Source organism: Helicoverpa zea, chromosome 7 (assembly GCF_022581195.2).
Source record: "Helicoverpa zea isolate HzStark_Cry1AcR chromosome 7, ilHelZeax1.1, whole genome shotgun sequence".
In the NCBI taxonomy this organism is placed as follows: Eukaryota; Metazoa; Arthropoda; class Insecta; order Lepidoptera; family Noctuidae; genus Helicoverpa; species Helicoverpa zea.
In genome coordinates, this window is record NC_061458.1 from 2,089,727 (window position 1) to 2,378,084 (window position 288,358).

General features: G+C 37.1%; 13 protein-coding genes, 1 long non-coding RNA gene, 1 other non-coding gene and 1 pseudogene across 26 annotated transcripts; 6 read left to right on the forward strand and 10 right to left on the reverse strand.

Moving 5' to 3' along the window:
• The first annotated feature begins 5,066 nt into the window (after positions 1-5,066).
• On the forward strand, positions 5,067-49,356 carry LOC124631702 (V-type proton ATPase 116 kDa subunit a 1-like). The gene is made up of 14 exons (XM_047166252.1): positions 5,067-5,235; positions 15,223-15,352; positions 26,132-26,299; positions 33,582-33,908; positions 38,139-38,315; positions 38,694-38,906; positions 39,211-39,361; positions 39,643-40,016; positions 40,212-40,321; positions 40,412-40,539; positions 40,729-40,946; positions 45,858-46,029; positions 46,443-46,611; positions 46,864-49,356. The coding sequence occupies exons 2-14, from the start codon at positions 15,236-15,238 to the stop codon at positions 46,994-46,996; spliced, it is 2,457 nt and encodes an 818-aa protein (XP_047022208.1). The 5' UTR covers positions 5,067-5,235; positions 15,223-15,235; the 3' UTR covers positions 46,997-49,356.
• LOC124631704 (katanin p60 ATPase-containing subunit A1-like) lies at positions 49,196-65,349 on the reverse strand. Its single transcript, XM_047166253.1, has 9 exons — positions 64,794-65,349; positions 55,746-55,978; positions 55,175-55,632; positions 53,470-53,649; positions 52,979-53,121; positions 52,490-52,599; positions 52,049-52,175; positions 51,636-51,767; positions 49,196-51,090 (listed from the first exon to the last, which is right to left on the reverse strand). The coding sequence occupies exons 1-9, from the start codon at positions 64,973-64,975 to the stop codon at positions 51,024-51,026; spliced, it is 1,632 nt and encodes a 543-aa protein (XP_047022209.1). The 5' UTR covers positions 64,976-65,349; the 3' UTR covers positions 49,196-51,023.
• Positions 65,350-66,060: 711 nt separating this feature from the next.
• On the reverse strand, positions 66,061-70,824 carry LOC124632016. The gene is made up of 12 exons (XM_047166670.1): positions 70,815-70,824; positions 70,384-70,511; positions 69,750-69,902; positions 69,246-69,342; positions 68,924-69,053; positions 68,657-68,747; positions 68,295-68,457; positions 67,628-68,155; positions 67,371-67,559; positions 67,039-67,296; positions 66,741-66,826; positions 66,061-66,387 (listed from the first exon to the last, which is right to left on the reverse strand). Exons 1-12 carry the CDS (start codon positions 70,822-70,824, stop codon positions 66,124-66,126), a joined length of 2,097 nt encoding a protein of 698 aa, XP_047022626.1. The 3' UTR covers positions 66,061-66,123.
• An 81-nt stretch (positions 70,825-70,905) lies between these two features.
• On the reverse strand, positions 70,906-86,326 carry LOC124631839 (sphingosine-1-phosphate lyase). Of its 2 annotated transcripts, none has more exons than XM_047166466.1 (11): positions 86,307-86,326; positions 84,568-84,705; positions 83,935-84,150; positions 83,310-83,518; positions 81,521-81,754; positions 80,394-80,603; positions 75,225-75,345; positions 74,172-74,289; positions 73,601-73,747; positions 72,803-72,923; positions 70,906-72,103 (listed from the first exon to the last, which is right to left on the reverse strand). In XM_047166466.1, the coding sequence occupies exons 2-11, from the start codon at positions 84,701-84,703 to the stop codon at positions 71,975-71,977; spliced, it is 1,641 nt and encodes a 546-aa protein (XP_047022422.1). In that variant the 5' UTR covers positions 84,704-84,705; positions 86,307-86,326; the 3' UTR covers positions 70,906-71,974. The 2 variants fall into 2 exon arrangements, with proteins under 2 accessions (XP_047022422.1, XP_047022421.1); XM_047166465.1 differs by lacking the exon at positions 86,307-86,326 and adding an exon at positions 85,701-85,982.
• A 360-nt stretch (positions 86,327-86,686) lies between these two features.
• LOC124631766 (ras suppressor protein 1) lies at positions 86,687-91,098 on the forward strand. The gene is made up of 6 exons (XM_047166358.1): positions 86,687-86,852; positions 87,530-87,820; positions 88,526-88,608; positions 88,914-89,028; positions 90,251-90,383; positions 90,787-91,098. The coding sequence occupies exons 1-6, from the start codon at positions 86,702-86,704 to the stop codon at positions 90,869-90,871; spliced, it is 858 nt and encodes a 285-aa protein (XP_047022314.1). The 5' UTR covers positions 86,687-86,701; the 3' UTR covers positions 90,872-91,098.
• A 1,517-nt stretch (positions 91,099-92,615) lies between these two features.
• Positions 92,616-99,281, reverse strand: LOC124631765 (nuclear envelope integral membrane protein 1). Its single transcript, XM_047166357.1, has 8 exons — positions 98,981-99,281; positions 98,417-98,541; positions 97,863-98,079; positions 97,358-97,524; positions 96,437-96,652; positions 95,931-96,055; positions 95,425-95,586; positions 92,616-94,970 (listed from the first exon to the last, which is right to left on the reverse strand). The coding sequence occupies exons 1-8, from the start codon at positions 99,063-99,065 to the stop codon at positions 94,805-94,807; spliced, it is 1,263 nt and encodes a 420-aa protein (XP_047022313.1). The 5' UTR covers positions 99,066-99,281; the 3' UTR covers positions 92,616-94,804.
• Positions 99,282-100,050: 769 nt separating this feature from the next.
• Positions 100,051-152,185, reverse strand: LOC124632174 (myosin heavy chain 95F). 3 transcript variants are annotated; one of them, XM_047166886.1, is made up of 26 exons: positions 151,971-152,185; positions 129,648-129,840; positions 127,999-128,072; positions 127,062-127,191; positions 125,803-125,967; positions 116,203-116,465; positions 115,528-115,677; positions 114,941-115,197; positions 114,228-114,385; positions 112,335-112,499; positions 111,858-111,981; positions 111,422-111,524; positions 110,899-111,096; positions 109,680-109,904; positions 109,114-109,321; positions 108,437-108,678; positions 107,881-107,993; positions 107,409-107,516; positions 106,075-106,212; positions 105,526-105,618; positions 104,707-104,751; positions 103,589-103,709; positions 102,989-103,106; positions 102,376-102,567; positions 101,909-102,057; positions 100,051-101,210 (listed from the first exon to the last, which is right to left on the reverse strand). In XM_047166886.1, exons 2-25 carry the CDS (start codon positions 129,832-129,834, stop codon positions 101,909-101,911), a joined length of 3,726 nt encoding a protein of 1,241 aa, XP_047022842.1. In that variant the 5' UTR covers positions 129,835-129,840; positions 151,971-152,185; the 3' UTR covers positions 100,051-101,210. The 3 variants fall into 3 exon arrangements, with proteins under 3 accessions (XP_047022842.1, XP_047022843.1, XP_047022844.1); XM_047166887.1 differs by lacking the exon at positions 151,971-152,185 and adding an exon at positions 133,311-133,448; XM_047166888.1 differs by lacking the exon at positions 104,707-104,751 and having other exon boundaries at positions 151,971-152,184.
• Trnar-acg lies at positions 106,829-106,901 on the forward strand. The gene has a single exon. It is a non-coding gene; the product is annotated as a tRNA-Arg (tRNA).
• On the reverse strand, positions 148,336-149,032 carry LOC124632175 (myophilin-like). The gene has a single exon (XM_047166889.1). The coding sequence runs from the start codon at positions 148,955-148,957 to the stop codon at positions 148,394-148,396; it is 564 nt and encodes a 187-aa protein (XP_047022845.1). The 5' UTR covers positions 148,958-149,032; the 3' UTR covers positions 148,336-148,393.
• Positions 152,186-155,009: 2,824 nt separating the features above from the next.
• Positions 155,010-178,193, forward strand: LOC124631723. Of its 5 annotated transcripts, XM_047166283.1 has the most exons (26): positions 155,012-155,200; positions 162,014-162,196; positions 163,166-163,306; positions 163,542-163,574; positions 164,761-164,943; positions 165,332-165,475; positions 165,624-165,806; positions 165,888-166,019; positions 166,110-166,424; positions 166,600-166,914; positions 167,252-167,566; positions 167,890-168,078; positions 168,527-168,667; positions 169,010-169,330; positions 169,606-169,788; positions 172,951-173,082; positions 173,167-173,490; positions 173,621-173,809; positions 173,912-174,049; positions 174,265-174,366; positions 174,729-175,043; positions 175,125-175,281; positions 175,360-175,526; positions 175,605-175,931; positions 176,073-176,252; positions 176,378-178,193. In XM_047166283.1, exons 1-26 carry the CDS (start codon positions 155,035-155,037, stop codon positions 176,563-176,565), a joined length of 5,163 nt encoding a protein of 1,720 aa, XP_047022239.1. In that variant the 5' UTR covers positions 155,012-155,034; the 3' UTR covers positions 176,566-178,193. The 5 variants fall into 5 exon arrangements, with proteins under 5 accessions (XP_047022243.1, XP_047022239.1, XP_047022241.1 ...); XM_047166285.1 differs by lacking the exon at positions 174,265-174,366 and having other exon boundaries at positions 174,714-175,043; XM_047166286.1 differs by lacking the exon at positions 174,265-174,366.
• Positions 178,194-178,371: 178 nt separating this feature from the next.
• LOC124631725 (2-acylglycerol O-acyltransferase 2-A-like) lies at positions 178,372-185,712 on the reverse strand. 2 transcript variants are annotated; one of them, XM_047166289.1, is made up of 5 exons: positions 185,575-185,712; positions 180,629-180,856; positions 179,943-180,386; positions 179,469-179,668; positions 178,372-179,025 (listed from the first exon to the last, which is right to left on the reverse strand). In XM_047166289.1, exons 1-5 carry the CDS (start codon positions 185,622-185,624, stop codon positions 178,868-178,870), a joined length of 1,080 nt encoding a protein of 359 aa, XP_047022245.1. In that variant the 5' UTR covers positions 185,625-185,712; the 3' UTR covers positions 178,372-178,867. The 2 variants fall into 2 exon arrangements, with proteins under 2 accessions (XP_047022245.1, XP_047022244.1); XM_047166288.1 differs by lacking the exon at positions 185,575-185,712 and adding an exon at positions 181,111-181,399.
• An 839-nt stretch (positions 185,713-186,551) lies between these two features.
• On the reverse strand, positions 186,552-189,394 carry LOC124631727. The gene is made up of 3 exons (XM_047166294.1): positions 188,960-189,394; positions 188,273-188,609; positions 186,552-187,568 (listed from the first exon to the last, which is right to left on the reverse strand). The coding sequence occupies exons 1-3, from the start codon at positions 189,177-189,179 to the stop codon at positions 187,415-187,417; spliced, it is 711 nt and encodes a 236-aa protein (XP_047022250.1). The 5' UTR covers positions 189,180-189,394; the 3' UTR covers positions 186,552-187,414.
• Positions 189,395-189,704: 310 nt separating this feature from the next.
• On the forward strand, positions 189,705-200,484 carry LOC124631726 (set1/Ash2 histone methyltransferase complex subunit ASH2). 3 transcript variants are annotated; one of them, XM_047166293.1, is made up of 10 exons: positions 189,705-190,007; positions 190,094-190,272; positions 190,654-190,801; positions 191,351-191,547; positions 196,399-196,616; positions 197,126-197,303; positions 197,616-197,772; positions 198,239-198,362; positions 198,575-198,829; positions 199,203-200,484. In XM_047166293.1, the coding sequence occupies exons 1-10, from the start codon at positions 189,847-189,849 to the stop codon at positions 199,305-199,307; spliced, it is 1,722 nt and encodes a 573-aa protein (XP_047022249.1). In that variant the 5' UTR covers positions 189,705-189,846; the 3' UTR covers positions 199,308-200,484. The 3 variants fall into 3 exon arrangements, with proteins under 3 accessions (XP_047022249.1, XP_047022248.1, XP_047022247.1); XM_047166292.1 differs by lacking the exons at positions 189,705-190,007; positions 190,094-190,272; positions 190,654-190,801; positions 191,351-191,547 and adding an exon at positions 192,353-192,486; XM_047166291.1 differs by lacking the exons at positions 189,705-190,007; positions 190,094-190,272; positions 190,654-190,801; positions 191,351-191,547 and adding an exon at positions 192,749-192,884.
• Positions 191,543-192,768, reverse strand: LOC124631729. The gene is made up of 2 exons (XR_006984536.1): positions 192,470-192,768; positions 191,543-191,662 (listed from the first exon to the last, which is right to left on the reverse strand). It is a non-coding gene; the product is annotated as an uncharacterized LOC124631729 (long non-coding RNA).
• A 327-nt stretch (positions 200,485-200,811) lies between the features above and the next one.
• Positions 200,812-201,729, reverse strand: LOC124631728 (bolA-like protein DDB_G0274169). 2 transcript variants are annotated; one of them, XM_047166295.1, is made up of 3 exons: positions 201,552-201,729; positions 201,273-201,493; positions 200,812-201,031 (listed from the first exon to the last, which is right to left on the reverse strand). In XM_047166295.1, the coding sequence occupies exons 1-3, from the start codon at positions 201,571-201,573 to the stop codon at positions 200,882-200,884; spliced, it is 393 nt and encodes a 130-aa protein (XP_047022251.1). In that variant the 5' UTR covers positions 201,574-201,729; the 3' UTR covers positions 200,812-200,881. The 2 variants fall into 2 exon arrangements, with proteins under 2 accessions (XP_047022251.1, XP_047022252.1); XM_047166296.1 differs by having other exon boundaries at positions 201,273-201,475; positions 201,552-201,728.
• Positions 201,730-281,686: 79,957 nt separating this feature from the next.
• Positions 281,687-288,358, forward strand: part of LOC124632017 — a 13,728-nt pseudogene continuing 7,056 nt past the window's right edge.

Genomic DNA, 288,358 nt, shown 5'->3' on the forward strand with positions numbered 1-288,358 from the left:
ACGGTAAAAATAACTTCATTCGATATTTTTGCAACGCATCCAAGAAAAGTTTATTTTTTTCATTGGAAACGTGGTCATATGCGAACAAATTTTTAATTAGCTGAACTTTTAATAATGTAACTTATTCAATCGACTCGTTGGATAACCACATTAAACAAAGTTCCCAAGTTAATTAACGAAGTTGGAATCGAGTTTATTAGTTTTTATAACAGCGCCATCTATCGCAGAAAGTCAGTACCACGTGAATGATTACCTACATACTATTTAGCGTAGTTCCTTCTTAATTCGCACGATGGCGCGTACCTAATTTTTCAACATATCCTAACGACCTTATCATTCCTGGGTAAGTAGAATTATAGCTAACTTGTCTCCTTCGACCCATTTAGCTAAGTATATTTTAAAAATAATGTTTACGAACTGTATTTTATTAGGTAAAAGTGCATTCCTTCATCCCATCTTTCAGGACATTAATTTTCACATGTTCCTCAAAACATTGCTGAAAACTTCGCTAGACTCCATGTTACCATAGTCTCTACTATGGTAACATGGAGTTGACTTACCTTAATAAAGTGATTAACATACCACAATCACTATTTAATGCACCCCTTTCTAGTCCACTATAATCAGTTTAAAGTGCCAGTAAAGGCGGTTAAACTAATTATTAAACATAACAGCCGCTGGCACCGATGACCCGACCCATATTCGAACCACGACACCAACATAACTTGACCTACCATACCCCCTCCCTGGTTTTCACACTAAGGGATTATGAAGAGAGAACTCCCTTCGTAGTAGGGGTCATATTATATTGGTTTTTACATGACGTATGTCGTATGTCGGTCTATTCCCGACAAGACCGTTGATACGATCCTTGTTTTGATTTTGTATTTATTTTGGGACTTTTATTGGTTCATGGTTAAGGTGTAATGTTCAAATAATAAGATGGTTTTGGGTTTCCATGCTGCGATGTAGTTACGGGTGAGCTTTCCTGTAATTTCTGCACTGCATGCATCATACCTATAAGCCAGCCATCTGTTCTATTAATTATATATTATATTTTATTTATTGTATCTAAATTTCGGCCCTTGTTTATGCTTACTTTAATCGTTAAATAGGCAATATTGAGTAAAAATTCAGTACTTTTCAGTAGGAGTTATCCAAAGAAACTTCACTGATTACGGTTATTGATAACAATTACAGAATGCATTTCTACGATTGCATTAGTTAATGCAATAAAACGCTTATCTATGAATGTGAAGCAGTACCTAAGCATTATAACCGATAAGATATATGACTCATTCAGGACATAATGTAATATTTAAGACAAGGTACAGAACAAAACATTTCATCTTACTCGATTATAAATACCTAGATACTAAAAAAAAAACAGTAATTTTCATTTGTGACTGCGTTGGCATCCCAAGGGAACAACGTCCTGAACCAAGATAAAAAAATAGTCTATATTAATCATCTTCGATAAACGGTTTAAATCTAACACTGATATAATTTTTAGATCGATCCCATGATTTTAAGATTAGCGTATGCAAGCAAACAAACATAGAAACAAAATATTTGAATCGATTTTAAATATTATATAGGTACTGCAAAAATAATAATAAAAAAATCACGACCTATTCCCTGGTACAGAGTGGAACAAACCATTTGTCACGCAGGTTGAAAGGTTGTGACCGATGACCGCTGAAGACTATCTACCTGCTCTAAAGATATCATTGTTGAGCTTTAAATACATTTTATTGAGGGTAACGTTACCTATAGGTACCTTTGTTGTTCCTCATTTACATAGATATCAACACCAGGCATGTTTTGTGTTTTTGAAGGCACGTTAAATTGGTGGCTCCCGGCTGGCATTTTAACATCTTTGGCAGTCACTACGGGTAGTCAGGAGCCAGAAAGACTGACAACCAGTCTTACCAAGGTGTATTGTATTACACTGGTAACTAGGTTGAGAAGATCAGTCGCTCCATGTAAAACAGTGATACTGAGCTTCATATGTTATGACTGGAAGCCAACCCCAACCACAACATCGTTTGAAAAAAATCTAGGCAGATTAACCTTCACGTCTCATTGGATCAACTTGTAAATAATAAATACTTACGTCGAAATATGTTTGTCGTTCCTTTCAGGTCATTTAAGGGGTATCCCCGCCCTTCGTCATGGCATCGAGCGTTCACCTTGACTTTCAGATTGCGATACGCGATTAAGGCACGACTCATTAGCATATCGATAAAATAATCGAGAACTGTTTGGGGCGAATAATTTACTCGGAATTTATTGCAGCACTAAAATTTAGGGGATTGTGGCTTGTGTAGTAGCTGTGAGCATCGTGCTTCAAGGGATCTAAATAAAATGTAGACTAATGATTTTTAGGGAGGCTCGTCAAATCAAAGTTGTTCGAATCGTTGGGACCGAGTAAACTTCTGGGCACAAACTTGAAGATGCTGATGATGATGAAAATTCAAAATGCGTAAATTATTGTAGACAATACCATAGATTCTTAAGCAGAATCTTAGGGCTTGGTAACAGAGCTTAGCGTTTAGGTTTATTTATAAGGACCTGAGTAGGTAATACCTGCGTACTGTGAGTAACAAAGCAGACATGATGCATGTTAATCTTATTGATGGGTGAATTTCAACAGGTCCAATAAAATCTTCATTTCCGTGGATTTTTTATACTTCAACTTTAGAACAAGAAAAAATAGTGTTTACTAAAGTTTTTGATAAGATATGTATTCTTCCTTAATATCTAGTAGATAGCTTAAAAAACTAACGAGATATACAAGACTAAAATTTTCATGCCACGGCGGTGAAACATGCATGCACGGCAATGAAACATGCGTCCATGGCAATGAAAACTATTCCTGCAGCCATCGTTTTGACATATCTTTCTCTTTCTTTTCTTAAATACTCCTCTAGTAAAACAACCTAAGTGAACCTGAACCTGAAGTGGTGTGTGTAAGTTTATCATTTAGTGAGGTGAACGTGGAAATATCTTTTTGTAGTTGACTATATAGTACAAATTGTTTTTTTTTCTTAATGATGCCGTGGCGATGAAAACATAAGTCACGGTAATGAAACATGCGGCCACGGCAATGAAACGAAATTGTTTTACAAGGCATGGCAATGAAAATTTTTTCATTGCTGTGTATTTTTTTTTCATTTCCATAGCAAATTTTGACCACGGAAACCACGGAAATGAGAGCACGGCAATGAATATCAAGGCAAAAACATCAAAAAACTAAAAATCTGTTAATAATTCACAGTAATTAACACGTCACAAATAAACATAAGATAGATGGCATTGTACCGAATGATCAATTAAGAGGACAAACTTATTCAAACAGAAGTAAGACCTATCCACGGCGATGATAGAAAAAATGTCCAGTGATAAAAAAATTGCATACTTGCATTTATGGCGCGAAAACGCAGGCACGTGCACACGTCATTCCACGTCGAACACTTGATGTCCACTAATATGCAACATTTAGCGCACAGCGGGAGGGACGCAAACCGTTAGAAAAAGGAATATTCTTAAATATGTTTAGGACATGGCGATGAATGGTGGTTCTGGGACAAACTATTTTTTATTTACCATTTGTTGTATTGTTTAAATATTTCAACAAATGTAGTCCGTAATAATACTTTAACTATTCACGAATCAAATAAAAGTAGGTTTTAATATAAATAACTAATACATTTTTATCAATAAGGTCTAGTACACATCAAGGTGACGTGTGGACAAACACGGCAATGAAAGATTTTGAGGTTTATTTTTTTTTTTTTGGAGAACCAATTAATCCTATTAACAAAATATTTAGTGCTACACATAGATTACTATTTCACCTACTTAGAAAAAAATATTAGAATATTATAACAATGATTTTTAGTACCGATTTCATCGATGCCACGCAATTTTTGGTCCCGGGAAATTCACCCTGATATTGAATCCCTTTGAGATTTGCATTTAAGTCGCCTATTGTTCATAATCTTTATTTGTAATGCACATCCTAGGTACCTTCTTAACGTGTTCTTCTGCCATCTTTATGTGAGTTCAAATGAAACTATAAACTAATTTAATTTATTAAAAACTAGCTAATATTCAGAACTTTTTAACCAACTTCCCAAAAAGGAGGAGGTTCTCAATTCGTCGGGATCATTTTTTTGCAAAATTATTTTTTGTTTGATAATTTCGGGTATTCGAAAACAGTTAACAATTTTCTATGTATTTTGTAAAGCATGGAGTAGATGTTAAGAGACGGCCACCCTAGCATGATCAGACAACTTAATCTAGCAGCTTTATCAATAGATACGCAGATGTTAGAAACTCCTCGATAAACGTAGACACAATATAAATTTTACGACCGGCAAATACTTTCTCGCTGTTTTTTATTTGTTTTAATAAATTTGTTTAGCCGGTAACAGCTTAAAATAGGTCATCAACAGATGATAATGAGAGTTCTGTGAGTGAGATCACCGGACGCACATTCTCCTATTTTATATTAGTTAAATTGACGGCACGCGGTTGCCACTTGGACGGACTGACGTATGTAGGGATGGGACATTTTAGATGCGGATATTCGGATACGTGAGTGCAGTTTTGCGGATATTTTTTTCTTAATATTTATTTTTTTGTCTTTCAATGCAGGAACACCTGTACCTTACAATATTTCGTTTCCATATCATTAGACAATTATTTATCATTGGACAGTGAAATAAAAGCAATCGATAGGTACTTAAACTTATTTTTCTTATTGTTAATTACTTTGACATACAAAACCTGTAGAAAAGTACACTCAAGAAATAAGATAATAATATTTTCTATAAGTAAATCATCTGCGATCAATGCTTAATAAATAATATAGAAACCGTTTATGAAATTGCTACCAATTAATTATGCAAGTACTTAGTCAGGTTAGTAAAAATAAAAAAGAAGAATACCTACTTTAATGAAGGCAATAATGAAAAGAGTAATTAGTTACAATACATATTATAACATATCCGCCGATATCCTCGCTTGCCCAACCCTACGGAGCTAGTTGTACAATCAATCGCTGCAGTACCCGCGACCCGAGCGGCCGCATCGCTCGTCCCCCGCGTATCCTCAAACCACGTCATGTACCGAACTATATACGAACACACAACACTATAACAAAAAAAAAAACAACACCAAAAGTGACTCAAAGTGACAAAAAAAAAGTTCAGTGACAAACCAAAAACGGTAAGTCCCATCACTACGACAAAACTTTTAATTATTAAAAACTTATTTCTGCTAACGATGTTATTTTATCAATAACACTAAACAGACATGATGACCTTTCGAAACTTGACTGCTGATACGTTTAATGGCCAAACAATCGATAGGGAACCACGAAAATAACTTCACGAAAATAAAACCGCCTTTTTAGTTAGCGTTTAATGGTATGCGTTGGTATCAATGGGAATTTGGATTTTTGATAACTCGGGAGTACTATTTGGATGGAGTCCAAATGTAAAAATACAATGCCTAACCGTTGCAAGTCTGCCTGGGAATTGGGTTCGAGCTAATTCATCCATCCGGGGCTGACTGGCCGTCACAACTAGATGAACTAACGCCGTCCGCCGAGATGATTCGACCTGACAGTTTAGAACTTACACCCGCCAAAATACATTTGTTAGTCACTAGTTTCGTTTGTGACATTCCTACCTCGTTTCTACCTATGTTTACAGCCGCTTACAAGCTATAATAAATAGAAATAAAACGCGGAAAACTGAAAACAAAAACATAACTTCAACTGTTTTCCCCAAATAGGTACACAGGTAAACAAATGAATTGAGTAAGTTACAACTTATAAACGACTGCCAAACCTATTCCATTTTCAAAATAAGGAATGACTTTTTATAAGAAAAAAAAAACCAGCCAGCACCTAATATGTAAAACTTTTTTGATTGTTAAAAATCTGACAGTAGCCACGAAAAAGGTTTCATTCTTAAGTCTTTATAGACATACAATGGGAATAATTTCTAGCGTCATAGAAAATCATAACCCAACGATTGGATGCTGTAACTACGTTCAGTTCGCAAGCAACTACACAGCCGATTGGTCCAAGATCACGCCAGTACTATCATTCCCAGTAATATATGGGTTGATCGCTGCCAAACCTCGGACTTATTATCTTATACGAGTCGCCGGTACGCATTGAATTGTTTTGCCAAACAGCTGGTTCAGTTAGGAGTCTATCTATAACTGAATACAGAACTATATAGTTGATGATAACTCTCTCAATATTCTGATCGTAAAGTTTGTTGTTTCTAATATAGTTTTACATCTGTGTTATGAAGTAACTCTTGGTAGCTGTTAATGTTTTGTCGAGTTTTTTCTATTATAAATGTCTTCAGAATTCTCGACTTATATTTTTCAATAGCTGATTTCCCGCGGTTACACCCGCTTCCCAAGGGGACTATGTAACCTATGTTATTCGGGAAGAGTGTAGCGTTCCAACAGTGACAGATTTTTTCAAATCGATTCAATAGTTTTGGAGTCTTTAGGGTACAAAAAAAGAACCTGTTTATTATATTAATTTTGCATTTGACATATATTTTGTAAGTTTCTCACAAGCACACTCAAAAACTACTGAAGGAGGACTAGCGAAGTCGTGGAAGAGTTTTATGATAAACAGTTCAATAAAGATGGTTTAAAATAAATCATTCTAAGAACATTAAAATGATTAAGTAGTAGCGTATTGCATTTTAAAGTTATGTCCATAAACGTTAACTTATATAAATAACGTGTGTATTCAGAAATATCGAGCTATATCACGTTAATAGCTTAGATTTTATGTTACTCTGAAAGTAAGTACTATAACATAGACAATAGACCGTTTACAATCATGCATACAAAATATTGATAAGAGCAAACAATAAACCGCGTTGATAAAATACTTTTACTGACACGAGCTGAAACTTTAATATTTGTACAAAATATGACTTTAATCAAAATCAAAATCAAAATCAAAACTCATTTATTCAAACTTGGCTGCAAAACAGCACTTTTCGAACGTCAGAAAAAAATTACATAAGACAGCCCCCAAAACGCCCGCCCTTCACCACTTCCTATGTGTTTTTGCTGGGAAGAAGAAGTGATGTTACGACTTTATGAAACTACGTACATAGATGGTCCCCGCGGCTCCTGCCGTATTCCGATAGAACTACTTTTCGCACCTGCATTACTGTGACTGTCACTGTGTTCAGATCACTTAGACATAAGAACATGCTCATGCTACCTACTTCCCGTATGACATTACATTCAAATAGTCCATATGTAATGGCAATAAAAATATATAATAAATTACCAAATGCTATAAAAAACGAACCAAAGTATAATGTATATGTAAATAAAATTAAGGAAATCCTAACTAAAAAGGCATACTATACAATTCAAGAATACATGAACGACAAAATAAATATTAGTCATACATAAACAATATACACACTACAATACACTAAAATAGCTAATATCTAAATAATTTCCTAATATATATTTATACAAATATAAAGAAATATAATATATAATTTTAATTGTAAATTAACTATTCCTATTATACCTAATGTTTAAAACTACCGCCATAATAATTTAGAATTAGTTTTAAGTATTTTAAATGTACTGGCATTAAATGCCAAATGTTGCTGTGCCCTAACAGGGTCCACAAATGTACGTAGCTGTAAGCTTTTGTAACACCATGTGAAACTTGTGGAACGCAATAAATGATATGAATATGAATATGAATATGTGTTCAGTAATTTTGGCGTAAAAACGTGTCAAAATGAGTTACTTACCTCTTACATTTGTAATACATATTAAAAAATTTTAAAATTTTGGTTTTCCATATTTATTTTCTTTTGAAAGAGTTAAAATAGGACCTACTATCAAAAATAGATGTTATATTGCCTTATACAACCAAGCTAGATATAAAACCCAAAAACTACAATACTGAACTGCTCCTAATACTTACGAAAAATCAAAGCGAATTCTAACAATGCAGCAGTCGAATTCGATGACACATTTTTATCAAGAAATCAGCTACAAAATTATTTTGTCAATCATAACTTTAGCTAGCAACGCAAAATATTTAACACTCATAATGTAATGCCACACAGAAGCTAACTCTGCTTCATTAATTATAAAGCGTTTAAATAAATAACATCTTCGTCATTAGCTAATTGATAATTTAGTATTTTTTTATAACAAGTCCTGAAAAATTTTGATATTCAAGTTTATCTGACAGTAACTATGTATATTTTAAGGAAATGGTTTGCAAATAACCTACTAACCTAATTAAATATGATACATAGTTTGCATAACAGGTCATGTACTCCAACTACATAAAAATCGGTCGGGCGGTATCATCAGGTAGCATATAATTTCAGTAGTGTACTGTTTATCTGATCTCCTCAACCTTTAGCCCGTATGGGTGGCCCTAGAAACTTTGTCCTAGTCCTCACCCCAACAATCTATATATATGTTATGGACCAAATGATTAATTCGGGCATTATAAATTATGCCCGAGCATTATGAATAATGTCTAGCTTTATCGGGCCAAGTGATTAATAACTATCTTAACTTCATTATTTATCACATTGCACGGGCATTATTATATTGCTACATGACAGTTGGGCAATTTGATAATAAAGCTATATATTACGCGGTGCGAGGGCGGGGAGGAAAGTATGCATGGCGTGACACGCTTTGACCAATCAGAGACAGCCATTCTTAATTTTATTTTATGTTATATTTTTAATATGACTTTCCTTAACATTAATATGCAAAAAATAGTGGATTTTTAAGGCAGAAGTCCTTATGAGGAGGCGCCCGGGTGTCAACACTGTGCGGACAGCCCCGAGGACACGGTGGACCACACAGTCCAGGAGTACCCTGCGTGGGAAGAGCACCGCCGGGTCCTAGTCGAGGCTTTAGGCGGCGGCGACCTCTCGTGTCCGGCCCTGGTTCAGGCCATGGTCCGGGGCGAGAGGGAATGGGATGCCGTCGCCTCCTTCTGCGAAGCAGTCATCGCTCAGCTCGAGAAGGAGGCGGCGGAACGTCAGAGAGTTCGCACCTCTCATCCCGGCCGCCGCGCTGGACCAGGTAGACCACGGGCGCCGGGTGTCGCGAGATGACTCCCGGCCACCGTAGGCGTGGGTCTGTGGGCGGTGAGTTTGGGTGGCTCGCTCATGTCTATTTTTAGGCAACAGACCCGTGTCGGTGGCGCGCGTTGTTCCACGCGCTCCTCAAAGAGATGTCAGCAACCCCAGCGGGGTCCATCAGGGCCAAGGTCTGCCGGGGCTGAGGGATTGTTCGAAAGACCGCGGCCCTGGTACATAAAAGGCCTACGACAGAACACGACGGTTTTTAGTCAGTAAGAGTCTGACACCCTCACCGCTGCTAACCCACAGCGGGAGGGTGATGAAAAAAGGCAGAAGTCCTTCATAATTAATCCAAATCATGAGGCTGATTATTTAAGTGGTTTAATATTTAGTTTATTTTAAGTCAATAACAATAAAAAATTGAAATTAAATATGTTTGTATTACTTTGCCCAAAAGGTCACGGGCAATATGTATAGTGCCCGGTCAATTTGGTTATTTGAATAATTATTATCAAATTGCGCTCTCATATTGGGCATTTTTCATAATGACCGGGCATTATGTATACTGCCCAATTTATCACTTGGTCCATAACATATATATGGCGTCCACGGCCGATTTCGGCCACGGCGGCTGTTCTCATTTAAGGAGATCAGCCAGCTGCGCAGGACATATTATAGTGCACGAGCATTTGCCCAGACACAGGTGCACTCCCTACTCCTTCACTCTCATAGCCCGATGGGACGGTAATCCGACACGACCGGAGAGAGATCAGGCGCAGGACCGACATTTACGTGCTCTCCGATGCACGGGTGTATCAATCACCAGCTTCCAGGCTCCGGGCTGCTTTGTGAAAGTCTTCTAAAACCCACAAAGCGATTTCGGCCCGACTCGGGAATCGAACCCGAGACCTCGTGCTCAGCAGCCGCACTTGCGACAGCTAGACCAACGAGGCAGAACAATCTATACTAATATTATAAAGCTGAAGAGTTTGTTTGTTTGTTTGTTTGAACGCGCTAATCTCAGGAACTACTGGTCCGATTTGAAAATTTCTTTCAGTGTTAGATAGCCCATTTATCGAGGAAGGCTATAGGCTACTTTTTATCCCGGTACAGGAAGTAGTTCCCACGGGATGCGGGTGAAACCGCTGGCAGAAGCTAGTAGAAAATATAAAGACAAATTCAAAATCGAAGATGACGTTAACTACAACAAAGTAAGAAATATCGTGAAGTTTTCTAGAATCAACAAACAGGTGCAAAACTTACAGCATACAACTTCTAGGTATACTAGCAACAGTTTACAGACATGGCAATTGCGAATCTGTCCACAAACCGTAACACTTGCATCAAAGAATTAATGGTCCAGCAAAAATAACAGGCCGTTGCCTTGTGCACTTCGAGCATTTAAACAACTGGACACGGTATGTCTTGCGAAGGCACTGGCAGACTTACAGAGTCGAGCTCGTGTACATGTGTAAGTCTTTATGCTAGTGAGTTTGTCGTGTGCGTAAGATATGATAGAAAAAGTGTGAGTGAGCTATCACTATTTGTTGCATTGCCTCACTCCCGGCACCACGGGCTTTTCACACGATTTCTTCTGCTGTTTTTCCGTATGACATCGCTGAATTCGTACGAACCGACCGCCCAATTTGACAACGATTGTTGACAACTTTCAGTACTAGAGATAGAAGGGACAGGCTTTATCGTGCAAAAAGTGCTCTTGGCGGCTCCAGTTGGCTAAATGCTCTAAGCTTATGAACGCCTGTGCATGGAATTCTGAACTCACGGGATATAGTAGGCAAATGTTTGTACAGAAATAGTACCTACGTCTTTATGTTACGTCGTCTCACGATGGGTAGGAAATTACGTTGATTCGGATGCAGGTACTATTTTTGTGTACGTTTGTGGTAGGTTAAGAATAGATTTTGGTACTTCTTCCGCTCGGTGCTTGATAAGAGGTAGAAGCATGTTGGGTGCCATTATCTGTTCTATAAGCGCTACTAACTCGTATGTTTGTATGTATACTATAGTGTTATGCAAACTAATCTACATATTGATATATGTTTGTATTATGAAGTGAATTTCTGCCTCTAAATCTACGACTAGACTGGCTTTTGTCACCAATCGCGAATGGTTATATTTCAACCCGCTGCGCTAAGTCTTTCCGTCGGAACGCAAGTTATACCACGTGAAATGGCTGGTTATAAAAAAAAAAAAACAGCTACAAATTGGAAATCAGCAAGAATTAACTATGATCCACAAAGTTGGCAGTGGTCGATCAAGGCTCACAAACCTATATTCAAGACTTCTTTATGGCCAGTAACAAATTAGAAATGTTAATTAAACGTGCCCTTGACATTAAAATATTTATAGAAATTATAAGCCTTAAACAACTGAAGTAAGTACAAATATTTCAAGTACGTGTTCTATAATATGAACTCAATTGGTGTTGGCTTTTATTCTAATTCCGCATCAAGAATTCAATGTTTTATTAGATAGACGATTACCTAAAGATAACTAATACTTGAAAGAATCAATATCAGCTAAGAATTTAAAATAACCTTCGTGAGAACTAGAAAGACAATAGAATAGAAGGAATGTAGGTAAAACAAAAAACGCCATAACTGTCTAATAAAAATAAATGGCTGGGAAAATATATCTTGTCTACTCTATAAACATAATATTAACGGCGTCTAGACCGATTGGCAGTCATACTGTTCACTGAAAACATCAGACAACTGCACAGAACATTAATATAGTGCACAAACATTTGCGCACTAGAGCATTCTCTATTCCTTCACTCTCACAGCCCGATGGGATGGCAATCCGACACCGGAGAGAGATCAGGCGCAGGACCGACATTTACCTGACCATTCTCATATCTTACAAGGCTATCATACTGCGATGGTTACCAATTTTCAACACCTCCAAGTTGAATTTAGATATTTTCAGAAATTAAGATTAGCCTATTGAGCAGTAGACTGGGATATAACCCACATGTTGATGAAATCACTAGCCTAAGCTGTTATTTTGATGATGATATGAATGATTCTATTGATTTTGAGTTGACAAACCCTGCACATCTTGCTTCCTGAGCAAACACAACTAGAACAAAAACGTGCAGTCTACAAAAATGTAGCATTTCTGCGAAGTACATTGGACCGAGGTATAATAATAAAGTTGTCGCAAGGCCGACTTGCATTATGTCTGTCGCTGACCGTCCAAGTGCGTGGGACGCAGTCTGGTCGGTAACGAGCATAAACTAGATGCATGCTGAAACTTTATACTGATGTGTGATACCACAGATTGGTAAACTAGGTGAATCCAGCGGTTGCATCCGTAGCTACTTCATGGCCTTAGAAGCAGGTAGCCAAGTAGCGATAACTTCTGTAAGGTCCTATGCCATTGCCATAAACACTTGAAAAGGGAAACAAAACATCCTAAATAAATAAAGTTTGGTTCGTAATTGAAGGCTTAATAGGTACCTACTTGATTTTAAAAAATGTGTTTGCTATTTCGCAAATTTTGGTATGGTCAACAATAATTTATTATGTGCGGTTTAAGGAGCCTCTTAGACTAGTTTTATTTAAACTACACTTGTCGCCAGTTTCAGGAAAGCATTAATATGGCAGTTGCTTATTAGTGGGAAAATCCTAAAAGCTTAGACTTCTAACCAGAAGTTAATCTCTCGAGGTTAAAACTTTGGGAAACTGACTTAGATCATCCTATTAAACTTTTAATTTAATACAATGACAGAAACAAGGACGAGCTCATCCAATTGACTCCTATCACTCGACGACAAATTATGACGAACAAATATTTTATATACGTAGTTTAATTTTTATCTAGTTCCCAGATGATCCATCAAATTAATTGGTGTTAAACAAAGGCAATAAATTTGAAGCGAACAATTATTATTATTGTAGTTGGTGATAATTTTAATTACTCTAAGAGTGAATTGCATACTTTTTTCATGTTACAATGTAACATATAGGAAATGTTGAAAAGACTTTTCTTACAAAAAATCTCATAAGGATGCGTATTCCATGGGACGCGGGCGAAAGTACTACGACTATTACCAGATAAAGAACGTAGAATCGAACCCAATTTATGAAAAGAAAAAAAGTCTTACTTAAAATATATAAAAATAAACTTCACTATCGAATTAAGGCATAGAATATTCTAGCCGTAACTCTAGGGTACCTAAACGATATAAATGGCGGCCTATTAACTACCATTAATCTTGAACCATTAGAAGTAACATATTGCTGGAAAACTACGCAGTCTTTGTTGGTTGTACCTACTTGAAAGAAAAGAACTCTTTTTTGTACATATTTTTTTGAACTGTCAGTCCTTACTCTTTTCTTACACACGTAATCTCATAGGTACATACGTACACAAATACATGCTCACAAACTTTCTGCATTTATAATATTGAGAAAAGTAGGATTTGTGAGCATTTCTTTTTTTACTGGAATCCGTTTCCAATCGGTGATAGTTCCTCTTTTTACAAAAAATACTGCGCACTTCTTTAGCAGACTTAACTCGTAAAAATGTAATGCTGAAGCCATATGAACTCATTGTCATCAAATCTTATTTATTAACGATCTAACATGGTAAAAACTACCGCATCACAACTATTGTACAGTTTGTAGTACCTATACAAGACAACATTGACGAATTCTCTGAAAAATTATCTGAATAAGAAGGGAGTGAGTGTCAGTATGACGAGTGACAGGGAGGAATGGAAGCGAAAGACATATTGCGTCGACCCCTAAAATTGGGAACAGTGCAGGAAGAAAAAGAAGTACAGTTGTTGCCAAGAAACTTAGCATGTGTGAAGTCAAACTCTTTCTCATCTGGGGTTAAATATCTCATGCGTTGTTCTGTGTTTTCCATCATTAAGCAGTAAGAGTAAGCTTTTGTCAGTATTCAAAACATACTAGCGTTGTAATATTCTATCTCAGATTAACACGTGTATATCAAGGCGTAACTCAGCCAAGACTTCACGTATGAATGCATGATTACTGTATCCTGCATCCGTCAAATCAAGATCCTGGCTACATCAGACAACTATTTTGAGTTGACCCCTCGACTCAAGGTACTCGTTGGAAGGTGCGGCTCAATTAAGGCTGGTTGATCTGTCGGATAATGGACGGGAAGTGTTACGTTGCCAGGTCAGGATACGGATGGCCTTCGCCTGATAGTTGTTATTATTTAAATTGGACAGTTTTATTATTGTATGTGGTTAGGAGTAAGGGGATAGGTAAATACTTTTGTAAATGGATAGCACAACTCTATGGCTTATTTCAAGAAATCATTCATCTGAAGTTTTGTTGCAATGAAACTTTGACTTGATTAACAAAATTCGTGTCAAAACATAGCCTTATTGAAGTGACCTAAGGAGTCCCGACAGTCCCTTATTCCTTCTATTCAACAGGGCATCTTCGATTCATCATTTTCATATCTTTGACAATCTTTACTTTTAACAGTTCACTAGCTTTGAGGCCGGCCCCAAACTAGTTAGGATACTCGGCCGGATGACAGCTATTTGTATCGCGACACATCTGAGGTTGGTACACATGTCCTTAAAATCTGGGAAGGCTGGATCGCCTATACAATCGTAACGTCAATGTACGACTTTTTAAGAAGAATAAGGCTAGCATTTCTTCGTAATTTTATTCACAACAATAGAGTTTCTCTTCATTTACCTGAAATATAATGGCATATGGACTACCAAAAGTTGAATGTATCCCCATTAAACATCATGAGCGTATACCTAGCGTATACCTAATAATTTTAGAGCCCCGTAAACTGCAGACTAACCTGTTGGTTAACAGTTGGCCTAATGGTTGATTGACTATTTATATTGAAGGTAACCGTGAATCTAATCAAATTTAAGTTGGAGCGACCAGGTCAGATACCTGATGGTTGTAATGTGCGCACTACCACTCATCTGTGATGGTATACTGATTTAGGAGCCTGACCAGGCTATCGACTAACTAAAACTTTGCAGTGTAGGCTTAATTCTTAGTTTGATCACATTGTTTTATCTTGTTAAGATTTAATTTTCGTATCTCTGTGTTCACAGATAACACACCACAATGGGCACCATGTTCCGCAGCGAGGAGATGGTGCTGTGCCAGCTGTTTGTGCAGCCGGAGGCCGCGTACGTCTCCATGTACGAGCTCGGAGAGGCGGGCATAGCACAGTTTAGAGATGTGAGTATTAAGAACTTAGATCCATACAAGACTGATACCCTGGTGCAAACTACAAGTAATATAAGTAACTAGCTTTCGCCCGCGGTTTCACCCGCGTCCCGTAGCCGGATGGTGACAAAAACTATCCTAAAACCTTCTCCCGGGTCTAAGTTACCTCCCCTCTACTTTTCAGCCAAACCCCGAAAGCGGGTTTCATTTTTATATACATATATAGATAGATAATAGTTTAGGGGCAACTTGTCAACTGCTGGAATTACAAGATACCCTGGTTTTAATGATAATGCGAGTGGAACAAACAGTTTGAAATGCAATATTATTTCCACACACATGTCTATAATAAGGATTAGCTACACTCTTGATGAAGGATACTTGACATTTATGAAAACCATGACGTTAAAAGCTTTTTGTTGTTGTTCGAACGCTCTAATGTTAACATGTTTCTAAACATACTGACTTAATGCAGGGCAACATCTATCTTCGAGTTTAAAAGAATAAAAGAAAATCGGAACAGTCATAATAAAGTGGTCTATCATTTCGCCAACTAGGTTAGGGTCGACTTCGAATCGAACTAGGGGCTGAATATCGACCAATTGACCATTTACCTAATGCTCGGTCAGGTTACTGAAGACAACTTACAACACCGCTGACTAAAGAAGAACAGTATTTTAATTTTTATAAACATAAAATCAGTGGCATCACAAATAATTTTTCATGTATTCTTACTGTCACAAGCAAGTTCAATCCATGTCCAATCTATGATCTCTGTTACTACCATATTATGATTCACTCATTCAATAGATCCATCTATTCTTTGGTTCAACTCTCCCCAAATTACAACATCCAAAAGTTAACATAAATCAATCAAACTCATATCAATATTTTGATGGAATGTCAATCTTCAATCGTTTGGATACAAATACAAATTGTTCCAGACTCATTGGCCTGAAAAAACGGCGTTTTATTTAAATAAATAAAATACATATTACTCTCTTTAACTGTTCTGGCGGAGTGCCAAGGTCTGGTCCCTGGATTGACAGCTTTCCCTCTCTTAAATGCACACCTGTCTATCAGACATCAGTTTTGACGATTCCACGTTCGATTTGAAAACTACAAGCAGAACTTTGACCTATATTCTTCAAAATCTTGATAAGTCTTAGCAGATATCATAAAGAAATGACATTCAACTACTTTAAAGAGTCAAACCAGATCCAAAACGGTATTTTGGAATGCAATTTTTCCAAAATGTTTTTCAGCTTTCTGAAAGTAATTTAGGTCTAGTAAAACTAGCTTTTAAAAAGTCTTCAGAATTCAAGGCAGATCGATTCTTCGCCGGCCACACGGCAATCACCATACATTTATTATTACTCTCACCGTCCTTCACCCTCTTAGCTAAGACTGTTTGTGTATCTTCGAAAATTTAAAGATCTCAAGATGTTTACAGTAAAATAACAAAAACTACATTCGAGCGATATAAATTAACTTCGTTTGTTAGGATACAGTCCGTATGGACTTTGATTCTAATTAATATCAGCGGCTTACTCGAACATAGCTCCTGTTGTATAACATTTTTGAGTTCATCCAGAGCATAAGTCAACGCATGTTGCTACACGCAATGTGCATCATGCAAACCAATATAGTCCTTAGGGTCTATTATAATAAAGACCACAGTTTAAATTCCCATTAAAAGAATTCTCGTGGGTGTCATATGAGCTGTTAATGCGTGTGTTTTCATTGTGAGTGGGCTGCAGAAATTATAGGCCACCCCTGTTCTTTGCGTGGGTGATATAATATTCTATGTCGATGTTTAAATATTGATATTACCTGTATTCATAGACATTGCCATAAGCTGATGCGTTAAATGTCAGGAAGAGTCAAAAGTCACAAGTTCGTATATTTTGATGAAAAAACTAGTAACTACTGGTATAAAGGTATGTCGCCTTCATAGCAAGCCACTCAAAAGATTTCTTAAATCTCACTCATAAAAATCATACACGTTTTCTGGATCCCTGTTTCCTTAAAAAGTACCTTCTCTCTATTATTGTCCACCGCTTTATTATAAAATCGATGAACTGCACCCATATCTTCATTTAGTAATAGTTTAGTAATTGCTTTCTAGTTGAGAGCAACCGCCCTTATCGCCCATTAGCCATTATTATCAATATCTGTATTTACTTTAAACAAATCGAACACGATAACAGGGCTCGGCGTGTTTCGAGTACTTTTGTCCTGCTTTCAAGTAAACAAATAATATTATATTACTGTGTTTTGTACGATTTATTTGGGAATTTTTGAAGGGGTGTCAGACGCTAAAAATAGTTACAGATTTTAACTAACTTTATCTTAAGGTACCTTTGATAGACATACCTATTGCTGAACTATACATAGAGAGGTCTTCTTTAGGAAGAAACCTTTAAACATTATGTATGTCTTCGGGCTAAATCAATTATCTTGCCTTTAAAAACTAGCATTGCAATAATACGTATCATATATCATATTGGTATCATACGTGTTTTGCAATCGTTCCGACTCAATCATCTCAACCAACCTAATTTTCGTATCCACTGTTCTGAAAGTAACAACTCAAACCAGGAACAATTCAATCTTAGCCCATGACTGACGTACACGATTAAGGGATTGTGCCTATCAGGTATATGAGATACTTCCTCCATTAGTTCATAATATCACACATCTCTCGCTTCATTCATTCACATATTCATTCAATCAGTGACGCTTATTGTTGGGTCTATATTAAGAACGAAATGATCCAAGATATGTTATGCAAGGCTTGCGTATGAATACCAAATGCCAATACAGAGGTCGGGAGTTCATGTTCTAATTTAATGCAGTATTGTCAGGGTAGCGATTTTGATTCTGATAAACTTACGATGTTTCAATAAAGGGATGATTCTGTGAGCGCTTCAATGGATGAACCGGAGTTATTGGAATGCTTGAAAAGTTGTCTCCAATTTCACCCTGTTTCTAAGTCGTTTCTTCTTTTCCAACCAGTGGTGTGATTCTGTAAGACTTCATTCATTCAACTTGGCATCTGAATCCGCCGTGAGTTTCGTGATTGGCATTCTCAAACTACACTAGCGCTACTCTTGCGAGCGTTTTGCGAGTTGAACTAAATTAAACTCGAAATTTTGACAGATAAAGTATGAGATGACTTTTAGAACGTTTTGAACCGAATGCGAAGTGAGAGTGAATAGCGAAGTGAAATGCGAGTTCTTGTCTGAATTTTATAGAATCGACGTACAGAAAGCTTTGAACACAAGCCATAAGATTTCGTAGTCATTAGAAACATTTCCTTCGCATGGTTAGCAGCTCCAAAAGATAAAACAAAATACATATGCCTCCTCAAATCACGCACAACTTTAATATTGGCAAAGATACAAGAATCTTACTATTAACCCATAACGATCGGTAAGCCATTAGGAATTTGGCAATACCACTAAAGTTTATTTACATATAAAAGAATATAAGAGTCATTCAGGGACAACGTTTACTTCCTCGAAATTATTTCCCATCCCCATTTCTGAACGTCACGTCAACGAATTAACATTCGAGGTTTTAGGTCACCATGCCATGGCGTACAGTCAATTTCATAGACATGGTGACACTCAGGGTACTCAAACAGTTACCTACGACGCCAAATGAAAGCAAAAATATGCTCAAAAGTAGAGAAAAATCTATATAACATTTTAAACGTCTCAACTTTTTTAGCAATTACATTGTTGACATATAAGTTTTTTGGTACGGTCTGAACGTTTTTTGGTGCAGTTGAAAATTCTGTCAGTCAGTACAAAAAATGTTTTTTTCTCTCGAAAATTGACAGCTGTCAACACAAAACATTCGGTACCACTACACCGTTATTATTGGCTTTCATATATTTGAGTAGTCCAAGTGTCACTCAATTTACGACGTTGACTGTACATAAAAGAAAGACAGGGGATAGTGCCATTTCATCGCACCTGGGTAATATTTGGGCCAGTTCCTCCACGTCCCCTGATTTCGCGTGCCACACCGACCATTATGCACGGAAAGAGGGAGTGCCATAGTTTTCGTGACCTGGGCCATGAGACAGATTGTTTAAAAGGCCTACTTCGCATAATTTAAGGAATGATTTGACAAGTTCATGCAAAACTGTTGTAGTTTTGGGTTCAAAAAACTAGAGACATGCTTGAATTCATAGGTTTTCCGGTTTTACATAGTCCTACCGTCGAAGGAGGTAATTAAGTTATCCTGTGGTATCAGACAGAGAGCGTAACATGAGATTAAAAAACTCAAAACTGAAACTAGTGCCGGTTTGGTAAAATACACTAGTCTTAGGAACGACTGGCTCGATTTCCGCAAAAGTCTTTCAGTGTTAGAAAGCCCAAATACAGAACAAACCTATAGGCGAATCCAGGTGCGCAGAGAACTTCCCACGGGACTCTTGTGAAAGCTAGTATGGTCATAAGATCTACAAATCTTATGAACCTTTCTACATTCCTTACAATCAAAACTTCAAGTTCTTCTGTACGAAAGCTATCGATTGCACCTTACGAGGCTTGTATTTAATTCAGACATTCCTACTAATTTATAAATGCTTTTCGTGAAGGTTCGGTATTAACGATTTATCGCTCCACTAAGGTGAAGGTCTAGACGGAATTGTCATTAATTGTTTGGATGCCTTTGTTATTGAGAGTCTCGCCCTTCAGGTATTTAAGTGAGGTCTGAGCTTTGAAGAAACAAGCTTGAATGAAAATAATGATAATGGCATACAGTTCTAGGACTTCACTGCTAAAATTGGTTTTATCAGTCACTAGAGAGCACATCAGCGAAGCTCTCAAAATTAAGAGCAGATCCAAGTCGCTGTGGCCGAAATCGGCCAGGATTTCTATTGATGTGTAAACTGATCCATATTTTGTATGATCTATGCAAATTAAGCTAATCTCTCACTATGCTGTTACATAATCACTAGTTTATTGCATTCCATACCTAATGTACGTTTTTCTCTGGTGTGACTTATTTGCTTAGATCTATGTCACCATTCTCTGTGAATAATTTATGATGAATGTGACTTCAATTAAATGTAGGTAAGGAAAGTCCACAATTTACAAGAAAACCCCCGGCCCCTACAGACATTTACTTTGTTCTCTTTACTGTATATTACTTACATTGATGGAAAAGCCCACAGTTTACAAGCCACCTAACGTTATTGTAACCACTCTAATATCTAAATAAACACACCCTTTATCGATAAAAATAATGAAAATATGATGGCTGCGGAAACATTCTGGGGTTTTATGTTATTGGTAAGCAACAAGCCTTTAACGGTAATAAAGTCGCATCCACCATCTTTGAAAAGTTTAACGGCGGGTTTCTATACCCGATCCATACATTAGGTTAGAGATTGAATTTTAACACGAGCTCCTCATAAATTGTACAAAACGATCCACTACCGCAAAACAATAGACGGATCACTCACACACTGTTGAAACTTTTTAGTCGGTCTGATACCAGCATCTTACCTATTTGTTGTACAGTACACAACACTATTCATCTCCATACTGATTTACGAGCCCGAATGAATCAGCCGAATAAAAAAGGTTTTTTTGCCGATTTACAATCGAGCTTACAATCACACGGAATACGTCATATGCAAATCCGTTAAGTAATTATTGTAATACTTTGTATTAAATTAGATAATATGCCTAAGTACATACCTGATGAACACGTGGACAAAACAGAAATCCACTCAATGTTATCAATATTATCTCCCACTCGTGGCCAATCTTTGCTTCATCATCATCATCATCATCAGCCTGTCGCAGTCCACTGCTGGACATAGGCCTCTCCAAGTGCACGCCACTGAGATCGATTTTCGGCTTCTCGCATCCAGCTCCTGCCAGCCGTCTTGCGCAAGTCATCACTCCACCGTGCCTGAGGACGTCCTACACTACGTTTGCCGAGGCGTGGTCTCCACTCTAGAACTCGTTTACCCCAACGGTTATCGGTTCTTCGGCTAATATGGCCAGCCCACTGCCACTTCAGCTTGCTGATTCGGTGGGCTATGTCGATGACCTTGGTTCTCTGACGGATTACCTCATTTCTGATGCGATCCCTCAGAGAAATGCCGAGCATAGCCCTTTCCATAGCCCGCTGAGCGACTTTAAACTTGTGAACCAGCCGTACCGCCAGTGTCCACGTTTCGGCTCCGTAAGTCATGACAGGTAGGACGCACTGATTGAAGACTTTTGTCTTCCAATCTTTGCTTACTCCTACCAAATCAGGGATACACGTCATTCGTCTCAAGTGCATTTGAATTAGCACTTATTTACCCACGAGTATTCTTTCTTTCTGTACTTTGTTTTTAAAAATAGTGTTTTGGTGCCAATGATAAAGAACTACGTGCGTAAACTTTTCTCTGCTGTGTTCGTGTTCCAGTTCAACCAAATATTTATGAGTATCAGAGTTTTTCATGGAGCCACTGATTCGACCTGAACCAACCATGACCCTTACTAAGCCTTGGTTATTCGATTCTCTGGTTTCTGATAAACATATTTTATTTTATTTGTAAAACATGGTGTTAGAGATACATTGAATAAGATCCTTCATGTTTTGCCGTTATTAAACAGCGTACAAATATTATAGCTGTTCTGACTGTTACAATTGTACAAATGTCAGCAGTACGAAGCGTGATGAGTTTCTCAATCAACCTTTATGTTCCTATAAATTACTTTTCATCCATATCCTATTTTATTTATAGACTTGTTATTTTTTCCTACACTTGAGTAGTATCGTATCAACAGTTCAAACATAACACGGGGTCAACGAGATAATACGCAATAATGTGTAAACGCAGATAAATACAAGCAATTAGGTATTACATAACGCATAATTTTACGATCGTCATTGGCTAGTAAATAAAACAAAAATTATGTGAGGCTCAAATAAGTTTTGTTTTTTATGGACCTCTTCGAAATAAATATGATGATGATGATGATGATGATGATATTCCGAATAATGGATACCTGCGGATAATGGCTGAAACCATATTTAGTATATTTCGGAAAATCTGAAAACTGCAGACATTTTAAAAATCTATAGATTGTGAATCTCATGTACAAGAAAGGAGCCTTTCAAACTAGATCTAGTTTCAATTCACTAATCAAAAAACGACTGTTCTCTATCTCTATTTGATATCACATTTAATTCGTCCCCTATAAACACCTCCGCCAATGGGAGCGAGACCCTATTCTACAACTTTACACATCTGCATGTCAAAACTATAACATAAATCCCACTTTACACTCAAGTCATATGACTCCAACATACTAACAACAAGACATATTTATATATAGTGTAGCTTTAGTTCGCGCTAGTGTGAACGCATCCATTGTCATTTCAATTAAAGACTTCTTGTGCAAATGGGCACAATTGGTGAGGTCAGGAGTTATGAGATATTTTGTTGTTCGGGATTATGTCGTTAATAATGTGTGCTGTTCTTTTAGGCAGCGAAAAATATTTCAGTCCATACTTCCATAACTACCATTTAGATAATATATTCCCAAAAGTTGTGCAGGTAGGTACTATGAAGGATCTGAAACGACTAAACCGATTTCAAAAATTGTTTCATTGTTTGAAAACTAGACTATTCCCCATTGACATAAGCTATACCACATTTAGCGCGGTACTGGAAGTTAATCTTCTTTCGTCACACTTTTGACATAGTGGTCGTGCTCGTCACTTTAGGAGTGGTGGCACGCTTGACAATCCAGGAATTTGAACGGGTACGGGAAGAAGGTAATGTAGCGCGTGGCGCGCTAGGGACCGGGGATCTCAGGATATTTCAATGAAACATTTAAATAGAACTTTACGTTTGTTGACTGATTGAGGGTGAAGTGACAACTTCAATATTTTAATCTAAAACTTTTAAATAATTGTCCGGCCAGGTATTAAAATATAATGACTAAAACCTTACTACGAAAAATGTTCTAACTAAATACCTACTCTACAGTACTTTCCAAAAAAAAAGTGTGGCACCTGGGTTAAGGGTAGCTAGCTTGTTTAAAAACAACATGCCTATAATAATCAATAATAACAATTGTTAAGTACAGGCGAAAGTTTCATCACATCTTCGTACAACATTGAACAACGCGCTTCATAATTATCAATGATCGCGATAAGAAAACAAAATGGCGTTTATTATGACAGCCGGGACCTACTTCAGTAACAATACTGTTATAATTTAACTTGGGATAACTTTAAACATAGCCTTTGTGTGTCCGTGTGTAGTATGTAAAGAATGTAGCCTTGGGTGGCACGGCGGTGGTCTACTAAGTATATTATATATGTAAGTGCGAAAGTTTGTAAGGATGTATTTTTGTCTATGTTTGGTTCTCTATCGCGCTAAAACTATTGCTTAGATTTTAATGAAGAACCACTTTATTACTGAACAGAAGAACAGAAACTAAAGTGGTTGGCACACTTATATAAACTTCAGTTTTTTGTGTGGATGAACTAGTCCTTTTGGAACACGGCGCGGGAAAAATTGCAGACGAAAGCTAGTATACACAATAATCTTTATAGTAAATAGATATAATTGCTATGACTATGTTTTGTGATTATTGTAAAACTTCTCAGTAAATGCTCAATAACCCGCTGGGGGTGTAAAAAATTTTGAAATTCTTAATTGAGTCCCCATTTCGATATGTACACGACTCTCCCTATGTTTATAAAAATACGTTCTGTATTTGTGATTTATTATAAAAGTCACGTGCTATTGAGCGAGTTGATAGTGCGTCGTCCAAAAGGCCGAGGAACACCGCTCTCGTGAAATGGGAAGTAGCACATTGTGGATCATGAATAGCGATACTTAATTCGCTATCACGTGGAGACCTAAATCTGTTTTAAGGGTATTCGTATTGTATATGACTAGAACACAAATCATCTATATAAAAAACTGGCTGTTTCCCCCGGTTTTACCAGCGTCCCGTTGAGACTACTCCCCACTATAAAATAAAGCTTTAATCTCGGGGATACTGTACTGTGCTTGCCATCAGTGAAAGAATAATATAATAATATATAATATAATATAATATATAATGTCGGGACACCTTTTCACACACGGTCGGTTAGCCCCATGGTAAGTTATTAATTAACTTGTGTTATGGGTGCTAACACAACTGATAAACTACATATATACATATTTATAAATACATATTGTAACACCCAGACCACGGCTAACAAACATGCTCATCACACAAATGTCGACCGAGCCGGGAATCGAACCCGGGACCTCAGGTTCGGCAGTCCGGCATGGTGACCATTGCGGCATGGTGATCATTGGTGAACCTTTTTGCCATTTTCAAAAAGGTTCAGCATCTTGTTTGGGAGCCCTTAGAGTGCAAATAAAATTTTCGCACCTCGCGAGTTTGCAATGGGTACGCAAAGGCAGGCAACCTAAGCACACATTGGAACTCCTAGTCTGTACTTACCATGCTTCACAAAATATATGTCACAATTGGATACCATATATCAAATATCTATAAACATCTTGATGCATTTTATAAGCCATATGATCCTCGATATAAAGAAGTGGGCATCAAAGCAATAAAATAAGGGTAGTCGTTCATATCTTACGATACCAAGGTGCGGTCGGCAATAAATAGGAAATAAATACGAGATCAATTGTGATATATCGACGATATTCGGTTACTTTAACGTTAACTCGTTACTGTTTTATGGTTTATGGGTTTTATCGTCAGGATACGCAGGTTGTGGGGATCTTATCACTTATATACTCGGGTAGCTACAGAAATATTTATGTCTATGTAGGAAGTAGTCTATGGTCATAGTTTCCAGGCCTATTATCGGCCATGGTGGCGGTTCTCTCTTAAGGAAATCAACCAGTGCCCCAGGATATTATTATAGTGCACAAGCATTTGCGCAGACACAGGCTCATTCCCTATTCCTTCACTCTCATAGCCCGATAGGACGGCACCTGAGTATCAATCACCAACTTCAAAGTATTTAAACCTTCGTAACGATTTCATAACATCGTAATTTTATATTATCAGCAAAAAAACGTTCTTTATAAATTATTTCCCCAATAAAATTAGCATATGACTAGTAGGTAGGTAATACGATAGGACAGGTTACAAAGCTTCTAATCAAGAGCTATTACCTAGACTGTCGTTACACCTAATTGGAGAGTGCGAAGTACACCACTAAGTGATACTATATACTGATAACTAGTAGTTGTAACCTTGAAATGTTAATTTTTATAGAGCACCTCGTAAATAAAAGCTACATTTTTATTCAGGACTAGCCGGGCCCTAAGGGAACTATTGTACCAATTTGAAACATTTTCACTTTCACTGTTGGAAAGCTACGCTCTTTCCGAGTAACATAGGCTGTATCTTAGCCCGGTACGGGCAGCAATCCCCATGGGACGATTACCATTCATGATCCTTGATCTACAACCTACAACATCTTAACTTTTAATTATTAACACGCTTAGTTAGCTTGTAACTATGTTTGTAAGAAAATCTTGGAATCTTAATTCAATTAGGATGAAATTTTGTACACCCTCTGAGTGCTGATGACAATACATGACTAGCTAAGAAACGCTACAAAAAGCATGATTTTTAGTTTTTTTAACTTTCAATTCTACTTAAAAGTATATCCGTCGCAGAAAACGTAAATGTGTCATAGATGGAATGATGAACTTATAGTTACTTTTCACGAACCTTTATCTACAACATCTTAATCATCTTTTTGTTTCTCCAACAGTTAAACCCTCACGTGAACGACTTCCAAAGGCGCTACGTGAGCGAGGTGCGCCGCTGCAGTGAAATGGAACGCAAGCTGCGCTGGGTGGCCGGCGAGCTGCCTGAACCGCCGCCCCCGCCCAAACCCGACAGATGCAGTCTCAGTCCCAGGGAGATTAATATACTTGAGGTATTTGGAACCTTTGAAAATTATTTTAGAGCTTAATAAGGTCTCTGAGCTAGGACAAACTGCAAAAAAGGACCTCATGAGTAAGTAACGCTTGGCGAGACTAGTAAGTACGAAGATCGGTGACCATCTTATCATGACAAGTTCTTCCGAGTTCAGAAGGCGCGTTAAAATGCCAACTGTCATTTTGATCCTCTTTGGCAGTCGATACGTGTAGGCAGAAACCAGAATGTCTGGAAATAGTCTAGCCAAGGGGTATATATAGTGCTGCGTAAGAAACTGGTAACACGGTGATGAAGTTACTTTGAGATGAAGCATTAAAATCGAAGGTTTTTATTTCAAAATAGCCCTACTTATGCATAACATTATATATATTATATATAGTTCCTATAGTATTGTACAAATTAGAAAAAAACTTAATATAAAGAAAGTAACAGCCCTTAACGAACTCGTGAATCATTCTGGAACTATTTGTTTATTATGGGGATTTCCCCAGACTCGTCGTGCTTTATTTAAATATAACTATTGACACAAATACAAATACTTGCCAGATGATTTGACAATATTATGTGGAAGTTTCGAAGTCAACATGTTATCTGAGGAAGCTGGCGTAGTTTATTTTACGATAACAATCCTTCTAACTATCCTCGTTCGTGTCAATCTTTAACTCTATTGACACCCTTTATAATAAATGCACACAATTTCCAGAAAGTAAGCAAATCTTTTAATTTCTTTTCATATTCTATTAATTTAAAAATTACCTTTCGTAAACCTAAATTTTTGCTCGCGAGTGTAATCATGAAGATCTTGTATTAGTGCAATAAACTGCCTATCTATAAATAGCTACCAATACACATTTCTTTCTACCCCTCCTAATTAAAAACGCAATACAAAATACCAAATACTTATTGGCATACCGACAAAATACCGCTTTAAATAAACGACAGTAACAGTAACGAAGCACAGCTTCTCAAAGAAGAATACTAAATAACAACTGAAGAATAACATGCCACTGTCATTACCAACAAGATTCATAGTGAGGTACCACGTACGAACAACACTATTAATCCAGTTACGCACACCAACTCTGTTTAATAATTATTACCAGACCAGACTATGATGCTGGACTATAAATACGACTTATGTTTGTTACTCAATAGCAGTAACGGCTGAAATCGGCCTTTTTATTGTTCTACTGGAGGGCACAGGCCTCCTCTCAGATAGAGAAGGAATGAACGTTAATCACTACGCTTGCTCAAGGTGGATTGGTAATTTCAGCCTTTAAAGTCCAGTAATATTTTCCTTCTAACTCAAATCAAGAGACAACCCCCAAAATGAACACCCTTCACCACTTCCTATGTGTTTTTCTGGGAAGAAGAGGCGCAACAAATTCCCCAGCAACATACATACTTCAACTTTATTCAGCCTTTGATGTCCAAGATATTCTTAATAAACCGGCCAAGTGCGAGTCGGACTCGCGCACCGAGGGTTCCGTACAAATGCTGTATAGATAAAAAGTGAGTTTCGCGCCAACCGTTCAGTTTAGAACAATCAATTTCGTGAGAGTCAAAATAGTTAATATTTTTTATTTTATAATATAACTAAAATAGTAGGCCAGTACCTTGTAAAAGTTATTTTATTGAAGTTATTTACTTAGTCTGGCCATAAATACTGTTACACTTAATTATAAAAAAATATTACATTTGAATTTCGAATCTGTCATTTTTATATGATTGTTCATTGTGTTTTCTCATTTTGGCGCCAATACATTGTAAAATATTTTGCGATATTAAAATGGTGTGGGGTGATAAAGAGAACCGAATCGCTGTGATAGCATTACACAAAGTAGGTATGGAGCCAAATGCAATTTTTAAAACTCTCCATACACTTGGTATTAGTAAAATGTTTGTGTACCGGGCTATTAATAGGTACAATGAGACCTCCTCTGTTTGTGACAGAAAAAGATCTGGCCGTCCACGTAGTGTTCGTACGAAAAAGGTGGTCAAAGCAGTAAGGGAAAGAATTCGAAGAAATCCTGTCCGAAAGCAAAAGATTTTATCTCGGGAAATGAAGATAGCACCTAGAACCATGTCGCGTATTTTAAAAGATGACTTAGGACTTGCAGCCTATAAGAGACGCACTGGCCATTTCTTAACTGATAATTTAAAGAAGAATAGGGTGGTAAAATCGAAACAACTACTGAAGCGGTACGCAAAGGGAGGTCACAGAAAAATTTTGTTTACGGATGAGAAAATTTTTACAATTGAGCAACATTTTAACAAACAAAATGACCGTATTTATGCTCAAAGCTCTAAGGAAGCTTCCCAATTAGTCGACAGAGTGCAACGTGGACATTATCCGACTTCAGTGATGGTTTGGTGGGGTGTTAGCTATGAAGGAGTGACTGAGCCATATTTTTGTGAAAAAGGTATCAAAACATCGGCACAAGTGTATCAAGATACCATTCTTGAGAAGGTAGTTAAGCCCCTTAACATCACCATGTTCAATAACCAAGTATGGTCCTTCCAGCAAGACTCGGCGCCGGGTCATAAAGCTCGGTCCACGCAGTCTTGGTTGGAATCGAACGTTTCGGACTTCATCAGAGCTGAAGACTGGCCGTCGTCTAGTCCCGATCTTAATCCGCTGGATTATGATTTGTGGTCAGTTTTAGAGAGTACAGCTTGCTCTAAACGCCATGATAATTTGGAGTCCCTAAAACAATCTATACGATTGGCAGTGAAGAATTTTCCCATGGAAAGAGTGCGTGCTTCTATTGATAACTGGCCTCATCGTTTAAAGGACTGTATTGCAGCCAATGGAGACCACTTCGAATAAGCTTTTTATATTTTTAATTGTTTTATATTTATGTATTAAACTGACACACTGTAAAAGTAATAAATGTTATTTGCAGTTAACAATTTTCTTTTTTCTTTATTACAATATTTATGGCAAGACTAAGTATATACAACATTTTATAGTCATCATTCAGAAATCTGATTGAAAATAACTAATTATGTCTTAAAGGTCATGGGGCATATCTGACCCGCTTTGTAAAAAGTGGCGGACATGAATCAAAGTAGTTTTAAATCGTGGAGAATGGTATGACGTTTCTTTGAATATAAATATTTTATTAAAATTCCATGGAGACGAATGTCCAGGATCGTTTGAAAAATATAAAAGACAAGCAGTTTCAGAGGATTGTACAGGTTGCAATGCTAGTTTTTATTGTTAAAGACATTTCATAAAGAAGGAAGGTGCCAATCCGGATGACCAGGATCTGATGAGGATCTGGAAACCCTGAGAAATCGAGGGCAACTCTTGAATATTGTAGGCACGCATCGAGTCATAACCAGACATGTGAGTGTATTTTTGAGGGTACTGGTAAACAGTGAAGGTTTGGAGCTGATTTGATTATGGAGACTACAGAGAGTCAAGGAAACTCCCGAACGGTATGTTGCAACTACCACGTGTTTGGGCTTATTTTATTCGTATTGGCGAAGACTTTCCACAAAGATAGGTTTGACTGCCATTGTGGGATCGACAGCTAAGATCAGATATAGTTATGGGAACTCCTTTACAAATTATAACGTAACCTTGTGTTGGAGCTTATTTTATTTTAGGTGATGAGAATTCACTACAACTTGGGTTAAAGCAGCCATTGCAGGAATGGGATCTTTTATTTTTGAGGGATTAATCACCTAAAGAGCCCCAGTTTCAGGTTTTTTTCGAAACCGCCTGACGACTTGTAGCTGTCGAATTGTAACAACGACTTCTAGAGAGTAGGATTCGGGGCTGCTGGCTTTACGTTTCTAGAGCCTTGACAAAAGTGTAATTCTGTCCCTTTCTTTGTTTTATAAAGTCGGCATTATTTTATTTTGTAGCATTTTACAAACAAATCCAACTTTAAACATATAAAAAAGCAACAAGAAAACAAAAGCAAGAAAGAAATTAAAAAGATGTTAGGTGCATCGGTCTAGAAGTCGGTGTCTAGAGGATGCATCTATATTTATTTAACCACCGAGATCTAGACCGATGCATATAAACAGTTTTCTTGTTGTTTTAGAAGTTGTTTTTTTTTTTTTGTAAAAAGTTTTTATTTTTAACTTTTGTGAAAAGTTCTTGTCAATACGAATAATGTAAGCCCAAACACGACGTAACTAAAACATACCGAGTTCTCTCGACTTTCTCACGTCTCCATCATCACATAAGCTCTAAACCTTCACTGTTTGATAGTATCACCAGACATACATCTGAGAATCAAGTTTTAATCCTATGCATGCCTACAATTCCTGATAGTTGCCCTCGATTTCTCAGGATTTCCATCATCAGATCCTGACCTGATGACAATGGAAATAAACGGCGAGTATACTCTTTCACTACAAAAAAAATGATTTCTCAAATCCGTCAAACTTGGTCGTTTAAATTCCTCATTGAAATGAGGAAAATATTTGATGTTTACACCTGATTTTCTCTAGATTCCCATGGTTCACATTGATGCGACTAATGCCATAGTAAATCAGAGCCTTTATCATTATACTGTGCTATATTTCGTTTTTCGTTTTATTTTCGTATCCGCCGTGGGTATGGTTTTCATACTAAGGACCTTTGAATGATTTAAAATTGTTCACAGTTTAGAGGCCATTATATTTAAGAAAGATTATATTTAGTGTTTGATATGTATTTCACTTTTTATTCAAAACTTTAATATCTCTACGCGTTCATGTGAAAAAGGGTAGGTAGTAAGTTTATAATTATTAAAAAAATATTTTATGTCATGTAAGCAAAAATAATATTTTAATATTTTATGTAACTTCAAATTTATCATTTTCGCAATTTTTCCTTTATCTGTACTATATAACGTTGCTTCGTGCCGAATTTTAAGATTCTGAGTTCACGGGAAGTACCTTGTAGGTTTTGATTCCCTAGCGTGTGACGGAAATTCGTCTAAGGTGTTGGTAAAACTGCTGTATCTTTTGATCGCGTTAACTTAGAAGTTTGATTTTTTCATTGCTTAAAGGGACAATAGACCTAGGTATTTGGTATAAATTTCAATTTGGTACCTTTATTCGTTCGTGAGAAATAAGGTAGTAAGTTTCATTTTATTAAAATATTTTTATTATATTATATAACAAAAAAATGAGATTTTCGCAATTTTTCCTATATTTGCATTATATAACAATGATTCATGCCAAATTTCAAGATTCTGAGTTTACGGGAAGTACCCTGTAGGTTTTGATTCCTTTGCGAGTGTCGAGAATTTGTTGAAAATATCGACATAATCGGTTGTATCTTTTGATTGGCTTGGCTTAGAAGCTTGATATTTTCACAGCCTAAAGGGACAATAGACCCGAGTATTTCATGTGAATTCCAGCTTGATACATCCACGCGTTCTTAAGATAAAGGGTCTTGACAGACAGACAGACAGACAGACAGACAGACAGACGGACAACAAAGTGATCCTATAAGGGTTCCGTTTTTTCCTTTCGAGGTACGGAACCCTAAAAATGACATATTATACCGTAGTATTTGCCTAGAATCAAATCAGCACCATACTACATGAGTTCAGGTACCTTACCACCGCCACTATGGCTAACATCATGAAATTTAATGTTAGTGGGATGTTACTTTTCGTGTTGTCGAAAGAAAACAAAAATAAATTAATGGGTTTCGTGGGCGGATTTAGCGATGTTGGTGGGCAAGTGGCTCGGTACTTTACGGTTTGGATTTCCGAATAGGTTTTTTGGTGTACTGAGAGTTGTAAGATGATGCCGTTTTTCAGTTGTTTTATGAGTATTTAATGTACATCACAGTTATAATGTACTTAAGAATACAATAAAAATAAATGTAGTAAAATCTATCATATGAGAGTTGTAAAGCACACACACAACCCTAAAGTTTCTGTACATTATTCTAGACTAGCCGTGACTTTCCCGCGGTTTCACCCGTAACCCGCAGCTATGGCCCGTACCGGGATAAAAGATTTTTCTAATCGGTTCAGTAGTTTTGGAGCCTTTAGGGTAAAAACAAACAAAACAGTGTTTAATCTTTATTATATTAATATAGAAGTATAGTTAAATATATATTTTTTAATAATACCGTAGACAGCACCGTAGTAGCAGACATAAAACAATTATTAGCAGCCACACAGCAAGGCTACACCAATTAGATCCCTCAGAGCAGGATATAGCGGGGATCACAGGACAGTGTTATTACAATTTATGAGTTGCCATGACATCATGCCAAACTGGGCCTGAGGATGTCGTAATAGGCCGCTAAGGATAGGCAGGACTGAGTGTAGCTGAAGCAAGGAAGAAGAAAAACAAATGACTGCGAATTGTAAATACGAAAGTAGCTCTGTCTGACAGAATTGTGCTGCTGGGGAGTTTGTTTTATCACTTCTTCTTCCCAACAAAAACATATAGGAAGTAGTGAAGGATGGGCGTTTTGGTGGCTGTCTTTTGTTAAAACCTTCAAAAAGTGAACAGTATTATGTACCTAACTTGAATAAATTATTTTTTATCTGTTTGTCCAGTTAAATTAAAGGCTGGCAACTGTATTTATGACTAACAGATTCTGTTGGCTAATTGATTGGTCATCAAATCAATCAAATCTGTCCAATTGAATCAAATTGAAATGAAAATCGAATTTGAAAAATCCTGCTGCTGTACAAAATTCTTTATTATTATTTCACTGCCAAGCCAGGCCAGCCTTGTCTGGCAAATCTGCTCAAAACACATATCAACCAATATATAATTCCACGAAAATTCTACGTATCTATCGAATGAATCAGTATTGGTCTGCCAAAGCTCCAACGCGTCAATCTCCTCGCATGTCAAGTGCAATAACTCAAATCGGTCATTACCACGAAGATTTAACTATTTGTTACGAGTTCCATGAAATTCATTTGTGTGAACATTAACGTTTAATGGTCTGTGCAAATGTGCCAACAGTTATCAGTATTATATTCCATGGTAACTGGCTGGTTTTATGGCTTGTTCGGTATTCCTGTGGGTGTCGATGAAGACCTTAAAATCGTTCCTATAATTTATTAGCCATATTGACTAGTGCATCAAATTGGTTAAAGTTTTTGGTTTCTATTAATCTATATCTACCTCAATTAAGAGGTTCTTTTCAAGTCTTCCAAAAAGTAGGGGATCTCATTTCCTGGTATTTTTTTTAACACGCTTCTATTAGGTAGACCTGTACGTAATTATTAAACGGAATTTAAGGTAACATATTCCTTTGTTATGCTATAGAATATAACCATTCCAATTTTCCGTTCCAGGAAAGGATCGACTTCATCGAATCAGAAATCCAGGAGATAACTCGAAACGCACGCAACCTCAAGAGCGATTACCTGTCACTTATAGAGTTAAAAACGTTGATCGAAAAGATGCAGACATTTTTCCAAGACCACAGCGCCCAACGGAAGATCTCAGCGTCAGTACAAATATATAACAACGATGCGGTGTTAGGCCATCTTGGATTCATAGCTGGGGTTGTCACCACGGCGAGAATACCGGCCTTTGAGAAAATGCTGTGGAGAATATCCCATGGCAACATCTTCTTTAAGCAGGCGCAAATTGATGAGCCTTTGAAGGATCCTATTACAGTAAGTAATCATTATGAATACTAACTTAGAGATGCTATTGGGGGTTATCAGGAAACCAATCAAAATACTGACAGATGAACGAAAATAGAATATTTGAAACCGCATTCAAAAAGAAGAGGTTTTCAGTTGGACCTGTGTTATGTTTTTGCGCGATTATCTCACGTTTAGCTGAACCGATTTTGAAGTGGGTTGAAACCCGCAGCATTCGTCGTTCATCGCCAGACTTAGAAGAAAGTTTTAAGTAAATTATTCATGTCCTTTACATGTTTTTGTTACAAGATTTTTGTTTATATACTTTTTACTTCGCAAACTTTATGCTAATCGCTATTGCTAAGCAGTATTGATTCAATATTTTGACAAGCCTTGAAAAGGTCGTGAGTTCAAATCAAGTTCATGTTTTAGCCCTTGAACTTTATGAAAAGCCTACGCGTTTAGGCTCATTTTTGCTATGTATGATATCCGTAACCCTTTTGGATATTTATTAATGGTACCTAGGTAGACATGTTACTTGAGTGACGTCATATGACGTTCGCTGACGTATTATGAACAGATAAAACAATTGAATGTCTATTATTATATAAGTATCTTTATCTTTATTAAGTTCAATTCGCAGCTGTAAAGGTCTGTCGAGGTTATATTTTTGGAGGTGTATTTACATCAACGTATACAGGGATAAGGATTCATAAGCATACGGAATCCCAGTGCCGGATTAACCATAAGCAAGAGTAGCAATTAAGATAAATTATTGTTAATGAGCAAAATTAGACAACATTTGAAATTAAAGTGAATTTGGATCAATGGCAAATGACGATCTCTGTTCCTACTGAAAACTAAACCAGAGCTACAAAATATAAAATAATTTAAAATCGCTTCCCTACAAGACCTTAATAAAATTGGGACATAAACAAAATAATATCACCAAATCGAAGATAATACAGGCTAAATTTATTCGCCGTTAACAAAATATATTGGCTGCCAATATCGTGGGAATAAAATAGCAAATTATCTATTTCTGTCCATTAACGGTCTGAAGATATACACTGCGAGAAACTTTGTGAAGGTAGCGTCGCATAAATCTTAGAGGTTTATCTTTTGTTGTAGTGTTACTATTCTAATAAATATTAGGTGTTGGAGAATGTTAGAAAGTCTGTTGTGTCATGTCATGGGCAAGTTTTGGATTTCTAATAGTTCATAGTCTTTCGAATGTAAAATATTTTGGCCTAAATCTCTGACGATGAAGTTTCTAACTGATCAGCTCATTAACTTCGAGTTTCTAAGTTAGCTTCGAGTAAAATATCTACAGGTGTACAATATACATGATTTGTTCATACGTTAATGTATTTTTTAAAGGTCGATGGTGACAAAATTATCAATTCTTTGCATTTTACCTCTATACAGTAAGATAAACTTAGGTATAGTAAAAGCCCAAAATACCCAACTCAGGCAAAGAACAAAATACACGTTGGTGGGTAAGCCTAAAAAGACCATTGTCCACTATGTCGTTGACCTACCTAAATCAAAATTATACATTTAATAACATATATGAAAGCTTCATAAAATGTCCAGTGACCTTACGTGTATCTAACACGCAAACGCCTTGTTACTACGGATAATTTTCAAAAGAACATTATTTTTGACTGGTGAAAGTAGCCATTTTGGATTTGATCACTATGATTAAAAAGGTATTTCAGAATTATTAATACTGATTGCTGATCTGTGTGACGATAAAAATGCTGATGATGAGTCGGATTGGAATAAGGAATGTCGTTTACTTTTTTGATCGCTGCAATTATTTTTTGTGGGGGAATTGGTTGCGTCATTTCTTCTTCGTCAACGTCTGCTGTTATGTATACGAAAAGGGTAGTGATAGCACCTTCAATTAAAAATCTTTAATAATGGGCATCTGACAGGTCGGACAGGTATCTATGGAGATCTAAGAGGGAGGCCTATGTTCAGCAGTGGACGTCCTATGGCTGAGATGATGATGATGATGATGAACAATGGGTGGTAAAGCGAAACTGTGTTGATTTGTTTATTTTTACAATAAAATACCTAAACTGACTAAACGAGGTACAGCTTTTTTGACCCAATTGCGCAAGAAAAACATATTCAAAAACAAATCATATTTCTAAATAATATTTTTGATGCTAGTTTCATGACCAACCAGAGTAATTATAAAGCTTAAAACCAACTAAAATTAATGATATTGCATCATAGTTGCAGTAGAACGCCATGTTATATTATATGGGAGCCCACAAGTGGTCGGTCGTTCACCCTCGTTTATATTGATTTTTCTAGACGTTGCTGTTTCCCCATTACAGAATATTTAGTTATACCTATAGGTATTAGGATAGTACCTGTTCCACCCACGTCCTGAGGGAGCTACTTGCCGCACCCGGGTAAATAGAAAGATGCGTCTTTTCTTAACTTGTAGGCTAGTACACCAAATATCATTTAAATCGTTTCAGTAGTTTTAGCGTGATAGCTCGAAAGACATAGATATAGACAACGTATATAGATATAGACATAGCTAAAGACATAGATATAGAGTAACTTTGGCGTTTGTAATATGAGTAGGGATTTTTGAATATGTGTGTCACACACGTGTGAGTTGTATATCCCTGACAGTTACAATATGGGTTAATGACCTTGTCAGAAAAGAATGAAAAACTGTCATAATGATTGTTAGTAAATGTTTTGAGTTTAGTTCCCTTTGTTGTTTGTGTTTGAGGTTAACGTTTGTGGTTTACAGACAGTAATCTGTTTGAACTTACGAGTATGAATCTTTTCGCAGTCAGCTTTGCGTTTGATTTAAGTATTGTTCGCATGATATTATAATACTTAGAATTATTTAAAGAACCCATTAGGTGCTCCACAAATAGAATGTGACCTTGTGATGAAACTTGCTTAAATTAAGTGGCAATATCACTAACCTATTTACCTTCCAAAATACCACGAAAAAATAAGTAAATTGCAGTAGTCCTAAGGGAGCTTTTACTAAGGGCTCCTTCCCTAAAAAGGGTGAAAATTATTGTTCAAACACACGCAAGCTAAAGGGTTTTACTTGATGATAGTCAAAAGGTCACATGAGTTTAGTCAAGGACAATATGATATTAGTTTTTGTAAGAATCTCTAGTAAAGAACTGCTCTCTTGTTTACCATTTATAACTGTTCATTTTGTGGCCAACTTATTACGCTTGGGAACTACTGCCCAAGCCTTGGTATAAAAAAATCTTATTTGCAATCTTGAAAATGGACCCGTAGTTCCTGAGAATGTCAGAGTAGATCATAAAGAAGACAAATGTTTCACATGTCATCATCATACTCCGAGCCTTTTTCTTTTTTAATTGTAGTGGAAAATGTTCTTTTAAATCGACAAAAAAAATTTCATAAACTAAGTAAAGATAAAAAATAACATGAAAATGGAGCCAAAACTGTATCACCATTATTAATTGATGAGTTAATTTTAAAACAGATATAAATGTTCCACCAATTACTACTTCCGTATGTAATAAAGCCATTTCACAGCTTGTTAACATTTCACAAGTTAAATATTTAAAACATTCGCTTGTAGCGGAAGCTATTAATATTAATGTAAATAATAAATTCTTCACTGACAACGTTATTACAGAACAAGATAGTTCTCATAATCTCTGCATTTTTTCATTTGAAAATATTATTAGTTTACGTGACTTTGACTTACGGCTGACTATAGAAACACCACTCTATTTTGAAGACAGCTTAAACATCGTATTCCTTTGGCACTTACTTCCTTTACTTACTAAACTGCTACGACTTAGGACTTTTAAGTATCATTTCATAGAATGTCAACTAGAGTCTAATGCCCGTTTTCACCAACAATCTCTTAATCTAAGTGCCACTTAGAATAAGGGCTCTCCCAATTTTGACATAAATAACTATGGATAAGGGATACCTAAACTTTGGTGAAAACGAAATTCTTATTAAGTGTTCCGTAAATGCTCTTAGGGGATCCCTTAATTTAGGTATTTGTTGGTGAAAATGGGCATAAATCTCTGCCAACCAGTTTTACCAAAGGGTTGCCTGGGTTACGGGGTTGAGGAAGCTAGATGGGTACTCGGCCCATAAAAAAACACTGATACCAACTGGAAGCCGACCCTAACATATTTGAAAGAAGGCAAGGCAGATGATAAAAGTGTTTTATGTGAACTCTTGATAATTGATCCCTTAAACTTCTCCTCATCATTCCAGGGTCACGAACTTCAGAAGACAGTGTTCGTGGTGTTCTTCCACGGCGAGCAGATCAAGCTCCGCGTGAAGAAGGTCTGCCATGGCTTCAAGGCCACCCTGTACCCGTGTCCTGCTACATATAAGGATCAGTTGGACATGCTTGCTGGAGTTGGCACCAGGATCAAGGATTTGGAAATGGTATGGGTTGTTTAGAAGTTATTAATTTTGAAAACGTTTTTTGTATTTAAGTGGAAATTCTGGAAATGGCTGGTGGTCTCTTGTGTACTCTCCTCGTGTACTACCATTGTCCCTCCTTATATACCCACTCCCTTATATATTTTTATATACTCTCCTTTATGCATTTCCTTATGTACTCCTACTCGTGTACTTTCTTTAGATATTTCCTTATATACTCTGAGCACCCTCCCCATATACTCCCTTAATAATTCCTCTGATGTACCTTAGTCTACATATGTACTTCCATTTGTACTCCCCATGTATCCCCTTTATAAGCTTCTTCCAACAAGCCTACAGTTACCTCATCATAAACTGACCTTACTAACCTCAATCTTCCAGGTGCTAGAACAAACAGAGAACCACCGTCGCCTAGTTTTGACGAACATCGCTCGAGACATCAGCACATGGATGGTAGCCGTCCGCAAGGAGAAAGCCATCTACCACACGCTGAACATGTTCAGTATGGATATTGTGAAGAAGTGTCTGATTGCCGAGTGTTGGGTGCCGAGGAGAGATCTGACTGTGGTGCAAAAGGCGCTGGAGAATGGCGTGGTAAGTTTGAAAATGAGTTATACCTTTCTTATAGTTATGTGATCTCAATGGTGCCATCCACATACTGTGGCCTATGTATATGCCTATATGGACAGTGGCCTATTACGGAATTAAGACTTTATTAACCTGTTTGTGTGGACAGAACATGAACAGATTAAATAATGAACTAACAATTACGCAAAAGTTCAGTGTGAGTAGATAAGACAAAATTGTGGCAACATGGGCGCCACTTATTAGTGGCCTCTTTGATAGATTGAAAATAAGACTTGTAGTTAGAAAAGTATATAATATCGTTAACTTTCAGAAAGCAAGTGGCAGTCCCATCCCATCGATCCTACACTATGTACCAACACACGAGACACCTCCGACCTTCAACAGGACGAACAAATTCACAAGGGGTTTCCAGAACCTGATTGATTCCTATGGAATTGCCAGCTACAGAGAAGTCAATCCAGGTAATTTTGGACCATTTAACGATAACTAAACAATAACCAGCCGTGAATTTGTGGACCATTGGTGAAATCTGCGATTAAACAAACGAAAATGCTTCCGTTTAAGTTTAATAGTGCAACCCTCCGCAAGCCTTGTTAATTTCACTTTTATATATTTTTACCAGTACCTAGAATTTTAAAGCTGAGTTTGACGTCTAATTGTGATGATTCCGTTGACAATTGCAATCTTAATGAAGTACTTGATTACGAGTCTATCAAGTTAAAGTCTACATTTCTTGTTTCAGCATTATACACGATCATAACATTCCCGTTCCTGTTCGCCGTGATGTTCGGGGACGTCGGCCATGGCATCATCATGACAGCCTTCGCCGCCATCCTAGTCATTTACGAAAAGAAATTCTCCAAAGTCCAGACAGACAACGAAATATGGAACATATTCTTCGGCGGACGATACATCATTCTTCTAATGGGAATATTCTCCATCTACACTGGGCTTATATACAATGACATGTTTTCAAAATCGCTGAATATATTTGGAACCAGTTGGCGGAATGTCTATGAAGATGGTGTACTGCAGAATCATACTATGTTAGAATTGGATCCTAAGACGGCTTATACACAAACGCCTTATCCGTTTGGGTTGGACCCTGCTTGGCAGGTGAGAACTTAGAAATTGTATTTAGGGGTTCTGTAACATTATATATAGAAATCACGTTTGTCATATGGGAGCCTCCAAAATTATTTATTTTCATTTTTCAATGGCTGAGTTCAGGACCTAGGCAGACCACTAATTACAAGGAAGGTTGAATTTAAATTAATACTTAGAATTACAGTGATTTTTTTTCTTTTCCAGTTCGCATCAAACAACATAATTTTCCTAAACTCATTCAAGATGAAACTGTCGATCATATTCGGTGTGATCCATATGGCGTTCGGTGTAACAATGAGTGTGGTAAACTTCAAGTAATTACTGTATTCATAGAAACTAGAATATTTAGTATGTTTCCGATCAGTGGTGATGATGATGTAAATGATGATTTTTTTGTTCCACAGCTTCTTCAAGAAGCAAGAGATGATATTCCTGCAGTATATACCGCAGATTTTATTTTTGCTGCTGCTGTTTTGGTACCTGTGCTTGCTGATGTTCATGAAGTGGATTATGTACTCGGCAGTGGCCGAAGGTATGTAAAAACTTAGACTGAAAAGCAAATACCTACCAACGAGTTTAGTATTAGAAATACACAACAATTTTTTTAAAGTTGGTAAAATGTAGTTTGTTAGGGAAGCCTATTGTTGCCTTGCAAAAGGAATACTATTTCCATAGATAGTTCTTAGCACACATGCTTCAGTATCTACTATTTTCATTTCAGACCCAGCATCAGGCACGTCCTGCGCTCCATCAGTGCTGATCATCTTCATCAACATGATGCTACTAAAGAGCTCTGAAGACAAGCCTCCCTGTCGTGCGATGATGTACGATGGTCAGGATCAAGTGCAGAAGACTTTCCTAGCTATAGGATTCCTGTGTATACCAGTTATGCTGTTTGGAAAACCGGTGTATAAGATGATTATGGCTAAGAAACGGAAGGTAAAGAACCTAATAAGTATAAGTATCAAGCATGAGTAAAACCCTAATATTTACGGGGATATTTCTGAAAAAAAATATTTTGGTATGTAGGAAGAAATATAAATGGGTTTGGTATTTACATCGATATATTTACATAATATTTACAGGATAAATTGAGACAATAAAAATATACATTTTCTTCCTACCAAAGAGAAAAAACCAACTGCCGACTGGTTTGACAAGTCTTCATTTTACGAACGTAGCTGCCAAACCAGCCGGCCAGTACCAATAAGTGGCGAAAGAGGTAGGTCACCACATCACCCCCCCCCAGAGACCTTCAAGGGCGATAATAAGCTGGGAAGTGGACGCGACGTCCTGACCGCGTCGTTCTGATGACGCCATCGTCAGCCGAAGGTAAGCCTCGGTTATCCGCGTCAGGTGAGTAGTGATGAGTGTTATTGTCGAGTGGTGACTGTGGTGAGTTATGTGCGATAGTGTTGTGTGGTGAGTGTGCTGTGGTGTCAGGGTCACGCAGTATGAAGGCCGGCTTGATGCGGTCTATCGATACTGTGACCTGTTTACCGTTCACCAGTAGTTTGAACACCTTGTCACCTCGTTCGAGCACCTTGTGAGGTCCAGAGTATGCCGGTCTCAGACCACCACCAGCAGTGCAGTCCCTAAGGAACACGTGCGTGGCTGTAGCCAGCTCCTTGAAGACAAATGTCTTGAAGCGGCTGTTGTGTCTGACTGCTGGTGCTGGCTGCAAACTCCGGACAATACTCCGAAGCCTAGAAAGGTAATCGGTCATGTCGACCGTTTCCTCGACCCGCGGGTCGAAGAACTCGCCTGGAAGGCGCAGTGGCTGGCCGAACACTAACTCGGCAGCGGAAGCCTGTACGTCTTCCTTGAAGGCACTGCGCACTCCTAACAGCACAAGTGGAAGAGATTCCACCCAACTGCTGCCTGCGTGGCAGGTGATTGCAGCCTTCAGTTGACGGTGGAATCGCTCCACCAGTCCGTTGCAGGCTGGATGGTAGGCAGTGGTCCTACGATGCTGAAAGCCAGCAATGCCGGATAGGCACTTAAAGAGGGCCGATTCGAACTGCCTACCTCTATCGGTAACGATATCCGATGGGCAGCCGAATCGGGCAATCCATCCACCCAGTAAGGCCTTTGCCACGGTTTCTGCAGTGATGTCTGCCAGGGGTATTGCCTCAGGCCATCGCGTAAAGCGATCGACGGCGGTGAGACAATACCGGAAACCTTGACACAGCGGCAAAGGTCCTATGAGGTCAATGTGGATGAAGGCAAATCTCGCCTGGGGCAACTTAAAGGTCTGCAGTGGTGCAGAGACGTGCCGTGTGGTTTTAGAGCGCTGGCAAGCCAGACAACTCTGAGCCCAGTTACGACAGTCCTTCCTAACCCCAGGCCACACATAGCGGGCTGCAATCAGCCTGGCAGACGCCTTAGTACCAGGGTGACTCAAGGAGTGCAGGCTGAGAAAAATTGACCTGCGCAGCTCCTTGGGTACAAAAGGTCTAGGCGTGCCGCTGCTGAGGTCGCAGTACAGCTGCTGTTGTGAACCTGGGACGCTAACCAACTGCAGACGCAGTGAGTTGTCCCCGGCGAGCAGCTGCTGCAGCTCCTGGTCATCTTCTTGTGCTGCAGCGATCCTCTCGACGGGCACAGGTTGAGTAATCTCCTCAACCCGCGAAAGGGTATCCGCCACGACATTATCCTTCCCGGAGATGTGCCTGATGTCAGTAGTGAACTGAGCAATCAGGTCCAGGTGACGGAACTGTCGTGGGGAACAGTTTTCTTTACGAGAGGTGAAGGCGAATGTGAGAGGTTTGTGGTCCGTGTAGATCACGAAGTCACGAGCCTCCAGCATATGCCTGAAGTACTTCACGCTCTCGTAAATAGCGAGCAGTTCACGGTCGTAAGGAGAGTACTTAACCTGCGCGTCGCTCAGCTTCCTGGAAAAGAATGCCAGAGGCTCCCATGCTCCTCCGGTACGCTGCTGTAGAACTGCACCTATAGCCTTGTCAGACGCATCCGTGACCAGCGCCATCTTGGCGGTGCAGTCAGGATGCGCCAACAGTGCTGCTCGACACAGACTGTCCTTGCAGCCCTGGAACGCCTCACGTTGGTCCGCTGTGAAATTGACAGGGTGCGAACCCTTCACGGAGTCGGAGAGCAGGCTGTTGAGAGGTGCTTGACAGGCTGCGGCATTCGGGATGAACCTGCGGTAGAAATTTAGCATCCCGAGGAATCTGCGCAGCTCCCTGACCGTTTTTGGCTCAGGAAAATTCTGGACAGCCTCAACTTTGGCAGGCAACGGTCTCGTCCCTTTGGAAGAGATGTGATACCCTAAAAAATTAACCTCCGACGCACCAAAGACGCACTTAGCACTGTTGATGACCATACCATACTCTCGCAGTCTGGTGAACAGCTGACGCAGGTGCAGCTCGTGCGTCTTTTGGTCTTTCGAGAACACCAAAAAATCGTCAAGATATGCGTATGTAAAGTCCAAACCCCTGAGCATCTCATCCACGAAGCGCTGAAACGTCTGTGCGGCATTTCGAAGCCCGAACGTCATGAACGGAAATTCGAAAAGCCCGAACGGAGTCGTGATCGCAGTCTTCGGGATGTCATCCGGATGCACTGGAATCTGGTTATAAGCCTTAACTAGGTCAATCTGCGAGAAGATGGTACAGCCAGACAAGCTGTGCGCGAAGTCCTGGATGTGCCGGATAGGGTATTGATCCGGGACAGTGCGTGCGTTCAGCATCCTGTAGTCGCCACAAGGGCGCCATCTATTGCCCTTTTTAGGAACGAGGTGAAGAGGCGACGACCACGGTGACTCGGATAAACGGCAGATACCGGACCGCAACATGTCATCAAACTCGGCCTTCGCAATTTTTAATTTGTCCGGTGCTAATCTGCGTGGGGATGAAGATACTGGTGGCCCTGGCGTAGTACGAATGTGGTGTACTGTATTGTGTCTGGATGTGTCGTGTATGCCGCGAGGTCGAGTGATGTCGGGATATTCCCGCAGTATGTGTGTAAACGCGGAATCACCGAGACTCACCCTCACCGAAGACACATCATCAGAGCGGCGGACAGGCGACGCCGGGGTGGAGAGCGTAGTATGGTTGTCGATGAGGCGTTGGTTCCTGCAATCGACAACCAAATTATAATAAGACAAAAAATCCACACCTATTATCGCCCTTGTAACGTCTGCAACAATAAATCGCCAGGCGAAGTCGCGGCGCAACCCTAGGTTTAATGTTAAGCTCACAAAACCGTAAGTGTTTATCACAGTGCCGTTTGCTGCACGCAGTTCATACTCTGTTTTTCCTAATCGTCGCGGAATCGCCGACCGGGGGTATACACTGAGGTCGCTGCCGGTGTCAACCAAAAACTGTATCTTCAACCTTTGGTCGGTGACGAAGAGGCGACCAGCGCTCGGACAATCATCGGCCGCCATCACAGATTGCCCCGCGCATTTCCCGACGTTGTGTAGTCGCACGGTTTAATACACTTCTTAGCGTTATCACCGAACCGCTGGTGGTACCAGCACTGCGATCTTCTGGAGCTGGACCGGTGACGTGAGCGACTACGGGAACGGCTTCTGTTGCGGGATAACCTCTCGAGCTTGAGCGCCATCTTCTGCATCTGCCGGTTTAGCGCGGCGATCTCGGCGTGCAGACCGCTGGTGGACGACGACGGTGCAGTGGCGACGGCAGCTGTTGATGCCACCTGCGCGGGACCGGTGATGACGTGGATACGGTCCGCTAACTCGGCCAGCTCGGCCAAGTCCAGCTTGGATTGCGACGCCACTATGGTCTGCGTACCTGCTGGCAGACGGCTCGTCCACATCGTCCGCAGAAACTCCTCGGGAACACCTGGACCGGCGAGGTTGAGGAGGTGCCGGTAAAACTGCGACGGCTTCCGGTCGCCGAGCTCCTCGTGCATGAGAAGCTGCTTCACCTTCTCCTCGCGTGAAGCTGACTGCCTCTTGATGAGCTCGGCCTTGAGCTTTTCATACTTATCGCTGGCGGGCGGGTTGGCGATTATGTCTTCGACGACGTCGGCGTATTTCGGGTCGAGGTGACCCGTGACGTAGAAGTATTTCGTCTCGTCGGTTTTGATGTTCGCCAGCGCGAATTGCGCGTCCATCTGCGCGAACCAAAGCGCCGGCTTCTCAGGGTAAAACGGTGGAACTCGCACGCCCACGCGGCATGCCTCCGCAGCGTCGATGCCGACTTTGCTAGTCTCAGCACCGTCAACGTCGGCTTTGCTGATCGACATTGTTGTCGTGCTCAGACGGGGTCACCAAATGTAGGAAGAAATATAAATGGGTTTGGTATTTACATCGATATATTTACATAATATTTACAGGATAAATTGAGACAATAAAAATATACATTTTCTTCCTACCAAAGAGAAAAAACCAACTGCCGACTGGTTTGACAAGTCTTCATTTTACGAACGTAGCTGCCAAACCAGCCGGCCAGTACCAATAAGTGGCGAAAGAGGTAGGTCACCACAGGTATTTTGTTTTTACTTGGGCTGATCCCAACCTAATCTAATTCATCCGTATTGCTTAATTGTTTCGAATAAAATAACATTTTTGCCTTGTGAGTCTTAAAAGTCTTTCAAAGAAAGAGTTTGCCTCATAAACATCGCGTCGCTTCAGCTACTGTTGAATAGAGGCCTTCCCTAAAGTTCACCCCCAGGTTCGGTCTTCAGCAAACTGCACCTATCACACATGCTTTCCGACGACAATCATAATCAATAGCCAACATTAGCTCTCTCTCTTTAAGAACCTATATCAACTAAATGGGGCAGAGGACGCTCTGTCTTGTTAACATCAGCACGGGGTCATAAGCCTTTCCTTTATTCACCTATTCTTATCTTAATTACCAGCAATACCAACAAGGTGTGGAGACAGGCGAGGAGGTGGAGAAGGAAGGTCATGATGGTGGCATGGCGGAGGAACTCATCACGCAGTGCATCCACACCATCGAGTACGTGCTTGGCGCCGTCTCTCATACAGCGTCGTATCTGCGCCTGTGGGCGTTGTCGCTGGCTCATGCACGTGAGTTGATCTGTTTTCTTGAAAAAATAGAGACCTTGATTTAACTAGAATCGATTTATAATAAACAGGGGATCGCGTTTGTTTAAGGTTTAACTCACATGGGGGTTTAGAGATTATACGTCTGAATTGTAAGGAGTCAATCATTATTTTGGTATCATAGCTATAGGTAAGCATCAGTCCGGACTAGTCCAAACAGTAACATTGTGAGCTTATATAATATACATAGGTTTATTCCCTGACTCTATTTCGCGGTCGAATACTAATCGTTAAAAATTAAAAAGTGTAGCTTTCAATCTCTTCTATCTAAACTCAAGAAATTAAGTTTACTTATCTAAAACTCCGTTGCAAGTATAACAAATTCTAAAAAGCTTTCAAAGCGTTACCAATTGTACCATCTCTCCTGTCTCCCACAGAGCTATCAGCAGTCCTCTGGCAGCGAGTCCTGATCATGGGTATGGGATACCCAGGCGTGAACTCGCTAAAGCTGTACGTGATATTCGCGGTGTGGGCGTTCTTCACGCTCGCCATACTCGTGCTCATGGAAGGCCTGTCTGCCTTCCTACATACGTTGCGGTTGCATTGGTGGGTATTTTGAACCTTATATTATTATGTATGATTTTTATGAACTAAGTGGTTCATGATAGCTTTGATGATACCATTTCAAAGATAAATTGCATGCATGGTAATTTCATCATCATCATGATGGAATGTAAAATGGATGGGAATGAATCGCTATCAATTCGTCAGACTTTATTTAATATAAGGCTAGTTTGTCAATAAATAAATGCCAGTTAAAAGTTCAGAATAACAAACACGAACTATCCTAAATTCCAGGGTGGAATTCATGAGCAAATTCTACGAAGGTCAAGGGTATGCGTTCGCGCCATTCTGCTTCACCGACATCCTAGAAAATGAGGACGATGAGCGCAAAGCAGCCGCCGAGACCAATGGCGGTCCACCGGAGTGACCTCAAGACTAATTAGGATAAGTAGCCCATGGAGAACAAAATGAATAGCGGAGATGCCATAACGGAAAATCTCCTAAGAAAGAAGTGCGCTAAAATGCGCGCCGTCGGAACGAGAAACATTACTAGGTCCGCCTTTACAAGCCTTCTTTGGAACCCGCCCATTTTTTGCAACACAAAATGCGTTGACAGCTGTCCTAAAGAACGAGATCCTCTCATTAGTTCACTAGTGACTGATCGTGTTGGTCAGGCCCGCCGTACTTTGACCTAGAAGAAGGCGCCTGACCTACCTGTATTATGGCATCTCCGCTCATCTTTCCATACTCCGTGAAGTAGCCACTCATACCGCCTGAGAAGGTGTTCGGCTATGCTGGTGATGTTGGAGCTAGGTGTATTGTCAGTCGCAATGTGTTAAATCACCTTTGTTGTTTTGGTGTCAAATTGGGTGGGCAATTTTTTTTTGAGTTTGATGATTGATGAAGTCCAAAAGTTGTTGATGTTAAAGAATGTGTTTTGTGTTTAACAGAGGAGTCAAATAATTGTACAAGTGCCTTAAAGACACTAGTAAGCCATAAAACTAGTCGCCTCCAAAGAGATAATTCAAATTCTAGCATATTTTACGAACTAAGAACTTTTGTGAACGGGATACGCGACTGGCATACAACAGCTTCCAACATTAAAATTAGCTCTCGGATATTATCATTTACGTACAAAACAAAATTTTAGATAACTTAGAAACTTAGTCTTTCTGAATTTGTTGCTAGATTTTTCAGAATTGTAAGTAGAGTAGGTGAAATTTTATAATACAATGACAGACAGGAATAAGAACACCCTGTATTTTAAGACAATATTAAAAAAAAATATCTATCGACACGAAATAACTATTATCAAACAATAAAATTGACTTTCAGAATACTCCAAAAATCTACAAAATTGTCTCTAAATACAGGATGTGAACAGATGAATGGTTCTAGCAATTCCGAAATAAACTATGTAATTTCGGAGTCTTTTAGTACAAATTCGGAATAAAAGACATCAATAATTGAGTCATGTGACGTGTGACATGAACGAAGAGATATGATAGTATTCACTTATGTTATAAATCACAATACAATATTCTTTAAATATTTAAACTTTAGGCTAAGCGAATGATATATTTTTATTTGTTTAAGTAAGTTTAATGGACCGTTCGATACGCCCTTGCTCTTTGAAAATGCCGAATTTAAATATGGTTAATATTTTAGTTTGAATCACAGGAAACAGTTATCGGCCTACCCCATTATTTAAATGAGAATCATAATATAACTGACCTGCAGAACTTTCAATAAATAAGGATGGGGGCAAAGCTAATCAACTTCATGATAGAACGTCGATAGACGACAAAACATCAATCGATTTTTTTTCTGACAATCACATCTATACAAAGATGTCTGTTGAATATACTGAAGTTACTGTAGAGATGAGCTCAATATGCATTCTTTGTCAACAAAACCTAAAGAGACTCATTGCGATAACTAACCGAGAAACAAATACAGATACAGTCAGTAATTAGTTCAAGGTAAAAAGATCATCGTACATTCGAAAATAGACGAGTGAATTAGAGCACGGAGCGAGCGCGTACGAACGACAATTTAAGTATATCTTATTTTTAGCCAAAGATACGTTTTCTTTAAATTATATTACAGCATGTTTGTTGAGCGATTGTTTCTCGTGTAAATATTACTATAGTGCCTTCAAAACGAGCGAACTATTAAGTATTCACTCTTTAAATATTATAAGGAATGTTCCATCTTTGTAATTTTTAGTAAATCGCATGGATAGTGATAATTAATATAATTTTGTAGAAGAGATGTGTTCACTAGTGTCACTGGTTCGATTACAACAAACGAATGAAATAAATCGATTAGAACAGTCGACTAGTTGGTACATCTCTAATTAGTCACTTCGCTAAAGATTCGGACAAAAATCTGATCTTATTTTGATGGTATTTTAAATAATTTTAGACACCTGGCTTTTGTTAAAAGTCGGGATGATCAATGTGAAACAAAGATATTTATTTTAATAATCATAATATTATAGTTGGATATTATATTTTTTCTTGTTAGTTATTTTTTATTATTTTGTTACTAACCTAACGGACCAATTCGTGGCCTTAACATATTATGAGACATATCAATTTATGAGTGAAATCAAACTCTACTGTATGAAACTTTGTATAAGAGCTTTATTAAAATCCTTTATCTACACGTTAACCAACGGCACGATACGGCTACATTTTACACTGAAATATTTACGCAGACAAACAGATAAATTTATAACTACACTATAATACGCCATTCCTCAATAAACAGATTTTGACCATTCTTGTTGTTTTATTACAAACGAACACCCATTTTTATAAATATCGAACTAAGTAAATAGCAAAAGTAAAGCCGTGTAATATCGTCGAGATAAAATCAAATTATCATGATTTGCCAAAAGCCGATAGTCAAATCCAGGCAAGCGAATAAATAAATCGATTAAAGAAAGCGATCGATTATAAATATATCGTTTATAAATATCATAAGTTAAAAGTTACCGCTACAATATAATTTCAATTAATAAATTAAAAACTAAATCTAAGAATATTGAGAGTTTATTGGAATAAAATATGATAAAATAAACTACATTCATGTTGCTAATATTTAGCGTGTTTCGTCAATCAGTGAGTTTAAAATAAAGAAATAAAATCTTATCATTGCTAGAATCAATAATATAATTTCCACAATCCTGTATTTCTTCTTCATTCGTTTACAATGTTTTAACTAATACTATCGGTTCAATGTGCATCTTATGTAGATTATATCAAAATCTATAATTAAAAACTTTGCTTTGTTGAATAAATATTTGCTCAATGCGCCGATGACGTAATAGTCACTCGAAAACCGAGAGGCATGTTCTTAATTCAAATTGAAGCCACATTGATTCATCAAAGCAATGTAAACCCCGCCTAATATACCGGAGTAGAAAATAAATGGAGTGTGTAGTTTCGAAATATGTAGTTCAGAAGTTGTTCATATTCCCTGAATTTATGACATCATTGCATAGTCAATCTAGCAAGCTATGCCGTGAGTGATTTTCAGAGCAACAACACATTGTACACCACGTCGGTGAAATAAATTTGCGATTGTGGAAAAAATATACAACTTGTCAACTCCATTTAAGAACTATTCCGATATATTAACCCTTCCCCTATCCCCCCACTATTTTATAAAACACAGTCAATCCCCACACCGGTTCAAAAGTGAGTACGAAAATCCAACGCGAGTCGTCCATCATCAATATTAAAATCGTTTAATTTTCACTTATTAATTTTAAAATCACTGAATTCAGTCCAAATGTCTTCCTTAACTTAGTTACCCGAACGATATGAAGTTAGGCTGACGATCAGATTTCAAAAAATAAGTTTTCCTCTTTTTTTATTTACGCAGACTAACATTTGTACCCATTAAAATGCAGCTAAAAAACTGCAATAAATATTATTTTAAATTTCTCCACATAAGACCTAAATAATTTTGCAAAAATCATGGTAAACTCGCTATTAGCACTAACAATTTTTGCTTAGTTGAAGGGTTACCAATATTTCTAATTAATTTTCTCTACACATTGTCATATTTTTTTCACGTAAAAAATATCAAAGTGTAACTTTTGCCAATCCATTTTAAAATAAGCCAAATCAGCCAAAATCTAGACAAATTTAATATGTTAAAATACCCCAAATAAATACCATATCCCAAAATTTGGATCCAATTAAGTCCCATAACAATGTCGAAACCAAGACGTATCATTAAATTCAATGACATCATTAAATTCAATGACATCATTAAATTCAAAATAATCCTACCAACTAACCAAACAGGGTATCAAAAGTCTGCGCATTCCAAAGATCAGTTATTTTTAAAGATCATCAGCCTAACAGACGGCGCAGATACTAGAAGACCTAGTCGGTGCGCAGTCGCTGCAGCAGGGCCCGGAGAGCCCAGGCGCGCCGCTAGGAGCAGCCGTGCTTCGACATCCACGAGTTGTACCGGCTCACGTCCGCGTCTGATACTGTCCGCCTGGAAATAAAGTGCTTTTAGAACAAATATTCATCGAGGACTCACAAAAATCCCTAGGGTGAGCAAAAAGCGGTATTGCTCGAAAGAATTACAGTGACTCGAGAAAACAGACTTTAGGAAAGTGGATGGATTTTAGTCAACATGAATCTCACACTTTCTCCCACTTCACCCACAGCAAGGGAGTAATAATTTGATGGTTAATAAAAGCAGAAAACAAAAGCTGAGGTTTCCTATGTGGCATAAGGCCTATGAACGAGTTAACCAGCAGAAAAATACAGATGGCCTTTCTACAAAAACTTAAACCCCTGTTTTACACTTGTCTAAAAAAAATTTGGCTGCAAAATGAACCATATGTCAACGTCATAATCTCACATTTTTTTAGACAAGTCTTAAACTGACTTTTAAAAGTTTTTGTGGTAAGACGGTTAATCTCTACGACAATTTAATTTAATAAATCGTAATCAGACTACGCTGACAACAACTTTTTATGTAAGTATATCAAAATTTAACCAAAAATTTATGAAGCAGTAAACAAGGCATATTACCTAGTCTTCTCGATAGCAATGCTCAAGTCTTCAGCGGAGACCGGCGCTTCGAGTTCAGATCTCTTCAGCTGTCGTATTTCGTCTGGACTCTTGCCGGCTATCTTGCGACGCATCGTCATCATTGCTGCGTCTCTAAATAATAATTCTTTTTTATTAATAAGGAGTCACACAGTCTCTTCTCCTCTTCAATCTTTTTTTGCTAACCTACTTTATCGGGTTCAAATATTGGCCACAAAAAGGCATCTCTAAATGCCAAACAACGTCTAAATGCCTTAATACAATATATATTCAACCACATCTGCTGTCTCATTTTTTTATTTCCCTTTTGTGCAATGCCCTCAATTGAGAAAAAAGCACAGTAGCATAGAAGTTATTGAAATTACAAATAATTATATGCTCAAGTAGCATATTACCTGCAAAGGTTGCTGATATCTGAGCCGCTATAACCTTCTAGCTGGCCAGCCACATCCTGCAGACTCACGCTGTCGTGAAGCACCACATCTCGCAGGCAAAGCTTTAGAAGGCGTATTCTTGTGGCCTCTGAAGAATAAACCAGCAATCAGTTCTACTATCAACAATATAAAACAAAATATAGATAGCAGGAGTCGATTATTGGGATCCGTGCAATTGGTCCAATATTATCTTAAGAATTTGATTATCTCGTGTACATCAATGCACTGCTACTACAGGTCTACTGGAAGATGTGAGGAGTAGGTACTTACATATGTATTATTTTATGATATTGCTTCTTCTGTCATTTATTTACCGTGTAAGTACTACATAAATAGTTAAATTAAATAAGGTCCAAAATACAATGCGAACGTGTTAGAAAAATAATCTTTCTTTGTGTTTACCATCTGGCAGACCAACATAGATCCTCTTCTCAAACCGTCTTCTGAAAGCTTCGTCGATGTCCCACGGGTGATTCGTCGCCGCTAGTACCATTATTATTTTGTCTCGGTGGCTGAAACAAAAGCGTAGGTATAAGTATATTCCGGTCCATAGATCTACCGAATAGCAATTTAATTCTTGTTGTTCCAATTTGCCACATAAGGCTAAGTAAACACCGTTTAGATTGGACAATAAAATCCATATACGATGTAATATACAAGAACAAAACAAGATTAAACAATTTGTATGTCTGATTAAACTGGAGTTGATATTTTTATATCTTGGAACATAACTACTTGAAAGAGGCAGTAGTTGGTTAGAAAACATATTTCTCGTTGTACATTAAAAGAGACCAAAACATTAATCAAGCTAGAATGGACAATTCTGCCTTCTCATGAAAATTGCAAGGCGACATTCATAGTCCCTTATTACATGAAATACCACGAACTTACAAAGCCGCAGCTAATCCATCCATCTGTATGAGCAGTTCAGCCTTAAACCGCCTCGAAGCCTCGTGTTCGGAGTCGGCTCCGCGCACCGCGCACAGAGAGTCCACCTCGTCGAGGAATATCGTGCTAGGCGCGTAGAATGCTGCCTGCAAATTGATAGAACAAATAAGTTTTAGTGCTAGAGACTGATGAATTACCTTTTGAGAAAATACAAGCAAACCTTGGTATCTAAAGTTGGTAAATGGCAATAAACACTTTACTTTCTTAATAACCCTGTCCCAACTTGTACTCTTCTAGTATGTACTAAGGTACATAGACCAAATCTCAGGTACCTCCTTATTACCTACGACGCTTTTCAATAAATAGTATGACCACACAGTACTGTTTCATACCTGCAGTTTTTTCACAAACTGTAGTCGCCCCATTGTCATGTATTCTTCCGTATTCTTGTAGTCAGGCCTTCTAGTGCAACAAGTTAACTTCAGAACCCTTACCATATCAAACAACAGTCGCACCAGCTTCTCTGAATCCCCTCTGTACTTCGAGGTGAGGGTTGCAGAAGACACGTTGAAGAATGTAGTGCGGCACTCGGTGGCTACTGCCCGGGCTAGCAATGTCTTGCCCGTGCCTGGCGGGCCCGTGAGGAGTACACCCTTCCAGGGACGACGGATGCCCTGGGAAACCAGGGATATTAATGTATATTCTAACAAATTCAATTCAAGACACAACTACATAAGGGAAGACTTAGTAAATTCTTATCCAGAACAAGTTTACCGACATTTTTTGACGACGCCCCAAAAAGGAGGAGGTTTTAAATTCGTCAGAATCGAATCTTTCTCTCCCACTAATTATACCTTAACTCTAAAGACACAAAAAATAACGACCTTTACAAAAATAGTTATCAGACCAAAAAATATTAAGGTCTTATATATTTTACCCAACAATCTAACCCTAGATTATGGCATAGTCAGACTAGCGTGTTATAACCACGTTCGACTGGTTCAAGGCCTGATGGCGTACACAGACTCTATTATTGATATTGTCCACGACACTGGACAAGCAAAGTCACGCGAAACGCGAGTACGTAACCCGCATTATGTTTATGAGTATTGCTAATTAGGTAAATAACGACTCTCTGTAGTCGTAATAGAGTATTTTATAGGCGTATTTTTTGCTAAAATATGGGTAACCACTATGTACAGAAAGGTCATCATGGAATATGCGTGTTTATTTACTCGAAAGGTGGTAATAATGGAGCCCAAAAATAGGTTGGACGCTATTGTTCTAAAAGTCAAGGTCATAAAAATAAATAAATGAAAGCTAATATTTTCTCTTTTCGCCATAATTGCAATGAACAAGGACAATATTGATTTCATTGCAATGTGACACGAGCACATTTGCATAATTGAGAGTACTTATTTTAAAGTCGCCTTTTATAACATTCCCTAGAAGCGACAAGATTATAATTTCTCCGTCTAGACTGACCGTTTCAAATGGAGCGTAAGTAAATATGGTAATTTTATGCCACTTCTATTTAATGTTATCATGGAATGTAAAACTAAGCAATACTTGCATTTAATTTAAATCCTATCATTTTCCCTATTCCCTCCTCAAATCAACGTGATATTTCCAATGGAACGCCCCTCGAATTTTACCTATTTCAGTATGCTCCGCAATGTCCCAACCTTCTTATACGACCCTTACAAAGTAAACAAATGACTGCATAATATAAAACAAAATCTAAAACTGCACATTCACTTTTCCCATTAATTTTACATCCAGCCATAATTCGATTAGCTCACACGAAGCCAAAACGCCAACTTTACTGAAACGGGCAAACAAATGAGCATTGACCGGCACGACTCACGCAAATCCTCAATTTAAACTAGGCTACACCAAGATTGGGAAGGTGATTTACTGCTCCAAGTAAAGTCCTCAAAATGTCCTTATTTTCCTCAACACACAGAATAATGTTTCTGAATAATTGTTTCCACAATTGCTTCATTACGTTAATTGTTTTGACATGATGTTTCGACGACCAGTTAGATTTGGAGTCAAAGAAAATTAACGTTATTACGCTAATGTCCTTAGAGATAGAAAACGCTCCATCTCAATAAGGTAACAATTTAACAAACATGGTTGATGGAATAACTCACATTTTTATCGTCTTTGAGGATCACCAGATATACACTAACTTACCTTAAAGTAATCAGGCATAACTAGCGGTAGAACCATGGCCTCCTGCAGAACGGACTTCGCATCATCCAGTCCTATGACATCTTTCCAGCGAACATCAGGGTTTCTCTGCAAGATATCTCTTTCCAAAGTCTCCACTAGATGTAGTTCATATCCTGTCGCATCGAACACTTTCTCATCCTTCTCAAATATTGTGACGTCAGGTGTTTCGTTGGGCACGTCTGTTTTTCTGAGTCTCGGTTTTATAGGAATTAGTGGTCGGGTCCGTCCCCCTGTCCGAGGCATTCTGTCCACTGATCTGCTGATCAATCTTCCACTGCCTAAAGATGCCTTTCTGCTTATTGAAGGTAATATGGTGGCGTCGCGGCGTCGGAGCGTCCCCACCCATTTCTCTGTGGTTGGATCTGAAGTTTGTTTTGGTAGATCTGGTTTGTCGGTGATGTTGACTACTGGTTTGACAACTGGAATGAGATTTTTATGAAAATTTCTATAGGATAATCAAATCATTTGCAATTCAAAAGGATATTTGCAAATATTACCAGGTTCTGCAGAAACTACAATATTTTGGGCTTACCTTGCGTGGGAGGATGTCGTGTCCCCAAAGCGGCATGTGTTTGGGGCATGGCCTTCGCGCGCTCCCGCCTAGTTTCACTGCGTTCTGTCCTCAGCCCATCCCGCGGTGGATCCGAGTCCCCCTTCTTATCCCCACTGTGACTGGCTGTCATGCGCGCGAACCCGAAAGGCTGGAGGCTCTCAACCATCATACGGTCCATCATTCTGGCCATTTGGTGGAAACCGGATGACGGACTGTGTGAAAAAAATGTTTGTGAACATGTAAAAAAATACTACTATGAAAATTATTAATGGCGTCCACGGCCGATTTCGGCCACGGCGGCAGTTCTCATTTAGGGAAATTAGCCAGCTGTGCAGGACATATTATAGTGCACGAGCATTTGCGCAGACACAGGTGCACTCCCTATTCCTTAACTCTAATAACCCGATCAGACTGCAATCCGTCACGACCGGAGAGGGATCAGGTGCAGGACCGACATTTACGTGCTCTCCGATGCACGGGTGAATCAATCACCAACTTCCAGACTACGAGCTGCTATGTGAAAATTTAAGAAAACCCACAAAGCGATTTCGGCCCTACCCGGGAGTCGAACCCGAGACCTCGAGCACAGCAGCCGCGCTTGCAACTACTGAAAATTACTACCCGGCGATAAAATGGAGAGGCAAATTGATTAACATTAAACTCAAATGACCAAAATTTAGCCTCACAGCAAAAAAGACATCAAACAGGATCGCAAGAAAAGTTAGAAACAATATAAAAACGATTAATAAAAATAACTAAAGACGGTAGCAGGATAAAAATAAATTGATGCTGAGGACCGTGGAAATTGACTGTGACATTGAGGTGATCTTCAATTGACGCTAAGGCCGATAACTGATGACCTGTGACAAATAAAGTACAACCTTTTGTTCTTTCTATTTAGGGCTTCGAACTCGAAAAGGAAATAAAATTTGACTCGTCATGTTCACTAAAAAGAGCTACGATAAAGTATTCTAAATAGTAATTAAGCTGCAAGCCTGTAGGCCTATAGGCCCTTAGGCCATTGCTCAATCTGTCAACACCTACAGCTCACTTGTTCGTGTAAAACCTACCTTAAAATACAAAGTTGCAAGTCTCTATAAAATAAAGTCGACCTGATTTCAGGAATTAATTACTCTTCGTTGCTGGCGTTGTATGGCTATCGGGTGTAGTTATAAATTATAGTTACCTTCTTTGTTTAGATTTATAGGAAAATAGATTTATAACTTTATTAACCAGTTAATCTTTGGCTATTTTGTATAATTTCCAAAATTACGATGATGGAAAAATGTAATAATCCATACCTACCCATCTTATATATAAAAATGAATTGCTGTTCGTTAGTCTCACTAAAACTCGAGAATGGCTGGACCGATTTGGCATTTTTTGGTTTTAAAATGTTTGTATAGTTCCAGGGAAGGTTTAAACGATACGAAGTTCGCGGGATCAGCTAGTATAATAATAAAGGTTTGATGAATTCCCTGTGCTGCTGGGAAGACAAAAGAAGATCGAACATCTTTGGATAGTTGTTCTGACTCATAAATCGCTGATGACTCATCATATTCCTACCCTATTAGCTACACATAGATATGATGTGACAAACGTTAAATCCCTTGCTTTTTGTACAGTATGCTTCACAAGGTTACTGCATCCATAAGCAGATAATTTAGATGTCAACTATATGTAATCTGACAGTAAGAAAGCCGCCTTAAAACTTCTATCGTAGCTGATCGTAGCCATGATTGTACAGCAGATCTACTCTTGAATACGCTAAGAGAAAAAATATTTACCTTCCAACTTTACTTTGACATAAATATAACTACGTTTTCAACTACTGCTAATCTAGAAAACGCCAACCTAGAAACCATGAAAACGTTTGATCAAAGACAAGATAACGTACCCGAAGGGATCGAAATACTGTCGTAGGCCCCCAACATTCGGGTACAAGAAGTCACCGAATCCGAAATCCATTTTTCTTTTCAAAGATCTGATGGCATTTGCTAAGTACATAAGTATGAATGTTCAAAGCCACATTGAGGTCACTGGGAGGTCACGAAAACATAATTTTCACGGGTGTACAAGTTGAAAAAGTGTGTCATTACTTCTGTTAAACCGGCTTGTTGGAAAATAGTGTGCTATTTGACAGGTTTGTTATTGGGCTGTTGCCATGGCAATGCGTTTGCGGAAACTAATGTTGACCGCAAGATTCGATGCGTATCCCACACAAACTTGACTTTGCTGCCCTCGAAACTTCTGTTCATGGAAATTGACCCCTATTTCGTGTACATAAAGAGTTCAAAAGCCGACAAATGAGTTTTTGAATGATAAATTTGTGTTTGTTTGAGGTCCTTGACTGGTCTACTTTCGGTGAACCTCGTTTCATCGTCGTGTAGGTATTGTAATGACCAAAAAGGTGGACTATAATTATAGTACAATTTAATGGGCATTGACTATACTGAACTTTGTGCTTGATATTTTAGAATTACCATCGAGAATCCATGTGGAAAAGCCATTGAAGGTGAATGTCAGGAACAGGATACTTCGTTTTGTGTAAAACGAAGTATCACATTTCTTTAACTCCACCTATAATATTTTACTTGATCCAACTTATGTATCACAACTGTTGTATTGCTACATGACACAATTCTTCTTGGTAGCAATTAGCACTATGTAGCCATATAGTCTAACGAGCCGGTAATGTTAGAATTACTTAACATTTCCAACGTTTCAGCCTTCTAGTCCATGAAAAGAGTTGGGCATGCTATGGTTATGGTAATTCTTTCATGAATACTAATTCGGGCCATTTCTCAACTGAAGGACAAGGCAGAAATCAATGATTGTGTTGCTACACTTCAGTTGATTCTAGCTGCTGAGTCGAAGTCCAAGGAGCCTACTTCGTATACTCAGATAATATCTACCCTACTATATATTTTCCCAGCTTTTAAACTCCCAATTTCAGTTCAATCATATCTACCTTTTCCCTAATTTCAATCAGGCTACTCTAGGTAACCCCCACCTTTGACCACATAATTACTTACCATCGGGTCAGATCAGATGAAATAAACAAAAGAGCATGATAAACTTACAAACAAAGCTATACCTACCCTACCTATACCCTCTTTACTAACTACTATTACTGTAATAGCTACAGCATTAACTTCAAAAGCCTAATCCGAATTTGGAACGCCTCTTCAAAGCTCTTTTCCATGCAGCGTTGCAAGGTAACTGACCTAAGTGTTTACCCCGGGGGTAAACTTGACAGGTCGCACCAAATGTGTGCCAAAGTTCATTGACTAGACAGTACGGGGTCAATCACCGATGTCATTAGCAATGCAATCGATGGAAGACGTGTATCGGGAACTTGTGGACATTGGACAAAGGAGGTTTTATGCGTTGGTGGTAAACTGGTAACTGATAGTGATGTTCTAGATAGGTGTACTAACATTATAGAGCTGAACGTACCTAAACCTAGATGACTGTTATAGTTCTATGGTAAAATGATTGGAGCTTTCGGGATGTTAGGTCTGCTGCTTTAAGCTCACAAAGGGCACAATTTATATTTTTGCATAGTTTGTAGTTTTCAGCTAACAAAACAGTATTGAATCTATCGGAATCTGTAAACACAATAGTTCGCTTAGGAAGCCAGTGAGACAACAATGACCTGTAGCAATTCTAAATTTCGAAAACCAAAGAAAATGACTATACAGAAGGAACACTATATGTACATTCATGTTTATACAATTAAAGCATCTTGTATCTCATAATGACCATATTAAGTCCTAACTCCCCGTTCCTATCAAACTTGTTTTCCTCTTGATAGCTTTTCACACTATAGCGTATTTTGTCGAGCATGCTGATTTTGTTACGCGCGGTCAAAAACTACAAATCCAGATGCTATCTTTTGGACCGGCTGTTGTAAGAAAAATATTTGAGAACATGTTCGCTTCGTGCGTTGCCGCTCGGAAAATCTGCTAATGTAGAAGTGCTCTTACTCTTTTTTAGGGTTCCGTACCCAAAGGGTAAAACGGGACCCTATTGTTTTCGCTCCTCTGTCCGTCCGTCCGTCCGTCCGTCTGTCACCATGCTGTATCTCATGGACCGTGATAGTTAGAGAGTTGAAATTTTCACAGATGATGTATTTCTGTTGCCACTATAATATTTCGGGGGGCTCCCATACAACAAACGTGATTTTTTGCTCATTTTAGCTCGATATCTATAAATGCGCCCCTACGTGCACGAGTCCGACTCGCACTTGGCTCGTTTTTTATTATAGGTAGGTATCACAAATCATCTACCTCAAAGTCCTTGTATCTCCCTAACAAAATAACAAACAAATCTTGAATTTGATTATGACTGAGACGTATCACTTAGCGCGTGTCAAGACCAATTGGATAATAAACTGAATAATTGAACACAAAAAGGCGCCTACGCAGCCAAACCCCGCAAGTTGTAGCATCCTCCCAAGTATTACCAAGCCAATATGACTGTTATTCCAAGGAGATAAAGGTTAGAATTCTGTGATGTATTTCGAGCAGAAGTGTGAACTTCAGATATAGATGATACGTACGTGGGTTTTGCCGAAGACTGCAACATGACGAATGGTCGGGCCGTTAAACTTAAATGCCGAATGTACGTTTTAATTCAGGTTATGGTCGTTTACATTGAAAAAGTTGGCGTGAAACTGATACTTTTAGTGGGTAGTTTTATATCCCTTTTAATTAAAACCATGTGTGCAATTTATATGAGTCAGCTAATGAAAAAATCAGTGTGCTTGTCAACTGTATGTCTCGCATGAACTTTGCTAAAAAAATCCTTTGTTTCCCTAGTTAATTAACTAATCCATTTATATCACTGCTAACTTTCATGCACTAATAACTATAGTGATATTTGCTAGTACCTATCGTGTTTTTGAGCATAAATTATTTTTTTCATAGCCTTTCGCTATAATTTCGAAAACTACAGTAAAATGACCATAAATTGTATGTATGTTTACAAAACAAAGAGAAAATAATTTTTCCCCATAGCTTTCAAAGACAGTATAAACACTAGACGTTATATCAATGCAATAGGAACAACAGCACTACAGCACGTACTCTTCATTACCGCAAAGTACTGAAAAACAAAAGAGTAATAATTACAGGAGTATTAATTACTTAACGAGTGCCGTGCCAGTCTAGACTTAAGTAATATTAGCCTGCATACGTTATGGTATTGAACATATAGGATGGTTGACGACAAAACAGCCTGAAAATAAATATTACCTCTAAGAAAAGACTTTGTTTTTTTTGCGTCCAGGAGAAAATTCTTCCTCATTAATTAACAAACCTTTTTAAACAATTGCCAACTTCTATCTTCTTTGCACTATAACCGTGTGATGTTTAAAATACAATACGATTGTATTTTAAATGCGAAAAATATTACTTATCAATTGACTTTCACTTCGAACAAAGTACAGAAAAACCAAGGAGTAATAATTACAGGAGTATTAATTACTTAACGAGTGCCGTGCTAGTCTAGACATCGCCAGTAACATGCCAGTAACATTAGTCTGCATACATTATGGTATTGAACATTACTCAGGCTGGTTGACAGCTTGAGTACTACAACTAGAGTAGATCATCATCATCCTCCGAGCCTTTTCCCAATCATGTTGGGGTCGGCTTCCAGTCTAACCGGATTCAGCTGAGTACCAGTGCTTTACAAGAAGCGACTGCCTATCTGACCTCCTCAACCCAGTTACCCGGGCAACCCGATACCCCTTGGTTAGACTGGTGTCAGACTTACTGGCTTCTGACTACCCGTACAACTAGAGTAGATATACACCCCTTTTATGCAAGAAATAAAAGGCTGAAAGTAAACATGAAGAAAAGACTTTCTTTATCAGTTTATTTGAAACTAGCTGTTTCACCCGCGTCTCGGGGGTACTTCTTCCCGTAACCGGATAAAATAGATAAATAGAATAGTGTAGCTTTTTCACTCTGGGATATTGTGTAGCTTCCCAAAAATTAACGACTTTTTGAAATGGGTTCAGTAGCTTCGAAACAAACAACGTCTTCGTTTGGCCGTCTAATGTGTAACGCACTCTGGTCTTCCGCTCGGCGGATCAAGATTCAATATCTTCCGCATATCTCTTCTCTTGTCCTCCCTATATTTGTATAGAAAGTGACTTTACGGTCCTATATTTTCCTAAATTCAAAGAATTTCTAGTTGTATTCGGTGTGACTGTTGCGATGATTCTAAGGACAAACAAACAAAAATATCCTAGTTTAAAAAATATAATTACATTACTTAAGATTAGCGTCCGAAAGTAATTCATAATAACTAATTTCATAAAACAAAGAAGTGCCTAAAGAGTTTCACCTTGAGACAGAAATACATACTTTCTTAGTGGTTGTTATACTGGTAACATTATGATTTATGTTCGCAGATTATCTGGTGTTGTTATTAATTGTTCTACAAACTGAAAAGGAATTTTACAATATTAACATAGCTGGCTCTTTATTATATTAGTTAATCGACCCAAACTGAAGTCAATAAAGGAAGGGTTAAAGAGCTCCAGAAAGCTTATGACTCTTGGTACATTTTGGTCTTAAGAAGTCTTTCCGAAGTAGTTTCCACGGGATGTAGGTGAAATGCTGTTGAAAGGGTACAAAGGCTAACATAGAAATTAGATGTTAAATCACGTATTCGCTTTTTTACGAAGGATGGGGCATTTAATAACTATCACTGTGAAGGAATGCCGAACCCAATAGGTGTATGAGTCGTAGTCTCTTCAATATCATTAAATGATCATTCAACTCATCGCCACAAAACTGTGCCAACGAATCATACCTTTTTTTTCTAATTACAAACTTTTTACGTACCTCCGTCCGCACGAACGATATTATAAGAAAGCAGCCAGTAGGTAATAGTTGGTTTCTTTATCGCGGGGCTGATCAAACCTCATTGGAAGGAGGTCACGAGATACGGTTTAAGACTGGCCAGTAATTATATTTAAAAAAATATTTCATAAGTCTATGAATGTGTGGTGTAATAATAGTGTAATGCTTTATGGAGAGCATGATTGAATTGAGAAGTTATAAAATACATAGTACCATAATCTTTATTGGGACATAGCTGCAAGGTATCTTTGAAGTAAGATTTTTATCTCCCAGATCTTCTGGGAGTGATCTTCACTCAGTCTTGAATACGGGGCTACTTTTTATCCACATGCGGTAAAAGTAACCTCGGGAAGCAAAGGAAAGCTAATAAAAATAGTCCTATACGGTTTGAGTGTGGTGACCGTGATCCGCCAAAATCTACTCCGCAGGACATTACGCTTGACCCTAATCTTGTAGGTAAAAGCTAAGTAGGATTACCCTTGTTTAACTATTATAATCTCCTTAATTTAATGACTAGAGGAAAACTGATAAGTATTGGTTTCATAGTCGATTACAACCGCACTTTCGCTGTAGGCACTAAAGATTTTCTTTTGTAACAAGCTGTTTTCCTCCGAATCCCGGAGGAACTTCTGCTCATACTCGGATAAAATACCTATATCACTCGGGGATAGTGTAGTTTCCTAATAGTGACGTTTGCAAGAAGTTTGCAAATCGGTTCAGTAGTTTCAGAGTATTTTGGGTACAAACAAACAGCGACACATCCTCTTCCATTGAAATTAGGCAGTCGTTTGGTGAAATCTGTCTAAGACAGTTTCTAGCCAAGTTTCTGTAATGATGTTAAATGTATGTATTTTACGTTAAGCGTTACAACTATTTACAAGCAATGTTCATGGTCATATTATTATGTGTGTGGGACAGATTGCTGGGTTTTACGATTGAGCTCAGCTAAACGGCTTGACCGAGGCGTAATGCCATTACGACCAAGGTTCCCCTAGATTCTTCAATACTTTAAAGGTTGCGTAGGATGATAATACAGGTGACAATATACACGGGTTATAATCAGGACAAAGAAATAAAAAGTAGAGTAATCATATTATCACATTTACCTAAGAGTCAAGAGTAAAATAGGCTGCTTCTAGGCAAAATCCTCCTTCTTCGACCACATCATCATAACCATTAGGTGAGATAGTGGTAAAGTTATAGAGGTACATAATAGGCTGAACTTTTACTCATCTTATAAGTTTTGATTATGAATTGTTTCATCATATTGTATTAAAAGCGGCAAATAAGTAAGTATGACACCAGTCTTAACCAAGGGGTTACCCGGGTTGAGGAGGTCAGATAGTTCGCTCCTTTTAAAACACTGGTACTCAGCTGCATCTGGTTAGACTGGAAGCCGACCCCAACTTATGTAGTTGCGAAAAAGGCTCATGAGTGAGATGATGTTGATGTATCATAAGCGGCAACCCAATAGTTAAGATGTTGACCTAGCTTCTAGAAATCACGATTTCGGTTTCCACCCATATTGCACTATCGTTGAAAAGTCACTCCAGACACAAGCATAGCCTCAAAGATTACAAAGTCTAGTTAGGTTACACATTTTAAAAAAAGGCTCAATAGCTTGCGTGCTCACTATCCCTATAGAACATTGTTTACAATGTCACATGGACACACGCCATGGGTCATTTCTCATACCTTTACCATCATATGGTTAAAATTATACTGTTGTGTCATAATTCATAGTGTTTTCAGACAGGTCTATAGGTATTGTGAGTCATACTGAAAGGCTATTAGTGCTTAAAAGTTGAAAGGACAGAACATGTGATTATTCGGACATAGGTAACATGACGTTAGGATACCATTAGTTATTGTCAAAATGGAAGTTACCTATGTATTAATAAAACAAATGACATTTTAAATTATTAAAGCCCAAAGTCCAAGGTGCAAAGAAGTTTTTAAACAACCAAATCTGGACCTTAATCAGGCACAAATCATATCTGTGAAAACCTATAAACACAACTGAGAACTAATAAAACAGATGCCTTTACTGACTTTGCGAAGCCTTTCTCAGATCTCAATCCATGTAAAAGCAATCTGTACAAGTAATTTGTAATTCGAGCAAAACAATCGTATTTTTCTAAACACTTACCAGCCAAGATCCCAAGCTGAATGAAAGGCAGGATGAGCAGACATGGCACCCAATGGAACTCCAAACCCAAACTCGAATTTGACGTCATTCGGTTTACGGGACCACGAGCCCTTTGCCGTGGACTCCCGGGGAGGCTCCGAACCAGCCTTCGAGTCATTTGTCATTGTATTTTGGAAAAACATTTGAGACTGTTCGAAAATTATGCGATTTTGTTTTGTTTTAAGATGATTCTAGAGTTTGAATTTGGAATAAGATGCGTTTTTGTTTTGCGGTTGGAGGCAGTTAAATTTAAAAATTGGGAAATTAAACGATCTATTTTTTGACTCTTTTTTATTGAGACAGTGTTTTGTTTTGTCTTTACAAGAACGTTAAAGTTACGTTACTATAAAATTATTTTGTAAAATGTTGAATGATTTAATTATTATCTAGAATCTGTACAACACACGCACTTCATATAAAAAACACTACAAAACTACACCTAACTACGTTAAAAAACGCAGCAAGAAAAAAATCGCTACAATATATCGTAGGCGTGCTACGCGGCTACGCGCCTACGGGCTACGACCACTCGTTAAGGTGACCACAACACGACTGCCGTTCGGCCGATGACCGGCCATGCTACGATCACTTCCATTAAACATTCATTAATGTCCCAAATCTTTTGTTGTGACCGCCGTATGAGTGTGGAATATTTGTGACCTGGTCTTAATACATTATTAGATTTCTAGAAAATAATTATTGTACTACTTATCGGTTGTTTTTTTTTTTCTAATTTCGGAAAGTAGGTAGTTGATATCGGAAAAGTTTAAGTAGGTAGCTGATAATTCTATTGATTTTATGAAAGACGAAAGGAATTTTTCATTGATAGTCAAGTTAACTGTAGAACTATTTAAGACGATTTTCATATATTTGTAAACAGTTAATCTAATTAAAGAGCTGTATTTTTTTTTCACCCTTTCAGAAAGTGGACGGTAAGTCCTTCGTGCGGTGTAAGTTGCAATTTGCGTGTCAACATACACCCGCAATTCCAGGAAAATAATACATGAAGGGTTGATATGACCACCAGACTGCTTCTTTGAAATTAATATGTGTAAGGTATTTGCGAAGTAAACAGCTAGTACTCAAGGCGACACTTCAAAAATATTGTAGATAAAAACTTGCGCCTTTATCGGATATTTCCATAACCGACACTTGAACATCAAAAAACTTACAAACAATGTGCAGAAATTACAAAGTACCTAAATAAAACCGCACCATAACACTCGATCTCAAAAACTTTAATTAACAACGACCAAAACAATTAAAATACATCTAAAATATACCTAAACAATTACAAACACACAATTAAAACTAAAAAAAGGGACGGTGACAAACCGCTTGCTATACTTGAACCATATTCACCATCTTTAGGCAAAATTCCACCTTCGTACTGCTTTAAATAAGGCATATATTTCATTACCATGTTGTACATAGGACCCCGTTCTAATGTTTTGTTCCTCTCTACCTCGGCATCATATTGGCCGTTAGAAGTTTGCCCGTCTATTTGTGTTGTTGATTCCGAATCCTCAGGGAAATTTCTTAATTCTCGTCGAACCTGGTGAAAGATTTATTTCGTTGGGAAAGTAATAAAGTTGGAAAGACAGCTTAACTGTCTCTGAAATAAACTTAAGTATATTTATTGGGTGCATCGCGATCCCTGAAATTGCTTAGGACAAATAAAACTGTTTGTCATAAACGAAATTGGCAATTTCAACCTTTTAAGCACAAATTGCAACTATTGATTTCATCCCTCAGCTCAAGTAAAAAATGTTACACTGTATCATTTCATAATGCGATACTATTTAAGTAACGATTATTTATAAATATGTACATTCAAAAATCAGCACACGTAGCCTAGCCTTCATCTAACAAAATAATAACTTTACTATAAAAGTGTTATATAAGTACCTTTCCCTGTTTCTCTGACTTTCGTTTCGGTGCCATGTCTTGCTCTATACGTTCTAAAGCCTCCTGCAGTTCTCGCACTGTTTCAGCTGTGGACAACACAGTGAATTACCATTAAACATTAATCTATAGACTTTAATAGTGTCAAAATCTAAAATATCCTTATGAGAGAACGGAGGGGCACAAACAACATTATCTGTAAAGTCTTTTATAATATCTAAAGTAGTATTAATTTCTAATAAGAAAATCACAAAATGTACATCACTATATCACATTCAATCTTCTTCATTAAATAACTTACGATCGGAGAGATAGTCATCAATATCATCCCTCGTTGTAAACGTTGCATTTCCAACCACCAGAGCTTGCGACCAGTTACCAGTGTTAATCTCATTACCAGTATTACTCTCGTTACCAATATTACTGATGTACAAACTTGGCATATCAGACTTGAGCAAATCATTAGTAATAAGTGTATTCAGTGGTCCACCATATAACACATTTGAATTCTGGCTCAATCTCGTCACAGCGTCTCTCAGAACATCCGGATTTATTAAAACTGCAAAACATTTGATTTCAATGTCATTACAATTACACATTTGGATTTCAAATCCGTGGTAAGATTATACACACCATTTACTACACTTGGGGCTTCTGTAGTATTTGTCAAATCTATAGTAGTCATTGTAGTGGTAATTGTAGTAGTCATTGTAGTAGTTAACGTAGATGATACATTATCGTCGGCAATTTCAAGGAAATCGTACTCTGCATAAAATTCCTTTTCTCTCTTTGGTATTTCCTTTTCCTCAATAGGTGTGTTATCTGCAAACATACGATCTCATGTAAGTAATTGCTGAGTATTCTACTATTCTTTGTAAAATTCAACTTACTTTCTGTCTTTTCATCGAAATCTGTTAAGTCTTCCATGTTGTACGTTCTTGGTCTTCCGATTAGACTGATTTTCTTCTTTGTTGTTTTAGTGACTTTGATAGTTGTCGTGTTTTTGTCTGGAGGTAGCGTTGTGTTTGTTGCTGGTACCACGACTGGTGGGGGAAGTGTAGGCGGAGTCGTCAGTGTACTCGTCGGTAGAATCATCGGTGGAACTGTCGCCGTGGATGGGACCGTGGCCATCTTCGGTGGAACCATCGCCGTCGGTGCAATCGTCGTACTACTTATATTTACGTAAAGTGAATCCATATCTATCACTTCAACGACATCTCTTCTTTGCATAGAATTTACTTGCGTTGTGATAATATTCTCTAATGTTGCTATTGCCATCTTAGTTAAATAAATCTCGTCTAGGCTTCCTAAATAGTTTAGTGTCTGATTGTCCTCTATTTCTAATACTGTATTTAAAAGTAGGTGCTCTTCTAATGTCATCGAAGAGCCTATGGCTGATAGATCGTCCGGGTCCCAGCCTGAAATTATGACGTCTGTATTTTCGAGAAACAATTAAACCGCTTTGAGATTGGCCATAAAGGTAATTCTTCATATGACGAAGTTCCTGCTAAATAGAATCAAAAAATAACACAGGAAGACAAGGTTTACAATACTAACGGTAATCACATAGGGCCTTCAGCATGTGATCCTGTATGGAGCGAGGCGGGCACAGGGCGGCCGGCGCGGCGGGGGCCCACAGCGGCCGCGAGGGTATGGGCCCCGCTGGCGCTATGTTGCATACCAGACGCTCCACGCTTCGGAGACGGCCTTGCCATTGCGTCTGGTGAACATTTGAAGAGTGTTAAAAGGCAGTTCTAATGGTATTGGCATTAGTGAGAGAGACACCCTTATAATGGTTGACACTTGTAGCATCAGTGGTCTGGTCAATGAGTCTAACAAAGGCAGTAATGTGTCATATGTACTAAATTGCACAAGTACCTACTAAAGTATTCATATAGTTGTAAAATTGACGGGATTACCATAAATCTACTTCGTCCACAGCCGACCATATAACTCCGAGCCCAAATTATCTGAGCGAAGTCACCGTAGAAGCTGCCGTTTGGAGTAGGTCTGCAAGAAAACAATATAATAAATACTAACATACCTCTATATCTATCACTTTTTTTACTGCTTTCAGACCCTGCGACATAATATGCGCTACTTATCATCAGTGTGCCCTGTGGAACCGCGGGGAACAGCTAGTAAATTATATTTATGTAAGTATCTTAAAGTATAGAAATACTAACGGCACATAGAAGGTGACGTTTCCCTTGAAGAGCATACTCTGCATGTACCAGATGTCGACCATGGACTCGACCTTGAGGCCTGGCGCCTCGCCCACCACGGACGCCACGCACTGCCCCACCGTCAGGGAATCTGTAGGAAAATATACCTTCCGTTATAGGTAGAAGTAGGGGCAAGATTTATTTCAACGCCAGATACTTAGGATCCAAATTAGCTTTTCAAAATTAGAAAAGGAATTTTCTTAGATATCTTGGACACCAATTACTTGAAAAATGACTAAAGGAATCTTCTTATTGTAAAATAAACATGTCATAATTAACTAACATAGATTTCTGCAAGCATCGTGCTCCTCAATTGGTCTTGGTGGCCTACACTGGTCTGCCCACCGCTGGGCTTCTCGAGCCAACTCCTCCACCCAACGCTATTATAGATAAAAGATAGAGATAGTATTCATTACCTATTGCAAGAAAGTAAGGTAAGCTACGAGAAGAGAAGTAAGTACTCATAAAACTCTAGGCTTTGTTATAATTGAATTCTAACGAGATGAGAATTAATGTAAAGGAATTAATGATGTAGGTATAGGGAACTTCGGGAGGTCAACGGGCAGAATTTCATATTTCCATACAGAATAAGTTGTTTATGCAGGATTTGGCTAGGCTAATATTATCCTATTCGATATTGAAGCCCTTTTCGAGATGGGCATCTCCTAAGATATACCAAATAGAACACCTCTCTCTAGATTAACTATTAGAATCAAAAATGTTGGTTCCTAAAGAATAATATCTATTAGGATGAAAAATGTTAGTTCCTGAAGAACAGTGTCCGTACCAACTTGAGCATATTCCCAGCTGTGGGCAAGCCCCGCATGATGCCTGATGCAGCTTCGTTCCTCCGTCTGTTCAGCCTCGCTATCAGCCGTGACTTCTCCTCTATGGTGAGGCGAGCGCTTATGTACCCCTCGCAGTGTGGACTTGGTCCTTCCTGGGGTTATAGAAAGGGTGAGCATATGGGGGAGTTCACCTAAAGTCCCTTAGTAGTAGCTGCACAACGTTGACGCCTCTCAGACGTTGGAGAAGCCTCAAAACTTGTGAAATGCGAGTGGTATAACCAAGCCGGGATTAATATTCAATTTGCAATAGATGTTTTTTTTTTCGCAGTAGGTAAGATGTTGGCGGACAGCAAAAATATTTGCAGAATACTACATGAACTGTAGGCTAATAGGGAACCAGAGCAGGTACCTTTATCCTGAATTTGGACTACCGCACTGCTATGTACCTAGCTAAAAGAAGTATATTTGTTATATAGTGGGAGTTAATAAGTAGCTACGTATTCCAATAAGCCACTGTTTTGGGACAAGCTTTGACTTCGCGTGGGGATATATTTGCAGTCTAGTTCTTTCAGCTTCTTACATACAAACAGTATTGTATTCATATAACAAACAGACCAATACTAAAATACTAACAGGGAACTGACAGAAAGTGTGCGCATTAGTGTTAGCACACATCCTGGCGCCGCAGTAGTTGACGGCGCCGCCGGCCGCCAGCGCGACCACGCCGCAGAACACCGCGATGCATTGCATCTTACTGCCAACTGGGAATTTTGCGCATTTTTATATATACTGATACTGTATGCCGCCCACAATTTTGACAACTGATTGATTGGGCTGTTGTTTATGGGATAGAAGAGTGGAGCAAAGAGTTTTTGTAAAGAGGTTGGATAGGTTAAATGGATTCTTCTTAGTAAAAACTTCTTTATTGAGACGTTGAGTTGATTTTGAAAGGGCCTCGCTTCTCAAGTAGTCTTTTAAAAAATTGAATTATTGGATCCAAATAACTTATCAATTACTTTGCTTTTGCTTGCTTTTAGATGAAGTTTTACTAACTAGGTACATACACAAAGGCATTGCTAGTGTCCAGGTACTCTTTTTAGCAAATTACTAATTACTCCCTCCAAGATTAGAATTAATAAAATAAAACAGAAAAAGTCCAAAATATCAATTTAATGAAAATACATTAACACAAAACAAAATATACAACCAACGTCCAAATACAGTATATGATCTGTAATATACAATATAAAATAACGTAACTGCAATTATTTACAATTATCTTAAGATTTAACTAATTGTGATAACAACAAAATTCGTTGTTTACGTAGTTCATGTACTTATTACAAATTAATAATGCATTGCTCGTCATAAAAGAAAACTCAATAATGGCTTCCTAGCTGATTTTCGTTTCTCATGTAAGGAGATCAGCCAACTACGCAGGACTATATTACAGTGCACGAGCATTTGCGCAGACACAGGTGCACTCACTATTCCTTCACTCTTATAGTCAAAATGTATAAAAATGTCAACTTAAAGTACAAAAGTTATTTTTATCTCAAAATGGCAACCAGTTTACTTAGACTAGAAGAAAGATTATACAAAAATTAGTCTAACTGCCACCAAATTTCCACAATACATCTATAATCTGTTTTGTGAATAACATAATACATACTGTAACACATAGTAGTATAATACTAGCTGATACCCGCGGTTTAACTCAGGTCTCAAACTGACTTCTTGGCGCTATTTTGCATATTGGGTAGTTTTGTAGGCACCAAAAAACAATTTACCTACTAACATTTAGTTAGTTTATAAGTTTATTAAAGGTACTAATAATATTTCAACTCCTTTATACGATAAATGCTTAAGAACGTTTATAAAAAAAGACAATTTTGATGAGCCGAGACTACGCCGAAGCGTAGCGAAGTTTCTAAAAACCAATTTAATAGAACTTCTTTATTAAAAACTCCAATTCTTAGTCGTCTCCACCCATTCAGTATTATGCCGAGCAGAGAAATTCTATTGGTTGTTTAAAAACTCTACTCTACACACGCTTAGGTTAAGTCCAGGCCTAAATATAAAGAGACAATTTTGGAAGATACATTAAGGAAGTTACGTAAAATATTTACGAAGTTTACATTTCACATATTACCAGTCATACGGTACTGTTTTCAACAGAAACATTAATACGTAATATATGGCCATTTATTACAACTTTAGCTCTCTAGTTAGAGTTGGATTTGATTTGATCTTCTTCCTTAGGTAGATAGTACATGGAATCGATGAAGTATTTCGTAATGTCGGATACTAAGCTGCGGTCTGATATCTCTTGAGCCACGCCGTATATTGCCATCTGTGAAGGAAATATTTGGAAGTAAGTAAATGCAACTTTCATCTAATCGTTCATTTAGTATTATATTTTTAGTATTGAAATAGATACTACATCACACCGCAATCGTCAATATTATTTAATTAAAAAAGGAATACTGTTTAGAATTTCATGTTCAACAGTGAAATGATTAACATATTGTGCCAAGACCAAATAACTCAGGAACAGAAAGAAATAATAGATAAATGAATATTCTAGCAGATCATTACAGAACGAATCCTTTACCCTGGTCGTAAGCAGCGATCCAGTAGGAGCAAGCCACCCGACCGGTATTTGTTGTGAATTGATTTTTGAACGTATTCTCTTTGACCTATGTTTATATTGTCTGTGGTCGTTTCTTTTTCTGCTCTCATGCCTTGTAACGAACAATGTGTCCGAATAAACTTAATTCTTTATTAATTACTCGCTTTATTTACCACAATCCTACAGTATTCACCAATGCGATAGCTTGTGGCTAACGCACTTGGCGACGTAATGTTTCTATAATAGCTGCTGATTGGCCGTATAAATCCCGTAAAGTAAAGGCCAATTTTGAATGTCTTTGATTGAAGTTTTGTGTGATATAGTACTTTTTTTATTCAAGTTTTTTTATACCTTTACTTCGACTTCAAACTAATTATTATTCCTAGTACTTCCTATATCAAAAAGACAGTAATACATTACCTTTCCCTCAACAGGAGCATTGCTATCCTTCATACAAGCGGCGGCGGCATCACGCGTGTCGGCCAGGAACCGCTCCGCTATACCCGCGTGAGTGTGTGCGTGAGTCACGCAGATGTGGATACTGGGAATTATACGTAGGTATATTTAGGGTATACACGGGAAGTACATGAGGGACTACATGTGGAAGTTCATAGGCATAATACATAAGGGAATACAATAAAAGTAGCACATGAAGGTGTTAGGCACATAGGTATTACATTATGATCCACCACTGATTTGGTGACCGATGCTCATTTGTCGCGCGTATCACGCTTATTTAGAAGTACAGGTTTGCATTTATACGCGTATACATTATGCTAAAATGTTCCTAAGAGCACAGATTACCTAATAGTTACTACGTAATAATAAGAGCCACGCGTTGGGCAAAACAACACGCGCGAACAGCACATCCGTTTATTTTGAAACTGCCCTCAACATGTTCAAATTGCGAAAGCGATTTTCACAGCTATCATCCGATAGCGTTATTTACGAAGTTTTGCTATTTTAGTTAAAGCTTCTTTAAATCTATTGCTGACACTTTTTATCTTGTTGACAAAGAAAGAGTCAGCAATAGATTTTAAGAAGCTTTCACTTCAATGGAGCTTTTTGCAACTAACGGTTAGTCATACATGAAACGTTTATATATAATTTCTTAAAAAAAAAATCATCATAGTAGAATCTTCTCAAAAGAACAGAAACATCCAAATTGACATCATCTTCCTTTCGGGAAGTCGGTTAAAAATACCTGTATCTACTTACCCAGATGGGAACTGCAAAGCGTTTAGACTCCATCCCTTCTTGTGTAAGAGCTCCGCCATCTTGAATATGTCAAACTTGTTGGAGCCAAACGCTACCACAGATGTCGCTGGCTTACCGAACACGAAGAGACCGGGGATTTTGCGGACTCTGGAAGTGAAAATAAAGTCGTTTAAGTAACTACTCAACATTGTTATAAGTATTTACGCGTAAGGGATAATGTTACTTATGGTGAATGTTTAAAGGTACAAAACTCCGTTCCAATCTTGTGAAGAACATAACTGCTTTGCGAAAGAAGGCAATATTTAGAGAAAGATAAAACATGATGAAAAAGTACCTAACAAAGTACCAAAATAAAAAGTATAGCCTGGTGTTTTATATCATGATAGCGGATAAACCATATTTGGGTGTCAAATCTTAATTAAACTCGGCGTCCCGAGTCCCGACCACTCCTGAGCTTTCCCAGGTATGAACATTTACACATACAAGTATAACTCACTCAGCACTTTTTTGAGATAAAACTATATGTAAAAGCTTTCAAAAAGAAAAAGGATTATAAAAAAACCATACTAACTCGTTCTCAATATGCCTGGCAGTGCGTATAACTTCATCCGTCATCTGCACATATCTGGCCTTGCCCACGTACATCATTGTCGCCCAACACGCAGCGATCAGACCTCCCGCGCGGCTTCCTAAACAAACAAAGAACAATAATAGTTCAATCAATAATTAGGTATAGAAGCCGTAAAATATAACTTTAACATTTTTTATATTCCTTTGTATATTTATTTATTTATCAGTCACGTCAAGGTTCAGCAACGCTTGGCGTGGTCGATGCGTGAACGGGTAAATCTTGTCATGCCGAGTTCCTCCGTGTTTCGGAAGACACGTTTTATTGGTGGGTTGCTGTTATTCGAATGTCTTTGGCAGTCTTTAAGAGTAAGTGAGAATCTAGAAATTTTGACAGTTTGTCAGTTTTAACAAGGGGTGTTGGTATGCCCGGGTCACTGGGTAGAAGAAGTCTGATAGGCAGTCGTTTTACACTGGTACTCAGCTGCATCTGGCTGGACTGAAAGCTGACCTCAATATGGTTAGGAAAAGATAGGTACCGACCAAATTGATCAAGTTCGATGTACTTTGACCGCTAGTTCACATTACTAACAGCACAGTGTTATTTTACACAATGCACTCTTTAACTGAGAACATCCGACACTAACAATGTCGACCTTAACCTAACTACATCATAGTATTCGAGTTTTATGCATCTGACAATTATTGAAAACCAATTTTGTTTATAAAACTGCGAATTTTACCTACATGATTCGCATATCAGTTCAAGTACAAACTTCAATTCTTCTCTCTTGAATTAAAACTTTAGATCAAAAATTTTGATGTTTGGTATACAGGTACCGTTAACAATTTGAAAAAACAGAAGTAGTTACTAGATTTATCGATAATAATTAGTGTCTGCAGCAATATCGGTATTTATTTATTTATTTACTAACCCATGCCGCTTGCAATTGGTCCTTTTGGAATTAATTGCGGGGGCCCATATTTTCCAAATTAGGCCGTACGCCTATGTCTGAAATGCTGATGATATTTATAGAAAAACTAATGTACCACTTACCATTGACAGTAGGAGAACCATAGACACCGCCGGGCCATTCAGTAGTGACGGTGTATTGGTGATGACGATATTCTTGCTTTCTGTACAGAATTACTGATGTGCCTTTAGGCGCGAACCCGTACTGTAAGCAGTGGAAGACTTTGTAAGAGTGTATAAGAATAATTTTGATCGTAATAGTCTAGGAGGGAGTACATATGGAAGTTTATAAGGGGAGTACATAAGGGGAATAAATACGAGGAGTAGATAAGGTGAGTACATAATTAGGTATATAAGGAGTACAAAAGGGAGTACATAAAGAAGTTCATAAGGGAAGTACATAAAAAAGTACATAAGGGGAGTACATAAGGGAGTAAATATGGGGTGTACATAAGGGGAGTACATAAGGGAGTACATAAGGAAGTATATAAGGAAGTACATAAGGGAGTACATAAGGGAGTACATAAGGAAGTACATAAGGAAATACATAAGGGGAGTACATAAGGGGTGTACATAAGGGAGTAAATAAGAAAATACATAAGGGGAGTACATAAGGGAGTACATAAGGGAGTACATAAGGAAGTATATAAGGAAATACATAAGGAAGTACATAAGGGGAGTACATAAGGGAGTACATAAGGGAGTACATAAGGGAGTACATAAGGGGAGTACATAAGGAAGTACATAAGGAAATACATAAGGGGAGTACATAAGGGGTGTACATAAGGGAGTAAATAAGGAGATACATAAGGGGAGTACATAAGGGAGTACATAAGGGGAGTACATAAGGGAGTACATAAGGGGAGTACATAAGGGGAGTACATAAAGAAGTTCATAAGGGAAATATATAAGGAAGTTCTTAAGGGGAGCACATAAAGACGGTACATAAGGAAATACATAAGGGGAGTACATAAGGGAGTACATAAGGGAGTACATAAGGGAGTACATAAGGAAGTAGATAAGGAAATACATAAGGGGAGTACATAAGGGGTGTACATAAGGGTGTACATAAGGAAATACATAAGGGGAGTACATAAAGGAGTACATAAGGAAATACATAAGGGAGTATATAAGGGAGTACATTAGGAAGTACATAAGGAAGTACATAAGGGGAGTACATGAGGGAATACATAAGGGGAGTACATAAGGGAGTACATAAGGAAGGATATAAGGGGAGTACACAAGGGAGTACATAACGAAGTACATAAGGAAGTATATAAGGAAATACATAAGGGGGGTATATAAGGGAGTACATAAGGGGAGTACATAAGGAAGTACAAAGAGGAGTACATAAGGGAGTACATAAGGAAGGATATAAGGGGAGTACACAAGGGAGTACATAACGAAGTACATAAGGAAGTATATAAGGAAATACATAAGGGGTGTACATAAGGGAGTAAATAAGGAAATACATAAGGGGAGTACATAAGGGAGTACATAAGGAAATACATAAGGAAATACATAAGGGGAGTACATAAGGGGTGTACATAAGGGAGTACATTAGGGGAGTACTTAAGGGGAGTACATAAGGGAGTACATAAGGGAGTACATAAGGGGAGTACATAAGGGACTACATAAAGGGAGTACATAAGGGAGTACATAAGGAAGTACATAAGGAAGTACATAAGGGGAGTACATAAGGGAGTACATAAGGAAGTAAATAAGGAAGTATATAAGGGGAGTACACAAGGGAGTACATAAGGAAGTACATAAGGGAGTACATAAGGGAGTACATAAGGAAGTACATAAGGGGAGTACATAAGGAAGTACATAAGGAAATACATAAGGGGAGTACATAAGGAAGTACAAAGGGGAGTACATAAGGGAGTACATAAGGGAGTACATAAGGAAGGATATAAGGGGAGTACACAAGGGAGTACATAAGGAAGTACATAAGGAAATACATAAGGGGAGTACATAAGGAAGTACATAAGGAAATACATAAGGGGAGTACATAAGGAAGTACATAAGGGGAGTACATAAGGGAGTACATAAGGGGTGTACATAAGGGAGTACATAAGGAAGGATATAAGGGGAGTACACAAGGGAGTACATAACGAAGTACATAAGGAAGTATATAAGGAAATACATAAGGGGTGTACATAAGGGAGTAAATAAGGAAATACATAAGGGGAGTACATAAGGGGAGTACATAAGGGAGTACATAAGGAAATACATAAGGAAATACATAAGGGGAGTACATAAGGGGTGTACATAAGGGAGTACATTAGGGGAGTACATAAGGGGAGTACATAAGGGGTGTACATAAGGGAGGAGATAAGGAAGTATAAAGGGGAGTACATAAGGAAGTACATAAGGTAGTACATAAGGAAGTACATAAAGACAGTACATAAGGAAGTAGATAAGGAAGTAACTAAGGGGAGTAAATAAGGGAGTACATAAGGAAGTATATAAGGGGAGTACACAAGGGAGTACATAAGGAAGTACATTAGGGGAGTACATAAGGGAGTACATAAGGGAGTACATAAGGGAGTACATAAGGAAGGATATAAGGGGAGTACACAAGGGAGTACATAAGGAAGTACATAAGGAAATACATAAGGGGAGTACATAAGGAAGTACATAAGGAAATACATAAGGGGAGTACATAAGGAAGTACATAAGGAGAGTACATAAGGGAGTACATAAGGGGTGTACATAAGGAAGTAGATAAGGAAGTATAAAGGGGAGTACATAAGGAAGTACATAAGGGGTGTACATAAGGGGTGTACATAAGGGAGTACATTAGGGGAGTACTTAAGGGGAGTACATAAGGGAGTACATAAGGGAGTACATAAGGGGAGTACATAAGGGACTACATAAAGGGAGTACATAAGGGAGTACATAAGGAAGTACATAAGGAAGTACATAAGGGGAGTACATAAGGGAGTACATAAGGAAGTAAATAAGGAAGTATATAAGGGGAGTACACAAGGGAGTACATAAGGAAGTACATAAGGGAGTACATAAGGGAGTACATAAGGAAGTACATAAGGGGAGTACATAAGGAAGTATATAAGGAAATACATAAGGGGAGTATATAAGGGAGTACAAAAGGAAGTACATAAGGAAATACATAAGGGGAGTACATAAGGAAATACATAAGGGGAGTACATAAGGAAGTACATAAGGAAATACATAAGGGGAGTACATAAGGGAGTACATAAGGAAGTACATAAGGGGAGTACATAAGGAAGTACAAAGAGGAGTACATAAGGGAGTACATAAGGAAGGATATAAGGGGAGTACACAAGGAAATACATAAGGGGAGTACATAAGGGGTGTACATAAGGGAGTAAATAAGGAGATACATAAGGGGAGTACATAAGGGAGTACATAAGGGGAGTACATAAGGGGAGTACATAAGGGGAGTACATAAGGGAGTACATAAGGGGAGTACATAAGGGGAGTACATAAAGAAGTTCATAAGGGAAATATATAAGGAAGTTCTTAAGGGGAGCACATAAAGACGGTACATAAGGAAATACATAAGGGGAGTACATAAGGAAGTAAATAAGGAAATACATAAGGGGAGTACATAAGGGAGTACATAAGGAAGTACATAAGGGGAGTACATAAGGGAGTACATAAGGGGAGTACATAAGGGGTGTACATAAGGGAGTACATAAGGAAATACATAAGGGGAGTACATAAAGGAGTACATAAGGAAATACATAAGGGAGTATATAAGGGAGTATATAAGGGAGTACATTAGGAAGTACATAAGGAAGTACATAAGGGGAGTACATGAGGGAATACATAAGGGGAGTACATAAGGGAGTACATAAGGAAGGATATAAGGGAAGTACACAAGGGAGTACATAACGAAGTACATAAGGAAGTATATAAGGAAATACATAAGGGGAGTATATAAGGGAGTACATAAGGGGAGTACATAAGGAAGTACAAAGAGGAGTACATAAGGGAGTACATAAGGAAGGATATAAGGGGAGTACACAAGGGAGTACATAACGAAGTACATAAGGAAGTATATAAGGAAATACATAAGGGGTGTACATAAGGGAGTAAATAAGGAAATACATAAGGGGAGTACATAAGGGGAGTACATAAGGGAGTACATAAGGAAATACATAAGGAAATACATAAGGGGAGTACATAAGGGGTGTACATAAGGGAGTACATTAGGGGAGTACATAAGGGGAGTACATAAGGGGTGTACATAAGGGAGGAGATAAGGAAGTATAAAGGGGAGTACATAAGGAAGTACATAAGGTAGTACATAAGGAAGTACATAAAGACAGTACATAAGGAAGTAGATAAGGAAGTAACTAAGGGGAGTACATAAGGGAGTACATAAGGGAGTACATAAGGAAGTATATAAGGGGAGTACACAAGGGAGTACATAAGGAAGTACATTAGGGGAGTACATAAGGGAGTACATAAGGGGAGTACATAAGGAAGTATATAAGGAAATACATAAGGGGAGTATATAAGGGAGTACATAAGGAAGTACATAGGAAATACATAAGGGGAGTACATAAGGGGAGTACATAAGGAAATACATAAGGGGAGTACATAAGGGAGTACATAAGGGGAGTACATAAGGGAGTACATAAGGAAGTACATAAGGAAATACATAAGGGGAGTACATAAGGAAGTACAAAGGGGAGTACATAAGGGAGTACATAAGGGAGTACATAAGGAAGGATATAAGGGGAGTACACAAGGGAGTACATAAGGAAGTACATAAGGAAATACATAAGGGGAGTACATAAGGAAGTACATAAGGAAATACATAAGGGGAGTACATAAGGAAGTACATAAGGGGAGTACATAAGGGAGTACATAAGGGGTGTACATAAGGAAGTAGATAAGGAAGTATAAAGGGGAGTACATAAGGAAGTACATAAGGGGTGTACATAAAGGAGTACATAAGGACATAAGGGGAGTATTTAAGGGAGTACATAAGGGGAGTACATAAGGGAGTACATAAGGGGTGTACATAAGGAAGTAGATAAGGAAGTATAAAGGGAGTTCATAAGGAAGTACATAAGGGGTGTACATAAGGGAGTCCATAAGGGGAGTACATAAGGAAATATATATAGGATGTGAAATCCTCTTATTGTGTTTTTAATATGTAGACATAAAGTTTTACCTGAGCTCCATCTTTTGTTATAAGTAATAAAGAAAAACATTTCATGGTCAAATTATCAACATATAAAACCAACATACCTTATGAGTATCAGCAGAAATACTGCTAACTCCTGGGAGCCTGAAGTCGAAGACCGGAACGTGATGTCCAGCGTCATTCATGAAGGCCGCCACAAAGCCGCCAAGACACGCGTCTACGTGTAACGGAACGTCGTACTCCACAGCTATGTCGGAGAGCGCTATAATGTCGTCCATTGTACCGTACGGGTAGTTGGGGGCTGAGCCTACGATCTGACAGAAAAAATACATTTTAAATATTTCGGTATTTTAGGCACAAACGCCAGTAAAAACTACTATATGTCTTTCATTCATGAAGGCCGCTACAAAGCCGCCGAGACACGCGTTTACGTGTAACGGAACGTCGTACTCCACAGCTATGTCTGACAACGCTATGATGTCGTCCATTGTACCGTACCGGTAGTTGGGGGCTGAGCCTACGATCTGACAGAAAAAATGACTTTTAATATTTCGGTATTTTAGGCACAAACGCCAGTAAAAACTACTATATGTCTTTCATTCATGAAGGCCGCTACAAAGCCGCCGAGACACGCGTTTACGTGTAACGGAACGTCGTACTCCACAGCTATGTCTGACAACGCTATGATGTCGTCCATTGTACCGTACGGGTAGTTGGGGGCTGAGCCTACGATCTGATGGAGAAAGATATTTTAGAACTAACTATACAGTCTGTGAGTCCTCGAAAATGAGGAAGGATAAGACAAAGGGTCTCGGGCCAAAACTTTAGGCCCTAAAACACCAATATGACCGAATCTAAGTAGACCATTCTTGGATATTTCCATGACGAATAAAAGCAGTTCTGAGCCTAGACTTATGATAGTAAAGAAAATTAAAATGTATTAAAATCCATCTAAAAGGACCTATTTCATTTACATGGTACTTAAAACGTTAAGCTAGAAATACCATGGTATTGTCCTTTATCAATAGTTACAAACAAGCTGTCGAAAATGAATGTCTACATACGAAATCTGATATTGAGCTCTCGGCGGAAGAGTGGGGATCGCTTTGCGCACTGTACACATAAGGCAATAAACCAATAAATCGCTTCTGCGCAGGTGAAGGTCATGGCTTAATATCCGTGCCGATAACTATACCTTATATCCAACTCAATAACACATAACACTACTCACCAAGCAAGTCCTCCTCCCAATAGCCCTTTTAACCTTCTCAACGTCCACAGTCATGGTATCCGGATTAACAGGTATCGTCTTCACTGAAAGACCAAGGTACTGGGCTGCCTTGTCAAACGCTGAATGTACAGTGGACGGTACAATGATTTGGGGATTGGATATGCCTTTACTGTATGCGAGGTCCCTGAACGCTTTGCAGGCCATTATTATGGACTCTGTGCCTCCTGTTGTCACCTGAAATGGGGGTATTTTGAATATTTTATTTTAGTAGAAGAACCTAAAGGGATGGTTGTATTTTGGAAGAAAATTCGTCGTTGTGTCTGTTTGGTGAATATATGTTGGGTAATAAAACTCGTGTCGGAACTCGTCCCATATTGAGGGCAAAGTTATGAAAATGGATCACCATGGTTTTGACTGATTTATTAAAGGTCATTCTTAAGGCACGTTCGGCTCGTTTTCCGCTCGTGCTCGGTTCGTCTAGCGTAGACACAGCTTTACTTTTTCAATGTTTCCGCCCTAAACTACTTTAAATACGAAACTACTTTACATACACGAAGTAAAAATTATTGTTTCTCCAAGCTTCAAGCCGTTTCTATGACAAATAAGACCTGTGTCTCTGCTTCATAGCATAATGCACAAAGAAACTGATAATTTAATTTTAATATTACTGGGACTGTAATAGGTAACTACTATCATAGAAAAATCATATCCGATCTACGTCATAGGTAAATTACATTTTTTGTAACGCCGAGACAACAAGTAGGTACCTAAAAAGTGTTTTAGTAGAGTTATCTTCGTTATCGTCTCGGATAATTATAATTTGTTTACAAGGTTATTAACGATATTTGAATAGGTGCACGTCAATCTTTTAGTACAAAGTCACCTACTAAGGTTCATTTGTACCGACCATATAGACTTTCATTTTTAAAACAACTCTTTACTTCAAAGAACCTGATTTTCATAACAGTAGTGTTAAAAAAAACAGACATTATGTTGTCGATGAACTTGGGCCTAAATGTGCTATTTTATGCCACTCAAATTGAGACCAATCGTTGAGTGATTGTCTATACATAAATTATTCTAACTCAAATCTTTTGAAGGTCAGACAGCTGCTTATTAGAGTACATTGATACATTCGAGGTACCATTACGAATAAACAACCAAAGGAATTTGTAGCGTAACTAGCAAAAGATAATGGTGTTACAAGTGAACAGTGTTACATTTGCTTGAGTGCAGATTTTGAAGTCCGAACCAGCAAAGAATTCTTTCGGTACGCTCGTGATTCAAAAGTAGAATCCTGAGCGTGCCGATGGATTCAAAAACTGCCTATTTAACTGCAGCCTATTTAATGACCCAGATCCAAAGATGACTTTAATTCTTTGGGCCACACTGTTTAGATGAAATGTATTTTAAACTTTGCACCTACCAATGCTCTCTTTCCACCATCCAAATGTAGACTGGTAGAGAACATAACTTAAGGAGATAAGTCCGCCATTGTACATGTAAAAGTTCAAGTCGAATTAAATAAATAAATAGACAGTTTACCTTATTACAGTTAAGAAAACGTGAAACGCATGCTAAAAAGAGTGTGCTGAGTATGAATGGGGATTGATGGAGAGGCAGAGGTAGACCGAGGAAAAGATGGAGTGATTGCCTCAAAGAGGACATGAAGCAGAAGGGAGTGGATGTAAGTATCTGACAGAGAGGAATGAAAGACATGTTGCGCCGATGCCAAATAACTTGGGAACAAGGCAGGAAGATGATGATGATAACAGTTCAGAAAACTCACCGTCCCACAACAATCATCGTCTCCATGGAACAAATTGATGGCCATCCTCACAACCTCAGCTTCCATCTTATTGATCCCGGGGAACACGTCAGCATGTAAGGGATTGGTGTAAGCAGTGAGACTGTAGGCATCGCAGGCCACTTTACTGATCTCCTGGCTCACGTGGTATACGGCGCCTGAGACGCTACCGTTTTGCCAGTCATATGCACCTAGGGACAAAGATAATATATACTGCTTAGTACATAGGCACTTGTTGGTCGCGTAGTGCGAATCTGTGCATGTGGCCTCAGGTTTGACTTCCGGGCCAAAATCGCTGTGGCTTTGAGAGTGAAAAAATAGGAAATGCACCTGTATCTGAGCAAATGCTCGTGCACTATAATATGTCCTGCGCAGCTGGCTGATCCCGTTATATGAGAACAGCTAAAGTGGCCGAGGCTAGGACGCCATTATTATATGTATGTATAAATCTGGGAAGTTGGTTTGAACGCGCCAATCTCAGGAAATGCTGGACCGATTTTAGTATTAGAAAACCCATTTTTGAGGGCTACTTCGGAACGCGGCTAGATCCGCTGCGCTGGACCACCCATACCTATGTTTAGAACCTGTACCTGTGTTAAAAACTCACCTAAAGCAACATGATCCCTTACTTCCTCCATCACCTGTTCAGGATCAAGACCGGTCTCCGGCAGCTCTCTCCTCACAGTCACACCAGCTAGCCTCTTGGTGACATCCTTTCTAAAGTCACTGTTGATCTCAGCCATCTTCTCGTCAATCTTACGACGAACTATGGGCACTTGACGAAGCCATCTGAAGAATTCTTTGCGGAGGCGTGTTGTTACACCTGGTGAGAAATAAGTCATTAGTCACGGTTTGTCGAACTCAAAATCATTTATTCAAACTCAGCTCCAAAAGCACTTAGGTAATACTACGCTTTGTGCAAACTCTAAATAATTTATTCAAAGTTGTCTATTGCCAAAACAGTACTTTTTTAAACTCAAAAACAGAAGACAGCCACCAAAACGCCCACCCTACACAACTTCCTATATGTTTTTGATGGAAAACTTTGGCTCGGGAAACGTGGACTACAAGTTTAGTATATTGTTTTTTTTTGCTTACACTTTCTTTTAAAATTATAATAAAAGTAATATAAACTTTGGAAACAGAACCATGCTATTTATGTGGCTCCATCATGTAGTCTCTTCTGGGTAATAATAGATACTGTAAGAAAAAGCAACATACTAGTAATTTTAAAACTTACTTTCTTTAGCATTGTACAAGCTATGTGCCCACACGATAGCCAGTATGGACGAGGCTGTCATCGTGACTATTTGCCATGGCTCCTTCCCCTCAAACAGCCTGTTGATGGCCTTCAGCGGCTGAGGTCGCTCACTCATGGCTAAAATTAATTAATATTTGATTCACTTTTTTTATCTATAGGTACAAATGTAATATAGTCTAATATTTTTTTATACATCCTAAATGCTCCGAAACCACTGAACCAATCAGAAAAATTCTTTCACTGTTGGAAAACCACACTATTCCCAAGTAACATAGGCTATATTTTATCCTGATACGGACAGAAGATGCTAACGAAACATGGGAAAATGGCTAGTTATTATAAAACTTTCTCAGGGATAACTAACTAAGAAAAGTATTGAAACCACTTGTTTTTTGAAAAGAGTATTGATGTAGTTTCTTGCCGGTTCTTCACCACTCCTTGGAACCTTGCAACTAGCTTGACGTTTTGAAAGATCTTTTAAAAGCCTATTTGATTTAAAAAAAATTGGTTGACTTGGTGTTGGACTTTGCACTTTATATAAATTGTTATTAGTTACAGTCATTGTTATGCTGTAACTATATATGTATAGTCAGATCAATTTTAATTATCTGAATCTGAATCTTGAACGCTGAATACAGTAATTTAAAAAAATACAGTTCTGATACTAATTTAAGTTAAAATAAAACATAATATATTTTTTGAAAGTATTAAAATTCAGAATGTTATTGGATGATATAATACATAGTTTAATGTCATTGACCTAGGTAATTAAATAATAATTTGTTCATTTGCTAGCAATGAATGCTAAACTTAATAAATCTGTACTTTGTTCTATAATTATCTACATACAAATTATCCATAAAATGCACTTAAAAACCTTGTAATACTACAATATGTTATTCAATCCGAAATATATAATTAATACAGTCATACTACAGGGCTTTACAATAAAACATAACAATAATTACAAGCCCAAACACGTAAATAAATAAAAAATCTAGAAATTACCGGTTTGACTCGAATGAAAAGACGGAAAGTGTAAGGGAAATATGTATTATCATAAATAAAATCAGTAAATGGGATTAAACAATAAAAACATCTCTGTTACTTACCGAATACAACTGGATAGAAACTAAGACAGACTTTTCTATCAGCTTATCACAAACTATATAGATACAGACCACAATCAATTTTGACAATTCATAATCTTGGTACAAACACACTGATAACGATTATTCAAATACGGATTATAAAGTCTTTATGATAACTGTATGAAACTCGGCAGAGCAGAGCGAGCAAAGTTATTGCTGCTAATTACGAAGATACTAATTAAAACAAAGGCCAGTCTGATTAATGAGTTTAATAATTTGACTTTTGTTTGAGAGTATGAATCGATTTCGAATTGATTGAAATTGAGCACCAAGAGTTGAGAGAGAACAGCTCTATTATTGATTGAGCTAAAGAGAATGGCAAATTGAATCGATTGTTTGTTTTAAGAATAACAAAAAAAATCCTTCTTCATTGGCAATATTTGCTCAAAAGCTATTTATTTTTGTCATATCTGTAAGTCCTGATTTTGTTATTAATTAAACATAAGTAGACATAAGTATGTATAAAAGCCACTTTGTGATACCAATAAAAAATTGAATCCAGTGCTAAATAAATAGTATGAAACAACAAATAACAAGATGTTCGGCACTTTCTTCGAACTTAATTACCTGATGCCGCCCATAACCATTGTGAATCAATCGATTTAATATATCGATTGTCAACCAAAATATTATAACATCACTATTGAAATTAACATTCCTTCGTATGTCAAGATAGTTGCGTTCCATGACTACATAGCATAGTTGCGTAATTTAATGCATAATAGACATTGTTTCCTTCTAAAGCAGTCTTATAATCAGCGGAGTTTAATTTCATAAATAGATACTATAATTCAATCAAAGTGTGAACCACAAAGACAATTATTATAATCTACAATTATTTACAGCAAATAGAAAAAAACAAAGCAATAAGAAAACAAAATAAAAGTCCACATGTTTCATATATGCTTTAGTCTAAACCTGAAACGCGACTCGCACAGACCGAGAAAACAGCTGTTGATATTATGAGTCATCAACCTCCAGTTTCCTGTATTCCAAACACAGCCAAAATGTCGAAAGCTAAAAAAGTTATCGAAGAAGCAAAGGAAATTAACAATCCTGAAATAGATTTGGTCGACAAAGGACTTTCTAGCCTCGACGAAATACCTGGATTGTGTGAGTTAATTGCTTTGAACCTGTTTACCCTTTTAAGGGCGTAGCGTAGTGTAACCTGTTTGCATGGAACTCGTTTTCAAGAATTGCTTTCGATGTTCGTGCTATAATATCACCTTATGTTCACAAACATCTTATTTTCTTTCAGATGTGTTCATAAATCGGCTTAGAAATTTTAGTTTTAGAACTTCTGAATCAGCAATTACTGTTTATATAGTAACCATAACAAAATTTGATGTTGTTTTGTTTCATTTTACATAGTTTGCAATAAGTTGACCGCCTACATTATTTGAAAATGGAACAATATTTGAATAATCATTTTGTCAGCATTGCAATGAGATTTAGTGTATAGAGTTTTGAATATGAAGTTAATTATAACCCATGACATCATTCTATCTACCATGTACCCAACTGTTTTGTAAGGTGTTTCCTTCCCTGTACACCTATTTACTCTACATAATAACAGTTTTTCAGTGTGGCCAACTACTTTTAGGTGTTAATAATCTCATCAAAATATTAAGAATTAAAAAGAAAATCTTTGGTTCAAGGTTCTTTCAGACTCTCAATGAAATAATGCTAATACAAATAAATACTTAATTCTTTAATGCATAAAAATACAAAATAGCTGTAACCTTCTTGTCTACAGAAATAAATTAACAAAAACATTATTTGTATTTCAGTCAGTCTCGCCAACATAACTCGTCTATCTCTCAGCCACAATAAGATCCAAGTGGTTCCCGCTGCCCTCGCCAACCTTGCAAACTTGGAAATACTGAACCTCGCCAACAACCATATCACAGAGCTACCTGTCAGTCTATCTTCTCTACCCAAGCTACGTATCCTCAATGTCTCGCTTAACAGACTGTATGGGCTGCCGAGAGGTTTTGGTTCGTTCCCTGTTTTGGAGATCTTGGACTTGACATACAATAATTTGAGTGAGAAGAATCTACCTGGAAACTTCTTTATTATGGGTTTGTATGTTTTCCTATCTATTTGACAAGGCTTTACTCATAGGGCCTTGTTGTAATGGAGTAGGTGTTAATATTTAGATTCAAAGATAATTTATATAATAATATAAACATCTACTCTTTTTTTTTTGCAATCAGCTGAACAGATTTTTATGAAACTCGGAGGTCATATAGCTTATACTTTTTATTCCTCCTCGCCTCGTTGCCGCCTCGTTGGTCTAGTGGTCGCAAGCGCGGCTGCTGTGCTCGAGGTCTCGGGTTCGATTCCCGGGTCGGGCCGAAATCGCTTTGTGGGTTTTCTTAAGCTTTCACAAAGCAGCCCGTAGTCTGGAAGTTGGTGATTGATTCACCCGTGCATTAGAGAGCACGTAAATGTCGGTCCTCTCCGATCGTGTCAGATTGCCGTCCCATCGGGTTATGAGAGTGAAGGAATAGGAACTGCACCTGTGTCTGCGCAAATGCTCGTGCACTATAATATGTCCTGCGCAGCTGGCTGATCTCCTTAAATGAGAACAGACGCCGTGGCCGAAATCGGCCGTGGATGCCGCCATTACTTTTTATTCAAGTGCGGGAAGTAGTTCCCCATGAAGTGGTTGATACTGCTAGTTAATGCTAGAAAATAATTATTTAACTACTGCTAACTAATTTGATAGTAGACCATTTTTTAATAAATACCTATTTACTTTATGATTTATCCTATGTTTTCAGACAGTCTCCGTGCACTGTACCTTGGAGACAATGACTTTGAGTACTTGCCTCCTGAAATCGGAAACCTGAAGAATTTACAAATTGTAAGTTTAATTACTCTGTTTTTCCTTGTCCTTAATTATTTATAGTTAGCTACTTTTGATTTGACTGGTCACAATGAGGATAAATCTACTAAAATTCTATTTAAATAATATAAACTTTATTTATTTTGACCTTGAGTAGGGTTTGTGTATATCTTTATATTCTACTTTATGTAAATTTTTCTGAACACACTTTTATACAGAAACAAACTTACTATCGACAACGTTGCCAATCTTCAAACGCACTATTATACATATAGGAGTAAAATATTTACAATTTCTAACATTAAACCTATTGTTCTCTTCAGCTATCGATGCGTGAGAATGATCTGATTGAGGTCCCTCGTGAGTTGGGGCAGCTCTCCAGACTGAGGGAACTGCATTTACAAGGCAACAGGCTTGTGGTATTGCCTCCTGAGATTGGTAAGCTATTCATGTTTAGAGAGTATGAAATACAAATTACATAATGCTCTGTTACAACAGATCAGTGTGCATAATGGAAAGCATACTGAATAAATGAGCCTAATACAATACATATTATGCAATGCAATACATGATAAATTCATAATACAACGCAAATACAGCACAAAAAGGTACTTCAATCTGTAAAATTTTCATAACATAAAGTTCAAAATCTATAAAGTTTGATTGTATCAACTTGTTCTACATAACGAAATACATAAAAAATAATGTATCTATGAATTTGTATATGCTTTTACTGTACTAAATACATAACACTAATTTAAATTATATTGGGTATAATTTAGGCGGTCACCAAAAATATTTTTAAGACTCTAAGCTGAGGCACCAAATAAAATAAACAACTCCAAAAAAAAATAAATTGACTTTATTAAAAGGGCACTAAAGTATATAATATTATGATCCAAAAAAAAAAAAAATTAACATCAGAAAAATCGCAAATCTCGCACAAATATTATTTTTGGTTCCCAAAATGGATTAATGGTCACCAAATTCTATCCAACTCAAAGATTAATATTACTACCAAAAATCAAAGTGAGTGACGAAAACGAATCGCTGCAAAACCGACTCCACGTAGTCTTGTCTGCCCTACCCCTAGAGTGCAATTCAAAGCTGCGGTGGTGAGCGTGAAAACCATCTGCGACGATAAGCTCGCATGGGACCGCCGGAGCCCCGCAGTGCCGGAGCCGTGACAGAAGCCATGCTTGCTGCATGTTGCGTGCTTACATTTTAAACGTACTGAGTTACACCCAAATTCATATAACAATAAATAAGCGACGTACGTTTGGGAACCCCAGTATATTAATATTTGTATTTCTAATAATATGTATATTGTATTTGGGAAATATTCTAGCGATCGTTAGCTTTTTTAGTCTAACAAAAATGACCAAATTAGAAGTCATGGTATTACATAATTGGTAACATCTAAGTAGTGACAATATATAATATTTGGTCTAAGGTGTATTTTAAAGGCGTCCATATATTTTTTTAGTAGTCAATAATACGAAAAAATGGTTTTATTTTAATAATATTTTAGGAAACGTTATTTGGTGACCATTTATCCATTTTGGTAAACGTTTAGAATTTTTTTGGTGGTAAAATAGGTACTTTTTTGGGTGGTGTTTAAACACAAGCCAAATATATTCACTAACAATTTGGTCCACAGGTGCTCTAGACCTGGCCAGCAACAAGTCAGTGCTGCGGCTGGAGGGTAACTTCTGGGTGCCGCCCATTGAAGACCAGCTCAAGTTGGGACCCTCACACGTGCTCGACTATCTCAGATCTGAGACTTACAAAGTGTAAGTATAACACCCTTACTCATCATCTGCCTAGACTTCTCCCAACTATGTTTGAGGTCAGCTTACAGTCTAACTAAATGCCACTGAGTACCACGGAGTTACTGCCTGCCTACCTGACCTCCTCCACCCAGTTTCCTGGGCAACACAATACCTCTTGGTAAGACTAGTTGTCAGACTTTCTGGCTTCGACCTACCAGTGACGACTGCCGAAGATGTTCAAATAACAGGCATTTTTACCCTTCAATTTATCGTGCCTTCCGAAACACGAAAGAACTCGTCATGACAAGATGGGCACCCTTTCACGGCCCGATCGATACGAAACCATTTGTTTTGTTATTATGTTTATTTAAATACGAATAATTATGTATTAGTCCATTTACTAATAATACTCTATCGTTTTCAGTCTATACAGTCGTCACATGTCTGCCAAGCCGCCGCCGCCGCCGCAAACCCTGGACAAGAGCAAGAAGGCGAGCAGAGCCGCATAAAACAACATGTATTACTAATACTATCGTGCTATTATTGTTAGTATTCTAACTAATGCTTGAATGAAATTGTGTTGCTTTGAAGTATGGATATGTTGAAATGTAGTAAAATCATTGCAGAGATATAAAAAAGGGAACAAATATAATGACCACCATAAAATGCTTTGATACCCTTAGTTTTGTAACCAGAAATATCTACTGAACACCAGAAAAATAAAGTCTAAAAATGTAATAGTACCAGCTATTTTAGTCACGACTTCACTTTAAATTGTATTCGACCACCAAATTTAGTAAATGATCACCAACTCTTGACGACCAAATTAATGTATTATTTTTGCCTAAATAAGTCACTGTGATTGCCATAAAATGTAGGCTTATTACCAAATAAAGTATTATGATGCCATATTAAGTTATGTGTCCGGCTTGCAATGCATGCGTGAGTGTCAGTATGACGAGTGACAGGGGGAAATGGAAGAAAATGACATATTGCGCCGACCCCAAGTAAAATTGGGAACAGGGCAGGAGAAAGAAGAAGAAGAATGTGTTTCTCAATACACTCCCTCGAAAACACACTCTTATCGCACTGTTTAGAGGCATGCAATAGACAATTTTCCACCCTAGTGCAGGAAAAGGGTCCCCATAATGTTATAAAATTTATTGTATCAGACCGAACTTATTTTTTTGGAGTCAGTTTACTTAAACAGGATAGCAAGATGTAAAAACTTTGATTATCATTTTATATTAAAACGCTGGTATAATTTTGATGATCTTTTACTACTTTTGGGATAACAATGATTTATTTGGACTCATTTTGCTTAAATAGGATAGCAGAATTTAAAAACTTTGGTTATAATCTTACTTTAAAATGGTGGTCTAATTTTGGTGATCATTTACTATTTTTGGCTTACGCATGATTTATTTTGGAGTAATTTCACTTAAATAGGATAGCAAAGTGTTAAAACTTTGTTTATAGTTTTACATTAAAATGCGAGTTTCATTTTGGTGATCATTTACTATTTTTGTCTGCTATTTGTTACTATATCTGGTGATCAGTTAAACATAAGCCTATAAAAAATATGAAAGAAAAAGGCAAAGTTCACAGATATAAATGTTTTTCTTAAAACGACCTTTTATCTTGAAAATTGAGCGTAAAAATGATTGTTTTTGTTGTCGATAAGTTGGGCCTAAAATTATCAACCCTATTCCTTAGGATTAAGGTTTAATTTCGATCTGACAAATTGTTCTAGTTGGGCTAGAATCCATTTTTGTTTTGCTGAGATTTCAGAAATTTACTACATTCGGATAGACAAAAGATGAACGAAACGATTGATAGATTGATTGTCATTAATATTTAAAGATTTTTTATTAATAGTTAATAGGTGCACTGACAAGTAAACATATTTTTATACACTAATCATGGTGCTAATTTATTAAAAACTGTATGTTGTGATTGCATTAATGTGTAAGTTGAATTACTATCGTATTAAATTATTTACTAACAAAATAGTTTATTGTTTTATTGCAATCCTTGTTTCCTTGACGTTTAAATCAATTCGAGTGTCTACAGTTTGAAGATAATAATGTAAATTTTAAAAAGAGCAGATAACGAAAAGTTTAAGTAGGTAGAATATCGGTTAGATACTGTAGCCGTTCTTATAATAAATCCACACTTACATAAGAAAGGCATTACTAATGCCGCATTACTGACATTGTGGGAATCTAAATGAAATATATAAAAATTCAACAATTAAAATCCAAAACTTTTATTTATATCAAATACACAATAATAACAATTCAAAGACATCAATCTATTGTTGGATGGAATAGACAATATTCAGGATTTTTTGCTTACATGTTCTGTAGATAAGTTACCAAAATTGAGAAAAAATACGTATTAAATGTCTTACGGTGAGTTACACCATTAACTATAACGATAACGATAGTCGGCGATTTGACCAATAACACGACATGGTTTGGTTAATATTATAGTGAAATGGTGCAGCTCATCCTTGTACAATTTAATATTCGACAATATCATACATACATTTAACTAATCAAAATAGAAAATTACAAGAATTTTTAATAAAATCAAATATCTGTACATATTTTCAAAAATCTTTTCAGATATTCATTTTTTCAGATCTGGCGATGTTGTAATTATTTAACTTGTTACCAAAAAGCAGTATAAATAAGTGCACTTACATACGTAATTACATTATATTACTTTAAATTATTTAATTATAAAAAAAAAACAGTTGTTCAAGTATCATATTTTACAGGAATGAATTTACAGAAATACTGCTTTGATTATTGAAATTTATACAAATATGTAAGTCAAAATTTATCTATATTAATATACCGAAAACCCAATATACTAAATTGAAATAATTACCAATATTTTATACATTTTAATTACGAGACTTTTCAGACTGAATGTACATTTTTATAAGACTAGATTACAAATATTTTAAAAAAGTCGCCGATGTCGGGGCGACAGCTGCCACACACATATTTAAACCCGAGCACACTCAAAAAGTTTAGTGGAATCCATTGATTGTATTACAGTTGTATACTTTTCTTCCTTTCCTTTTTATAATAGTTAGTATACTAAACTCTATAGTGCAGCCGAAAGTTTTGGCAGTCACCCTAAATCATAATAAAAAGGATGTTGCCATCCATAACAACCTCATTTTACAAAGAATTAGTGAAACTTGTCACTGTTAACTATTCTACTATTGGTCACTACTTCTGTACACGACAATATAAGTTACACAAAAAAGTTTAATTCATACAAAATAGAGATCAATTCTCAAAAATTAAACACTAACCTTTCTTATTTAAATGAGAGATTATTAATAATTATTATCAAATACATACCTATCTAAAACACAAATATTGAAAACTAGCTTCCACCCGCGGTTTCACCCGTGTCCCAAGATAAGTGGCTTCTCCTGGGTCTAAGCTACCTTTCTTCTAATTTTGAGCTTAAACGGTTCAGCCATTCTCGAGTTATATGTATGTAGTGTAACTAACACAACTTTCTTTTATATTACAGAAGACAGATACATGTAATTATCACATTGGGATTTATTATTATTCATTAATAACATTGGGAATTATTTAAAAATATTCAAGGATTCAAAGTTTTTCGACTGCGATAGATATTATAAATGAGGCAATATTACATTTATCAGTAAAAGAAGTGGGAACATAAAGAAATAACGAAATATTCAAGATTCCCCGAAAATTGATACCCAAAATCTAAGATATTAAGAATACATATTGTAATAAAAAGAGTAAGTTTCAGATAAGGCTCAATTGAAGAACAAAAACGCTACAGAAATGAAGAAAAATATGAATTATTTATAATATCTAATAATATATATAACATGACAGTACATACACGTACTACGATTATAATCATTGAATAAATGGAAATTAATATATGCTGACCTACCTTCTGCATAAGGTTTAAATTAAGTTCACAATAAAGGTAGTTTAAAATATTGAAATTATTTTGAAAATTGCATGGCAAAACGCGGGTCACAAATTCACAATGACTATCTACAGTTTTTATAAATATGAATACATTAATGATGAACGCACATCTACCAGAGCCAAACGCGCATAGATCGGATTGTAGCGACAAGGCCCGCAAACTTAGGTTGCCCACGTACGTCAGACTTTGGTAATACAGATATTCGGGGCGCTTTTTTGTAATTACTTCCAAAGGATTTTCCATAAAAATTTCGAAATTCCAGATTCGTTTCATAAGAACAAGTCTATAGTTCGTTTCACGCGATACCGATAGATATGCATTCACCACAAAGTTAAAAAAAAAATATCCACATTCAAATTAAGAACTTCTTTTTTAAGAAGTCGATTTAAAAAAGCCTTAAAATTAACATTAAGAATAAAACCTACTTTCATAGCAGTTCAGTCATCATCCGAGTCCGTATCATCGTCTGATATCTCCATGTTCCTGGTTGAGTTGGCCATGGGAACTGGTTTGCGAGTTCGTTCGAGAGAAAAGGCATATGCCTCGTAGTCTAGTACTTCGTCGTCACTTAAATGGGAGTTGCCTTCTACGAAGCTTGCGAACCTGAAATATTAGAAAGGATGTTAATATTTTTAGTGTTTCTGATGAAGAAACAAATAATTTGGAATAATAAAAAGAACAAATGAATGCGTTAACAGGATTTTAGTTTTTGGTAAAACCCTTGTGGATCATAGGTAGTCAATAATTGAAGTTTTAGTCCTCCAAAGACCAAATACTGCATGTCACATCACAATGTACTATGTACTGAATATTTTTTGCACTATGACATAGCATCAATGCATTTTGAAGGTGACACTAGACTAGAGGGGACTAAATAGTAAAACTATTTTCCTCCCGAATAAAGATAGAAAGTTATTTCCTAGCTGTATTACTGCAAGGTTTCATCAAAATCCCTCCAGTAGTTTTAGAGCGAAATAGTGTGGGTTAAGTTTCACTATCCATTGAAAAATACATAATATAAACCAAATGAACCACTAACTCACAACCAATAACTTACCTCTTAGAGTCATTTAACTTGAGCATGACCTTCCACTGAGCACAATCAGGACTGGAGCAGTACTTCCTGAGATTCTCGAGCGCCATCTTTGTTTCTCGAGCACCTTCTTCATAGTACTCTTCGCTTGTCAGTAAGCGCGGTTTTGGCGGGAATTTACGACGCCTGAGAAATTGGGAACAAAATTTGAAATTACTGATTAGAATATGATATCATAATTATGCTTTTTGCATCTTAGTACGTGCGAACTATTTCTTATTGACTACTTTTGTGTCTGAATTTAAGGCGAATGTTTCAACAGGTAGCGGTTATTCAATTATAAAATGTTTTTCTTTTTATGTTTTACCTGAGTTAACATTTAATAAGCATTTGATATGTTTTTTTTTTATGAATCGCGGTAATAATACATATGCCGAATGTGTAAGCACATTCCCCATTACAATCCGATTTTTTGTTATATTTTGCATTAAAAGTTCATATTTCTACTACTGTAGCTATTGTAAACTTACCAATATCCCTGGATCCTGTTGAGCAATGATTGCGGGAAGTATTTGGACACTAATGACGCGATGATGACAGCAGCCGACGCTTCTTGATACTCGCTGCTAAAGAATACCATTAGCACGCCTACTATCTGAAAACATTGAATTTTACAATCTTATATGTTCATGGTATTTTCAACCAATTTTCCAAAACGAGTGAGGTTCTCAATTCGGATATTATTTTTTTATATCATCGGATCAGTAATGTTGCCGTGAAAGCCAGACAGACAGTCACTTTCGCATTTGTAATGTTACTAGCTTCCGTCCGCAGTTTCACCCGCATTGCGAAGAAGCTACGATATGTTTGAGTGCGTATTTCACGCACTCAAACATATCGTAGCCTGTTGAATAAGCTATATATCTGAATAAGCTATATCATTGCCAAGTATCATCTAAACGCATCCAGTAGTTTTCGAAATATCGGTTCATAAAAACATGTTTATAATAGGTACATAGTATAAGTAATCGCTCACCTGCAAAGTCCACATAACCATATTCTTGCTCCTCTCATTCTTCGGCGGCCCTATTCTATAGCACACAAGGAAACTGACGAAGCTAATGACCAGCGTGTACCAAAACATGTACGTTTGGTATGTGAGCAGTAATGTTCGCATGTTCTCCCAAACTTGCTGGAATAGGTACACGCCCACGGTCCAGCCGCCGATTAGGATGCCGTAAGTTAATGTTTTCTGAAATGGAAGAGGAAATAAAGTTTTGTGTAGTAGAGATAAATGAACATAAAGAAAAACAAATAAATGGTTTAGTTTAAATTTAAAAAGTCGTGGTGGCCTAGTGGGTAAAGGACCAATCTCTCAAGTATGAGGGCGCGGGTTCGATCCCAGGTCAGGCAAGTACCAATGCAACTTTTCTAAGTCTGTATGTACTTTCTAAGTATATCTTAGACACCATTGGCTGTGTTTCGGATGGCACGTTAAACTGTAGGTCCCGGCTGTCATTGAACATCCTTGGCAGTCGTTACGGGTAGTCAGAAGCCAGTAAGTCTGACACCAGTCTAACCAAGGGGTATCGGGTTGCCCGGGTAACTGGGTTGAGGAGGTGAGATAGGCAGTCGCTTCTTGTAAAGCACTGGTACTCAGCTGAATCCGGTTAGACTGGAAGCCGACCCCAACATGATTGGGAAAAAGGCTCGGAGGATGATGGTTTAGTTTAAATTTTGCACTACCAACTCAATTAAATAATACATAGTTAGGTTCCTTAATCAAAGTCTTTATGGAAGAGCTTGTGGCTAAGCCAAAGCCGCGTGAATCGAACAATCATAAAATTAAGCAACACTTGGTGCGGTCGTTCCGTGCATGGATCGGATATCTTGTCATAACTAGTTTTACTGTATTTCGGAAAGTATGATAAACTGTAGATACATCATAAACACTCACCCTTGGCAGCAATTTGCTGACATAATACACAAGCACCATGAAAGAGGCGAACACTCCAACGAATATGCCGCACAGGTAGAAGAATACAGGATTGCCGCACAGAGCTCGCGACGAGAATATCAGCGCCACGCCCGCAGCCATTAGTATAACGCGCCATAAGTCCACTCCTGGGGAGTGAGAACATAGATTTTGGTAAAATAGTTACAGCTGTAATGAGTTCTTCATTGATTTTTTTGTCAGTTTAGGAACAAAACTATTATTTAATCAATATTGTTTTCAGCAGTAAACACTGGTACTCAGCTGCAAACTGTTAGACAGGAAGCCGACCCCAACATAGTTGGGAAATGGCTCGGGAGATGATGATTGTCTTTTGTTCAGCTGTATCAAGTTAGATCAAAATCCCAGTCAAATCTTGAATGGAGATTTTGAAATATTACAGGAACTGCTACAAATATTGCCCCTGAAAATGTATCTATTAATATTGATGTTTATGATAAATACTCACTCAAGACTTGCAATTCAATAGTGTGCTTCTCTTTCGTGTTGATAGCCATACAAGTAGGAGTGAAAAGGCTGACAGACACAGATTTCTGTGGCTTCCTCTGAAACGGGTTGACAACTGACGACCAGCCATAGCTGTCTTCAGTGTATTCTTTAAAAACTTCCTCAGGGCTCTCCGCGAAGTATTGACGGAACTGGTCATTTCTTATTCTTATATGAAACTGAAATAGATGAAGATAATTAATGATTTTTCAATGTGCAGTTTATCTGTAGTCGAGAGCATCATTGGTTAAAGAATCTTGAGTTTTTTATCTTCCCAAAGGTCCTTAAACGTTTTATCTGTGGTGGCTTTATCTGTTTATAAAATACAGTGGCTGTTCTTGAAGAGATTAGCTAAACACCCAAGATACATTATAGTGCTCAAGCATTTGTACCTTCACAGGTGCTCTCTCTATTACTTCTCTACCATATACCATAGGACTGCAATCAATTCCAACCAGAGAGATCATGCACAGGGCCAATCTACATTTATCAGCTCAATATAAACTATTTACTTACTTTCACAGTTTGCCATAGAGCAAACAAGTTCTTAGAAGTGCCTGTGTAGCAGTAAATGTCTGTTGCTTTTCTAAGAGATGGTGAGCCATCTCTTTCTATTGTCGTAGGCCCCCCTAGCCAGTGCACTGAAAAAAAATGGCAGATGCTCTATTGATCATAACTTTTTTTTGTCTCTCATATACAAACTCTTTGTGTGTCAAGTACATCTATGTAATAAGTAAAGAGTATGTTAATGTTTTTGTTTGATTGTTTTGTAAGTCATTCGCGATAATTTAGGCAGACCTTTCTAGAAAGTGAAAGATAAGTACTTAACAGTAACTTACAACCCACACATGACCCCATTTACGAATTTATTGACAAATGGAAGTGATGAGTGTGTAGTATAATAACAAAGAGAAAAACTAAATTATATTAATTTATTGACTGATTGATAAAAAGTATTCCGAACGATAAACAAAACAAACATTTTTGTCATTACCCAACGTGAGGCAATGTCGCCAGTTTTAAAGTTAATTAAGATCGTATTTACGACAAAAATGTTAGAAAAAGGGCATTATATCTTACCATCATACGGTAATGACTGTGCTCGGGTAAATGATGCCACAACAAACAATAATAATAACAACAAGTAGCGTCCGTATTCGCCCATGTTTGACTTCGGTTTCACATGAATATCTCATAAAATCATCAAATCATGATAATAGCGTTCCGGCTCAGGACCAGAACTTTGCATAATTTTATTTTTAGCACTAGGAATTCCACGGTTATCTTGAAAAAATCGCAAGTTTGGCGAAACGATCTAATAATAGTACACGATTCCCAACCAAGCGAACGATTTACAGTTTTACACACCGCTTCTGACTCTGACGTTCTGTTACGTTTGACAGTGACATGACAGCGTAATTAGTTGACATTCCATTTAGTGAGACATTCGGTTGTGAAATCGACTTTTTTGAATAATCATTAGTCGATTTTCTTGTAGTTTTCTTTTGTAAAATTAAAGGTTGTTTACGTTTTATGCTTTGTTTTGTCTCAAACTATAATTTCTAACTGATGAGAAGGTAAGAAGATAAAGTACATCGTCTCCACTACTATTTCATCATTTTTAGAATGTTCAATAGGATATTTTTGTATGGAAACCTAAATGTATGTAAATGATAGAATCCTACATCCTACATCCTACATATATTATAAATGTGAAAGTTTGTGAGAATGTATGGATGTATGTTTGTTATTCAATCACGCAAAAACGGCTGGACCGATTTGATTGAAATTTGGTATGTAGATAGGTGAAACCCCGGATTAACACATAGGCTACTTTTTATCGACACACCACGCGGGCGAAGCCGCTGGCGGAAGCTAGTAAATAATAAAGATATCCTCATTCATGATTCTAATCACTACATTGCGTATTACATTGAAAAGTTGCCTTTGGCATCGAACACTTCTGATGGGCTTTTGTATTTTTAATAGGTTTTGTTTAGCTGACCAAACCCAAACCACACGAATGTTGGACCTCCGATTAGATATTAACGTGGGTCTAGTGGTCATAATACATAAATGCTGTACACGGCTCTTGGATTCGATTTCTGGGTCAGGCAAAACAGGTTTAATATGGAATAAAAAACAATAAATAACTCTCATCATGTGTTTATTTGGTAAAGCATATACAATAATGGAGTGGTCATGTATTAACAGAGTAACACAATAAGGCACTTTCACGATCTGCTCTAATTACCTTGTACTTTAAAAAACTTGTACATAAAAAAATAACCTGAACATTTACTGTGATCAAAGTAAAAATACAGGAATGTTTGCTTAAATACTGTTCAGAAAACACTTATTAAATTAAAAAAAAACACATAATTCTATTCAAATAATACAAAAGCTACCATTCACCAGTCTTAGGACAGGAATGTTCAAATAAATACATTTTTATCTCCATTTCTAAATACTGACCGAATATCTTTTTACTGATTTACGAATCACAGCTTTTCAAGAAATATGTATAAATTAATTAATTTCTTTTTCAATATATTATAGACTGATTTCGATGTGGAGTCCATTAAATTAGCTTCAAGTGTTATTGAATACATTTTATGCTACAGAATAATTAGAGGAATTATTTTTGTCTACATTAAATCAAAAATATATTATTATATCTATGTCACTTTTTCTTATTCACATAAACCAGTGTTTAAACATGCTAATTTCGTTTTACAATAATTCAATGTTACAAGGGTCCACTAGTGAAGTGAAACATCGAAAAAAAAAATCGACTGATTGGAATAAATGATTACATTGGAATAAACTACTATTAGTTTAATTAAATACATTTCTCACAGTACTAGAGGTTTATAAATATCCACTGAAGTAAGTTTCTGTAGGATATATTTTGTTAAAACATTTCATATAAAACTAGTAAAGTCAGGGAATTTAAATTGTATGTGAATCTTTTCAGGCACTGTAAGGCAGTAAACACACTTCTCTCAAATTTCATTGGTCAAGATAATTTATAGATATTTTAAAGTTCGAATAAATAGTGTTTTTGTTAGTAAAGACGTGTAAGTAATTCTGACTTTACGGCTATTAAAATTGTCTTAGTGACCTTCAATATTGCACTAATATACATCTAGGAACCGTGAAGGCACGTTGAAAGCACTAAGTTACTCTTCTATCTAATAATCTATCTTATGTGGGTACATTTAAAATTCAATTTTATATTTTTGTGGAATACTTTGCGTTTTTGCGACGACGTATGTTAATTTTCTATGTCCTCGATGGAATGTGATATCTGAAAAGAGAATAAAGACGAGATTATATTTAGGAAAGCTTTCGCCTCAGCTTCACCCACGTCCAAGGACAACCATGTTCGTGGTGACACTGTTCTGGTGTCAGTGTTGTGGTGTTATAGTTCGGCCATTCAGAGAATGCGTTCCTGACACGTCGCGATTGAACTGACGACGTAACTACATTCATTGATTATTGATATAATAATGTTGTTTTAATGCTCCTCAATTGTTAAAACGGTAAACAACCAGCAAAAATATTTTTATCGTAACTGCAACGCCATTGCAAAGTTACGTCGTCAGTTCAATCGCGACGTGTCAGGAACGCATTCTCTGAATGGCCGAACTATAGCGTCGTAGTACTGCGTTATCGTCATGGTGTCGGTGCCACTGTGTCACGTGTCATGTTGCCTGGGTTATGGTGTCAGTGGCGTGGAGTCAATGTCAGCATATAGTGTCCGTGTCCTTGTGTCAGTTTCGTGGACCGTGGTGGCAATGTCGCTATGTTATACTTTTTGTGTCAGTGCCATCGTCTTGTATATTAGTGTTGTAGTGGCAGCCTAGTGATGTCAGAGTCATGGGGTCAAAGTCGTGGTGTTAGCGTTGTCATTAGTCATTGTCTTTGTGCCAGTGACGTTGTGTCAGTGTCGTCATCAGTAAGTCTTTATGTCAGTGTCTATGTACGTGTGATGTACATACGCACCTAGCGCTTGCGAGTATCAGCGGGGTATGGCGGTCCGCCATGCCGGGCCCACTCTCGCTCGAACTCGTGCTCGAGTATCTCTGCGCCGCGCTTGCGCGTCAGCCCCGTCTCCTCCAGGCTCAGCTCGCACATCTGCATGTCGTCCACGCCTAGGAAACGAGAAAAAGACATTAATAATGGTAATTGGAAGTTTGATTTTTTTTGATGATTGAATTGCAAGTTATAAATGCCAACTAAATCATAAATACCCTCCAAGTTACAATCACCATCTTGAAGCAAGATTCCATCTTATAAGTTTGTTTAAAAGGTATTGTCCATCAAAATTCATCAGGATTAAAGATCAGTAGTCTAGAACAGGTAGGTAGCCAAGTAAAAAATCTGCAATATTAGTCCCACACTACAAACTGTCGCATGAGGTGTGCGGGGACTTTTAGCTGTGGGGTACAATTAATATATTGTGCACTTACCAGCTTGCAGCAACACCGGCGTCTTGTCCGGATGCAGCTCCATCTGGCGGGCGACGTACTGTCCGTCGAAGTGCGCGTACCACCAGCCGCGCCGCTCGGCGTCGGCGGCGCCCGCGCGGACGAAGGGGATGCGGAAGTAGCGGTGACGGGCGCCGAGGATCTCGCCTTTTTGGGCTATGCGGGGACTCTTTGCTGTTGGGGCAAGTAATAAGGTCACAGTGTGCTCAAAATGGATATCAAAAAATAATTTAAAATACCTAAATATGGGTAGGTATTTTGCACCATGCATGACTAAAATATGGATGTAAAATAAGAAGTTTAATGTTCTGCTTTTAATTCAGGATTAAATGATTACATTTATTTCATTTACGATGAATTTAATAGATTTATTTTGCCTTAAAATACTTAAGCTGGACTTTTAATTCCTCTCGTACCAATATGGATGCCAGGATGCCTTTTTTGAGCAGAACTAGACATATAGGATAAATGCAGCAAATCTTCCAAAAAGACTTCAATTAAAGCCCTTGCTACATCCCAACACAACCTACGAAATTCTAGCAAACACATATTAAATATAAAAAATAAGAACTATATAACAAAAGCTATAACTCACCAGCATCCATGATGCTCTGCGGCGCCCGCTCCTGGTCGTGGAGGGTGGTCTTGCGCGCGTTCTTGGCCTTCCACGCGTGGTACACCTTCAGCCGGCGGTGGAACTCGTGACGACACGCCTGAGAACGTTGCGAACTTTAGTGGTGGTACGGAAATTAGACCTAAAGGGTGATGGAATAGGAGGTAATATTGAATGCCCCTAATGTCACCTCTGTAATGCCCGTTCATGATGGGAAAATAAGTAAAAGAATAGCTACTTAGAATCTTGAGGTAAAGGAATGCAACGTTGAATGTAGGTACACTTGTGGAACGCCACAAACGGACTCGAATGAGCAGTTTGGAAGTCTTAAGTTAGTCTGACGCGCACCTTTGGTTTTGTTCATCATAAATTTTTAATATAGCACCTTACAGAGAGACTAATCGCACCATCCACTAGTATCAGAATATCAGTCGATTCAATACATAAAGTTTCTCCAATTCAAAACTGTTTTTATTGATCCAAACGTATCGGAATATCAGTTAATTCCACACAGTAACTTCTTCCAGTTCAAAAGGAAACCTATTTCTTTTAAATAAATGGTAAATAGATAATACAACTCACCTCCAAAAGTTCAATATCACAAGAAGTATTTATAGTATCACGTAATTCCGAATACTTCCACTTAGATAAATCGTACTTTTGCTTGCCTTGCATGGCTTGCTGCATTCTCACTCGTTCCGACCTGTTTCACACGAAGAAAAACGTCAATGTATATAGTTTTTGTAAAAAGTTGTAATGTTAAACTACATGCTACTAAGTTAGGTCATGCTACGTGCTTGAATGTTAAATATTATAGTGTTTATTTGATTTACAAATAAGTTTCGCATGCAAATTAAAAATACTCTTTTGAAAACATAGAAGCTTGTTCAAAACATTTTTTATAGCAAAATTTGTAAATATCATTCATGAAAATTTGAGTGAAAATTACAAAACTTCTATGTTCTCATAGGAGTAAAAAACACACTACATTACACTAAGCCATATTGCATAAACGTCACCAAAAACATACCTGTGCAAATGCAAATTATGCAAATTATCCAAAATGCTCATCCCTTCATTTTCCACATCCATTTTCCACAAAAACGTTTATGTAACACAGCTTAGAAAATACATGAACTATAGATATGTAGTAATTAATAATAATTAAACAAACAACTAAGATACAGTTAGGTACGGTACACTGTCGTGCAGAAAGTTCAAGGAAGCAGATAGCCCTATGTTAGTACAATTAGTATAACGTTATCATTGAAGAGGCCCTCTTGCAATTGATAGTTGACGCTCTTGATTGTGAATTGCGTAGGATTTATTACTTATAGATGCATAATAACAATTTAATTTATTTTAGCTTTTTTTTCAGACAGAAATGCGTCTTCATAACTGACATTAAATTGTTTCTAAAAAAACCTGGTGGTAACAGTCAATGACTCTGACAACAGAACAATGACTGAAAGCAAATCCCAACGTACATAGATGAGATGAGAGATGGGCAAAAGTTTGGGAACGATTTTCAAATCCAAAATTAGCATAGAATATATAAATAAATCGGCGTATACTTATAGTACCTATTTAAGCAGATCTAGAAAGTTATAGAAGCGGCTTATAGCAAAAAGGTAGAATTGTAAGAGGGCCTATATTCTGTGCGTGCGAAAGAGAATTGGTTAGTCTGTCTCAGTCAGTACCTGTTCAATTTATTCTCTCCATTGATTGTCTCCGAGGTAGGAAAACTGTGCGAACATATCACAATATTACTTAAACGCCAGTTGAATGCTGACAGCCGGGGACAGTAACACGCTTTAGTAATATAATAATATATTTTTAAGTATTGGGTGATAGGTCAAATTATAATTTGAAAATTTACTAATCTCATTAGATTCTTGTGCTAAAAAGAATCCCACTGAGAGGACCACTTTTTAAATATGACTAATGTAATTTTCGGTAAAAATACATCACATTATTTACTGTCCAAAATATAAAGTGTATTTTGTCAGAATACCTTTGTTAGGCTCAAGTCAAGAGTTTTTAACTATTCGAAACTTGATAATATTTTTTACTGAGAAGTAAAGGTAAAAACGAATAAATTACTAAAACGTGTTACGCATTTCTCAATAAACATGATAATCGTAGTGTGAAGCTATGTACAGGAAGAATCTTCGCAGACCAATTGTGCTGGCGTTGTCATATTATACAGTGTATAATATTGTTTATATCATTGATGACCTTAAAATATATCTTATAAATTTATAATTTAAATATTTTAAATGTACAAAAAACAACACATAAGTAGCTTACGATTTCAAAAATGTAACTGAAAAACATCATTAATGAAATGGAACTTTGTTTTGATGATACATAAATTCGACTTTAAAACATTTCTTCAGTATTTCAACAGCAAGCATTCGATTCGACAAACATCGATACAATGAAATAATTGACTGACAATAAGCCAGAGACAAAATATAGACAATCTTAAATAGTCTATGAGCATAAAGGTTACATACCTGCGTAACTGTGGCGGTGAACCTTCTACGTGTCCGTTTGTCTCTTTAGCTAGTCGCACTGCCATTTCGTGGTCTCTTCTCTCTTGTTCTAACCTAGAAATAAAAGCGATGGAATAATATTATTATTATCTTCCAAGTTCTATTAACAGTACTGGCTGTTCACTCATGACCTGTGGGAACTACTTCGCGTAGCCGGATAAAAAGTAGCCATTTCTTTTCTCAGTTTCTATACTATTTATATCGATATGACAAAATGCCTGCACTAAACAAAATTTAATTTCCCTATTCTGTTCAAGGTAGGTAGATTTTTTAAATACATATAAGAGTCAATAAAATAAATAAAATATTCGCGCGAGTTACAGCAGCTCTTCAGGACTTCAGAAGGAAATAAACTTTGTTCCATCTGAAGCCTTTTGTGGTCTTGTAAGGAGACTTTTAAGGCCTACAAGTGGTTCTGAGTCAGTTAAAGTCACTTAGAAACTCTTCCCACTGCATCCACATGGGGACGACCATCCCTTGATTACCTAACTCAGATAATAAAGCACGTACCTCTCTCTATTCTCCTGGTCGGCTTTAGCGGCATCTTCCATCTGCTTCTGCAGCTTGAGTGCAGCGATGCGATCCTGCTCCTCCAATCGTAAACGCTCCGTCTCCTCCGCCTTGCGACGAGCTTCCATCTCCGCTTTACTGTTATGAGGACAAGGGGATATGGACTTTATGTCATTGTGATAGAGTTGGGTTTGATTTACTTGAGAAAGGTGAGGTATACGTATACTACGTTTAAGAGTTGGACCACATCTGGCAGCACGGAATTGCCTTTTTCCATCGCCCTTTCTCTTTCTGTCGCTTAGAACTGCTATTTGCTAGACCGAGACAGATTAAGTTATGGCGATCGCCTCGAGGATTCCGCCGCGATGTCGTCCAACCCTTATCATAAACCCCATTTGAACTCTGACAAATGATGATGTCTTATTTTACAATACATAAGTCAGTAGGAGGTATTTGTCAAAAAGAGTATAATTTTATTTTCAATCCTGCCTGTTTTGTTCCTAAAATAAAGAAGGGGTGAAGGGTACATGAATACAGGGTATGATGGATGTACATAAATAATATTTATATCAGTCAGATATCCGATAGTTGAAATTAATGGAAAGCAAAAGTCCACAAAAAAATGTTAGTGGCAATGGTTTTTTTTTTTGTACAATAACAAGAATAAGTTTAGTTCAAAATAAATTATGTACTACTGAAAGGTTAAAAGTAACCTTGTAAAGCACAGTGATCTATTTTGCCATGTCCTCCAACTGGCCCTGTGGCGCAATGGATAACGCGTCTGACTACGGATCAGAAGATTCCAGGTTCGAATCCTGGCAGGGTCGCGGATTCTTTTTTGGTTTTATCTTTTTAATTAGTGGCTAGAAATGAAGTGAAACTTATTTTTCTCTATTTCTAATTACAAACCATTTTTCTAAAGAGCATATAAACAGTTTTGTCAGAGTAAAATTTGTTGTTACATTTCGAACCGGACGTTTCCGAACATCATAACCGTAAACCTCAGCTGACAGTTAATTCGAGTACAAGCATATTTTCGCATCTAGTTTTTTTTTTCTTTTTTCTTCTTCAATTATTATTTTAATGTATTCCAGTTATGGACTTATATTCCGATTATTTGTTGTTGCCTAATCATAATCATTTTAAAATGACGAGTTTGTAAAACCGATTTTTAATCTTATAAGCGTTTTGGATGTGTCATCTGTTGACTTGTAAGATGAAATGAAATATGTAAATAAAAGAAACAAAACGCGTCCCATACATTGAAAGAATTCCTCAAATCAGACAAACAAACTCTTGAACTGTATAATATTAGTATAGATTATATTACTCACAGTCTACGATGTTCCTCCTCTTGTTTCAGCCTGTCTTGTTCTCGTTTCTTAGCCTCTTCAGCAGCTCGCATCTCAGCTTCGATCTTACGCAGCCTCTCTTGTTCATCTCTGAAATAAACAAAATTATTTAATCAAACTTTCTCTGTCTTTCCTGCTATGTATGTATGTAACAAGGCTGGAAGTTACTACTTTTTGAACGTTAAAAAAAATACACCAAAGACAGCCCCCAAGACGCCTATTCACTACTTCCCATGTGTTATTGTGAAAAAAATTATGATTATTTCTTTTTAATTGAAATAATGAAGCACAGTGTATATTGTGCACCATAATTACATTTTTGTTTTCAATCTGCCATCTTTCAATAAATGTCAGGCGTTGAAATTTGTTACGATATTGAGTGTATTGCTGTTTTTTATACTTATTCATACCTGGATTTTATTAAACGTCCTTTTGTCAAATTTTGATAACTTACCTATTCTTCTGGTCAATCATCGCCTTTTGTAGCGAAGCCATTTGCGTTTCAACATCTTTGGTCAACTTTGTGTACAGCTTGTCGATTTCAGCATGAGTGATTTTAGGATTAGACTGAAAATAACATATATTTCGTATAAATACGGTTTCAAGAAAAGGATTACAGTTTTTGCCAAAATATAAACAAATTAGAATATTAGTTTATTGTTGTAATTTTTATTGTAGGTAGAATATGAAATTGTTTACATATCTACATCTACATATATTAGGGAGGTCTACCTACTCGAGGTAGGTCAATTATCAAGTTTTATGGCTACTTTCACTGGTCACTGTAAAAGTCTCTGTCAGCTTGTCAGGAATTTATCTTAAATATAACTATAACTGTAGGTTTTGCATGTCTCAATATCTGAATCTGAATAGCAATATCTGGCAGAGTGTATAATCAGCCTTTAGTTAAGAGATATATTTAACTATCACATATCTAAGGTACATTTTATGGGTAACCCGTGAAACCGGGTTTTAATTTAATTAATTGCATTATTTCATAACTGAACTACCTTAATAGCAGCACAAGCATTCCTAATAGAGTTCCTCAAGTTCTCGATATTCCTTTGAGCTACATCTTTATCCTTCTTCAGCTGTGCAGTGACAGTGTCCATATCTTTGAGGTTGTGTTGTAAAGCATTGATCTTGGCGATGCCTTTGTACCGCGGGCGGTGTTGGCGCCGGACGAGATGTCCGCGAATCGTCTTTTGTAGAAGGATGAGGCATTCGCGACGGTATACGATTTTGTTCTTTACTGTGGATGGAGAAATTGGTGTGTTGTAGTTTATTTACTTAACAGTACTGGTTTAAAACAACGCCCTGGCTGGCACTCACAGTACCACACTTTTTTCTGTTTGCTTTTCAATGCCTAAAAAATTGTTCAGACTTTCTCCTTTATCTTTCTGCTTTTTATATTTCTAATAAAAACATATGATCAAGTATGCCAAAATAAAAATAAATAAACCTAAAAGCAGTTCAAAAGTCTAAATTCTAAAACTGTATTTCTTCATAAAAATGAAATAGTTTTTCTCAATTCTAGTCGTTTTTGTGTAACGCGAACATACATGCAGAAAACACCCTAAATTACTTACTGTCCGTTTCTGAAAAATGGTTTATTCAGATAGAAACATATTCATAAATTAATATCACTTTCATCAGAAAGTGCTTATACAATTTCATAACAACTCACATTTAATAATCGAAAGCACAGCGAATATCGACTTCCTCCAGCGCGACTTCACAAGCCACGACAGCACGGCTTCCACGATCGACTTCAAGTTCTCCGGGTCCGACTTCATCATGGTGTCGAACTCGGAGTACTTGCCCGGACGGAAGAACACTCGGGTCACGCCGAACTTGTAGTCCTTGTCCGATAGACCCAGACTGTGGACCATGGCCTGGGAAGGAAAGTTTTAATATTTTATTTTGGTTGGTATTTTCTGGAGGTATACCTCAATATGTATTATGTTTTTAACGATGTATTTGGTATGAAATCAAACAAACAGAAATTGAAATATTGAACTCTGAAAGTACATTGATAGCGTAAGGACTATACCACCTTCTGAGAAACCCAACCTATTGGGTTGCCCGGGTAACTGGGTTGAGGAGGTCAGATAGGCAGTCGCTCCTTGTAAAACCCTGGTACTCAGCTGCATCCGGTTAGACTGGAAGTCGACCCTAACATAGTTGGGAAAAGGCTTGGGAGATGATGATGAGATACACCTGAAGAGATTAGCTTTATGTAATCTAACATACCTCACAGAACAGTTTCGGCGACAATGCCTGCAGTTTCGGCGGTAGGTACGCCTTATACATGGAGTGCAAGTCGTGGAAGGGAGCTCTAGACGGGTATCCGTGCTCCATCAGCTCCAGCACCGCCGTGGTGCCGCTGCACTGCAGCTGCGTGAGGACGAGGCCACCTTCCGAAGTACGCCCCACCATGCGGGAGTTGGGCTTGATGCAGCGGACGAAATTTGTGCCCTTGGGGAAATAAGATTGGTTGGTTAAAATGTGTGCTAGATAGTGTGATCGTAAAGATGTAAGAGTTACAGGCCCGTCGCTTAGTCGGTCACCACATTCTACGCAACCGATACGTCTATAAGTATTTTTATGTGCTCTATGTACTTATATAAAATAACAACATATAAAAACAGTAGGTATAGAATAAATGAGATGGTTTTCGAGGCTCGGCTTCGTAAAAAACCAAGTTCCAAGTTTGCCTTAAAATCTAACTTTCCGTCATATTACTCAGAAAACAAACAACAGAGATGTCCAGCCTGCCCTTGGCGTTGTTGTTGTTGTTCTGTATAACTACTATAAAGTACAACAACTCACGTTCTCCTTCAGCTTGTCCATCAACTGCGACCGCTGCGCTTGGAACTTGGCGCCAACAGAGATGCAGTCAGCTTGCCCTTGGCGTTGTTGTTGTTCTGTATAACTACTATAAAGTACAACAACTCACGTTCTCCTTCAGCTTGTCCATCAACTGCGACAGTTGCGCTTGGAACTTGGCGCCAATAGAGATGAAGTTCAGCTTGCCCTTGGCGTTGTTGTTGTTCTGTATAACTAACTATAAAGTACAACAACTCACATTCTCCTTCAGCTTGTCCATCAACTGCGACAGTTGTGCTTGGAACTTGGCGCCAACAGAGATGAAGTTCAGCTTGCCCTTGGCGTTGTTGTTGTTCTGTATAACTACTATAAAGTACAACAACTCACGTTCTCCTTCAGCTTGTCCATCAACTGCGACAGTTGTGCTTGGAACTTGGCGCCAACAGAGATGAAGTTCAGCTTGCCCTTGGCGTTGTTGTTGTTCTGTATAACTACTATAAAGTACAACAACTCACGTTCTCCTTCAGCTTGTCCATCAACTGCGACAGTTGTGCTTGGAACTTGGCGCCAACAGAGATGAAGTTCAGCTTGCCCTTGGCGTTGTTGTTGTTCTGTATAACTACTATAAAGTACAACAACTCACGTTCTCCTTCAGTTTGTCCATCAACTGCGACAGTTGCGCCTGGAACTTGGCGCCAACAGAGATGAAGTTCAGCTTGCCCTTGGCGTTGTTGTTGTCGGTATTTTGGAATAGTTGTTGGACCAGTTGACTGCTGGACTCCTGGACTAGGAATTCTAGGGATGCGTGGAGAGCATCGTTGTTCTTCTCTATGAATTGGTTCTGGAAATTAAGAGTAACACGTTAATCAACGGAAATAGTGAGACAGTAAAGTTTCTTACCATTTATCCTCACATTTTTATGACTAAAATATAATTTTCCGCACTATTTCATACTTGCAATTTCTCGCCGTTTCACCTGCTTATCGTCACACGTACTTTCACAACAGATAGACGCATTTTTACAAGAGATCATTATATAGACAGATATATTAATAAAGGTCCCCACCCCGAAAGACTATGTACAAAGTTTTAGACAAATTCTTTGAGTTACAAGAAGCTCTATTTTCTATACCACCACTAAGTTCTTGAGTAAATTAGAAACTTACCGTGTTATAACAGACAGCTCCAGCAAAGTGACGCAATAGGAACCCTTCGTCGTCTCTCAGTGTACGATGAGCTTTCAGTCGAGATGAACGAGGCAATTGTAACCTGGAAATATGAATTCAATATTTTTACTTCACGGTTCATTCGAAACACCCTTCCTTCCTCAGTGTTTCGGAAGGCACTTTAAATTTTTGGGCCCTGCTGTCATTGGTACACCTTTGATAGTCGTTACTAGTAGCCAGAAGACAGAAACTCAGACAAACCAGTGTCACTAAGGGGTATCGGTTTGCGCGGGTAACTGGGTTGAGGAGGTCAAATTGGTCGCTTCATATAAAACATACCAGTGTTTTACATAATTTCAGAGGCACCTAGTCAAACTGAAAGCCGACTCCGACATAGTTTGTTATGTCTTGATCAAAGTTTTAATCTACACATTACCTGTTATTATTAACACCCAATTGCTTGTGAACTGAATGTGTGAAGTGTCCGAACTCGGGTTTCGGTAACTTTGACTCTTCATCCAGTAAATGGAAGATACCGTGGTTCTTGCTTTCTATTAAGTCTGTGGATAATGAGATGTATACTTAAGCAACGATTTCATACAAATAAAAATACATTTAGGTCATTTTAATGTTTTTTAAGATTTCAGTTTTTCTTGAAGTCGCATATAAATGGCCTTATCCTAGTTATCCTACTAATATTACAAATTTTGATTTAGTTAAAATTTGGTACGTAGATAAGTGATTTTTATCAACACACCACGAGCGCAAAGCCGCGGGCGGAAGCTAGTTGCTTCATATACATATTTTGCATTAACAAATATGGAATTCAGCGACACACGTAACAATTCTCCTATAAAACAAATTTACTCCGCAGAAAATGAACCTTATGCTATTATAAATAAAGTTCACTTACCAATACAATCCTGGTTATCGACGAATCTGATCTCCGGGACGTTAAGACCTTCACGTTTGTACAACTCCTGTTCGTTCTTGAGGATGCGCTCGTTGAAGAACTGTTGCAGTTTCTCATTGCAGTAGTTAATGCAGAACTGCTCGAAGCTGTTCATTTGGAAGTATTCTGTGGAGGAAGTAAGATGAGTTGATGATTCGTTTACCAGAATAAGAAATTAAATATGATTAAATTTTTGATACATATAGTTCGGCAAATTCATTAGTATACACCCCCATGAACATGCGGGGGATATAATCAGCTAGAGTGGTTACACGTATGTGCGAGGATGTCAGTAAAGAATTTGCCAAATATATAGTATGTAAATGTCCGAAGGTATCCGTATTTGTTTTCGTACCGATGGCGGTGGTGTCTTCAACCTAAATAGACTCAAGGCTCGCACAAGAGTGTCTCACGCGACTATCACTGAGATGATGTATGCAGATGACTTATGTTTTGTGGCGGAATCCCCAGATGGGCTGCAGAGGCTTATGTCGAGACTACTGCAGGCATGCAACAGATTTGGCCTGAAGATAAATGTCAAGAAAACCGAAGTCATGGCACTTGATACTGTGAACAGTGCCCCAGTTGATATTAGACTCTGAGATGTCTCGCTTAAGCAAGTAAACCAATTCAAATATCTTGGCAGCACCATAACATCCAGGTGTCTCCTTGATAACGAAGTCAACAGCCGAATAGGAGCAGCTGCTGCAGCTTTTGGTAGACTTCGTGCCAAGGTGTTCCGCTCACATGACATAAAGCTCTCTACAAAAGTAGCTGTGTACATGGCAATAGTTCTGCCAAATCTCCTATATGCCTCTGAGACTTGGTGTCTATACCGCGAGCATATTCGGACATTAGATAGATTCCATCTAAAATGCCTACGTGACATTATGTGCATCCAGTGGTCGGACCGTGTTCGTAACACGGAAGTACTTAGACGCGCTAATGTCAGCGGTATTGAGGCCTATCTAATGCGTCGACAGCTGCGCTGGGCTGGTCATGTCTCCCGGATGTCAGATGCCAGAGTAGCAAAGCGCGTCTTCTACTCAGAACTGGAGACTGGCAAGCGTAAGCAGGGTGGTCAACGTCTGCGGTACAAAGATGTGCTAAAACGCCACATGAAGAGATGTGACTTAGATCCGTCACACTGGGAGGCTATGGCGGCAGATAGGACCAAATGGAGGCGGACTATTAAGGACAAGGTGTGCGAGTTTGAGAGCCGGTGGAGAGAACAGCTCGACGCTAGGCGAGATGAGCTGAAGGCCCGACCACCCGCGGCCATCCAATACACCTATATCGGAGGAGTGCTGACTTGCAGTGAATGTGGACGGACATTCACTGCAAAAATTGGCTTTGTCAGTCACTGGAGAGCACACCAGCGAAGCTCTCAAAATTAAGCGCAGATCCAAGTCGCTGTGGCCGAAATCGGCCAGGATCAATATATGTAAATGATCAACTTGGTATTCAGACCTAATTCAACACAAAAATTCTAGTGATTCTGGAGTATTCTTCCCGTAAGGAGTGCGAAAGATTTACTATTTACAGCCGGGTCTTAACTAATTACCTTACTTAATGAGCCTATAATGAGTAGGTATGCAAGTTTATTTGCATTTAGTTTTAACCACAGAATAAGTACCCCTAATTATCTTATTTCTAGGTAGGAGTGATTGTGTAATTATTGTTATTTGGTACACACAAACATTTGCAATGTGTTTTGAACATAATTATTTAAGTGATTAATTAATAAATGAGCTATAGCATAACTATAGCTTTACAGAAAAGAACCAAGAGAAAGACAAAACATATTCCACCGATCTCAGACATGCAAACAACAGAAGATAATAATTGACTTACCAAATCCAGCGATATCAAGTACACCAATATAATAGGCGGACGCTTGGAAGGGAATACTGGTGTTGATGCGATGTACGATGTAGTCGAACAGACGGCTGTACACTGCCTTAGCTAGCGCGTCACGGGCGTTGTTAGCTTCGTACGTCTTTAGAGGAACCCTGACAGAAAATATTTAAAAAAATTCAATAGGAAAGTAAAATATCGTTTGTATGTGAATATTATTGATTGTTTCAGTAATTTAAGTATCGAAAGAATGTAAGTAAAAATAATGAAAGGAAATCAGATGAAGGAATTTATGAAAAAAAAAAAATGTTTTTGCTTCATAAAGCCAGTGACAAATGTTTTAAATTGTTCCTCTATGAAATAATAGTAGTTAAATCTTTACTATTTACTTTAATCTTCAGTACAGATTTAACTTATTTTATTACTGTCATTTCGTAGTTTATTACTGTTGTTTCGTCGTAACTTTCAAAATACCGAGTAGAAAAGTTACCCAATTGTTTTTGCAAGAGCATATTTCTTTACTGTTTACTCAAGTTCTATTTGTTCATCAATGGCCTTTTTACATCTATAAAAGATGATTTAAGCTGCATCCGTGTCAAGTTCCTTGGTTTTGGCACTTACGCTGATGGTTAACAAGGCCTATACGGGAGCGACAGCGAAGGTCGTTCTATTTGCTAATACTTTACATAAAGATAGTCAAAACCACTTACATGATAGCAGTACCCTTAGCTCCACCACGACTGCTTTGCATAAGTCGCGAAACCAACGACAAACGCAAGGCCGCAGGATCTATTCCCAGTAGACTGGCCGCGGCTTGCAATGCGGGTTCACTTTTAGGTGCTACACCACAACCGCCGCGAGCCCCACTGTCTTCTTCAAATTCTACGTTACCTAAGTGTAGTACGGCCGCTACTACCTTGTATACAGCTAGCTTTTCGTCAGCTGATAAGCCTACGCGGGATAAAGCCTGTGAATCAACAGTGTTTGAATGTGAATAAGTGTTGGACCGAGTATTGGTCCTTTTGGTATCCCTAATTTCAATTATCAAATTGCTATGTTTAAGAGGTTGAACTGAATATATGGCTTTATATCATGTATTAAAGTTTCAAGCTAGATACATTTTCACATAATTAAGTTCGTGAAACTTCAAGTTTCATTAATAATTTAAGATGTAAGACAATCAAAAGCCTTTGTAAAATTGCAAAATCATAAGTTAGAATCTTTACGGAAGCTTAATCTTCTAATCACATATTTGCTTATATATTTACTTTTTATTATTAATTCTAATTCTATTTACCTGATTAAGCCTTTCAAAGTCTTCCACATCATCAAGAATGGGATCTCTGAGTCCACCTTTAGCTTGGTGTTGCTTGCTCATACTGTTAGCATTGATCTTCTTGTCGGAGGCTGGACTTGTGAAGTATTGGGTGCAACCGTTTTTCAAGTACTGTGGATAAAAATATTTACGTTACCTTGCATAACCTTCGATTCTTCATTGATACAAAACTATTTATAAAGGAAACGACCGTAAAATGATTTTCCTTAGGAATAAGTATGATATAAGTTATAATGATTCGAGTATGCAATGCATTTTTTGCATATTAATTAGTTGTTTTTATTGACGCATTACGTTATTACGATGCAAGGTGACTGCTAGATGACTTTGAACGATTAGTTTTCGGTCTGTTGCACTCTTTGAAATATGACGATATTCATAAATTACCGTATCCAAACTGAATACGGAAAACCGAACCGTGAATTCTTGCTCGATGATCAACAATATTTTGAGGTATTATATATGAGGTATTTTCCCCCAAGAATATAATATTTAGGTATTACATCTTATGTCATCATTTCAAGTTATAATGAAAACATCTTATATGCCCACTGTATAGACAAGTACTAGTCGGCCAAAAAGGTTCCTTATCTTAATAACTCAGGAGAAAATTTATTGGTACAAAATAAAACTTACCAAATATTCATCAGGCTTCGTAAGTTTCAACGTCGTCCTCAAATCCTGTGGTGCTCCCGCGCACAGAAGATAAAACACATGGTAGTTCCTCTCTTCAGCACTCTGGGTGCATATTCTAGACTTTTCTAGAAGGTAGTGGGAGATATGACCTCCAACTACTTGGTATTTGTTGTTGAAGTGAACCTCCATGAATTTGCCGAAACGCGAACTGTTGTTGTTGCGAGTCGTTTTCGCGTTACCAAATGCTTCTAGGATTGGGTTGGCTGTGGAAGAAGTATTTTATATAGTTAGGTATTGAAAGTGCTTTATTAATTTTTAGAATTATATTTTTGTCTTCGTTATTTATAATAATTGACAATCTCCAATCCTCTAAAAAATTAACTTTGCTGTGCCCGACAGGGTCCATAATTGTTTCTTTTAATTTTACTCACCAGCTTGTACACATTATGGTATGCAATAAAGTTATTGAGTATTGAGTATCTTATAAGGAACTCTAGCTAAGAACCAGGTGACTAACCAAATGATGGTTTATTTCTAAGAAAATGTAATTTGCGACTTTTAACTTCCTCCTAAATTGATGACATACCTAATATCTAAAATGATGTTTGTTTGAATCCAATGCTATAAATAATTATTCTGCATTTCCATCGACTGTTATCGAAAAAACCTTCAACGAACCAGACAGACAATAAGGTGATCACTAGTTCATAATCAAAAATGATAATTTGAATGTCAATATTAATAAAAAGGCAAATGTCACAAGAGATTGACAAAAGCATTGCATCGTTTTCTGAATCTAGACACACGGCAGTGTGTCCGCCAAGTTCGAGCAAAAAAAAGCGACACACCGGCCGTGGGTTATATTACACGAACCATTTCGGGCCAAATTCGACCCCCCTATAACTCAAAATCTATTTTATTTACGCATATCAAATTTCTAGTATCTGTTGAGACCCCCTCACTTATCTAAAATACAAAATTTCATTAATATACCTATTGTAGGTCTTGAGATATTGACGTCAGAAAGTCGCTATTTTTACTATACACTCACTGACTGACTGACTGACTGAATCACTCATCAAAAACCTAGACCACTTCCAATGGTCGCATTGACTTGAAATTTGGCATGGAGGTAGGTGTTTATGTCAAGGTAAAGGGAAAAATCTGATAATGGCCAAGTGTGAGTCAGTTTCAAAATAATGAAGGTGTAAAGGATGATGGGTAAAATTGGCCGGTATATCCAATGAAAACCATTCGCATATCAAATGATAGCTTATACCCTAAGCTTCATTTTTTGTTATGGGCAAAACCTTCTAAACCACCGGAGAAAGAAGATATAATACCTGATAGCATAGGACAGCCCATGGACTTGAACCACTTCAGTGCGTATGGGAGGGATGTTTAAGTGCATTATTATTGTCAATAATTGTCAGAACGAGTCACAGAAGGTGTCTGTGCCCATTTTTTCCAAGTTTATTGAAAAAAAAAAGATTATTTAGCAGGTAGTATTTACAACGTATGGTGTACATATTCCGCCGTTCTGGTGAGTCTAACCAGCATAACCAATGAAAACCATTTGCATATCAAATGATAGCTTATACCCTAAGCTTTATTTTTTGTTATGGGCAAAACCTTGTAACCCTCCGGAGAACGAAGATATGACACTTGATAGCATAGGACAGCCTATGGACTTCAACCACTTCATTTTGTATGGGAGAGATGTTTAAGTGCATTATATTATTGTCAATAATTGTCAGAACGAGTCACAGAAGGTGTCTGTGCCCATATTTTCCAAGTTTATTGAAAAAAAAAACGATTATTTAGCAGGTAGTATTTACAACGTATGGTGTACGTATTCCGCAATTCCGGTGAGTCAAACCGGTATATCCAATAAAAACCATTTGCACATCAAATGATAGCTTATGTCATAAGCTTCATTTTTTATTATGGGCAAAATATTGTAAACCACCGGAGAACGAAGATATGACACTTGATAGCATAGGACAGCCCATGGACTTGAACCACTTCATTTTGTATGAGAGGGCTGTTAAGTGCATTATATTATTGTCAATATCAGTCAGGACGTGTCACAGAAGGTGCATGTGTCCATTAAAAAAATATTAAAAATATAACAGTTAGTATTCACAACGTAAGGTGTAACTATTCCGCTGTTCCAGTGAGTTTAACCGGCATAATCAATAATATCCATTATTGGTGGAACATTGTTAACCACTGGGGAAAAAAGATATCAGTCCTGTAAGCCTACGACTGCCTATGGAATTAAACTACTTTGGCACGTATGGTATATAAGAAAAACCTATCTTCTTATCTATAATATAAAAATGAATCGTAAAATGTGTTGGTAAGCGCATAACTCAACAACGCCTGGACCAATTTGGCTAATTCTTTTTTGTTGTGTTTGTTATTGTCAGGAGAAGGTTCTTATGAAAAAAAATAGGGTAAAGTAGAGAAGTCAGTTGACGGGAGCGAAGCCGCGGGCAAAAGCTAGTTATTAATAACTAGCTTTTCCACCACTGAAAGATTTTCCAAATCAGTTCAGTCAAGTTCGTAGCCTATTTAATGCAAATACTTGTCGGGCACAGACATCATCTAATAGCCAGGATATAATACATCTTGCTTTGAAATATAATCCTGTGGAATTAGAGGTGTGCTGGCATTTGTAATAACATCCGTTAAATAGTGAGGAAATACTGTTTTCCCGTGCGAAGCTGGGGTGGGTCGCTACTTTTCTAATAATTCGACAACCCAGGGCCGACTATCCTAGTGCCGCAGAACGAGGAAATGCTATCTCCAATAATGGAAATAATATACGGTGGTAGAAGTAAAAGTTTTTATGTTTTATTTTGCTATTAAAACAATTATGCCTAGTTAAGACCGATTTTAATTGATAGTCTACCCTGGGCTTACTTAAATAAGTGATAAGTTGACGAAAATACATCATACAATGAATTTTTCTACTATGGATTTTATTTTAACAAAAAAAATGGTGCAAAAAGTATAACTCTTTTGTGCCCGATTGTACTTATTTCCGGTCGATTCTTGACATGGACTGTTTTATTTCAGTAACTGTAGGGTATAAGCAATAATATAATATACATTAGAACTTTATTGGTTATCAGGCCAGGGTTCATACAAAATTGCCCATCATCCTTTATACCCCTAAGGAACTAAAACGAACTAAATTTATCTATATTTATATAATATATCTTCGAATGGTCGTACCGATCTGAAATTCGTTACAAAGGTTTGTATTTAGTCAAAGTAAAGTAAAAATCTGAAAATGGCCAAGTGTGAGTCACTTTCGAAAGTAACGAATGTGTAACGTTGATCCACGAACATAATATATGATAACATGTCATGTCAGTCAGTTGGTAAATCTAGTCCATTCCAATCAAATCTAAGCAAAGTTCATATTAAAAAATCTGAAAGATAGTATAAATGAGTCATTTCCTTAACTAACATATTCATAAGAAAAAAATAAAATAACAACCTTACAAAAATAAATGAAATCCCACCCAAAACAAAAATGTGAAAGGCTGCCAAGTTCGATAATATGGGAATGCTTCGCCTATAAAAGAAGTAAGATCTGAATAAGTACCAAGTTCCATACACATACCTCAGTTAAAAATAGTTACTTTTTAATGATGTTACTTGGCAAGTTTTAATAGAAAGTTATATACTTGATTCATTGCGTTTAGTAGGTTTAGAACAAGGTGTGTGAAAACTTGCCAAGAACCATCATTAAAAAGTAACTATTTTTAACTGAGGTATGTGTATGGAAGTAGAAGAAGTGCCAGAAATACTTGCCTCAGAGGTAGTTAAAGCAATAAAATCCCAAAAAACTGAGAAAGCCCCAGGGCCGGACAGGATACCCAACGAAATGCTCAAGGGAACCTTAGAAGAAATAAGCCCTGTGCTGGCGAAATTATTCAATGAAATCATACAAACAAAGAAGATTCCAGAAGAATGGACCGATTGTCACATAATTCTACTACATAAAAAAGGTCCCAGAGAGGAGATTGGGAACTATAGGCCAATTTCTCTAATATCAAACATATACAAAGTATTTGCAAAAGTTATCCTGGAAAGAATATCATCAACGCTAAATGAAAGTCAACCAGTAGAGCAGGCAGGATTCAGAAAATACTTTAGCACAATAGATCACATTCACACAATAAAACAGTTGATACAGAAGTACAACGAATTCAACAAACAAATCTACCTGGCGTTCATAGATTACTCAAAGGCTTTCGACAGCCTCAGACATCAATACATATGGCGGAGCCTTGAACAACAAGGGGTACAGAGCAACTATATAGAAATTCTTAAGAATATCTACAAATCTAGCAAGGCCAGTATTAAACTAGATTTAGCAGGAGAATATTTTCCTATCAAAAGGGGCGTACGCCAAGGCGATCCTCTCTCCCCTACAATATTTAACGCCGTACTTGAATACGTCTTCAGACAGCTAAACTGGGACCACCTAGGCTTGAACATTAATGGAGCTCGCCTAAACCACCTAAGATTTGCCGACGATCTGGTGCTCCTAGAGGAGAACCCAGCAGCAATAGAACAAATGATGCAGAGCCTAGCAAATAGTAAGTAAGCAAGTAAAAAAGTTGGTCTGGAAATCAACGCAAGCAAAACGAAATTGATGACGAACTCTACGGAAACAGACATTATGGTAGACGGCAACATTATTGAATATGTCAAAGAATATATTTACTTTAAAAATAATGAAAAGTAAAGATCTAGGAAACCACATAAAAAAGAAGACATTCGACACCTGTATTCTACCAGTTCTAGCTTATGGCTGCGAAACTTGGTCAACAACGCTTCACCACCGAGAAAGGCTAGCAAAATGCCAACGTGCCATGGAGAGGAGCATGCTAGGGCTGAAAATCAAAGACAGAATTAGAAACGCAGATATAAGAACAAGAACAAAACTCACAGACATTAATAACCGGATAGACGTCCAAAAATAGAGATGGGCTGGACATATGTTACGCCACCCCATCAACAAATGGAGCAAGGAAGTCACACTCTGGCAGCCATGAGACGGCAAAAGAAGTAGGGGTCGCCAAGTCAGGAGATGGGAAGATGACTTGAAACAGACAGCGGGCCCACTCTGGCTGAGAGTAGCAAGGGATAGGACACACTGGAAGGAATTGGAGGAGGCCTATGCCAAAAGGCACACCGAACTTAGGGACCTCTTGTAACCCTATGTTTAGGAATAAAAGGCTATTAAATTAAATTAAATTAAATGTGTATGGAACTTGGTACTTATTCAGATCTTACTTCTTTTATAGGCGAAGCATTCCCATATTATCGAACTTGGCAGCCTTTCACATTTTTGTTTTGGGTGGGATAATATTCTCTGTGTGAGGGGAGACCTATATATGCCCAGAAGTGGGACAGTAAATTTATATGAATACTAGCTTTCGCCCGCGATTTCACCCGCGTCCCGTAGCCGGATGGTGACAAAAACCTTCTCCCGGGTCTAAGTGACCTCCCCTCTAATTTTCAGCCAAATCGGTCAAGCCGTTTTCATGTTATGTCGTGACAACGGAAAGCGGGTTTCATTTTTATATGTATATATAGAATATAGATATTCTGGTGTACCTACACACAAGTGTAAACTAAACCGTGTTAGTGAGTTTTATGCTTATTAATAGTAACGGTAAATTAAATAAGTAATATGAGTATTATATGTTGAACACAAAACGGTTCTCCATGATCAATAAAACTGCAACCGTTATACAAGGTCGCATCTTCTTTTATTTTATTTGCATATTTATTGTTTTACTAGCTTCTGCCCGCGACTTCGTACGCGGATCCTGTCCCTTATGCCAGCGACTACGGGGTCAGCAAAATCAAAGATCTGAATTGTCTGATGTTGAATTTTAAGGGCCCGTTGACTTGAAAACAACGGGATACGCCAAATCATTCAAAACGTTCCATATATTTAACTTTTGTACGTTCACGGCAAAAGCACAGCAGACTAAACAAAACGCTAAAAACTAAAGCGCAATAGGCGTGACCATAGGGATAAAAGTAGTGGTTCTAATAAGTCCGCATTTAAGTGGTGTTTCTGAACGGACCCTTAAATAACAAAGTAGTGGTGACCTAGTGTTTAGAGAACCAATCTCTCAAGTATGGGGTGTGTGACTTCGATTCCAGGTCTGGCAAGTACCTGCCAATGCAATTTTTCTTATAGTTCGTAAGTACTTTCTAAGTATATTTTAGACACCAATGACCGGTTTTTGGAGGAGCTGTCATTCCTAGTGTGTCCCAGCTGTCAATGAACATCCTTGGCAGTCGTTATGGGTAGTCAGAAGCCAGTAAGGTGATCTTCACACTGCCCCGCATCACGCTGCATCTTGCGTGTCGACGCACCTACGCGCGTTCCTGCGGGAGTGCAAATCTGCATCATCGTGCGGGTTTTTCACGCACTCACGCGCGTAGGTGCGTTTTGTAAATTCACGCACAGCGAGTTCCATTTTCAAATATACACGTCACGCCCATTCAAAATCACGCGCGGCATTGCGGGATTCAGTGTGCCATACCTTGCGTCTCGCCCCGCACCTACGCGCGGGGGTGCGTGTTTCTCCGCATGTATGTGCGTGATCCGCATGAACGCGCGTGGATGCATTTTCAGTGTGTTGGACTATGCGTGTTTTCCATACAAACGGAGATATTTCCATACAACGGAAAAAAACGCATCCACGCACTACGCTGCATCATGCGGGGCAGTGTGATAATCGCCTAAGTGTGACCAGTTTTACCAAGAGGTATTGGGTTGAGCGGGTAACCTAGTTGTGAAGATCAGATAGGCAGTCGTTTCTTGTAAAACACTGGTATTCAGTTGCATCGAAGCCGACCTTAAAATAGTTGGGGAAAAGGCTCTTGAGATAATACAATAATAACAATCAGAGTTAACGCAACAAAGTCGGAGAGTGGGGGCTCGTGACGTCACGTCTATGTAAAACTTGTACTAAGAAGTGACTTAACACAAAATTCAAGCGTGTTGTATCTTTGTTGTTATTTGTTTGTGAAAGAAAAGAAAAAATGCTTGTCCATTATTTTAGGGTTATCTAAAAGACGGACTAATTACTTTCTTTGATTCACCATGCTTATTTTGTATCAGTGAACGTCTCCGACTCGCGAGACAATGCGTAGCATATTCTTTACTTGAGAATTCTCTAGAGATATGGATGCAGATGCGTAAATATGCCAATGACGGAGGCGCGTTTCGCGATCCGATGAGATTTCCTCGGAGCAGGTTGCAGATTGATGTTCTCGAACAGCATCAAGTCCTTCCAAACGCTCTTTAGTATATTTTTGGGATCTTATGATTCTCTCCCTAGGAACATTGGAAAAGATTCGACCTCTTTCTAGCCATGGTAATAGTTATATTGTGAAGAAGATACCTGATCAATTAAAATCTAGCTGACTGCCCCCTCGCCCCCCGCGTTACTGAATAGGCTACCGTGTCACGAAGATAAATGGAAAATAATAAAACACTCAAATTTTGGGTCACTTCACACTCAAATTCTATAAAGTTTTGGGTCAATAGAGTAAAATTGACGATAATATACCATCGTCATTGAAAGTCTGTCCTAAACTATTACCGCCTTCACCGCTTGGAGGTACTTCCAGCTTATTATATGATTATACAGTGAAATTAGAGATAGCTTTCATTTCCACATCAGTTGTTTCTGATCTTCGATTCTCATAAGTCAACAGGAAATGTCCATCAGATCGAACAACTTTTGCTAAAACGTCATTACTATAAATTTCAAGTGTAGTAGGGCACTTGGAGTTCCACATCAGGTGTTTTAGATCTTCGATTTTTATAAGTCAACAGAGAGTGCTCATCAGATTGTACAACTATTGCTAAAACGGTATTCCTATGTATGCTATCGTGTAGCTGGGCTCTTGAAGTTCCACATCAGGTGTTCCAGATCTTCGATTTTTATAAGTCAATAGAGAGTGCTTATTAGATTGAACAACTTTTCCTAAAACGTCATACCTTTATATGCTATAGTCTAACTGGGCTTCTGGAGTACCACATCAGGTGTTTTAGATCTTCAATTTTTATAAGTTAACAGAAAGTGCTTATCAGATTGAACAACTTTTGCTAAAACGTCATACCCGTATATGCTACAGAGTAGCTGGGCTCTTGGGGTTCCACATCAGATGTTCCAGATCTTCAAATTTATTCTCTCAGCCGAAAATGCTCATCACGTGGAACAATTTTTGCCATGGCACCATTTTTGTATCTCTTATAGTTTTGTTGGTCTGTTGCAGTTCTGCATCAGGTCTTCAAGTTTCGAAGATAAATTATAGCCTATATGTTGCCCAGACTTTATACCAATACAACAAAGAAAAAATCATTGAAATCCGTCCAGTAGTTCCGAAGATTAGCGTGTACAAACAAACAGACATACAGACATACAGACATACAGACAAACAGACAGAATTTTTTTTTTGGATTTGTGCTCTATTACTTTTTCTGAACCCCACTCAATTATTATTTTTTTATTATATTCAATGTACAGACAAAGTTTTTTTACAGATTTATTATATGTATAGATAACCGACCTTCTGCAATATAGCCCCGGTATTCATTAAGAACAAAATTAGATCAACCGGTCTATTAACGTCAAAAACTATTCTTTGTTTTTCTATCATAGAATTATATTCTACAAGGTTTTCTGAATATTTTATTTATTTATTTAGTCGGAATTTATACCTGTTTTAAAGTTTATTTGATAAGACATTTTTCTTAGTTCTTCCGGGTCATTTAAAGTTAGAGTTCCGTGTACATACTTGCGTGTCTCCTTTCGCCTTTTTTCTGATGAACCAAATGAGATGGTACGAAATATAATTTCAATCAATTCTTAATTTTGACGTGAAAGCCACACCGACAGACTAAGGATGAATATAAAAATAACCTTTTGATGCAAACAGAAGGAAAATATATTTTATAATTAATCGTGAAATAAATATCATTGGTTGGTAACCAGCTATTTAATTATACATTCACTATCATAAAATTGCAACGTAGTACTATAGTGATATTTATTTATAATCTGTGAAATAGTATGGCATTATCACCTGCCTTTAGATGCAGGTTTTAGAAACGAGAATGTAATGTATTCAGACGAGCGTAGGCGACTGGTTGCATTAAGATATTGCATATTTTGCAATATGTTTAGGAGACAACGTAATTTAGTATACAAGGCAGTCACTATTGTTCATATAATTATAAGCACTGTTGTATAGTGCAGACTAGATTTTAAATCGCTATACGAATTTCGTACATATCATTTCCTGTCAGAATCTGGTCAACGCTGCAAAGATGTTTTAGTAAGTCGCTAGTCACTATTCTTTATTCAGTGAAGGTCATGAATATTTTTCCTAGACATTAAAACCCATAAGGCACTCTTATATTTTGTGATAGGTAGGTAAAGGTTCTCTTCATATTCTAAGGACCCCTTTTATTTACAGACTCAAATTCGCACTTAACTCGAGAGGTATAGAATTAGAAACATTAGAAACTGTCCCAAGACTTACCGTCCAAAATCTTCTGTTCGACAGGTCCTGCTCCTTTAGCCCATAGATCACACAGGTACTTCAATATGTACTTCGTAGACTCAGTCTTGCCGGCACCAGACTCACCGGAGACGATGATCGATTGCGACATCTTTAGAGATTTCATGTCACGGAAGGCTTTGTCGGCTGGAAGAGAAAAAATATTAATTAGGCGTGGATATCTATCTATACTACTATTGATACTAATACTGAAGAGTCTGTACGTGTCTTTGCATGTAACACGCTCAAGCACTGATCCGATTTGAATCATTACTACAATGTCAGATAGCCCATTTATGGAGGAGTCTTTTATCTGGGAGGTCTAAGGGGTCTAAGGAAAGTATGGTTTTCGCATCTCATCGCATTGCAGTTTTGTAAGTGGGCGCCCAAAGTAGTTGTCATGGGACGTAGGTAAACTGCTGGCAGAAGGTAGTTCACCTAAATCTTTAAAGGTATTAAGTTTATGTACCTATATGTTTCAGTCAAGCAATCAAACGCCATCTATAATTCAAGGTCTGCCTATACTTCGAATTCGATTCGAGGTGAAGGGAAAACGATCTGAATAATACATTGGTGCTTTCGTTGAATCAGCATTGCAATTAATGTTGAAAGTCGATTAATGGTAACAAATTATTCTTGATTTGTTTTAAATATATTTCTTTGTTTCATCAAAGCTTGCTTTGTTTTAAATATATAAAGTTTTCATAATTTCGTAAATGTAGAAATTTACTCTGTTTCAAAATAATCAATTCGATTAAAGATCCCTTCTATGTTATGGGTCACTGATTAATTACATCTATATGTGTAGAATAAGGGGTAATCCCACATATCATATTTCTTCAGATCTCCATCAATGCATATAATTGATGCATTTATTAAAGGTATTAGATATCGTAAGCGCAAGAACAAATAATGTGCCTTACTTCAAAATACTCCTTTTAACTAAATACCTTATAACGATCTCTTCATATAAAAATTCTTATTGTTTTTTTAAAATACACTGGGTATTTATATGTATTACAGGTATGGTAACAATTTTAGTTCAATAATTTCCTCGATTCTTATTTGAAAGGTTTTCAATTAAGGAAATTGTATTCTACACATTATAGGTACCTAATAATTGTTCTCATCCTTACTTGTAATATAAAAGCGAACTCTCTAGCTTTCCAGAGAAAATGGCTGAAACAGTGGAGCTCCGCCAGAATCACACATCCTATCTAGAAAGAGTATTTCAAACTTACCAATAGCAAAAACGTGAGGAGGCAGCTCTCCCAAGGATTTCCCCTGGTACTTCTTGATGGTGTTTGAAGAATACATGTCGGGGATGTCCTCATAAGGATTGACGGCAAGCAGAATGTTGGCTACGTATGTCTGTAAAAAATAATAAACAGTGTTAAAAAATTTAGATTCTAATTAGTCCACATTTTGGATTGGCCAAAAATATTAGACACGTGTTTTTTTATTTTAACAAAATATGAAATAGTTAAGATATAACGATACAAAGTTTGAAAACGGAGGCTTGTGACGTCACGTCTGTGTAAAATTTGTACTCAACAGTGACGTAGCCTAAATTCAATCGTGTTATATCTTCGTTGTTATTTGTTTGTGAGAGAAAATAAAAAATACGTGTCCATTATTTTAAGGTTATCTAAAAGACGGACAAATAAGTTTTTTTTCAGTCATCATGCCTATTCTTTATTTCTGAATCATAAATACCTAGTCATAATTTAAATAAGTAAATAAAGATGAGCAATTTTAAAACGTCACTGGGGCTTAGGTATGGTGTTTGTTTGTTTTTCATGAATTATTAGAAAACTATAAATGAATTGCTTTTCTTCAGCATTTCATTTCATCTGAATAACAATGCAAAATCAAAATGTTTAATAAATGGTGTTTGAATTCATTAAGATATAGCGACAATTCTAGCATTGCTCCTTCAGTACATTCAGTGCAAAAACCAACTAAATTAGTTTATCAGTACGCTAAAGAATGTACGTCGTAGTAAATACGAGCGATAGTAAAAGTCATTGGACAAGGAAAACCAACAGAATCGATATACAGTACATAATTCTCTTCGGTGAGCACCTACGTATATAAAATATTTTCAAGGTGAAGTCTTCAGGCATTCGAAATGACTCATAGTATGTATATTGTAGGTATATTAGGTATATTACTTACGTAAATCTTGCTTTTCTTGTATCGTGTTAGGATGTTGTTTAGTAGCGTCGCTTCGTTCAGGAACATTAGTTCACCTAAAATAAAAAGTTTTAATGAAGACATGAGAAGATTTATTATAAACTGCAGATAGGCCGATCAAAATATATTTTGGTAAGTAAGTTTAATTCTGTAACTGTGACCTGGTGACCCCAACGAAACGATGGATGAATGTCGTGTCAGATGATATAAAAGCCAATTGCGATGTAGTAAACCATTAATGTATTAAAAGCCCTTATAAATCAAAAGGAAATTCATATAAGTTCGATTCCAAGTGAAGCCTGCATTTTTAAATGACTTGAATGCGAAAATACGGCTCAAATTAGATATTTTTAAAATAATATTTTTTCCCAGCAGGCTCTATCTCCAATGAGAATAAATTCCAATCATTATGCACACGCAAGGAAGGAGACTAATACAAGACCATGGGAAAAATAATCCTAAACCTGTTCAAAACAAGTTTGATCCCATTCTAAGAGCTAAACTTGGAATAGGGATCGATTTCTATGGAGCGCACATAATCGATTCAACTCTTAAGATGATTACGTCAATTAATCTTGTCGATTTGAAAAAGGAATACTGGATCTTAGAAGACGAATGTTGCATTTATTCAAATATCTTTTAAAATAGATCGAAGGATTATGTGCCGCTTGGATTATGATAGATCCTGATTATGGAGTAGAGCAACAAATGGTTGGTCTTGTTGAACATAAGTTTTTTAATGTATGAGTTAAATAATTTTTACTCCGGCTTTGAATTTTATAGTTCTATATATCGCCTTAGCGCAGACCAAATCATTCCTTAGCTAGTATCTTCTTATGGTCTAATAAGAGGATGCATGAGCTTTTTCTGTAATTACAAAGTTTAGAAATTTAAGCTCATACGTCGAAATGTATGTTTAGGTTTGTATGTAATTCTGCATATTTTATTTCCCCATCCTTGCAGAGCAATTTAATAATTTACATATTTATTGCTAAAGTGAATAAGCAGCGCCAATGCAGTCAGTTACATATCTACTTACATACGGATGCACAATAATTTAATTTAATGGCTAAGACGGCGACTGGCTGCAATGATGCTGCGATCATCATTATCCTTACTTAGTATTTTCTGTGCAATGCAGACATTACGAGTATGTGAATGGGAACATAATCTCGATATTTAATGTCGTTTTAGTAAGGTGATCTTCAATGGACGTAATTTTTTGGATGTCTAATAATGCTGTTTGATGATTGCTTATTTACTCCTCCAAGTAAGCTCAATATACGCCAATAACGCAATGGGCATCAAACTCACGGCCTTGCAGTTGACGATAAAGTCATTAGGTCTCACGTATTGCTTAACCAAAGCGGACTCAATGTACGAATAATACATATACTTACAGTTCTCTGTCATTGAACATCCTTGGCAGGCGTTACGAGTAGTCAGAAGCCAGTAAGTCTGACACCAGTTTAACCAAGGGGTATTGGGTTGCTCAAGTAACCGGGTTGAGGAGGTCAGATAGGCATTCGCTCCTTGTAATAAAACACTGGTACTCAGCTGCATCCGGTTAAACTGGAAGCCGACCCCAACATAGTTAGGAAAAAGGCTCGGAAGATGATGATAGTACTTACAGTTATCATCAACATCTTTGACAGGGTCTCCAGCGGGGAATATGTCTTCGAAGCTGCAGACCCTCTTGGGGTACTTGTTGTCTATGGGGAACACGTCCGCTTCTTCCCCCATCAGCTCATGGAGGCGCGCGAGAATGAACCCCTCGTTGGGGTCCCGCACCCACACCAGTTGTTTGTCCATCGTCATTGTTTACTGTAACAAGAATAATTGGATTATGAATAATCTGTACAGCTAATTCTTATTCGTCGTCAGTCTTGTTTGAGATAGGTAGCGGTCGTGGTCGTCGCCTCAGAGTTGGTCAATATCTGTGTTGGTAGGGGTATGAGCAGCCCTATTGTCTAAAAGAGCTTCTTTAAGCATCATAATCAACTAGTAGCCGGCCGCTGCTGAACATAAGCCTCGATTTTTAAAAGAACTGGTTGGAAGCAAAGGAAGAACTTTATAAACGTGGTGGACAATCATGGAGCCAACAAAAAATGATCCTTTGGCGAGAGGCTAAAACACATCAGGATTTATTGTTTTATGAATATTGGTAATTTCCAAAGTCAACGACCATTTTACCCTATGATAATACATTAATTTGCTATTATTACGAGTTAAATTACAGTTTGTTATGCAGACAAATGCAAAAAACATCCTCGAGGAAAATTCTCAATTTTCCAGGAATAGTTACAAATAAATCACATGGTATCTAAAAAACAGCAAATAATCTAATCGCATATGACTCAGTCCAAACTAAGTCTATATTTATCTCAATTTAAACCTAAATTCAAGTATTATATAATTTTGAAAGATTCGTTTATAGCTGTAGGTTTCATCATAATATAAGGCAGTTGGTAAATTTAAAAAAATAATTGCTGAGCATTTAATTACTAACGCTACTCGTGCTTAACCCAGAACATTTTCTCAACACAGGCCGTGCCGATAAAGGTTTAAGTTTAAAAGGCAAGTAGGACCATATTGCACTTCCCGTGATTAATAAGTCCACGCATACAAAAGACTCGTTCATAAAATATCAATTAAGCTAACACAAAGATAAACAGAACATCTGCAATTAAGTCATTCATTACACGAACACACTCCCATAACGCGTGTAATTATAACTGACAGTAGGAAGCATTTAGACAGATACAACAACATCAATTACATAACTAAACATCATGTTGTACATAATTGCTTTAATTCTTTGAGCATAAACTATAAAAGTAAAGAATATCATTAACTCACTTTCGTACCAGCAACGCGTACTGTAACACTTTCATATGTATTACGTAATTAGGTTTATAGAGATAAAAAAAAATAACAATGGTAGCACGGCTGTTCCGGTAGATGACGCCCGGAAGCAAAAAATTGTTCCATCTACCACAATATTTAAATCGAATAGTGGAAAAAACGAGAATGACCTAACACGCAATGATTCTGTTGAAGCTTGGGATTTCAAAATGAGGGTTAAAAAACTGCAATATTTGAAAGCAACTAAAGACTTAAAGGTGCTTAAGATTCAATACTTTCTCAAGCTATTATGATTGCATTCGGTTTAGATAACTGAGATCAAGAACGGTAATTTGCTGATAGAGCTAGTATTATTAGAAATGCATCGTTAACGGTTTAACTATCTGGATAAATACCAAACGAAAGTAAAAAGTAGACGCACAAGTAATAATAAATACAGTAAAATATATTCACGCAGCTAAAGAGTACGAGTAAGCTTAACCAAACAAGGCGACAGATGATTAAATAATTGAAATGCTTAACAGTTATAATCCAATCCCAAAAATCTTTTGAGAAGATAATGATGATGACACTGATGCGCCGTGAAATAGGCTTTACATCAATGAAAAGATTATACGAACCGGTCGAGTGGTTTCCGAGATTAATCCAACGGAAAACATTACACAAGACTTTGTTTACTTTTCAAGTATTTTATGGAAGAAAGTTTTACAGCATTTTATGGCAAAGGAAGGAATCTCCATAAAATATGGCATGTTAAGGAACAGTTAATTTGCATACGGTTATAAACTTACTATCAATAACAACATCGCTGATCTCAATTCCTGGTTGGTATGGACGCTTAAGAGAGAGACCGACGCACTGATAGCAAATTCCGACCAAAAAGTTTCGCCTTTTCACTGTCAATACTGCCAAAAATAGAGCAATGAACTGTGAAATTGTAGTCTTGAAATTTCATGCTTTTATTCATCACAATCTATCGGAACAAACAATTTTAAAGCGAAATTGCATTACGGACAAGGATCAAGCTGGATTAAATTTAGGATTTTGCTAATAAACAGAGGAATTTAATAGGTCAATTGGAGGTTCGTTACAGTTGGTTTTATATACGGTGAAAGTCAGATAAAATTAATCCAGCTTATCGGCGATGACGAAATAGATAAACGGTTGTGCTAGCGAACTATTGTTGCCTTTAGTATTGTCAGTGGCGTGACGTTTTGTGTCAAAACTGAAAGGAGCCAACTAAAGAGTTTGTGACGCAAGAGCATAAGAACTCTTAGCTGCAATGTAGTCGTGTAACGGAAGATTGCATTCGAAGAAGGAGTACATTTCGTATTATTTAAATGAAGCCGCCTTGCTTCTGTATTTGTTACTTGTTTAAAATAATTTGGATATAGACGGTATTATAATTAATGCAAAAAAAGTACATCTTGAACGCAAGATTGAACCTAATCCTAATCCACTACTCGGATTAGGATGAGGTTCAATCTTGCGTTAAAGATGAACTTTTTTTTGCAGCAAAAACAAAGTTTTTGCTATTCGACTCTATTTTTGGGAATTTAGGAACTAATTTCCTGAGAACAAATGTTGGTTTTACATAACATCCAATTGATTCTATCTATCAACTCTATCGGTGTTACGTTAGCTCTAACGTTTATAGAGAAATGAGGAAAATGTAAACAATGGGCCTATAATTTATGGTACATAGTTTTTCAAAGAACTAGAGCAGCACGCAGGTAAACAAGCTACGATTATTATTAATCATTTGTTGATCCACGATTCAGAAAATGTAAATGTTATTAAGTTCAACTTAAATGCTTCCGAAAATTGTAACACTTTGCACTATGAATGAACTCAGTGGTCATGAATCAAACGGTGATTTGAAAGAAACCGAAGAGGAAAGTAACAATTATACAATTTTCTTTAATAATGATACAAATAAAACAGAGCAAGATCAAAATTTTTACCACAAAAAGTGAAACTGAGCCGTTATGGTTATTGAATATCCGTCGTACAGTAAAACCGCGGTCGTTCCAACTGAGCCTCAGGAAATTATTCAGAACCATTAAAAGAAAAGCGCAAAACGTATGAAGCACAATGCCATAGCGTAAATAAATGGATGCAAATTATGCAGCCCAACGAGACGAACAAGAAAAGCGTACGAAAGCGTGATTTTGACTGTCACGGGAAGTAATCGAGGTCAAACCACAGCTTGGTACGAGAGATTTGAACGACAGTCCCATAGAAACAAAACAAACGGATAAGTACACAATGATCAATTTGAATTAATCGTTGACGCACATTGAAGGTACAACACTTGTAATTAACTTCTAAGACTTATTGATTACACGAGCTATTGTGACAGATCGATCGACAAGACTAGCTAAACAATGATATATTATAGCGAGGATAAAGTTCAATAAACTACTAACCTTAATGTATGCATCAATAATTCTTGGCGCCTGAAAAGCTTGTAGAGTCGATGAATTACAATATTTAAAAATAATGTAAACACTTTATACAACATCAAGTAACAGCACTTGAACAATAAACCGATTCAAAATCTTCTTTGACTCCGCCAAAGGTTTCCTTAATCTTATCAATATGATATCGTACAATATGTAGGTGCGATACGTTGTAACCGACTGCAATCAATTCAATGATCATTGTATTGTAATCAACGGTGAGATGTTATTATTGAATTGTACTACGTCGTGACCTTCATAGAAAGTTAATAAGGTTTCCATTATTTTTTTGCCTGCATTTCTATCGTTCTTGAATCTTGTGGCTTGAGGTGGTTGCATGTTTCCAAGGTCTAAGTTATTAATATTGTTTGTAATGAGTCATGAATAGACACATCTGTTATAACACTTGTAATCAATAGAAGAGGCGTTTAATCGACCATGTTCAATTCTTCGCCGATGTCTGCTTATTTTATACGTCATAAATCAATTTATAATTTGCTGTGGCTGTTATTCAGTAAGATCTTCGTTATTTGTTTATTAATTTGTCACACACAGGACGCAGCTACAAATAATGTCCAAATCTAAATTCTCTCGCTAAATTCATATGAGGTTCGGTGACTCGTTAGGTTTTATATTAAATTTTTTACGTGCATTCAGTTCGTACATTGTAATGTGACAATACAGTTACACATTGTGTACAGTACTGTCAATTGGCCATTGTACAAACAATAATGTCCAAAATCTCCCGTCGTTCTGTAGTACAAGACGTAAAATGATGTGAATCGTACATTGTTCTCTCAACAATGACCCGAATGCATTCTTTAGCGCAACCACGTTGCATGTTCACATGAACTGATGATTATCTCGTTTTAGCCTTGATACTTTAAACTCATATGAATTGAAGCCAAGTGAATTCGTAATAAGCCTTAATTATTATTTCACAGTTATTATGAGTTGTAAATCTTAGGAGCAATTAGATTTAATTAGATCAGAAGGTTGCGGATTTGGAGAAGCACCGAATAGATTTCATGTTCACTGACCTCTGGGCTAGTTGTTTTTGCATATATCAATATAACAAACATAACATACCTTACACAGCGGAAAATGTCTGAGCACTGCTAGAAAGTGATACCTAACATAATACATAATAGCTCGAAATCAGTCTGGAAAAGGAGCCTCGAATTTTGCCATGCAAACAAAGCATTATTATCTGAACGATGACATCTGCTAAAACGCTTATCATCGCCGTATCAACTGCGTTAGGTTAACCACCTTATTTTGCTTCGTCGTCAATAATTATGATAGAACAAACAACCATCAATCATGCCACTGACCTTTCACATTTTTAGACCATTACAATAGTTCTCCTAACCAACCTTCAAAGAACTTTAATAAACCCTTGCCTTTAGAATCGCAACCTTATTATGTGCTATTATAACTCAAAACGCCTTGAACTTTCAAGTTCATGGTGCGATATTTCTGGCCGCAGTGACCTCGCAACCTCTGACTGTGCCATTTTCAGAAAATTGATCCACCAGACCGCACCTTTCTACTTTCGTGTGTCAACTGCTATTAATGATGTCCAACAGACAGCTATTCTTGGATACAACTGGGACAAAGTACTGAACGTAAGGGAGGGGAATGTTTAACGTCTCCTTTTGTAAGGCTAAAAATAAACTGGTCATTTTAAGTATGTCTATAGTGAATACCGTTGTATTCGTAAGAACTTTGTAACATTTTGAAGTAGGTGCTTACCACCACTTAATTTTTTGTCTTTACTTAGCATGATTCATGTTTTTGTCTTGCAAGGTCAAGAAAAGTCTAAGACTTGTACTTGTGCGTAAATCTATCTATACATATAATAAATCTGTAAAAAAACTGTGTCTGTACATTGAATATATTAAAAAAATAATAATTGGGTGGGGTTTAGAAACAGTAATGGAGCACAAATCCAAAAAAAAAATTCTGTCTGTATGTCTGTATGTCCGTATGTCTGTATGTCTGTTTGTTTGTACACGCTAATCTTCCGAATTACTGAACGGATTTCAATGATTTTTTCTTTGTTGTATCAGTATTAAGCCTGGTCAACATATAGGCTATAATTTATCTTCGAAACTTGAAGACCTGATGCAGAACACCAACAGACCAACAAAACTATAAGAGATACAAAAATGGTGCCATGGCAAAAATTGTTTCATGTGATGAGCATTTTCAGTTGAGATAATAAATTTTAAGATCTGGAACACCTGATGTGGAACCCCAAGAGCCCAGCTTCTCTGTACCATATACAGGTATGACGTTTTAGCAAAAGTTGTTCAATTTGATAAGCACTTTCTATTGACTAATATAAATTGAAGATCTAAAACACCTGATGTGGAACTCCAGGGGCCCAGCTAGACTATAGCATATAGAGGTATGACGTTTTAGCAAAAGTTGTTCAATCTGATAAGCACTCTCTGTTGACTTATAAAAATTGAAGTTGTAAAACACCTGATGTGGAACCCCAGGAGCCCAGCTATAAAGCTAAGGAGCTAGCTGGGCTAGCATATGAAGATATGACGTTTTAGCAAAAGTGGTTCAATCTGATAAGCACTCTCTATTGACGTATAAATATCGAAGATCTGGAACACCTGATGTGGAACTTCAAGAGCAGTACTACACTTGAAATGTATAGAAAATAATGTTATTAAATAGGTATGGTGAAGCAAAAAAAGTAATTAGTCCATCTTTTAGATAACCCTAAAATAATGGACACGTATTTTTTCTTTTCTCTCTCTCACAAAACAAATAATAACGAAGATTCAACACGCTTGAATTTATTGTTAAGTCACTGCTTAGTACAAATTTTGTGGCGTCACGAGCCCCCACTCTCCGACTTTGTTGCGTTATATCTCATTATTATTTTGTATGTCTCTTCCAGACCTCGGGACTACAGAGTCCCGAATTTTTGGGAGGCGAACGTGGGGCCGAAGCCAACACGCTGAAGCCCTTTTGAGACAACTTAAATGAAATGGTGACACAAAACCGACGATTATCCCTTTATACACTATAGAAATAAACCCAAGGACAAACCCCGGAGGTCGTCGTTAAAAAAATAATGACAATCCCCGGTTCTGTGCTAACTGTGGATGAAAACTACTTGGGCTATTGTGATGGGATGCTAATGGACTAGGAATGGGGAAACTACGGGAACTATGGCACCTGCCGATGAAAATGTATTAGATACATGTAAAAATGGCAGGTGGAGACTCGCCACCTCACTTACTGGGCCCCCGGGAATCAGTCACTGAATAGCAACAAGAGGGCAACAGGGACATGAGCGGCTGAAGGGTTAGGATACCTCGGCGGATTTTAAAGGCAGATTATGCGCTCCCTGTGGGTCACTTACCACGAGGCACCTATCCTCCGAGCAGGGCTACTAACCCTGCTCTAGCGACTCCACTCTGGACGGCCAAGCCAAGCCAGAGGCGTGAGACCTACCCCCGTCATGGTTCACTCCGACCGGCTGGAGATGGGGGACAGTATACTCTCCCTGGAGAACTCAGTATATATAGCCCCGCAGGGTCGCTACTCCCCGTCATCAGCCTCAGATGTCCTGCGGTGCTTATATCTCATTATTATTGTCGTTATTATCTCAAGAGCCTTTGTCCCAATTATGTTAGGGTCGACTTCCAGTCACGATGCAACTGAGTACCAGTGTTTTACAAGGAGCGACTGCCTATCTGACCTCCACAACCCGGTTACCCGCTCAACCCAACACCCCTTGGTAAAACTGGTCAGACTTACTGGCTTCTGACTACCCATAACCACTGCCAAGAATGTTCAATGACAGCCGGAACCTACAGTTTAATATCCACTCCAAATAACGGTCATTGGTATCCAAAATATACGTAGAAAGTACATACGAACTTAGAAAAGTTGCATTGGCAGGCACTTGCCAGACCTGGAATCAAAGACGCACGCTCATACTTGAGAGATTGGTTCTCTACCCACTAAACCACCACGACTGCCACTAAGTCATCACGACTTTGTCATCTCAGTAACATTTAATGTTTTTCACACAACTTAAATGCGGACTAATTAGAATCACTACTTTTATCCCTATGGTCACGTCTATTGCGGTTCATTTCTCAGCGTTTTGTTTAGTCTGCTGTGCTTTTGCGGTTGAAGTACAAAAAATAAATATATGGAACGTTTCTAATGGTTATGCGTATTCCGTTGTTTTCAAGTCAACGGGCCCTTAAAATTCAATATCAGACGATTCAGATCTTTGATTTTGCTGACCCCGTAGTCGCTGGCATAAGGGACAGGATCCGCGTACGAAGTCGCGGGCAGAAGCTAGTCTGGCATAAATACAGTTTTGGGAAGTGCTTGTGAAAGGAGTAAATTGCTTGAAAAGTGTTCAAAACAATCGAATGTTTCGCACGCCAGGTTTCGAAACCACAATCTCGGTTGAAACAAAGCGCGTTGATAATGTGGTGTACAAACAAAAATAAGCAAACAGACATATTGTACTGAGCACAGGAATTTTGTTGGCAAATCCGACCGTCTACTAGAATTTTAGAGATGGTTTATCAATAGACGATTTCCCAGAAGATGTCAAGAACAATGTAAGAGTTGCAGCGTAATTGGGCATAGGTAATTGAGTGTAAAGTGATAGATGTCGTGAGCTTGACATAATGAAGATGTAGATATATGTTGATGATGACGTAGCTGATGATATTAATAAGTTTGCAGTTGCCAGAGTCCCTGACTATATTATATCAAGTAATATCTATTACTTAATTCCGGAAAAGGTCGAATTCATTGAAGTATACTTCTTTCTTACTTAAAGACCTTTCCTTATAGATTTTAAAACTTTCGGATTATCAATCATCCCATCGCAGACACAGCTGGGGCGAGTTCTAATCAACATGTTCGATTAATGTGCTCTAAATCATCCACAAGCAACATAGTATGAATTTCTGCGTTGCGTTTTGAATCTTCTTCGTAATAATTCGCACTGTTGATGTGGAAATTGTCACGGCTGGGTTCTGCCGTGACTCAGCGATGCAGAGCTAAATTGCTATTAGCCGACCTCCGGGGTCGGGTTGCGATTTGTCCGCTACTTACCTTGTGACGAAAATTGATCTGAATTACTTTTGTCAAATTCATGCTTGATGATTTGTTTTGCTTTTACCTGCACTTTGGGAACTAGTGAAATGATTCCATCTATAGTGTAAGTTGAGAATTGCTATGAGTTTCATTCATAATTCTCTGTTGTTCACTATTATCATCAACAGCCGATACACCTGAGTCATCCAGTGCATATTATATGCTTCCACTGAATCCCTCATGTTTACCAAATTAGAAAATATCTTTCAATTGAGATATTTCTCAAATAATATTGTGAGTCGAACTGCTCACCAGTCGGTCATAAAAATACTGTGTTACTTAGCTAATTACTCAATGGCTGTAACTCCATGACTCAAGAGACGTAAAACTATGTCTCCTTCAAATAAAGAGATTCAATGAAAATGAAAAATATAAGAACCAGACAGTAATTAGTTATTCTTTTATCTTATCGCAACCAAGGCTTGGAAACAATGAAATTCTTGAAGATATGAGTTTCCATACTAATCGTTGAAGCCGACGAAAGACATGTGTTTCAAATAAGATTTATGAACATGTGGCACAGTAAGTTATATAAGAAACAAGATATAAATAACGTACGAGGAAATAATAGAAAACTTTCGACATTTTAAGAGAATGCGGTGGAACAGTGAAAATCATGTTTGTTGAGATACAATCGGGCACGCGTGGTTGGAACGATGAACGCGCAGATTGTGAATAGTTCGTAAAGTTGTATTGTGTAGGTGTCAGTATTGTTGAACATCTGACTTAAAATATGCCAAGCAAACCGGACTTGTTTAACACCCACAGAGGAAAAAGATGCTAAGTGCAGATGCAATCAAAACGTATTATGTAGCTACAAGCAGAACTAACGTGCTCTGCAATTAATTGAATACAAAAGAAACGGATAAAACAGGAAAACATGTTCACGATAACAATATGAAATCATAGGTTGATAAGGTGTGACGTAATTCGTCGTCACTAGGTAAACTTTAGCATACACAAAGGTGTCTGGTTTAAAACTGCTGACAAGAAACCACATGCGTTATGCAGATCTATTAACACTCAGTTCAGTGATATATGGGACTAGTTTGGTAACTGGTAACGCGTTCTACACGCCAACAATTGCCATAACAGTTGTTACAAAATAAAATATAATTTTCATCACGCAAGTCTCGAGGCTCGACCACCATTTGACGTAACGCACATTAGAATAAAAAAGCAACGTGTGACTGTGAACATTAGTCACAGTGTTCCCTCAATGCCAAGGTTGGACCAGCTCCGCCAGTTTTGGTAACGTCAAAGAAACTGGTTCCACAAAGTCGGTCACAGTCGGATCTACTTTACCAACAGGCACCGGTAAATGTAACGTTCTCAGAATGTTACATTTATTTCAATCGCCGTTGAGCGCTTACTTAAAACGGTTTAGCATAATATCGGAGATTGAAAATGCAGTTTGAACGGTTCCTGTGATCGCAAGACTAAAAGCCCACACAGCCGGTATCCGAGACACTGAATTCAATTGAGATGCAAATTGCTCAGTGCATTTGCAGAATACTAATAACTGATAGTCTGAATATCAGCATCAAACTATTGGCGAAAGTTAAACTAAACTACACGAGCAAAATGTAATTTGCCTAGATGAATAAATGAAAGTAGGTTCTATAAATCACATTACGCTGCGTAAAAGCTGATCGATCTTATTCATACATGCTACATTTCACCTCATTATGTAGAAATTCCAAAAGTTTCAACGTCATTTTGTTACAATCAGAATTATGATTAGAATAATGAAAAAAAACTTGTTCACAGGTAAGCAAGGGTTGTTGGAACGATACAAACGGGCTGGTAACTATAGTGAAGCAGGTTGCGAATAAAAATGAAATGCATAATTACGACAGTGCGGACGTATTCGAGATACGTGGACTGATACACATAAACAAACCAGTCCGCTGGCGGCACGGAACGGATTTAGTATTTCCGCTTGCAATTTTTAATGACAGCTTATTCCTCTGGCGAAGTAGTAATTTATGTAATGAATCTGAAGCTTAGGTGCGATTGAAAACAGGATTGAAAATGTTGAAGACCACATTAAGTTCAAAGGCTCGAGGCAAGTAGCTACAGCTTAAATAACTGCACAAGTATCGCAACTATCTATTTAGAATACCTGACTACGAAATACCATCCTCTGTGCGTCTCCCTGCCTCTGATGCTATCAGATTATTCAAGGTTTTCTGACTAGGGCTGTGCATTCAACGTTTGGATGAATATTCTGTAACATTCTTAACGGTAAATTAACTCTAGTTGTTTTGTTAATTGGAATGAATATTGTATGAAAAACACACCCGTGTAATGGCACATTTGTTCAGTACTCTTCGTAAAATTAACAAATTCTTACTTATCAATAAGTCATGGTTATTAGGTACAGCCAATAGCCGAGCACTAATGATGCGGGCTCTTTGTACAACCCACGAGGTGTAAACCTAGGTACGATTTCTGAATTCTTGGCTAAAAGCAGTTGCAATCTTTAAGTATGAGACCCGTTACAAAATGATTATATTGTAATGACACATAATGCTCCAATTAAAATAATATTAACACTAACTGTACTGAGCGTTCTTTATGTGATGGCTGATGATGAAACTAATGTGGATCTAGTTTGCGACATCTTTATAAAATGTGAAGGTTTTGATCTAACATGATTCACTGTTTAAGAATAAGGTATGTTATGCATAGGAACCGGTTACTGGCTGATTAATTAAAGATACACTTGTTTAAGCTAACGAAGCTCAAAATGCTGCAAGCATACAATTTTTTAAAATTCAATTTATACATACTCATTCCTAAAAGGTGTGACCACAGATGTTTGATTAGACGTATACGATTCCCATCAGAAACAACCGTTACTGACAACCGCGGTGGCTAGAATTAAATTGCAATTTAAAAATAATGACTTCTTCGTAGATCTTGGTGTAAAAGAAAAACATGGAATGCATCTGAGGTTGCCACTTGTCATTAGACATGATGTTACAAAACCAGGGATCTGGGAACCAGGGATCAGGGATCCAGGGAAGGACATTTGCAATGCCATAAAACAACAATATCGAGATAAAATATCTCAGGACAGGTAACAGATACAAATCACATGTATGAAGAGAACTTTGAGAATGCTTTTTATCAGACCCAGATCTACATAGCCATTAACGCATGCTATTAAAACTAACGACCATACGGTATCGAAGGCAATTGCCAATTACAAATGTCACCACCAATGAGGTCAAGCTGTATCAATGCGGTGCAGGTTAACGAATAAATCAGCTTGGGGCGGGTACAGGGCCATATCAATTGATACCCGACTCCCCTAGCTGAAATGACGTGCACGAATGACGGAAAACTGAATGGCGCAGTGGAATATAAATTAACTGGGGGGACGTTCTTGGATGCAGATATAGTATTCATGATTGCACCAGTTCAAAGAAATAAAATCTGAACAAAAAACCGGCCAAGTGCGAGTCGGACTCGTGCACGAAGGGTTCCGTAAATTACAGTTAAATCAACCTATCTCAAAAACTATAAGAGATACTTTGATCAAACCAAAAATCGTTGAAAGAGTTAATTAGCATGCATCACCTCTATTTTTTTTAGAATTTTATACCCCGTAGTTATAAAAATAGAGGGGGGGGGACATACTTTTTACGACTTTGAGAGCTGATATCTCAAAAACCGTTCACTTTAAGAAAAATGTTTTTTAGAAAACTTTATATCATTTTAAAAGACCTTTCCATTGATACCCCACACGGGTATGTACATCGAAAAAAAAAATTTCATCCCTCAGTTACATGTATGGGGGGCCCCACCCCCAATTCTTTTTTTTACTATTTAGTGTCATATTTTTGTAGCGGTTCATACAACACATATTCCCATCAAATTTCATCACTGTAGTACTTATAGTTTCCGAGTAAATCGGCTGTGACAGACGGACAGACGGACAGACGGACAGACGGACATGACGAAACTATAAGGGTTCCGTTTTTGCCATTTTGGCTACGGAACCCTAAAAAGGGAAGTAAAGCACAAAAAGAATACGCAAACATAAAACTGAAGACATTGCATAACTGTATCATGATACAACAACATTACATCAAAACTTGTTATAATTTAATAAATAACCAAAACAAAGGAAACTAGGTGAGTGTCTCGGTACGCTACGTATAGTCGCATTATCCGCTTTACATTAGTCGTATACGTGTGGGATGGAAGTAGTACAACACTGCAATTCTTGGTGACGTAACGCAAATTAATTACTCGAATCACGCCAAATCTCAGCTGTTCTGCACGCTACGGTGATTTTAAAAATAGGAAACTGTAACACTGCTCTACAAGAAATTCTTTGCCGCTAAGATTTATGAAATACCTGACAAAAACAAAATTCACGAGATAGATTGGACAATTTTACACGCTAACATGAACAACTTCCTGGTTATTGAAACTGCTGAACTGGCAACGGAACGATTAGCGCAATTGCACGCAAATATAGTAAGAGGCTCGATATAAAAGTAATTAGGTGCATTGGTACAGAGTTGCCATTGCGATGGCAAAACGGATATCATCCCGTTAGTGCCAGATAATCTGGTCGACCGGTCCGATACGGTAACGGTAAAAGAGCCTTCGGACAAGAAGGCAAGCTGACCCGCTGTAGCGTAACGTACAGAAGCCTTGCAAGACCGATCGATATCATATAACGTGGGAATGCTGAATCGTTTGGAGATGTTGAAATAACAAATTTAACGAAAACTGATAATTCTGCAGCTATTCTGCTTAAAAACAAACACTTTCTAAATATTAAGGTCGTTACTATCGAAGATTTGTAAGCTGATGTTGCTAAATCATCGTTCCGAAGTGGCGACAGCCTCGCTAGAGTATTTTATGAGCTGTTTTCAAAGGCTTTCACTACTGATAAGTATCATAAAATAATATTCATGCATGTATGAAATGGAAAGCAATGAGTAAACGATTTTTTAATAGACTCCTGGTTTAACCTCACTTTCAAGCTATTGTGTTTAAGCTTTGCATCAAAATTTTTATTAACGACGCATATTATGCGGATGACGTGAAAGACAGATTCTACTTCATAATACAACTATGAATTGAAAATAACATGTTTTTATCTTGCCATAGAAATACTTCGTTTTAATTTATCATTTCAGACATCAAGACAGTCTGTTAGCCTCTTGTATTGTATGTTTAGGTCAAGCATACTTAACGTTGAATTTTGGGATGCAGTTTGGGTTTTAACGCTAACAAACAATACTTTCTCCTGTACTTTTATGTTGATTAGTCATTGTGGGTCCAAAACAAAGCCCACGTGCGTGATTTCCTCACTCTGTTACTCTTGGGAATTAGTAGGTGGTGTCCTTTTCGGATATCCGTATTTCCGCTATCACCGGCGCGTGACCAAACCTTCCGTTGTGGGGTGCTGACAACAGCGTGACGACCAGTCGCATCGTGCTAATGACTGTGACGTCATAGCATTAACTATGTTGTTAATGTTGTGAATATGCTAAGTTGCCACAATACTGCTGGTTATTATTTTTAATGATGATTCATTAGGTATCAAGTTCAGAGTCGCAATTTCGCAGTACTACATGAGATATTAAAGAGCTAGTCCAAACCTTTGCAGGTAGTCAAAATGCATTAGTGATAATAATCATACTTAACAATACACTAAATAAGTCAACCTGCAAACCATGAATGGAGAAAAACCTGATAATGGCAAAAAGACAAAATCGTGCCAGAATGGATATTTTATCTAAATGAGACTTTAAGAAGAACGACGTTGAAAATAAATGAAGCCCTTTTAGTACGGAGGTACTGACACTCGACACTCAATTAGGTACCAATTGGTACCGAAAGATTATCTTTCAAGATGTCGGTTGCTTTTCACTACACCTACTCAAAGGATTCCATTTCCAACGAATTCCAGTAATAACCATTAAGTTGTAAGAAATTATCGATAAACACCACATTTTATCTCTAAAATGTCCTTCATAGCGGTTGCATAGCCTTAGTAATCTAGAAATGCTGTACAGGAAATTAGGAGTTATTCTTTTACCTTTAAGAATGATATTGGTCTGTTTTGTAATAATTGCAGTCTTAGTTCGCGACCTGCAGTATTAATATTGTTCTATGAGGCCGGCGGATATAGCGACACGATTACGTAAACTGTTCTCAATAGGAGTTCAAAAACATAGTTTATCATTACTAGGGTGGAGCTGGGAGGTCGTGCTTAGCAACGGCTGCGGTTGCAAAAGTTATATCGATATGATGACGTCACTAAATAGCAAGGTAGCAAATGGGGTACCATTTCCCCTCGACATTTCGCTAAAAGGTGAAACGGCCGTACTTTATTATGACCATCAGAATATATTCCCCTTCCAGCAGGTTTATTCCAATCCTAACTTACGTAATTGCTGATTTAATCAGAAATTAGATAAGATAATAATATGGTTGTTTCCAAATGAAATTGGAATTTCTATTATCGTTTATAACTATTGTTTTGTTAAATAATGAGTGCATTCTTCAATGACTGGATCACTAAATACCCGACTCCGTTTATGAATTAGGGATTGCCAAATTAATATAGAATAGGTGGTATTTCACTAAGTCAACCTTAACTTCTATCAATTAAGGTTAAAGAACGTCTGCCCTGAAACTGATTATTTTCCTTAGTCTGTGTAAGGTGACTTTCAGCTTCGATATCATCTCAGTATTTTTTATTGCTTTTGCATTGCATGTTTGTATCCATACTTGCTCGTAGCGTCCACTTACGGCTTTATGCGTAGGTACTTTAGCAATGATCAGATGGAAGTTACTATCTTAAACATTCTAAATTATCCTACTAATATTATAAACGTGAAAGTTTGTATGTATGGATGTATGGATGTTTGTTACTCTTTCACGCAAAAACTACTGAATGGATTTTAATGAAAGGACAATGCCAGGGTGTGGGCTCAAAGTTTGCCCAGCAGTGGGAGTAGTTTCAGCTGGTTCCATAGTGCACTCTGAACACGAAATCCAAATATTTTTGAAATCGGTCCCAGAGGTCCCGAGAAAAACCGGTTCAAATGGTCTCCATAGATAGTCACTTAACAAAGCCTGAGCCATTTGCCCAGTAGTGAAAGTGGTGGAAATTCGTTCTTTACTGCACTGTTAACACGAAATCCAAATATTTTTGAAATCGGTCCCAGAGGTCCCGAGAAAAACCGGTTCAAATGTTAAACTTGATCAGTCACTTTATAAAGTCCAAGCCATTTGCCCAGTAGTGGGAATGGTTAGAATAGGTTCTTTACTTCACTCTTAAGACGGAATCCAAATATTTTTGAAATCGGTCCCAGAGGTCCCGAGAAAAACCGGTTCAAATGTTAAACTTGAACAGTCACTTTATAAAGCCCAAGCCATTTGCCCAGTAGTGGGAATGGTTAGAATAGGTTCTTTACTTCACTCTTAAGACGGAATCCAAATATTTTTGAAATCGGTCCCAGAGGTCCCGAGAAAACCCGGTTCTAATGTCCAACTTGAACAGTCAGTTTATGAAGCCCAAGCCATTTGCCCAGTAGTGGAAATTGTTAAAATAGGTTCCATAGTGCACTCTGAACACGAAATCCAAATATTTTTGAAGTCGGTCCCAGAGGTCCCGAGAAAAACCGGTTCAAATATTCTCCATAGATAGTCACTTAACAAAGCCTGAGCCATTTGCCCAGTAGTGAAAGTGGTCGAAATAGGTTCTTTGCTGCACTGTTAACACGAAATCCAAATATTTTGGAAATCGGTCCCAGAGGTCCCGAGAAAAACCGGTTCAAATGTTAAACTTGAACAGTCACTTTATAAAGCCCAAGCCATTTGCCCAGTAGTGGGAATGGTTAGAATAGGTTCTTTACTTCACTCTTAAGACGGAATCCAAATATTTTTGAAATCGGTCCCAGAGGTCCCGAGAAAAACCAGTTCTAATGTTAGCCAGACATTGTTAGCAAGCCATTTTAAGCAGCCACAAACCTAACAACCTCTTTTCTTGATAGATAGAGATATATATATCAGATAGATAGTGGTTTCACTGTTAACAGGATAAAAAAAAAAAAAAACAGAAATAGTCGTTTAAAGGTAATTGTTGTTTCTCTTGCTTTTCAGTCTCTATCTACCACAATCAGTCCTAAGTTCGAGTAGCGTCATGCAATTAATATCCTTAATGGCAATGGAAAAATCTTATCAAGACGAATAAAATAAGCTCAAACACGAGGTAGTAAATAGATACCGTTGAGGAGTTCCCTCGTCTCACTGTCGTCTCCATCGTCAGGTCAGGTCTTAACCTCCACAGTTTTGTGGTGTCGGAGACATATACCCGATTGACAAGTTTTTATTCGATATGTGCTTACAATTTCCGAGAGTTCCATAATGTTTTAAGGTTTCTATCACCAGACCCTGGACCCTGGAACTATTTGGAAAGTAAATCCTTTTAAACAATAAAATGATTGTTTAAATCGGTTGGTAAACGACGGAGTTATGCACGTACTTACGTAAAAAGAATACAAACGAACTGAGAAACTCCTCCATTTTTTGAAGTCGGTAAAAAAAAATCTCGTTCAATACCTCGTATTTGTCGATTAATATTATAATGCATTTCAATTAAGGTAATAAAAGTGGAATAGTTAAGAGTTCGTAAGCATATTTTTCGTAGTATTGAATAAGAGTCAAACCAGTTTTTCTCAGCACTCCTGGGATAGATTTCGAAATATTTCGGTCTGGGACCTATTATAAGCCTATGGAACATAATACACTATGCAGTTACTGTGGGCAACTCTTGAGCCCAACTTCCATACAAAGAATAGCATTGTCCTTTACAATAATATAGCTTATACATCAGAATAACACATAGGCTATAATTTGTAAACAGACGAAGTCGCGGGCACCAGCTAGTATTTATATAATTATGTATTCTTTTATATTTTCAAGGATAAGCACAAGCACTAGATGCATTGTCTAATTGCCTTGGGAATCTGAACAATTATGTCACCTGGCAACTCGTGTGAATGTCGTGCGTAGATTAAGTTAATTCTTTTATCTTTATTTTTATGTCCAGTTCCTTGTAATGTTTTAAATACGTGAACATTTCAGCTAAGAGTGACGGACGAGGTGTATCATTAATTTCTGGATAATCAGGTGACATCATATATTTTATTATCAGCTGTTCAAGTGAATAATAAATTGTTCTGGTTACAAATGAGTGTTCATGATTTTTATTATTTCGATATTTATTTTCATATGTGTATATGACAAGAAATATCATATATGTGTATATGTATCATACTGTGTGTTTTCAGAACTGCACCCAATAAAAGAGACGGTGAAAAGGTGAATTTAGACATTCTCGTGTGAATATCGTATAAACCTTCGTGGCTAGCATGCTGATTTTCCTTAGATAGTGTTATCTATAGACAGACTAGCCATAACTGTGTTATCTTCAACAATGTTTTAAGTACCTGCAATAGGCAATGCAGTGATAGGTATGCGCCAGCTGATAATTTATAATCTGGCTTTTAAAGCCTGTGGTCAAGTTAGATAATAATTAGAAATGCTCTTTCAAAATTCCAGAAATACGTATTGGGTAACATAAATACCTAATAGAAATGTGGAAAGAAATAAAATATAATGGAGGATTAAGTATAAAACCAATTGAATATATGACCACTTGCAAGTAATAAATCTACAACAAAATACTTCAATTTATTGCAGTATTGTAAAATATGTGTTATCTAATCTGTGATTACCTACATTACCTGAGGACTTTAAAGAACCACACCTTGATTTACTAAATGAAAGGCGACCATTAAAAAAATACAAAATTATTTATTAGATTTTAATCATAAATTAGGTACATTAGTGTTTTACATCTGTCGCCTGGTGCCGAACGAGATACCGGACTGCTGGCCCTTGTTCGTGCCATATTGGAGAGAGATGACGTTCTGTCCAGCCTTCAGCTGCTCTTCACTGAACTCACGCACGTTCTTGTCAGCCTCTTTAGGCCCAATGGACGGCTTACCGAAGTTACCGGCTTTACGGCCCAAGGATTGCAGGCACACGACGACAGAGTAAAGATTCTGCTTCTCCCACAAATCAATAGTCTGGAAAGTCTCCTGAGGTGGCACGCCGAGCTTCTTCACGGCTTCCAGGAAAGCATTGATGTTCTCCATACACTTGAACGCCATGGTGGACTGGTTAACCTTCTTCACTGATCCCTCCTCGAGAGAATTGACGAGTTTGCAAAGGAGAGTTCCATCTTTCAAGACCGCGTACAGATTTTCGGCACTTCCGTCAGTGTTAGCAGGTTCACCGGTGAGCAGTTTGATCCACTCGAGGGTCTCGTGGGCGATGTCATCGTTGTATTTGCTGTTGATCCTGGCCTGCGCCTCGGCGTTGATGCCAGCCTTGCCCGCACGATAGTCGCCCATGTTGGATGTTCACTAGTGTACTGACACGTAGCCACTGAACTCCTTATGATAAGCGTCCTTACAATATCAGCTTGACGATATGTTTGATAGCGATTATCGCTGTTCTACGAACGTGTATTGGAGTTTATCACACCTACGCTATTATCTTGTGGCATAAATGGTTTATAATTATGATGGTATTTTGTTCTGCAGATATTACCTGTACCGAATGTTAGTACTTCGGCTTCGTGCAATACACTTGTTACGCACTTCCTTTCTAAGATATCTTATTCATTTAAAAATGTATGCATATGTGTTGAGCCAATAGAATATTTATAGATACGAAGGTAGGTACGCCTATAGTTTTGGCACTCCGGAAAGACAAAATTATGGAGATTAGGAACCTCCCGATGACGTCTAAAACTTACGTCTGCAATTTTATATCTGGTAGATATGGCTATACAATAATAATAATATGGTGACTTTCACTAGTTTGGGAGGAAATGCTAATCAACAATATTTGTTAGAAGCCTCTAGAATATTAGTTACCTTCTGATTGGTCATTGTTATTTTGCTGATAAGTTGTGAGTTGGCGAATGTGGTTAGATTTATCAAAAGATAGTCTTTTTGTAAAGACATAACATTATGTAGAAATATTTGATTTATAAAATGTTGTGTCTGAAGTCGTAAGATTATCAATACTGGCCAAGATATTTATATTTGGTCTCGTATTTAAATATATTTGGAGCAAATGCCGATCGTCGCAAAATTCTAATAATGATGTAAAAAAAGAGAGATTTAGCATATTTTAGTGGTTGCGTAGAAAAGTTTGGCTAATTAATTAGTCATATCATTAACTTTTAAAATATGTGTTTCCGATCCTACAGACTTTTTTTTATTTCAAGTAGATGAAGCAATGAGGCCTCATATTTCCAAATTCCTTACTCAACTCTACCAGAGTAGCAATGGCTCAATCAGAGCAATACTTAGAAGTTATGAGCAACATTATCAAATTATAGTTTTCCCCAATTTTGTTACAAAGTTGCAAAACTAGCCTTGTTAGAGGCCCAGATGTGCCAATTTTTATTGTGTTTTATTGTTATACACAAAACAATGGCGCGCCGGTTGATTGTTCCAAACAAAGGCTTGCTATCACTATACTCGAAAATGATAAAAATCAATGATAAGATCTTAAAAACATATTTAAATACTGAACACAGATAAAGATGCAGCCTATATCCTATTGCTATCAAAATAATTAAGGTTTGATGATGTCATTGTAAAATATATAATATATTTTTTTATTTTATTGTTAAGTATGTAGGTACATATATAAAAAATCTCATTTTTTAAATAGTAATCTGCGTGTATTAATTAAAAGTATTAGAATCAGCGTTTGCATCAAAACTTCCATTAAGATAGGATATCTTATTTGATCTGAAAAGATTACCTCATTTAAAAATACATCCTTCTACGAAGTTCCCATTTAAATTAAGTGTTTTAAATTAAGAAGTATACAAACAGGCTTATTAAAAACAAAAAAAGGAATTGAGCAACTCTTCCTTTTTGGGAAGTCAGTTGAAAATAATTGTTCTTATAGTAAAAACCAACAATACTCAAATATTTTAGATAGCAGTTAGTACATAGTTATAGAGTTCAGTATAAGTAAGGAAATAAAGAAGTTCAGGAATTGGCACTTCTTTTTCTTCTTCTTTCGTGTCAATGACATGTCTTATAGTGAGATTACACTTTGTCAGCAGAATATGTCACCACAGCGAGAGCACGACATTGGCACTCAATAGGCATAAAAGGAAGGAAGGACAGTCAAGAGCTAGCTTCATCATCAGCCTATAGCAGTCCACTGCTGGACATAGGCCTCTCCAAGTGCACGCCACTGAGATTGATTTTCGGCTGCTCGCATCCAGCTCCTGCCAGCCGTCTTGAGCAAGTCATCACTCCACCGTGCCTGAGGACGTCCTACACTACGTTTACCGAGGTGTGGTCTCCACTCTAGAACTCGTTTACCCCAACGGTTATCGGTTCTTCGGCTAATATGGCCAGCCCACTGCCACTTCAGCTTGCTGATTCGGTGGGCTATGTCGATGACTTTGGTTCTCTGACGGATTACCTCATTTCTGATGCGAAGAGCTAGCTTATTAAAGAAGAATATGTTTAGTTATGTACACTACACTTTGCTTGCTGTTTTAGTTATATTGATATTTGCATGGAACAAAACAAAAAAAACTATCAAAATTATTTCTGCTTATTTTTAAAACAATGTAGAATAAATAAAAAAGTTTTTAGCATGTAATAAGTATTTATTTTATTTAAAAAAGGTTTATATTCAGAATTTTCTGGCTATCAACACATCAAGGATAAATAGTAATAAATTTTATTTAAATGTAAGGTAAACAGCAGTTTTAATATGTCAGACAAGGTTCTATTAATAGAACACACACAATAACTATTACTTAAAAAAAGTTGTGAAAGCCATTTAAAATTAGGTTTTTTTTTTCATAAAGTTATACATATTAGTGGCCATAATGTTATTATTGACCATAGTCTTATGAAGTTATTGTTGATATGGAGTGTTTTCTTTTGCTTGTTTAATTTATTTTCTAGGGAACATAGTTTACCTATCTGTCATCAGGAATATGGGAATCAACTAAAAAAAGTTTAAAACATGGCTTTATTACGCCATAATTAGAAATTTATCAGTTTCCTATAAATAAAATATAAATACCAAATGACACGCTAATTGCGTAGGTGAACAAACATTGAGGTGATCAAAGAGATAGGTACAAACTCGGATCAAAGGGTACAAATTAAAAACAAAGCACTATCGACAAACTTTGCTTATTTTTTCACCCACCTGCATTCCAACTAGATTCTCTCAAGATTTCTGACTAAACAGTACAAAAACTACTATCGAGCAATAAATTCGTGATAAGATTAGACCGGAATCAAACAATACATCGGCCAGGTAAAACATACGTAGTCGAAAAACTTAAAACTTTCAGTAATATAAACTTACCAAAACTTTGTGAAGATGAAGTTACAACACTTTTCACAGTAATGTAACAATTAATAAATAATATCCATTGTATATTTCACAAGGCACTTCACATCCACTAGTCGAACTTATTTTATTACAACCGGCCGCGTCACGAGATTTTGTTAACAGCGCAAGACTGCGAGCGAAACAAAAAGTTGCTACGCTACCTTTTCCGTTCGATGCCGTTCGGAAACCACTCTCCGGTGTTCCCCTCCACGTGACAATGACGTTTGCGGTGAGTGCTGATTGGTTGACTCATCTTGCTAGGGATTGACGAGTCCAAACTTTAACTATCGACATACTGGGCATCGATATTTGCATCCATTGTTCAAATTGAAAAAAAAAAAAAATAATATAGCTGTTTTTTTATAACTTATATTCCTATTTAAAATTGTATGTAAAATAAAAGACGTGAAGAATTTTGAGACACAATAAATTATGCTCATTTTACAGTAGTATTAGAGTAAACTATAAACATTTTCTTAAGTTTTGTCTGGATGTTCTATAGATGGTAAGCGTTGTAAAAGTCAAAAGTCAAAGCTTTTTAATCTGTGTACATAGGTAGGTTACAAGGTGCTGCTTGTAGAGCGTACAGATATAATTACTACCTAAAATGAGGTAAAATCTATATATAATAAGTTACTATGATTAATCATTATAATATGTTGAGTTAACACAAAAAAATCTTACTAAACCTATAATAAATCTAACTAAACTTATAATACCTCTACTAAACTTCTAATAACTCTACTAAATATATCATACTATTAAACTTATAAAAACTTTTTACAAGAAAAATAAAACCGACTCCCAAAAAAACTGAAAAGCAAAAAAAACTATTCTTAGGTGCATCGGCCTAGAAGTCAGTGTCTAATGGGATGTTCCTGAGTTTATACGCCACCGACTTCTAGGCCGATGCACCTAAGAATAGATTTTTTTTGCTTTTCAGTTTTTTTTGGGAGTCGGTTTTATTTTTTTTGTAAAAAGTATTTTATTTTTGGCTTTTCAGTGACAAGCGTAGTTGTCACTATCCGCATTTGTGAGAAGTTCTCATCAATACGAATAATATAAGCCCAAACACGAGGTAGTTTAGGTACATATTTAGTTGTCGAGTTCCCACGACCTTCTCTCGTCTCCATCATCAGGTCAGCTCCAAATCTCCACTGTTGCATAGTGTTATCAGACGTACACCTCATTGTCAAGTTTTTAACCTATGCACGCCTACAATTTTCGAAAGTTGCCCTCGATTTCTCAGGGTTTCCGTCATCAGATCCTGATCTGGTGATTATGGGATCACCTGGAAGGTATACCCTATCAAACAATAAAAATTTTGCAAATCGGTCCAGGCGTCTTCGAGTAATCGGTGAACATACATAAAAAATAAAAAATAAAAAAAAGATCCCGACAAATTGAGAACCTCCTCCTTTTTGGGAAGTCGGTTAAAAATTAGTGTCAATTTAATCGACTATTCGACGTCGATTGTCATGTTACTTCACTAGCTAGTGACATTTTCTATGACTCGAACGGTAATTGTTTTCGTTCAGAAACGTCGTAGAGTAAAATAAATTGATTCGCTAATACACCGTTAGGGCCAGGCCACAACAGTGCGTTGCGGCGTCGCATCGCAAAAACAACATTGCACAGCTATGGGATTAATATGATATGCGTCGTTGATTTTTGCGATGCGACGCCGCAACGCACTGTTGTGGCCTGGCCCTTAGATGGAGTTGTTGAACCTTTACCTAATTTTGTTTTTTTTTTTCTGTTTGGCGGGAAGTCAAATTAAATGCTGAGTTCTGTTGAAATAAAATACTTTTGTGATCTCTGTTTCTTAAAGTCTCTTTATATAAAAATATTAAAAACATCAAGGCTGTGCACTCACGAAATGAATATTACCAAGATATCTGTAGATAACTTGTTTCAGGATTTGTTCAAACCGATGTTTTGAAATGGAAGCTTCACAACAAGGGTGTGTATTAATTTGTTTTACTACTTTTACTTGACTGAATGAAATGTTTTATTTCATTGTAGCGTAAGTATATTCAGAAATAAATTATATAACACATCTAATTACCTATTCCATTATCTTCGTTACTCTCTTATACCTGGCTTATTTGTCTTTGCCCACTCAGAGACATTTAATGGTTACTTATGCCATTACTTAGTGAAGGATTTGTATGACATTCCGCCACTAAGGAGTGACTTAAGTAATCATTAAATGTCTCTGAGTGGGGAGGTAAAACTTTGAACTACAAATCTCCTCTCACACACTGAAGGAAATCGCTAGATGTAAAATCACAGATTATTTAATAGTCACTAGTAAAAAAATACCAACTAAGGTTCTCAGTTGCATTCGGTAAAGTTAGACTGAAAGCTGACCCCAACATAGCTGGAAAAGGCTGACGCAAGTCACATGACGGAGATCATGTTAGTCTGAGAAGATACCTACAGATTTTATAGGAGAAGGGAAATTTTTCAAAGCCGTAAAGGCTGATTTACATTGAGTCAGTAACTGACGTCAGTGTAGGCGCCGAAAACTGACGCGTGCTATTTACACGAAGTCAGTGTAGTGTCAGTGTTTCGTCAGTAGTACTGTACTGACTTCAAATCAATTTACACGATGGCAGTGCCGGGTCAGCACTGACTTGTCAGTGGACTGACGTCAGTTACTGACTCAATGTAAATCAGCCATAACTCATCCAGCAAATCTGGCTGTAGGGTAGTGTTAGGTTCATTTTTATTTATTGCTTTTTAATCTTAAAAAAGAAGAGTAAGTTCTTCTACCTACATTATGTAGGGAAAATTCAACGCAGGAGCCTGACAGCCACTTCTGATTCAGTAATAAAACAGTTGACTTGCAAGCTACATCCGAGACATGTGGAGGTTATGCGTTCGTAACGCCGGAGGCATTGCGTCGCGATGTAAACAAAAGCGCAGCGGCGCGGGCGGCGGGGAGTAGTTTGGGCGCGCATGCGCGGCGCGGCGGGCGGCGCTTGCGCAGGGCGGGCGGCCGCGCCGGCGTCAGTCCGCGCGCGTCCTCGCCATGGCTCGGTGGCTGAAGGCTCTGGCGGCCGTGTTGCTGCTCGCCGCCGCCGCGACCGCGCGTAAATCCCCCGCCCCGAGCAAACACGAACCCCAGATCGAGGAGGTCACCGCCAAACAATTGGAGAGAGTGCTGGAAGACAAGGATTTCGTCGCGGTGTACTGGTGTAAGTGGCCACTCGCCCGCTGCCCGCCGACCGGCGCGCGTCTCCGTTTAATTTTGCGAGCTTTCGAAAGCTGGCCGCCGGCCAGGGCGGGGGCGGTCGTCGCCGTGTCGAAACGTCTGCGACGGCGCCCGTCCAAATGGGTTATCGTCGAGTTAATGATCTTCGGACGAGCCGAGGGGAAGACCGCCTCGGCAGACCCGAGCTTTCGGCTGTGCGCATGATATTTTCGAAGCGAGCGGCTCGGCTTGCGATTCGCGAGTTATGCAACCGAGCCGCGGAGACAATAAAACTTGACCCGGCCGCCGACCGCTGCGGCCGTCGGCGCGGCCTAAAATGGTACCGAGTCTCATTTTCCACCGTTCCACCGATGCTGGCTCCGCCAAGGTCGCAAGGCGCCTACGCTCTTAGCTCGGCTAAAACTGTGTGCCGCCGCATTTGCCGCTGAAATAGACTTCCATTACGTGGTATCGGCATTCCGACTATTTTCTTTTGTCGCCAACTGTCGATGTGATCTGGTTGTTGCTACGTCACATTCTTCACAATGGTCGTTTCGTAAAAGTGCAAGCTGTGCGTGTGTGCATATGAGTGTGTGAGTTGGAAGCAAATGTAGCCATAAGCTGATTCGTCAGATATTCATTAATTATCTTGACATATCTGTAGTCGTTGCCATGCCTACTATGCATCTCTCACTCATCCGAAGGATGCAGTAGCTGGTCTAGACACAAAAAGTGTCATAAATCACTGTCGAAGCCGGCACCGTTGCAAGATTGTTTCTTGGCTTAGAGACTAAATTGTTCCGAGCTACCTACTGTAGGTGTACCGAGAAAATGGTCTTCTTGTTTTTATTGAGAGCTCGTTAAAATATTTCTTGCTTGTCAAAAGTTTCATTTTAATAAACCTCGTTAGTCATTCGGAAAGCAGCCTACCAAAAAATTGTAGATTGATGGAGTAACAAACATAAACACAAACAAAACATTAATGGCCTTACTACAAAAACTTTAACCACTGTTTTACACTTGTCTAAAAAAAATGTGGCTCCAAAGTGAACCATATGTCAACGTCATAATTTGTCATTTTTTTAGACAAGTCTTAAACTGGCGTTAAAAAGTTTTTGTGGTAAGACCGTTAGGATGCAACAAATACTTAGCAGGATGAGGATAGGAATAACTATAATACTGAGTAGGCAAACGATTAGCAATCAATAAATCAAACAATAAAACAACTTTGAGCAACGCAACATTAAAATAAATCATCAGAAGACTATTAATTTGGAAATCATTAACGTATACAAAATATTAATTCTGACGCCTGAACACTGACTGGTGCGAACAATATATGCCACAAGAATTTCAACATCAGATAAAATCAAATAAATGCGAACCGACACGGCCCCTTGATAACGTTAAAGTCGTCATGAAAAGTTTTTTGTGTTATAAAAATAGGCCCTGGTCGGCCAGTAAGTGTTACAGAAAAGACATAATTACGAAAATGTGCTCGTACAACTGTTTCTATTGGAATACTTCCAAAATCAAGAATGCTAGCATTAATTCCTGGATTAATGAAAATTGCTTCAAATCGTATTATAAAAGAACACATAAATTCTAGCAAATTAACAAGAACTGATGAAATGCTCATCATAAGGTATAAAGCTTTAAATTGCTGAGTAAAACTGTATTTTTCAGATAGGAAGGGTAATTAAGGTTCCAGATGAATATATAGATGAATACAAGGACTATGTACCAAGGTCCTTATGCCCAGTAACATCAGGTCACATGTGGCCAAGACAGATTCACATTCAATTGGAATCACCTTCACTCTACAATCATCATGTTTTTGGTATGTTCGGATGCAAAATTCGGACCACGTGGCGTGATAGTTATTTATGTATTTCCAAGCTGAAGGGCTCACCCGTGTTATAAGTAAGCCAAATATTTGTGCCTGCTTTACACTGCATATATTCATCAGTCAGAAGAAAAAGTATTTGGATTTCCTTGCGGTACTCCACATTTATCAAAAGGACTTTTAAAAGGCTTTCGATCAACTCTATCACATAATATTTTTTTATAAATTACCCCATGATGGTTGCTTTATGAACCATTCTAATCTTTGAAGTGTAGTTCTAATTAATAATATTACTCATCAAGCTGTCTAGCTTTCTAACGTTGATCGCCCTGGTTCATTGACGTACTTCCTCATTCTACATACCAAACCTATCCAATATTGTCTTGTTACTGCCAAACGTCCAGTCTTATCGTTATTTTGGTATAACAAGGTACCCCACTTTGCTTCTAAGAGATATGGCTTCACTGACGTCTCCGTTTTCTTTTATAATGACGTCAAGAGATTACATGCCGTAATGGCATAAACTCAAGTATCCACAAAATTGTCTTCCGTCTTTAGTTTTATTTATTTTTACAATCCGTGTAAGGTACCTACTTATACTTTACAGACTTCAATTTTGAACGATATTGGTCGCGATATTATCATCTGAAATAACTGGAATACAAATGATATTGGAGTGTTCTGTCTTCAACACATTTACCTTTTTGACCGGCAGGTGACAACATAAGAGATTATAAAACTTAGTATTATTGGCAACATGTAGGAATTTTAATTTAAAAGCTCAGATAGGGGCTGAATAAGAGAGACGTATGTCTATCTGTACCATGTTGTTATGGACAATTAAATATGTCAACGTCATTAAGAAATTCTTACGCATTTATTTCTTCACCATATGAATCATAACATACTGAAAATAACTGAAATACACAACCGGGGTCGGTGTTCACGTCATTCTGATATGTGTTCACAAATAAAAACTTATAAAAAGCTTTATCAAAGATACAACAGTCAAAAAAACTATTGGAAGTCGTAAATGATCATATTACGAAAGCGTGTTCCAGAAGACCGGAAAACTGAAACCATCGTATCATTTTAATGCGAAGGATTATGTGGTCTTGTTTAAAATATTTTGCAATTTATGAAAACATGAGATTTGCTGATGGACAGAAATTAATATCTTTGGAAGACTTAATTGAGGAAACCTAAGAATCTGTCTGGTCCATATCTTCATATAAAAGTTTCTCATATTGTTTGTCGGTGAAGGAAGACTCCACCAGAGTTTCATTAATTGAGACATCGCTCTCAAAATGAGATTTACTTGTTTTACTTCGTCCAGTTTTTACCGAGTATTTATCATGCTGTTTGTAAGTTATTTCTCCTTCAGGCTGTAGAAGGCAGTTTTAAAATGTACTCTACTGATTACAATGTTTGTAAGACGAGCGTATAAATACGTGAATTATTTATTTGCCTCAGTAGGTGAGGCATTGTTTTTTAAAAATATATTTTAATTACTTTCACAAAATATAAATGTATTTTGTAACCATTCAGCTAAGTTGCCAAGATTTTCAAGCACCAATTTTGCACACACGAATGTAAATAAAGCATAAATGCGTGGTGGCATGGTGTTGTAGTGCACCTGGATACAATGCAGTTAGAGTACCTACGTTTAAAATAAAATTATGACACATAAGAACAAATTAATGGTAATGAAGTTCAAGATGTTCCATGTAATAAACAAATCACGGCAGTTGTGCTAAATTGTTCGTTCTTGTTTCATGATTAACTAAAAGGTTACTGTAATTGAGTGCAAAATTATGTGGAACTTCATGAAAAGTTATGAATAAAATTTTAAGTCTGTGCAAGGGATCCGTTTGGCGAGAGACGCCTCTTTCAACGTCACGTTTAGTAAAAAACATACATGACTCAAATTACATTAAAAACAATTTCTGGTAATTTAGGATAGGCATTCTGGAAGTCAAAGATCAGTTAGCATCACCATGAGATATAAAGGTTACGCAGGGCTTAACATTCGCGTTTATAGACAAACGTTTTTTGTTTGATGAAAACGTATGTAAAGTAAGAATGTGTTGATCCTGTTTCTGGCACAGGGGAATTAAAAACAAAATTGAACTCAAATTAGAGAATAAGGAATGAAATCTTTGGCATGACCCACTTACGTATGACCGGATGTTTATTTTTTACCAGATGCTGAAGTTAATTTTGAGCTCTTGAATGAAATCTTTTCATGGCTTTGCATCAAAGCCAATTCTCCCATGGCAAAGCTCCGACACTGTATCTATGCGTTAGTTTGGGCTTATTCCAAAGTTTGTTCATGCGTGTGGATTTAGGTAAGGCTTTCGATAGGGTCAACCATTTTCGGAACATATTAAAAACTTCAATCTGATCTCCAGTTACATTCCAGAAGATTAAAGCTTTTATTCTTACTTTTATTGCCACCTAAATATAGTACTGTATGTTCTTCATCACGTGTGAAGGCGTTGTAATTGTTTTGCATGTCCTGCATACTCACGCATCGTTGCAACAGAGCAGCCGCGTTATTATTAGATACACTAGTATTATTGTACATACACTTCTAATGAGTCAATATTTTATTATTCATAATGTTGTGTGAGGTCACGGATGAACAGCTGTGTTTATTATAAATTGGAGCTTTGGATTTTTACACCTATAAGTACATTTGCCTAGTAATTACTTGACTTATGAGTCGAGAGTGGAGTTTCCCATTAGATTCCGAAGCAGTCCATTCACCGTTTGCGTCGTTGTCAACGTATTTAAAGATTGTTAGTTCCTCGCCAACAACGCGGGTCGGCATCATCCTACGGACTAGTAATTTTCCGCAGCCATATTTCATAGTTTTTAGCGCACTATCTGTAGGCTGGCCATGTCGTTGTTATACAATTACTGTCAACTCGATGATGTGTTTGTTGCAAGGTGATTTGATGATGATTTGTTGCTGATGTTTGTGTAGGTCTCATTTGCAGGGAGTGATACTGCAGTACGGAAAAACTGTCCAATTGCGGAACTTTGCTCTAAGGATCCTGATCATTTCTCATTTTAAGATAGCCATCCTCATGGTTCTAGCGACTAGGTGTTACTGGCGTTTTTATTTAATCATAGTTAGCATGTGTATTGTTCATGCTTGGAACTGTGCCTAATACATGGCAATGACCTCGCCCCTTAAAATTAAAATACTTGACGCGAAAGAAAACATCGCATGTCATTGAATGACAGACGTATGGTGCGATATACAGTGTTGTGTGTAACCTCGTATGATCTATGAGTGGGTGAGAAATGACACAAAATGTGTTAAGATATATATCATGTTGATAAATAATTAAAATGATAGCTGAATTTTAAACTACAAAGTCAAAAACTGTAGCAGAATGTTTGAACACCAAATTGCAAACAAGATAGATTGATATAGCTGTTACTACTATTTTTGAACACAAAGCACATGGAAACACCAAAGCAGAGAGCTTGAAACATTAACTTTCAACGAACAAATATTGGCAGTGTAGTATTAAATAAACCAGATGCTCAGTTGCATCTATTAAGACAAAAATAGACAGAGAGTCTTAATGAGGAAGAACGCCTAACCATTTTCTATTACTGTTTGGTTAATCATTTGCTCATGTTGATATACTAGTAAAACTTGTTCATATTCTTGAGGTAACATAAAAGTAGCAAAAAGCTATAAAATTAAAAGCTACTTCGGCCACAAACTGAACGTAATGTGGGCCAGAACGTACACTAGTACATCGTAAATATAAACCGGTAGCAGTCGCGACTTCTTCATTCGTTATATTTGTTGGTTTATTTTCATGTGCTAAGGTTAATGATGTTTATGGCGTCACACATGTAAAAATCAACAACGGACGCAAGCTGCTACAGGAAAGAACAATAGATACCTACAAACATAGAACTTGAATGTAGTCCAAATGGTTTTCAATAACGTTGCTAAATAATCATGACGTGAATACGAAATTTATTTCGGAAATCTGGATTATTGTATTGACAATAGTGAAGAAGCAAACTCTTAGATATAAAGTTTGATATTTTACTTTAATGTAAGCGATTCAATCGACTGCAATTTCAATATTTCGTTGTAGTGTAAACTTTGGAATTTCCTATGTCAAAATTGTTTAGAGTTGAACATATTTTAAGCTTCAATAGTATTTTTGGAACAATCAAAACTGCTCAAAGCAGCTGTGGCTTATCTATTTGTCTAGTTCGCAGCATGTCCGTCATCATATCGACTTCAGCAAATTAAATCAGCAGCCACATACATAACTGATTCCCGCAGCCAAATCGAAGACACGATTAGTTACATCAGTCATCACTAGTATTATTCCGAGTCTAAGAATAATATGCGGTAATTTCGTGAAATATTTAGCTTGCCACGTGTTGTTGAAGATAATCTGTTTACAACGATTGAGACATAAAGTCGTATAGAAACTGAAATTTAATAGGATATTATATAGTTTTGTTAGCTTTGTGGCAATAGAATTTTTATTTCTAGCAGTTTCTATGTGATGGCAGATATATGAGCACGGTATTTCTGATCCAATCTTTGCCTAAAATGCTATTTTTATATTTCGACCGTCATAAAAATGATTTAGGCACAAATTGAAGAAACCGCGAAATCCGATAGAGTTTATTATCTTCAAGAATAGGATCTTAAAGTTTATCTTGGCCTTGCTTTTCAATTTACTTAATATTGTAGGACGCATGAGTTTATCAAGGTTTAGATATAAAGAACAGACCGTTGTTCTTTATTGATGTTTCGTCAAGCCTTACATCGGTTGGAATGAGTCGAACATTCAGACTGCACAATTATGATATCCTGCGCGTAAAACTTTGTCTTCATAAGCCATCTGAATATTCTTCCTACATGGAGTACCTAGCATGATTATAAAGTACAATCCCTTCATAAAACATTATCTTCACCAGATGCAAGAAGCTGTGTAACGTGTGACAAAGTGCTAGAAGAACTGGAAAAGATAGATGACGACACGGACACATTTGGAGTGGACTTCGTTAAGATCAACGACAAGCGGCTCGCCAAACAATATGGCATCACGAAATTCCCCGCCCTCACGTACTTCCGTGAGAAGGAACCGATCATTTACGAAGGTCAGACCGTCACTGTTACTGTAACTATAAACTAGACACCTATCATAGCAAAATTATAAGGAGAACCAATGAGAGACCCTAAAAGGAGCCCCAATCTCTTTGAAGAAATTGTTGCATCAATCTTTTATCAGCAGCATTCACATGATGCTAGATGACGACGATAGTATTGAACTGATATAATAATTTTGGGACTAGCTCTTGAACTCGATAATTACCCTTAAATGTAAGATGACAATTGGCAAACGCTGTTTTACTAACACTAATTTTCACACTTCACGAGACGCTAGGTGGTTCAAATAACGAAATAGATCTGATGCTTATTCGAATTCAATCCGAAGAACGAGCTCATTTATTTTCGTAAAATATTCATTTCTGTATACAAGACATATTTCATGTATGCCATGACTGTGGTGACCTAAAATACAGACCACTATTCATTCAACATGTCGAATGTGTCTAAAATTTATGCTGAAGTGACCTGGAAACATTCACGTATGTCAAAATGTTGTCCAAGATCATCCAAAATTACGTGTTTTATAGCTAACTCGTAATGATAATGTACAATTTAATGAGCTCTCAAAGCTCAGCTGTAGCTGACGTTTTATTGTTCAACTAATTATAAACGGTGATTCAAGACAACTTCCCTTGATTGTTAATTTTATAACTGGGCTCTCATGCAGGATTTCGACTATTTATATAAAGCTTGATTTAATCTACGAATTCTTAAATTATTTCTGTACAGTTCCACTCGCTAGCCATGCCTATCTCCAATATTTGAATGCTTTTCATAAATAGAATTCTATACATTCTTCAAATGTTTTTTAGGCTACTTTAATTACTAGAGAGCTAGAGCTAAATTGTATTAAATTAAATTCCTTGGTCAGACTTAATATCATTATGTAAATTCGATTTCTAAGTATTAGAATTCAATGATGCTTATTTTGTATGGTGAAATCTTAACAATTCTAGGAGATCTCATGGACGAAGAGAGCGTCCTGGATTTCTTGACGAGTTTAGAAGCAATGGACCTTCCTGACCGGATAGAAGAAGTCAACCAAAAGATCCTCGGGAAAATCATCGAGGACACGGACTATGTAGCCGTTCTCTTCTGTAAGTATTGGAGTGTTCTCTTCTGTGTTCTTGTCATCGTATATTAGCAATTGTGATAAATTCGAGCCATTTTTCAACTAACCATCGTAATCAATAATTGGTACTGTAAATTCTATCGAGGTAGCCCTGTCGAGTAGATAATCTTCCTCTCAGTCGTGTACATCATTATTGTTAGTGGAAGTTAGACATGCGTCTGTATATTGTGCAGTGTGTTTTGATTGTGTTTTTGACGTAGGTCCTGATCACAAAAGTTGCGGCCCGTCAAACAGTAAGTAAGATTCTCAGCTGGCGGCATGCCTCCTTCTAATGTCAGCTTGGCTGTTACTCTTCTCGCTTAGTAGTTTAGTATTTGTGTACTTTTATATCATGTACGTGCTTCACGCTTATATTTTATACAGGTCAAAGATATGGAAATTCTTAATTGGTGTACATCATAAAGGAACCGTTCTTTAAATCAACAATCAATGATGATTACAGCTAATTAAATTTTTGGCTCCGATACAAGATATTGAAACGATATGACTCACATGGCAAATTATATTCAAACGTCATAATTTAACGAATTGGTACTCTCATCACTATAACATTTACAAGAACACTTACATTCAATCAGACTCTAATCTTTCCTCTAATTGTGGAAGTTTGCGCTATAATTGACCGCCTACCTGGAATCTTACTGTTTCTTTATTGACGATGTTCGTATATCTGGTCTAAGGGAAAGCTAGAATCAAAAACGCGTTTGCATTATCGGGCCGTGAGGCGAGCTATTTCGGCTGGGCTATTTGCGTCTCGCCAGCAAGCTCGGATTGACGGACCGACATGTCACGACTACAGCGTCAGACAAACATTCTCCCCGTAACGACACTCAAATAGGTATTATTAAAAAACAAATTTGCGTAGGTACACCATTGAACAATGTCGCCAAGTTATATGTGGAGAACGCAAAACACTTCCCAAAAGTAAGATTTTGAGGTGACCTTGACCTAAATGTTTTAGGAAGAACACATACCGTGTCTACAGCTTGCCGTCAATTTTAGATGTTTACACTGCCTCCCTATTTATACACTTTTGAAACTAACTAATGTCCACATCATCATCAGTGTCATATTCAATGTGACAAGATATTTTACATAAACCCCAAGGATGCTCAATTAATTGAAGTGGTTTTTCTTCACGATGATGATCTTATTAATCCATTTAGATGTGAACATTCGAAAAGGCCCCGCTGCTTATAATAGTTATAATTATATAAGATTTAGTAAAGTGCACCACCACACATAAACCTAATAGGATTTTGCACGACACAAGCTTTATATTGCACACTAAAATTTAACACACAGCAAAACTCATAGGCAATTAGGCACTTAACTGCACCGCTTCACGTCCGAGGCATGAATTAGGCACGGAGGGGTTTGGGCGAGTCATAAAATAAAGCGTGTTTCCACGTGTTACAGATAAACCGGAGTGTAAAAAATGTGCGAAGGCTCTGCAAGAGCTGGAGAACATTGATGACGAGGCTGACCAACTCGGGATCGGTTTCGTGAAGATCCACGACGAGGAACTAGCCGAGGAGTACAATCTTGGAGACTTGCCAAGACTGGTCTACTACAGGCATCAGATACCTATTATCTATGAAGGTTTGTGACTCATATTTTACGTTTGCTGACGCTCGTATTGCGGAAACGCTGGGTGTTAATGACGATAGTTACTGGTTTACGTCAAATGTACACTTTCTTTTGGATGTAATTGGAATTCTAGCATTGGAAGCAACATAAACCTTTCCAGATTTATATGTTGAAGATTGAGATTGTAGTAAACTGCATGAAGTGCCAGTAAATAACTGGTAATTGCTGTTTCAGGATTTAGGTACAAATAAGCAAACCTGCTCTTGAATATTTTGGCAATCCTACATTAGAATTCAAAGATGTATTTGTTTACGTTTTCCGAGTTCTATTTATTTTCTAATTTAGGATTAGATAAAGTGTTATGGGATCTTGTTTTAGAGTTTTTACGTTTGCGTTACAGGTGAGCTGAGCAGAGAAGAGGATGTACTGGAATGGTTGATTGCCAACAAATCTACCGGTGATGAAGAGGATATCATTGAAGATGTTACAGCAAAAACTTTGAACACCTTGATTGGGAACGTGGACAACCTTGTCGTACTCTTCTGTGAGTAAATTATATCACATTTTATATCTACAATTTTCAACATTTTAAACAAAACACTGTGCATCAATACACACAATCTGCTAACACCTAATAGTTAACTTCAAAGCCATATGTTCCCATTAAGCAACATGATTTCATACAATTTCAGACGACCACGGCGACGACGAGTCAATGACGGTCCTAGCTGAGCTCGAGAAGATAGACGATGACTGCGACCGCCACGGCATTCAGTTCGTCAAGATTGATGACACTAAGGCGGCTAAGGACTTCGGCATCGATGACGTACCATCCATCGTCTACTTCGAAAAGCAGATTCCCAATGTTTACGACGGTAGGGCTAACAAACTTTTAAATAGTAATGTAGAAATTTGTTTCGTGATTTAAGGTTACTAAAGCTGTTTTTATTTTCTAGGTGACCTTGAGAACGAAGAAGAAATCCTGGAATGGCTGGTCGATCAATTAGAAAAGGATGAAATTGAAGATGTCACCGATGAAATGTTGGACCGTCTCATCAAAGACGGCAAAACTGTCGCCGTGTTATTTTGTAAGTATAATCATTTCTTGGCAGAAATCTGAAGCATAAAATCTCCTTGAGCTGCGTTATTGTAAATGCCATTTGAATGTTATGTTACAGATGATAATAACGATCGTAAATCACAAAAGGTGCTAAACGAACTGGAGAATATCGATGATGAGTGTGACCAACTTGGTATTGCGTTTGTGAAAATTGATAACGATGATGAAGCTCAGGAATACGGTATTGAGAAAGTCCCTACTCTGCTTTACTTCGAAAAGGGCATACCCACCTACTATGAAGGTAACTTGGAAGAGGAGGAGAAGGTTTTGGACTGGCTCAGACATCAGAGTGAAAGCGACGAGATCGAAGACATCACCGATGAAATGTTAGACCTTATCATCGACAAAATGCAGTACGTCGCTGTCCTGTTCTGTAAGTAATTTTCTTTACTTTTATACGCACGGCCTTAACATTGGCTGTGTCGTTTGAAACAATGCCAGATTTTTAAATTGCCACACGTCTAAAAATAGGGAATTTCATAATTCAGTACAGAACACTATCAAGAACTGACATATAAATGAAATACAGTTCTTCGAATTTATTACAGACGACAAGGACCAAAAGAAGAGTCAGAAGATTTTGGCTGAGCTGGAGAACATTGATGACGAATGTGACCAGAATGACATCGCTTTCGTCAAGATTGATGATGATAAGGAAGCTAAGGAGTACGGTATCGAGACTATTCCTACCATGGTGTTCTTCGAGAGGGGTATTCCTCACGTATATGAAGGTGACTTGATGAAGGAAGAAGAGCTGTTGGGATGGCTGCTCCACCAGAAGCGTCACAGCGAGATCCCTGAAGTCACGGACGAAATGATGGACAAACTTATCGTCAGCACCCCTTACTTGGCCGTGATCTTCTGTAAGTAACAATTATATATCTGTAATATGTATTGACTTAGTCAGTATTATTTTTGACTTTAATGATGTAGCTCGCGTGGGTTCTGGCGAAAAGCGACTAAGAGATGTGGGTGCTATAATTTCAACAAACATTGCAAAACAAAATAACGTTTTAATGACTGATTATTTTTGTCTTGCTTTCTGAAATGCGATACGCAAACCAAAAAATCTTCCTTTCCATACAATCATGTGGTTTACTGAGAATTGTGACTTTAGTAGGGACCTAAGAAAAGATGCTGAAAAGTTGTTTCTTAAACCAAATAATACAAAATATTCAAAAACATAAAATCTAATTCCAGATGACAAAGACGACAAACAAGACATCAGAATCCTGAACGAACTTGAAAACATTGATGACGAACTTGAAAAGGAAGGCATCGTCATCGTCAGAATGGACAATGAGAACGAAGCTAAAGAGTATGGTATCGACCATTTACCGACACTTGTGTACTTCGAGGAAAACATCCCCGCGATATACGAAGGAGACCTGATGAATGAGGATGAAGTGTTGGAGTGGCTGATCGAACAGAAGAACAGTGCTACCATTGAGGAAGTTACCGATGAGATCTTGACTGATCTTATTGAGGAACATGAATATGTCGTCGTTTACTTCAGTAAGTATTTTTTCCAAGCACTTGGAATAACAATTTTGACTGTATTGTAAATAGGATGGTTCATTAATTGATAATTCTGATGTTTGTGAACTTATTGTTTTTTTTTTTTTCAAGAAATGAGAGATTCTTGCGAGAGTTTATCACTGGATTCTTAAAATCTTAACTTGAAAAATCTATCAACTATATCAATTTCAATAACACTTTCAGCAAGTGTGAGCTAGAAACTTGAAAAAGCTGTTAGTTTAAGATAGGATTAAAACCAAAACACCTTATTTCTTAGACAGTTAACTCTATCTAACAAAATCCTATATTCCTAATTCCAGGCGGCAACTGCGAAGAAGGTGAGGAATGCGACAACATCTTGGACGAGTTAGAGAACATTGATGACGAGTTGGACGAGACGGGCATCATATTCGTCACCACTGAGGACATCACGCTCGCCAAGAAGTACGGCATCAAGACCTTCCCCACGCTCGTGTTCTTCAGGAATAAGGACCCGCTTATTTATAAGGGTAAGTTAGTTTTGCTAACAGTCTTTTTCAATAAAGTAATCGTTTTGCACAGGGTTGTATATACTAACTACCTATTACGCATATGTTAAGTTATCGTTTTGCACATAGTTGTTACATACTATCTACCCATTACCCGAAGGTTTACCTGCATTTTTTAGAGCAACCGCTCCAGCCCAGATAAAAGCTGTGAAAACTCACATAGCGGCTTTCTCCCGTTTTATATAAACTTTATCTGAAAAGCCTTATTCATTTGTTTTCCCACTATTTAATTCATTTAATGTAAGTTTTGCTAAAACGCTTACACCCTTTATTTCAAAGAGAAAAAACTAAATTAATACACATTTCCATAGAATCAATCTTTTATCAACATCCAATTTGCCACACCTAACTTATATAGACGACTCTTGGCAAACACGTTTTTCTAAAATATTCTTATTTCTCATTTCAGGAGATATCGAAGATGAAGACGAAGTACTGGCATGGCTGACTGATGAAGACACACTCGAGATCCCCGGCAAGATCGAGGAAGTCAACGGCAGGATGTTAGAGAAGATTCTAGAAGAAAACGATCACGTTGTTGTATTTTTCTGTGAGTATATTTAAGGACCGCATTTTTTTCTGTAGTTATGTTAAGGAATGAAAAGGAATAAAATTAAGATGTTATAATTATAACCACATAAACCATAGATATTGCAGTAAGAAAATCATAAATTTTTAGGCTACAGTATTTCAGTGCAATATCTAAAAAACTGTATTCCCTTAATGTTTTGGAGTTTGATTTAAGTGCGTTGGTTTAGGGGGCATATACTGTCCTTGTCTTTTTAAGTTACAGTCACTCATTTGTTTCGACAATATTTATTTAAAGTACTGCAAAAAAAATATTTTGTCAAGAACCGTGTTATTCATAAACTCCCATAATTTTGTATTACAGACAAGGAAGGTGACAAGAAGTCCCAGAAAATCCTGAGCGAGCTCGAAAACATCGACGACGAATGTGAAGAGAAAGACATTGATTTCGTCAAAACATCTGATGATGGCATCGATAAGGAATATGACTTATCGGATTTACCAGCTTTGGCCTTCTACAGACATAAGTTCAGGACCATCTACGAAGGTGACCTGATGCATGAAGAAGCTATTCTCAAGTGGGTGTTAGAACTCCATAGCTCCCAACCTGATGTCATTGAAAACGTAGACAGGAAAACCTTGAAAGATCTTATCAACGACGTCGAGCATCTAGCCGTTTTCTTCTGTAAGTAACATTTATTTTAGATACCAAAGACATTTTTATTTTATTACATAACATTCTTATGGAAATTGCCGTTCAGTTATTAAAATTAAACGTTGTAAATCATTTTAAATATTACGTGGTTTGGCAATTGCCCAACTAAATACCAGTTTAAAGTCTTCTATTCGTGTAATGGCTTACGGAATGGTTTGAAAACCACATATATTACTGTCCATTTCTCCACAAAATTTGTTAACTGTCGATGTTTAACACTTTAAAATAATGTTTGTTTGTTGCAGACAGCGAAGATTGTGACACTTGTGACGATATCCTTGAGGAGTTGGAGACCATTGATGACGACACAGACAAGCACGGCATTCAGTTCGTAAAGTCCAAGGACTCTAAGCTGGCGTCGGATATCGGTATTTTCAGCTTCCCAGCTCTCGTTTACTACGAAACAGGTGTTCCTATCATGTACGACGGTAAGTGAATCCTTCCCTATGTTTGCCAAATTATCTTAATCTATGTACATAAATCCTCTATATTGGCGATTGTGATTATACTCTCGTGTACTGATGAGAGAATCTGTAGGTATGTATAATTATGTAAATCTAACAACTTTTATCCTGTTTATAGGTGATTTAAAGAACGAAAATAAGGTTCTGCAGTGGCTTGTAGATCAAAAAAGTAAGAATCCACATCCATATAATAAACGTTTCTAATGTTATATCTGTTTAAGGTCGAGGGGTTTTGTTTAATGTTAAAAATATCTAAAGTATTATGATACCAAAAAATATTACGTGCATGACATCATTCTTGATATATATCTCTCTATGAAACAGTGTTACTACTTTACGCCTAAAATGCTGGATGTTTGAGCTATGTCATTTTGCATGACAGTTACTAATGCCTGCAGGTGAAGATAGCCACCGACATAATAAAGCTAATATTAAATCGAAGGCCAATGCAGATGGTGATAAAAAATCATCGGGGTTCACAAAAGGTGATAATGTAGACGCATTAAAGAGAAATACCCCGAAAAATGTGAAGCCTGCGCAAGTGAAAACTATGGGAGCTTCGAAAATAAGATTTCCAGGAACTGTCGATAAGAAACGTCGACAGCAGAGCGAAGTGAGTTCCAAGGAGGATGATGATGATGATGGTGACGTCGATGATGATGATGATGATGGTGATGATGACGATGACGACGACGACGATGATGATGTTGATGACGACGATGATGATGACGACGATGACGATGGTGACGACGACGACGATGAAGATGATGATGATGATGACGAAGCGGACAACGCAAAATTAGCGGCAATCAAAAGTATACTAAAATTTAAAAACCCGAGTGAAGACGCTACTTGGAAGAAAGTTGGTAAACTAAAAATTCGCTACCCTGGTAAAAATCCCAGCAAACGTTCGGTTGAGGTTGACGACGATGACGATGACAGTGACAATGACAATGACAATGACGATGAAGATGACGATGACGATGATGATGATGACGAAGACGATGATGATGATGACGATGATGACGACGACGATGATGATGATGACGATGATGACGACGATGACGACGACGACGATGATGATGATGATGACGATGATGATGATGACGACGATGATGATGATGATGATGACGATGATGACGACGATGACGATGATGACGATGACGATGATGATGATGATGAAGAAGAAATCAAATCTCGGGCTCGCTCTAAAATAGGTAAAGTCAGTCGTCTCAAGCAAGTTGATGACGACGACGATGATGATGATGATGATGATGATGATGATGAGGATGATGATGATGATGATAGCGATGAAGATAGTATATTCGGTAGAATAAAACGAATGTTTTCAGGTAATTGAGTAGCATATCCCCGCGGCCCATCACATCTGCATGGTCGACGTGCCCGCATGGGATCCTCTCTCTAGCTATCGCCTGCAGTCATTCGCGACCGCTTAATGACCAATAAATGTTTTCAAATCTTATACTTACTAACATTATCATTAGAAATAGCGCTTTACTATTGGCGCAACGTTTACAATTGCACAGTATTAACGCAGTTAACCGTTTATTGTATTACCGTATATATACGGGTTGTAAACGAGATTTTTACTGACTGCAGGCGATCGCTGTTTCTACATTGGATTGGGGGCGAAACCGGCCGTCCCAAAAATGACTTACGAACCCTACCAGTGCTGTCCCACTAAAGTTCAGAGTCCGACCAAAGTAGCGAAGGCCACGCCGACCAAGGTGCCGAAGAAACTCGACAAGCAGCCGCCACAGAAACCCGACAAGCCGCCCAAGGGCAAAAACAAGGCCCTCGCCAAGCCAGACAAACCGACCAAAGGGAAAAAAGGTTTAATCGAGTCTGACAATAATATTTGGTGGTGGTAAATTATGTTAATGTTAGAAGTATCTTGCTCTGATATCCTCGGATATGAGCGCAAGTAGCGGGTGCAAGGCATCAAGTGGACACGAATGTTATCGTTACTGGCCCTCAGATTCTGATCCACCTCGCTAATAGATTGTCTAACGTTGCATCTCTGTCATGGCTATTAACATTGCTAGCTTTTGAATAACCTCGTGTCCCTTGATCCCTGCTAGCACCTAACAGGGTTGAATGTCGTAACACGTTGCACAAGGGAGTATCCCCACCGTCCGTAGCTGTCTGCCTGCCGTGTGGATACTGCCCACTCTGTACTACATCCTACCAAATGTGCTTTACTGTCAATTCGAGATCATGTGCGGACTAAATATTGGGATGTCTAGAGACATTGTAAGCAGGTGTACAAATCGTTATATTTCATTGTAAATTGATTCCAATATTTAGAAATTAAATGTTAATCGAGACGTAACAATAACTACGCAAGGCATTTCTCATTGTATTTTGCCGTGACATCTTGAAAGACTTATAATGTTGTAAGGATTTCATGTTCATATAGTTTTCTAGTCTTCATGGAATCTCATTATTTTGTAATGCTACATTTGATAAAAATATTACTTTTATTACTTATAGACATAAAAACTATAGTTCTTAATTTTGTATCAACATTAAACTAATGAATTACTTGATTATTAATTTTCATAAGCGCAGTGCCGGATATCAGTGCAATAATTATACTCATTTATCATTTTGTTCAGTAACCGATAGGGATCGGACCGCATTGGACGATTTCTGTCACGATCGATCACTGCCTTGCATAGGTTGGTAGGCTATCTGTTAACCATTGCTTTCGTTGAAGATAAATGTTGTGGCTAGAGTCGTCTAAAGCCTTCCGGTCGAACAGTGCTGGCGTTGTATGACAATATGTCGATATGTAAGTTGTATAGTTTGGCAGAAAATTCGCATGAATGTTTAATTTATTTATTTGTTACGTTGAATTGTTGAGTCGGCGCTGAAACTACTTTTTTGTTAAATAAATACATTTTTTCTAATAAACCAAAACTGTCATTACTCATTTCACACACGAATGATGTCAGCATGGTATTGCCGTAGTTGTATCCGCGCATGCCAATTATTGGAATTTACTGGTGAGTTTCCCAAAATATAAAATGGATGTGGTTTCTTTAAAACATTTAATTAGTTCATAGGGTTTTCAGCGTGAAGTAAAACTTAAAACTATTTTAGGGGACCTTTTGGACGAATCTGAGGTGTTGGATTGGATGGTCAAGCAGAAGGAAGACGAAAGTATAGAGGAAATTGATAGAGACCAACTGTTCAAGTATATCGAGACTAAGGAATTTCTGGCTGTTGTTTTCTGTAAGTATCTCCTTTCATATGTAACTAAACACATAATAATGTTGCCAAGAGCTAGATAACATTCATGTGAATATTATATTTCAGATAAAGAAGAAGATCCAAATAGTCCAAAAGTACTTCGACATGTGGAACTTATAGACGACGAAGCAGCAGAATACGGAATCAAAATAGTTAAATGTCACGATAGGTTAATGGCAAAGAAATATGGATTCCGCAACCCGCCAGGAATCACATACTTTAGGAAAACGAAAGCTATCAACTACGATGGAGATATCGACGACGAAGAGGAAATATTAGATTGGTTGACCAACCCTGAGAATATGGAATTGACAGATCATATTGAGAAAGTCAACAGAAAAATGTTTCAGAAGATCAGACAGACTTCGGATTACGTAGCAGTATTCTTTTGTGAGTTTTCTTTTTGATTGTTGTAGAGGTGACTTTTAGTCGAAGTTGATTTAAATCATTTTTTTTAGAATGTTCTTTTAAAAACTGATACTTACAAATCCAATTGTATTGCACATAACACATGTTTTAGACAGTAATGACTGCAAACAGTGCCCTAAAGTGCTGGCAGAGATTGAGCACATAGATGACGATGCTGATGACTCTGGTATTAACTTCGTGAAGATCGATGACAGACAGATGGCTAAGGAGTTTGGAGTGTTTGCTTTGCCTGCTGTGTTGTTCTTCAAAATGGGCTCTAAGGACCCTGTTATTTATGCTGGTAATGAGAATTTCATAAACTTATAGTTGATATTGGCTGACGATGGATTAATTAAAATTTTAACATAAGAGGATTGTGACTATAGCCAAGTTAATTTTGCAGGAGACTTGTACGATGAACAACAACTTCTGAGTTGGTTATTAACACAGAAAAACCCCGCTGGTGATGTCATAGAGGCCCTTGAAGGTCAAGATCTGCTAGACTTGATAGAAGAATCCGGATCACTTGCCGTTTACTTCTGTAAGTTGCATGCCTGGGTGGGGTCGTACACTTCTATACTGCACACACACTTACACAACTAATTTTATACTTTAAAATACAAAATATTCACACTCTAATATACTACTTATTGTTTAAGAAGAACGGAGAAGATTAAGAAGAAAATGCAGCCGATACTGTACATAAAATTAACATTGTTGTGTATCTTTTTATTAATCTATATTGCTTTTTATTAGGGAACAAAACGTTATGTGAAATGTGCAATTCGAAACTGCAGAAAAAGGCATCAAAAAAGAAAGTTGTAGAACACGAGGAGGATGAGGGACAAGATCCAGAGGGTACTCTTATCTCCTTAGAACCATGTCCATTGGCAACTCGTTCCCTTGCAATTGCAAACTTTTTTATTGACTGTCTTTGTAGCCATTACTTTTGCTGCATGTAGCATGAACGCACCAGTATAGGTAGTTAAGGTCTGATAAATAAGTAGATTAGTCCCTGTTCCCACTTATGCCAAGTGTGAATTATTCCGTCCACGTTCGCCTCTAAATTGTGTTCCACAAGTATTTAGTCCGACATTTTGGTTTTGGTTTTTGTAGCAGCACAGTAAACTACCCATAGTACGATACAGTTTGTCCATCCAATGAGGTTTGCTCACAAAATGGTATTACACTTTAATTGGCATCAGATCGGGATGTTACAGATAGTCTCGACTGCGAACAATGCGCCGGAATATTGGAAGAATTGGAGAATATCGATGATGACTGCGACAGACATGAAATCAAATTCGTTAAAACTCAGGACTATTCAATCGCAGAATCTTATGGAGTGACAGATTTCCCAGTACTGGTGTACTTTGAGAATAATGTACCGAATGTATATGAGGGGTCTTTGGCTGAAGAAGAAGAAGTACTGCAGTGGTTGATTACTCAAAAAACTGAGGATCGTATCGAACTCATTACTAGAGTCATGTTGGAGAAAATGGTAGAAGAAACACAGTATTTGGCTGTATACTTTTGTAAGTATAATTTACTCCAAAAATAATAGAGAATTATAAAATTGTCATAAGAGATACTAAAATATTTTTTAATTTCACCAGACAAGCTGAATTGCCACATATGCGACCATATTCTAGAAGGATTAGAAAGTATTGACGATGAATGTGATGTCTACGGTATTCACATGGTAAAGATTCAAGATCCACAACTCGCTAAAAGATATTCAATCAAGACTTTCCCGGCTATGGTATATTTCAGGTACATAAATGTACTTTCCTTGAAAAAAATAATGATAATGAATGTATATGATGCTGATATATAATGTACCATTTTCAGGAACGGTAACCCTCTTCTATTTGAAGGTGATTTACAAAATGAAGAGTCTATTCTCGAGTGGCTCATTGATGATGACAATAGGGAATTGGCTGATGAAATCGAGTCTGTTAACGATAGGATGTTAGAGAGATTGCTTTACGAATCGCATCTGTTGGTTGTCTTTTTCTGTAAGTATAAAGTTAGGGCAAGACGTGATACATACAGATAGAAAAAACATGGGTTTTACACTTACATTTTCCTTTCAGATGATGACGAAGACTGTGCGGAATGTGAAGAAATTCTGGAATCTCTTGAACAAATAGACGGCGAAGTTGATCAATTTGGTATAGATTTCGTCAAAATCGCCAGTGCTGAAGCCGCTGCTACTTACAACATCGTCAACATACCTTCTTTAGTTTACTTCCGCAAGCAAATACCGATGTTATACGACGGTGACCTCCATCAAGTGGACAGGATCTTGCAGTGGTTGACATCTCAGGACGTCTTTGAGATCAAAAACGAAATTGAGGAGGTGAACCGCAAGATGTTGGACAAATTGTTGGAAGAGAACGAATTCTTGGCTGTTTATTTCTGTAAGTAAATTAATGTCAGCTTCAATATTTCTTTTACCACTTATAAAACCCTTTTAAACTTTAGGTTCTGCTTTTTGTCTTCATTTTCATATGGGTACATTATAGATTCTATAAATCTTTAACTGTCCTTGATGATTTTAGATGAGAAATCAACAGAAAGCCGTGCGGTATTAGACAAATTGGAGAACATTGACAGCGAAACTGACAACTTGGACATAACATTTGTGAAGATGCAGGACCCGCGGTACGCTCGCAAGTGGGGAGTCACCAAGCTGCCGGCTATCGTGTACTTCAGGAAGAGATTCCCTAGCATATACAGAGGTAAGACCATAAAACTTAGTTTTAGAGGTCCTAAAATGACAACATTTTCCAAAACTGTTAAGTCTCCCAAATTCTTTTGAGAGATCCTTTAATGTAATCTGGTATTTTAAAAATGTCATTTCCAGGAGACCTCATGTCCGAAGACGAAGTGCTTGAGTGGCTCCGAAAGAACAGGTTCCGACAGCCGGAGCTGAACATCTTCATGTACGCTCTGATAGCGCTGTCAATAGCGTTCGTGATGTACACAGCATTCTTGCTGCAGTGCTTCAAGCCGGCGCCGCCCGCCCCCGCGCCGCATCCGAAGCAGGCGTGAGTCGCGCTACTCTTCGTCAATTTATTGTGACTTTCAGGCCTCGAGCCTCATCCAACCGACTTCGACACATGATCACTTTAGTCCTTGGCCATCCACCGATACACTCTCCAAACATGGACTAAGGATCAGCTTAGACGTTTACGTTCTTGGGATCAAACTTTTATAGACATTTTTAGTGGACGACGAAAACACTGGATAGAAACAAAATAAAGTTTTTTTTTACATGATCGGTTTGGTGGTGACCTTCATTTTCTTGTTCAAAGGCATTTTGAAGTACGACCGTTTCGTTAAGACTGTATTCTCGGTAGAAATCTGAATGGATATTGTGTGAGATGTACCGTTTTCCATTATCCAATCCGTGTTTATGATACAATGAATTTCACCGATAATGTCTTCTTGTTACTTAATGTCTTTAGCCTTTTAGGTTTCGTTGAGCCTTTGTTAAGTTTGTGTTTGAGTTTTCTGAGCTCTCGAACAATGTTCACTGTTCAATAAAAATCGTATATTATTTTTGGAATTTTTATTAAGACTTGAGTGTAGCAAAGTTGTCGTTAAAAATAATTCGGTGATAAAATGTCGTCGTGTGTTTAAACTGCCTCGTAAATTGGTGTTCAAAGTTTATGTAACAATGAAAATTTTATAGTTGTTTAGTCGGTGATTTTGTTTTAGAGCTCATTTTTTTCGAGTGACTGTCCAATGGGCGGGAGCTGGACTGACGCCCGCATGATACTACGATACTTCATTTGTTTATTTATTACTTACATTTTGTATTTCATTGTTGTGACACATTAGTTACATCGACGCGACGTTTAGATATTTACATTTATTGTAAAATCGTTGATGATTGTGTTGTTTATCGATATTATTTTTCTCATTTTTCCTTTCTCATCAAAACTGTGTCATTTTACCAAATCTCGAGCCATAATTACATCTTAGTCATATTTTAACGACGGTTATCCTTCATGATAATTTTCTTCGAAACGATTTTATATCCCTACTGCAAAATCATCAATGTATCATAAAGTAACGTAGTAACATGCCCGATATACTCTGTATCATTCCCGCTCGTATTGTATATTATTGTGTATAATTATAATGATACCTTCATTCATGAAACGTAAGGACTATTGTCGCTATGAACGCACAAATGTTTGGACGATACCAAGCTTAATGACGGCATCAACACATGAACTGTGCGTTTCAACCTAGATTTTGTACGATTCAAGCTATCTCTTGTACGATTCAAACAATCTTTTGTGCAATTCAACCAATCTTTTCTGCAATTCAACCAATCTTTTGTGCGATTCAACCAGTCTTTTGTACAATTGAAGCGATCTTTTGTGCGATTCAACCAATCTTTTGTACAATTGAAGCGATCTTTTGTGCGATTCAACCAATCTTTTGTACAATTGAAGCGATCTTTTGTGCAATTTAACCGATCTTTTGTGCGATTCAAACAATATTGTGTAGTGTTTGATGTCCGTCATTGTCGTATTTTTGTGTGTTCATAGCCGAGTAAATAAAAAAATAATGCTCAAATGAGTCGTGCGCTAAGACATGCGCATTCGTTAATGTTAACGTTGTATATAAAATGTAAATATATAAAATAAATAAAAATAGTAAAATAATATTGGTTTTATTCATTTGGAATTGGAAATACTAGTAATGTCTATCCAACTGTACTGTCTAGTCTAGATAACTTAGGTAAGTATAAGTATCTATTTCAGAAATGTATAAATAAATATAAAGGTAACTAGTAATAACTAATAGCTACGGATTGACAAGTAGACGATAAATGAAAACTAATTTTACAACATAATATAAAAATCTTTATTGATCTACCCGCTTAATTATAACAAACTTATAACTAATTCATAATTATATCGATCAGTCTATTTAATAAAGGAATTGATAGTATTTCTACTAAATTAACTGATGTGCTTATTTTTAATTGTAATGGAAATAATGTGATTGAAAAATAAAATAAAAATAAATGATCATAAGAATGAAGATAGGAGAACCACATTCTTAGCAGTTCTAAACAAAAGAATATCGCATATAGGTAAGGGCAGAATGTACCTAATTAATTTCTATAACTTTTAAAGAGGGTCTTATCTTTGATCAAAACATGAGTTTCCTAAAAGCTCTAGAACATATTAAATAATAATTGAACGCCCAATCTCGAATTTTAACACAACATTGGTAAATGTTAGGCAAACTTTTAAATAAGTGAGATGCCTTCTAACTAAAATTAAATAAAAACTGCATACTTGAGCATTGTGGAACAATATAGCATTTATATTTACGTGATGACTAGCGTAGCTTCTTCGTGGTACTTCAAGTACTTAACCTTCTCAGTTTCGAAGAGGGTCTGAAGCCGCTTCGTGAACTCTGCGTGGACAGCATCTATCTCTTCGTTCGTTGGCTCCAAGTTTCTTTTTACTTCCATTGGGGCACCAACTGAAAATTACCAGAATATTGTATTAGTCAGGTTCATTATTGCATTGGTTTTGTTGTAATTTAGGCCCTCTTCCTTATGTCTTGCCCCAATGTTCTTCCTTATGTTCTCACCTATATACAATCGTATTGTATTATGTAATCTCCCTATGTAAGAACGTCGGTAAGTACTCCCCGGCGGCGTGTGCCAGTAAGTTCCTACTGCCTTATGTACTACTTAAGGGAGAATCCCTTAAGTACCTATTAAAGTACCTCTATGAACATTATTATGTTTTACATGGACCAACTGCCTGACCTCTTCAACCCAGTTACCCGGGCAACCCGATACCCCTCGGTAAGACTGGTTATCAGGTCAGAAGACAAAATGTTTTCTAACGGAACGACAGCCGGGAGGGACCCACCCTCCACAAAGTTTCAATGAACAAAATATTAGCTGTGCAACTTACCAACAGTCGTAACAGGTGACCTGATAGGCAGTACGCCATAAGAGTACTGGAACATGCCTCTCCCCATGGGGAACATTGGCGAGATGCCGGTCCACTGGCGCACCTTCTCCTGGAAGCGGCGCAGTAGACTGTTCTCAGGGTTGTTGGGAGGATGGAACAGGTCTGTCTCGCCGAATGAGAATACTGGCACCAGGGATGCCCTGGAAAGTAGAAAATTACGAAGTATGATTAAAAAATGTACCTACCATAAAAATAATCTCTGACTGGAATAAGTATGAGTAGATATTAATGTTATGCGAGGCCATTTTTGTCGATGTAATCAAATAAAGCACACGCACTTTGTTAAAGAACATATTAAAAAAAAACATTAAGTAGGTAGGTACCTACTACATTATGAAATACTAACTCGAATCGTTAGGGATTTCCCTGGCAATACGAAATAAAGACGATTACTAAATCAAAAAAATGTCTTACCCAGACTTCATAGCCACTCGAATAAATCCTTTCCTCCTGCTCAGAATCACTTTATACTCTTTAGGATGAGCATCCAACGCTTCAGCAGCACCACCAATGATCATACAGACAGCATTGCCTTCATATTTCTTCTGATCGAGCAAATGCAGTAGACTCTGTTCTGAAGAGGCACACATTCCGATGGCCAGAGCCAAATCTCTGAAGAAAGGAACCAAGAAATGTCCTCCTAAGGTAATCAGATGGCAAGACATGCCAGGGAATAGCTTGTGGAAGTTGGTAGCGTTGGTGCAGAAGCTACCGAAGGCTCCCAAAGAGATGACGCCGTGAGGAAAGATGGCGAACATGTAGTTTTTAGAAGGATCTAGATCAACGGTCTTTACGAGGTTGATTGGGAAGTAGTCGCAGAGGTAACGCCACCATGTCCAGTTTCGCACCCATTGTGACCTGTAATTAAAGAAGTAATACTTTTGTTTAAAAATCAACAGTTGTAATGCCCCGAAAGTGGAAGTTAGCAAAAAACATTTCGATTGGTTAAATATTTGTAGGACTGCGGAAAATGCATAAGCTATTGGGTATTTAAGAACAATACAACCGAACGCTATATTATAACTGTAAGCTACAAAATAAACTAGATTTTATAGATACAATAAATTGAATGTAAAAAGTTACCCTAATCATTTACTTACACTCGTCCACCCCGATGGCAGATATCAATATCATTCAACATCCAGACACCATACAGAATGGCCGCCCACCAAAACCTGGAGTACACCAACTGTATAAACAGGTATATCGCCAAGGCTTCTCCGAACAGGATAAGGTAGATCCACACGAAGGCAGCCAGGGTTTGCAGGCGACGCGACATGGGGATGTTCATGGGAGCCCATTGTATGCCCAGCAGGTCTGATATCTGGCTGAAATGGAAACATAAGGCTCTTGAATATCTGTGTGACATTATAGAGGTAAGAGCGATAGAAAATGTAAGTACACCTGCTGCAATCTCAATGTAACATGTGATGAGGAATAAGAAGGGTCCAATATTTTTTCTCGTGACAATTGAACACAATGTTCAAGATCGAGTTTAGCAGATAATAATTTTAGGCATAATGATATAGGTACAGTTCGAATTCTAGATTCTACATTCGGAAAATAAACATCGATAAATTACCTTAACTCATAGTCGTTCAATCCTGCTCTCTCCGCCAAAGGCTTCAAATCCACGGCAGACATTATTTAACTACAATTCGGTTCACACTGATAATAGTTCGTGTGTAATGCAAGGAATTTCACATTTAAAAGAAAATGTTGGTCATTACGAAATTACTGCTGTTCATCGAATATCTAATCACGATGGTTTCATTTAATACTTGCTCAGTATGTCGACTTTCGCACCTAATCTTTTAATGTTAGTGATAAAGGTTTAATATACCTATTCCAACCTATGGATTGATAATGCTATTTATAGCTTCTAGTCTAGATAATTGCTAAGCAAGGTATACAAAATAGTTGCTTTCTACATGATAATCAGGATGGATGATGAAATATGCGTTGACACAAAAAGCAGTATTATAGAAAAGATTTTTTGTTTGTTTTTTGTGCCTTAAGAGGCTACGAAACTTCTGAATGGCTTTGAAAAATTATTTCACTTCTTTGTACAAAATAAATCAATTTACCAAACAAAATAAATCATTATTGCAACCCAAGGACTAGACGGTTTCAAATGGGAAATAATAAGTGTAGCCACAAAATTATTTATTGGACACATGATTAAACTTCTAATATAAAATTAGATTAAATAAAATTAGATTAAACTTCTAATATAAAATTAGAAGTTTAATCAACACACACTAATGACATGATTAAACTTCTAATTTACTTCTAATTTTTTATAATAAAATTAGAAGTTTAATCATGTCATTAGTGTCCAATAAATAATTTATAATATAACTAAGCAACGGGGAAATGACATAGCCTCTAATAAACTAATTCGTCTTTTTTACAATGCCAACTACTAAAAAGCTTCAATAAAAGATCATCAATTATTGTAACTTGTCTTTCTTATTTATACATTGTCATCTAATTTACTAACTCGGCCTCATTTTTCCAAAAACGAGCCAAGAAAAACGTTGATCTCGTTTTTCTTGGCTCGTTTTTTTTATGGTAGAATTTAATTTGGATTCATTTTATTTAGCGTATTGCCATTTCTAACCTTCAATTAAAAAACATTGTACTAAAAATTGAAGTTAGTGACGAAAACGAATCACTGCAAAAGCGACTCCACGTAGTCTTCTCTGCCCTACCCCTAGAGTGCAATTCAAAACAGCGCGTAGGCGAGGAGGGGCGAATCTGCGGTGGTGAGCGTGAAAACCATCTGCGAGACGATAAGCTCGCATGGGACCTCCGGAGACCCGCAGCGCCGGAGCCGTGACAGAAGCCATGCTTGCTGCATGTTGCATGCTTACTTCCATGATGGGTCAATTAATATGGGATGTGTTATATTTTAAACAAAAAACTCAGTAGGTACGAGTCAAAAAATTAGAAGGTAAATAAATATTTTTATGATGTCATTTAATAGTATTTAAGAAGTTTGCTGTTAGAATGCATGCTACAAATTTAGATGCAAAAAAATAACCATCATGTTGAGTTGTATTTAGAGTGGAAGATAACTCGTGGCTAAGATAGTATTATTTAGATGCTCGACGCTTTATTAATTGTGGCTGACTTAGTAATTTAGAAGGCAACATACATTTTTGGGGGCGAATAATGATATTAAAAAGAAGCCTGTTTAATTAGCACCCGTTTCAAATCAACATTTACTTAGTTTAAGAATTTCAATATTGACAACAATTACTAAAATAATGAAATTCTTCTTTCATCACACCTCAATGTTTCGACAAGGCCATTGAACATTACCTACAACCATTTTAGTAACGATGATTCATAAAAAACAAGTTTCTTTATATTCTTTGTTAGATTAAATTAACAGACAAAGTACAAACAAGATGGAAAGTACAAAGGTTACCAAACATAACAATTTATTACAACTGAAACCTTTGTTTCGCATCATCTGACTTTATAATGAGCTAATAAGTCCAAGAAAAAAGTTTGAACTTTGCACAGATGGCATTTTATTATTTCATATTAATTTTGTGGTAGTTGGGTTCAGTACATCCTACCTATTAAATTATGACGATAAGGATAAAGTATAAAATAATGACTTGTTTGAACATACTTTGTACTTTTGACCCGCAGAATTATGATTTTGGAATACAAACGAGCTGCTTCAAAGAAGAGAGTATAGAGTCAGCCTTCATTCACGAAATTGCAGAATCTAGTTTTATTTTGTGCTTTTGATTCTTTGCGAAATAGACGCGAGCAGTTGAAGAAGTGGTTGCGTGTCGCGGCGTTTCAGCAGATCTTTTGTAATTCCCAGATTTGTTTACATTGTGACTTGTTGGTATACCCAATAGACCACAATCTACTATGGCAAACTACCTACCAGAAAATAATCAAGGATTTACGGGTCCCATAGTATTAATCTGGTTTTAAACGCCTAACAACATTTAACATTATAATATACTGAAACGGTGAAACCTAATTTAATTGAGAGTTTCCCACAGCGACAGCTTTGCGGACTAAGTAGCGAGAAGCTTACACAATCATGGGATTAGTTACATAGATACATAGGTATAGATAGGTAGGTAGGCACTGGTATCTAAGCAATTTTATCAGTCATGAACTCGGACGTCCACGTGTAAGAAAGTACTAAGTAAGTAAAACCAGTCAGCATACCGCTGATATGTTATCAGGTGTGTTATCGAGGGCATCAAGAAAAGTAGGTGAACGGGATCAATATGTATTAGACGATAGATTCGATATTCGATTGATTTGAACATTTTGGACTAGGCGTTACCTACTACTATTTACTTGAAATCATAGGACTTGAAATCAAATTAGTAACACTCCGAAAACTGCCACAGTTGGGGACATCAAAACTAAAAAGATAAATTATCTATAAGGTCCAATTAATGATAGAAACGGAATCGTTTGTGAGAAAATAATTACCAATAGGACCATATAATTCGCAACTACATAATATCTTTGACGAGGACATTTTGCCATAAAAGGCAACATCAAGTAGACACTGTAGACAGCAGTTTGTTTCCGATCTACCTAGTATGGATGTCTTTACTAACTATAATAGTAATCTGTGTCTTTACTTAGGCCATTTTCCTGGTTTACTTTTGCCTTAGGTCTACTTTATACAAGATCCACATTCAATAACCAATGTTAATTCAATTTTTAACTTTAAATGAGAAACGAAGATTAGAACACAAACTATTCCATCACATTAACCAAAATGTGGAACAGTCCACAAATCTATTTAACCTAAACTGCGATAGGGTAAGCAAATAGGTAAAATTTCCACAACAACAAAAATAAAGCCACGATGTGTCCAGATGTGTCAAACAAGATTAGGATATTAGAGTATCTCTCTCCAGTGTCGTTTCAATTAGCCGGGCGTTAGAAGACAGCAAATTGGATGTGATTAAAACTGTCAAGAATATTGTAATTCATGGGCAAGGCAACAGAAGTTCTCAATGACACCGTGGAATCTGGAGATATCACGAAACCTAAGAGAGTAGGTAGGTATTCATTTTAGAAGGCATTTACGATGTTTGTTCCTCGAGAAAAGTTGAAGATATTTTTGATTTAAAATCTGGATTTACTAAATTTAGGTAAAGCTGACATGATATTAATTTATTTATTTATATCAAGCTTGTTAGAGTAACTCATCATCTTCACTTAGTTAACTGATGAGTTTAATTACCTAATGTCAGATTTAACTCTCTTCATCAGCGTGTGTAAAAAATACCCACTAACAGTGTGACTATTGTAAGAAGTTTTCAATTTACAATTATATTTATAGATAGATAGATAGAGATAGATTATTCTTTATTGTACACCAAGACACAACACAGGACATCACAACATACAAAAACACAGTACAATCGGCGGTCTTATTGCTAAATAGCAATTTAACAATTAACAAATCACAAAAAAAAACATTTAACTTAGGTAAACAATATATTTTCAAAAGAACATAGATAAGTGGATGGGGGCGTTTTTTAGTTCCGTTTTATTGATAAAGGAAGTAGAATAAGTCACAAGGACCACTGAGGTACATACACTGAGTTAAGAAAGTCAGTTTGTAATCTTTTAACGAATGCAACCGCCAAGTTGATTTTGAAACATTTTGTTGCAGAATTTCAGCAATGACTAGACATTTCTATTATTTTTATAATTATGGGATAAGCAGTAAGTATTCTCTTTATAAATTAGTTTAGCGTGGCCTACAGTTAGTGCGCTATTTACTTCTCAAAACAAAGACAAATACGTAAGTTATGTTTTACAATGTAAATAATGAATCTCGTGTACAATAAATAAGTAATTAAAGTTATACATGACTACTGCTAATCTGTATCATCATCATTATTTATCTATCTAATTCTAACTGGAAGCAAACCAATTTCCGTTGTTTACATAGTTATCACTGACCGCGAGATTCAACCTTCGCCTTTGGAACCTCTAATTTTAAATAAAAAAAAAAGTATTAAAAAAAATTACTTACCTGAAGGTTTTAGTCAACACTTCGAAGATATTAGAAATATGCTCCATCATTTTTCAAGTTCACGTTATCTCGGTTCACTAAATGACATGACCACTCGACACCACAGTTAGCTTACAACTAAATTGTTAAGGCTAGTTGCTCGACTCTAATCATCAATGTCAGTCAACTGCTGATTGATGACGAACGAGAAACAGAAAATGTACATATTGAATTCTGTACTAAGTATCTTGAGTATTGTAAAATTGTGGGTATCTAGTAATCAAGATAATTGGTTTGTTTTAACCCGCAAAAAAAGAACACCCGAATTACGTAGGTATTTGCGTCTGTCTGTGAAATAAGATAATTTTCCCAAAAAGATGAAGCAAAGTGAAATCGGTTTGAACTAATATTAACTTTAAAAATACCTTAATAGGGATGGTTTTCATTACATTGAGTAGTTAATTAACGAATCAGTAAAAATCCGTCAATTTCAATTGAAATTAAAACAGGGACAGCATTTTTTTTGAGAGGTTTTTTCTCGTTACGGCAGTTTCTTATTGAAACTTGCATTTACCAACTTATTTTTGCAATTCTTTTTATTTCCTTTCCGTCTGAATGGCGGGATACGGAGATAAAATGCCGTTGACTTATTTTTATGATTCATTGGTACGCATTTAGATTTAAACTACCCACATTATTGTTTATTTGCAAAACTTGAGCAATAACATGTTTGCCTCTGTTTTTATCTTTGGCTATTTATATTTCCAGGTAAATAACTAAATGTAGGTATGTGTATAACTGTGCAATATTTAATTATTAATTATTTAAAATCAAATTCGGATATAAAAAAATGAAAATGCTAAGATTACATGGTCAAATGAAAAGGTTACGAAGCCCAATGATTAAATGAATTAACTTTCAAGTTTTCTTTACATATCCCAAAAATAAAAACAGGGAAAAAAACATAAAGGTTGACGAAAATAGACAAAATTCCATGATGAATTAATAAACGGCATTTATTACGAAATATTAGAAACAATAATTAACAAAAACAAATAAATCCCCTGTCTTCGCAGGTAAAGAATAATTGACTAAGTTTGTATTTTTTTTAATTTGAAATACCCAATGCGAGCATTTGAAATCTTCGTAGGGCGTGATAACTGAACATGAAGAACTTTTAATAAATAGTCGAGCCTGTTTATCAACTTGATAATCCTGTGTTAATATGATAAAATAGAATCATCCATCTTAAAATAATAACGACTAGTTTGTGCGTCGTAAATAGGCACCGATATTACATTGGCATGAACACAGAGAAACAACCATCGAGCAACCAAAAGTCGGTTGTTTTGTGAACCAACCAAATGGATGGTGGCATAGGTCGAATACAGTTTGCACCAAATAACTTTGCATTCTGAAGTTAGTCCTTAGAAAACTCACTCACGCACATAGGTGTTTTTTATTTATTAGGTACTAGCTTCTGCCAGCGGTTTCACCCGCATCCCGTGGGAACCCGGACAAAAAGTAGCCAATAGCCTTCCTCGATAAATAGGCTATCTAACAATGAAAGAATTGTTCACATCGGACCAGTAGTTCCTGAGATTAGCGCGTTCAAACAAACAAACAAACAAACATACTCTTCAGCTTTATAATATTAGTATAGATTTGGGTATGGTATTTTTTTACTATTGAGACGTCAATAGCCTGTTGAAGAGCAAAGGTTCCCGATAAGATTAACACTTTAAAAAGCTAACATCAGAAACGCAAAGATATTTGGCGAGAACTACAGTCACGAAATTCTAAAATGATCCAATAACGAACCACCTTACAGTTCTCATAGTTTCTTTTGTACTGTTAACTATTATGCATCACTGTCTATGATACTTCTGAAGTTTTTGATCCTCAGTTCAGTTTCTTTAATGGCGTCTTTCATATCCTTATGTATCTCACCATATGCTTTTATAGACTGGTTTGTTTCAGTAAAAATGTTTTGCAGGATCTGTAGATGAAGAATTCTGAAAGAGAAAATAATGATGATTAGATTGGACAGCGTTTCATTTTGGTCAACTTTTCGATTGATTAATTTGAGGTGTAGCAAGCTGTGAATGTCCTGGAAATATTTTTTTGTAGTTTTTTTTTTTTTAATTAAAAATTAAATTTTAGTTTGCAATGGATTTATTAAATAGATAGCTATTTATCGCGATTGTAGTAGACAACAAGTAAAATGTTCATTTTCATTTATCAGGTGCCTAAAGAAAGAAATAGAGCAATAAGTAATACTGAGCTTACTTGACTTCAAAATCGAGAAATAGCAAACAAGAATGAGGTTTGTGTTTCCATTGAAACAATAGATTATATTCATTGTATCAACATTGATTTTTTAAATGAGTTCTAATTATGAACAGTTGTCTTAATGGTCTGTTGAAATTAAATAGCTGACACAAAGATCAGTACTTAATAATAAAGAGCTTGATGTTCATGAGCATAATTACTTATTTCTATACTATTTTAGTCTACGGACACACTTTTCTATAATATGCAATGACTAGTCAATTTTGCAGACTACTATAAATTAGTTTAATTTTCCGTTAAGCTTGAATCTTGGGCAAGGTAAGTATCTATTACTTAGGTTTTTTCGCAAGATTCTAGTGAAGCCTAAGCATCATCTTACTGTATTTCTATTTATTGATATAACTTATTTTATTTATTTCATACTCACTTAGATTTCAAATCCAGAATCTTAGTCTTCAACGTCAACAGTTCGCTAGAATCATGACTGAACTTAGTAACATCTCGGAGCCTATGGTTAAGCCACTCCATCATCAGCTCTACTTTCTCACTCTCCTGTTCTTCAAGAGTACTTAGTTTCTCATCGATACTGTCTTGAAGTTCTTTCTTCTCCTCACTTAGGGGTTTCTTACTCGTAGTTGATTGTTTTAAATGTTCTAGCTCTGCGGTGAACGCGGGTAGTTTCGTTTGTATTTTTTGCAACACTGCTTGGTTGAATTCGGATTGCTCATCGAATGTTAACTCTGCTGCTGTTTGGTGCATGAAACCTGGAAATTATAGAAGAGATAATAAATAGGTTGTTGGTTTAATCAGGTAAGCTAGATTGCTTTTTGATATCATTCTCCGTGTATTGGAATAATATGTCCAAAGAGGCAATAAATAATGGTACTTATTTAAAAAAAAAAAATCACAGGGTCTGTCTTGCTTTGATTTGAATGTATTTGTAGGACAGCAGCCTACGAAAATATATCAATAATTATTTCAGGCTTTGTCTTAAGCTTGTATGTGTTTGTTTACACAAAATTAACGACTATTTCAAAAGATTTTCTGTAATGTGTGTTCGTGCCATATGAACCAAGTTCAACTTTAACATTAATTTTTTTAATAAAAATCTCACCTAATACTGTAGCAGTGCTCTCATCCCCCGTACTAAGCCTGTGTAGACTAGAATAATATGAGAGGTCGCAGTCAGCAATAATCCTGTTCACTTTGCCCTTCAGTTTATCCGACAATTTGTTATTTTCACTACACACTTCTCGTATTATTTCAAGCAACATGTTCTCTTGGGTCATTTTTATATCCATACACACATTTTCTGTACTTGTTACTGAATCCATTGTATATAAATACTTTTCTAATAATGTGTTTTCTGTTAAATTCGCATTAATTCAAAGATTTCCGATATAAACAAACTGTAACCACGACAACCGTTGTTGAAATTTTTTATGACAGACATTTGAATTTGAAAGCTAAAATGTTATGCCATTGACATTGACGAGAAAGCCAATCACAAAGCTCAAAGGAGTTTCAATTTATTTTTCTGTAAAATACTTATAATAAAATAATTAATAAAGTTTTAGATCTTAAAACCATTAAAAAGTCATTGTCGATAATTTTGTAGATAAACAAATTACTTTTACATTAAAAATCGGTGCATTACGGTGCTTCCATTATGCTTTATTTCAGAACGGATACTATACGCTTAAAACAAATAGTGCACAAGTTTAATGTCAAATACTATACTGTTCCCTTTCTAACTTATGTATGAGCACGCAACACTAGCGCCTTCTTTACACATTTTTTTTAATTGTTCTTACTCTTCTTACTTGTAGGTTAATAATTGAAATGCAGTATGATAGAAAAAAAACACTTGCTAACCCAGCTTGTTCGTTGTTGTTTCTGTAATTTCGTATTAATTACGAAAAAGAGAATTACATTTTACTTACTCTAATAAAATGTGAGTGAATTCATCCTCAAAAGTCTTTGTAAACTACAATACTGAAAATGTCGTCAGACGCGGCAGAATCGTACAAGAAATCCAAGGATTCAGATGCTGGTTCCAACAATGCTCATAACAATCAATCGGAATCTCAAAAGCCGGGGGATAATGCGGAAAGAAATAAATCGAATAAAAACTCGAACGAATCTCAGGGAAATTGTTACTGGTGAGTAACATCACCTCCGTTGCCTAGTGTTAGCTAGATTTCAAAATTGGAAGGTGTTCCATGAATAACCTTTTTCTTATTTTTAGCGGGAAAGATAGAAATCTGAACATAGCGGAGTTGCTGTGTGCTTCTTGCAATCGATGGTTTCACGAGTCATGCATTGGTTACCAACTTGGAAAGTTGGTACCATTCATGACAAACTATTTGTTTATTTGCAAGAATTGCTCTCCAACTGGACTTGAGACTTTCAAGAAGAACCAGGCTCGTAAGTATTTGTTCTATTTGTCTTATCATATTTTTCCATAACTAACCCTATCTTTAACTATGTAAATCTAGGTTGGCTTTTGAAAGAACAATTTAGTTTCAGTTTTATAGCCCATTGGTTGGGTGAAAGTAAAACTTCTAGTTTATAGCACACAATAATCCATTTTACCTTGTAGTTGTGGTATAAAAGAAATTTTTATCCAGTTTAGTCATTAGTGAGCCAGCCAATGTTGCCTATTAATGTTTTACGTATCTTACTTATTATGCCTTTGGACCTAGTATAAAGGGTCTCACTTTAGATAGTAACAAAGAGGAAATAAAACATAAGTAATTTCTTGGTATTGGTCTTTCCTCTTTCCTCACTATACCTTCTTGCCCACAGCGTTTCCTCAGATGTGTCTGACAGCCATCGCTAACTTACGGCAGGAGACTGTGAAGGACGGCAGCAACAGAGTTCTGTTTAGCAAGGATCGGGAGATTATACCATACATTGATCAGTATTGGGAAGCTATGACTACTATGCCGAGAAGGTAAGACCTTAGTTTGGTTAACACTCATTAATAGCCTTACAGTTGAATGATCCAATTAGAGAATGGTTTAACCACCATTTTTTGAACAAAATGAGTTTTCTGGGTAAAAAGTAGATAATTTTCCAATTTACCACATTTTTCGGGAACATTGCATACTACAAGTATTTTGTCATTATATTATTAGAAAAACCTGATGTACTATTCCTACCTATTACAAATATTTTTTAATTGGGTCTCTAACTGTAGCCTGTAGCCAAATTGATTATAATTTTTTCCATCAATTAAAAAAAAATGTGTACGGGTGCTTATCTAAACTTTGAATTAAATACTCTTTCATATGACGATAATACTGGCACTCAATATTTTAAGAGGAAAAAAACAAATGAATTCATTATTTTTTGTCAATTAGCAAACATTGCACCTTGTTATTTTGTGAAGTTCCAGGTGTGAAATAATTATAAAGCTACTTTTCCTATCATTAAATTGTATCCCAACAATCCAAATAATTTAAGTTTTTTCTAGAATATTAAATGTTGGCACCATTTTCAGAGTAACACAATCGTGGTACGCAACAGTGCAGCGAGCATTAATAAAGGACATCCAAGTGTTGTTTACTTATGAGGAGGACGCTAATCAGGGCCCAATGTTTGGTCTGTACAATATGGAGCTCACAGCTATCAAGCCTAACTATGAGGCTATGATTAAGCAGGGCCAGCTTAAAGTTACTGATATGGGGATAGCTACCAGTAAGTTGGATTTTATTTTTGCTTCTTTTGCTGTAGTTTCTCCCATTACTGAAGCCCAAACACTGCATATCTTGCCCCGCGATCGTCAGGATCCGATTTCAAGAGGTTGCATTACCTACAATTTTATTATAAAGGTCACATAAGATGTACATAATTATGAAGTTCTTGTAGGCTGCTGATATTTTAATCTGCTTTGGCTTAGTGCTGATTTCAAAATTTTAATCTTTCAAATAGAGACTTTTTTTATTGTGAGCAGATTTTTTTAAATAAATTCAGTTTTTTTATTGATTTAACTGATTTAAGTACTTAAAACATATTTTTATATTAAATATTAATATTAAAGACCAATATTTTAATGTAAAATACTCTAACATCAACTGTTCAATAACAAATCTTGTAAGACTTTCAAACAATATCGCTGAGAACTTTAATTAATTTAACGTGACCAATAAAATCGATTTGATCCTCAGGTTAACCAATTACTGTTGAATTACTCTCAGCTGGCATAATATTATCGTAGCGAAAAGGAGCTCGCTCTGACGGACGCGACCTACCAACCCGACCTCAATAAAATAACGTCAAGTTAGAAATTGTTGAGTGGTATAAACACCATAATTGACCGAGTGACATATCGCTTTGGAAACGATCCAAAACACTGAAAAACGTAGACACGTAACGCGCGGTGCATACATAGAATTGTAGAGTCGACCACAAAGACATGTTATTGAATAATGACATTGTTCTTTATGCATTGGTGTATGTAAACACTAACTTCGCGACGCACACAGCGGCGGCATTAAAACACTATATTCTACGTTAGTGTGTTCGTATATTCCCCGATAAGTACACATAGGACCGTCGCGTTAGCCGCGCGATTTCTCCTCTATTGATTTTAGATTTAAATAGTTCACTTCATAATCACCTTGAACTTTATGGCTGGTGAGTTACGTCCGATATTTTTTCTTCTCAAATTCACTGTTACACCTCCTCGGCATGTTATGTGCATACATAATTAGTTTACACGGCTATCTGTTATCAGAATCGTAATTTGCCTTGAACAAATGTTTACTTATAAGTAGGTATGTATTGGCGACGCGTTTTTATCTCGTTAAAGTAGCGTAATGTATGGCTGGAATTATTTTTATTCCATAATATAATGATGTCGGTGGGATGTTTATGTTCGGCGCTCCACATTGTTGTGTTGTTTGTCACGTAAGACTCGGTTTTATCGGCGCGTAGGTTCGTCTAGATACGTGGACTTTATCTTATCGACTCTTGCACTAAATATATGACAAGTTTGTCAGTTAGTCCAGATATTGGTGTTGACGACATGGATAGTAAGTTGTTAAAAGTTCAAATGATTTTACTTATGTTTTAATGTCTGGTCTTTAGTACGTATGGTGTTACATCCTCTTGCATGAATAATTGTTTCCTGCAGTTATGCGATTGGTATGGCTGGCGTGGCATAATAGGAGTCTCGGTATTCGTTTATCCAATGAGGATTTGTCCGAGATCATTGCAGTAAAACTGCACTCGTGTTAGTTATTATATGAAAGCATCTATAGCCTGTTATTAATAGTGTTTATTACCGCCTCTAAAGATATTTTTCCGTTATCGACTCTGACGAGGAAATTGTAGTCGTGACTAAACCACAAAACGTGTTTCTATACCTCTCTCGAAATAGTTGGTCTCTATTGGGGTAAATATGTACCTAGGTACCAAATATTTTTGCTGATAACGGTTCCGTGGTTTTGAAGCAGTCTAGATAATCTTTTTTGTGTTGAGATTTTTACGACTAATCTAACTGCGTTGTTATGGTTAAATTCTAATACACTCTATAGACTTTAATGTCTCCAGAGTCCCCTAAGTAACATTCACTTGTCCCCCAAGGGACTATAAATAATTATCTGCGTCACAGCTTTTCTTGGAAATACTTACTGTCTTCTGTACGCATGTCAAGCTTTTTAGCCCCGCCCCTCTGAGAACATAAAACTCTTGAATATGGTCGTCAAAGACATTTAAAATAGAGACGTCATTTCAGTGCAATTTTTCCGGGAATATTTACGTAAGTAAGAATACCGTTAATACCCGTGTAGGACTTTCTATTTTGGGGTCAGTTTTATCAATAAACGGATAAAATACGAATGTTTTGAGGCAGAGGTATGTGACGAACAGTTAAAAGGAGACGGCGGATGACGACATTTTGCAGCAAGTGGAATGAGGTCATGACGCTCACTGTTACTGCATCATCCGCTGCAATGTCGCTTCTCGTTATTATCTACGTGACCATATTCAGGACTTCAAGACAGAGGTTAACTCTCATAATTAGGTATACTATACACATTTAACCTACATATATATGATTAAATCGTGATTATGCGAGTTAAATTCATAAAATGGGGCAGATAATTTTTCTAGATTCTCTGACAGCAGTCATCCTTCTGCCCTTACCCGAATTTTATTTGGGGTCGGCGCTGCATGTTTTCTTCTCTCACACTCTTCTATCCTTTGACAACAGTACCAGAAAAAAAAAATTGTCAAAAATAATTTGGAGAATTTTGTAGACTCTACGCTAAGTTCTTATATTGGGTACGAATCTCATTTCAAAATGGTCGCTGCCAGCCCTATCTTATTATACTTCGGCCGTTCAGAGAATGCGTTCCTGACACCTATCAGTTAGTCACGACTAGTGATGGGCACAACATAACACTGAGTTCGTTACCGTTCCTTCAAAATGAACCGCCGCATTATTTTAAGATTATTTTCGTTTTAAATTGGCGGAATCATTTGTTTTATATTTTAGTTATTTAAGTGGAAACCAAAAAAAGGTAATATTCATATAATAAAATTGTTTTATTTATTCTTTGTTACAAGTACATTGAATTGAATGTGCGAACAGAATATTAATCAGACTCCGATTTGCTTGAGGAGGTGGTGTCTTCATCATCATCTTCGCCTACATGTATAATTATATTATTATCAATAACAGAATCAATCCTGATATCTCGGTCTAACAAAAGCCGGGTAATCAAATAAAAACAGATCGAAAACACTTGAAAAACGTGGTCTATGCGCACGAAACGACAACGGACGACTGTTTTAGCGTCACAAAATGGCGGCCCATAACGCCATTTGGGGTTACCATTTTTAATCTAAGTATAAAAATGCGGTTTGGTCATAGTTTTATTTTTATATTTCATAAACGTTATAATTAAGTCTTATAGTCCATTATTTTCCAATTCTTAAAAAGAAAATCAAAACGTATTATTTTATATTATAACTGTATAAGAACAGATTACGATACTTGCCTGTTATTTTTAGCACAGCACTACAAAATATAAACCGCTGACATAACCTTGTAATAGCGCAGTATAGATTTAGAAAAATATTGTTTACCAAGTTATTTGACACTCAGTTTGGCACAAAATTATAACATTCATTGATTATTGATATAATAATGTTGTTTTAATGCTCCTCAATTGTTAAAACGGTAAACAACCAGCAAAAATATTTTTATCGTAACTGCAACGCCATTGCAAAGTTACGTCGTCAGTTCAATCGCGACGTGTCAGGAACGCATTCTCTGAATGGCCGAACTATAAGTTCACACATGACAGCACACACTTCCTTTTTGCGATACCACAACGTTTGTGACTACTAGCGTTATTTTGCACTAATTCGATTGTAAGTTTTTTTTGTTGTACATATTTATAGACGAGGCATGAAAAATCGATTGGTTCATCAACCCCTCTTTTTTCTGCGTATTTCATTGGGCCCGATTTCTAGTTCGATTTTTTGAGCCTGTACTCAGCCAGCTCCATTAAGTAACGGACACTAACATAGATATCGGGTCATCGTATCTGAGTTCGTTAAGTTTCGGCATGAGGTTTCGGTCTTAAAGAACCGGAATTTTTTAAGGGTTAAGGTTTATTGTCTCAAAAATGGCCCTCCGCCAAATCTCACGATGATTGCGCGATTGCGTAAAGGGCCTATGCGGTTATTATTGTTGGCAGCATAATAGGATGTTATTACCCTAGTAGAGTGTGCATTTTTTAAATCTGTTACTGATTCATCGATAAAACATACATACTCATACATACGAAATCTGATTAAAGCGCGAGTTCGGGCTAATTGCAACGCCATTCATTATATGAGGTGCTAATTTTCGACCAACGCCTTCGTTATCTGCACTTATGAATCATGAATATTTTACGGTGCCGACAAGAGTTTCGTTTCGCGAAGGATTAGAGGATTAAAATAAATAGGTCTTCCATAAATACCGAGGATAGAAATCTAGTACAGAACATACTTAGTTCTTAACACAATGCAATCAAACCAAATCCTATTATAATTTCTCAAATTGTCCAGAGATCTTGTCTTACCCCATAGATGACCGATGGCCGGGATTGTCCGGAGAAGTCGCAGGCCTTGATCATAAAATCCTAGAAGGAACAGGGGTAGGGTTTACTCAATAAGAGATTCATACTCTCTTCTGCTCCACCCACAATGGGATTTCCCCTCTTCCAAATATAAGCAAAAAATAAGTCCTCGGATTATGTACATACATATTCTACTCACAATCTGCTCGTTATTAGTAAGGCCGCGAACGCACAGGCTTGCTTAGCGCCTAGTGCCTAGCGGCTTTCATCCTGGCTATTCGACTAGCTATAGGCGCTAAGCGCGAAGTGCAGCCGGTCGCGTTCATTTTAGAACGTTCGTTTTACTGGACTACTCGCTAGGTGACGCGCTAGACACTAGGCGCTAAGCAAGCCACCTGCCTGTGCGTTCGCGGCCTAATAGATCATCGTCTTTACCAGATACGACATAAGCCCTTTCGTCTTTTACTTCCAGTCCCATTAGCCGGCAACGTAAAGGGCAGGCAAGGCAAGCGGCGGCCGGCAGTGGGCGGCGCGGCCGACGCCGGCGCGCCGCTCGGCAAGAAGGGCCGCGCCGCAGACCTCGGCGCCCTCAAGCTGCCCTCGCACGGCTACCCCACGGAACATCCCTTCAATAAGGACGGATACCGGTATATATTGGCTGAACCTGATCCTCACGCGCCTTTTCGACAGGTGAGACGACAAACGAAGAATATTTCAAGTATTGTTTCATGTAAAAGATAAATGTTAGTGTTTTTGGGAATTCGTTTGGATAAGGGAGAGTGTAAAAAAAATGTATTTGGGAATTCGATGAGGAGTTCGTATGTCAAAGTTAATCAGCAAAATAAACAGTTCATCAGATTCTAGTTTAATAATGCATGTACTATGAGGCATCTTGTTTGTCTATTGTTTAGCAGGTTCGTAATAAATATGTTTGCTAATAATGGCTTGTTGTGAAAATCGTGATATTGTCAATGAATACAATATTGAATTGTCATCCAAAGTTCCTAAACAAATCTTGAACTTGTTTCTTATTGATAGCGTTTATACAGGGTTAACCAGAATCCCGCAGGAATTCCTACCACCAATAATATTATAATTTAAATACAAAGATAATTTTGTAATCTTATTGATAGAAAAAAAAACTAATTAAATGCAAGCTCAATCATACCACATGCTATAAAAACTATGACTTGCTCTAGGAGTTCGATGAAAGCAACGAATGGAGTGGCAAGCCGATCCCGGGTTGGTTATACCGGTCCTTATGTCCCGGCATAGTGCTGCTAGCTCTACACGACAGAGCTCCTCAACTCAAGATATCGGAAGACCGGTTGGCGGTTACCGGGGATAAAGGGTATTGCATGGTGCGGGCTACTCATGGTGAGTTACAAGAAGTAAAAAAGCATATAAATCATTTTTAGATATTAGAGGGTGACGCCCTACCACGGAGGATTACCTACATTTTCTGTGAAAACACTTTTCGAGAAGTCACACAGGCGCACTTCGAAACACCTTCGAAAACTTGAATGCCATGGCTGTGTACCCATACGTCGCGCTGTAATCGCATTGGATAATATAATATGCGCCCTGCTCGTCTGACATGCAGCTAACTAACTTTAAGCCTGTGCTCTTTAGTTAGTTGCGAACCGCCATTAAATTTGGTTTCTGTAGCAACTATTATTATTGTGTCAGGTGTGTGTCGCGGCAGCTGGTACTGGGAGGCATGCGTTGAGGAACTACCGGAAGGTGCAGCAGCTCGGCTGGGCTGGGCGAGGAGAGTGGCCAACCTGCAGGCGCCGCTCGGCTACGACAAGTTCGGCTACAGCTGGCGCAGTCGGAAGGGGACCAGGTACGTGCCGCAATAGCTGCTACTGTAGCCTAACTGAAAATATCTTTCAAACTATGAAAATCCATCCATAAATATGAGGAAAATTAATAAATGTAAATAACTAAGCTGACCCCGCGAATTTCGTATCGTTTAAACCTTCCCTGAACCTGTAAAAACATTTTTAAACCAAAACAAAAACGAAATAGGTCCAGCCATTTTCGTATTTTAGTCAGACTAATGAACAACAATTCCGAATGCCAAAAAGGGTTCTGTTTTTTATTTTATTTTTGTAAGTAGTTAAATAAGTGCCTCGCTAACGCATTAGATTGTACCTATATGTAATGTTAGTGGTAAGGTTGAGAAATAAATAAATAAATTCATTTTTATATATTAGAAGATGTATTGCACAAGAAAACCCTAAATTGTTAAAAAAAAGTATAGATTAAATAACTTCATATTTCTATAATAAAACACATGAAAATTCCAGGTTCCACGAGTCTAAAGGCAAGCACTACAGCAACGGTTACGGCGAGGGCGACACATTAGGCTTTCTCGTAGTGTTGCCTGAAAGCGCCACAACTAAGTATACACCTAATACGTATAAAGATAGGGTAAGTGGAGATATTTTATTTTTTACAGTTTTAACTGCATCCTTATGACTATTTGGAATTAAACAATCGTCTACTCCTATTTATCCCCATATTAAATTCTGTTTAATTTGGTGAATCCGTTTTTCCCTAAAAGCATAGAAACGCGTTTGAAAACTACAATCTTGTTCATGAACTGTAAAATCTTAATTAAATTACTCTTACACTTTTTCCAGCCACTAGTAAAATTCAAGAGCCACCTCTACTATGAAGATAAGGACAATATACAAGAATCTCTTAACAATCTCAAACCTCTACCGGGAAGTAAGATATACTTCTTCAAGAACGGCGAGTGTCAGGGCGAGGCGTTTGTAGACATTTACGAAGGCTGCTACTATCCTACCGTGTCTTTACATAAGAACATCACTGTTAGTGTTAACTTTGGGCCTAACTTCAAGTATCCGCCGTCTGCCGAATATAAGTATAGACCGGTGAGTGTATTACATATTAATATTTCTTGTAAAAACTGTTCCATAAATAAATATTCATATTCTAAATGAAACGTCCATCCCCGAGACATTCCGGCGGATTATCTTAGCTTACATAGTTCAGCTACTCTTTTATGTGTATCCAAACAACTGTGTTAATTTACAAACAACTATACAGTTAGTATTTGGTAGAGGTGGATTAACGACTTCTACGAAACTAATACTTACTGATTTTGAGAAGTAAGGTAAGGGAAGGATTTTTGAGAAGGAGAGGAAGACTTTATTTTGATGTAATATTATGAATCTATTCTATGGTTTGTAAAATTAAGACCATGCTGTTGAGATAGATGATTTTAATCACTTTGTTTGTTCACAGATGTCAGAGAAAGCAGAAGAAGCGATTTGTGAACAAACCATGGCAGATTTACTCTACTTAACAGAAAACGAGGGCAAGTTACGGCTAGACAACTTTAACCTCTGATACAACTAACACCGTTCTCTAAGCGGTGTGAAATGTATGAATGGATCGAGTGCAGTGTACCAAGTATTTGCATCAGTGATCAAAGACTATTTGAAAACTCTGTACAACAGTGGACTGTGAAAAACTACAGGAAACAATATTAAATATATAATAATCAAGATTATATAAATAGCAATGTCAAAAGCTAATTAGCTTTTTTAACGTTAAATAATCAGTGTAAATTCTATGTCTACTAAATAGTATATTCAATCTCAAAAATGTAAATCAAGTTTTTAACAATTTGGAACTTAAATAAATGTAAAAATTGTGAAGTAATTATGTATATCTGTAATCATCAAATGTATAATATGACATGAATATAATCAGATTTCTGTAAAATATCAAAATGGATCCACTTGCCAGGTTTGGTGATAGTAAAACTACTGTTAAAGAGACAGCTCATGACAGCTTACACTACTTATACTAGGGAAATAACTATGTGTGGGCTGACATCAACACTGCAACTCAAACTCAAAAACGTTTATTCAAATTAGGCTGACAAATCAGCATTTTTCGAATATCAAAAACAAAAGACAGTATCCAAAACGCCCACCCTTCACCACTTCCTATGTGTTTTTTCTGGGAAGAAGTGGCGCAACAAACTCCCCAGCAACACATGTCTGTCTATTAGGTTGGAAGAAGCAGAATTTTGAACAAGTCAAATAACAATATCATTACCACATAATAAGTATTATATAAAATTAAAAGAAAACAAACTTAACAAGAAAGTTAGCAAGGCGCGGCTCGCGACATTCGCATATCTTGGAAATATCTTCGTATGTTACCTTGATACTATTGTCGAAGTGGCCGCGCGACGCCTCACTCCGAACGGTAGCCGAGCGCATTTGCTGTAGAACTACCAATTTTCTGGCAAAACAGAATTATTACTGAGATATTACAATTGTATAAAATAAATCTATCAAAGTGCATGCTGTACAGTTTTCAAATATCATTGTTGTTCATTGAATTGTGTGTAGAATTGAGAATATGAATCTTCATAGTGTTAAGGTAAGAATACATTATTGTATAATGAGTATTATGAGAATGATTTGTGTATTACATATTGTTCTGCTGAAAGAGAAAGTCCAACTAGATTGTTAAGATGTGGTGTAAGAATAAAGCTTTTATTGAAAATTCATTTTGGTATTTTTCTTCAAAAGTTGAAGGTTGACGTTGTTTAATCTTCCATGCATTTCTCTTCGAACACCATGAATGCCTACTTTTTTTACTGTGGAAGTGTTGCATGGCTGTAATCAACAAGTACCTACTAGATGTTCGCTGCTCTTAGAACCAGCTAGACTGTGTACCAAATTTTATCTAAATTGGTTCAGTAGTTTTGACTGTAAGTAGTGTAATTTAATTGTTTAATATTTAGGCACTGTTTTAACATTGTTGCTCTGTTAGCATTATATGATGCAAAGCTTAGAGTTCTCTTATTGGAAAAACATTAAAAAAAAAGAAGTAATTTGGTATGTACTAAATAATGTAATTTATTACTAAAATGTAAGTCATAAATTAAATTACTGTATTCAAGACTACTTTCCAAATCCACCTTTACAGTTTGGGCTGCTTTCCACAACTTTGTCACTCTTTTCCCATTGCTCGGGAGTTTTGGCTACAATGGATAGTGCATGGACACCACTCTGCAGCTCATCTTTTAAGAGGTCATTCACTAAGCGGTGTCTCTGAAATAAACAATTTGTTCTTTTTAGAAGTTATAAGAATCTATCAGTACTACTTCCTAGCTAATCATAGAAAATGGAACAACATTGAGCCCTCTTGCCCCACCGCGGCCAACATCTGGAGCTTGGCATTCACACAAGTTATTGTATGGAATAATCATATCTATCTTACTATATTGTATTCTATATGGTAAGTTCGAGAGGGTTCCTCTAGCTATACAATAAATCCTGTAGATTACAGTACCTTAATTAATGGCAATCCCTCAAATTTATCAGAAACAACGACTACTTTGAAGTGTGTCTCGGCTCCTTTGGGCACGTTATGCATGTAGGACTCGTTGATGACATCCAAATGTTTAGCCTCCAGGAAATGCGACAATTTGCTTCTTATTGTACTCTCCACCACTCCAGACATGGCAGACATATTTCTGTGGATCCGGTGTACACCTGAAACTTTTACAATGCCTACAAGAAACTAGAACTTTCCCGTTTGTTTCACAATTTATAACCTCAATTATCTTACCCGGTCTCAATAAGATACTCATAGATTTAATTATATTTTTGTGACGGTCTTGCTATCTATAAATTATTCAGTTGGAACGTTTATTTCGTATATCCTCGCGAAAATAAAGACGTAAATATTTATTTTTCCGAACAGCTGTGACAACAAACGAAATGTCACTTTAACAAGTGACAACATTTGAATTTGACACAGTTCTTGCGTTCTGAAAAAGGTTTTGAACTTGTAAAATTAATATAGTAAAAAGTTCAAGCTTGTATTTCTCTATATTGTAATAATATGCAGAGGCAACCTGCAGGATTATCATGAAGCAAAAGCTGACGCTGAGTGGGAGCAGAAACAATAACGGCAGTGGAAACCGGTGATAAAAAAAAGATTTTCATTGTTTTTCACAAGGTCGATTAAGACGAGACGTGAAAAAGAGCTAATTTAATTAGCCCACCTTCAATAAACGGTTTTAAGTTAGGTACATATTGACTTTGATTTGCGAAGTTTGTGGTCTGAGGTTAGTTTTGCTTTTAAACCAGTCTGAGAGTTTAAGTATATAGAAGAATACATCTCCGGTGAGCTTCAGACACCAGTACTCGCCTTCCTACCCCTTACTTTATGGCTAGTTTTGGAGCACCCACCACACCGCCAATAAGAGTGCTCTGCAGCCCATTAATTAGTCAAAGTAAACAAATAGATAGATATTGCCGAAAGTTTTATAAAAGACAAACAAACAAAAACCCGAACCTACCAAAAACGTGATCACGGAAGCAATTACCACGTTCATGAAAATTTATTGTTATTTGTTTATCAAGCTAATTGCGCCCGAATACAAACAACAACTAAACGCAATAACAGCGGTAAAAGGAAATATCAAATAAAAGTTTATATGCGTATTTCCAACAAAACTATAGGTAGGCAGTTATAAATCGTCCCCACCGTCGAAATAATAACTTGCTCTAGATTTTTTATTGGTTTTGATGGATTGATTTTTCATTGGATATTGGCAGTGAGTTTGTTTTCGCACTCCCCCCCATTCCTATTCGAGTGATACATCGTGCCATCAAATAATATCCGCTTTTCTTTTTCACTTTTGTTGTGTCACAGATTTTGTTATAGGTAAGTTAATGTTATGTTTGTGAATTAATTTTTTTATATTATTTGTTTTATACAAATATTGTGCTTACGTAACGGTTTTCATATTACAACATAAAAATAGAGAATGAACATCATAGGAATGTAAATAAGTAGAGCTGTCTGCTTTACCTATTGTTTCTAAGTAATGAAAATAAATGTCACACTAACGCTTATTAATGCGACGTAACATTATTTATTATGAAACGTAAGATAAGATAGGGGAGGTGTTTTACTAATGGGATTATAGGATTTAATGCAGCAACCCCTTTGGTAATAAACATAACAGAAGCGTATCAGTCTTGTTACGCAGACAGACGGATTTTCACGCATATCCAAGTACCTAGTATAGCTTAGTTTAGATAGGTATCCACGCCTTTAGCGCATTTTAGTGAGTATTTACCTATAATGAAGATGGAAACACAAAAAACATAGAAGTAGGTGGTTAATGCAAACCCTACGAATATTGCAGTTGCCAGGTTATCGGCATTAATAAGCGAACCTCCTTTCGTACGTCGAATAAAAACAAAACCTAGATAAGCAACTAGTGTTGAAAATTCGAAGAAATAAAAATCTTTTAACGCGATCCGTTCCTTACAACAATTATAACACTAGTTAATATCGCTCACGAAGGCTTGGAGTTCGTGCTATTGCGCTTTTAACGCTGTTGCTTATCGACTTGAGATCTCCGTGGTGCCCCACTGCAGCAAAACTAATGTTTATACCCTGGCAACACTGGCTTCAAATGTTACAATATCATACTATTATTACAGACCCGTTTTACAGCCGAATCGTTAATGCGATTACGTGAAAATTTTGTTGCGTGGTTCAACTTTGTACTTTAGTTAATTTTGGACCTTTGTGAGGTTGTTGAACTCGGATATTAACAGCCTAATTTATATTGTGTTTACCCTTGTATACGTAAAATAAGCTAGTTCCTACCTAATTACTGGAAAATGACTTGATTCGCAGATCGTTGTTGTTTTCCTACGCTAACCGTCACGCGAACAAAAAAGTATCGTGTAAACAACACTAACCAAGCGAATAGACTTTACAACAATGATATACACTCGTGTAACCAAACATAATATCCCATTATTAACACCATATAAGTCCCACATTTGCGGATTATCGCGATCTCCCCTTTATCCTTTACAATGACGGCCCATCGCCCTTCGAGTTTTTGCTTCCCGCGTTTTCTTAGGCACTCCTTCCACCACTTACCCACTAAATGCCATTGAGGCTATCAACACTTCCCCCTTTAATAAAAAACATTAATGATGGGAAATGCCTGCAGCTGAATAAAACGGTTTTAAGCAAGCGTTTAGTTAACTTTAGAGTCAGGGGTTTAATGTCTTTGGTTTATGATGCTTGAGTTTTGAAGGCGAATAAATCGCTCTATGGTTTGTTTGAGGGTTTCAGTTTTTCGTTGCGTGTGAATTAATAATTATGCGCTAGTAAATTAATTATTGTTTATATAGTGTCATTGTACCTATAGGTATCTATCTATAGTCTCTAGTTTAATTCCAAAAATAAGGTTTTACTACAAATAATAGGATGATGCCACACAATAACGTATTATGGATCTCAGATCAAAGATATGGATATGTTATGGACCAAGTGATAAATTGGGCAGTATACATAATGCCCGGTCATTATGAAAAATGCCCAATATGAGAGTGCAATTTGATAATAACTATTTAAATAATCAAATTGACCGGGCACTATACATATTGCCCGTGACCTTTTGGGCAAAGTAATACAAACATATTTAATTTCAATTTTTTTATTGTTATTGCCATTTAATTTAAAATAAACTTAGTATCAAACGCTATGCTAGGACAAGTAGTCCAATTAGGCAGGTCCAACTTCGAGAAAGAGGTCAACCGCTGAATCCAACTCGGCTGGACAGAGTTCGGGAAACTACGCAATGTCTTTTCGTCCGACATGAGGTATGTGCCTCAAGACGAAAGTCTTCAACCAATGTGTGCTACCAGTGATGACTTACGGCACCGAAACGTGGTCTCTCACTATCGGCCTCATCTCAAAGCTCAAAGTCGCTCAACGAGCTATGGAGAGGGCTATGCTCGGTGTTTCTCTACGTGATCGAATCCGAAATGAGGAGATCCGTAGACGAACTAAAGCCACCGATATAGCCCACCGGATTAGCAAGTTGAAGTGGCAATGGGCAGGCCATATTGCTCGCAGAGCAGATGGCCGTTGGGGTCGTAAAGTGCTGGAGTGGAGACCACGGGCTAGCAAGCGCAGCGTAGGACGTCCACCAACGAGGTGGACAGACGACCTTATAAAGGTCGCCGGAAGACGCTGGATGCAGGTCGCCTCCCACAGGTATCTGTGGAGATCTAAGGGGGAGGCCTATGTTCAGCAGTGGACGTCCTATGCCTGAGATGATGAAATATCAAACCACTTAAATAATCAGCCTCATGATTTGGATTAATTATGAAGGACTTCTGCCTTAAAAATTTACTAGTTTTTGCATTTAAAAGCTAAGGAAAGTCATATTAAAAATATAACAAAAAATATTATTAAAAAACAAAAATTTTACAACAAATCTTTGTTTTATAGAAATTACTTATTATTACAAAACAAAATAAACTAAAGTTTAAGCAATAGACTTATTATTTGGCATAATTAATATCTTCTCTTAATAAAAGTCAAATGAAAATATCACCGCGTAAAATATAGCTTTTTTATCAAATTGCCCAACTGTCATGTAGCAATATAATAATGCCCGTGCAATGTGATAAATAATGAAGTTAAGATAGTTATTAATCATGTGGCCCGATAAAGCTAGACATTATTCATAATGCTCGGGCATTATTTATAATGCCCGAATTAATCACATGGTCCATAACAGATATAATGTTTGGTCCACTTTTTATTTACAAGTAAAAATAGCTACTGAACTGTGAATAAGTTTTCACTCAATCGCATGATAGGACGCATATAACGATAACAAATGCTGTGTAGTTTATTTGTAAACTAGGTAATATAATCTGTTATCCAATCAGAATTTTATATCGTCCACTAACGTACCACTGTGCATTTAATGTACCGTAGAACCATTGCAAAAGATTTTTTCAATCAGTATCATTTTTGAAAGATAAATTACGATGTCAATCAGTGGGAAAAACGGATTTTTTACATGAATATTACATGATACAAAATTACATGATAGCCTATTTATTGAGACTAAATAAATGAAATTTCTCAATATTGTTAATGAAGCAAAACGTTCCGTAATGATTTCTCTTTTACCATTACAATTACAGTTCACTCCAAATAATTTTATCACAACTAACATTGATCTACTGTATAACGTATCCTGCGGTATTGACATCGCATATGTATGCATTGTGGCACCATTGCTCGTCAGGTAACTGGCAATTAATATTAACTGCATTGTACCGAACATACAATGTTTTACGCCGGCCTGCCATGCGGATTGTACCAATCGGGACATTTCCGGGTTCATTTAAAAGAGTATTGTTGTTTATTTTGGCTTGATTGTGTGTTCATTAAAAAGGAAACAAAGATTTATGTTATTTTGTAGCAAAAATAGATGAGCCACAAGGCTGTTTAAATAGACTAATATTTTAGTTACATTTGATGTGCATTGTACCTACATACCTATGTATTTCTAATGATAGCACGCTAATTTCGCCAGTCGATCGTGAGTTTATTTAAACAAAATAATACAATTTTAAAAACATACACTCAAACATCACCTTCACGAAAAGAAAAAAAAATACACAAAATGAAATTGAGACGTGAACAAGACCTACTTCAATTACACCCTGTATTGTACGCTCATTTTATTATGTTAATCGACTCGCCAACGCACCACCACACAGGTCGACAGTCTGACAACGACTGACTCCCCACCGCTCGATCCGGTATTTATAACCGAGTGACGTATGCGCACGAGGCGTCATAATAATGACATAACCTATACAATGATGCACATGTACCTGCATACACTACATCTCTCCCTTGTTGTTTTGATTTTAACCTTGTTTCAAAAAGTTCAACAATCAAACTCATAAATATTTTGGTAATTTCTTAAAGATCTATCAAACACCTGCAGCACAACAAAACCACGCTATCAGATCAGTCCACCGATCACACTGCCATCAAACTGATTTACTTTGTTCCGTTTCCATTTCATTTCCCTTTCCATTTAAGGAGACGACAGATATCGGTGATACTGCGGGACACTACATCCCTTCCCTTGTGAAATAAACATAAATAAAAATCCGTCCCTTTGCAGACGGTAACATACCAGCATCTGCTTCAGGCTCAACAAGACAAATTCGTAGCAGTGATATCAGGCCGGCAAGTTTAACTTCAGGTTTTGTAGCCGCTGTTCCGGCCCTGTATTATATCTACACTAGAGATGATCCGTCCATTTGGCAGACATCCCGCCAATCAGTCCATGTGAAATCAAGCAAATCTCAAATATTGCTGTACCTTCAGATAATGAGCACTCATCTTGCTTGGTTCGACTTCACTTAAAACTGATACAGAATGCATTGTTCCAAGGTAAAAGATCGGCATTAGGGTACCTCATCAATGCTTTTCACTCATTCAAAACCGTACGAGCCGTACGAGGAAAGTAATCACATAAGATCGTCCCAATTGAATGGTGACCTAGATGGACTGTTTCCAATTTGATGATGACCATATACTTTGTCACCCATTTAATGGTGACCACATACTTTGTCTCCAATTTAATGGTGACTCCATACTTTGTCACCCATTTAATGGTGACCACATACTTTGTCTCCAATTTAATGGTTTAAATTATAGTTCTATGTACGAGTTAAGTACTTTGTGTGCCTTGTAAGCAAGAGAATGCTAACTCAACTAATTTTGGTAATATGTAGTTTTTAATTTGAGAGTGGAATATCAAAGCCTATCATTATCTCAGCAATGTAACAAACAATCTGGTCTTCAACCCTATTGATCAGCGCTGGTACTTTGCACGTTTCTGCTAGTACACTCGCTGAAATTCTGATATAGGCTTTAAATACCCTACATCAATGTATGTCCAATATCTAGTCAAGAAACTGTAAGCTTCTTAGCATTAAACACTTAACATATGAATACCATACTGCATATAATAGTGCGATAGGAATACTTATATTTCGGTTAGGCATCCAAGAACACTATTATCACCGGACATTGCGTTCTGTAATGTTTGTTTGCTTTTCCTAATGTGGTTTTCAAAAATTTAAGTAGTCAAAGAATTATTATGCTTTGATGGTAAGCTTTTTAGTGTCATGGTTACATATTGATTATAACGAAGGTGTAAAGTAACATTACGAATCAGATTTTAACTAATTAGAACCATATTATGCAACGAACGCACTTTAACAGGTGTCACTAACTTTGCACTATATATTTTGAAGCTGTGACATTCTGCATCACCATAAAATAGAAGAGTCCCTGACCCTCAACTCATGCTCTTCTTCCTTTCAACAAGGTGACAGCAGCTCACAAACAGTTTTCTAGTCGATGCAATTTTCCTTTTGCAAAACAACCGCTAACCTTTCTAAAACATTTGTCTACACATAGATAAATGTGGGATTCTAATTCTATATCTCAATTTCATGAGCAGCTATGCTGCTCTCATGTCATACTTGACCTCATCAATTTGATGATCAGCTTTGTGCTGCTTCCATTTTTAATATTTTACGCTTTTCCAATTTCATGACCGCGTATAGGTAACGTAATATTTTTTTTTTTTTATGTAAGTATAGTTGGCTGCATAAGTATGTTTATAGTTTCGTTCAAAAGCGCTTACCCTTTATTGCAGCTGACTTTATCTACGTTGTTTTAGCTAGACAACCAGAATATAAAAATATTATTATCTTTTATAGGGACAGCACCCAAGTAAATTTTTAAACGATTTGGTGACTAAGGGCAATTTTACTTCCTATACTTTAAGGAACACTTACTCAGATTATATATTGCAGTAGGACTTAGGAACTTAATAATATTTTAGTTATTATTAACCAAATGTCGACGCAACTGTGTAGTTTAATTAGCACAAAAGAGTAATAAATGTCGATAAATGTAAATAGTGATAAAGTTCTTTACCTCTCGTGCGAGTCCAATTGTCTTACGGTAACCTAAGATTGGTGTTCTAAGATCAATTATTATTAACCCTAACGCTATGGACACAAGACATTATTTTGTTAATAGATATCCATCCCACCACCCATATGGATCTTATCTTATGGGATGGGTTGAGGAAATTACACAACTTTATATTACAAGTAGGTGTGCACTTCAAGAATATATTAATGTGATGATTTATTAACTTGAGATCAATAAATGGATTCTATTTCATATACGTTCATATAATAATAATAATAATAAGCCCCGCAGGGCATCTGAGGCGGATGACGGGGAGTAGCGACCCCGCGGGGCTATATATCCGAGTGCTCCAGGGAGAGTATACTGTCCCCCACCTCCGGCTTGCCGGAGTGAAGCATGACGGGGGATAGGTCTCCCGCCTCTTGGCTTGCCTTCATCGGCCGGTCAGAGTGGAGTCGCTAGAGCAAGGTTAGTCCTGCTCGGAGGGTAGGTGCCTCGTGGTAAGTGGCGAGTGGGCCGGTGATGCTGGACCCACAGGGAGCGCGTGATCTGCGTTTAAAGTCCGCCGAGGTATCCTCACCCTTCTCAGCCGCTCATGTCCCTGTTGCCCTCTTGTTGCTTTTCAGTGACTGATTCCCGGGGGCCCAGTAAGTGAGTTGGCGAGTCTCCACCTGCCATTTTAACATGTATTTAATACATTGTCATCGGCAGGTGCCATAGTTCCCGTAGTTTCCCCATTCCTAGTCCATTAGCATCCCATCACAATAGCCTAAGTAGTTTTTATCCATAGTTAGCAATAGTTTAGCACAGAACCGGGGATTGTTCTTGGGTACATTTCTATAGTGTATACAGGGATAATCGTCGGTTTTGTGTTACCATTTCATTAAAGTTGTCTCAAAAGGGCTTCAGCGTGTTGGCTTCGGCCCCACGTTCGCCTTCCAAAAATCCGGGACTCTGTAGTCCCGTGGTCGGTTAGAGACATACAAAAATAATAATAATAAGCCTTTATTTGTTTCCTTGACTTAATCCTATTACATAAGTATTTTAAAATATATAAAAAAAAGTTTGACTTATGCGTAATATAAAAAGTTAAAAAAAAGTAATAATGCTAAATTTAATATTAAGTCATGGCCCCTCTCGGGTATAGGCCTCCTCCAACTGTTTCCAATGTACTCTATCTCTTGCTGTATCCATCCAGTTGTCTCCTGCTACCTTTCGTAGATCATCAGTCCAACGGTCTATAGGTCTGCCTCTAGCTCTCTTGCCTGTTGGACCTTTCCATATTGTGACGAGTTTCGTCCATCGTTCACCCTTCGTTCGTATCATGTGGCCAGCCCATTTCCACTTCAACCGCATTGCATGCGTTACCGCATTTATAACTTTGGTTTTGCGCCTTATAACGCTGCTTCTTTGTTTATCTTTGAGCTTTAGGCCTAGAATGCTTCTCTCCATAGAGCGCTGGCATGTGCGTATTTTTGTTTTCGTGTATTTATTGTAGATCCAGGTCTGTGCTCCGTATGTCAGGCATGGTAGTATACATGAGTCCATGACTTTTTTCTTAAGATATAATGGAAGTTTTGATTTTAATGTTTCTTTCAGGCTCCAGAACTTTTTCCAAGCCATATTAATTCTTCTGTCTAGTTCATCTTTATGCCGTGTGTTTTTAAATGAAATGAGCTTTCCTAGATATATATAGCTATCGACATATTCGATTGGTGTTTGGTTTACTATAATGGGGGGTTTGTATACTGTTTGTAGCTACTTTAGTCTTAGAGGTGTTTAGTTGTAGACCAATGGTATTGCTAGAGTCACTTAAATCTGTAAGCATTTTTTCAAGTTGTTTTGATGACGTCGAGAAAAGGACTATATCGTCGGCAAATCTTAAGTTGCTGAGGAACTTGCCGTTTATATCTATTCCTTTTCCTTCCCACTGTAAACCCTTCATTATATTTTGTAGGACTGCAATAAACAGTTTGGGTGAGAGTGGATCTCCTTGTTTCACACCTCTGCGTATATAAATTGTTGGTCCTAGTCTATCGAGCTTCACACGACTTGTGCTTTTTGCATATATGTTTTTGATTATATTTATGTATATATTCGGAATGTTTTGATGTTTCAGTGCCTGCCAAATGCTCTCGTGTGATATGGAGTCAAATGCTTTCGCATAATCTACATACGCTAGGTAGAGCGGGGTCTTAAATTCTTGATATTTTTCCACTATTTGCTCTAGCGTATGGATATGGTCAATAGTTGAGAACCCTGGTCTGAATCCTGCCTGTTCTTTCGTTTGGTGTTTCTCTATATCTACTTCTATCCTTTTTTCTAGACACATTGCGAATAATTTATACATTGTTGGGAGTAGACTTATTGGGCGGTAGTTGCCAATATCCGTTGGATCACCTTTCTTGTATAATAGAGTTATTCTTGATTCCGCCCATTTTTGGGGGATCTTTTGTGCTTCCAATATTTTATTGAACAATATGATTAGGTGCGGAGTTAATATATGTTTTCCAATTTTTAAGGCTTCGTTAGGAATATTGTCGAATCCTGGGCTTTTCTCGTTCTTTAATTTGTCAATAGTTTTTATTATTTCAGTAGCGTTAAAAAGTTGAATAGGACTATTTATTTCCCAGTTATAACTCTGGCTCTCTTCTTGCAACAATGCTTGTTCGTGGTTGTAGTTTTTATCGTGGTACAAGTTTTTGTAGAAATCGGAGGCTATTTTAACTAGATCCTCACGTGTTTGTAAAGGTTTTGTAGTTTTATTTGACTGTAGGCTTGATATCCACTTTTTATCTTGGTTTAACTGTTTGTGTGCTTTCTTCTGACTTCCTGTTTTTAGGAGGTTTTTCTCTATTATTTTTAGCTTATAATCCTGGTAATCTTGTTTCAATTGTTTATTTGTAGTTTTAAAGAGTGTAGATAGTTCCTTTCTTTGTTTCTGTGTCTTACGTGATACATGTAGTAGTTCTGAGCGTTTTTTGATAAGTTCTTTCGTTTCGTTTGATATTATATGTTGTTTCGGTTTTTCTGTAGTAATTTCGTTGTAACTTTGGTGTATACAAGTTTCTAATTTTGAGTAGAATGTCTCTATATTGTCAACATCTTCCCAATATACATTTTCTATTTTATTCGTTAGATTTGATAAGTACTTTGTTTGGTTTTGTAGGTTTGATAAGTAGGATGTGGCTCTACCAAAATTTGTTCTGCATTTCTTTTGCTTTATATTAATTTGTATTGTGGCTCTTACAAGTCGATGATCGCTTGCAAAAGTGTTGTTATTTAAGATTTCTATATTTTGGAAAAGCTTTGGGTAGGTACTCATAATATAATCTATTTGGTTTCTTGTTTGTTTGTCTGGTGTGATCCACGTCCATAGGTTATTAATCTTCTTTTTGAATATAGAGTTGATTATAGTAAAGTTATTTTCAATTGCATATTGCACCAATCTGTCGCCTCTTTGGTTTCTAATGCCGTGGCAAAAGGGCCCGATGATAGAGTTTTCTTCATTTTTTCTTTGACCTATTTTGGCATTAAGATCACCCATAATTATTTCTTTGCCATTTGTAAGGCTTCTAGCATGATTTATTTGGTCATAGAAGGTATTTATCTCCTCTTCTGTTGCGTCTTGAGTGGGAGCGTAAACTTGTATGATGGCTATTTTTATGTTTTCAAATTTAAGATTTAGAAGGCAAACTCTCTCGGATATTCCTATGTAATTGTCTATATTCATTTTGTATTGTTTTTTAATTAAAAATCCAACTCCGTGTTGTCCTTTTGGTTTGCCTGTATAGCAAAATATATAATTTTCATCTTCTATGATATCGTTTCCGCTTCTTCTTACTTCAGAGAGTCCAATGATGTCATGCTTGATATTAGTAAGGGAGTATTTTAATAGTTCCATTTGTATAGGTTTAAGTAGAGATCTAACGTTGTAAGTACATATATATATATTTTGGTTTGTTGGAGGGTTGTAGTCTTTGTCTCCCGCGGTGACAAGCCGTGTTGGGAGGCTGAGAGAGGGAGGCGTTAGTTGCTACTTCTCTTGATTTTGATTGTCGCCTTGCATTGTGGATTGATCTTTCTTTTGGTAGGAGAGAACAGGAGCTTTTATAAGATAGTTGTTCATATTGTTAGTTTTATTAATTTTATTTGGTTGGTTTGTACTTTGTTCTTTGTGTTTTAGAGTTTTCGTTGTAGTTTCCGGTGATTCAGATAAGTTTCTCTTTTTATTTTGATATTCTTGTGGTACTTTGTGTTCATCTTGTTTTTTATCGTTATCATTATTTATTATAATAAGTTTATCGTATTTGAGGAACGCTTTTCTCCCTTTTTTTCTCTCCTTCTCGGCTTCTAATTGTAATTCTTTTCGTTTTTTTAGGACATCCAGGGGGTAATCTTCTTTAATATAGTAGGGTGTTGATTCTAGTAGTTTCTTATTTTGCTGTATTTTTATTTTTAATCCCATCGTTTGTAAAGTTACAATAATTGGTCTTATCTTTTCCCCTTTTTTTCCTAGCCTTCTTACATGTTCTATACAGTTGTTGTCACACTGTATTTTTAAAGTATTTCTTATTATATCTAGAATGGTTTTCTCTAGGTTATGGTAGCTTTTTTCGTTTTCTTCAACTCCAAAAAATATTAAGTTTTTCCTTCTATTGAATCTTTCCAAATTGTCTATGGCAGCTTTTTGGTTTTCTAAATTTTGTTCTATTTGTTCATTTTTTATTTCCAATTGTGTGATTTTGTCATTGACTGTGTTAATTATGGTATTTTTTAATTCTTCTTTCATGTTTTGCATGTCAACCTTCTGCTGTCTGACTTCTTCTTGTAGACTGATAAGTATGTTCTTGATGTCCTCCATATTTCACAGCAATAACAGTAGTAGCGCCCTCTTTGGGTGGTCTGTGGAGAGTTATCGATTGCTAGTAAGGTTTTCTCTTATCTATCAGGTTCTTAGTATTTAGTTCTTCGTTAGTCTGATAGATGGCGTGAGTAGTTAAAATGGATGGATACTGAACTAGATGGCGTTTTTATACAGACTGGTCGATGACAAATACGTACGATGATTGTGCATATATTTTGAGGTTATTATGTGTTACTTTTTTCTTAAGTTCCACTGAAATTCCACTAAAGTTTGTGCTATCACGGTTATTTAACAGCTTTTTAGTAATTAATTGTTCAGGGTTATTCTAATTTGTCCGTAATAGGCACTTCACCAGTTCATGAAATATTTTGTTGTTGTGGTCTTTTTCACTATTTTTTCCAGACACTTCACTTTAGATTGTTCACTTGTTATTTCCACAGATTGTCTCGCAGTTTATTTATATATTTTATGCGCTTCCACAGCGAAAATTCACTTTTAACTATTTTAAAACAATTAATTTTACGGAGTCGATGTTTACTATGACACAGTAGCGCCCTCTCGTACGTTCATATATGGTTATGTTATTCGCCCCTATGGAAGCATATTCTTCCACAACTCTCAATGTACTTATACTGCTTATTGGTACTGCAATACTGTAAAACATAATTTGCAAATAACAATATTATAATGAGGGCCACTTTGTTAAACTATTTGTAAACACCAATGTAAATCAATAAAAAAGAGGCTAAGATACCAATTAAAATTCATTCAAGCCTGAATCTTGAAGGTTTTAAAAGCACCCGCAATCATCAACTTTTGAGAACTTGATTGCAACAATCATCCATGAGCTAATCATCATTAGACAGTTCCCAGAGTAAGTATCTACATTGGAACTCCTTCCAGGTATCATCCTTAAAAGATTTTTTGTCACAGATGAGAAGGCCCAGTTGGGTAAATGATGATGATGTCCTCCTAGCCGATTATCGGCTACGGCGGCTGTACTCACGTAAGGGGATTAGCCAACTGCGCAGGACATATTATAGTGCACAAGCATTTGCGCAGACACAGGTGCACTCACTGTTCCTTCACTCTCATAACCCGATGGGACGGCAATCCGACACGACCGGAAAGAGATCAGGCGCAGGACCGACATTTACGTGCTTTCCGATGCACGGGTGTATCAATCACCAACTTCCAGGCCCGACCCGGGAATCGAACCCGAGACCTCGTGCTCAGCAGCCGCGCTTGCGACAGCTAGACCAACGAGGCAGTTGGGTAGATAAAGTAGCATTGTCAAATAAATCACAGATTGCTCCAATGCTTAGTTCCATATTCTTTTGATCTAAGAGTTTTATATCAACCTAAAGTACTGAAATTACAATTGTGAGCTAGCATGTTTACCAAAGATTCTATCTATTGAATACCAAAATTTTGATCCACATTTTCCAGCTAGTATTGCTGCTTGTATGCTGTTCTACTGTTCTGTATCTTCTGGAATATCTCTGTTGTATAACAACCTCTTTAATACAGCAAAATAAAGTAAAAGTATTGAAATTATACCTAGGGTGACTGAGCAACTGTTATAATTAACACTATTATGGGTAGGCAACCCACTAGAGGTGTTGATGGACTTGGATGTTGTGCATAGGTGAATACATACCCGTATAGCTGGGCGAGTTCTTCAACATCCATGGCCAACCCACTACGGTCCCTCAATGTGCTGTTTGTTTAACTAGATACCTAGCACATGTTTGTCATTTGTAGAACCGTTGAGTATATAACCCACCAGTTTGTTCTTGTAATATCCTCTATATTGCAAGCACTTGAATTAAGTTAGTTAAGTACCAGAACAATATAGCAGGTATAAGTTGTTGACTAGACTCTGAGAAGTTAAGTTTGGAAGCTTTTTATGATCCAAATCACCGGGCACAGAAAATATAAAAATTATCAAGATTTACTATTTAGTTGTTGCAGTAGTTGACAACTATCGCCAGATAATTTATGCGTGTACAGTCAATTGAATGACCAGTAGACGTTCACTACCGTTAACTGTCAAGCTGTCACTTTAATGACCAGTAGATATAGACTACTGCCAACTGTCAAGCTGTCAATTTAATGACCAGTAGATATAGACTACTGCCACCTGTCAAGCTGTCAATTTAATGACCAGTAGATATAGACTACTGCCAACTGTCAAGCTGTCAATTTAATGACCAGTAGATATAGACTACTGCCAACTGTCAAGCTGTCAATTTAATGACCAGTAGATATAGACTACTGCCAACTGCCAAGCTGTCAATTTAATGACCAGTAGATATACACTACTGCCAACCATCAAGCTGTCAATTCAATGCCCAGTAGATATAGACTACTGCCAACAATCAGGCTGTCAATTTAATGACCAGTAGATACACACTACTGCCAACCATCAAGCTGTCAATTCAATGACCAGTAGATATAGACTACTGCCAACAATCAGGCTGTCAATTTAATGACCAGTAGAAACACACTACTGCCAACTGCCAAGCTGTCAATCTAATGACCAGTAGATACACGCTACTGCCAACTGCCAAGCTGTCAATCTAATGACCAGTAGATATACACTACTGCTAACCGTCAAGCTGTCAATTTAATGACCAGCAGATTTTTGGAATAGAATAGGTCTTTATTTGCTTAGAATGCAGGCACTTACAAAATAGGATTGTAAACAACATAATAAGATCCGTGTACATTCCGCCTTGTTGGCATGCAAGCACAACAATTATTAAACACAATTGATTATAAGGCAAATAGGTTATTGTATTATATCCTCTAGGAAATCCCACCACTGCTAAAGTCGTCTTGACGACAATTCAACAACCAGCAACTTTATATTGCTTCCAATAAATGCCTATTATTGAATAAACTTTGATGCAGGTTTAAGAATGAGTAAACTGATCACCAAGTAATGATTTTGTATTATAAATTACTCATTTGATAAATATTAACACCTGCAATAAATATTGCTACTTCCATTAGAATTGTAACAAGGTAAACTTAAACAAAGAATTACGTAAAAAGATTAAAATTTGTTTGCAATTCGGGTGATACATACATGAACATAAAAGTTATGTATACTTTGTCATTCTACTCTCTTCCCTTCCTTCTTTCCTTTTGCTCTTTTTAATATGATTGAATATTAACATCGGTCAGAGGTTACTTGTTGTCAAAGCTTATTTAGCATACATTAATTTGGTATAGGTATGAATAGGACAAATTATTTAGTATAACCTTGTATATCAAATATTTTTCTGGATCACAGAACTAATAGGTAGTTGAAAATTATAAAAATTAGATAATAGGTAACTGTTGGTCCAAACACTCACGGTTTTATCCTCGTCGCCAATGTATTGTACGCTCATTTTATTATGTTAATCGACTCGCCAACGCACCACCACACAGGTCGACAGTCTGACAACGACTGACTCCCCACCGCTCGATCCGGTATTTATAACCGAGTGACGTATGCGCACGAGGCGTCATAATAATGACATAACCTATACAATGATGCACATGTACCTGCATACACTACACACCCATCCCGAACAAATTACGGAAAAAAAAGTATAATGTATGAAGGATCCAAACTATATAATAAATTACCTAAATATATCGCAGAGTCCAAATCCATAACTACTTTTAAAAAACTACTCAAGCAGCATATCATAAAAAATGTACATTCCCCATAATAATTTCAAGCCACATCCAGCCATCGTTTATCTGTGTTGAACGGAATCTTTGTTTACCTACCTTAAGTTATAAGTTGATGTTTTGAGTCCATGTATTATTGAATAGCTCCGATTATGATTATTTTTTTTTGTTCTACCCACAAATAATAACTATAAGAATGTCCAGTTTCTTGCATACTTAACTTTTAACATATGTTCTCAACAACTATGACTAGTGTTTTTTATTAATGTTCTCATGTAAGTGAATTGTTGTATTCTTATGAGAATAAAGTTTCTTAAACCCGAAAATAATACAATTTTCCGTTAGACACGGCTATGTAAATTTTTCCACAATAACTTTAGCACTTACTTAGGTACTACCTTACAGGCATGTAGGCCTTAGGTATTACCTATTTTCAATCCTCAATGAAAAGCAGCCAATTTGAATTTCCGAATACGTAGCTATGTGTAGCGCTTAGTCAGTGCTACTTTCGCCGAGACATCACATGTAACAACAGAAGAAACTACTATCAAACAAACTCGTGTAACAGAGTCTCGGAGTCGAACGGTCGTGACGTTTGACGCCGATGTCTTCCGGCACTCGGGGTTGCCATACAGAATAATAATATTAATGACGCAGAATTAACTTCTCCTGAACTTTATTCTAATCTTCCTGTTTCAGATCACGTATGGTAATCAGATTTTAAATACTTAGCTCGGTTAAGGAAAGTTTCGTTGAATTGTTCTATTTGTTTTCTTGGAGTTTTGGTATGTTGGAGAATAACGTAGAATATATCAAGTTATACTTACATGTAGCCATGTGTATTCTGTGTTTACCTCATTCACTCTCGTATCATATAATAGACAGGCAGTAATTGTTTCTAATACAAACCATTCGATAATTATTCGAGGTTCATAGCAAAGGCCCAATGGCCAGGGTGTGAGCTACACTGACTTCTAAGCATTGCTACTATAGGTTACATTCAATGTTTACGGTACATGCAATGGCAGCCATTCATTAGAATCCTGCAATTGATCTAGGAACGGAATACGTTGTAGATATGTCTGGTTTAATGGCTTGAATCGCTAGCTGGCCGCAAGTAAACGATGTGGCTTTCCTACGTGCGTAACATAACTTCGAGCTTGTTTCCTTTAAGATCAGGCAGACTTATTTGTAACACAAATGTATCACACACACACACAAATCTAGACATTGGGCTGTTGACTTCTAAGGACTTAAACAGTATTGGAACTGGAAAGCCATGATGAGTGATCATCATTTGATATTAGAATCATTCAACCAAAGAAGATAGCTGTCATTTTTTTTCACTGATCCTATAATGATTTCTATTTCACTTAAGAGTAAAAATGTCATAACATGAATGTATCACGCTTAAATATCATCATTATCATAAAGTAGGTAATAATTTTTATTCTAAAACATAGCAACACTATCCCCATTATATATTCCCACAGCTGCGGCGTCGCAATGGTAGAATGACACCCGGATATTGGCAACACAACACACACTCTTTGCTAGCCAGTCGGTTGACATGCTTTCATGTTACTAGATATTATCTGCTTGTCTTGGCCGAGTTACACTGTTTTTATGCTATAGGATTTCTGTTTAGATCGTCTTTAGATGTTGATAGCATCTTAATGGTATCTTTAGCTAATCTGTATTCAGATAGAACTTAGTTATTGAAGTTTGTAGGTATTCTATTGAAAACTTAAGAGGGCTTTTCCAGATTGAAAGTTTCGCTATAGTTCGCTGTATTACTTATACTGAAAACAAATGCTTATTGCATTTCACGTTAGTGACATTTACGTCTTTCTCATTACCAAAGAGTTTATTAGATACAATAGTAACCGCAGAATTAATCAAGCGAGTCGTTTGAAAAAAGAACAAAAAAAAAAAAACAAAATCCAACATCATTGGTATAATTTCGAAATTAGAACAAACATTATTCAGCCAGTATTTGAGTAACGAGCAACATCTCTAACAATTAAAGTTTGCTATCTGCTTTCGTAGCCAAGTTGAGCGTTGCATGCCTCTCACTCATTATGAGCAGCCGAATATTATCTTTATTACTGACTTTGTAATACGTTGGGAATTTATTAACGTTCAGATTTAGGTTATCATGCTCGTATTAAACTGTAAATGCGTCTACAGTCTAGGTAGGATTGATGTGCTAATATTTTGCCGTCAAAATGTTTAAAAGTAGAGATTAACTTTGTCTAGATTGATACCTATATTTGTAAAATAATGGTGTTTTTCTTGTTGTTTACATAAAACCGATATTGGGAATTCTTTTATCAATAGAAATCCATGTTGTTTGTAAATGCCTTAGGCTATATTTTATTTTCGCGGTTTCGCCCGCGTCCCATCCTGAGTCCTATTACCCTTTGTACAAACAAGTACAAAGGGTAATAGGACTCAGGATTTGTCAAACCTGCTATACTCCTGGGTATTATGCCACCTACGTCATAATCCTCGCTTTAAAACGGGACCCGGGCATACAAAACGTACATAGGTCGCGTATTTATGAATGTACCTAATTACTTTTATAACTTTAACTGAAGTCTAATCAGAATAGCGAAATGTTTCATGCTTGATTGGTACTTCATACTGAGTCTTGAGGTCAGATTTTAGACGTAAGGTTATCCCGGAGTAAATTACCGTAATCGAAATCGTAAAGTTTTCAGTACCTAATTCGAATGAACGATTTCTTTCCTAGGGCTTCAAAAAATGTTTTTTCTTCTTTTATTGACACAGGAAAACCACATTCACCACCATATTCAACGCAAACTTAATACCTGGATCATTTACCGTGCTTTATTTAAACATACACAAATGCTAACACATTTCAGCACAACTTTAAAACTACCATTCTCAAATCCGCGTCCCGCACCAAACTCCACTTTTGAAAAGATTACAGTAATTACATTTCGTTGTAAATTTTACGCTCGGCGTAGCTAAACATCGTATTGTATAGCTTTCATTGAAGATTTATATCGCTAAGCCTTTCCGTTGAGGTCGCGTGTTTATTTGGTAAATGGATTCGGAGACGTAAAGTTTTCAATACGATGTGACGGACCGGTGAACGATGATGGTGTTTTGTTTTGAGATCGATCTGTTATATCTCCTCTGGCAGTTGAAATTAACTGGTATTTTTTATGTTGGAATTGGTTACCTACCTATAGATACTATAGCTGTTTTATCTCACGAATGCGGGTGAGCCATACTCGTGTGTGTAAAATGTACACGCAAAGTGTATTTGTAAGTACTAAGCGCTCCTTAACTTACTCATATAAAGATGATGTGCGTGCAATAAATATGTAGGTATACACCGTGACTTTTTAGTCGTCTTACAACGGCAGCCCACTTCATGTATCCAATGACTAGTAAACGTTCATATAAAAAAAAATATTTATGAGATTTGAGTAATTTAAAAATAAAAATTAATTCATTATTATGATGCATGACGTAGATTATAAGAACACCCTGTTGTGAGCGCTGCCCGAATCTTATATCAATGGAGCGCGGCGCGTTGGGAAGGTACCTACTTTCTACCGTTTGATATCTACGTAAACATTTTTTTGTCAGTATTTTTCTTTGCACCTATTATCTTAATTAAGTAAGGCTATAAAATTAATAATCGCGTGTAGTGGTATTTTATGTCGGATAGATTGAGTGGACCACCTTTGTAAGACGACTAAAAAGTCACGGTGTATAAAATACTAAAGACAGTATTGAACAAGAATGGCGACAAATTCTGAAACCGTGTATGTTTCAGACGAGCTTTTAACCAGTACCTACCAGCTATTAAATATGCCGTTTCCAAACCCAAAATCCAAGTAAAACCTCATAAGTAAGATACCAAAAACCTGTATAAAAAATTCCAGCTAAAAATATAACAAAATTGTTGACCAAAGACTGTTTCGCCGATCTGCCGGGTAGTTGTAACCGCAACGGTTCGTTAGTGCGTAAAGCATTAATTGACTTAACTGACTATCGATCGCGTTAGCTTTGTTGTACTAAACTGCTAATGCCTTTTGTGGGGAGAAAGTCTGGAGTTATGGTAAAATTCTATGCAGGGCTTTAAGATGGGATGACGTATTAATGTTGGTACTTAAAGAAGCATTTCTTGTGCATAATAATACATATATCAATACTAATATGAAGAAGAAGAAGAAGAAGAAGAATTTATTTGCACAGAATATGAGTATACAAGATGACACAAATAGTTAACAGAATCATCATATTCTACCTGGAACAGGTGTACAAATTTATGATACAGACCGAATAAAGGTCCTGTTTTAATTGTATTTAACAAAACACACATTATATAAACCTAAGATATACAAAAGATAGTGATTACAAAGCAATTAAGAACATGAAATAAATTATTTAAAATTAAATGTATATATGTTACCGTAAGATTACAAACATCGTTAGATTACAATCTATCTCGAGAGATTGCAAACTGTCGAATTATTGTGAACCGTAACATCTGATTGCAATTTAACGCATTATTTTTCACTATATTATAATCTATCGATGAGAAATTGTCAAATTGTCAACTGTCCGAAAGCTCTCTCTGATTGGTCAGTCTTTTTGTAAGATCGACCAATCACGACCAGCCGTTCTGTTCCCATGGAGTTCCCGTAGAGTTAGGAATGAAATAGAGGTGTCAGTTAAATAAAATAAATGCTCTTCAAAAATTCTTCAAGTATTAAATTTATATAAAAATAACTCTTATAAAAATACAGTTAGGTATTTTGTCTTCAAATACAAACTAATATTTAAAAATAAAATAAAAGGGGTGCTAATTAAACAGGCTTCTTTTTAATATCATTATTCGCCCCCAAAAATGTATGTTGCCTTCTAAATTACTAAGTCAGCCACAATTAATAAAGCGTCGAGCATCTAAATAATACTATCTTAGCCACGAGTTATCTTCCACTCTAAATACAACTCAGCATGGTGGTTATTTTTTTGCATCTAAATTTGTAGCATGCATTCTAACAGTAAACTTCTTAAATACTATTAAATGACATCATAAAAATATTTATTTACCTTCTAATTTTTTTACTCGTACCTACTGAGTTTTTTGTTTAAAATATAACACATCCCATATTAATTGACCCAGCATGGAAGTAAGCATGCAACATGCAGCAAGCATAACTTCTGTCACGGCTCCGGCGCTGCGGGGCTCCGGCGGTCCCATGCGAGCTTATCGTCGCAGATGGTTTTCACGCTCACCACCGCAGCTTCGGCTTGCTGGCCGGCGGAGCCGGCCAGCCTCAGCCGCGGCGGCGAGCGCTGAAACTACCTGCGCCTCAGCTCGCAGGCCGCCTCGCCCCTCCGCGCCTACGCGGTTTTGAATTGCACTCTAGGGGTAGGGCAGACAAGACTACGTGGAGTCGGTTTTGCAGCGATTCGTTTTCGTCACTAACTTCAATTTTTAATACAATTTTTAATTGTGTGTAATTTGAGTCTTAAAAATTAAGTACAATTTTTGATTTTATAAAAAATTAAACCGTCACTTATTTTTGCACGTCAAAGAGCTGTGACACCGGGAGTTGCAAAGAACATTGTCTTTTTTGACGTTCTACCAATCAGCGCGCAAGATGCATTCCGTTCTACGCCAGTTGACAATTTGACCGCTCTACATCGCTCTCGATCTTACAAAAAGACTGACCAATCAGGGAGAGCTTTCGGACAGTTGACAATTTGACAATTTCTCATCGATAGATTATAATATAGCGAAAAATAATGCGTTAAATTGCAATCAGATGTTACGGTTTACAATAATTCGACAGTTTACAATCTCTCGAGATAGATTGTAATCTAACGATGTTTGTAATCTTACGGTGACATATATATATCAACATTACAAAGACTTATCTTTTAAAAATTCTGAGTAACTATAATAACATTTTTTTATCAATAGTTTTTTCAATTGTTTTTTAAATAAATTTACATTAAGATCCTTCAAGGAGCTTGGCAAACGATTAAATATTATAGGTGCTGTACAAAATACGCTGTTATGCATAAGCGTCGTGTTGGACCCCCTCACACGTAATTTGGTCTTATCTCTTCTACTGCGATTATTCACATCGCTTAATTTTTCAAAAAGATGTGCGTTGGACTTAACAAATACTGCACATTCAAAAATGTACAATGACGGCAGTGAAAGAATTTTATTTTGTATAAAATATGGTTTGCAAGATTCAGTGCTTTCCAGACCAAACATTGCTCTGATACACCTTTTTTGGGATTTAAAGACTGATTCTTTGTTTGTGGAATTACCCCAAAAAATTATACCGTAACGCAAAAGTGAGCCAGCTAACCCGTGGTAAGCAGTAATTAGTGCATTTGTATTAAGGACGGGTGCTATTTTATAAAGTGCGTAGACGGATTTATTAATTTTTTTATTAAGACCTTCAGTATGAGCCTTCCAATTTAGATTCTCGTCTATTATCAGGCCTAGATATTTAGATGTACCGACTCTATTAATTGGTTTATTTTTATAATGAATATTTAGATCATCTGGTTTTTTGCGTTGATTAAATAGCATGATTTTAGTTTTTTCTATGTTTATTTTAAGGTTATTACTGTCTAGCCATGTAACTATTGATTTTAGAGTATTATTTATATCACATTCGTAGTTGAGCTTATTAGTACAGTGGATGGTAACTGTGCTGTCATCAGCAAATAATGACATATGATGACTTGTAATGTGTGGTAGATCATTAATATAGATTATAAATAGTAGGGGACCAAGTACACTTCCTTGTGGAACCCCATATAAAACTGTTCGATAATGTGAATTATATGTTATTTCTTTCTTAGTTTTAGGATCAACTCTAGAAATTGTTGTGTATTGTTTTCTATTTGTTAAATATGATTTAATTAGATTTAGTATATTGCCTCTTATTCCATAGGCGTTTAATTTGTCAAGCAGAATAGCGTGATCTACGTAATCAAATGCCTGGGTCATGTCACAATATATGGATGATACGGGTATTTTTTTATCCACACTTTGCATCACGTCATTTAGAAAATCATACAGCGCCATATTTATTGTTCTGTTCTTTCGAAATCCATTCTGATGTTTATTTATTATGTTAAATTTATCTAAATATTTACACATTTCTCCATATATATATTTTTCTATAATTTTTGAGATTACCGGTACTAATGCTATAGGTCTGTACGAATCCATTAAGATTTTATTGCCTCTTTTATATAACGGTTTCACAACAGCAATTTTTAAGTCTTGAGGAAATACACCTTCACTTATGCATAGGTTTATAATGTAACTTAGATGTTCGCTGACGTTTTCACTGACAAATTTTAAAACTTTTGTGGATATTTCATCATAGCCAACACAAGCGGTATTTTTAAGAGATTGTATTATTCTGTGTACATCTATATGAGTGCTAGGAGCCATGAACATGGAGTTGTTGTAAGTGGAAATGTTTGTCAAAGTCTGTTTACCCGCTTGAAGAATTGGTTTAATTTTTTCAATAAAGAAATTATTGAAAGCTCTTGCTATAGCACGAGGATCAGATTCTACTTTATCCTTTATGTTAAGAGCTGTGGCTATACTTTTAGGTCCATTCAGCTTATGTCTATTTATTATATCCCAAGTTGCTTTGGATTTGTATTGTATTATGTATAACAAAGAGTATTTTTGTGTTATTTATTTGTAACCTAAAGGTTCCGAAACTACTGAAGCGATTTTAAACATTATTTCACTGTTAGAAAGCTATGCTCTACCTGAGTAATATAGACTATATTTTATCGCGGTACGGGAAAGTAGTTCCCTAGTGACGCGAATGAAACCGGGGGAAAATGGCTAGTCACATAATAAATGTGAAAGAGTTATTTATTACGCTTCCACGCTAAAACGGCTGGAGCGATTGGGATAAAATTTGGCACAAAGGTAAATGTAGAATCTACAGTGTAGATGAAGGCAGGCTTTTACTGGTTAGATTTTTTATGTGGATACATGGCTAAATTCTCTCGGCAGGAAGACTAAGTTGCGGACAAAATTTTGTATGTTACATAAATTATTATATAGGTATAGTTTAAGTTTTGAACATTAAGTCTGCTAACAGATCTAGATAAAAGTTTATACCTTGTCTTAAGAAAACAATAGTGTTGGGTTGCTTCTTATTCATAAACTTTAATGCAGGAAATAATGGTCAAACAAAAAAGATTACTCAAGTTTCTTCAGCGTCTCAGTTTCACAACATTTGTGTTTTGTTTCATGATATTTTAAATAACCATTTACAGAGTATGGAATAATAATTATGAGCTCCAAACAAGGGTCCATAATTGTTTCTATTTATTTTTAACCACAAGCCTTGTATACATTATAGCAATATTTACGGGGAGTTGCACCATTTAGCTATATCGATAACCAAGCAATTTTCAGCTGTCAAGTATACGGCTGGTTATGATTAGTTATCGTTATAGTTGACTGGTGCTACTGACTCTTAGGTACTTAGCGTTAATATCTTTATTCCATCCGTAGATATATTTAATTGCACTTAGTATAATTAAGTAAGTACTGCATAAAATTAAGAAGCACTCGTAAAGTTAAACAAAAACCCATCACGAATTCCCTTCAAAGCATCTCTGTAGCTTCCATTGCCGATTTGTGTCCGAGCTCCTAATTTGAAACAAGGAAGCACCATTAAGGCATACCTTTTCATATCGTGTAAACCACTTGCAAATTTATTCAGGACACTCATTCCATCAAATAATATGACGGTAACATTTACATCTGTAAACGCATATTTCATCAACCTTATCCCATTGTGTTAGAGTTGAAATTTATCTGTTTGTGTTTGTAAAATATTTCAATTTAAGTATTATTCTAGCAATTTGCATTGCAGTGGGTGTTATTGTGAAACTGAGTAGGTGCCCTGTCTCGTGGATTTAGAATAATCAAGTAGTCTGCTTACGTACAGATGCAATGCGAAGATAAACATTTCTGTTCGGCTTAGGGGATATTTTATGTTCTGAACACGGAATTTCTGTTCGTAAAGTTCTAATTTTAATAGGGTAGCCTCAGAGCAAACTAAGTGTGAGGTATTTAGTGAGTAATAATTGTGAGTGTGGTCATCGCTGCTTTTTATATTTATTTTTTTATGACATGGTATAATATGTTACCATTGGTTATAGACAGCTCTAGCACGCTTTGGTGGGAATGTATGTCGATACGTTAACTGTGCGTTAACCCAGCCAGCCATATACTGAGCTCGTTCATCGTATCTTAACCTCTACAAGTCCACAGATTATAATACTTACAGAATTGTTTATAATTTTGAAAGATCAAATAATAAAGTTTTGATTAAGTAGTTATTTATTTACTTACTAGCTGTTGCCCGCAACTTCGTCTGCGTGGGCAATATAGAATAGTCAAAATACTACTTATCCCGTAGGTGCATTCTTTCACGTGACAGTATAATTAGGATTAGCACTTAGCAGTCGCATAGATTCATTGATCAAGGTTGTGTTGTGGATGTGACCATTTATCTAAACAAAAGAAGTAAAGTTTGTGACGTTGTGAATATCTCTGGATCCAGTCAGCCAATTTGGAAAATTATTACGTATGGTGCGTAAGTAATTTTAACAGGAAACAGTTATAATCTATGTCTATATGCTTTGAATCTGACAGAGCTGTCATTTGTACATTTTCTGCAGCTGCTGCGACTAATCAGAAGCCAGAAAGTCTGTTAGTCTTACCATGGATATCGGCTTGTGTAGTTGACTGGATTGAAGATAGGTAGATAGGTAGTCGCTCCAAGCAAAATATTGGTACTCAAACAGATTCGGTGACTGGAAGCCAACACCAACATAGTTGGGGAATAGCTGGATGGATGATAAAATGAGTCATCATCATCAGCAGGCGCATAGTTTCACTACTGGGGAGAAACACTTGTATGACGGGGATTTTCTGTGCACTTACTCACTATGGTAAGGCTGACCCCACATAAGGCGTGCGCGATCCTCGGGCGTGTGAGTAGCGCGGGCGTCGCGAGCACGCTGCATGAACGTCGCGTTTTGCTGCCCTGCGGCATGTGTGAAGAGTGCAAGCGACGCGCTCGCGGCGAGCACGCGGCTCTCGAGTTGCGTTCTTACCCCTTCGCCCGCTATCCCCGCCGCCCGCTAAACGCCTTAGCAGTTAAACGTCAAGGAGAGCGGCGCGTGCGTGGTGCAGGGCAGCAAAACGCGACGCTCACGCAGCGCGCTCGCGACGCACGCGCGACGCCCGCGCTACTCACACGCCCGAGGATCGCGCACGCCTAATGTGGGGGAGGCCTAAGCCGGGACTCCACCGAAATGTTTGCATTAGTTCACGAATAGGCAAAATGTACGTATCTGTGAGAGTCCACTTTATGTGTTCGTACTTGAAACCTGCAGTTTTGCCAAGATTTTCATAATGTACGCTTGCAATTTCTCATTTCTTGGTGGAGCCAGCAAATCGAAAGAAACATAAGTGTTGTATACTGTGCGTCACTACCGCACACCGGGAAAATTTCGCTCTTGCGGAGGACGTTTATATACCATATTTTGTGTCACACAGGACGACAGTAAGTATCCACCGAAACACTTTCAAAGATCTGATGAACGAACAAATCAGAGCGATCATATGCTTTGGCTCCTACTGTTATTGTGGTTTCTGAAAATTTATTCACCTCATTCAACGATGAATGTAATTCTGATGGTACTATTAAGAACACTTGCTTAACGCAGAAGCTGACGTTGGCAGGTCGACTCTTTTGACTTCTCGAATAGGATACCATTGGTTTTTGTGCAATGCACACCTGCAATGCATGCTGGATTAGGATAGGATACAGGTGGATAGGATATGCAACAGAAAACAATTCTGTCTTTGTGATTGAATGACATCAAACGTAGTTTTATATAAAAGGTGTTTTTTTTTAGACTTGGCTCGGCTTACTGAGACTGTTCGTAATCGTGACCAGTGTATTTGCGATCAGAAGTTGAAAGTAAGCATGTCTCTGGTATGCGACGCGCAATTTGTACGTTTTCAGACGCATAAAGCATTTTACGTGTGTATGGTATTAAATCGAGAAAGCTCCCATTTCTTATCTAGACTTTGTATCTGGGCTTGTTCTTAAAGCTACAGAATCCTACATTACCTACCTACCTCACGCTTAGCAGCGCTTGCGAGAGACAGATCCTCATTTCTTCTAGGATTAAGTTTACATATTCTGCATCAGAAAAAATAATTAAGGTCTACTTAATACTACTCACTCAAAGTAATTTGTTTTAAGGCCACCACATTAGTGGAAGATAAGCTAAACTATGTTTATGAAAAAATCCTGATATGAACTCCATCTGTAACTTTAAATGATAATTAATTGTTATACTAAAGTCATCATTTTTGACATAATGTTCAAAAAATAATTTAGATGGCACCGTTTTAAATTTGGCTGAGAACTATTAATTTTCCTTTCATCAAGGTAATAATTATAATTGGATTTTGATGTGGCATGGCAAACTCACAAACACTATTGAAATGTCTATCGAAAAATTACACTACGTGTTAAAATATGGTGAATTACGGTAAATACACAACTCCATCTGTTGAAATAATAATCCTCTATAAAGAATGTATGGTAATTTATTGTCATTTACTACCTCGCTCCTTTGTCAAATTTTATGTATTTTATTTAACACAGATTACCACAGATGGAGCTACTTTAACCTTGGCTAGACAAAATTTTCATATTTTTTTTTCTTCCGAAGTTACTTATGAAGGTGTGATTTTCTGTGTAAAGGTTAATAATAAGCCGATCAACTAATATAAGTACAACATTCAAATGTACAGTTTTGACAAACAGATTGCGTGTCGTAATATTTTACATCTTGAATTCACAAAATTAATCATATCTTTTGATAGAGTGAATCGATTTCGATGAAACAAAAACTAAATAATACCCCAAGTTACGTAGAATTTTTGTATATAAGCATTGTCTGCATTGAATTCGTAGATTTTACGTGAATCCCGAACAAACAAACAGATAAACAGACAAACAGACAAACAGACAAACAGACAAACAGACATACAGACAAACAGACAAAAATGATGGAAATGGGTTCTGTTAGTTATCCTTTAACATGCTGGCTATTTTTTTTGTCAATTTCTTCAATGTAAAAATTACTTTTCTACAGATTTATTATATGTATAGATTTAAAATACTTCATGCACAAATAGTACAATGGCGGACTTAACGCCTTAGTTAAGTTAGTTAGTTAGTTATTTACGAAATCAATAAGTAATGAACGACACAAAATGATTCAAAACCCCTTACAAGATACCTGTATACAAATCACCCTGAACAGGAACCACGTAACATTATAACTTAGCTTGAAGCTAATTAGTACAGAGCGGCCATTTAAATTGTTTTTGTGAAATTAATTTCGCCGATGGAGTGGCTCTTGGAGTTCAGGTGGCTTTACTGATCTCTGATAAAGGTCCAGGAGTTACGTTGGAGATAACAGTTATGTAGCTTTGTTTGTAAATTAGGAACTTTATAATTGTAAAGGCACCAAGTTGCAATAACTTGGATTCCACAAGTTTATCCGGTCCGGTCGTAGTAAGATTTTTTCTCAAAATAGTATCACTTCATACCGCCACGTTACGTACAGCTTTTCGACAACCTCGTATGAAATCTAGATAGATAATTTTGCCCACAAGACGGAAGTAAAAAAGTATTCTATATCGATAAATAGGCTATCTAGCACTAGAATATTTATTTCAAATAAGTCCATTAGTTCTCGACATTAGCGCGATCAAACCAATTCTTCAGTTTTGTAATACCTAAGCATAGTTTTTTTTCACAATACCCCTCACCTTGTCTATATAGTTACAAATTGAACACCCTGGTCCAATTTGAAACACGAAACCTAACCTTTCCACCTTCAGACATAGTGATTATTTTGCATCGTCTCCCCTTGCCATTAGTATAAGAGGTAATTTTATCAAAATATTCAGACGCAGAGCTCCAAGCTTTGTAGAGCGAAATAAATTTAATGGGACAAAGAAAACTAATGATAGTAAATAATTTGCCACTACTTTGGAGAAAGCTCTTGCTTTTAATTTGCAAGGGAAATAAATAACGTGTTGAATATTGTTCTTTTTTTTTGTTTTGTTTTTAAAATGTTTTATTAGATTGTCATAAAGAGTTTTTATTGTTGATAAGTTAATAATATATGAAGGGAAACTATTGTTTATGCTTTGTGTTACCTGCCTTTGTGAATAAGTTTGTACTTTTTATTGATTGTTAATTAAACTTCCATGCTTCTGTATTATTAAATAACTTTATAACGATTAGGTAAATAAAATTGTGCCTGGATTATAGTATTTTTTATATAGCGAAGTCGGTGGAATTATGTGTGTTTATGTATTTAATTATGGCCAATATCGTCCTCATAAAATAAGAGTAAAAACTAGAGAAATATTTTTTCAATTATTCTCAACAACATGTCAAGTTGCCAACCATTTGCCGCCAAAATCCATTACCCGACCTTAGTTACAAGACTTGGCATATGACAGAAACTTACACGACGTAAATCTTTTATAGCATACATTGCAAAACAAAACATAAGGCTCACGTTCGCAAAACGAATCACATCTACCAACTCCAAATTCTCTGGAGACGAACTGAAATGAATAAAGGCTTCTTGGGACTTGGATCAATTAATTAACTGGAGACGCCATTGTTGTGTCTTCTTGTATGCTAAAGGTAGGGGAGACCTTGGAGCCTCCTAATACAGGCATTGTTTAAATGGGGGCTCCAAACACATTAACATGCAATGTACTTCCTTATTGACACAATAAACTATTTTGTATTTTTTTGTATTGTACCTAGGAGAGTTGTGACAGGGGAGTGAATTTTTCGGAAACTACGATACTTTGATTATTTGATTTTGGTGGAGGTTTTAAAACTAGTAGGAATGGCACTAAATGAAATAATATGTGTCATAGCTGTTAAATAATTCTTCAACGAGATATGGCCCCGAAGTAAAAACTGTCATAACTCTCCTAAGTCACCCTTACGAGATTGCCGATCATACGTCGTATAGTCATCATAATTATGTGAATGCGTCAAGTTCGTGCGTCAAGTTCGTTCTCGTGTTAGACAATTTTTTCTGTGCATGCTGATAAATGTGATCGAAAATGCACGACTTGTTGCGTTGCCCTGCGGATCGCTCCCTGCACGTAAGTTGACAGATTTTTCGCATAGAGCTTTCTGGCATGTCCATTTGATTTAATGCTCTAAGCGTCGGACACCTCTTGGCGTCGAAAAAGACGTGGCGGGTGGCGCCCTCTCTTGGGAACCGTGGCAATTTCACGGTGAACTGCCGCCGCGTTTTATAACGTAAGACGTATATTTTTTACTTGATGCCTCGACTTTAATAGGTAGGTCCTGGAAGTTCTATTAATGTCGCGCTGTCAAGTGATTTGTTTTAGATTTAAATAGGTAAGTGGATGCGGGTTTTGCGAGAATGTTTTACAAAGAAATATCGTTGGATTTACTTACCTACTTAAGGTAAAATCCTGTGCTATCGGAGTTTAACTTTAAAAATAGCTTTACATAATTTAAAGAATGAATTAATTTAGGTGCTTGACATCAGTACATTTCCCATATCATTATTCATCAAACGTCCTACAGCTTTGAAAGTAATTAAGTGTTTCAAGTACAGTAGACCGCACATCAGTGGTAGCTGTCATGCACCTTAACTCAATAGTAATAAGAACGACTTTCCTATAAAACTGTTACCAATGACCTGAAGTTGACTGTACAATAAACTCTGAAGGACCGCAGAAAACAACAAAAATAAATCCTAACGCGTTTCCTATTCTATTGGCAACACTCGTACCTCGCTCTCGAAACCACCATTTTTATTTCTATTCGCTTCCTTTCACTTGTTTTTGTGAAGTAATCCATCTTCATTACGGGTTCCATTCCGTCAGTCGTTGAAGTCTGCCCTCCAGCGTCCAATTGCTGACTAATTGAATTGTTGTCGAAAGAATCCCAAGGAGTTTTGTTGTTGTGATCTTAGCCCATAAGGTCTGAAGAGCTTTTTCATGAGGATATGCCTCGGTGTCAAGATTTAGAACATAAAGGGAATGATGTAATTAGTGATTTATTGTTTGCAAGAGGTTTTGTTAGTAACTTTGTTACGGTTGGGAAATATTGTGTCAAAGATGACAGAGAGAAACCACTTAAGGACTTCAATTTCCAGTGTTCATTGTTAAAAAGAATTTTAAAAGTAGCCTTACAAGAGGAGCTTTATTCGCCATAAATGCAATTAGAACTGCCACATAAAATCAAGATAGAAAAAAAACTTTGTGAAATTGATTCCAATTTTCCGATATTCCTTTGAGTCTGGTCCATTCATCGTGGAGGCTCAATGTCGATCACCGACAGGCTTTTTATCGCCGTTATCTGTTTCAAACTGCCAATACGGGCTGTTTGTGAGGTTAGATAATGCCACAGTCATATGATCTTTTGAATTTTTCATTTATGCGGTAAATTCAGTCGCTTTTTGTTCACTTCGCTCGTGTATCTAATGATTTTGTTATTTCGTTCCATTACCGATGTGTGGGAGATTGGCGCTTTTGTTAGCGTTTTTGTTCAGTTTGATATGTCATTTGGATATAAAGAATGGTTTTTACATATTTACTTATCGTATTTTTGTTTAAATAAACTTTGTTTATTTTTTTCTAAATTATTGCCAATCATCTTACATTATCGACTTAGAGACATATTTATAGTGTAGTCATATTATATTTTGGAATCTGTCTTAAACGATCAACTTTTATCTTCATACCCTAAGTGCTTTATTTCCTACTAGCTTCTGCCAGCGGCCTCGCCCGCGTGGTGTGTTGATAAAAAGTAGCCTATGTGTTAATCCAGGGCATCACCTATCTACATACCAAATTTCAATCAAATCGGTCCAGCCGTTTTTGCGTGATTGAAAAACAAACATACATCCATACATTCTCACAAACTTTCACATTTATAATATAAGTAGGATAGGATATATCGACGATAGATCGACTGCCTCGTTGGTCTAGTGGTCGCAAGCGCGGCTGCTATGCCAGAGGTCTCGGGTTCGATTCCCGGGTCGGGCCGAAATCGCTTTGTGGGTTTTCTTAAACTTTCACAAAGCAGCCCGTAGTCTGGAAGTTGGTGATTGATTCACCCGTGCATCGGAGAGCACGTAAATGTTGGTCTTGCGCCTGATCTCTCTCCGGTCGTGTCGGATTGCCGTCCCATCGGGTTATGAGAGTAAAGGAATAGGGAGTGCACCTGTGTCTGCGCAAATGCTCGTGCACTATAATATGTCCTGCGCAGCTGGCTGATCTCCTTAGATGAGAACAGCCGCCGTGGCCGAAATCGGCCGTGGACGCCATTATTAGGATAGGATATAAGTAGGATGTACGGTACCTATGTACCGTTCATCCTACATCCTACATCCTACATCCTACATATATTATAAACGTGAATGTTTGTGAGAATGTATGGATGTATGTTTGTTATTAATTCACGCAAAAACGGCTGGACCGATTTGGTTGAAATTTGGTATGTAGATAGGTTATACTCTGGATTAACACATAGGCTACTTTTTATCCCGGTCAACAGGGATAAACCGTATTTTATTAATATTTTGTTAAATTAGTATAGACCGCCTCTTTTGAGTTTTGCTGTTTCTTTTTCTGAATCCTGTATTTTTTTTGTTTTTAGGGTTCCGTACCCAAAGGATAAAACGGGACTCTATTGTTTTCGCTCCTCTGTCTGTCCGTCCGTCCGTCCGTCCGTCTGTCCGTCCGTCTGTCACCAGGCTGCATCTAAGGAACCGTGATAGTTAGAGAGCTAAAATTTTCACAGATGATGTATTTTTATTGCCGCTATAACAACAAATACTGAAAACTAGAATGTAATAAATATTTTGGGGGGCTCCGATACAATAAACGTGATTTTTTTGTCAGATTTATAAATAATGGTACGGAACCCTTCGTGCGCGAGTGTGACTCGCACTTGGCCGGTTTTTTTGATTTGTACGCAGGTTTCTATCCTTTTATCATGGATGCTGTCATAGATTTAGGAACCCACTACCGTTTGATAGATAGGCAATACGTGACACATAATTTTATGCGATAAGAGTTCAAAAACTGACCACTGTAGAGGCATGTAGCTGGCCCCCGAATGTGTTAAAGACAAATTTTAGTAACAAAACAAGCGATACTTTGAAAAATGTTTAACATTTTCTATGAATTGATTCCAAAACTTAAGAAACGCTAATACGTAACTCTAAATACTATAACTTCTACATAAAAAAGTGTGTTTCGTTTTTGGTTTCACCAGAAATCACCTAATGGTCGATCTATCTACTGTTATCTATATCTTTTGACAAATATGACTGTCATACTGCGCTTTGTCTGTCAGGGCCATTGGAATTTAACGAAATTCTCCATAATCCGAATTTTGCGGATATATGTTGTCGATTCAAAATCAATATTTCTTTATGTTTTCTTATTCATACCTATAAGGTTTCGATCGAGTCTACCGTACTCCTTGACAAAATCTTATCTTACTTATTTATAAATGTCAAAGTTTGTGAGAATGTATGGATGTATGTTTGTTATTCAATCACGCAAAAACGGCTAGACAGATTTGATTCAAATTTGGTATGTAGATAGGTGATACCCTGGATTAACATATAGGCTACTTTTTATCCCGGTCAACAGGGGTAAAATTATTCAGCCACGGTCAAAGCGACTCCATCTGTGGTATATAAAATACAACAAAGACAAAGCAGCCAGGTGGAAAGACATTAGCGGACCATTAATTAATTATCATGTAAAGTCATAGATGGAGTTGTGCATTTTTTCATAAACAAATTGAGCTGGGGTTTTATATTAGCTTATCTTCCATTAATGTGGAGGCTTAAAGCAACTTACGTTAAATGAGTAGTACCTATTAAGTAGACCTTAAATATTTTTTTGTGTGGTGCAAAACATGTAACGCTTATGGATCCTAAAAGAAAGGAGAAAGATCTGTCTCTCGCAAGCACTGCTAAGCGTGAGTTTAAGTTTCTGTAGCTTTAGAGACAAGCCCAGACACAAAGTGCACATTAAAGAAATGAGAGCTTCCTCGATTGAATACCATACGCACGTAAAATGCTTTATCGCCCCTGAAAACGTACAAATTACGCGCCGCATACCAGAGACATATGTATGTACTTACTTTCAACTTCTGATCACAAATACACTGTTCTCGATTATGAATAGTCACAATCAGACCCGAGCTGAGTCTAAAAAAGCACCTTTTATATATCTACGTTTACATAATTGATATCATTCAGTTACAAAGACTTGCTATAAAACGTGTTTTCGTTAAATGTACTATTATTTTTTTGAAAACATATATTCCCAACTCTGATCTCATGGAGATGGTGTCCGACTATCACCACTGTGTGGACTGTGCGAACTATCGTACCCGGCCCAGGTTTAAGCCATGGTCTGGGGCGAGAAGAAATGGGATGAAAAAGAATGAGGCGGCGGAACGATTGAAAATTCCCACTGCGGTAAGAAACCACGGGAGCCGATTCCCGGCCACCATAGGCGTGGGCGATGAGTTTTGAGTGGGTCGTCGACCATCCGGCTCCTAGGAGACCCGTCTCTAACATGCCCATGTCAGCGATGCGCGTTATTTCACGCGCCCCTTTAGGAGATTCTGCAAACCCCAGTGAGGCCCACCAGAGCCAAAGCCTAACACTCCCTCACGCTGCACCCAATGCTGCATTGCTCAATGCACAGAAGACTGCATTCTCTAATGAACAAGTCAAACTAATGGCTGAGAATAACGTAACTTTCCAGGATGCCATGCAACGTGTTGCACATACCTACCCAGGCCTTTGGGAGCTTGGTAATCCTTTTCTCCACCTTCACAAAAACACATAGGAAGTGGTGAAGGGGTTTTGTGGGCTGTCTTTTGTTTTTGCTGAATTATCAGCCTAATTTGAATAAACGTTTTTAAGTTTTTTTCACTTGAGTTTTATGGTACATGAACAAATTAGAATAGTAATGAATTAGTTTTGGTCGCGGGGACTTGGAGGTTTTCAGAACGTATTTACCAACTCTTAGTGGTCATCCTGCACACCCGCTTCTCTAACTATATTTGCAGGATCAACAAGATTGTTTTAGTTTGTTATATTAACTACGCTACTATAGCCCGCTGTCGAAGAATCTTTTTACATCAATTCTGGAGAAGCTACATAATTATTAGCGTGTACACAGCCTTATGTTTGCTGGCTGCACCAAGAAGTGACAAATTGCGAGCGCACATTTTGACAAAAAAAACTGCAGGCCTCAAGTACGAACACATGAATTGGATTCTCACAGATATTGGCCTGTTCGTGAACTAATTCAAACATTTCGGTGGAATCCCAACTTAACATAGTGAGTGAGTGCACAGAAAATCCTCAAGTGTTTCCCCTTGTAGTGAAACTATGCGCCTGCCTGATGACTACGTCATCATCTACCCAGCTATTCCCCAATTATGTGGTTGTTGGCTTCCAGTCAAACCGAATCTGTTTGAGTACCAATAGTATACTTGAAGTGACTACCTACATGATGTCCTCAACCCAGTGAACTGGACACCACGTTATCCATGGTAAGACTGTTTGACAGACTTTCTGGCTTCTGATAAGTTGCAGTTGCTGCAGAAAATGCACAAATGACAGCTTTATCAGACCTTTGTATCCTGTGAGAATTACTTACGCCCCATACTTACGTAATCATTTTCCAAATCGGTTGACTAGGTCCAGAGATTTCCACAACGTCACAAACTTTACTTCGTTTATTTAAATATAAAGGTCACACATGAGAGACGACGGCAGATAGAAGAGTATGGAAGGAGAAAACATATTAACGACATCAAATAGAATTGGGATAAGGGCAGGGGGATGATGATGATGATAAATGGCCACACATACATATACCGGATAAATAGTATTTTGACAATTCTATATTGCCCACGCAGACGAAGTCGCGGGCAACAGCTAGTAGGTAATAAAGTTATTAATTTTTAAAAGGACATGTTTTGTAAAATTTTAATTGAATAATTGAAATAACTACGGTAGAATTTTAATCCTGTCACTGTCCTGCAGTACAGTGCCTGATAATTTACACAATGAATATTTTATAACTGTCATTTACGCAAATGAAAGAACGTAACGCGACTGTTTTTCTCTTAGAGCAATTAACTTACAGGAGACGCCATTGTCTTCTATTCTGCAATAGGTAGGAGATCGCCTCTCTTAGTAGTGTCACTTAGTTTATGTTAGTGTTTGTCAATTACTCATGCTTTAAAATGTCATCGAACAACAATAGGAACAATGCATGAGTACACTCTCAGTATCTGTTGCAATGCCTCGCTCCCCATGCTAAAATTAATAGGCTTGCGTGTAGGGATTTGATCTGATGATGATTCCAGTAGGTTCAATGCTCTAAGTACGCGACTGTTTTGCTGGTGATTTTAAAATGGCGGCCTTATCAATATGCACGGTACTTTCGTTAAGCACTGATACATTGCGTGGTATTGAGTTGTCGATTAATAAAAATGCCTTTTTGAGTGTCCGTGAATTGCGGAAATTAAAATGTTGATAAATCATTTTTTCTTTTTGATTCTGTTGTGAGGTATGTTGATATAAATTTGTTATTTTTATTTAATGAAGAATATTTGTTGTTTGAGTGCGATAGAAGTTATAATATTGTACATAATTGTAATTTTATCAATTACACTATCATCATCTGTCTACCTGGAAGAATGAGCTCGTAACCGGGTGCAGCTTGACTTTATTTATGTCACGTGGAGCGACTGCCTATCTGACCTCCTCAAACTAGTTACTTGGGCAACTTGATAGCCCCTGGTAAGACCTGTTACTCAGCCATGAACTCCTCCAATCAATTCTAGTCAAATTAGTATCTATGTATAATAGTTGATCGACGAATCAAAAGTTTTAATAAAAAAGGTTAAGAAAAAGGATCTTGAAAATCTAGAGAAATAAGATAGATAATTTTAAAAATGTATGCAGCACAAAAAATAACAGACACAAATTAAAGAAGTGTACCAAGAATAAAAAATTTTGTGGGTACTCAATACAAATTACCATGACATTCATTTAGGGTACCTAAATAACTAATCTGAAACAGTGCAGTTTTCAAAATATACCTATTTGGATTGAGAGAAAAATAATGATATAGAAAACAATAGACTAAAACAATGTGCCATTCACACGTTTTAGCTAATACGATAAGCGATCGCGTGTGTGCTCCATTGATTTAGAAACAAAATGGCGACTGTTTGAAGTACAAACGATCCTTGTTCCACATTTTTCTGTGCATTAATGAATCTCTCCATATGTCGTTTGGAAATCGGTTCGTTAGTATGTATGGATGGAAAAAAAGATTATTATAATGTGGGGAATTTTTAAGTTACTGCTCTACGAGAAAAGTAGCAGAGAGTGCTCGTTCGCTATTAGATATTCTATTTAGGAACTTAACATTGGTGAAATAAATGTATGTTTAGGGCATAAGTATCTATGTAAAATATTGATTCGTTATTGATATCGTCGGCTATGTTGTATGCACATAAATATTTATAGGTACAGCTTCTGCAGTTTCTTTAAGTTAAATACTTGACTTTTGTTTCTTTCGATGTAGTGAGGCACTTTTGTTATTTCACTTCACAATTTCGCATTTTCGCTTTGAAGGAGGTACGAACTAATATGATTTTGATTATAGCCTGCTATATCTTTTACCTATGATGTTATATGTAGTAAACTCAAGGAAAGTGTCGAATACATTATTGTCTCCCATCTCCCACTGATGACGAAAAAAAAAACAAATGAAGGATTAATTATTTCCACACCTTGGTCTACAGCTGTCATGCTGTCTCTACCCAATGGTCAAACATTCGCAATCAGTGAAAACTGGTGTGTTTGCCGTGAGCGCGAATAAATTGGAGGCGCACAGTTCAAGCCGCGGAGCAAGGAAAGCTTGGAAATGCCGTAAGGCAGGTAGGTCAAGCGCCTTTTTAACCGACTTCCCAAAAAGGAGGAGGTTATCAATTCGGCCGGTATGTTTTTTTTTTTTTTTTTTTTCTATGTATGTACATCGATTACTCCGAGGTTTATAGACCGATTTACGTGATTCTTTTTTTGTTCGACTCGGAATAGCTGCCAGTTGGTCCCATAGTCATCAGGTCAGGATCTGATGATGGAAACCCTGAGAAATCGAGGGCAACCTTCGAAAGTTGTAGGCATACATAGGGTAAAAACTTGACACTCAGGTGTACGCTTAAAAGCACTATTCAACTGTGAAGATTTGGAGCTGATCTGATGATGGAAACCAGAGAGGGTCGAGGGAACTCGACAACTGAATATGTAAACTACCTCGTGTTTGGGCTTAAATTATTTGTATTGACAAGACCTTTGCAACAGTGAAGGTTTGGAGCTGACCTGATGATGGAGACCAGAGAAAGTAAGTCGAGGGAACTCGACAACTGAATATGTAAAATACCTCGTATTTGGACTTATATTCTTTGTATTGATGAGAACTTCTCACTTGTATGGATAGTGACAACTATTCGTATCACTGAAAAGCTTTAAATAAAAAACTTTTTTACAAAAAAATTAAACCGACTTCCCAAAACACTAAAAAGCAAAAAAAAAAAACTATTTTTAGGTGCATCGGCCTAGAAGTCGGTGGCAAAATTAACTTAGTAACATCCATTAGACACCGACTTCTAGGCCGATGCACCTAAAAATAGTTTTTTTTTTTTGCTTTTTAGTGTTTTGGGAAGTCGGTTTAATTTTTTTTGTAGGTCAAATACGTATGGTGGGCATAATCAAAATGATAAGTGAACTAATAAGATACCATAAAGCAGGTAGGTCAGGCGCGTTCTGCTAGTTCAAATTCGTACATGAGCAAAACGATCAGTTATGTGTGAACTAATGAGGCATTCGGGTTCTTTGATACATCTGTCAACGATTTTTGGTATTACAACAAGTAGTCAGGTCTAAAGGCGTATAAGAGCGAAAATAGTAAAGTTCTCGTCTCAAGTTCACCCGCTTTGTGACGCGTTACTTTTCTTAGAAGATTTTCCGTTATAGCACCTCCGCTAGTCATTTTGTTCTCCACGGTTCAAGCCGGCTCACGGCGATACCGGGAGAATCGGCTTTAATTGTCCAGTACGTATTGATCGCTTAAAATGAGTGACGGGTTTTTATTTTGTTTTATTAATTGTTAATTGTGTTGTTCTATTATGGTTTTTTTGTTGAGGGGCACATAGGCGAGTTAGTGTTTGTTGTCAGAACGATTGCACTCAAAACTCCGTGTAAAACAATGACAATTGTTTTCAAGTTGTTGTTAAAAAAACTCTCACTACTCATCTTTTGGAGATTTTTTGTCAATAAATAATTCATATTTTTCAGAAACCAGAATTTGAATAAAAAACAGAGAATTTACTGTCGCCTACATCGACATTTAAGACTGTTCTAAAAATCCAAAATTGAAAATTAAAGCCTTCATCCCATAACAGAATATTGCAGCCATAAATAAACGTTATTTACGAAATCGACTGGGAAAGTCTGTTTTGCAAGTTCGCTCAAAAAAAGGGAAAATTAGAGTTCAGAAACGATTTTACGTGCAAAGAGGATTAAGCCAGTGGGAATGCTGGAATCGGCTGCATTTCGACACTCCTCGATATAGACAGATGTCTACACTGTGAACGTTTAACAGTGAATCAACTTTGTATTTTTAAATACAATTTTAATGTTGGTAGGTACATTTTTACTTTAATAATTTTACCAGGGAACATTTTCCTAACAAGTTTTCCCACAAGGTCTTGTATAAACTGTGTTTCTACTACGGAAAGAAAGCAACACGACGTTTTCTCACAAGAAATAAAATTGCCAATATTGGTTCAGGAAATAACGCAATGATTTCACGATACAGCAATTCCCTCTTCACCCCATACCTCATAGCAATCACACCAAACAAATAAATTTCACAGACCACCTAATTTCACACGTTTCCCTTCGACCCGTACCTACTCAATAATTTCAGAGCACGGTGGGGCACGGTCGCTTTCCAGCTAGGGCGGTGTCGAAGCACGGTTCCTATACTTCGATACGAAACCGATGGCCGACTAAAACCCCAGAGAGTCAAGTTATGGAGGGAGGCAGGATTCAATAAAGAATTGAAATGTATTTTCCGTTAGAATTGTTTCTTGCGTGCTGGGAATACAACCGTGCGTGATTACTATGCCGAATGAGCGATTGTTTTCTTAATACCGCACCGATATTGCTCCGGTATTGGTATGGAATAAATTATTTAATGCGGTGTGTCGTATTAATTTGAGTTGGGGTTCCGTGGCGTGAAGTGTTCGTTGTCGGTGGGTGATTGATTAATTGCGAATATTATGGAGGCTGTTTAATCAAATGTTAATTCAGATCGTGGTGTTTATTGCAGCGTGAGCCAGTATGTAGGTCAATGTGGTAAATCAATGATAAAGTCATAGAAAACATGTTACAATTGTGCATTTCAAAAAATGGCTTATATCAATTCTCCGCGATGAGTATGAATCTCGCTATTGTCAATTTCCACACCAAAAATCAGAGAAGGCCGAGGGAAAGTAAGATAAATTAATACCATGTCTTATACATTTGTATATCTCAGCTCGATTTAATGTGTGGTCACCTCAAAAACCACAATATTATGTTAGACAGATATCCTAATCTCCTCTAGACCTTGTAGTTAGCCCAACTTGTTCTGATTGATGTATTTCTCAGTAACCTACCAGGGTTCAGTACTCAAGTAATGTATGGAAATTAATCATTGAGGATCTCGGCCGTCCGTTCATTATTTCTGAATATCTTTAAGTCTATTTTCTTGATGGCTTAAAAGATAATTGAGTGCCAGTCATAATGGAGGGTTCTTTTAATAACTTAGCTTTTGATAAATGTTGTTTTATAAAATGTTTGCTTATTTTTTTTTAATGAAAATGGAAGCTTTTCTTTAACATACAAATTATTGCGCCTGTCTTTGTGTACCTACTGGTGATTTGTTTTTTTATTGTGATCAAAGAGTTCTGTATTATTTGTGGTAGGTATTCCCAAATCATCATTGTATGCAATAAGTGAGAGAGAGGTAAGCTTTCTATTTCATACATGAATAACCAGTAACCAACCAGTGTTGCAACATTCTTCAAAAAAAAGGAGGCAATAAAAACAAAACACGAACCAGCAATTCCTTCCTTATTCAAGCTTTAAACAGCCATAAATCTAAACAATGCACGCCGATTCCCGCCAGCTTCATTAGGCTGAATAAACAACCATGCTAATGTCAATAGACAATTTATGAGAACTGTGTGCATGAATCCTTAATGCAATCCGATTCTTTACGGCTGCCCGCTCAACCCACCACTTTAATTACTTCGTATTTTAATTCTACATGTAATATTCACTGTGGCAACATTTTTATTGGTTTCCCGCGTTTTCTTTCGTTTTTATGTTTACAATTTAAATGTGGAACTTGGATATGGAGGTTTCAAATTCTTTATTCAATTTTCTTTGCGTAAACAAATGAAGTAATTTCGTGTGGCTACTTTTTGGAAGTTTTTTTATGATGTTATGAGATGAAATCAGATGAAATGAAGCTTTGCAGGTAAACTAAGGGAAAGCAAGGTTTATTTATATTTCTCATTTATCATTGGTTTCTACTAAAATGAAAAAAAGTTAACGTTATAGAATAATACAGGTATAACTATTGAGAACCTCTGTGTCAGATGGAGAGATCATGAAAATACTTAAAAAAATTATAGCTACCTATTCTCAGACAATTTGGTTTACACATTATCGATCATTTTTTAGTTACGAAACTATGTTAAGTGTTGGAAAAGTCAGAAAGGTCATTTCATTAAGTCATGTCTATTCATATTAATACTTAGTGATTTTTTGCGTTAGAAGTTTTGTTATCGATGTGGTTATTTTCGTCTTTCACAAGTTATTTTGTACCATATTAATGAAATAGTTTTTAGACTTCTAGACACTACTCCATTATGTCTTAATTCTGTCATTTGTTTTATTTCAAAACATAATTGGTAATTAACTTTAATTTGCTTTCAAGTTGGAACAATTATTTACCAAAAGAACATTAGAATTATGTCTCCATATCCATTATAATTATATCATTTACGCTTAGTGTGTTGCTCTATTTCATTGATAAGTTTATTAGTTTATCAAATTATTTGAGGAGCTCGTGAGTGGCTAAGTAAAAGCAGCAAGGGTAGGCTACATCACATGGCGCGGATGGGTGACCATCTTGTCATGATAAATGCCTCCGTATTTTTTGGTCGTTAGACTAGAAGCCGAACCCACCATTGTTAGGAAAAGGCTAGGCAGATGATTGTATAAAAACAATGAAGTAATTATACTTTTATTCAGTTGAGGGTAAATGGGGATAAATAAGTATTCCCATGTAGGTACTCTAAACTGTACAATAAACGAATGATAATAAAATAAACAAAAGACATCAACTACCCAACTAATAAAATAAAGCAGGAACTCAAACTCATTCATTAAGTGGTACTCAAAACCATACTCCAATTTGATAGAGACTCCTTCCCACGGTTCTATTTACGAGTAGTTCCGGTCAAACAGCGCATCAAAACAAGTGCAAATGCACTGCATTTCATACGTGGCCCCACATTAATGTGCGCATCCTTACGAACAAAGGAAAATAACTAAGAGCTTTTAAGTCACTGGAATCGCCTCGAGTTCTCTACGTATGTGAAAAATTGGTCATATACGCGCGCGTCAGCAACTTTTAGATTACCTCTGACAAAATTGACACGAACATAGTGAGATCATCATCATCTGCCTAGCCTTTTCCTAACTATGTTGGGGTCGACTTCCAGTCAGCAACCAGATGCGGCTGAGTACCGTTTTACTACGAGCGACAGCCTATCTGACCTCTTCTACCAAGTTACGCGGGCAACCCAATACCCCTTGGTGAGACTGGATGTCACCAGTAACGACTGCAAAAGATGTACAAATGACGAGCTGGACCTACAGTTTTTCGTATTTTTACAACAAGCATAAGTAATGATATACTAAATACGTAAGTGTCCTTACATACGAGTATTACCGGAATGGTATTAGTAGAAGTGAAAGCACGTAATACCGTTTCCAGTTACTTAAATTATCAAAGCTAACTAAAGACATACATACTTCATGCAGCGTGGAGGACAAAATGGACCAATTGTTTTACCTCAACGAGCCTTTTGTGGGCACAAACAAAGTGTGCCCAGTTGCGTGCCTTAATTAATTTATAAAGGCGCTTTGAAGCTGCCTTTTGGATGAGGACGCGAATTCGGCATGTTGGAGAAATTGTTTTACTAAGAAGAGGATGGGGATGGGAGTATTGGTATGTTTTAATGATAGAATGTTGATTTTGTTTTTGAGAGTACTTTAGTGCGTAAGTATGTGGGCTATAGTTCGGCCATTCAGAGAATGCGTTCCTGACACGTCGCGATTGAACTGACGACGTAACTTTGCAATGGCGTTGCAGTTACGATAAAAATATTTTTGCTGGTTGTTTACCGTTTTAACAATTGAGGAGCATTAAAACAACATTATTATATCAATAATCAATGAATGTAGTTACGTCGTCAGTTCAATCGCGACGTGTCAGGAACGCATTCTCTGAATGGCCGAACTATAGTTGTAGATAAAGCCGAAGAGTTTGTTTCCTAGAACAATCGAAGGAACAAATTGTAAAAATCTTTCAGATTTAGACAACCTATTTATCACTAAAGGCTACTTATACTTTTATTCGCGTCCATGAAGTAGTAGTTATAGCGTGTTAATGTAGAAATGAAAGAAGAAAGAAAGAAATATATTATTATGAAAAGTGAGTATCTAAGCAGAGTCTTAAGTAGTTATAACATAAGTTTTGCTTTCAAAGATTTCTTCCTTTCTTCACTGCGTATCACATAAATCATGCTTTTCCTTCCACATTCAATCTGCCGTGTAATAAATATGAAAACACGGCATGTATCTGTTTGACATTACCAGTATGGATTCGTAGCTTCCCGTCATAAACCCTGGCCGGACCACCACTTGTAACTTCTGCCGGACACTTTAAGGAGTGTATTTACGTTCGTTTAGCACGCAATCGCTTTGGTCAACATTCCATACTTTGTGGATAGATTTTTGGTTGTTAAAATGAGTTTGAAAATGGAAATTATTGGTGTTTGGACAGGAATAGACAGCATTGGATGAAAAGTACTGTAGGACCGGGAGATCACTCGTTTGCTCAAATGAAAAACTTTATTGTACGAGCTCGGGAGGTGAAGTGACATACTTTAGTATAAAATCCTAATCTATTCTTTTTCATACAATGAATTGAAGAATTAATATAATAAATGAATTGTGAAGGGTGGGCGTTTTGGGGGCTGTCTTATGTAATTTTTTTTTCTGACGTTCGAAAAGTGCTGTTTTGCAGCCAAGTTTGAATAAATGAGTTTTGATTTTGATTTTGAATTTAAGATGATTGTCCGGGCAGTACCAAAATATCCTACATCCTACATCCTACATCCTACATCCTACATATATTATGAACGTGAATGTTTGTGAGAATGTATGGATGTATGTTTGTTATTTAATCACGCAAAAACGGCTGAACCGATTTGGTTGAAATTTGGTATGTAGATAGGTTATACCCTGGATTAACACATAGGCTACTTTTTATCCCGGTCAACAGGGATAAACCGTATTTTATTAATATTTTGTTAAATTAGTATAGACGGCCTCTTTTGAGTTTTGCTGTTTCTTTTTCTGAATCCTGTTTTTTTTTTGTTTTTAGGGTTCCGTACCCAAAGGATAAAACGGGACTCTATTGTTTTCGCTCCTCTGTCTGTCCGTCCGTCCGTCCATCCGTCTGTCCGTCCGTCTGTCACCAGGCTGCATCTAAGGAACCGTGATAGTTAGAGAGCTAAAATTTTCACAGATGATGTATTTTTATTGCCGCTATAACAACAAATACTGAAAACTAGAATGTAATAAATATTTTGGGGGGCTCCGATACAATAAACGTGATTTTTTTGTCAGATTTATAAATAATGGTACGGAACCCTTCGTGCGCGAGTCTGACTCGCACTTGGCCGGTTTTTTTGATTTGTACGCAGGTTTCTATCCTTTTATCATGGATGCTGTCATAGATTTAGAAACCCACTACCGTTTGATAGATAGGCAATACGTGACACATAATTTTATGCGATAAGAGTTCAAAAACTGACCACTGTAGAGGCATGTAGCTGACCCCCGAATGTGTTAAAGACAAATTTTAGTAACAAAACAAGCGATACTTTGAAAAATGTTTAACATTTTCTATGAATTGATTCCAAAACTTAAGAAACGCTATAAATATTAATACGTAACTCTAAATACTATAACTTCTACATAAAAAAGTGTGTTTCGTTTTTGGTTTCACCAGAAATCATCTAATGGTCGATCTATCTACTGTTATCTATATCTATTGACAAATATGGCTGTCATACTGCGCTTTGTCTGTCAGGGCCATTGGAATTTAACGAAATTCTCCATAATCCGAATTTTGCGGATATATGTTGTCGATTCAAAATCAATATTTCTTTATGTTTTGTTATTCATACCTATAAGGTTTCGATCGAGTCTACCGTACTCCTTGACAAAATCTTACTTATTTATAAATGTCAAAGTTTGTGAGAATGTATGGATGTATGTTTGTTATTCAATCACGCAAAAACGGCTAGACAGATTTGATTCAAATTTGGTATGTAGATAGGTGATACCCAGGATTAACATATAGGCTACTTTTTATCCCGGTCAACAGGGGTAAAATTATTCAGCCACGGTCAAAGCGACTCCATCTGTGGTATATAAAATACAACAAAGACAAAGCAGCCAGGTGGAAAGACATTAGCGGACCATTAATTAATTATCATGTAAAGTCATAGATGCAGTTGTGCATTTTTTCATAAACAAATTGAGCTGGGGTTTTATATTAGCTTATCTTCCATTAATGTGGAGGCTTAAAGCAACTTACGTTAAATGAGTAGTACCTATTAAGTAGACCTTAAATATTTTTTTGTGTGGTGCAAAACATGTAACGCTTATGGATCCTAAAAGAAAGGAGAAAGATCTGTCTCTCGCAAGCACTGCTAAGCGTGAGTTTAAGTTTCTGTAGCTTTAGAGACAAGCCCAGACACAAAGTGCACATTAAAGAAATGAGAGCTTCCTCGATTGAATACCATACGCACGTAAAATGCTTTATCGCCCCTGAAAACGTACAAATTACGCGCCGCATACCAGAGACATATGTATGTACTTACTTTCAACTTCTGATCACAAATACACTGTTCTCGATTATGAATAGTCACAATCAGACCCGAGCTGAGTCTAAAAAAGCACCTTTTATATATCTACGTTTACATAATTGATATCATTCAGTTACAAAGACTTGCTATAAAACGTGTTTTCGTTAAATGTACTATTATTTTTTTGAAAACATATATTCCCAACTCTGATCTCATGGAGATGGTGTCCGACTATCACCACTGTGTGGACTGTGCGAACTATCGTACCCGGCCCAGGTTTAAGCCATGGTCTGGGGCGAGAAGAAATGGGATGAAAAAGAATGAGGCGGCGGAACGATTGAAAATTCCCACTGCGGTAAGAAACCACGGGAGCCGATTCCCGGCCACCATAGGCGTGGGCGATGAGTTTTGAGTGGGTCGTCGACCATCCGGCTCCTAGGAGACCCGTCTCTAACATGCCCATGTCAGCGATGCGCGTTATTTCACGCGCCCCTTTAGGAGATTCTGCAAACCCCAGTGAGGCCCACCAGAGCCAAAGCCTAACACTCCCTCACGCTGCACCCAATGCTGCATTGCTCAATGCACAGAAGACTGCATTCTCTAATGAACAAGTCAAACTAATGGCTGAGAATAACGTAACTTTCCAGGATGCCATGCAACGTGTTGCACATACCTACCCAGGCCTTTGGGAGCTTGGTAATCCTTTTCTCCACCTTCACAAAAACACATAGGAAGTGGTGAAGGGGTTTTGTGGGCTGTCTTTTGTTTTTGCTGAATTATCAGCCTAATTTGAATAAACGTTTTTAAGTTTTTTTCACTTGAGTTTTATGGTACATGAACAAATTAGAATAGTAATGAATTAGTTTTGGTCGCGGGGACTTGGAGGTTTTCAGAACGTATTTACCAACTCTTAGTGGTCATCCTGCACACCCGCTTCTCTAACTATATTTGCAGGATCAACAAGATTGTTTTAGTTTGTTATATTAACTACGCTACTATAGCCCGCTGTCGAAGAATCTTTTTACATCAATTCTGGAGAAGCTACATAATTATTAGCGTGTACACAGCCTTATGTTTGCTGGCTGCACCAAGAAGTGACAAATTGCGAGCGCACATTTTGACAAAAAAAACTGCAGGCCTCAAGTACGAACACATGAATTGGATTCTCACAGATATTGGCCTGTTCGTGAACTAATTCAAACATTTCGGTGGAATCCCAACTTAACATAGTGAGTGAGTGCACAGAAAATCCTCAAGTGTTTCCCCTTGTAGTGAAACTATGCGCCTGCCTGATGACTACGTCATCATCTACCCAGCTATTCCCCAATTATGTGGTTGTTGGCTTCCAGTCAAACCGAATCTGTTTGAGTACCAATAGTATACTTGAAGTGACTACCTACATGATGTCCTCAACCCAGTGAACTGGACACCACGTTATCCATGGTAAGACTGTTTGACAGACTTTCTGGCTTCTGATAAGTTGCAGTTGCTGCAGAAAATGCACAAATGACAGCTTTATCAGACCTTTGTATCCTGTGAGAATTACTTACGCCCCATACTTACGTAATCATTTTCCAAATCGGTTGACTAGGTCCAGAGATTTCCACAACGTCACAAACTTTACTTCGTTTATTTAAATATAAAGGTCACACATGAGAGACGACGGCAGATAGAAGAGTATGGAAGGAGAAAACATATTAACGACATCAAATAGAATTGGGATAAGGGCAGGGGGATGATGATGATGATAAATGGCCACACATACATATACCGGATAAATAGTATTTTGACAATTCTATATTGCCCACGCAGACGAAGTCGCGGGCAACAGCTAGTAGGTAATAAAGTTATTAATTTTTAAAAGGACATGTTTTGTAAAATTTTAATTGAATAATTGAAATAACTACGGTAGAATTTTAATCCTGTCACTGTCCTGCAGTACAGTGCCTGATAATTTACACAATGAATATTTTATAACTGTCATTTACGCAAATGAAAGAACGTAACGCGACTGTTTTTCTCTTAGAGCAATTAACTTACAGGAGACGCCATTGTCTTCTATTCTGCAATAGGTAGGAGATCGCCTCTCTTAGTAGTGTCACTTAGTTTATGTTAGTGTTTGTCAATTACTCATGCTTTAAAATGTCATCGAACAACAATAGGAACAATGCATGAGTACACTCTCAGTATCTGTTGCAATGCCTCGCTCCCCATGCTAAAATTAATAGGCTTGCGTGTAGGGATTTGATCTGATGATGATTCCAGTAGGTTCAATGCTCTAAGTACGCGACTGTTTTGCTGGTGATTTTAAAATGGCGGCCTTATCAATATGCACGGTACTTTCGTTAAGCACTGATACATTGCGTGGTATTGAGTTGTCGATTAATAAAAATGCCTTTTTGAGTGTCCGTGAATTGCGGAAATTAAAATGTTGATAAATCATTTTTTCTTTTTGATTCTGTTGTGAGGTATGTTGATATAAATTTGTTATTTTTATTTAATGAAGAATATTTGTTGTTTGAGTGCGATAGAAGTTATAATATTGTACATAATTGTAATTTTATCAATTACACTATCATCATCTGTCTACCTGGAAGAATGAGCTCGTAACCGGGTGCAGCTTGACTTTATTTATGTCACGTGGAGCGACTGCCTATCTGACCTCCTCAAACTAGTTACTTGGGCAACTTGATAGCCCCTGGTAAGACCTGTTACTCAGCCATGAACTCCTCCAATCAATTCTAGTCAAATTAGTATCTATGTATAATAGTTGATCGACGAATCAAAAGTTTTAATAAAAAAGGTTAAGAAAAAGGATCTTGAAAATCTAGAGAAATAAGATAGATAATTTTAAAAATGTATGCAGCACAAAAAATAACAGACACAAATTAAAGAAGTGTACCAAGAATAAAAAATTTTGTGGGTACTCAATACAAATTACCATGACATTCATTTAGGGTACCTAAATAACTAATCTGAAACAGTGCAGTTTTCAAAATATACCTATTTGGATTGAGAGAAAAATAATGATATAGAAAACAATAGACTAAAACAATGTGCCATTCACACGTTTTAGCTAATACGATAAGCGATCGCGTGTGTGCTCCATTGATTTAGAAACAAAATGGCGACTGTTTGAAGTACAAACGATCCTTGTTCCACATTTTTCTGTGCATTAATGAATCTCTCCATATGTCGTTTGGAAATCGGTTCGTTAGTATGTATGGATGGAAAAAAAGATTATTATAATGTGGGGAATTTTTAAGTTACTGCTCTACGAGAAAAGTAGCAGAGAGTGCTCGTTCGCTATTAGATATTCTATTTAGGAACTTAACATTGGTGAAATAAATGTATGTTTAGGGCATAAGTATCTATGTAAAATATTGATTCGTTATTGATATCGTCGGCTATGTTGTATGCACATAAATATTTATAGGTACAGCTTCTGCAGTTTCTTTAAGTTAAATACTTGACTTTTGTTTCTTTCGATGTAGTGAGGCACTTTTGTTATTTCACTTCACAATTTCGCATTTTCGCTTTGAAGGAGGTACGAACTAATATGATTTTGATTATAGCCTGCTATATCTTTTACCTATGATGTTATATGTAGTAAACTCAAGGAAAGTGTCGAATACATTATTGTCTCCCATCTCCCACTGATGACGAAAAAAAAAACAAATGAAGGATTAATTATTTCCACACCTTGGTCTACAGCTGTCATGCTGTCTCTACCCAATGGTCAAACATTCGCAATCAGTGAAAACTGGTGTGTTTGCCGTGAGCGCGAATAAATTGGAGGCGCACAGTTCAAGCCGCGGAGCAAGGAAAGCTTGGAAATGCCGTAAGGCAGGTAGGTCAAGCGCCTTTTTAACCGACTTCCCAAAAAGGAGGAGGTTATCAATTCGGCCGGTATGTTTTTTTTTTTTTTTTTTTCTATGTATGTACATCGATTACTCCGAGGTTTATAGACCGATTTACGTGATTCTTTTTTTGTTCGACTCGGAATAGCTGCCAGTTGGTCCCATAGTCATCAGGTCAGGATCTGATGATGGAAACCCTGAGAAATCGAGGGCAACCTTCGAAAGTTGTAGGCATACATAGGGTAAAAACTTGACACTCAGGTGTACGCTTAAAAGCACTATTCAACTGTGAAGATTTGGAGCTGATCTGATGATGGAAACCAGAGAGGGTCGAGGGAACTCGACAACTGAATATGTAAACTACCTCGTGTTTGGGCTTAAATTATTTGTATTGACAAGACCTTTGCAACAGTGAAGGTTTGGAGCTGACCTGATGATGGAGACCAGAGAAAGTAAGTCGAGGGAACTCGACAACTGAATATGTAAAATACCTCGTATTTGGACTTATATTCTTTGTATTGATGAGAACTTCTCACTTGTATGGATAGTGACAACTATTCGTATCACTGAAAAGCTTTAAATAAAAAACTTTTTTACAAAAAAATTAAACCGACTTCCCAAAACACTAAAAAGCAAAAAAAAAAAACTATTTTTAGGTGCATCGGCCTAGAAGTCGGTGGCAAAATTAACTTAGTAACATCCATTAGACACCGACTTCTAGGCCGATGCACCTAAAAATAGTTTTTTTTTTTTGCTTTTTAGTGTTTTGGGAAGTCGGTTTAATTTTTTTTGTAGGTCAAATACGTATGGTGGGCATAATCAAAATGATAAGTGAACTAATAAGATACCATAAAGCAGGTAGGTCAGGCGCGTTCTGCTAGTTCAAATTCGTACATGAGCAAAACGATCAGTTATGTGTGAACTAATGAGGCATTCGGGTTCTTTGATACATCTGTCAACGATTTTTGGTATTACAACAAGTAGTCAGGTCTAAAGGCGTATAAGAGCGAAAATAGTAAAGTTCTCGTCTCAAGTTCACCCGCTTTGTGACGCGTTACTTTTCTTAGAAGATTTTCCGTTATAGCACCTCCGCTAGTCATTTTGTTCTCCACGGTTCAAGCCGGCTCACGGCGATACCGGGAGAATCGGCTTTAATTGTCCAGTACGTATTGATCGCTTAAAATGAGTGACGGGTTTTTATTTTGTTTTATTAATTGTTAATTGTGTTGTTCTATTATGGTTTTTTTGTTGAGGGGCACATAGGCGAGTTAGTGTTTGTTGTCAGAACGATTGCACTCAAAACTCCGTGTAAAACAATGACAATTGTTTTCAAGTTGTTGTTAAAAAAACTCTCACTACTCATCTTTTGGAGATTTTTTGTCAATAAATAATTCATATTTTTCAGAAACCAGAATTTGAATAAAAAACAGAGAATTTACTGTCGCCTACATCGACATTTAAGACTGTTCTAAAAATCCAAAATTGAAAATTAAAGCCTTCATCCCATAACAGAATATTGCAGCCATAAATAAACGTTATTTACGAAATCGACTGGGAAAGTCTGTTTTGCAAGTTCGCTCAAAAAAAGGGAAAATTAGAGTTCAGAAACGATTTTACGTGCAAAGAGGATTAAGCCAGTGGGAATGCTGGAATCGGCTGCATTTCGACACTCCTCGATATAGACAGATGTCTACACTGTGAACGTTTAACAGTGAATCAACTTTGTATTTTTAAATACAATTTTAATGTTGGTAGGTACATTTTTACTTTAATAATTTTACCAGGGAACATTTTCCTAACAAGTTTTCCCACAAGGTCTTGTATAAACTGTGTTTCTACTACGGAAAGAAAGCAACACGACGTTTTCTCACAAGAAATAAAATTGCCAATATTGGTTCAGGAAATAACGCAATGATTTCACGATACAGCAATTCCCTCTTCACCCCATACCTCATAGCAATCACACCAAACAAATAAATTTCACAGACCACCTAATTTCACACGTTTCCCTTCGACCCGTACCTACTCAATAATTTCAGAGCACGGTGGGGCACGGTCGCTTTCCAGCTAGGGCGGTGTCGAAGCACGGTTCCTATACTTCGATACGAAACCGATGGCCGACTAAAACCCCAGAGAGTCAAGTTATGGAGGGAGGCAGGATTCAATAAAGAATTGAAATGTATTTTCCGTTAGAATTGTTTCTTGCGTGCTGGGAATACAACCGTGCGTGATTACTATGCCGAATGAGCGATTGTTTTCTTAATACCGCACCGATATTGCTCCGGTATTGGTATGGAATAAATTATTTAATGCGGTGTGTCGTATTAATTTGAGTTGGGGTTCCGTGGCGTGAAGTGTTCGTTGTCGGTGGGTGATTGATTAATTGCGAATATTATGGAGGCTGTTTAATCAAATGTTAATTCAGATCGTGGTGTTTATTGCAGCGTGAGCCAGTATGTAGGTCAATGTGGTAAATCAATGATAAAGTCATAGAAAACATGTTACAATTGTGCATTTCAAAAAATGGCTTATATCAATTCTCCGCGATGAGTATGAATCTCGCTATTGTCAATTTCCACACCAAAAATCAGAGAAGGCCGAGGGAAAGTAAGATAAATTAATACCATGTCTTATACATTTGTATATCTCAGCTCGATTTAATGTGTGGTCACCTCAAAAACCACAATATTATGTTAGACAGATATCCTAATCTCCTCTAGACCTTGTAGTTAGCCCAACTTGTTCTGATTGATGTATTTCTCAGTAACCTACCAGGGTTCAGTACTCAAGTAATGTATGGAAATTAATCATTGAGGATCTCGGCCGTCCGTTCATTATTTCTGAATATCTTTAAGTCTATTTTCTTGATGGCTTAAAAGATAATTGAGTGCCAGTCATAATGGAGGGTTCTTTTAATAACTTAGCTTTTGATAAATGTTGTTTTATAAAATGTTTGCTTATTTTTTTTTAATGAAAATGGAAGCTTTTCTTTAACATACAAATTATTGCGCCTGTCTTTGTGTACCTACTGGTGATTTGTTTTTTTATTGTGATCAAAGAGTTCTGTATTATTTGTGGTAGGTATTCCCAAATCATCATTGTATGCAATAAGTGAGAGAGAGGTAAGCTTTCTATTTCATACATGAATAACCAGTAACCAACCAGTGTTGCAACATTCTTCAAAAAAAAGGAGGCAATAAAAACAAAACACGAACCAGCAATTCCTTCCTTATTCAAGCTTTAAACAGCCATAAATCTAAACAATGCACGCCGATTCCCGCCAGCTTCATTAGGCTGAATAAACAACCATGCTAATGTCAATAGACAATTTATGAGAACTGTGTGCATGAATCCTTAATGCAATCCGATTCTTTACGGCTGCCCGCTCAACCCACCACTTTAATTACTTCGTATTTTAATTCTACATGTAATATTCACTGTGGCAACATTTTTATTGGTTTCCCGCGTTTTCTTTCGTTTTTATGTTTACAATTTAAATGTGGAACTTGGATATGGAGGTTTCAAATTCTTTATTCAATTTTCTTTGCGTAAACAAATGAAGTAATTTCGTGTGGCTACTTTTTGGAAGTTTTTTTATGATGTTATGAGATGAAATCAGATGAAATGAAGCTTTGCAGGTAAACTAAGGGAAAGCAAGGTTTATTTATATTTCTCATTTATCATTGGTTTCTACTAAAATGAAAAAAAGTTAACGTTATAGAATAATACAGGTATAACTATTGAGAACCTCTGTGTCAGATGGAGAGATCATGAAAATACTTAAAAAAATTATAGCTACCTATTCTCAGACAATTTGGTTTACACATTATCGATCATTTTTTAGTTACGAAACTATGTTAAGTGTTGGAAAAGTCAGAAAGGTCATTTCATTAAGTCATGTCTATTCATATTAATACTTAGTGATTTTTTGCGTTAGAAGTTTTGTTATCGATGTGGTTATTTTCGTCTTTCACAAGTTATTTTGTACCATATTAATGAAATAGTTTTTAGACTTCTAGACACTACTCCATTATGTCTTAATTCTGTCATTTGTTTTATTTCAAAACATAATTGGTAATTAACTTTAATTTGCTTTCAAGTTGGAACAATTATTTACCAAAAGAACATTAGAATTATGTCTCCATATCCATTATAATTATATCATTTACGCTTAGTGTGTTGCTCTATTTCATTGATAAGTTTATTAGTTTATCAAATTATTTGAGGAGCTCGTGAGTGGCTAAGTAAAAGCAGCAAGGGTAGGCTACATCACATGGCGCGGATGGGTGACCATCTTGTCATGATAAATGCCTCCGTATTTTTTGGTCGTTAGACTAGAAGCCGAACCCACCATTGTTAGGAAAAGGCTAGGCAGATGATTGTATAAAAACAATGAAGTAATTATACTTTTATTCAGTTGAGGGTAAATGGGGATAAATAAGTATTCCCATGTAGGTACTCTAAACTGTACAATAAACGAATGATAATAAAATAAACAAAAGACATCAACTACCCAACTAATAAAATAAAGCAGGAACTCAAACTCATTCATTAAGTGGTACTCAAAACCATACTCCAATTTGATAGAGACTCCTTCCCACGGTTCTATTTACGAGTAGTTCCGGTCAAACAGCGCATCAAAACAAGTGCAAATGCACTGCATTTCATACGTGGCCCCACATTAATGTGCGCATCCTTACGAACAAAGGAAAATAACTAAGAGCTTTTAAGTCACTGGAATCGCCTCGAGTTCTCTACGTATGTGAAAAATTGGTCATATACGCGCGCGTCAGCAACTTTTAGATTACCTCTGACAAAATTGACACGAACATAGTGAGATCATCATCATCTGCCTAGCCTTTTCCTAACTATGTTGGGGTCGACTTCCAGTCAGCAACCAGATGCGGCTGAGTACCGTTTTACTACGAGCGACAGCCTATCTGACCTCTTCTACCAAGTTACGCGGGCAACCCAATACCCCTTGGTGAGACTGGATGTCACCAGTAACGACTGCAAAAGATGTACAAATGACGAGCTGGACCTACAGTTTTTCGTATTTTTACAACAAGCATAAGTAATGATATACTAAATACGTAAGTGTCCTTACATACGAGTATTACCGGAATGGTATTAGTAGAAGTGAAAGCACGTAATACCGTTTCCAGTTACTTAAATTATCAAAGCTAACTAAAGACATACATACTTCATGCAGCGTGGAGGACAAAATGGACCAATTGTTTTACCTCAACGAGCCTTTTGTGGGCACAAACAAAGTGTGCCCAGTTGCGTGCCTTAATTAATTTATAAAGGCGCTTTGAAGCTGCCTTTTGGATGAGGACGCGAATTCGGCATGTTGGAGAAATTGTTTTACTAAGAAGAGGATGGGGATGGGAGTATTGGTATGTTTTAATGATAGAATGTTGATTTTGTTTTTGAGAGTACTTTAGTGCGTAAGTATGTGGGCTATAGTTCGGCCATTCAGAGAATGCGTTCCTGACACGTCGCGATTGAACTGACGACGTAACTTTGCAATGGCGTTGCAGTTACGATAAAAATATTTTTGCTGGTTGTTTACCGTTTTAACAATTGAGGAGCATTAAAACAACATTATTATATCAATAATCAATGAATGTAGTTACGTCGTCAGTTCAATCGCGACGTGTCAGGAACGCATTCTCTGAATGGCCGAACTATAGTTGTAGATAAAGCCGAAGAGTTTGTTTCCTAGAACAATCGAAGGAACAAATTGTAAAAATCTTTCAGATTTAGACAACCTATTTATCACTAAAGGCTACTTATACTTTTATTCGCGTCCATGAAGTAGTAGTTATAGCGTGTTAATGTAGAAATGAAAGAAGAAAGAAAGAAATATATTATTATGAAAAGTGAGTATCTAAGCAGAGTCTTAAGTAGTTATAACATAAGTTTTGCTTTCAAAGATTTCTTCCTTTCTTCACTGCGTATCACATAAATCATGCTTTTCCTTCCACATTCAATCTGCCGTGTAATAAATATGAAAACACGGCATGTATCTGTTTGACATTACCAGTATGGATTCGTAGCTTCCCGTCATAAACCCTGGCCGGACCACCACTTGTAACTTCTGCCGGACACTTTAAGGAGTGTATTTACGTTCGTTTAGCACGCAATCGCTTTGGTCAACATTCCATACTTTGTGGATAGATTTTTGGTTGTTAAAATGAGTTTGAAAATGGAAATTATTGGTGTTTGGACAGGAATAGACAGCATTGGATGAAAAGTACTGTAGGACCGGGAGATCACTCGTTTGCTCAAATGAAAAACTTTATTGTACGAGCTCGGGAGGTGAAGTGACATACTTTAGTATAAAATCCTAATCTATTCTTTTTCATACAATGAATTGAAGAATTAATATAATAAATGAATTGTGAAGGGTGGGCGTTTTGGGGGCTGTCTTATGTAATTTTTTTTTCTGACGTTCGAAAAGTGCTGTTTTGCAGCCAAGTTTGAATAAATGAGTTTTGATTTTGATTTTGAATTTAAGATGATTGTCCGGGCAGTACCAAAATATCCTACATCCTACATCCTACATCCTACATCCTACATATATTATGAACGTGAATGTTTGTGAGAATGTATGGATGTATGTTTGTTATTTAATCACGCAAAAACGGCTGAACCGATTTGGTTGAAATTTGGTATGTAGATAGGTTATACCCTGGATTAACACATAGGCTACTTTTTATCCCGGTCAACAGGGATAAACCGTATTTTATTAATATTTTGTTAAATTAGTATAGACGGCCTCTTTTGAGTTTTGCTGTTTCTTTTTCTGAATCCTGTTTTTTTTTTGTTTTTAGGGTTCCGTACCCAAAGGATAAAACGGGACTCTATTGTTTTCGCTCCTCTGTCTGTCCGTCCGTCCGTCCATCCGTCTGTCCGTCCGTCTGTCACCAGGCTGCATCTAAGGAACCGTGATAGTTAGAGAGCTAAAATTTTCACAGATGATGTATTTTTATTGCCGCTATAACAACAAATACTGAAAACTAGAATGTAATAAATATTTTGGGGGGCTCCGATACAATAAACGTGATTTTTTTGTCAGATTTATAAATAATGGTACGGAACCCTTCGTGCGCGAGTCTGACTCGCACTTGGCCGGTTTTTTTGATTTGTACGCAGGTTTCTATCCTTTTATCATGGATGCTGTCATAGATTTAGAAACCCACTACCGTTTGATAGATAGGCAATACGTGACACATAATTTTATGCGATAAGAGTTCAAAAACTGACCACTGTAGAGGCATGTAGCTGACCCCCGAATGTGTTAAAGACAAATTTTAGTAACAAAACAAGCGATACTTTGAAAAATGTTTAACATTTTCTATGAATTGATTCCAAAACTTAAGAAACGCTATAAATATTAATACGTAACTCTAAATACTATAACTTCTACATAAAAAAGTGTGTTTCGTTTTTGGTTTCACCAGAAATCATCTAATGGTCGATCTATCTACTGTTATCTATATCTATTGACAAATATGGCTGTCATACTGCGCTTTGTCTGTCAGGGCCATTGGAATTTAACGAAATTCTCCATAATCCGAATTTTGCGGATATATGTTGTCGATTCAAAATCAATATTTCTTTATGTTTTGTTATTCATACCTATAAGGTTTCGATCGAGTCTACCGTACTCCTTGACAAAATCTTACTTATTTATAAATGTCAAAGTTTGTGAGAATGTATGGATGTATGTTTGTTATTCAATCACGCAAAAACGGCTAGACAGATTTGATTCAAATTTGGTATGTAGATAGGTGATACCCAGGATTAACATATAGGCTACTTTTTATCCCGGTCAACAGGGGTAAAATTATTCAGCCACGGTCAAAGCGACTCCATCTGTGGTATATAAAATACAACAAAGACAAAGCAGCCAGGTGGAAAGACATTAGCGGACCATTAATTAATTATCATGTAAAGTCATAGATGGAGTTGTGCATTTTTTCATAAACAAATTGAGCTGAGGTTTTATATTAGCTTATCTTCCATTAATGTGGAGGCTTAAAGCAACTTACGTTAAATGAGTAGTACCTATTAAGTAGACCTTAAATATTTTTTTGTGTGGTGCAAAACATGTAACGCTTATGGATCCTAAAAGAAAGGAGAAAGATCTGTCTCTCGCAAGCACTGCTAAGCGTGAGTTTAAGTTTCTGTAGCTTTAGAGACAAGCCCAGACACAAAGTGCACATTAAAGAAATGAGAGCTTCCTCGATTGAATACCATACGCACGTAAAATGCTTTATCGCCCCTGAAAACGTACAAATTACGCGCCGCATACCAGAGACATATGTATGTACTTACTTTCAACTTCTGATCACAAATACACTGTTCTCGATTATGAATAGTCACAATCAGACCCGAGCTGAGTCTAAAAAAGCACCTTTTATATATCTACGTTTACATAATTGATATCATTCAGTTACAAAGACTTGCTATAAAACGTGTTTTCGTTAAATGTACTATTATTTTTTTGAAAACATATATTCCCAACTCTGATCTCATGGAGATGGTGTCCGACTATCACCACTGTGTGGACTGTGCGAACTATCGTACCCGGCCCAGGTTTAAGCCATGGTCTGGGGCGAGAAGAAATGGGATGAAAAAGAATGAGGCGGCGGAACGATTGAAAATTCCCACTGCGGTAAGAAACCACGGGAGCCGATTCCCGGCCACCATAGGCGTGGGCGATGAGTTTTGAGAGGGTCGTCGACCATCCGGCTCCTAGGAGACCCGTGTCTAACATGCCCATGCCAGCGATGCGCGTTATTTCACGCGCCCCTTTAGGAGATTCTGCAAACCCCAGTGAGGTCCACCAGAGCCAAAGCCTAACACTCCCTCACGCTGCACCCAATGCTGCACTGCTCAATGCACAGAAGACTGCATTCTCTAATGAACAAGTCAAACTAATGGCTGAGAATAACGTAACTTTCCAGGATGCCATGCAACGTGTTGCACATACCTACCCAGGCCTTTGGGAGCTTGGTAATCCTTTTCTCCACCTTCACAAAAACACATAGGAAGTGGTGAAGGGGTTTTGGGGGCTGTCTTTTGTTTTTGCTGAATTATCAGCCTAATTTGAATAAACGTTTTTAAGTTTTTTTCACTTGAGTTTTATGGTACATGAACAAATTAGAATAGTAATGAATTAGTTTTGGTCGCGGGGACTTGGACGTTTTCAGAACGTATTTACCAACTCTTAGTGGTCATCCTGCACACCCGCTTCTCTAACTATATTTGCAGGATCAACAAGATTGTTTTAGTTTGTTATATTAACTACGCTACTATAGCCCGCTGTCGAAGAATCTTTTTGCATCAATTCTGGAGAAGCTACATAATTATAAGCGTGTACACAGCCTTATGTTTGCTGGCTGCACCAAGAAGTGACAAATTGCGAGCGCACATTTTGACAAAAAAAACTGCAGGCTTCAAATGTTTGAATTAGTTCACTGTTCGTGAACTAATTCAAACATTTCGGTGGAATCCCAACTTAACATAGTGAGTGAGTACACAGAAAATCCTCAAGTGTTTCCCCCTGTAGTGAAACTATGCGCCTGCCTGATGACTACGTCATCATCTACCCAGCTATTCCCCAATTATGTGGTTGTTGGCTTCCAGTCAAACCGAATCTGTTTGAGTGCCAATAGTATACTTGATGTGACTACCTACATGATGTCCTCAACCCAGTGAACTGGACACCACGTTATCCATGGTAAGACTGTTTGACAGACTTTCTGGCTTCTGATAAGTTGCAGTTGCTGCAGAAAATGCACAAATGACAGCTTTATCAGACCTTTGTATCCTGTGAGAATTACTTACGCCCCATACTTACGTAATCATTTTCCAAATCGGTTGACTAGGTCCAGAGATTTCCACAACGTCACAAACTTTACTTCGTTCATTTAAATATAAAGGTCACACATGAGAGACGACGGCAGATAGAAGAGTATGGAAGGAGAAAACATATTAACGACACCAAATAGAATTGGGATAAGGGCAGGGGGATGATGATGATAAATGGCCACACATACATACATATACCGGATAAAAAGTATTTTGACAATTCTATATTGCCCACGCAGACGAAGTCGCGGGCAACAGCTAGTAATAAATAAAACCTTACAAAAAGTTTCTAACTAAATACACTACAGTACCTACCCTGAGTGTCTAATCTTATATGTAATGAATAACATTATTATAAACAATGATTAAAGTAATAATGAATTTGTTTCTTATACAATGCACTACGCCACGCAATAAAAAGGATTTCAAGGATCCTTCGGTAGGCTCCAGAATATCTGTTTACGAACGTTAGTTCTAATCGGTTTAGCAGTTTCGGCGTGAAAGCCGGAAGTTCAGACGGAGTAATATAAGCATTTATAATTTTGGTATTTACCTAGAATTTCCTTTTTGAAGACATTACAATATGTAAGTAAATAACCACGCATATTGGTCCAGTTTACTCTTACATTTCAATAACTAACTACAGACTTCCACCTACGCACTTCCAGCTCCCTAAATCCAATCGCTATTAGGTACGTCCCACCGTTGTTTTTACAAGCTGTCGCCACGGAGGAGTCTCATTACCATCTTATAACAATTCCCATCAATATTGGATCATTAAGCAGAATTGAATTATACGATAAATCATGTTTTATTACACTTCTATCATTTATAACGAGTGTTACACAACATTTAACGTGGGAGCCATTTTGTTATCGGTTTCTGATTTTAACCCTAAAAAGGATAAAGGATTTGTTTTTGCTTCCATATAAAATATGGCGTGTTATTGATTTAGAGTGATCCATAGGCGTACCTTGTTTTGTTTCCAAAAGAAAAAAAATGATTTTTTGACGAGGTTTAAGGGATTTTTAGACATTGTAAATTCCCACCATTGCAACTATATTATTATTGATACTGTAAAAGCTAAATACATGACACTTTTTAGCTTGATACGGGAAGTAGTTCCCTCAAGATGCAAGATGCCAGCGCGGTGGCCGCTCGTAATACATAAATAATTCAACAGTTTATAACTATAACAAATTAAAATAACAAAATAAAGAAAAATACAATTACTCACACAAAAAGCGAACACTACAAAAAATGCCCTATTCATATAGATACTACTCGCATGCTAATGTATTTTCAATTTATGGGTACTATTAAAGACATTGCATTGGCAAGTGGCCTTGCTCCCCAGTCTAAGCACGTGCCACCTTGTAGTCCAACTCTAGAATATTAACAGTCTTGCCTCCCGGAGCCGCTCGAGAAAACGGCCTTTTAGCAGACACTGAAAAATAAAATCTCGCTCCGTACGCTTTTTGCGAATGAAATAAAGTTTTCGGAGATACTTTTGCATGGTAACTTTGTAGTTCTGTATTTTGTAAAAGTTGGGCGTGTATTTTGTTGGGTGGGTATATTTTTTGTAGGATCTAGACCGGGGGAATTATAAAGCTTTATTGTGTATTATAATGGTATGGCGGTCCCTGATGGTGGAGTCGATTATAAATGTTACAGTGAACTATGGAATTTAAAAAAGAGATTTTTAGTCCTGTTTTCGCTGTAATAATTAAGTTGAGAAATTCTTGGTCAAAGCACCATAGTGCTCGCGTTTTTGGCGGCTAGTGTAAATTGCTCTTTGTCTCATCACCAATCACCATAATAAGCATAAACTTTGCTATTTCACAATTTATCTAATCCACCTAATAAAACCATTATTTTTCAATCAACCTGTATTTTCAGCTAAATTAAAATATGCCACCAACTATCAGGCCAAGGTCGAGATATTCGGAAGCTCACGTAAACATTAGCGGTACACACTCAATCTTACTTCATAAGGCCAGGTATCTAATGACGCATATCAGATGAATGAGCCGGGTCTAATGTACCCATTCATTGTGAGAATTGTATATATGTGATTGGTGGAGGTATGCCTTATAATCGCTTAATTTTGTGTTTATTTCGCTGTTGGTTTAATAGCAAATGTAGTTTCGATTTATGTGGAATAGATTTGGCTGAGAGTATTTTCTAGTGGAATTGGGCAGTGAAAAATGTTGTCTATACTTTCTATACTAATATAGAAGGAAGTATGTCTTCAACTAACCGATTCGAATAATTGGTTCACTGTTAGAAAGGTTAACTGTCTGCGAGTAACACAGGCTATACTTTTTCCAGGGAAAAAAGGTTCAAAACGCGAGAAAACGGCCAGCTATCTATAACAAAAATTGAGAGTGCGAGACATTAGAGTAGGTAGATATTAGTACTAGTTTACAGATATACTAGTTTCCGTGCGAACTTCTCCGTGCACCAGGATAAGAAGTAGCCTATAGCCTTCTTCTATAAATGGAATCCATTAGAACACTGAGAGAATTTTGTCACTAAGTGCTGGTAGATGTGAATGAAGCTCAAGTCTCGTTACAAAGATATTATAAGTACGTCCGTGGGGCTCAGTAATTAATGTTAACGAACTTAGCATGCAAATGCGACCTCTTTATTGTTTTTGGGCTAAAGCATCTATTACACGACTTTATAAGGAGGCCCTGTGGTGTAGGCCACAATGGGAATAGACAGGCCTATTTAATTTGGTGGATTAATCGTAGTGTCATTGTGCCTTTATTAACTTGGGCTAGAGTGCCTTTATAACTGTGCAGTGGATTCTAGATTCGTTTTGCGTAGGTACTTATTGTATATTTTCGTATAGGATTTTTCGTTTACCAGCAAAAAATTACGTCAGGCTTTCCCCTATTACCTATTGCGTAAAGATCAGTTTACTATCTATGAGGCAATTTTTTTATATCCTACGTATTTAAGTGTCAGTTAAATCATGATACATAAGAGATATACATAGCTAAGTAAGTATACCTAAAGAAATAGCTTAAAAGGTTTATATACCCTAAGTTTTTACATAAACAAGAAATACCAACAGACTTTTACTCCTAAAGCGAATACTTGTCGTTATTCATACTCTTAAGTCGTAAACTATATTTTCCTAAAAAACCCTTTCTGCGAGTATCAGCGAAAGTAAGAAAAAACAGAGTAAAAAGGTTTTTTGCTTCCAAGTTGAGAGCAAACTTAGGTGTTTATATATACTTACTTACTATTGCACATGCTGAAAGGGTGATGTTACTGTTTTAAGTAAAAGGCTCTTGGTCTCTGTTTGTGCTTGAGAATCGACATCATAAGGCTGAACACTTTTGGAGGATTTCAAGAGATGTGATGCACCAAAATCATTCAGGCTGGTGATCATATACAGTAATGCGTTCTACGAATAGTGTCTGACTGGGACGGACATTTGAAGTTCGCGGATTATATGATACGTGTTAATTCAGTACAATTATTTATCTCTTTTTGTTACAATTCAATGAAATTACATAAACAGTTTAGTTTAAGGGGACGACATTTCAATTCGACTGACTAGACATAGTTACATCAGCAGCAATTACATAAAATAATAATTTATTTTATTTTATAAAACTAACAAAATAAGTAGATTGGCGCATTTTGTAAGTAGCAGTTTTATTGTCCAGATGAAAACCCAAGTTGAAACTAACAAAACATACCCTACGGTACGGTACCTCTTATATTGCCTTGCCAACAAGATCAACGTAGATATTTTTGTGTTAACAAACAATAGTTAGTCTGACCTGGAAAAATACCGACGTAATTCTGTAGGAAACAATATTTTTTTTGAAGTACCCATTTTTCTTTATTATTGTAGCGTCTTCATCAAACACTAATTAACTTACTACTAATTGTTACTTCCAAACAACAGACCTATTTTTACGTTCTTCTAATTAAACAGTTCAAAAACTTCTGTATACTTTCTAGTAAAGACTTTCAGCAGTAATTAATGTAGTCCCTTTCTATTGTGATTTCTGAGAATTTTTATTTATTTGTTTGTACTTGATTAGTAGTAGTTAAAAAGTAGCCTTCTCTTGATAAATAGGCTACGGATTTTTTTATTTTTTACTTTGGACCTGAGGTTTCTGGACGGTTTCCTGAGTAACCGGCGAAATTGGTTATAAGTATGTATATAGTAGGTAGCTATCTATAAGTAGTAAATAAGTAAGTAGTACGACAGATCAACAAAAGTACCATCATCATTTACTTTCAATATTTACGGTGTTTTAATTTAATTGTGTATTATTATTTCTCCATTATCTCCGCATGACAAATATCTCCTTATTTCTCCAAATGACAAATCTTCAACAACAATAGGTAAAACGTACTAACACATGACGTTGCCAACAAAAAGCAAGTTCCTAACTCGCGATTCAAGATGACCTGTCATCGCATACCATGGCCCCAGTCCAAATTAATGGGGAACATTTGGGGACCTCCCCGTATCACTTTTTCGACTTCCAACACCAGTCCTTTGAGATTTGTTAGAAAAATGTGCGACGTTTCCCCGGAGTAAGGAAAGATGAGCGGAGGTGCCATAATGCAGGTAGGTCAGGCGCCTTCTTCTAGGTCAAATTGGAACGTAGACATGATCAAAACGATCAGACACGAGAGAACAAATGTGGCTTTTTTTTAACGACGTCAAAAATCATCAAATGACCCCCTCCCGCTGTGGGTTAGCAGCGGTGAGGGAGTGTCAGATTCTTCGTAGGCCTTTTATGTACCAGGGCCGCGGTATCTCTTTCGAACAACCCGCAGCAAACTAAGCTTTCAGGTTCCTTGAGACATCTGTCAACGATGTTTGGTATAACAAAAAATGGTCGGGTCCAAAGAAGGCGTATTGCTCACCAGCATTTTGGCGCGCTACTTACGTAGTAACTATTATAGTAATCTGTGGCGCTACTTTCTTAGGCGATTTTTTGTTGTAGGACCTCCGCTAGTTATTTCGTTCTCCATGGAAGATCCTAATATTAGTGTCGTGTGACAGTAAAAGGTTTTTGTTTGTCTGTCAGTCAGTTTTTGATGGCGTGTTTTGCTAGTTTTCTGTATAGGGAGTCCCGTAGGGTCGGCTAGTCGGCTAGTTATTGGATATTTTTTCCGTTGCTTAGTGTAAGGTTTTGTAATGTGATTTTTTGGTTACCTATCTATGTTTTTCGTTGACGGTGTAATTTCGTTTTGATTGGAATAACACTGCTAACTATTCTAAAAGGTGCTGGGTTTCTAAGGCGTTTCCACTTTTGTATTACTTTTCAAATAGCTTTATTGCATTCGCTACTAAAGGTACACTGGTACATAATTACTATTCAGTTCTTATCACTTCTGAATTGTAATTTAGATGAATACTCGCACAACTTCGGGTACTTTCAATATAGCTGTGAAAATATACTTAAAACTGCAGTTTCTATATCGAGAAAGAAATATCAAGGCGTCTAGTGACTTGTAATATCCGGTTCAAACCAGATCGTCGGCTAAACAAAACCCTCGGAGCCATTTTGAAAGCGAACTTGCTTTCAGAAATGCTGCATCCCTTTCTAACACTTAGGAAAAGAAAGGGACTGAGTATAACAGTAGCGTGTTCTAGTGCAAAATAATATGAAATTTTTGACTGCTTGTCTAATTTTGTTTGAAAATATGCATTAAAATATACTGAGGTAAAAGTACATAGATGCAGTAAAAATCGATTTACTATTCGAGATAAAATTGAAAATGGAAATATGAACATAATTCAGTTGAAACAATTCTATCAATGAATCGTCCTCTATGAAATAAGGTTTTATTCCAACTAATTCTAATCTGAAATGGCATTTCACCTGCATTGAAAGTGCGATACAAAAAAACTAGACTTACGGTACTTTATTTCAGCGACTGGGTTTTAAATTCTCATATCTACATAGAGAAAAATGTTTAAGATAAGTTTGTTGTAATTTATGTGTTCTACGTTCACTTTGTTCTTGTGCAATTTAAGTAAGATTTACTTCATTATTTTGAATCGTACCTCAAACCCTGGATTGTATGTAGGTACGGCTGTGACTATACGCTATGTGTTAAAAACAACTTACAATATTTTTTGAATTAGAATGTTAATAGTATTGGTATATTTTAGTGTAATTTTAGGCCCAGACAAACCATGATTTAAACCCTACTTTATCTATACTAATATTTTAAAGAGGAAAACTTTGTTTGTTTGGTTGTAATGGATAAACTCAAAAACTACTGGACCGATTTAAAATATTCTTTCACCATTAGACAGTTATATTATCTGCGAATAACATAGGCTATATTTTTATCCCGGTGCGGGCAGTAGCTCCCACGAGACGCGGGGAAACCGCGGGAAAACGGCTAGTGTAAAATAAACTTACAGCCGTAAGTACTTCGTTGATTGAAACCAACCAATCACAAGAGCGACCATCTTAATAAACAAAATAAGTAAAATAACCAATTGCAATTTAAATTTAAGTGCCATTTCATAAAATGCTATCATAAAATTCGTGTCCCTTAATTATGTGAAGTATATTAACGGGCCCCTCGTCCTTGGGCCCGGAATGTTGAAGGATTAATGGGGCCCCGAGCGATACGTCCGTTTTCATTTTTCGCTTACCCATTGCTTAATTTTTGAGTGTTCATGGGAAATGTTATCTATTACATAGAGATATTAGTAGGGTTGTTTTGAAGACAATTTAATAGGACTGCAGATATAATGGTGAAATTGATATCTTAGCTTGAGGGTTGGTATTTTATTCGGTAGTGTCAGAAGATATTGCAAATAATTCTGTTTATTTTACAAGTGTTATAATATTACAAATAAGCTAACCCCCTTTATATTCTATTAATGTAGAAGTAAATCCATGATGTTGTTTGTAAATTAAAATATTCCCAATGTATCCCGAAATATGTTACCCAATTTGACATTCATACATATTTTCTTTTAACCCTGTACCCTCGTATTAACAATTCTATTTCCCTATTTAATATTCAGTAGGCGTTTCATTCAGGCCGACGGTCTAACTTCTTAGCCTTCACATTCTATGAACGCAGAATTATCATATTTTAGATATTTGAACGCAGCCAATTTTGTGGTTTAAGTGGAATAGCGTTTCTCACGAACGTTTTGATGTTATTTCTATTTAATTTTATGTTGATTTATACCGGTTTTTGGTTAATAGTTATTTGTGAAGATGGGTCAAAGTAGTATGTTAGCCTTGGTTTCATTCTAAAACCAAGTGCCTACTTTACGATTAAAAAAAACAGTTTAATATTTGTAATTAAAAGTTATTTGAGATCAATTTATTTTGATCCTTCGATCCTTGTCTCTCATATGAAGCAAATGATGTTCAGATTAAGGTAGCAGCACTCAATGTTACTTCATCAAGAATTCCAACCTACAAAACATTGCCAGCAGCAAAAACACAAATAATACCTACCAAAAAAAAAAAAAAGAATTCTACTAAAAGACCCGAACGATGAGTGACACTCTACAAAAAGCTATTTATGATAAACATAATTTGTCAGAACCTTTTTCACACATTTGTACACAAGTCATATCTTATGAATGTTGGACGTTACCCTGTCCGGCCTATGAGAGGGTTATTTTTCTACCCTCGAGCACACGCGTGAAGTGGAGAAGGGAAAAATGGCCACTCAACGGTTTTTGGGAAGCGTATTTGTGAAGGATGTGTTTGTAGATCGTTTGATGTAAAGTATTAAGTGAAAAAGAATCTTGATTGAAAATAAAAGAGAAATTGTTAACAATTTTAGTACCTAATTCTTCGAACGTTTAGTATTACAATATGTATGGAATTCCGATTAAGCTATGTACTTATTTGTTGAAATAATAAATAAAAAAACTAAAAATAATTAATTACTTTATTGACCAAAACAATTCCACGGTCGTTAAAGGTTAGCTTAATAATATACTTATAGATAGAAACCTCAATAATTGGTGATTTATTTTTATATTTTACACGTGCTTCTTTCGAACGTGTTTAAAACTGTTTTTCTAAATTATCCTTTCATATTCTAAATTAAGTTAAAAGTAGTTTTTAATAAATCAACTAAGTACACGTTCTGATACATAAAAACATGCTATTATTAAAACAAAAATGTTCATGTACAGCTATTAAGACCTCTCCAATTAACAATTGACAAAACAATAGGCGCCCTTAGATCGCATAATTTATTCAGCCCTTATTGACGATGTCGTTAAAAACTCCTTACTGCTGCCTCACTCGAATATCAAGGTCAAGCAATGATTATTATATTTATGTCAAATGAAATTGAGGGAATAATTTATACCGTTTTGCTTGTTGTTTTGTTGTTTGTCATACTTTTGCTATAAGTACTCAATATCATTAAGAGTTCTCCTTTATTTTGTTAATTTAATGATGTAGCTAGTAATGATTTTTGATAATATTTCAGTCAATCATGTATCTTTTATATGCAAATGAAAAATAATTTCTGTATTTTTTTCCCGATTCGAGTTTATATCAGATCATAGTTTGTTTAGTTCATATAAATTTTTAGATCTACGTTTTCATCTACATTGTTACTGAGTCATTACTTTTTAACACAAAAAAATAACCTAGAAATTCCAAAAAAATCAAAGTACACTTCACAAATACGCGACCGGGTCCATTAATCTAAGGTCGTCGCGTCCCTAATGCAGGCGATGTGCGATGGGCGACGTGGCACCATGCTAATTCACTACCTTTGGGATTTATATCGCTTTACTTTATACTGTATATAGGTGCTATACTAGAGGTAGTGTCGATTTTCCCCGTAAGTGTTTTTGGGTAAACCTTGAAAAAGTTGAATATGTGGTCTCAATTATTTTCTGCATCTAAGGTATGTAGGAACGTCTTGTTAGATTGGATGAGGTATTAAGTAATATAGGTAGATCTATATTACAAGAAATAAATCAACGTTTATATGTAACTAAAACTGGTACCTAAATAAAATCGGTAAACATTTTATTTACTACTTTACTAACAGCCAGTTTCTTCATCAAAAGTTAAAGCCAAAGTAAAAGTCAAAGTAATGACTAAAGTTAAAGTAACGGTTAAATTCAATTTTTCTATGAATTTTGCTGTCACTTTAGCCTTGAAAAAACGAATTTGACCGTTACTTTAACTTTAGACAATATGTTACCTTTAACTTTTGACGAAAACACTGGCCGTTAATCTGATTGAGTACCAATTAGGTTATCTGCTTAGTTGCCTAGTAACGAAGAGAATTAGTCTGTTTATTGTAGGCACATATTTTACTTAACGAATTTATTTATCTAAAAGAAAGGAATATTTTCAGAATTGCAACTTTCATTTATTATGTTTTGAAAGAAATGCAAATTATGATTTTGAAAGAAAATTAAAAAACTCTATACTCTAGGCTTTATTTAAGACCCCTATCCTAATATTCGTCCACATAACAACGCGAAGTGTGAACTCGTGAGCTGTATTCCGGTGTCGGCGTGCTCAACTCCGTTAAGTTTAAGCGCAGCCCTGCAATATCCGGAGCGAACGTGTGTAGTGACGTCACAACGAGGAGCCCGCCATATTGATTCAGATCCAGTTATTGTAGGTTAAGGATTTGAAAAAGAGAAAATCTTGTTATATTGTAATAGCTCGGGCTACAACATAACGACAGCAGCAGTTTTCTTAAAACAACTGTTTACTATGAATTTTTAGGGTCAATTTTCAAAGTAAACTGCTTTTGAGAAAAGCTGGCGTTTATTTTATTGGTGAAAATGGGTGTAAGATTCAGCATCACTTAGCGCGGTCGATGAGTAGATGGGTGACCATCTATCTCATCTGTGCTGAGTTCCTCCGTGTTTCGTAAGGATCATTATAGTTCGGCCATTCAGAGAATGCGTTCCTGACACGTCGCGATTGAACTGACGACGTAACTACATTCATTGATTATTGATATAATAATGTTGTTTTAATGCTCCTCAATTGTTAAAACGGTAAACAACCAGCAAAAATATTTTTATCGTAACTGCAACGCCATTGCAAAGTTACGTCGTCAGTTCAATCGCGACGTGTCAGGAACGCATTCTCTGAATGGCCGAACAATAAGTTGTGGGTTTCGGCTGTCATTTGTACATCTTTCGCAGTCTTTACGTGTAGTTAGAATCCAGAAAGTCTTACCAAAATACAGTATCGTGGCTGAAAAAGTCAGATGGCAGTCACTCCTTATAAAACCCTTCTACCCAGCTACATGCGACTAGAATATAGCACCACAAATAAATCGATAAACTATTATCAGTGTCATATTCTGCAGTAAGACAGGTGGCCGGATATTACAAGTGTCGTCCACGCTGGGCACGTAGTGTGAATACTCCACTGAGGGAAAATGTCTTTAGAGTATACTGGGAACATGCTTAGCTCATGTCACGGCGTGGTGCAAGGAATTGTTTTGAAATTTCGTTGTAAGATGTCTTGAATATTTTTACATAGTTTATTATTTTGTTGATTGGATTTTAATCAAGTTTTGTAGAGAAAAATCATTAATTTTACTAAGAACCGATTTTTCAATCGCCTGAAAACTTTTATCTGAAGAATATGTTTGACGTTTTGACAGCTTTTGTAAAGAAAATATGTCAAACCACCATATTTATTCCTCATTTTTTCTGATGATTGAAAAATCAGCCCTAAGTAACATTTGAAAATGTCCTAACGAAAGTCCCATGTCTTAACGAAAAAATTGCAATGCCAGTAATAAGTCTTTAATCATCAAAATTAAATTTAAAAACTGAAATATCTTCCTTCAGGGGGTCAATTGTCCGCGGTCAACAACAGTCATTGCTAAGCTTACATTAACTTTGTATGGAACAAAAATGTAATACACTAGACTATAACGTAAACAAAAATGTAATAATAATATAGTAGACTATGTAGGTAACGTAAGCTAAAGCTACTTGAACTTAAATGTAGCGCATACGCAATGAGCTGGAGCATGGGCCCGCGCTAAATTGTCTGTCACTCCGGCGACAAATGAAATTTGTGGTAAAATGTGTTACTGCATAACACGATAGACTGTAAGGGTGCTGCGATGTGTCTACAGTTTTTTTTTTGGAGTGGAACGTAAGTGCGTACCGCCTTTGAAGAATGTCTTGGGTTCTATAGACAAAAAATCTTAGTTGTTGTCAGTTATTTTTTTGAATATGTGGTCTTAAAAGGGTTCAAAAGGTACTTCTCTTAGCGGCGTTGATGGAAGATATTTCTTAAATAAGTAGTACCTCTGTACTTGATTGTTCTATTTTTCTAGTTTCATCAACTGTTTACATAAACTGTTAAATAAGTAAATGCTTACTTATAGATAAAGTGTCCTCTTACAAATATATTAATGATGTATTTTAATTATCCACTGAATTGGGACACTTCTAATACAACATTATAATTAAAACAAACGCAAAAACTATAACAATATTCCACTTTCAAATGAAGACCAACGCAAAATCCTCTTCGAAGCAGGTACCTAAATAAACCGATTAAGGGTAATTTGTACCACCGTCTACGTTGGACCACGGTGGGCAAGCGCATAAATCATTGTTTGCGCCTATTATAACAGCATTATTTCGCATTAGTGTACAATCTACGTGTTTATTGTACAGTGTGGCGGGACCTTTATTTTTCTATTTGTACCAGTAATTTATTAGGTGGCGTAGCCCCAGGGTGTTTTTTTAGGATTTATATTTTGTTATGAAGATTTTTTTTATTTTTTCGGGTATTGTTTATTTTGTAATTGGCGAGGATTTAGGATGACGTGTTTATTTAATTTGCTTTTGTTAGATTATTTTTTAACAAATGTTTTAAATTAAGATTTACTTAAGCGTGATTTATGCAAGTCATTTTTAGTAGTGCAATAGAATTAAATTGTTATTCTCTTTCCTCATTTAGTTTATTTACGCACCTTACCCAAACAACATAAATTCTCCCACACCTTAAAGACTTAATCTTCCCACACAAAACTTTAATTAAGCGATTAGAGAGGACAAAAGCTCAAACAGTTTCATTAAACCGCTTCTAAAGACAAATTCAAAGGGCAAAAGCGCAACATAATTAATTTGAAATTATATAAAACGTTCTTATTGTTCGTTAAGTAAATTTTAAAGAGCTGAATCCCCGTGAGAATTGGCCAGGTCTGATTTAACGGGGTTCGATTTATGTTTCGAGGGCACGCTAGAGGCGCCTAGCATGGGGGATGGTGTAAAATAGAGGTGGGTAAAGGAGGATGTCGTGTTTTGTTTTTGTTTTGTAGGATGCAATAGAATATTTAGGTGAGTAATGCATGTGTCGAATTTCATTGAAGTGTGTACCTATAAGTTGTAAGTAGATAGAAACTATCCAACGTTATCACCTGCTGAGCTTAAGTACTTTTTATCTTACGTACTGAGAAATTGCAGATATATTTTGAGTTACATTTACTGTAAATGTTATGCTGGTTTTGCTTGTCGGGAAACAAGCTTTCTTTATCAGGATAAAGAATAATATTACAAAACAAAATAAATAGCCGCAAATTCAATTGGTTCTACAGTTTTGGAGACTTTTAAAAACAATGGAATAATGTAAGCGTTCCCCGCTATCTCTTATGACTTGTGCCTCAGTTAGCAACTTAATTGAATTTAGCGATATACGCTTCGTTCCGGATTTAGAAAACGCTTGAAAACAAAAGGATGTGTATTTTATTATAATTTATATACCCCACAGATGCAGTTAACAAGCGTTTATTGAGCATTAAGTTACGCAAAAAATAATAATGGGTATTTACCATGTTTGCCTTTTGACCATTTCATGGGCTTTTTGTGGATTTGCAATGAAATCTTTCATCATACTTATTTTAAAGTAATTTCAATTAAATGTATTCAATATTACCTGTTGTAGATACCTACATAGTGTTATGTAAATATGGTGTGGGATAGCCTACACGAAGGAAATAATAAGTCGGATAGACTGATGATGATGATGACTGTGACTGTTATGTACCAAAAAAAGACTCTCTGTGGGAATTCTCTCAAATATTGTTTGAAATCAATTTACGTACAAAATTATTTCCTCGTGACCCACAAATAAGTTTAGCAACAAGCTAACTTGATACGTGTAAGTCTCGCAGACTTATATGGCTCCGATGTCTAAGACTTTGTTTAACATATATTATACACCGCAAAGTTTGTAAGTGAACTTTGATTATACCATAAGCACGCCGTACGTTTTAACTTAAACTTACTGGGTGAGGTAGGAACAATGTTGTATCTGTTTTTAATTTGTTATTAACCCCTGATGCAAAAACAATGGGGTGTTATTTTGACCTGTCTATAGATGAACTGATTCTGATTTTGTATTTGATTTGTACGCTCAATTCTCAGGTCCTATTTTATAAGTGTTAGACAGAGTATTTTGGTATGGAACCCTACTTCAAAATAGTTGGGATAAGGCTAGGCAGATGATGTAAGATAGCATATTGATAGAGTAAGTCGAGGTGGACTTTGATCTGCGTGCGCGAATTAGATCCAAAGATGGGCAAAACCGCGTGTGTACGCTTGTAATGGGAGTAAAGCCGGACTAGGAAGAAAACATATCTCTGAAGAAAGGGTTATTTATAAAGACATTAAACCAAAATTCATAAGACCCAAATCTCTTAGAACTTCATAAACCAGCCTCAATCGCGATCAACATCTTGAACCGATAACATTGTAAGCCCCCAATAAGGGTTAACTGTACGGCAGTTAAACTACAGTTAAGCCCTGTTAACTGTTCGGCCAATAGTTATGGCGGGTCAGTGTCGTTAAGTATTTACGAGGCCCGTCCAATCACGGGGTGACATTTTAGCCTACGCGCAAACTGCAGAGTAAAGAGTCGGCCGACTGTTGGCGCGGTGGTTGGAAAAAAATATGTTTAGAAAACCGTGAACTCAATCAAAGTTTTTTACCAATCTGACACCGGTAAAATAGGTACCTGATCGTTGTCGGTGATAGGAAATCATCAAATGACCCCTCCCGCTGTGGGAGCATAGCTTAGCGGAGTTAGCTGAGGGAGTGTCAGACTCTTACAGATTAAAACCCATCATTTTCCTTCTGTAACTCTCTCGACCAATCTCATAGCCCCAGTAGGCCTTGGCCCTGGTGGACTGGTGACTGGGACTGTTTTATGAACTCAAACCGACTATCGGCCGACTAAAAGTTTGTAGTGTGCGTACTTTTAGTCGTATTGTGGGTAAAGCTTTGTTTTCTTTTATGAGGGTAAAGTAATTGTTTACCCGGTTAGTGGTTGTAGGATCATATTTGATAACCCTACTGTAGTTGTGGATGGGCGTTTTATTAGTGGTGGTTTTTCTTTTGCTACTATATTTATGAAAAAGTGTCTAAGAGTTAATGTTAACTTAGGAGAAAAAAGCACGGTTCCAAGGAGTCGGTCTCTTGGAGAAGAATAGGCAATCACTATGGACACTATATATAATATAAAGAGATACCTGTACCATTTCGTAAGACTGGTTATAAGATTTTATCTGTGAAATGACAGCTAGGGCCCACCAGTTGTATGTGCCTTCCAAAAAAACGGACGAACTCCTCATTACAAGATGGTCACCCGTTGCGGCTGTTAGACACGAGCACCTTGACTTATAGGTAAAAATTCATAAACATTAAATTATATCAGCTTTAGCATATTACCTAATAGGTACCTACTCTACGTAAACCAGAAGCAAACTCTTATCGTTGTACAATATCACAGTAAATACCGCGACTATTAAGTTTTACAGTCACAATGGGCGTACGTGAGACGTCGACACGACGTAACGACCACGGAACGATCTGTTTACGTCCCCATAACGTACCCTTAACGAATACGTGTCGTGTTGCCAATCGTAAAACGTACGTACATACGAAGTACGAAGTTATTTGGGTAAGTTCCCTTAAATATGTAAGCAAGTGTAATGCTTGTTTTAGCTAAGTAGGTATCTTTAGTGTTATTTGAAGAAACAAATTGTTTATGTGCGTTAATTCTGACTAGATTCACTACATTAGCTTTCGTGAAGGTTTTTTACTATATTTTTACGACATGACATTCAACCATCACAAATATGTTATCATCATCTACATTACAACAGTAGATAGTTTGTATAATTTACTTCGAAGTATACCTACAGTTGTTTTTGTAGCAAGGTCCTAGGAGTTGGTGTCTCAGGGTTACTGCTGTTTATTTTTGTAACCTATAAAGAATTACGAGTTATAAATATCGTAACCAGAGTGGTAGTTATTTGTGGAATATTTAATCCCTTTTCAGCTTTTCATTTTTCAACAACCTATACAAAAGGTAAAATTATAAATATTATTACCGCATCCAAAATCCTTGCGTTCTCAGTCCTAACACTCCATTGTTTGGTAACAATCCTATGAACAGTTTTTATGTTCGGTTTACGAGCTGATGTCTGATCATCGAGTCAGCGCTACCTCTACACTCCATAAACGATAGTGATTACCTTTTTATTACATTACCACGGAATTATTGGAGTTTCCTCCCATTGGAGTTTTGATGGCGGGGATTTGCCAAATGTTTGCTGAGATTTTTTGTGCGAACGTTCGAATGGACTGGGTAATGTGGTGATTGTAAGTTTGGGAAGAAGGTGATTATGTGAACCAGAGAGATCAGAAGAATGATACTGGTTAGGAAAACATACAGTGGACAAATATATTATTTATTCAGGTGTTGGTTTGCAATCTAAAAATGCTGTGATCGAGTGTTTCAAAATACAAAGAATAAAAAGTCATTGCCCAGTTTCAGAATGTTTAGGACATTAAGAAACCTAGTAGCATACTGTAACCTGGATTTATTATGTGTGTGTGTGTATAAGTACAGTAGGTTCACTCGTTCCTCTTTAAAAAAAATCAGATATAATGTCTTCAAGAAAAAAGGAACTGAATCTTCCCTACACCCAATTGCAAGATTTCCTTACCACATCAACCTAAAAATGCCAATAATATTGGTACAATTGTACCCAATTTGGCGGTGATCCAAACCGCGGTAACCTACTATAGGCTAAATGTGTGATGTTGGACAATAACGCAGTCGCGTGCGTCGCCGCAAGAATCAGTCTGCGTGCGATGTGGCCGCGTTGTACCGCATCTACATAATGCATTCTATTGGAAAATTGTTCGAATATGTGCTGTTATTTGTTGAGAATATTGGATTGTGACCTGTAAGTTGTAAAATTGTGTGATTGTTTTGATGTAATCATCAGTCTAGGTTGAGCATTTTTTTTATAATGGGGAGATTAGTTTGCCCTTGATCTTTAATGTGCATAGAATAAGAATGCCGTACCTGTTCAAAATGGACATAATAATCAAGGAGTTGCTTTACAACTGAAGGCTTATATTTATCCCGCTTTTAAGCAAAATTTATGTTAATTGTAACAATTCAAACGATGGGACACAAAACAGCCGCGATTATCTCTATCCCGATACGAAACTACCTTATAGAAATTGACTTCAATATTTTACAAACTTACAATATTATGAACTAGCTAAAGTGCCGATAAAATCTCAGTAACTGTTTATAGTTTAGGGTTTATTAAGATCCCTTTAAATAACGATACGATGCTAAAATGATAGGACCTTATGGTTCATAACAATTGGATGGAATTATTATTTTGAAATAACACTAACAATATCGATACACTTACTCTCTATAATCGGATCTTTGATCAAATGCAATTAAATCAGTTACAATTAAAGTCAAGTCTTCCATTATGAAGCGCGCACGTCACATGTGTGGAGTGTCTTGTTCGCTTGTATGTTTTTGTAAAAACAGGTGAGACCTTATATTATCTTCGATTAGCCTAGTTCAGGTAATAACCAATCTTTAAGGATCTAATCTTCCCTATAGGGTCTTTAAATGAGTAGAAACCAAGAAGCATTTAAGATTCTCTATTTTATTTTCTCAAGCCTTAACATGAAGATTTACACATCTTTCCAGTAATAATTATAACACAATTAAAGCCAAGTCTTTCATAATGAAGCTTGCACGTCACACGTGTGAAGTGTCTTGTTCGTTTGTAGTGAAGCCAGGCTTGAGTCGAGAGCTCTCATGTGTGCCGCGTTTATGACCGTCCTATGTAGGAAGTCAGATTTGAAAGTAATGTGGATTTTCTGTAATACTTTGTTGCCTCCTTTTCGGCTTCCTAATCTTTTTACAACTATGTTGGGGTCAGCTTCCAGTCTCATCAAACACCAACGTTCGAACTTTGCTCACAGCACAGTGTGTAATAACTGCTTATACTATAATAATAAAAAAAACTGGTTAAATGCGCTAAATGAGTTAAAATTTGTAATCTATACATATAATAAATCTGTAAAAAAACTGTGTCTGTACATTGAATATATTAAAAAAATAATAATTGGGTGGGGTTTAGAAACAGTAATGGAGCACAAATCCAAAAAAAAAATTCTGTCTGTTTGTCTGTATGTCTGTATGTCTGTATGTCTGTTTGTTTGTACACGCTAATCTTCCGAACTACTGAACGGATTTCAATGATTTTTTCTTTGTTGTATCAGTATTAGGCCTGGTCAACATATAGGCTATAATTTATCTTCGAAACTTGAAGACCTGATGCAGAACTCCAACAGACCAATAAAACTATAAGAGATACAAATATGGTGCCGTGGCAAAAATTGTTTCATTTGATGAGCATTTTCAGCTGAGATTATAAATTTTAAGATCTGGAACACCTGATGTGGAACCCCAAGAGCCCAGCTTCTCTGTACCATATACAGGTATGCCGTTTTAGCAAAAGTTGTTCAATTTGATAAGCACTTTCTATTGACTTATACAAATTGAAGATCTAAAACACCTGATGTGGAACTCCAGGGGCCCAGCTAGACTATAGCATATAGAGGTATGACGTTTTAGCAAAAGTTGTTCAATCTGATAAGCACTCTCTGTTGACTTATAAAAATTGAAGATGTAAAACACCTAATGTGGAAACCCAGGAGCCCAGCTAGACTATAGCTTATAAAGATATGACGTTTTAGCAAAAGTGGTTCAATCTGATAAGCACTCTCTATTGACGTGTAAACATCGAAGATCTGGAACACCTGATGTGGAACTTCAAGAGCAATACTACACTTGAAATGTATAGAAATGAATGTTATGAAATAGGTATAGTGAATCAAAATAAGTAATTAGTCCGTCTTTTAGATAACCCTAAAATAATGGACACGCATTTTTCTTTTCTCTCTCTCACAAACAAATAATAACGAAGATACAACAACGCTTGAATTTCGTGTTAAGTCACTGCTTAGTACAAATTTTACATACCTAGACGTGGCGTCACGAGCCTCCACTCTCTAACTTTGTTGCGTTTTATCTTCATTATTATTTTGTATATCTCTTCCAGACCTCGGGACTACAGAGTTCCAAATTTTTGGAAGGCAAACGTGGGGTCGAAGCCAACACGCTGAAGCCCTTTTGAGACAACTTTAATGAAATGGTGACACAAAACCGACGATTATCCCTTTATACACTATAGAAATGAACCCAAGGACAATCCCCGGTGGACGTCGTTAAAAAAAAGACAATCCCCGGTTCTGTGCTAAACTATTGCTAACTATGGAGGAAAACTACTTGGGCTATTTTGATGGGATGTTAGTGGATGACAATGTATTAGGTACATGTAAAAACGGCAGGTGGAGACTCGCCACCTCACTTACTGTAACCAGTCACTGAATAGCAACAAGAGGGCAATAGGGACATGAGCGGCTGAAGGGTGAGGATACCTCGGCGGACTTTAAACGCGGATAACGCGCTCCCTGTGCTTACCATGAGGCACCTACCCTCCGAGCAGGGCCACTAATCCTGCTCTAGCGACTCCACTCTGGACGGCCAAGCCAAGCCAGAGGCGTGAGACCTACCCCCGTCATGGTTCACTCCGACCGGCCGGAGATGGGGGACAGTATACTCTCCCTGGAGAACTTAGTATATATAGCCCCGCGGGGTCGCTACTCCCCGTCATCAGCCTCAGATGTCTTGCGGTGCCTATATCTCATTATTATTGTCGTTATTATCTCAAGAGCCTTTGTCCCAATTATGTTAGGGTCGACTTCCAGTCACGATGCAACTGAGTACCAGTGTTTTACAAGGAGCGACTGCCTATCTGACCTCCACAACCCGGTTACCCCTTGGTAAGACTTACTGGCTTCTGACTACCCATAACGACTGCCAAGAATGTTCAATGACAGTCGGAACCTACAGTTTAACATCCCCTCCAAATAACGGTCATTGGTATCCAAAATATACGTAGAAAGTACATACGAACTTAGAAAAGTTGCATTGGCAGGCACTTGCCAGACCTGGAATCAAAGACGCACGCTCATACTTGAGAGATTGGTTCTCTACCCACTAAACCACCACGAATTCCACTAAGTCACCACGACTTTGTCATCTATTTAATGTTTTTTTACGAAATAATACCTACGTGTAATATTTTTGCCACACACAACTTAAATGCGGTCTAATTAGAATCACTACTTTTATCCCTATGGTCACGTCTATTGCGACTATTCAGATCTTTGATTTTGCTGACCCCATAGTCGCTGGCATAAGGGACAGGATCCGCGTACGAAGTCGCGGGCAGAAGCTAGTACATCATATTGACTAACTTCAGTGCTATTTGGTGAAACAAAGTGTTTTAATATTAATTGATATTTAGTCCAAAATTCGATCAAAAAGTGAATATGTACTACTGACTAATAAGTGCTTGTAAGTGGGTATTCTGCAAAATCGTTGCGCACGTCAACAAAATTATTAACTGTCAGTTCATTCACCCCTCCATTAACAGCTGGAAGCGGTCACAAATTTGCACCGAACATATTAAGCACGCTTGGTCGAGTGGCGACCGAAGCACTTTTTGTCCCAGATTGGATAGCGCGGTGCGGCCCTGGTTCGGAACCCACAAGAAGCAAAACTTTTAGTGATATATCAGGATTTGTTATTTGTTTCTTATAAAAATAACTAGTCATACCATTTATAACCAGTCATTAACAAAATGATTCGTTCACCTGATAACAAGAAGTTTCATTCCGAAACGGACATCCACTTGTCTTCTGGGACTAGCGATGAATCAAATGCTGCGAATCGTAACCCAAAACGCAGGTTAGAGTCAGAGTCGGAATGCTCGCAAGCTATAACAGCAATGGAAACGCTCTTCAAAAATATGCTTGACGAATTGAGACGTGACTTAGAGAGTGGCATTAACAAGATAAGTGATAGCGTTGCTTCAATAAAAGACGACCTAACGTCAATTACGCAAGTCACTGCTGAGATCAAAAAGGATATTCAATCTCTACGTACCGAGCAATCAATAATAAAGCAAACTGTCTCCGACTTAGACACAAAATATAAAGATCTCACGCATGAAATTGACTATCTCAAAGATTCCATCCAATTTGTCAGTGCCGAACAGTCCGATATTACAAATAAAGTTGCTAACTTCAGTAAAATGGTCAACCAGAACACCGAATCAAATAATACCATTCAGGAACTAACTGCTAAAATCGATTCTCTGGAGCAGAGTGCCCGGAATTGTAACATTGAAATATGCAATGTCCCCGAAAGGCGCAACGAAGACCTGGTTGCGCTAATGATAAGCATTGGTTCTGCTATACATTGCAACTTAAAACAGAGTGACTTAATATCAATTCATCGTGTTCCACATGCCCATCGAGATAACAATAAACCCAAGAATATTATCGTAAAAATTACTACGCGTATACTACGGGATAATATTCTCAGCGCGTATCGCTTAAAGAAGGGCCTAAATACTGAACAAATTGGTTTGTCAGGTACTTCATTCCCTGTTTATATGCATGAACACCTTACTTTGAAAAACAAAATTTTGTTTCGTGAATGCCGTGATGCAGCGAAAGCCAATAATTACCAGTTTGTGTGGGTCAAACACGGAACAATTCTCGTACGTGAAAAAGAAGGAGCCAAATCATTCGCAATTAAATATCATGCAGATATCGCTAAAGTTAAGCGGGGTACCGTATCTGAAGTCACAGATTAAGGATGTCCTTCTAAATGGCAATGACTGTTTTTATAATAAGACCAGATTTGAATTTTTACTTTGGTTCTGTGTGGTCAACTTGTTATCTCTTCGTAATTCATTCGTGTTTGTTAATATTAGTATATTTAGATACTAGCTTCTGCCCGCGACTTCGTACGCGGATCCTGTCCCTTATGCCAGCGACTATGGGGTCAGCAAAATCAAAGATCTGAATAGTCGCAATAGACGTGACCATAGGGATAAAAGTAGTGATTCTAATTAGACCGCATTTAAGTTGTGTGTGGCAAAAATATTACACGTAGGTATTATTTCGTAAAAAAACATTAAATAGATGACAAAGTCGTGGTGACTTAGTGGAATTCGTGGTGGTTTAGTGGGTAGAGAACCAATCTCTCAAGTATGAGCGTGCGTCTTTGATTCCAGGTCTGGCAAGTGCCTGCCAATGCAACTTTTCTAAGTTCGTATGTACTTTCTACGTATATTTTGGATACCAATGACCGTTATTTGGAGGGGATGTTAAACTGTAGGTTCCGACTGTCATTGAACATTCTTGGCAGTCGTTATGGGTAGTCAGAAGCCAGTAAGTCTTACCAAGGGGTAACCGGGTTGTGGAGGTCAGATAGGCAGTCGCTCCTTGTAAAACACTGGTACTCAGTTGCATCGTGACTGGAAGTCGACCCTAACATAATTGGGACAAAGGCTCTTGAGATAATAACGACAATAATAATGAGATATAGGCACCGCAAGACATCTGAGGCTGATGACGGGGAGTAGCGACCCCGCGGGGCTATATATACTAAGTTCTCCAGGGAGAGTATACTGTCCCCCATCTCCGGCCGGTCGGAGTGAACCATGACGGGGGTAGGTCTCACGCCTCTGGCTTGGCTTGGCCGTCCAGAGTGGAGTCGCTAGAGCAGGATTAGTGGCCCTGCTCGGAGGGTAGGTGCCTCATGGTAAGCACAGGGAGCGCGTTATCCGCGTTTAAAGTCCGCCGAGGTATCCTCACCCTTCAGCCGCTCATGTCCCTATTGCCCTCTTGTTGCTATTCAGTGACTGGTTACAGTAAGTGAGGTGGCGAGTCTCCACCTGCCGTTTTTACATGTACCTAATACATTGTCATCCACTAACATCCCATCAAAATAGCCCAAGTAGTTTTCCTCCATAGTTAGCAATAGTTTAGCACAGAACCGGGGATTGTCTTTTTTTTAACGACGTCCACCGGGGATTGTCCTTGGGTTCATTTCTATAGTGTATAAAGGGATAATCGTCGGTTTTGTGTCACCATTTCATTAAAGTTGTCTCAAAAGGGCTTCAGCGTGTTGGCTTCGACCCCACGTTTGCCTTCCAAAAATTTGGAACTCTGTAGTCCCGAGGTCTGGAAGAGATATACAAAATAATAATGAAGATAAAACGCAACAAAGTTAGAGAGTGGAGGCTCGTGACGCCACGTCTAGGTATGTAAAATTTGTACTAAGCAGTGACTTAACACGAAATTCAAGCGTTGTTGTATCTTCGTTATTATTTGTTTGTGAGAGAGAGAAAAGAAAAATGCGTGTCCATTATTTTAGGGTTATCTAAAAGACGGACTAATTACTTATTTTGATTCACTATACCTATTTCATAACATTCATTTCTATACATTTCAAGTGTAGTATTGCTCTTGAAGTTCCACATCAGGTGTTCCAGATCTTCGATGTTTACACGTCAATAGAGAGTGCTTATCAGATTGAACCACTTTTGCTAAAACGTCATATCTTTATAAGCTATAGTCTAGCTGGGCTCCTGGGTTTCCACATTAGGTGTTTTACATCTTCAATTTTTATAAGTCAACAGAGAGTGCTTATCAGATTGAACAACTTTTGCTAAAACGTCATACCTCTATATGCTATAGTCTAGCTGGGCCCCTGGAGTTCCACATCAGGTGTTTTAGATCTTCAATTTGTATAAGTCAATAGAAAGTGCTTATCAAATTGAACAACTTTTGCTAAAACGGCATACCTGTATATGGTACAGAGAAGCTGGGCTCTTGGGGTTCCACATCAGGTGTTCCAGATCTTAAAATTTATAATCTCAGCTGAAAATGCTCATCAAATGAAACAATTTTTGCCACGGCACCATATTTGTATCTCTTATAGTTTTATTGGTCTGTTGGAGTTCTGCATCAGGTCTTCAAGTTTCGAAGATAAATTATAGCCTATATGTTGACCAGGCCTAATACTGATACAACAAAGAAAAAATCATTGAAATCCGTTCAGTAGTTCGGAAGATTAGCGTGTACAAACAAACAGACATACAGACATACAGACATACAGACAAACAGACAGAATTTTTTTTTTGGATTTGTGCTCCATTACTGTTTCTAAACCCCACCCAATTATTATTTTTTTAATATATTCAATGTACAGACACAGTTTTTTTACAGATTTATTATATGTATAGATATAGATAACGTAAGGGCCAGTGTCGCATGTAATTTTACCAGTGTTTATGTTTATATATATATGTTGGTGCTGGCACCATTGGTAAGCCTTACTGTCCTTATAATCATCCAGATACTGTTTAATTACACCTGCATGTATAGGTTATTGATTAAACGCATGTGTGAAATATGTCGCCGATATTTGAATGTTCAATATTTTGTAAAAAAATATTTGATTAAACTGTTACACAGTCCATATGTTACTCTCAGTATTTGGTTTTTGAGATATTTGTTAGTATTATATGACCTAAATAATGATATACTTGTATGTAACTTTTCCTTATTACACATGAAAGATCTCAAACATTGTACGTTGTCACTTTATTGTTGTGAAATTGATACTTGTAATGCTGGCTTATGGTTATTATTTTGTACAACTTTCTATTTAAATGGCTAATAATTTGGTCACTTACTATCAAAATTGTCGTGGGATTCGCACTAAACTGCAAATATTGTATATGAACATATTGTCTAATTGCTACGATATTATAATACTCACCGAGACCTGGTTAATACCTGAAATATCTGATAATGAGTTCATTGATTCTCGGTACGTGGTGTACCGATGTGATCGAGATCGTATTGCCACAAATAAAAAGGATGGAGGTGGTGTCCTTGTAGCTGTATTAAAAGGTTTGCGTTCTGTTAGAATTGATAATCAATTTTCTCTAGAAGCAAACATGGAATACGTCCTAATAAAAATTCCCAGTCCATCTAAAGGAATGATACAGATCATCGGTGCGGCGTACATACCACCTAGGACACCTGAATCAATTTTCTTAAAATATTTCGATCTCGTACAGCCCATACTTGCTGACACTAATGTTGAACAATTTTATCTCCTTGGTGATTACAACCTACCAGAGGTTGACTGGATTCCATGTAGTAACCACGTATCATTGTCAGGGGTAACATGTAGTGGCAACTCTGCTACTTGTACGCACCTTGGTGCATTTTTGTCATACCTAAATGCTTGTCAATACAACACTATCAGAAATGCCAATGGAAAATTATTAGACCTGGCCATAAGTAATAACGTATGTTCTGTTATTCCCGCCACCGACTGTTTACTGAAACTTGACAACCACCACCCACCGTTCTGTGTTTTAGTACCACATAAATTGCTCCATTCAACTATGATTCGAAAGCCTATCAAAAAATTTAATTATTATAAAGCGGATTATGAGAAAATAAATGAAGAATTAAGTAAAATTAATTGGTATGAGCAGATTGCGTTAATACAATCTGTAGATGAGGCAGTTAATAGATTTTATAACATTATTTTTAGCTTAATAAAATCTCACGTTCCTTTAGTCAACTCAAAATCCCCAAAATTCCCGATGTGGTTTTCTCCATCCCTGGTACATATGTTTAAAAATAAAGCTAAAGCGTGGGTAAAATGGAAAGTATACCATAATATCTCTGACTATGAGCAGTTCTCGCTATACAGATCTAGATTTAACGCTGAGTGCAAAGCCTGCTACAAAAAATATATGGATTCGGTTGAGGACAGCATTCGTAGCAATGTGAAATATTTTTGGACCTATGTTGCTAATCGGAAATCGTGTGGCAGCGTTCCTTCAAACGTGAAATACGGAGACAATGTTTCGGATAACCCTGAAGAAATTTGTAACTTCTTTTCTGCTTTTTTTGAGTCCGTCTATGAAAAACCGTCCACGAAAAATGTACCGTTGGGAGTGAATTCTGCTGAGCATAATTGCGTATTCAATAGGATAGAGTTGAGCACGCAGCAGATATTGAAGGCACTTAAATCTTTAGACGCCACAAAGGGTCCGGGTCCTGATGGTCTCCCAGTTGGTTTTCTTAAAGCAACGGCAGAAAACATTTGCGCTCCTATAAGTATCTTGTTTAATAAGTCACTGGCGCAGGGAATTTTCCCCGAAATATGGAAGAGTGCGAATATAACACCAATCTATAAGTCAGGCTCAAGACATGATGTGGAGAACTATCGTCCTATATCCATTATTTCAGCCCTGCCGAAACTATTTGAGAGATTAGTCCACGATACAATATATCCTGCTCTTCATCATAATATAATACATCAACAACATGGATTTGTCAAAAAACGGTCAACAACAACAAATTTGATAGCATTTACGGATTATCTTTTTAATAATATGGACTCTCGTATTCAAGTGGATGCCATTTACACTGATTTTCGAAAGGCATTTGACAAGGTTGATCATGAGTTGCTACTGGAAAAAATTTCGTTTAATGGCATACGTGGTGATTTGCTCCGATGGTTCTCGTCGTATATTAAGAACAGAACTCAAAGGGTGGTTATTAATGGATTCAGATCAACTACTGCAATAAGCGTGAGTTCTGGTGTGCCTCAAGGCTCGATTTTGGGACCCTTATTATTTGTTTTATTTATAAATGATATCAGCACTTGTTTTATAAATTCCAAAATCCTGCTGTATGCCGATGATCTAAAAATTTATAGACCCATTACAAAACTCGAAGACAGTAAATTATTACAGGACGATTTGGATCGCTTTAGTGAATATTGCAGGCGTAACAAACTACAATTGAGTATACCTAAATGCTGTTGTATTAGTTTTACGAAAAATAAGAATGCTATTGAATACACGTACTCTTTGGACAACAGCATATTATCGAGGATGTCACTTGTTCGTGATCTCGGGATCCTGCTTGACGATAGACTTCACCTAGATTCCCACATTAATAAAATTGTTAATAACGCATTTCGTATGTACGGCTTCGTGATGAGATCTGCGAAGGAGTTTGTTCGACCCTCCACTTATTTATACTTGTATCAGTGTTTAATAAGATCTCAACTAGAGTATGCAGTGCCGGTGTGGAATCCCTTTTACAATAAATATTCAGAACTTATAGAAAACGTCCAAAAAAAATTTATAAAAGCCATGCATTATCGTTGTTTTCACACAACAGTGTCATACGATCAATTACGTAGAAAGTATGAATTGCTTGACTTGAAGTCGAGACGTACTCTTCTAGAGACTGTATTTTTGTATGATTTGTGTAATAATGTTTATGATTGTATCGATATTCGGAACAAAATCTGTTATATTGTGCCTAGAACGACTGTACACCGTAAGGTTCGTACGCGGCCACCCTTTGCTGTTACCTCTTGTCGAAGTAACGCAGGTTTGCGCGCACCTTTGCGTCGA

Bases quoted from the DNA above. Each gene is read 5' to 3' on its own strand.
- LOC124631702 (XM_047166252.1), top strand. From the start codon at position 15,236: ATGGGCACCATGTTCCGCAGCGAGGAGATGGTGCTGTGCCAGCTGTTT. The intron at 33,909-38,138 runs GTAAGTAATCAT...TCATCATTCCAG, and splicing joins CTTTGAAGGATCCTATTACA to GGTCACGAACTTCAGAAGAC. The intron at 40,322-40,411 runs GTAATTACTGTA...TTTGTTCCACAG, and splicing joins ATGAGTGTGGTAAACTTCAA to CTTCTTCAAGAAGCAAGAGA.
- LOC124631704 (XM_047166253.1), bottom strand. From the start codon at position 64,975: ATGTTTTTCCAAAATACAATGACAAATGACTCGAAGGCTGGTTCGGAG. The intron at 53,650-55,174 runs GTAAGTTAGTGT...CTGGTTTCCCAG, and splicing joins TTATGCCTGATTACTTTAAG to GGCATCCGTCGTCCCTGGAA. The intron at 53,122-53,469 runs GTAAGGGTTCTG...ATCAATTTGCAG, and splicing joins TGCGACTGTTGTTTGATATG to GCAGCATTCTACGCGCCTAG.
- LOC124632016 (XM_047166670.1), bottom strand. The intron at 69,903-70,383 runs GTTAGTATTTTA...CTATAACCCCAG, and splicing joins ACACTTTCTGTCAGTTCCCT to GAAGGACCAAGTCCACACTG. The intron at 69,343-69,749 runs GTACGGACACTG...TATCTATAATAG, and splicing joins CTGGGAATATGCTCAAGTTG to CGTTGGGTGGAGGAGTTGGC.
- LOC124631839 (XM_047166466.1), bottom strand. From the start codon at position 84,703: ATGAGTGAGCGACCTCAGCCGCTGAAGGCCATCAACAGGCTGTTTGAG. The intron at 74,290-75,224 runs GTAAGTGGTACA...TTGTTTGTTTAG, and splicing joins TGGTTCTCCTACTGTCAATG to GAAGCCGCGCGGGAGGTCTG. The intron at 72,924-73,600 runs GTAAGTAGATAC...TATAATTCCCAG, and splicing joins GCTTTGCAGTTCCCATCTGG to TATCCACATCTGCGTGACTC.
- LOC124631766 (XM_047166358.1), top strand. From the start codon at position 86,702: ATGAGTCATCAACCTCCAGTTTCCTGTATTCCAAACACAGCCAAAATG. The intron at 86,853-87,529 runs GTGAGTTAATTG...TTTGTATTTCAG, and splicing joins CGACGAAATACCTGGATTGT to TCAGTCTCGCCAACATAACT. The intron at 90,384-90,786 runs GTAAGTATAACA...TATCGTTTTCAG, and splicing joins AGATCTGAGACTTACAAAGT to TCTATACAGTCGTCACATGT.
- LOC124631765 (XM_047166357.1), bottom strand. From the start codon at position 99,065: ATGGGCGAATACGGACGCTACTTGTTGTTATTATTATTGTTTGTTGTG. The intron at 98,542-98,980 runs GTAAGATATAAT...ATTTTTTTTCAG, and splicing joins ACAGTCATTACCGTATGATG to TGCACTGGCTAGGGGGGCCT. The intron at 96,653-97,357 runs GTGAGTGTTTAT...CTTCCATTTCAG, and splicing joins TCAGCAAATTGCTGCCAAGG to AAAACATTAACTTACGGCAT.
- LOC124632174 (XM_047166886.1), bottom strand. From the start codon at position 129,834: ATGACGATGGACAAACAACTGGTGTGGGTGCGGGACCCCAACGAGGGG. The intron at 127,192-127,998 runs GTAAGTAATATA...TATTTTTTACAG, and splicing joins ACAAGAAAAGCAAGATTTAC to ACATACGTAGCCAACATTCT. The intron at 112,500-114,227 runs GTAAGTCAATTA...CTTCCTCCACAG, and splicing joins ACTTGATATCGCTGGATTTG to AATACTTCCAAATGAACAGC.
- LOC124632175 (XM_047166889.1), bottom strand. From the start codon at position 148,957: ATGGGCGACTATCGTGCGGGCAAGGCTGGCATCAACGCCGAGGCGCAG.
- LOC124631723 (XM_047166283.1), top strand. From the start codon at position 155,035: ATGGCTCGGTGGCTGAAGGCTCTGGCGGCCGTGTTGCTGCTCGCCGCC. The intron at 168,668-169,009 runs GTGAGTATATTT...TTTGTATTACAG, and splicing joins TCACGTTGTTGTATTTTTCT to ACAAGGAAGGTGACAAGAAG. The intron at 173,810-173,911 runs GTAATGAGAATT...TTAATTTTGCAG, and splicing joins GGACCCTGTTATTTATGCTG to GAGACTTGTACGATGAACAA.
- LOC124631725 (XM_047166288.1), bottom strand. From the start codon at position 181,172: ATGTCTGCCGTGGATTTGAAGCCTTTGGCGGAGAGAGCAGGATTGAAC. The intron at 180,387-180,628 runs GTAAGTAAATGA...CTTTAATTACAG, and splicing joins TGCCATCGGGGTGGACGAGT to GTCACAATGGGTGCGAAACT. The intron at 179,669-179,942 runs GTAAGACATTTT...TCTACTTTCCAG, and splicing joins CGAGTGGCTATGAAGTCTGG to GGCATCCCTGGTGCCAGTAT.
- LOC124631727 (XM_047166294.1), bottom strand. From the start codon at position 189,179: ATGGATTCAGTAACAAGTACAGAAAATGTGTGTATGGATATAAAAATG. The intron at 188,610-188,959 runs GTGAGATTTTTA...TATAATTTCCAG, and splicing joins GAGCACTGCTACAGTATTAG to GTTTCATGCACCAAACAGCA. The intron at 187,569-188,272 runs GTGAGTATGAAA...TTTCTCTTTCAG, and splicing joins ATTCTGGATTTGAAATCTAA to AATTCTTCATCTACAGATCC.
- LOC124631726 (XM_047166293.1), top strand. From the start codon at position 189,847: ATGTCGTCAGACGCGGCAGAATCGTACAAGAAATCCAAGGATTCAGAT. The intron at 190,008-190,093 runs GTGAGTAACATC...TCTTATTTTTAG, and splicing joins TCTCAGGGAAATTGTTACTG to CGGGAAAGATAGAAATCTGA. The intron at 198,830-199,202 runs GTGAGTGTATTA...GTTTGTTCACAG, and splicing joins CCGAATATAAGTATAGACCG to ATGTCAGAGAAAGCAGAAGA.
- LOC124631728 (XM_047166295.1), bottom strand. From the start codon at position 201,573: ATGAGTATCTTATTGAGACCGG. The intron at 201,494-201,551 runs GTAAGATAATTG...AGTTTCTTGTAG, and splicing joins GAGTATCTTATTGAGACCGG to GCATTGTAAAAGTTTCAGGT. The intron at 201,032-201,272 runs GTACTGTAATCT...TGTTTATTTCAG, and splicing joins AGGGATTGCCATTAATTAAG to AGACACCGCTTAGTGAATGA.